The 212,042-nt window shown below is 47.4% G+C and overlaps 1 protein-coding gene, 1 long non-coding RNA gene and 1 pseudogene across 2 annotated transcripts; 1 reads left to right on the top strand and 2 right to left on the bottom strand.

Annotated features, from left to right (window-relative positions):
* Positions 1 to 3,115: 3,115 nt before the first annotated feature.
* Positions 3,116 to 167,350, bottom strand: Abtb2 (ankyrin repeat and BTB domain containing 2). Its single transcript, XM_028877912.2, is given in 19 exon segments — positions 3,116 to 4,412; positions 5,445 to 5,558; positions 6,039 to 6,107; positions 9,722 to 9,812; positions 10,684 to 10,786; positions 10,995 to 11,100; positions 11,502 to 11,680; positions 12,872 to 13,098; positions 13,876 to 14,011; positions 14,410 to 14,506; positions 16,188 to 16,261; positions 16,264 to 16,288; positions 16,832 to 16,921; positions 20,044 to 20,209; positions 21,823 to 21,975; positions 40,992 to 41,205; positions 45,639 to 45,785; positions 166,334 to 167,191; positions 167,194 to 167,350. Coding segments are annotated over 19 exon segments (3,069 nt in total). The 5' UTR covers positions 167,216 to 167,350; the 3' UTR covers positions 3,116 to 4,214.
* Positions 48,891 to 49,973, top strand: LOC119087868. Its single transcript, XR_005091364.1, has 2 exons — positions 48,891 to 49,418; positions 49,519 to 49,973. It is a non-coding gene; the product is annotated as an uncharacterized LOC119087868 (long non-coding RNA).
* Positions 167,351 to 177,900: 10,550 nt separating the features above from the next.
* LOC114698968 lies at positions 177,901 to 179,657 on the bottom strand (annotated as a pseudogene).
* Positions 179,658 to 212,042: the final 32,385 nt, after the last annotated feature.

Here is a 212,042-nt window from a genome sequence, read left to right as displayed (position 1 = left end):
GCAGGGAGCTTGTTGAGGAACCAGGAAAGGGATCTTTTTCACTGTTTCCTTGGGTGGTCAGTCTCCCAAGCCTGCTGTTCAGGAAGATTCGAGAGCATGGCCAGAAACCAGAACGCAGGAGCTAGCGGAGAAGACTTGGATAGCTTGCACCCCAGCCCCTAAAACTGCCCACTGCCTCTGTCCAGGCTGCAAGGCCAAGGGTGGTAAGGCCAGGCCCGCCCTTGTGAACTTGGCCATGGCTCTACCCTGAGCCCCTTGGAGATCTTGGGCACAGTGTGCTCCAAATGTCCCGTCTCCGCGTGGAGCAGTTAAGAGGGCTTTAGTGGATCAACTCGAGGGTAGGCCTATTATAAAAGCCTGCTATGCCGTAGAGGAACCTTCTTGTCACACATGGGGACAGAGTCATCACTACCACATGTGGTAGTGACACAGAGTCGCCACCATCAAGGCCCTCATTAGATTCTGCCTCTTAGTCTTGGACTTGACAGCTTCCAGAATTAATTCATTTTCTCTTTCTATCGGTCTGTTTCTATTTCTCTCGGTCTCTTTCTCTTTCTGTCTTTGTCTCTGTAGTCTTTGTCTCTGGTTTTTTTAAGACAGGGTTTCTCTATGTAGCCCTGGCTGTCCTGGAACTCGCTCTGTAAACTAGGCTGGCTTCAAACTCAAGAGACCCGTCTGCCTGAAGTTAATTCTCTTGATATTGGATATTCTGTTCAACAGAATGACATGTGGCTTCACCTTGCTCCAGGCCAAGAGGGTCACAATTGAGTGGCAGTGATGGCACTCACATTCCAGCCATGAAGAACAGTGACTTGGGGGTGGGGAGGCCGAGACAGGATTTGCTTAGAACAGTGTCCAACTCTAACAGTGGGCCCAGTCTGGGTCCTGGTTGCTCCCAGGGGCTCCTCTGGGGTGATAGAATGGCGGGCCATACTCTGAAATAAGCCTGAGTAACCAGACACGTGAGCCCCTCAGTCTGTGCCTGGCAGCTGGAGGTGCCCAGCTCTCAGTAGGAATGGTCTTGGGCAAGGTGCTTCTCAGCTTGGTCAGGATGGCTTCTCAGGACACAAAAGGAAGCAAATGCCCCCACCTGCTGTGTGCAGTCCAGGTTCTTCTCAGAGCCTGTGTCCTAAGCAGGTCTTGGCATGGTCTCCTCCAAACCTGAAAGGGCATGCCTCCTTCAGACCTCACCATCTGGCCCCCAACAGAAAGACATCTGTAAAGCTCCTTTCTCTCAGGAAATGTCACTTTCGAAGTGAAATCAGATGGGCCAGCTCTGCATGTGTCACCAGGATGGGAAAGGGGCTGACAATATTTGAACAAAGAGGGTTCCTTCACCCCTAAGCTGTGAGAGGCTGATGCCAGCCTGTTGTACTGTTCCCACTGCTCATCTGGTCCTGGCAATCCCAGAGCATGCTGGAATGACCAAGAGACACAAGGAGTGTGGATTCTTGTGCTGGGGCTAGAAGGGGGCAGGACAGGTGACCGTCACCCTGGGAAAATGTAGGCTCATCTAAAGCCATTACAACCCAGCAGCTTGCGTGGGCCTGGAGAAGGGCATGGGTCTAGAAAGCCTTTTGCATCTGAGTATGTGACTTCGGACTACAGGGAAAGGGGTTGCCTTGGATTCTGTCAACAACTGCTTAATCCCAGGCATTGTGCAAAAGGAGCTTCCTGGTTTGCCAGCCCTGCATCTGTACAGGGGACTCCTGAGAAGAGAGGAACCCGGCTTAGTGGAGAGAGGCTGGGGAAGCCTGGAGTCTTAGTGTTTGCTCTGGTGGCCCTGGTGGCGTCTGTGTTGGTAGAGCGGTCTCAGACACCTGCTGCACAGATTCTGTCTTGTCCGCTGTCCCTGGGTACACTGCTGATACAGCCAGCCCTGGTGGCCCAAGGACGTTGCTTCTTCCTGTTCAGCTGGGAGTCACAAGAGGCTGGCAGAGTGGCTCCCATGACCTTGAGTAGCTGCCCTGGGGTAAGTGATCGCATACTCCTGTTGCTGTTAGTTTTAGGTCCTACAAAAATGTGTGTGGATGTGGGTAAGCATACCTGTGTGTAATCTGTCACTCTCCACTTTATCCCTTTGAGAGGGTCTCTTACTGAACCTGGACAGAGACTGGCAGCCAGCAAGCCACAGTGACCCTATCTCTGGCCCCCACAGTACTGACTACGGTTACAGGGGTGCACATGGCTACACCCAGCTCGGACCCTTATGCTTCCACAGCAAGTGTTCCATCAAGCTATTTCTAGCCCCAATAATATTTTTTAAATGAGTAATTATTCGTTTAAAAGTGTGTCTATTATATATAAGCCTAGAGGGCTAACCCCCTCCTAACACCTCTGCAGAGGAACTGATGGAGCCAGATTGTAAGCACACCCACTGTAGGTGGAGTGATCAGATACTCCAGACCTCTGATGCTCCACCTTCATAGGGTGGTACTGAGGACGGCATCTCCTTCCTGTGGCCCCCAGAGGGCACTGTGGTACATATGTACAGGACGCCCTCACTGCTGAGTCCCAGACTGAGACTCAAGCCACTCTGCCTGGCCTCTACCTTACTACAGCTAGGAAATGTGCCTTTCCTGGGACTGGTTCCTAGAGTCTGTGTCTTCCAACTAGAGTTCCAGGATGTTACTAAACTTAGGTAGTCCCTTGGGTTCAGTTCCCAGTGATCTTACCAAGAAGTGGGGGTGGACTGTTTAGCTAAGAGTCCTAGTCCAGGCTGGCCTTGAACGCCTGATCGTGCCTACCAGGTGCTTCTCATCAGACCATGCAGTGTGGAGCTGGGACAGGTCCGCAAGCGCTTAGGTAGCGTCCTCATGTCACCCTCCTTACCTTATGGGCCATAAGGTCAGAGAGAGCCACAGATGGGTCTCTCCAGTCTGTCCTGCTCCAGCCCAATGGCACATACAAATTTTCATCTGCCTCATTCCCAGGTGAAGAAATGGACCCATCTAAGGGCAGTCCGGTTGAGCCCCGGGCAGGTGAGTGGACGGCTGTATGCAACTGTTGTGGGTCCTTCTGCCCGGCAGCAGGCGCAGCTCTGGGTCCCCCATGGTCCATGGGGCTCCTCTCCAGCTCTCAACTCATCTTCTTTCATCAGGAGCAGATGTCAAGGTCATTGTTAATGAGTGTTTATTGTTGATGAAACCATAGTACATTTACAGTAAGTGACAACATGAAGGTATAGTTACAGTATCATACAATATTACAGCAATAAAATACCACTCATTTTTTTGTACATCCAGCACAAGCAGCGAGTTGAAAATATTTTCCAGGATTGCAAGCCCCAGGGGCTTCTGACGAATAAATAGTTTCTAAGGTAGCTGTTCTTGATGCTGTCCCAACATCTGTCCATGCACAGGGCAGAGCATGGGAAGCCAAGACCGAGGGCAGGAGGGGAGGGACCCCCTTCCTTCTCTTCCACCAAGGCCCCGTCCTTCATGCCCAAGAGTCACAGATCCCAGGGAGAAGTGTGCTCTTGCACGCCAGTCCTGAGTGAAAGGAGCCTTGCACTCGAGAGGCCACGGAAGCACTTCTGCCTGAGTCTCCAGACACTAGAACCCGGCGCGGGTTCTAGAGCCTGCCTCTTTGCTTTGGCTGCCAGCTGTAGCAGCAAGAGCTGAGGTCCCGTGTTCCTGTACTGTACCCCATCCTACCCTCAACTCAGAAGCGCTGAGCTCAGACTCCAAGTTAGTAGTCTTGCAGGGAGGGCCACCGGAGGCCCAGTCTTCACAGACAGGCCTCCCGCCCTTTCAAAGGCACAGCTTGGGGGACAGGATTTGGAAAGCCTTTTCTCTGGGTGGCATTTAGGAAAACATACCAGCTATTGCATTTAGTGGCCTGGGGCTCAGGATACATTCTCGGCATTCATGAGAATGCCCATGCTCCTCACAGCCCCAGCCAGGTAGATGGGTGGAGCTGGCACTTGCTGCTGAACCTCTGGAGGAGAGGACACAGGGTGGCCCTCAAGGTGCAAACGGTGTCACACCCCCTTGCCAGTTACTGGCTGAGCAACAGAGAAGTGGGCTCTGCCCACCCAAGGATGAGTCAACACCACAGAGGGTTATCTGAGGGAAGAGCAGGATGAACCCCATGAGCCTAGCTCCAAAGGGGGCCTATAGGCCTCCCTCCGCTGAGGGTGTCATGGGTGGCTGTGTTCCTGGTCTTAGCAGACCTTCGCACACCCACGGATAGCAGTCACCCTCCACTCTGCCTCACACCCTGGAGGTGACGTAGACAGAATGCACTCGCTCAGCCAGGGTGCTCTGCAGATCCTGCAGTGGGTCCAGGCCCTGGACTTTGCTGCTCCGGCCATAGATGAGCTGCCGGAAGGCATCCTGCTCCAGCAGGGCCTTCATGTGCTTCAGGAAGAAGCCCTCACAGAATAGGGCCAGCTCGGGGGCGTTGTGGATCTGTGGATAGGAAGAGAAATGAGGCCCAGGGCCTTCGTATACCTGCCCCAGCCTTCAGAGGTCACCTACTCCCAACAGGGCTCAGCCTCAGCCTCGGAAGACAGCTCTGCCTGCCTCCGGAAGCCACCTTCTCCTCTGTGAGCATCTCCTGGGCGTGCCTGGTCTAAGTCACCCGAGCACTAGTGAGTCCCTGGCCCTATCCTTCTCCTTACCTGTGGCACAGATGCCACCCTTATCGAACAGCTCCTTTCCTAAGTGTAGTGACCACGCACTGCCCAGCACAAGGCCACAAGAGTGTCACAGGCAATGTGCCAAAGCTGCTGTGCTAATTCAACAAGTACAAAGCCCTGGTTTTGAGTGTGGCTCTGAGCATGGGTGGTGAGGTCCCTCTCAGGCATTTTTGGAGTGAACATTCTGGGACAGGGAGGACAAAACCCAAGGAATCAACGAGACAAGCCAGGTGATTGCAGATGGACAATAAAGGCTTTCTGAGACCTAGGGACGCCATCTGATGAAGACATGGCTGGCTGGTCTTGGGAAGTGCCCTACAGGAAGAGGGAAGAGTTGTCACAGGAGACCTGGGGCGGGAACAGGCTGGCAAGGGAAATGAAGGAAAGATCTTGGGAGTCTTGTCAAGCATGTTATGGTCTGGCTTCTGTAGTCTGCAAGCAGCCAACAACCTTGGGCGGGCAGAAGTTGGGGCTGGATGGTTTCCTACTTTTGAAGGAAGCAGGAGTTGCATGGGAAGACAGGATGTGGAGAAGCCCGGAGGATGATGCCCAGACGAAAACAGGGTAGCAGAAGGGGAAGTGAAGTGGTGAGGTGGCTGATGTGCTTCCGAGGTAGGTGGCCCAGGTGTAAAGATGGTTCTAAATCAACCGACTTCTGATCCGGGGCCTAAGCCAGTGTCACCACGCCAGTGACTCCAGCTGGAGCGTCAAGCGCCCTCAGCCCCTCCACTGCCCTTCAGGTCTGGTCACGTGCATTTCCCTGCAGAGTGGTGGGCAGTGGCTGGGCGTCCCCAGCCTTTACCTTGGCGTATTTGTAGGTGTTGACGGCACTCTCCACGCTGAGGGTCTGGGAGCACAGGATCTCACAGTGTCTCTGCAGGGCATCCAGCTGGAACAGGTTAGCAGCTGACAGCAGCTAGGTAGGGGAAAGCAGGCCTCTTGGTAATGAAGGCTTCCTCCTAAGCCCCAGGACCCAGCCCTCCTGCCAGACTAGCCTGAGAAGAGATGGCGGCCGGGAAATGGTTCTGCTCTCGGCCATCTTGGTAGTAGCTGGGATGTGAGAGGTACAGGATGGGTGACCGATGTGGGCCGAGATTCCGACCTCAAAAGAGCTCTTGGGCTACAAGCTAGGGTATTTACCTACACGAGCCCGAGCTGTGTGCTTAGGCCACTGGTGAGCAGGAGGCTCGGCCACTGTCTGCTCCTGGCCCGAACCATCCTGCTGAGTTGTACCTCTCTAACCACACGCAAGGCCAAGAAAGCTGGGCTTGAGGGTGTGCCCAGGCTCTGGTCTCTAGTAAGTGCCTTACTTCAGGCGACAGGTCCCCATGTGTATCTGAGATCAGGGCTGAGGGCTGAAGGTCTGGAGGATTCTGGGCGCACACCCTGCTCTTACCTGCAGGATGTCAGCAGTGGGGATCTCCATGGACTCTGTTCCTCCATAGTAAAGGTACTGCATCAGCATCTGCAGTGGAAGCAGACCTGTGTGAACGCCGCCCGCGGGCTGCCCAGGTGTGACCTGTGTGAACGCCACCCGTGGGCTGCCCAGGTGTGACCTGTGTGAACGCCACCGTGGGCTGCCCAGGTGTGACCTGTGTGAACGCCGCCCGTGGGCTGCCCAGGTGTGACCTGTGTGAACGCCGCCCGTGGGCTGCCCAGGTGTGACCTGTGTGAACGCCGCCCGTGGGCTGCCAGGTGTGACCTGTGTGAACGCCGCGTGGCTGCCCAGGTGTGACCTGTGTGAACGCCGCCTGTGGGCTGCCCAGGTGTGACCTGTGTGAACGCCGCCCGTGGGCGCCGACTGTGGGCTGCCCAGGTGTGACCTGTGTGAACGCCGCCCGTGGGCGCCGACTGTGGGCTGCCCATGTGTGACCTGTGTGAACGCCGCCCGTGGGCTGCCCAGGTGTGACCTGTGTGAACGCCGCCCGTGGGCGCCGCCTGTGGGCTGCCCAGGTGTGACCTGTGTGAACGCCGCCCGTGGGCTGCCCAGGTGTGACCTGTGTGAACGCCGCCCGTGGGCTGCCCAGGTGTGCTGCCAACTCTGAGATCCTCGGCTGCCCTGCCATGACAATGAGCTTTTAAAACCCTGTGCAAGCCCTATAGCCCAGGAGGGAAGGTGACTGGTCTCAATGACTCGGGGTTCTGATCCCACAGCAGGGTTTCCCCACCCCACCCCCATGCAGTGTGCTCATTGCTGCTTCTGTACAGAATTTACATGTGAACCCTGTGTGCTGGTGCATGCCTACAATCCCAGCACTCAGAAAGTTTAGCTGGGAGGACTGCTCAAGTTTGAGGCCCCCCCGGACCACACATCACCAGGCCAGTCCGGGACACCCCATCTCAGAGCAAAATACAAGTATAAAATGCATTCTACATGTGGCCAGGCATGTTGGTACAGGTCTGTAATCCAACACTGAAGGAGGATGGCAAGTTCTAGGCTAGTCTGCTCTACACAGTAAGACTCCGTCTCAAATGCCAAACTAGTCTCTGTGGAGCTGAGCGGGTGAGTGTACCAGGGACAACTGTCTAAGCAGGCCAGTCAGATACCTTGGCAGATCGCTTTGCGGCCGGGCTGGGACCTGCCCGGGGATCTCAGGAAGTGGGTGCTGGGATTCCATGGACAGGCCCAGGAGTGGGCAGCTATATTGAGTTCTGAGGTTTGTATCACAAATACTGCCATTACACTGGAACCTGGTGAGGCTCCCAGTTGGAAAGAGGAAAACAATTCTCTCTGGTTGGCTGAAGAAACAGCCCCAGCAAGGCGCTGGCAGGCGTGTGAGTAAACAAGGCTCCAGCCGGCACAGACAGACTCTGTTAGGACCGGCCCTCAGGCTGGAGAGGCACCAGAGGGTCTAGGAGAAGGCCCGACAGCATGCGGGCGGCTCGGCCAGGTACTGGCTGACTCCCCTCGGGAAGCCAGGCTCTCACGGCTTCTGCAGCCCGGGCTGAGCCTGCACAGCCACCACACAGTGGCTCAGTAGCGTCTGTCCCCGAGTGCTGTGTGTCTCCTCAGCCACCAGGACAAAGTCTCAGACCTGGACACGCTCCCTCAGTTGGGACAGAGGTGGACCAGCAGTTCTGGGATGTAGCTCAGTGATACAGTGCTTGTCTAGCAAGCACAAGGCCCTAGGTTTCGTCTCCAGCACTACAAAAAGAAAATCTCAGTTTCTTATACTACTGAAAATGTTGGAATGCACACATTAAAGCATTTTTGATGTGCTGGAGTATATAATTAAAGGTAGATGGGCCCAGGGGATCCAGGGGACAAGGCAGGTAGGTGTCCTGGGCCAGATCTGAATTAACTGGCTCACACTGGGTGAGGAGCTGAGGGTTAACGTTTCCAAGGCCCACGTGTGCCACTGTGTTGGGCCTACTGTCCCTATTTACCCCCATCAGGAGCTGCCAGCCTGTCCTGGCACAGGTGCCCTTCCTTGGCCCCAAGACCGAGCCCACACGCGTCTCTCTACCTTTCCACCAATCCCTGTGGCTCTCTAGGGCCATCCTACATCTGAGCACAGTGCTCCCTCCTGTTTCCGTCGTCTGCACTTTTGAGCTACTTGGCCAAACCAGCTTCTAGAGCTGTTCCTCCCCAGGGCTGAGAGAGAAGGGCTCTAGCACTCGGGCCGGAAGCCCCAGGCCTCTCCTCCCTGCCTCCAGACCCCCAGTCACCGAGTCCCAGGCCCCACCTCTTCTTCCCTCCATGTCCCACTACTTTTCCACCTAGAAGTCCAGCTTTTATCAAACTCCTTCTTTGCCTTAAGTGGCTCTGTCACTACCCATTGTGTTCCTTGACATCTGACTCCTCATCCACCGAGACGGGGACAGACCTCGGACTGTGCTGTGAGGTTGAAGCGAGGAACAGGTGAAATACTGTGAACGATGTCTAAGAGTCTCTGGTGAGCCAGTGAGACTGTGCAGTGGGTAAGGGCGCCTGCTCCCAGGCCTCACACAGTGCAAGGAGCACGCCCCTGCATACAGTGGCATGCCTTCCCTCTGTACCCCACAAAAATCATTTAAAAATGCAGCGTCAGTGCTCAGCGCCCCCCTTCCTGGAGCTCCCGTGTCCTGGGGCTGGAGTTCCAGACTCCACGCTCTGGCTCTGGGACACTGTACGTCCTGTTAACTGGTTGTTGATACCACAGCCTGGCTGTCACTTTTCCAGGAAGTGCCTTCCCTTGTCCTACACTCGCTGACAACAGTCACAGCCCTGTCTCCCTGAGGGTGACCCCATCTTACTTCCTCCGTCCCAGGGGCTATGGCAAAGCAGTGACTAAGGAGGATGAAGGACTGCATTTGGGGAGGCTCTGAGGACCCCACACTGTAGTCCACTCTAGCCTCAAGCATGTGAGCCTCCTGCTTCAGCCTCTGAGGGCTGGGTTGGAAGTGCTTGCCACCACACCGGGCCTTAAGGACGGTGGCACAGAGGGCGGGGTGCTGTAGATGGTGGCTCTGGGTACTTCTTAGTGATGGTGGCTCGGGATTCTGTGATCCTTCCCGTGAGATCAAACTCTGCCCAGGGCAAGGCAGGGCCCAGGACTACCTACCTGAGGCCTCTGGGCCTCTGTGTGGTCATTGCCTTGAAGGGGGATCTATGGGCCTGAGTCCAACTCCCCCAAACATGTACACCTGGGGGCCGGCAAGCCCCATTTTCTGGAAAGTGCCTCTTAGCTCCAGACCCCCGTCATGTGCTGCAACTGGACTCCAAAGGCCAACTGGCTCCCCGTGCTCTTCCTACCTGGCCAGCGGGACTGGAGTGGACTCTTGGGGAGCAGGGCAGCCTGTACCTTCACTGCCGACTGGCCCGGGCCACTGCATTTCCAGTGAGCTTTCAGCAGCTCACTACAGAATGGGGCCTGCACACCTTGGGGGCAGCATGTGTCCATCCTTTATGTCTATCTGCAGGCTGCCCGGCCTCACGGTGGGTCCGTTTGGCTCAGGGCAAGACTGGCTGGCTCCCTTGAGATCACTGACTTGGTAAATCACACAGGCCTAGAGGACAGAGTGACCAGATGGACAAGGCCCAGGATGGGCTGTGCAGAGGGACGTCCGGTGAGAGCACAGCTCTTGAGGCCCACATACCTGGAAGATGTGGTACTTGATGTCGCTGATCTCAATGGTTTTGCTGCTGTCCCCATCCTGCTCTGATTTATTGGTCATTAAGGTCTTGAACCTGGAACAAGGTGAGAAGGTGGGGCGTAAACGTGGCCTGACCCCCTGCTGTGCCAACAGCACCACCATTTGAGCAGCTTCTGGGAGATGGGACACTATAAATGACTGTCCTGTCCCCAAGCTAACGTTTGGCAGGTGACATTTTACATCATCCTGGGCTGACCGCTGGGCCCAGCTCTGTCCCGACCACCAGTGATCTGAAGCCTGTGTGTGTGTGTGTGTGTGGGGGGGGAACGCTGGCCCTTTATTCCAGAATTCTTCTGTATTCTAATTGTCAGCTGCAGTAATGGAGCAGAAAGCAGCCCTCAGAACTCCCCTGCATGCTGGACTCTGCTCCTGCTGCAACCAGTCCAGTCCACCTTGTACTCTAGGGGCTGCTGGGAGCTCCATTACCACGGGGCAGAGGCTACAATGTCCCCTTGGTCCCTGTTCTCCAGCATGCCTGTCACCTGGTGTAGCTTTACTCCAAAGCAGGTGCAATAAGGTTCGGAAGTAAACAAAGCAGTTCTGAGGAAGCTCCTGAAACTTACACAATTTACATTGTCCCCCTAAGGTTCCATAAGCAGCAATGGCCCCTGGGAAAAAAGACTGGGCAAGTTAGGCCCTGAACTTCAGAGATGCAGCTTTCATGCTGGGGCTGACTCTAGGACATCATCTCCTTTAAATACTGCGCACACACCCCAAAACAAAACAAAACAAAACAAAACCCCTCACTGGTTTTCTAAGTTAGACTTCGGTGGACTCACCCATTAGTCCTATCGGGGTGGACATATGCTTGTCTACACCTCCCCAGAAGACTCACATCACACGCCTCAACGCTGAAAGACCTGTGCTGTGTCCCTGGGGCAGGCGCTGCTCTCCAGGCTGCCTACCTGTTGGATGCTGTCACCAAAAGGACTTTGTGTGCGTAGAACAGCTTCCCTTCCACCAGGAAGGTCACATCTGACATCTCCTTGTTGTTCAGAAAGTGAGGATCTGTGGGTGGGAAGACAAAGAGGGTGGCGGGGTGTCCATCTCTGGGGTTTCTGAGAGGGCTGGGGGGGGGGCGGGGCAGAGGACACAGAGGAGAAAGAGAAACTGAGGCTAGGGCCTTGGCCCTTGGGAACAGAAAAGGGGGCAAAAGCGATGGGGAGAAAGGGAAGAGGGGTGCACGGGACGAGCCCGAGTGGGGATGGGCCCACACCTAGCCTGGCTGGCAGGGTCTTCCGGATCTCCGGGATGCTGGGGATGGGGCTGTTGCCATAGCAGTGTGTGAAGATGGCGGCCAGCTGCTGGAGGACGGAGTCGTTCTGTGGGGAGACGTGGAAAGGACTGTCAGCACATACACACGTGGCTGGCTGCCTGCAGCTGTGGCTGGCTACATCAGGCTTGTTTCAGAACCCCAGGCCGGGATCAGAGCAGCCGCTGATGTTTGGTCCTGCCGGATCTGACTGGGCCAGAAAGGACTGTCACTTCATCTGTGATCTCCCAAATGGCTGCTCTGGCTGGGCTCCCGACTGCCATGGCCTCTGCCCTCTGGCAGCCAGGCAGTGCAGCTCTGGGTGTTGAGGAGGTGTTTGTCCATGTGCCTGGGGCTGCCTGGGGGTCCAGGTGTTGGGGATGCCTGGGCATGTAAGTGTCTATGACTGCCCTAGGATCTGGAACCCGGGGCGCTCTGAGCCCCAGGCCGAGGCTGCCGGGCCCCACTCACTTTGCTGCTCTTGAGGATGTCAAACAGGAGCTGCAGGCCTTCCGTCGCCAGCTCCTCGTTGTACTCCTCCTCCTTGATGGAGCTGAAATCCCTCAGGAGGCCCTGCACCACCGAGGACCGTGACTGGGAGAAGGAGGTCCGCAGAGACTCTATCCAGATGTGCAGCTTCCAGGGGACACCTGGCCCGAGAGAAGGGCAGCTGTCATTCCCCCCCCCCCAGTAAAGCAGAGCCTGTAGACCACACCTGCCCCAGGGTGGGCTCTGCCTCCATGGCCCATGACATGGGTCCCCTGCCCCACTGGGTGCTGCATGCCCCCCAGCTGAGCTTGGTGGACAGAGCTTGGACTTCCTGTTAGGCCCAGCTGGCAGGGCACAGGAGGCTGTGGCTTTTCGTCAGATGACATTAGGAAGGTCCTCTGCCAAGTTCAGGGCCTATTGGTTCTTGGCCCCTAGAATTTATTTGCTGAGAAGAACCCGTTCGGGAGGGATGACCAGATAGACCCAGAAAATACGCGGGGCACTCAAGGACACAACTCTCTCCTCCAGTACTGAGCCAGAAGTGGACTGGGTCTCATCGTGGAGGAGTTCACAGCAGCTAGCTCACTGTTCTCTGTGCACCGTGGGCATATGAGTGTTCACTGGAGCTCCCTGGACTGAGTCTGGGGCCAGAGGGGCAACTTAAAACTAGTGTGTTAAATGCACGACAAAACCAGTTACATCCCAGTGATGCCTCTGGGGCTGCCTGAGCTTTGATGGCCAGGCCCTAGGGCAGTGGTTCTCAACCTGTGGACCATGGCTCCTTTGGGGCTGAACGAGCCTTTCACAGGGGTCGCCTAAGACCATCAGAAAACACAGATATTATATTACAGTTCATAACAGCAGCAAAATTACAGTTATGAGGCAGCAACAAAAATGGTTTTATGGTTGGGGTCACCACAACCTGAGGAACTGTATTAAAGGCTCACAGCAGCAGGAAGGTTGAGAACACTGCTCCAGGGGCTTGTGCATCTGGCCCCATGATAACACGGCCATGCCTGGAGCTCTAGCTGACAACATCCTATTCTTAGTTGAGGGTCATCAGCACAAACCCACAGCGAGGTGGGCAGTGAGGCTTGGAGAGATCACGTGGGGTACAGCTAACAGGATCTGGTTCAAGTCCATCCAGCTGACGAGCCTCCCTGGAGGACACAAGCCCACAGGTTCAGATCCCAGGACTAGAGAGCTGGCTGAGCAACCAGACACACTGACATCTTTGTAATCTTCAGGGTCCTAACAGGACTTCTGAAGTTCCATCAGAAAGGGGAGCGGGCCCGCGCGTAGACGCGAACCCGAGAGCAGTGCAGTGACCGTTCCCGTGGGCCCAGTCTCACCCAGGGCCCTCAGCTCCATGGTGATGTCCACATAGCCGTGCTCGGCGCTGTAGTACATGGCCTCCTGCAGGGCCTTGGTGCGGGTCCGGCTGAGCCTCACGGGCCCCTCGCTGCTGCCCTGGCTCGAGGTGTCGCTGTCTTCCACACCCTCAGCCAGGATCTCTTCCAGGGACAGCACATCGGCTTTAGCCTGCTGTGGCTGAGTCAGGAGCTTCCGCAGGACATTCCTGTAGGCCAAGAGATAGCAAGATGAGCCCCAGGCTCCCCGAGATGGATGGACAGTGCCCACCTGAGCTATAGTCTAGAGCCCTGTGGCTACGGTGGGTTACTTCGGGGGGCAGCGGAGGGCTCCCCACTCCGGACGTGGAGAGGCCAAGGACCCTACCGTTCTTCTGTCCTGGTATGACTGAGGAGTCAGCTCTGCACTTGGCTGTATGGTCTCAGGCTCTTCTACCTCTCTGAGCCCTAACTGCCTTGCCACCTTAAGACAGGGTGCCAGGGTCACCCTCTCCTGGGGCTGGTGCCAGTCTGATGCAAAGGTACCAGACGCACCCAGAACACAGTACAGCAGCCTCTCCTCAGCAACCTACCCCACAATGACCAAGCCTACCAACCCTGGCTGGCCCATGCTCCGAGTGGACACCCTAGGGATATTCTGGACCACCACAGGTGTTAGCAAATGAGCACCAACTCCACAGAGGAGTGTGGTCCTGAGTGGCCCCGGCAGCTACAGGGGTAACTGCTTGGCTAAAGAAGGGGTGGGCTGCCCCAGTATGGGAGGTGCAGGTCCCGGTCAGTGCCAGTGCGTCAGGACCCAGCAACTCATCCAGTGTTTGCAGGTTTCCAAAGCCTTGGGCCTCCATGCTGACCGAGAACCTTCATCATCCTGGTTGACATCGGAAAGGTCACCAGGCCTGGTTCCTCTGCAGCCTCTGGAAGCCCAGGCTCCTGCGAGCCTGTCTCAATGTTCCCGGTTCCTTCGGGCAGGCACCCCCGGTTTGTACCTGTGGCCATGCGCAGCCGAGTGGCTGAAGCAGTTCATCTCCTCGTGGAGGGAAGAGGCCATGCCATTGGCTTCCAGCATGCTGAGGAGGGGGTCAGCGCCCCGGCTCAGCAGCAAGCTGACCAGCTCGTAGTTCCCTGAAAGACAGTGACAAATTTGGTGGGCTAGTATCTGAGTAGGGGAACTAAGATGGGGGCAGATGGGGGGTCTCCAAGATCTGGTCCTCGGAATGTGTGGTGATGGTGGGGGGCACAGTCACAATCAGGGACGATAAGGATGCAAGTGAGAGGTCAGAGAAGGTGCCTGTGTCCTACCACAGGACCCTGCCTCGGGCCTCAGGAGGGGAGTGCTCCCCGCCCGCTCAGCAAAACACTGGGATGTAGAGGGAAGGAACCCCTCCCAGGAGCCTAGAGGGAGCGACCTTAAGGGTTCCCAGACGTAGCATGTAACCCAGTGACCAGCCAGGGTGACAAGGCTAGAGCATCCCACAGTGATGTGAGAACTTGTCGGTCGGTCGGGAAAGCAGTGCACCTACCAGCTGCAGAGGCCAGCTGCAGGGGTGTCTCGGCACAGCTGTCCTCCCCACTGTTCACGGCCGAGCCCTCCACGTTAGCACCAGCATCTAGCAGCAGCTGTCAGGGACAGGAAGAAGGCGCTACTGAGCACAGCAGCGTGCCTGGGGAGGGGGGAGTGCTCCAGGGGGCGGGACCTGCAAGTCTCCAACTACCTGACCAAGAAATGGCTCACACTGGAGTCTCAGGATGCCTGGTCACCCTCAGGGGGCTATCTGCATTTCTGTAACCGTCATCTCCACTCATGTGGCCACGCACAAAGACCCTAAACTGACGACCTTCAACTCTTTTTCTCTTTTCGATGCATTCCCATCAATCAGCTTCAGGGACCTTCTGGAGAACTCACATAGATCAGCAGGAGAGGGAAGTGCCACCTGATATCCCTAGAGGGACCTGAGGTCCTGAACAGTAGCTGGTACAGAAAGCATGGGGTACAGCACTGGCCACTGCCTAGAGTGGCTTGAGCCTCAGTCTTCCGGATCTACAAAGTGGGAGGAAGAGACTGCCTGGCAGCAGGGCTGAGATGAAATCATACAATGCCCAGCCCACTGAGGGCTCAGAACCAGCAGCGTTGGACTCCTTCCTGGAGAGGCTCAGCAGCTCCCCAGGCTGGCAAGGGGTGGGAAGAAGCAGAACGCTGCAGGCTGGCCAGGGGTCTAAGTGACCTCCTTCTAGCAAGGACAGCTTTGCCAGGGGTCAGATGAGACAGGGTTATCTCTTCCCAAAGGGTCTGCCTTGGGGCATTCTGCTGTAGAGGAGACTTGCTTCGGACACCCCCAGGCTCCTGGAGACACACACCCCAAGTCTCTGAGCACCCCCCCCTCCCTGTCAAACAGATCCAAGGAGCCCAGGTGAGCTCCACGTTCCCTTGCAGGGCGTGGGCACAGGGAAGGCCTGTATCTGCTGGAGACTTGTCCGTCAGAAACCAGATGTGCTCGCTGCCGGGGCAAGGCAGTGGGGGGTGGAGAACCGCCGGATGAAACTGGGCACCGGGCCAGCTCAGGGCACAACCCACAGGCCCGGCCTGGACTGAGGCTGCAGCTCTAGGAAGGCAGCGACTACAGAGCAGACTGGGTGTAGTCGCCAAGCGGCCAACCATCACCTACAGAGTGCTGGCTGCGTGCCAGGCTCTGCTGACGGCCGCAGGTAAGCCTGGCTGCGCTACTCCCAGAGGCCTCGGCCTGGAAGAGGAGGAGGAGGATGTGCCCACCCCAGGGGGCGCTCGGTGAAGTCCTGCAGACCTTCCTGACCACAGGTCCTGTGAGCTGAGTGCTATGGCACTGGTTCCTCTTCTGCCCACAACTTGTGCTTCTAGAACCATCACCTCATCATGATGCCAGCCACAGCAGCCAAGGTGGGCAACAATGAAGCTTCACTTGACACACGACCTGTGCCATCTGTCCTGTCTCAGGAACTGGGAGATGGGGAGGGACAGGACTGAAGGACACCATGATGCAGAGCCAGCTCTGAGGGAAGAGCATGTGGCCCGAAGAGGGCTGGAAGTGTGAAATCGAGCAGACTGAAGTCCAGGTCTTTCGGGACAACCTGGGAGAGACACTGCTTGGGTCTGGATCTCCTCTTCCAATTCTACAGGTGTCCTTACACTAACCCCAAGGCAAACCAGGCGAGCTTCATTGGTCAGGTGGACCCTGGCTTGGAGCAGTGTCTCTGGCCAGGACTGAGTATGGGGCCCAGCCCAGCCGGGGAGCCGCAGCCCATGCTGCAGTTCACAGGAGCTCACCTGCACTACAGAGATGTGTCCATGCAGTACTGCAAACGTCAGTGAGGTCCAGTGCCTGCTGTCGGGGTGGATGGAGGATGCCTGGGAGAGTTGCTCGGAACCTGAAAAATACAACAAATCACCACTGTTTCCTAGACAGGTGACATCCCAGAGCAGATGACACAGGTACCTTAGCTTGCGGGTTACATCGTGAGAACAGTGACGTTAACAGAAGTGTGTCCACATTTGCTTGGTAATGTCTGCTGAGAGCGCTTGTGTGGGCAGCGATGTGATCTAGTGTAGTTAGAAAAGGAGACAGGGGCAGTCAGGGATTCGGCTCACAAGAGAGGACAAGGGCTATGAAAATGGAGCAACGGGCACTGTCTCCACTCAGCTCCTTCAGCCCACATCTGGAGGAAAGTGCTCTCTGCTCTGACCACCATCTTTCTTGGCTTGTTTTTAAACAGGGTTTCCCTAGGTACCACAGGCTGGCATCAACTTGGGATCTTCCTTCTATAGTCTTCAGAGTGCTGGGTTACAGGCATGTGCCACCACGCCTGGCTCTTTTCTGTGGTCTTGGTGCCCATTTCTAGACTAAGGAAACACACCTACTGGGTATGTCTAAAAATACCACACCCAGCCTGGCTGCAGGACTTTCCTTTTACCTGTATATCTAAGTTTGCCCCGGCATCAATTAGCATCTGGACCATGGCTTCATCTCCAGCAGCACAGGCATACATCAGCGGCGTCATACCCTGTAAATGAAAGGCAGATTGATGCTGAGTCCCCAGAGACAGACACAGAGTCACATACCCCACAGGTCTCTGCCCAGCTGCTCCTCAGGGGCTGTCCTGAGCCTTGTGCATCTTAAGCTCCGGGGGTGGGGGTGGGGCATTTCCACAAGCACCATGGATAGCATAGGGGGGAAATATATGGCCACACTGTGGGCACTGCAGCCAGATTCCAGGCCCAACATGTTCTCTCTGCCTCAGTTTCTCCATCTTAGAGTTAAGAAACAGTGTGTGCCTCAGCTGGTTGCAGAAGGGTATTAGCATACACAAAAGTGCATACAGAGTGAGAGCTAATTAACAGTAAGCACTATACTGCACAGAACAGGCCAGTGCCTGGACTTACTAGAGGAAGTCAGGCCACTGTGCAGTATCTCATGTAATCACTGTGCTGTTCCTATGGCGGTATGTGTGTGTGTGTGGGGGGGTGTTATCTACTACTGTCATCCTCACTGTATGCACGTGGGGCAGAAAAGAGGAGTTAATTGTCCAAGGTCCTATAACAAACAAGAGCCGGAACTTGGATCAGAACCCACGTCTACATGAATTGTTAAAGCTTGTGCTCAGCAGTGTCTCTGTGAAGACGTGTTTGACCATATCTTGAGCCGATGAGCAGCCCAGAGCACACTGCAAGCTGTGTCCATCCCCTCACTGTATCTGCGGGCAGTCAGCACAGTTAGCAGAGCTGGGAGTATGATGGCAGAGACAGCGGTGGAAAGTGCATTCCACAGCTGGATCCTGGCAAGCATTTGCCTGGTGCTCTGTGATATTATTTATTAGGTTATTTGTGTGGAGGGAAGATCGTCTTCGCTCATAAATCCTTGTCTAGTTCCTGGAGATAAGGAAATGGCTTGAGATTAATCACGGGGCGAGCGGACTGTTTACCTATGCATCTGCTTCTAAATGCCAAGGCTCAGGGAGCGACAGTGCTGAGCATCTACAGAAGACAGTGGTGGCATGATGGGAATTTGGCTTTGCTCCCCACTCACACACACACAAAGTACACAATGATTTTTTTTTTCTCCACACATCTGTACACATTCAGAGCATAAACCAGGCCAAGAGCTGGAGAAGGGAAACTGCTTTTCTGTGCTGTTATTATCCTCACTCCGACACACAGACAGGCTAAAGACCAGATTTCAGGGCTGATCACCATTGTTTTGACGTCAATGTAACAACAGTAATAATCATATTAACAGGAAACACAGTGAATATTTACTAACACTGAGGGTGCCAGATGGAAAATTCTCCTAACTACTGCTACAATCAGGCCTTGCTATTCCACTTAGAGGTGAGGAAAGCAAGGTCCCTCTGGTGGCAGGGTAACTTGTCGAGATACCTCAGCTGTGACATGATAGACTAAAGGCACAGCTGTAGTGGGTAGCCATTCCAGCTTTGATCTGGAAGTTCCAACCCCCACTGAGGCTTCGGTAACTGTCATGCCTACAAGACGGGGCCATGAGAGGACCCTGAAGACCTGAGATCCGGATGCGCCGGCTCTCTTGGTTCCTGGACCCTGGACGCTGGAGGTAGACTGAGCAGAGTTCTCCAGAGAATACTGCTGGACTGCGCCACACCTTTGCCAGACCCTGTAACCCACCTATCCCTTCACTTGTAAGTTACCCCACAAAATAAACCTCCCTTTTAACTACGTGGAGTGGCCTGAATAATTTCACCAATACACAGCAATCTAAAGCTTAAGCGCCTGGCCTTACAACACTGCATCCCCTGAGGAAGCAACATCAGGAGGACGGCTCCACACTTCCTGCCTGGGGCCAACGTCAGCCTAACAGTCCCCTCCACACTACTGACAGCTCCTGTCTGTGGCGCCTCAGACCCAGTGCCGCCACCCTTGCTGACAACGGCCTCACCGCTTCCTTGGGCCTGGCTTCCCTGTTCCTCCTGCTGCGCCAACCCCGCTCTCCCCTCAGCTCAGCTTCAGCCCCACACAGCACTCCAGGCCTCACGCCTCACCTGCTGCTCAGTCTGTGTTGAATTGTCATTTCACGTGACACAGGGCTTGGCCCTCCACAGTAACCTGACCCTCCCCAGGCTTCTGACCACAAGCCACACAGGGCCACTTGGAACACAGCAACTGATCCCAAACAGTGTCACATAATCATTCCATGGTGGTTCTCAACCTTCCTGAAGCTACGACCCTTTACTACAGTTCCTCAGGTGTGGTGACCCCCAACCATAAAATTATTTCACTGCTACTTCATAACTGTGATTTTGCTACTGTTATGAATCATAATGTAAATATCTGATATGGGACCTGGGGTCACGACCCACAGGTTGAGAACCACTGTCTCAGGTTCTTCTGCCTCCGCTGGTGTCTCAGTTGTCTCTTCTGTAAATCAGAAATCACCCCAGTACTTCCTGCCCTTTCTCCTTATTTGGCTCTTTGGTACTCCTCATCAACGTGCTCTTTAGTTTATGTTTGTCATCCTCCTCCCTTTTCTTTCTTCTTCTGGTGCTGGAGACTGAACCAAGGGCCTTGAACATGTTAGGAAAACACCCTACTCCTGAGCTACATCCTCAGCCTTCAGTTTGGTCGCAACAAGAACTCACTTAGTAGTCGAGACTGGCCTTGAATTCACTATGTAGCCTAAGCTGGCCTTGAACTCACGATCACCCTGACACAGCTTGCTGAGTGCTGTGACTCCAGTCACACCATCACTCCTGGCTTAGGTGCTTGTTTCCTTTCCTCTCTCACCAGGGTCACCCCATGGAGACAAGGTTTCTCTGGGGCTAGTGAGTGGCCAGCACACAACTCCCATTGGCACGCCAGTGATTACACCTCACAGCTTGCTACCGAGCTGTCTCCAGCCAGACTCGTCCTCAGCCCTGCCTCATCTAGGACAGTTGCTTTGCTAGCCTCCAGCCAGGGAGACAGAATCCACACTGCCCAGGTTGTCCAGGAGGGACAGGGGATGCCCAGGCTAGCCTTCTGTGGGGAGCCTGAAGCTCAGAACTGAGCAAGCCTCAGTCAGGCCAGAATGCAGGGTCTATGACTGTTCCTCCCCTCTAGCGATTGTCAGTTCAGAGTTGGTCTCTAAGCCGGGCCTGGCAGAGTTCACAGGAGGTACCTGGTCATCCATTGTGTTCACCCCATCCGGGCCCAGGGCTTCGATGGCCTGGCTGATGAGGTCTGTTCTTCCACAGTTGAGCATGCGGAAGCCCAGGTCCTGGTTGAATCTCTCAGTAGCAGCTCGAGCATCCAGCCTCCGGAAGGAACTGAAGCAGCACTCGGGTCTGCCCAGGGGAGACCAGGGGGTGTGTGAGTATGACTGTGACATGAGCACAGCTGGGCCTGGCTGGCATGGGGAACAGGATGGCTGGGTGGGACATTGAAGTGTGCACAGGTCAGCCACGATTGGCCTTGCTCTGTTCTTGCCCTAGAGCAGTGGTTCTCAATGTTCCTAATGCTGTGGCTCTTTTTTTTTTTTTTTTTTTTTTTTTTTCAACAGGTTTCTCTTTAGCTTTGTGCTTTCTGGAACTCACGTGGTAGCCCAGCTGCCTCGAACTCACAAAATCTACCTGCTTCTGCCTCCCGAGTGCTGGGATTAAAGGCATGCGCCACCACCGCCCGGCTGCTGTGGCTCTTTCATACAGTTCTTCATGTTGTGGTGACCCCCAACCAGAAAATTATTTTCATCGCTACTTCATAACTGTAATTTTGCTGCTGTTATGAACCATAATGTAAATATTTTTGGAGACAGAAGTTTTGTCAATGGGGTCATGACCCATAGGTTGAGAACCCCTGCCCTAGAGCATGCCCAGCTTGGCTTCCCTACACATGGGTTAAGGCAATGGACTGGGCACTGAAGACCTGCTAACTGTCAGGGAATAAACTCTCAGGTCAAAATAACCTATCAGGGGACCCCACTGAGGAGGAGGAGGAAGCTCATCACAGGCCAGGGCCTAGGCCTGAGCACTTGGCCACTGCACGGTCCTTGCACAAAGCAGGCTGACCTTCAGTCCATGAAGTGGCATTGTGGTCAAGGTCTAGCTTTTCCCTCTGTGTCTCTTCAGGTTGCTTAGTAAGACCACAAATACCAAAGAGGAGGCAGGGAGAGGCTTGGAATTCCATGAACAATCAACCCAACCCACTAAGGACCATCACAGATACAACCTGTATCTACACAGGGCACACAAGAGTCATCTAAAAGCTCCTGCCTGGGTCCTTTAGTCAGGTCAACGTGTGTAAAATTTGTGTCTAGAGCATGGTTTGGGCACAGTTGGAGAACAGAAATGTGAGGCTCTCCGCAGGCCAGGGATGGCCATCAGGAGCTCCCCCAAGAAGAGTTTCTGCAGCAGACCTGTCTACAGGATGGGTACTGTGGGAAAGCATAAAGGGCACCAGTTTGGGGACCAGACGAACCTGGTCTCAAACTTAGGCACCTCTGTGGGCAAGCTGCTGTTCCTCCCTGACCTGCAGGCTCTTCATCTGTAGTGGGCATTAGAGCTGCCATGACGACCAGGACAGCAGGCATAACGCAGAAGACCTCGGCACAGGGCTTGGCACGAGGAAACCACAGTGAACTGAGGAACAGAGGAAAGAGCCTGGCCACCAGGACCCCAGACTGGCACTGTGTGTGCTCTCCAGCCTAGATTCTAAGCTGTGTCTGTTCTGGTAGCACACGAGTGGGTGGGGAAGACACATCCTGAAAGCAGCCAAGGACTAGAACACATCTGTTCCCACGCTGGGCCGTGTTGCCGTGGTGTTCGTGGAGGACACAGTGCAACTCAGGTGCCCTACGGCCTTGCTCTTCAGTGCCCACCCAGCCACAGAAGAAGCCAGGAGCAGAGGGGTGTTGTAGAGTTGGGACAGGGATGTTGTAACCCCCTTCTCCCCGGCTCCATACTTGAGTTGGCGGGGCTCACAGTCCAGGCCTGGTAGCAGCAGCCGGGCTGCCTGCCGGATGTCGCCACTGTCGACGGTGAGGCTGCGGCGGTGCTCTGCGTAGGTGATTGCCACCCGCATCCACTCCATCAGTGGTGGCAGCAGCATGAAGGGCCTGTGAGGCAGGAGAGAGAGGTCAGGGCTGGGTGTAGTGCTCCATGGACACAGAAGGGGTCCCTCAGCACATGGTCTCAGAAAGTACCCCAAAGGCCGGCCACTCCAGAATTGCCGGGCTGTCCTCAGCCATCAGGAGACTCGGTCTTTGTGACCATAGGCACCCTAGTTTGTCCTTGCATTCTATGGCAACCCTGTCACGGGTCAGGAGGAATTTCCATCATGGGAACTTGGCAGAAACTGAGGGCTCTTCAGTGGCCAATGAAAGATGCTCACCAACATGTGTAACTAGGATGCTTGCCCATGCCAAGAATTCATCTGAGCATCAGCTTTCCTATCTGCAGAAGGAGGAACCCAGCTGGAACCCAGCAACAGACCCAGGCTCCCAGCCCAGCTGGGCAACAGTAGCTGCCACCTAGTACCCGGACAGCACTCCCGCATCTGTTCACCACTAGCATGCCCAATCGCCATCTTGGGTCTCTAAGAAGTCAGCAAGGTTGTCAAACTTTCTTCCTTGAAGGCAAAAGTTATATTAAAACCCCTAACAAACCCCTAACCAGACTAGCCAGACATGAGCTTGAAGGTGGTTCTTTGGGAGAAGTTACTCTGATGTTCCAGATCTTTCCCTATAGAAATACATGTGGGTTTCGAGCAATTTAACTGGTCTGTTGAATGTATGGGTATGAGGAAGACAGATCAGTAAACTCTCATTGTTCTTGGTCTCCAGAGCAGGCCACAGCTCTGGTTGACACCTGCTACCAACCATAGCTGCCCAGCAGGGTTTGAGAGTCACCTGCTGTGGTGGTTTGAAACTAATTGACCCCCATAATCTCATAGGGAGTGGCACTATCAGGAGGTGTGGCCTTGTTGGAGGAAGTGTGTCACAGTGGAGGCAGGCTTTGAGGTTTTCTATGCTCAGGATACCACCTACTGTCTTAGTCAACTTTCTGTTGCTTGCAAGATATGACTCCCAGCTACTTTCTCCAGCACCATGTCTGCCTGCATGCCATCATGCCTGCATGCCATGATGATAATGGACTGAACCTCTGAAACTGTAAGCAAGTCACCCCAATTAAATGTTTTCTTTATAAGACCATGCTGTGGTCATGGTGTCTCTTCACAGCAATAGAACCCTGAGATACTTGCTCATCCTCATCCCCTCATGGGCTCTCACTTCTGCCTGGCTAGATTCTTTTTATCCTCACAGCACAGAGCCAATTCTGCCTCTCTCCACTCAACCTTTTTAGGCCTACTGTAATACCCCATCACTTTGACTGGCCTAAGTTCAGGAATGAGGCCTTTCTCATCTCCATATTTACCCAGCCTGGGACCTGATCCAATAGGTTTTCAATAAATGTTTGTTGATGGATTAAAACTATGGATTAGCACCTATAACTCACCATAACATATGCAGATTTTTACTTGGAACAAGTCATATTTCTGCTCAGAAAAGAATGACATCTGGAACCAAGTGTGGTGGCATACACCTGTAATCCCAGTACTTGGGAGATGGGAGGCAGGAGGATCAGGAGTTCAAAGCCACCCTTGGCTATGATGTGAGCTTGAAGCTAGCCTGGGCTATAGGAGACCTTGTCTTAAAAAAAAAAAAAAAAAAAAAAAAAAAGAATGATGTGCCTCATTTTCAAGGGCATGGTATTGATTAATGTAGGAGGTGGGACTATTTGGGGGAACTTTTGTAATCTAGGAAGGAAAAACAATCTTTCATGAATTATCCCTGCAAGACTATAAATGTCCACTTGAAATCCCCTCAACTACTGTGAATTTCCCGACTCTCATCACAAGGCTGGAGGCCCGCACCAAGGGACACTTACTTAAACCACTGGAGACTATGGCTCAGGCCTCTCTATAGTGTAGCTAACAGCACAGTGAAGAGCAGAGTGTACAGTGAAGAGCAGACAGCACAGTGAAGAGCAGAGTGCAGCCATTCAGCTTCCTTTTGTGTGTGTAACAAGGTCTCACTGTGTAGCCCAGGCTGACCTCTAACTTGTGCTTCTCCTGCCTCAGCTCCTAAATGTTGAGATTGCCAGCATCACCAAGCCTAGCTATGCTAGTAAACTTCTAACTGGGCCTTTCCCAGTTCCTCCAAGGCAAGCTCCATTGGGATGTTCAGGACCTACAAGTCCTAGTCAGGTGGTGTCCTCACTCATCCTCACGCCCACCCCGACACACCTCCTTATGCTCCATTGAGAATGCAGTAAGGATAGCCTTGGATATTATATACTGAGGAAAGGCTCAATTGGCTTCCATTTGCATCATCCTGTTTAGAGACCAGAATGTTAGAAACTACACTTCCCAGACTCCTTTGCAATTGAAGTCCTAGATACAAATCCAATTTCATAAGGAAGATCTTGCTTTATAAGATCAAGGAAGGAACAGGAGGCAGAGACCACCTTTGTGTCTCTACAGTTTTTGCCAACAGATCAGGTGATTAAAAGCATGGAGTCTTTTTCTCTCTTCCTGTAGAGCATTCTTGTGTCTGGGCTCTATTTCTCTTGTATGCCAGAGGCAGAGACAACCTCAGTGAGAACAACAAGGACTCATGACCCCAGCCTCAGTCCGAAATCACATCTCCGAGGACATACATGCTCAAACCCAGGGCCTGAGGCTGTGGACACAGTCTTAACAGGTGAGCTCCATGTTGTCTGCAGAGCTGCTCCTGGAAGCCTGGTCTAGACTCTGCCCCCTGTGTCCTTCTGTGATTTGGTTAGTGTCCAATTCCCTGTATTAAGTCCCATCCTGTTTAAAATACCTGAAGTGATTTCTGTTTCCTGAATCGAACACTGATTAATACTCTAGAAATCTAAATTACCCCTCTGCCTCTAGGGCGGTGATTAGTGAATGTCTCCAAACAAAGCTGACTTTGGCAACAATTAACCTCTTCAGGCCAAAGATGGCTTACCTACCACCACCCCTACCTGTGATCCCGAGGCAGGTAAAATGATAAGCAATCCATGGGCTTTCTTATAACATCCTGTTCCTGGGCTGGGATTTCCAGGATACTGTTTCCTTTCTACTAATTCGTCCTGCCCGCGGGGCATGGTGAGAAGAGCAGGCCTGCACTATGGGACATTCTGGAAAGTCCCCATAAAAACTCCCGTCTCCAGTCCCCACAGTTGTGTTACAGCTTCCTAATGGAAGGGTCTGGAGGAGTGGGGCTGAGGGCAACTGAGGTGTGTGTCCTCCTCAGTGTCTCTCTTCCCAAAGCTGAGGTCGGCTGCGAGCCCTGTGTGCTGAAATGCAGCTGGCTGCAGGGCGAGGCCCGGAGCCCCAGGCAGGCTGAGGAAAGGCCCCTCTGTGCCGCCCAGCCGCCTGCTGAGATAATGCCGGGTCCAAGACCTTGGAGTAGCCATTCTTGGATATTTTTGGTCTCTAGTCTCTTTTTATACTCCAAAAAGTTACTGGAACTCTCAAAAGACTTGTATTGATCTTATTCTATGATACCAACAAAAACTAAACAGAGAAAACGCTGAAATCACAAGAATACGCAAGCATTCCACAAGCGATCACAGCGACAATATCATGTTAAAAAGCCTCTGGAGAACTCCCTTGGACACTGCACAAAAAAATGGAATTCAAAAGCAAACATCACATTCTTTTGAAAACAGATTTGACCCTGTACTCTCCCGGGTTCCAGGGGCTCCATGGGCACAATCTGAGGACTTCTGCCTCAGAAGATCACATCAGGTCCCTGTGCTGGTTAGGAGGTTTGGTGTGTTGTTGTTGTTGTTGTTGTTTTTGACAAGGTCCTACTGCAAAGCCCTGAAACCTTGGTGGGTCAGAACTCACTCTAGAGACCAGGCTGGAATCAAACTCACCAGGCTGCAATCCGCCTCCCTTTGCCTCTTAAAAGCATGCACCACCACAGCTGGCATTGTGCTAGCTTAGTTTTTATTGTCAACTCCACACAACCTAGAGTCCGTTGGGAAGAAAGAATCTCAACTAAGGAATTGCCTAGAGCAGACTGGCCTGTGGCCATGTCTGTGAAAGACTGTCTCGATGAATGACTGATGTGGGGGAACCTAGCTCACTGTGGACAACCCCGTTCCCAGGCAGGTAACTCTGGACAACCTACCAAGACAGCCAGCTAAGCAGAGGCAGTAAGCAGCGTTCCTCCGTGGTTCCTGGTTTCCACTCGAGTTCTGTCCTGACTACCCTCAAGGACAAGCTGCACCCTGTAAGATGAAACAGACTCTTTCCTCCTCTAAGCTCCTTTGGTCAGGGTGTTTTTTATCACAGCAACAGGAAAGGCAGCGAGAATAGCATCTACGGGCCCCGATGCCCAGGGCTGGCAGGCAGCAGCGGGCCCAGGGTGAAACTCTGTCCTGGTGACACACATCCTGTGAACCCTGAAACAGTACAGGGCTTGCACACACACTCCTGGGTTCAGGCTCCTGAGGATCCTTAAGGGCAGCATCCTTACCGGAAGAAAGTTCTAGAGGCCCCAGTACCACTGAACTGATAATGGAACCTCAGGCAGGGCACTGCCCTCTATGGTCCTGACTTTCTGTTAAAGAAGGGGTTCATGTTTCTACATTTTCTTCCATGGTGAGAAGCCGTCTCCTTTAACTGCAGACTCTTCATGGCAGGAACGCCCTACAGCCCAGACAGAATGTATGGTTCTGGAGGGAGACTGGCTGCCTGAGATCAGGTGTCTTCTCACCAGTTGAAACTCTGACCCTGTACAGTAGCTTCACCTCTTCTAGTCACAATTTCCATCTGAGCAAAATGGGTCTAAATTTTAGGAGTACTTCCCAAGACAGCTCTAAGTGTGTACACAAAGTGCTTAGCAGAAGGACGCGGGGAACCTGGTGTGTTCTCCATAAACGGTATGGAGTCTTACCGCTTTAGTGTCTGTTGAGAGAGAAAACAAACTAGAAAAAACAGGCCGTAGGAATCTGGCTCTATGAAATGCCTCAGCTCCAGCCTTCTTACAGGCCAGCTGACTGGCTGCCTTCTCCCCGGGAGCAAGCATAAACACGTAAGCCTGCAGGCAGGCTGCCCACTAGCCACTCCAGCCCAGCTCATAAAACAGAGAAAACAAATGCAACCACTATGTTGAGAGGGAGCTGCAAACTTTCTGGAGGCACAAGCTCTTGGCCTTGGCAATGAAGATACTGGCCCAGAAGAGGTGAGTACAAGAAACCCAGTCCTTAGAGGCGTATGGGTCACTGATCTATGCGGTGGTGGAGTATTACTGGAAGATATACAGCCCCCGCACACAGTCTGCTGGGGCTGCTGCTGCTGCTAACAGTGACTTAACAGAATCTCTGGCTTTCTCACAGCAGCTGTCTGTGTGGGTATAAAAGAACAACTACTCGTTAAGGTCATTTTGGGCTGCACAGTGAGTTTGAGACTAGCCTGAGCTACATGAGACACTATCTCAAAGATAAACAACCAACAGAACTGGCAAGATGGCTCAGCAGGTGAAGGTACTTGCCACCAAGCCTGACATCTGAGTTCAGTTCCCAGGACCCAGACTGGGGAAGCAGAGGATTGACCTCCACACACATGCGGTGGCACCCCCTGCCCCAATACATATATGGATTTTATATATAAAATAAATTAAAAGCATTAAACCCACAACAGGAAACTACCGGGCAGAGGAGGTGCTCAGAGGTAGAAGTGCTTGCCTTGAATTTGCTGAGGCCTTGAGTTTAACCCCAGCACAGCAAAACAAAACAACAAACAAGGAGAACAAGTTACTCTCTGGAGAGAGTTCATAAAACATACCAGAGAAATGCATTTCTTTCTACACGACCCTGGACAATTCCTCTCTCTGCTAGCGGAGGTGAGGTGAGGCCCTGCCCAAGGTCACACAGCAAGTGTCAGAACTGGGGACACAGAACCAGTGTCTCTCACTACCCCACTTCTCACTTCTGTACTACTGGTGAGCCTGACAGTGTCCATCCAAGGGTCTCACAAGAACCCCCTCAACAGGACTCAGCAAAAGTTGTCTTATTCTCTCATACACACACACACACACACACACACACACACACACACACACACACACACACACACACACAGAATAGGCTTCTGAAGGTCTTGATTGTAAGAGAGCCTGCCCCGCACCCCCCCTCCCCCAGTGATTTATTAGGATGACAGCCCTGTAGGTGGTGTCTTAACATGGAACAGGAAACACCTCCAATTCCAGCTCAAAGCAGGCTCTGTTCTTTCTGGAGGTGGGAGGGGACCTTGGACCAGGAGTCAAGTTGGCAGGTGGGCACTGGCCTGTATCCATAGGCCATGTAGTCCAAACTCTGGGCAGGAGGAAGTCTTGTGCCTCTGTCCTCAACCTGGTGTGTTGAGGCCTGTACGCCCCTGGATCTCCAGAGGAAGAACTGGGGACATGGACAGGATGTGCCTCCTGGCCAAGGCTGAGATCAGGCTTCGGCTTCACCCTGGGAAGGCTGGGCCAGGGTTCTCCTGTATGTAAGGGCATGGCAGCTCGTGGGCTGGGAGGGTAGAGACAGGGACATCACTTTTGGGCTTACTTCCTAGGGACATTTCCCCGTCATCTTTAAGAAATGTCTTAGCCAGCCTGAGAGCACCCTGAAGCTTCAAAAAGGAGGAGTCAAGGAGCCTGAGAGCTGAGGCAGGGGGGTGCTCCTGTGGTTTTTGGCCTCAGATTTCAGTTTCTCCAACTTTGCCTCACCTTCAGCAGGGGGTGCAGCAGAGCTCTGGGGCTGCTTGGGTGGGTTCCCTTGCCATGGTCTCGCTGTGAAGCATGCTGCACTCTGGCCTTCTGCTTGGTGGGTTTCCTTGCCATGGTCTCGCTGTGAAGCATGCTGCACTCTGGCCTTCTGCTTGGTGGGTTCCCCTTGCCATGGTCTCGCTGTGAAGCATGCTACACTCTTGCCTTCCATTTACCATCTGGGCAGGCAGGGAGCAGGGCAGAAATGTTGCAGACTGCCAGATTTTTCCACCCAGGGACGATTCCACAGACTGAGACATCTCTGGAAGGGCTAGGGTTGGCTCTGGAGTGCCAGCCTGAGGGCCTCTTCCTGGTTTCCCTAAGACTTCCAGAGCTGCTGTGGCCCCAAACCAAGCCAAACGCCCACGTAGAATAAAGCCAACATTGTCTTACTGAAGTCAGATCCCACCCCAGCACAAAGGAAGCGATTCTCATTCGCCTCACATCTTGGACTAATTATTTTCCTAGAATTGCTTGGTAAACCAGGATGGTTTGGCTCAGCTTAGAGTGAGAGCTAAGCACGTTTCTCTCCCTGGACCCCCAAGGCCCGTGTCCCCCTGGCTGAGCCTAGCTGCTTCAGAACATTCGGCTGATCTTAGCAGAATCTCTGTTTGGAATCAGGTGACTTCTGTTGAAGGTGGGGCTTTGGCTTTCTGGGGGAGGGGACGATACAGTTTCTTATTAAAACTCATCTGGTGCACATTAGAGGCACTAGAAGCAGCTTGCTCGATATGCTACCCATGTGATGATTTCTAGGTTTTTGTTTTGTTAGTGCTTGGGATTGAACTCAGATCCTTGCACATGTTAAGCACATGCTCTACCACTGAGTTACATCCCCGTCCTCTCGGATACTATGCTTGTTTGCTTGTTTTTGACATGAGGTCTTGTTATGTAGCCTGAGCTGGCCCTGAGTAGTTCACTTTGCAGATCAGATGATCGGGCTACTTCATACTTGATCCTTCCCGGGATTACAGGTATGTATGCCCTGTCTCCTCCACTTTCCTATGTGATTGCCCAGGCTGGCCTTGAACCCAGGGCTCAAGTGACTCATATGCATCGGTCTCCAGAACAGACAGGATTAGGATGGGCTGCATTGTCAGACTGAATGTGAACATGGATGTCGATTTCAAACATGGCCTAGTCCTGATGAGCTATGTCCTCTTCTGGCCTCTTGCTAGTGGTTGCTCTTGAGGTCTCAATGGAGTCTGTCAGCAATGGAATGTGCAGTCAACTAACTGTGTGACAACTGGGACGTGGGAATGAACAGAAAATCACTAACAAATAATGTTTACAGAACAGGTAGGAAGCCACTGGCATTTTTTAAAAAGTCTCCTACATCTATTGATTAATCCTCACAACTACTTTATGAAGTGGGAACTGTTACTATTAGTGTGTCTTCTTACACATGGGCAAACCCAGGACCCTGTGTCATTCACATAGCAGCGGCAGAGCTGGGGTGTGAACCAGGAAGTTTACATCCATCCAAGGTCCTACTCAGAATAGATTTCACCACCACACAGATTTGTTCTTTATCGCTGTTTAGTGTTTTCATTTGTGTGTGTGTGTGTGTGTGTGTGTGTGTGTGTGTGTGTGTGTACTAGAGCTTATGGGAGTCAGTTCTTTCATGTGGGTCCCAGGGATCTAACTTAGGCCATCTTGCTGCCATCTTGCTGCCCCCGCTTCACCCACCCCCTCTGACCAGGAGTCACCACACAGTCGAGGCTAATGTGGAGCTGACTATGCAGACTAAGCAGGCCTTCACCACCACTCCTGCCTCTACTTCCCCATGGTATGCGCTACCATGTCTGGCTGATTTAGGATGCTTTAGCCAAGGATATTTTGAACTCGGGGATAAGGCAAACACAAACCCACACAACCATCGTGCTTTTCACTATCAGCTCAGTATTCAGCAAACATTTATTATGCAGTATTTATATTTAAGATCAGCTTTTAGGAGTCTAGTCATGGTAGCACACATCTGTAATTCCAGCAGTTGGAAGGCAGAGGTAAGAGAATCATGACTTGATGGCCAGCCTGGGCTACAGAGTAAGTTCAAGATGAGACTATCTCAAAAACAGAAAATAAAACCAAAAGTCAAACAGTACCCAGATCAAAGCATTTTTGACTTGGGATATTTTTAACTAATGATGGTTCTACCAAGATGTGACCCATCTCACGATGAGAGGCATCTGTAATGTGTCTCCCAATCTGGACCACTTTTGAGAGAAGGGAAGTGCTGTTATCAACACAGAGATGGCCGAGTGTACAGCGGCACTTCACCCTCACAATGCTAGGGCACTTGGCTAGAGACTCTCTGTCCCAGAGGTCCCTCTGCCTGGCCCACGTTGCCGGTTTTGCAAGGGTGTCTCCTCCCGCCCACCAGCTTGGCTTGTCTCCACCTCCCCCTTCCGCAACATGCCCCGTGACATACAGTATTTATGTCATTATACATTACCCGGCCTGCAGTCTTTTATTGGCGCAGGGGTTTGTGGGCTTTTCCCTCTCGAGTACAACTTTCCCAAAGGCTCACTGTTAGCCCCTGCCACCGATCAGCACAGAAGCTCCATTAGGGACCATCTACTGAGTTCATAACAAAGTCAGGGCACATTTCTTAGTCAGTCTTTGGATCATGTTCTTAGGGGTCCACTCACTCCTACGATGCTCCTGAAGGTAGAGAGGGACCGCCTTGCCTTTTGTTCCTGAAGGCTTCAGGTAACTTGAACATTAGCACATTCTTTTTGGATAAAAAACAACTAATCCCCAGATAAAAAGATGGCCGTGCCACGAGAACTTCCTAACCAAGAATAACTTCCTGGAGCCTGAAAGACTGAGGCTAAGGCGGTTCTAGGAAGGTAACTAGAGCACTTTGGGATAAGACAGGGAAAGGGAGAGGTGGGGGAAGCTGGCATGCATGCACCTTTGGCAGCTGGTCTTGACTCCTGCTGGCATCTTGTGTGGGTGAGGGGGTCTAGGGACCAATGGGAACTGCACGCAGGCCACCACACTTCCATGTGGCAGGGAGGGCCTTAAGCCTTTGAAGTCGAGGCCATCAGACCCAGTCTCAGGCTGGCACTTTTCAGCATCGCTGCCTGGAGGCTGGCAACTGGTCCAGCAGGTCAGGGTATTGCTGCTTCCCACACACTGGGTTGTAGCACTGTGACAGCAAGCCTCTTTGGACTCCTCTTGGACAACAGATCATATCTCACCTACAGAGCCCACGGCTGCCACATACCAGAGACCCACTTTCTTTTTCCACACTTGCATGCGACAGCTGACTAAAGACCACATGTTCTTTTACCACCTAAAAACCGGACAGGCAAGGACTTCTGACCAGAGCAGGCACTCTTTTCTCTTGTGGGCACTCGCCACCACTCACTGTCCTGTGCCAGCAAGGAGACTTATCAGGATTCCTGAAGACAACTTCATTTATCCCATAGACATCTACTGGCTGGGCAGGGGAGCACGATAGAGTCTTTGGGCTAGACCCTTGAATATTTCTCTTCACATGTAGCTGAGTGAAATCATACACATTTGCTTACTCGATCACCTGCAGTCTGGAGCAGAAAGGTGGTGACCCACTTGGGAGTATCACATGTAGAGCTTCTAGGAGCATGTTGAACTTGTGGGAGACAGAGATGAACATGTGCAGGGAGGAATTCCTGATGGGTAGCTAGTGGATCTATGGATAGGGATGGGGTCTTGTGGATGGTGGCCTGTGTTCCAACGCAGCCAGAGAATGAGGAAGAAAAGGCATGCTCCTAGCTCCTTTCTACACCCACAGGCCAACTGCAGCCCTGTGAACACTCTGGCATGGCCTTCTGAACCACACACTATATTGCTAGGATCTGGGCACCAACTTATGCCAAGCAAGCCCAAGGCCATGTGCATATAACCTCTGACCCCTCAGCTGCTTGCTAGGTATGTTTGTCATCAGCTCAAGTTTTACCAGTGTGGAAGCCAAAGCACACGGTTCAGGTCACAGAGCAGCCAACCATAACTGGACTGACCACAGAAAACGTAAGTGTGCAGGGTCTTTCATGTTGCCCAGCTCCACACAGGACACACTGAACGTGTTAGCTGGCAGAGACGTAGGAGATGTAGAGGCTCACCTCCAAGGGCCACATCCCCAGTCCGTCCAGACTCCAGCTTTGTACTTGCAGTATCACCAAGCTCTGAACTTGGCCTCAAACTGGAGGCCAGATACCAGAGTCTCAAAGGATGCACCCCAGGCTCAAGAAGGACTAAAAACCCCATTCCAAAACTGCATATAGTAAACAGGGGAAAGGGAGGGGGCAGGGCAAGCCACAGCCAGCTGAGAGGCTGCTGGTCCGGGTTGTGTGGGAAGGAATAAATCTAAGGAGATGCCTGGCAGGCGAGTGAGGGCAGGCCAGAAACCGGCCCGCTCTGGCTTCTGATCTGCCAAAACTCCGAGCTTGCTCTCATCCCCAGGGTCTGAACCATGTCCAGCTTGGCCTTGGAAGCACCTCAAGAAAGCAGGATCAGTTCCCTTGAGAGCTGGGATTTCCCCACATGGAGGCACTCTCAGAAACCCAGCCATACTACAGACAAAAGAGATTGTTGCTGCTTACGTTAAAAAAGAAAAAAAAAAAAAAAACCTCGAAATGAATGAAATCCTGAGCCGGGCAGTTCCCAGTCTTCAGTTTTTGAAGATTGGCAGTTCCAACAATGGGACAGGAAGTCCCAGGCAACGGGCAGCCCGCAGGGGCACTTGTCAGAGGCCTGGCCAGGATCCTGTCCTGTCCCCGTACTCCATTATCTGGCACTGTCACTTTCTTTGTCTGCCCCAAATCCCTGGCTCGCTCCTTCTCGGATGTTGGCAGATGCCCACATTCAGGCTGGCCACCCAGAGCTAGCAAACTCAAGTCTGATGGGAAGCAGTTGAGAGCCAGCCACCCATGTCACAGTGGGTGGGGGAGGAGCTGATGGGGAGGCCAGAGTCTTGCCATCTCAGTCCTGGGAGGGCAATGGATTTACCACCATCCACAGTGAGGAGTCACTGGTTTATCCTAATCAGAATTCCTGGCCTGAGCTCCACTCTTCCTAATTGAGACCTTAGGCATGTATGTCTGGCTCCTCCTCAGGACCTCAGTCTGCTTATCTGTAAATGGGAACAAGAAGAACTTCTTCCAAGAGCTATGGGCAAGGAACTGTTAGGAGGCTGTGTAAAGTGCTTCAGAGACTGTCAGGCTTGGTCTTGATGCTGAGACTCTACACAAAATCCCTTAATGTTCTCTAGACATGATGCATCCTGGGCTGCCATTAGAACTGACTGCTGACTCACTATCCCTCTGGAGTGTGGGTAAGAAGAGGGAAGGAGAGGATGGAGTAACATATTCTGCTAAGCTGAATTCTTGCTCCTCACAAAAACAACAATTATCAAATAAGACCACATTGCTCCTAGTGGCAGCAGGTTACTCACAGGTATCATAGTAGTTCAACCTTAGCAAGCAGGAGGCCAGGAACATAACACACCATGGCTCTTGGAAAGTAACTGACCGTTTGCTTGGTTAGAGAAAATCTAGGCTGTAGAGTACTTTGAATCCTTGGGTTGCAGTTTGTAATACATCTAAAGCTCTAAAACATACAGACACTTTAGTTCCAAACAATTCTCATCTAAGTCCTTTGGGACATCTGGTCTACCTCATCTTCTTTGTCCCTCATCAGGTTCTTTCCTACTGTTAGTGTTGGGTTACAAGAAAGTAAAGACAGGGACTGAAGAGCAAGGTATACAAACAAAGGAGAGAAAACATATACTTGGACTTTTAAACTCACCAATGTTTTGGGTTTATCTGAATTAAATATGATTTAGCTGTTTTAGTCCTCCCATAAGTTTATGATAATAACATTTGTACAGATTTTAGCAACTGCCACACATGGGGAGCTTATTCTGTGGCAAGCTCTCCATGTATTACCTTATTTGATCCCTACAAACTCTGTTGGAAGTAGGTCGTCATTTCGATTTCAAGTCAGGGAAAGGTTGGTGTGGGATAGTAAATCGCTTGCGGTCACATAACTGGTAAATGGTAAAGCAGAAGCCCCTTTGCCCTAACTTCCCAGGCCTCAACCATGAGGTGCTACTGACTATTTTGCTAAATGAAGACAATATTTAACTGCCTGCTGTGTTTCAAGAACTGCTCTAGGTGCTAAGGACACCTAAGAAACAAGGAAGACTCATAGTGCTTACATTTTCAAGGAGTGAGAGAGGTCCAGACAAGTAGATTAACACCTAAACAAGGTCGTTTCAAACAGAGAAAAGAAGAGGGAGAGGTGATAAGGCACGGCTTGGGTGGGAGAGACAGCTCTCTGTGTGCTCTGAAAACTATACACCAGTCCTTTTGGAGGTTACTGGAAATGCCAAATGGGGGAACATGGAAGCAATACTTAATTCACTCAATAGCTATTATTTCATTTACTTCCATTTTGGGTAAACAGATGGAAATTTAATGCACAAAAAAAGCGGGGAGAGTCAGGAAGAAAAGAGCTTAACATTGCAAATCTTCTTGAAGTGCTATTTAAGGGAATCACAAGTCAGGAGCATGAAGCTACCATCGCCATCATCTCTATTATTTGGTAAGAAAACACTTTCGCAAGCTGAGCAAAAGATTAACGAGCCACTTAGACTCAACACTCTGAACATCAATCGGTGGGTGCTTCTGATGTATTTAGAGGGTTTGTCTGAATATCACTCTTCTGCATCTGGAACAGAACAAAGGAAATAGATGACTGTCCTGCCTGTGGGGCTCACTGGTGTAAAGGTCATGTCCCCAGAACTTGGGGAGCCACCTAAAGAAGCAGGCCTGAAGTTCCATTTTACCAGGAACAGTCTCACAGAACCAGAGGAAGAAGGGCTGAACCAGACTCTCAGAAGACACCTCTGAGGATGTGCTCTCCAATGGCAAACTACTGACCCACAGCCTGACATTGAAGCATTTGCTAAACAGCAATTGGTAATGACTGGAAGGGTGGGAGTGGAGATCTACCTAAGCTTTGTGTTTGTAAAGTGTGAATTCACTTTTGACATGATATATGTACCTGGAAATACCAGAAGCTCTGTGACTTTTGTTGCCCAAGCAATGCCGCCCACCTACTTGAATTTTCTGTGGTTGTCTTTTGAGGCCTAGGTAAAGTCCCAGGTCCAATCTTCCACCACCCTTCAACAATTTTAGCTTTAGACGCTCCTGAATGTGATAATGAAGACATCAGACACACTGCATTCCGGACACTGTTCTAGGTGCTTTATACATACATACATATATACATACACACACACACACACACACACACACACATACATACATATTAATCCTAGAGCATCCTGAGGTTGCCACTACTGTTGCTATGCTAGGCAGCAATGAGGCACAAAGCTGAAGTGACAGGCATGAGGCCATCTGGTTGGGGGATTTGAAGTGAGGCAGGCTCTGAGCCAGAGGGCCAGCCTAACACACTGCACAAGACTGAGCTTCCTCTCACACTGTCTGATGGCTGAAGGTTCTGAAATGCAGCACGGGTGAGCTCAAAAAGTCTGTCTCTGAACCCAAGTTTATTCTTTGGATAGCGCTAGAGCAGCTGAACGAAGACTCGGTGACACCTGGCCTTGCAAGGTTCCATCCCAGTTCAGACACTCCTGGTGTAGGGTCTGAGACACTGGCAGGCTCCGACCCTCTGGAGGGGATCTACTTTACAAAGAGGCACCGTGTGGAGTTGGGGGAGAGAGCAAAGGACCTGGAGCCAGAGCCCAAGGCTTGAGCAAATGGACTGGAAGTCGCCCATTATAACCAAACTCCTTTCTCCCTGGCCTTGCTTTTTCAGGGTCCTGGGATCTGATGCACAGGACTGGTCATCCCACCCCAGTCTGACCCCTCTGACTCTGTAGCTCTGTGTCTCCTTCCATTCTTTATGCCTGATGACATCTTCCAGCAATGTGCTGGCAAGAGACCCGCTCCCTTGCCTCCCCTGAATGTCTACACAGTCATCCTTCTCCTCATTCCTCAGGACAGTTACAGTCTGGGCTGCCACTCCAGCTGGCCAACCCTCTGCCTCCAGGCACTCCCACCATCAAGGACCACACTGGGCAGATGGCTGCCCAGCCTCCTCCAGGCCTCGGGGAGGGAGGCCCACTCCTGGAGCCCTGACAGGAGCTTCTTTCACTTTCTAAGCTTAATCTCGGCAGTGACACACCCCGCAGGGCAGCAGCTGTGACTAATCCTGTGTTCTAGGCCCTGCCTTATGTCTGGCTGGTGCTGTGACAGGGAGCTGCCAGCGAGCAAGGCATCCTGGGAGGGCACAGGGGTGGAAAAGCTCTCAAGGGTAACAAGTGGGGTCCTGGTAGAGGAGAGGCAGGCAGGCGAGGCTCGAGAGGCCTGGAGGAGGTAGACCTGAAAGTCAGGGCCCACGCGTGATGTCAGAGCTTTAGGGCCAGGGAGAAGAGCTATATCCAGCACTGTGGAAAGCCAGGCCTGGGGCTCAGAAATGGAGTTTGAATTCTCATCTAGCCATTCACCACTAAGGCCCATGTCTGATACATCATCCTCCTGATAAACTATGGACATAAGAAATAAAATGTTCCTTAAAAGGAAGATCACATCTCACCGTGTGTGTGTGTGTGTGTGTGTGTGTGTGTGTGTGTGTGTGTGTGTGTTCCACCCAGTGTAGAGTTGTGTGTCGTCACCCCCCCCTCCCCCCCGGTCAGGCAGGCTAAGTGGATGGAACTCAGGCCTCTGCCCTACAGTGTGTACACTACTCCTGGATGCTGCCTGAATCCCAGCATGAGAATGTCTTCAAACTCTTTTCAGTGGTACCCTGCCCTGCTTGCCGCCCTAAGTTCCTACTGTTTGTGGGACTCCCTTCCCAAGCACACAGCACCCGGGTCTGGGGGAAGGTTGCCTTGCAGAGAGATACACAGGCCCCACTGCACAGTACAGGCTTAGCAGGGAATGCCACGTTGTGCTCCACACACAAGGGACAATCAGCATGTTGCTGCCCTTTATCTGCAGGGCTGTGGTCACTCAAGGCTCTCACTAGAAGGAATCACGGTATATTTTTTATGAACAAAAATATGGAAGAGTGTAATAGCCATAGCACTGAACCAGGCCACCAAAATGAACCCCTTAGGTATAGGGTAGTGAATGGGGTCACTTAATCCCAAAGAGACCCAGACAGTCATCAGTCCTCACAGAAGGCCTTCAGGGGACGTTCACGGCCACACCTGGAATCACAGTCTGTTCAGTTTGGGTTGTGTGCTTCTGAGTGAAGCAGAAGGCAGGCCCTCACAGAAGGAAACAGAGTCAGGGGAAGATTCACAAAAGCAAAGCGCTAGAACCCTGACGAACTCTAGTTACCACAGGAGGGCGAATTCTCCTCAGTGCTTTGGTGGGAATGTTGGGTTAGTAGAGCTCCGTGGGGCTCTGAGGCACACCCCAGCTCTCCCAGACCTCTAGGGTCTGTCCTGTCCAAGAAAGTCTGTCTGAACACAGCAGGGCCTGCATTAGCAGAGGGGCCAGGCCACAGAAGGCTGCTTATCTGGGTATCTTCCGGGTATCTGCCTGTCAGTATTAAGATTTGAAAGTTTAGATTTCACTGGCCCCACAGTGGTGGTTCCAATTTCCTACCAATCTAATACTTGTCTGAAAGGATTCATGGAAAAATACCTTCATGACCAGTAGACTTGGGCTGCAGAGTGTGGTTTCTAGATAATTGGTATCTAAACACATACACGTGTGTACACTACGATTCAGATCAGTGGCTACCACTACATGCAGATAATGGACTCCTGCCATAGAGAAGTCGGATGCTCCTGTTAGGAGCATGGGGGTGTGGGGAGACACTGCAAACCCCTAGGGGCACAGCCAGATGCTGCTGCCACAAAAATGCTGGGTTAGGGTGGGGGCGCAGCCGGAGGGCCCAGCAGCCCAGCCCGGCCCAGGGCAACAGGCCGAGTTCACCTTCTCCAGCCTGGCTTTGCCTCTGAGAACCTTACCAAACGGCAAGGAAGTCTCCTCCTCTTCTCTCTCCCCTGCGGTCTGCCTAGCCCTTGTTCCTTCCCGGCCAACTTTTGCAACCACAACACTTTTTCCACAAAATGGAAGCAGCTGGGGTGCAGGGCCTGAGCTCTGGCTCCGCCTCCCACTGCATGGGCCTGACTTTCAGCATGCTGCCTCGGGTTTTCGGTCAGGCCCAGATGGGCCTCCCTCAGCCTTCCAGAGAAATAAAATGCTGCTGACATCATAACGGTATCAGTAATAGTAACAATGATAGCAGCATTTACGGCTGTCGTTACTCCTGTGTCTGTGCCAGGCCGCTATCATTTTATGTTTCTTCCAGTTACAGGCTCTATGGTGCAGTGGTTATGAGCACGGCCTCTGTGGCCCTGAGTAGTTATTGAGTCTCTCTGTGACTCCATGTACTCATGTATAAATTGAGTACCTCCTTCCTGGTAGATGTAAAAGATATGAACGCACACCCATAAAGTGCTCAGTATTGTGTCTGATAAGTAGTAAATGCTCACTGAGCACGGGCTGCCTTCCCGGAATCTCTTCACAGTCTTCTCTACCACTGCCCTGTTTACAGCTGAGGAAATGAAGCAATGTGAGGTTTAGAACCTTGCACAAAGGTCTCTAGGTTCATTAATGTCCGTGTTGTTATTTGTACCCAGGCCACCTGGTCCACAGCACTGCGTGCTCTGCTCCACACATTGCTCTGTGTCCACAGGCATACTAATGCTTCCTAGAAGCTGTGCATAACCCACCAGAGTACGGAAATACACCTTAGTGTGTGTGCTGTGTGACCGCAGGGGCCCTGGAGAAGGGCCCTTGCTGTGGAGCAGGCTGATGCCACCTGAAGACAACAGAGGCAGCTGGGGAAGGCCTCAGGCCACCTTCCTTCTGGAGGGTGAAGCCCTTGGGGCCCTTCCCCTGTACTGGGCCCTCTTGGGTAGCAGTAAGTACAAGCAGGGTTTCCAAAGCCAAGTGAGGGTTTTTCCCATATAGGAGAACACAAGTTCAAGCCCACAGAGAAGGTATATGCAGCATATATAGTTAGTTGGAATATATATGTGTGTATATATATATATGTAAGTATATATCCCAAATACATACACACACACATATATATATATATGTAATATATAAACTACACACACACACACACACACACACACACACACACACACACACAAACATACACACATTTGTTTTATTTTAGGGGATGGCAGGTCTCTCTAGAGAGTCATGGCTGTCCTAGAACTCACTATGTATACCAGGTGAATGGCCTTGAACTCACAGAGATCCACCTGCCTTTGTCTCCTGAATGCTGGGATTAAACATATGCCACCATCATGCCTAGATTATTTGGGACATACTTTTTAAAAAATGTATTTATTAAAACTTTTAGGCTTTTTTTTTTATTATCTTAAGTGCTTTGCCTACATGCATGTATGTGTGCCACATGCATGCCTGGTGCTGGCAGAGGTCAGAAGAAGCCATCAGATCCCCTGAGACTGGAGGTAGGGATGGTTGTGAGTTGTTATGTGGGTGGGAATCAAACCCAGATCCCCTGGAAGAGCAACCAGTACTCTTAACCCCCAAGCCATCTCTCCAGTTCTGGCTCATTGTTTAAAAAAAAAAAAAAATCCTTTAGACAGAAAGTTTCAAAAAAGTAGGCTTCCGAGAATCTACAACTGGAGTCCTGTCCTCAGGTTTACACGGCAACTCAGGCGTCCCCCACTCAAGCCCTCATTGGGTCACCCTTGGAAGTCCACAACCTGTAGATGTGTTCAGCTTAGAAAGGGCTGGGGCCCTAGAGACAACAAAACCTGCCATGGCCCCTAAGAAACAAGCTGCTGGGGCCAAACATGGCCAAGGTCCCCTAGAACAGTGGCACTGTCATCAAAAGAGGTGACAGCTACCACTGACAGAAGGCCAGATACCATTGTCCTCCCGGTTCTTTCGCAAAGTGCCTGCTCACTCAGCCCTCCTGCTACCTTTCCAGATCAGTAAGGATGTCTCATTTTGTAGAGGAAGCTGAGTTTCACAGAGCCTAGCTAGTGTATGCTATGCTAACCAACTCCCCATTGAGGCTAAAGCCCACTTCCTAGCCTCGATGACCCCATAATGCATCTGCCCTGGGGGAAAGAAGTATCGCATTATACATGGGCCTTCATCTGTCTGAGCACATAGGCCACCCCTCACACTTGTTGGCCAGCCCCAGGCTTCTTGCCTGGTCAGTAGGTCAGTGTGCATTTGCGAGCATTTCCTACCTGGTGCTTAGGCAAGAGTGATACCTACCGTTCATTGTTCAGGGTCATTCTTGGGGGGTCCAGGTTGGGGTTCTCCATGGACTCCATCTGTGGACACCTCAGGAAGTAGTAGAGTGTGTGAAGAGCATCAGGGGACCATGTGATGGGCTGTGGTGGCTGGCGGGCCTGGCGAGCAGGGCTGGTGCCTGGGCACAGGGGGTGGCGGCCCTGCATGTGGTGCATGGCTCGAGAGACCAGGTCACCTGGACAGGGAGGGAGGAAAAGGACAGTCTGAGTTCCCAGCCACATTCTCTTAGGGTAGCAGCTCCCTTCACATAGTATAATTACTGTTTACCCCGGAGTCAACAGGCTGAGGAGGCGGCTGTCACCTAGATGCACAATAGCAATTTGGTTTCTCTTTCATTTCCAGTCTTGCCTTAACAGCTGAATTACAAACACTTGGCAGGGCTGTCTCCTCCAGAACTTATGCTAATGTGGTTTCCTTTTCAACATCTCCACTCTCTCCACCGCCCCAGGGGCCTCCCCTCAGTTCTCTGACCATGGGAACCAGCGAAGCACAGGCTCTGTGGAGTCTTCCCTACGCTGTCATGTGCAAAACCCTGGGACTCTGGATGATAATGACTACCATCATCCATTGAACATCAACTATGCACAGAGGATGCAATTCCTTAGAAATAAAGTCAACTTAATCCTTACAGTGCTAAGGATCAAGTATATGGCCACGTTTAAATGAAGGCCCCGAGACTTATCTGCTGAACATATCCTAATCCCATGTGTTCTAGAGTACGTATGCTGTGTCAACTAGCTGATTCCAAAACCCATGAACTTGACTGTGCTATGGGCTGTACCCTGCCCTACTGGAATCTGTGGGGTCATAGGTCCCCATATCCTGTGTTGTGTTTCTGTCTTAGTCTTTTCAACATCCCACCAGCCCTTGACAGGAAATGTCCCATCATTGTGTGAGGCCACAATGCTGAGAAAGGATGGTCTGAAACAACCCCAAGCACCTGCAGGCACCTCTGTTCTGGGACAAGTGGCGCCTTTGTCTTCTCCAGGCCTGAGAACTCAGGGGGTCTCTCCTGTGGGTCAGCCTCCCTGAACTCAGAGTAGTCCCTCACAGATGGCCCTTTCCACAGGAAGCCTTAGGAACCCAGCTAACTCTAAAGTAGCAGCGACAATCAGGTTCTAACTGGGCTTTTAAAGTAACTTTAAGTCAGCAGAACCAATGCAATGTATCTGGTCAGCCTCCATCACTCAGTTTATGGGTCTCTGGTTCTGCATTTCTCTGTGTTCCCAGAGCACTGCAGGGTCTCCCATACACAAGGTGTTCAGAAATGCCTGATGAACAAATGAAAAAGTAGTCTTGTGCATGAATTTCCTTTTCAAATACTACAACAGGTAAGGCTTGACTTAGGCATACTGGCTGCCAAATTCTCCCACTACAGCCACAGTGATGGTGACTAGATTCAAGCAGGGATAAAGGAACAGAACTGGAACACCCCACCCAAAAAGAGTCCTCCATGTACTATCCCCAACAAGGTGGATGCAAGACACAAAGAATACCTCCCGATTCATTTCATTCCTCAAATTACAGTTAGCTGCCTGGGGACTCTCAATCCCAGGGCCAAAAGGCTGGTGACAATGGACTGTGGACTACCTTGGTCCAGGGCAGGATTTGACACCTTTAATTTGTAAAAATCCTTTGGTGATTCTAACAATTCAGTCAGGCTTAAAAATCATCACCAAGAAACCTGATCAGAGCCCATACTCCAGAGTCCAATGCTTGTGGCTTCAGACTGAAGGTCAGCCTCTTCTAGTCTGTGTATCCTAAGTAATGATTAGAGCCTCAGCTTCCTCATCTGTGAAATGGAGATGCTAGCACATAATCAGTTTTGAGGAGTCAAAGGAATAATACACGGGAAGCACTTAACCTTTTTGGAATTAAGTACCCATTTATTAAAGTTGAGGATAAGAGCAGCATCATTGACATCCTGTTATGACCATTTCTCCATCTTTCCTGAGCCTCCTGAGGTCCTCACAGAACCACTGCTTACACACACACACACACACACACACACACACACACACACACACACACACTGCCCCATATTTCCCAAGAGCGAGGAATCTGGTCCTGCAATGCCAGATCCCAGCCCTGCCTTGGGGCTCCTGGGTGGCAGAAACCAGCATCAAAAGCAGCAGGAGGCTGCGCCTCCAGCAGCCGGTACCAGCTAAGTTGGTGGCAGAAAGCCGAAACCTGGCTCCGTTTTCTCCAGGTCTAAATGTCCTAACAGTTGGTGAACCACAGGATGACGAGGAAGAGAAATCAGTGTCTGAGATAGCATCAAGGAGATGTTGTGTTGAAATACCATTCCGAAGGCTGGACAAGGGAAAAGTCATTAGCATTAATTATTTTTATTGTTGTTTTATTGTTATTGGTGGAGCACCCTTTGGCAGCACATTTCCAGCCAGAACACAGGCAGGAGACTCAAGGCAGCAAGGGAAGCTACTTCTGGAGTTTCCTTTCAGAGAAAACAGGACCCAGGGACTCAGAGGTTCAGAAAAACCATGAAGAGGGAGAGGTAGCCGGCTTCCTCAATTTCAATCCTTGCCAAAGGCAGCTTTTCTCCAAGGCCAAGGGACAGACGCCTGCAGACAACTCAGACAGGACTTGTGGGAAAGCTTGGGCTGTTCCACAACCCAGCAATAGCCAAAGCCACAGCTCGCTTTGGAGCCTCTCGCTGGGTGACTTTTAACTCCTGTCATTTTCTATTTTTTAAGCTTTATGATAGATAAAAAACATAGGCAAAAATCTCATCTAATCTTTAGAGCCACCTTGGAAGGGGGTATTTATTTCCAATGTAGAAAAAGAGGAACTAAGCTCCCAGGAGCTCAAGGGTGGGTCGCAGCTGCAAACTAGGATGGACGTTAGTGAGGCCTGTAGCTGGGGCCTCACCTCCTCCACCAGCTCTGGACTGTTGCACCCATACCACACCAAGTGTGGCCTGTGAGCTAGGACAGGCCACTCACTGGTACTGGCTATAAACCTGTTAATAGCTCACAGGTTAACTGGAGAATCGGAGAGTGAATTTTTAAAAAGATACCCACAGGGCCTGGGGATGTAGCTCATTTGGTAAAATGCCTATCTAGCATGCATAAAACCTGGGGTTTGCTCTTCAGTATGGAATAAACCTAGGTATGATAGTACATGCCTATATTCCCATGTAGGAGACAGAGGTAGAAGGATCAGAAGTTCAAGTTCATCAGCTATACCAGAGTGTGAAGCCAGCCTGGGCTACACGAGACCTTTTCTCAGGAAAGAAGAAAAGAAAGAAGGGGAAAAAAAAAGACATCCATAGCAATTTGATGTAATTTTGTGTTTATCTAAGAATACATTTTAAAAATACGACTTTCATTTTACATGTCTTATTTTACATGTCTTATTTTATTTTTCTAGATACCTATTTTTAGTGTATTTTGCAAAGTTTCCATATGTAACTGAGTGCAGAGATATCTGTGGTCCCTTGGCACAGCTTGTCCATGAAGCCTTGAGGTAGCTGGGCTGGGCTCTTGCACAGGTGGACGCTTGGTGCTTTTGGAACGTCCCTGTATTGTACTTGAGAATCAACTGATCCCAAGCTCAGTGAAACCTTGGTCTCATGCCCAGAAACACCCACCAGGCATGGGAAAACAAGCCCTCACCCCTCACTAACCATGAAAGACTTGATTAGGGGTGCTAGGTTTCACGCTGGTCGGTCCAACCCTCATTATGAGCCATCAAATAAAAACAGCAGGCGAGAGTCTGGAACACAGCACTGTCTTCAAAATAAGTCCTCAAACATCTGGCCACCCTTAAAAGAACTGCTTTGCTTTCTGCTCATTCCTTCTCTTTAAAATTTTCATGGGTTCAGAGGGACAGAGAAAAACCTAAGGACCAGAGCTCTCCATATGGCTAGACCTGTTACAAAAAATGAATCTTCCTAACTTAGCAGGCAGGCTGGTCCTTGCTGGGCACAGAGAGTTAATGCATGGAAACTCTAGGGTGAAAGTCCATAGTGCTCAGTGCCAAGTATCACTAGCCTCATTAAGGTCTTTAGTCTCTGAAACAAAAATTAAAATATCTGCCTCCACCTTTGTCCCTCCCCTGCAGAGTAGGTTAGCAAAACCTTTGGTTTCAGAGGGAGGGACCGGGCAATGTGGCGTGTGACACAGCCTGTTCTTCTGTCTCTCAGAAGATGCACTGGAGATGTCTTTTCTCAGTGTCCTAAGGAGTGGCCAGGCCAGGCCAGGCGAGACCAAGCCCAGGAGAGTTTCAGGAGCCCAACTGGGTGGGACAGACCTCACCCCTTCTAATTGAATGTGGATTCTCACTCATGTCCTCACACACACGTCACCAGGAGCTGTGTTGGGGAAAGTTCTGTGCACTGGGGAAAAGCAGCAGGTAAAAGTGAAGAAGCCCCGTCCTTGTGACACTAAACTCTAGTTGGAATGGAAAACTCTGCTATCTGTGGGTAAATACCGAAGCTTCAAGTGGTGGCTAGTGCTCTGAATAAAACGGAAGCCACAGAGGAGACCTGGAGGAAGGACGCGGGGGCTTCAGGGGGCCAATCTGACTTAGTGCCAGAACCCAGTCACTGAGTCCTTTTGGACTCGCTCCCCCAGGCCCCACACTTACTCAGCTCTGAGATGCTGCCCACACATGTGGCCAGGAGAGACTGCTCCAGTGTCCGCAGCTCCAGTTGGGCATAGGCATCTGCTCGCTCATCGTGGCCCAGGGAGCCGCTGTTGTAGGGGCTGAAGTAGGCAGGCAGGGAGAGGACACCTGTGGGGGAAAGAAGACGCAGAGGTCACACCGGGAGCAAAGGGGAACTCTGCAGACCATACCACAGCTACCGTGTCCCACTCCTCTGTCCTGACAGAACAGAGTCAGAGGACAACCCCGCCCCCCAGCCTTGGGAATGTGGGTCTTTCCTCTGCCTAGTGCACTGGGGGTCATAATGAGAGAGGAGTGGACCTCTTCCCTGGGGTTTTACTCATACGAGCTAGAATTTGGAATTTCCAAGGAACTAGGCTATAGGCTCAGGGGCCTTCATTGAATATTTAAAACAAGCTTGATTAGGTCAGAGTGCTCCTTTCAGGGTTCTGGGATGGATTTGCACTTAGGCGTGGTCAGTTCTGATGATCACAGTCCCCGTTCCTTCAAAGGCCAGCTGCCTGCAGCGTGCTCTCACTTGTCTCCTCAGCACATTTCTCCTTTAAGCCCAGAAGGCCAGGAGTCACCACCGGAGAGGGATACTGCCCTCTCTACTATGTGAAGGGGACTGTCCCAGCCCCTGGCCAAGTCCAATTAGTGTTTCTCATTAGCACTTCAACAACAGGGAAGAGAGATTCAGAATCCATCCCAGGGGATGCCAGCTTGTAAATCTCTCCAGCTCACTGTTGGCTTCTTAGCATGCACCAGAAATGTAGAACCTGTAGCACGGAGATGCTCCCTGCACTTAGAGCCTAGGGCAGGAATTCCCAAATCCTGGAGCCACTGCTTCTCTGATGGACTATTCACACTTCTGCCTAGTATTTGCTTATGTATTGCTTAAAAAAATAAAAAATGAAGCAAAGCTTAGAAATCTAACCTGTTACTTTGGGGGTGAAATCTAAAATTTCTTGAGAAAACTAGAAAGTCCTTAGAACGTGGGCAAGGCTGAGTTCGAGTCCCCTGTGGCATGCAGGGCTGTGACAAGGACATGCAGCAGCGGGGAGTGGTTAGGCCGGGCCTCTGCAGTTCCTAAACACTGGGCTGATATGTGATTAGCCATGTGATTAGCAGGCTACCTAGAGACAACTAACTAACAACTAACTAACTAACATTCACAGGTAGGGTTCAGATCCAGGTGAGATGGTCCCAGAATGTGTACACTTGACCCCCTAGGCGACCAGAATCAATGAACACACCAAGGCTCACGCTGCCCGTTCAGTGGCTCATGTGTGTGAGAACACAGCTGTGTAATGCTAGGTCCTTTCTCTCATGCATGCCCCTCCCCTGTCCTCCCCCACTCCCCAACCCCCAGCCTGGGACATTTCTCTCTTGTGGGACAAAGGCACACGGGCAGTCTTCCTCTGGCCTGGACCCTCCCTGGCTGTGTCTCTCTGGATCATCCTGCAGGTGCAGTGACAGTTCTGTCTATCCATCCTCCTTGGTACCAGGGTGGCTGAGGCTAGCCCCTCTCCGCCTCCCCTTACCCCCATCACAGCTGGTATTGGCTCCGCAAGGCCCGAACCAAAGCACTTCCTCAAATACTTATTTCCATGGGAGGAGAAAGAGCATGTGGCTGGGTCACTCTTAAACTCCTATTCCCCAAAGCAGAAATTCTAACAGCTGAGTCAAACACACCAGGAGGAGTTGGCTCTGGGCATTACAATGAGTTAAACAAAGGAGGAGAAAGCCGTTCAAGTGTGAGCCACAGCCCCAACAGCCGGGGTGGGGGTGGGGTTCCTGTGGCAGCCCTGGTGCAGCCCAGCACCTCCTCCTTTCTCCCTTTTCATTGACAGAAACAACACTCGGGACATGTGGATCCCATTTGCGGTGCTTAAGGCAAGGGCATAGGAAATTCAGCTGACTTGTCAGAGGATTCCCAGGGAGAACTGGTATGTCACTAGATCTGGTGACAGGAGCAGGCAAAGCCGTTAGGAATTTCCTATTTTGTCACTTGTCAGCCATCCAAAGGGGCTTTCACTTAATGCTGTGGTAGAAATAATCATGAACCTGTTATTAATAATAATCAGAATCACAGCTTTTGAAGACCGTTCCCTATCCATTTTATAACTTCTTCTTCTGGCAGGGAAAACAATGCAGTCAGGACTAAAGGTGACTTTAGAATGTTTTTGTTGTACAGAGAACGCATGTGCAGGGTATATGCTTGTGTGGTGCATGTATACATGTACAAGGACACAGGTCCGAGTGTCCTTGCACACTCGGGGGTCAGAGGAAGCCATCCAAGTGCCCTGTTCGGTCACTCTCTACACTATTCCCCTGAGACGTGGTTTCTCACCTAACCTGGAGTTACTCTGGTAACGGGAGAGTCCCAGGGACCCTCTTGGGTGACAGGGACATTTGCAGCCACATCCAGTTTAATAAGGTTCTAAGGTTTTGTTCAGCAAGGACTCCGACCCACGGAGCCACCTCTCCAGCTCCCACCACAGCTGACTTACTGAGTTCTCGGGTCAGGCCCCCTGAGAGCGGCTCACACACGTTAGTCCACTTAGTCCCTCAGACTCCGTGAGCTGCTGTGCTCACCCTTCTTACAGGTGGCAAAATGCAGGCAGGACAACGGTTATGGAGGTCACCACAAACTGAAAATGGGGCTACTAGAACTGGAAACTCATCACTGAAGAGATTCTTAGCTGCTGAAATGAAATAGTGTTTTCATTTTGGTCATCTCCATTTATAGCAGTGGTTCTCAACCTTCCTAATGCTGTGACCCTTTAATATAATTCCTTATTATTATTATGGGGGGGGGCGTTCAAGACAGGGTTTCTCTGTGTAACAGCCCTGGTTGTCCTGGAACTCACTCTGTAGCCCAGGCTGGCCTCAAACTCACAGAGATCTGCCTGCTTCTGCCTCCTGAGTGCTGGGATTAAAGGTGTGCACACCCCCACTACTGGGCCACAAAATTATTTTTGTTGCTACTTCGTAATTTTGCTTCTGGTATGAATCATAGTGTAAATAATTGTGTTTTCTGATGCTCTTAGGTGAACCCTGTGAAAGGGTCACCACCCACAGGTTGAGAATTACTGATTTAGGGTCTCTGTGGGTCTGACATTTTATTCTCTCCCCGCCCACCATGTGTGTGTGTGTGTGTGTGTGTGTGTGTGTGTGTGTGTGTGTGTGTGTGTGGCGGTCAGAGAACAACCTTGGATATCAGTTCTCAAGCTCTTCCACCCCTGTCGTCTAAGTCAGGGTCTCTCTTTGGACTGAACTTGGCCCTGCAGGCCAGGTGGATGGCCCAAGCTCCCAGGGCTCTGCCTGGCTCTGCTTCCTCTCTTGCCATCACAGGGCTCATAAGCCCACACAGAGCCAAGCTCTTCTACCAGTCAGGTTTTCTCATGGCTGCCTGATCCTTGACTCTGGGAACACCTGGTTTCCCAAGGTGGCAGCCTCCTGTTCCTCCTCTACCCTTCCCTCTCTGCAGTACCGCATCCACTCAGTTGCTGAACAAGAGACATCTGAGTCATCCTTTTCCATTCTCTCCTCCTCCCGTGCCACCAACTGGCCGCCAGACCTTAGTGCTTTTACCACCCCCATATTTCAAAACTGGCCGCTGCCGCTGCTCCTCACCCTGCCTCCCTGTTCTCAGCCTGCAACTCTCCCACGCCTCCTCGCTGCACGTATGAAGAAATCCGAGCGCCTCTGTCCAGGGAAGACTGGATGGTATCTTTCCTTCCTCCTCTGAAACACAGGGTGAGTAGTAATGCTGCTAGTAAAGTGGCAAAGCTCGCAGCATGTCCCCCAGGCCGCCAGCAGTCGGGCAGCCCAGCACACCAGTCTGTTCCTTCTCTAGACTATGTTCCAGGGCTGTTCCCTCGGCTGACTCCAGGTCATAGGGAGGCGTGGGGACAACCCATTTTCTTCCCAGGTGATTCCTCTCTAGTGCCCAGAGAGGGTGGTGCTGAGGTAGGTGGGAGACTCCACCCTGAAGCCTGGGAACCCGCCTTCTCACAAGTGGGCGACACCCAGGCATTAACCCTGGTTTCTGCTTGCAGAGGCGCAGTATCTCCCAGGCACATGCCACACCAGGAGCACAAGGGCAGCACACCATGCTGACAAACCAGAATTTTAGTTCAAATGAAAAGAAGATGGCTTCAACCGCTTCTCTGAAACGCAGGGCCGATCGGAAGACACCGCAAGTCCTCTTTAGCGCTTGAGTGGGCCCTCAAGCCCCTTTGCCACATTTCCTGTCCCAGTATTTCACTGCTAAGTGGTCAGCAGCAGCAATAAACAGAACGGGTGATTGTTGATTCCTCTGTTCGTTCACCGGCATAACAGTACTTGTGTGTGCATGTGTGCGTGCATGGGCACGTGTGTGTGTAAATATCCCCCCCACCTCCTGCCCTGACGATATTAATGTAAAAATGTCTTTTTTGTGTGCGGCTGAATGTAGTTTAGCTTTTTCTGATACTGCATCCCAAAGCCAGCCAGGCTGTAACCTAACTGCCCTTCAGACTCAAAAACCCACTGCCAGCATTCTCCCTAGCCTTGCCAGTGACTCCCATGGAGTAAGCCGCTTGTAGGCCTGTGGCTGCGGAACCCTTTCCCTCCTCAGTTCAGGGACCCTCACGCATGTGCCAGACAGCAGGGACCACCACCCACCCCACATCCTTCAAATGAAGATCAGGTGCACAGTTTCTCTCTGACTGCTCTTGTGAGGAGACAGGAGGAGCTGGGAGCATGGGTGAGTTCTGTCTATGAGCTTCCGAAAACACAATCTGTACTGCCCCACGAAATGGTTTCCAATAGCCTGCACGGCCCCACTCCCCTCCTCCCTTAAAAAGTGTTTCCAGTCTCTGCTTGGGTTTTTGGCATTGTGGTGGGGGTGGGGTAAGGAGCTGATGTGGTTTTTTGAGACAGGTTCTCATGTACTCGAGGCTGGCTGCAAACTCCCTATGTGGTTGAAGATGACTTTGAACTCCTGCCTCTATGTCCCAGTGCTGGGATTATAAGCTCATGCCATCCTATTCAGCTTGAGATGAAACTTTATATATAGAACATTTAACACCCTGTTGTTGTGTATTAGTCATCTTAGGACAAAGTATTAAGAGGCAAAGGCAGGGATATTCTTCAAAGGGATTCAAATGGGGCACAAGACAGTGGATCCTAAAAAAGCCTTATTGGAATGGTATTTATCCTGAAAGTCTAAGCTCAGATGCGAGGGCATGGGTGCTGAGGCAGAGGGAAAAGGAAGAAAACCAGAAGGGTAAGCTGAAACGTGGATTGAATATGCCTGGTAAACTGTCAATCATTCACGTGAAACTGACTCATTGAGTAACCAAATGCACAGCTAATTCCTGGGCCAATCTATCACACGGAGATCTGTGACAACCAGGAGTTCAAATGAGGACAAAATCCTGAGACAAGGAAAGAGAAGTGTTTGTGTGCGCACACACGTGGAACAGGATGTCTAAATGGAGTCTGAGACCCAAAAGCTGACCCTGAGTGAACAACATGGAAGCAGGCTTGTGCCTGTTCTATACTCTGTGCCAGAAGTGGGCAAACAAGCCTTCAAGCCCTCACAGAGATCTACCAGGAGCTGCTACCGCAGTGCCCATTCTTCCGGGGGACATGGGTTTACATGGGCTGGGGCATTTGCCGTGTTGGAAAACGGAAGAGTGGGGTGGGAACGCAGCAGCAGCCACACTGTCTCTCGGACGGGACCGAGGTTCAGACTCCATGGGACGGGGACACTCTCCCACCAGCACAGCGATTTCCCCATCTCTCCCATACTTCCATTCGTCTCCTCCTCAGTACTGGAGACTGAACCACCTAAACGACAGGCAAGTGCTCGACCACTGACCTATGTCCCTGGCACTCATCTGACTTTTGGGGAGAGGGTCTCACTAACTTGCCTAGGCTGGCCTTGAACTTGTGATTCTCCTGCCTCAGCCTCCAAAGGAACTGGAATTATGGGCTCATGCCACCAGGCATAGCTCATATCCTTTTTAAAAATTTTATTCCATTTATTTATTTTTGTGTGCGTATGAATATGTGTGTGGGGATGGGGTGGGACTGAATCTACCCCCCCACACACACACACGTGTGTGTGCACACAGAGGTCAGAGGACAACTTGTGGGTTCTCTCCTTCTACCACGGACGTCTCAGGGATGGGACTCCAGGCTGTGCAAGCTGTCAGGCTTGGAGGGAAGAGCTTTTATCCACCAAGCTATTTCACTCCTCCCCGATTTCTCTTTTAAGGGCAGGAAATTAAAACCAAATAATAATCACCTTCTGGTTAATACCTCGCTCTAGCTAAATTACCAGAAGGTGCTCTTCCTGTGAGGTTTTTTTGGTGGGGCAGGAGCCCAGCACTAAGCTATAAATAAGAACTTACAGTTACAACAGCCCAAGTGGCCTAGGAGCAAGACCAAAGGCTGGTGAAGTAAGACACAGAGGTAGTAGCCACCCCCAAACCCCTGACCTGTTCTCCTGAGAAAAGGGGTTGCCAAAAGCCAGCCTCCCCCAGCTAGGGGCTGGAGGCCCTGACAGCCTATTCTCTCCTGTGGGACTGGTGATGTGGCTGCTCCTTTCTCCCTCAGCTTCTCAGGGAAGTCCTAGACAGGGCAAGGGTCTGCAGAGGGGGAAAGGGCTAACAGAACACTAGACAACCCCCCACCACCACCACCGCCACACACAGTGCTTGTGACTCAGAGTCCCCTGGGAGCATTCTGACACTTCATCCATTCCAGTAGACATCCTTTTGGTCCCAGACAACTACACACTGGGTGCTCATGAGGAAACCAGCCAGCAGAGACCAGGGCATGCTCCTCAAGTTGTCTAAAGCACAAACTCAGTTCAAATACAACCACTTCACTGATGCTGGCTTCTCTGCATGAGAGTAAGAGGAAGTTGCCTAAGCATGTAGACCAATTCAGAAAATTAAATTGACAGGTGAACTGTGGGAAAACCAGCAAGAATCACAGCATGGTAGCTGGAGGCAGAAAACCAACCCGAGAATTACTGAGCTGCTTCTGTGGAAAAGGCTCTGTGTTACTCTGAATGCTTTTAAAGAGACTCTAGGTGGCCTCACTCCAAGCGACTGAGTAACACAGCAAGATCCTGAGTGACCCCGGAAAGCACAAGGCTTAGAATGACCTCCTCTTAAAAAGGAACCCCCACCCCATGACCATGGTACTTTACCACACTCTGTTCTTGACCCACAGAGGAAAGCACACTAATTTCTGTGAGCTACTTTTGTAAACAACACATTCAGAAGACACACGCAGGAGTCATCTCTGCGCTTCGGTGGCAGAGGCAGAAGAATGGGGTTTCGGGCTAGCCTCTGTTTCATGAGTCCAGGCCATGGGGGCAACTTACTGTCTCAAAACAAAAAAATAAGCCAACAAAAATCAAAAGGCACACACGGGGACCTCTGTGAGTTTGAGGTCTACATAGTGAGTTCTAGGCCAGCCAGGGATACCAAGTGAGACCCTGTCTAACACCAAACCAAACCAAAACACCCAAATGTGGTAAGCGAAGTACTTGAAATATTGTCTAACAAATTTTGGACAACCACACATTTGTTAAAATAGTTATAGGAATATATTAACATATTAATAAGGAGTGTGCATTATATATTATTCTTATGTTGATCAATGATTTTTGTACAACAGGATGAAAATGGAATCTGTCTGAACTGTATAACCGGATATCTACATATATCATTTGTAACAAGAAATTCAAAGTTGATTCCTTAAGAATTTTTCTGTTTTGTTTTTCAAGACAGGTTTTCTCAGTGTAGGCCCAGCTGTCCTGGAACTTGCTCTGTAGAGCAGTCGGGCCTCGAACTCAGAAATCCACCTGCCTTTGCTCCTGAGTGCTGGGATTAAAGGTGTGTGGCACTAATGCTCAGTGATTCCTTAAGATTTTATAACGATAAAGTGTTTACAATCAGGTCTGTTCAAAGACATAAATAATAATTTACACACAGAACAAATGTTTATGTTGTTACCATATTTAAAATTAAAAAAATTTAATTATAAGTATGTGTGGGTATGTGCATTTGAGTACGGGTACCCCGGGAGGCCTGAAGAAGGCATTTGATCCCCTGGGGGCTGAGAACTAAACCCAGGTCCTCTGCAAGCGCTCTTCAGCATGGAGTCATCTCTCTGGGTCCTATTGTTATATTGCTAACACTTGCTGGACACTGGGGAAATAACAGTTCATAACACAAACTGCGTCCCTACTTTCATGGAGGCGTTATTCTTTAGTGGCCAAGAAATCTACCTGCTTTCCATATTCCTTGAGAACACAGGTTTCAACTCCTCTTTCCACCTTGCTAATTTCAGCAATTCTGGGTAGAAGGATTCTTTTTCTTAGCTTCTTGAAATAGGACTACTTGATATATGCACCGATGACACATTTCCATGAACAGAATGATGGGGGCGCATCTCACTCTATGTGAAAATTGGTACTGAAGGCAAAGATGATTTCTTTCTTAGGAAAAAAGTGAAACCAGCAGCAACCCCCCACCCCCCACACTTTCATAGTGGGCTGTAAAGAGTCCAGAATGGAAGTCATTTCACATTATAGATGGCTCTTCTTGCATAGCAGAATTTTAGATGTTTCCCCTGTTATTCAAGGTGTTTTTAGACAAATGCAGGATCAGCACAAGCGCTGCAGGTTTGCAGAGGGGAGAAGCAGTCAAGGGGAAGCATGTGCCTCCCTCTTTGGAAGACGGTCAAGGGAAGGCAACTGCATGCCACTCAGTTGGAAGGGAGATTCACCTGTATGCCTCATCCTTAGCCTCTGCCTGCTGCTGAGATGCTGCCAACTCCAGGAAGCCCTCCTTAACTACCACACCTGAGTACTTTGGCTCAGAGCTTGTTTTCTACCTGGCCTACTGTGACCCTGAACTGCTGTGTCTTTCACAGCCCTACAGTGGCTGGCCCTCCTCTGTGGCCTGTGCAAGTTGCAGGGCACTGGGATCTGAACACAAGATCTGGAACAATTCTCACACCATATAGCCAGGCCTGCAGCTGGGGCAAAGGACCCTGGCCATGGCCCTACACGGTCTGCAGGCAGACAGACATCCCACAAGCTTGCAGAAAGTCAGTCCTGCACCCTCAGAGGGGAGTGGTGTTGCCAGACCTCAGAGGGGGGTGGGTGAGGCCTCCAGGACCGGCTGGTCCAGGAAGAGAAGGATGAAAGGTGCTGAGAACCGAGAACAAGTACAAATCATTCACTCCTTGGGGAGTGAGAAAGGGCGATTATCACAAGGTCCAGGGCAGACGGCCAAGGTAGTTATTAATAGAACATGAATGCGTTAGTCAGAGATGTCGGACACTGGAGTCCTGCTTGGAAAACACACCTGCTGCAGGCAGGCTTACTTCCTCTTCCAGAGGAGTTTGATCACTAAACGCCCCAAGAATTTAGAAGCATGAGTCACAGAGGTAAGGGTTCTGAGCCCAGCCTGGCCACTTACTAGCTGTTCAACTCTGAAGTAGTTCCTTCACCTCTCTGAACCTCAATCTGTTCATCAGTACAGGAAGCCCAAGAATAGCTCCCGAGTTATAAGATTCTTGAGGACTGAAAGAGGTTGAATAGCTAAGCACGTAGTGAACGGTCTAACACGCAGTGTTTAGTAAGTAGGAATGTTTTGTATGAATGACTTCAATACTTTCAAAGGTCATGAGATTAACACCATTGGGAGGAAGAGCCCAGAGCCACACTATTCTGTTATTTTTTTAAAGACCACAACAATTTTTATTCATAAATAATCATGTTCTCTGCATCACAATTAGGTCATTTACTCTACATTTGTTCATTCGTGTACTCAAAATTGTTGGTGATCATCTGCCCTGGCAGATACAGTTGTGTTCTGGGAACAAACAGACAGGTGGAGGCGGCAGGTCCTTTGCCCTCAGGAGCATGCATCCTAGTGAAGAAGTGCAGACAGTATCCCTGCGAAGTCAGCATGGTGACTACCCAGAGGCCTGCAGTAGAGTCCCCACAGGCAGCACACAAGCTCTGAGCCAAAGTACTCAGCGTGGTGGTTAAGGAAGGCTTCCTGGAGGTGGCAACATCTCAGCTGCTATGGGGAAGAATCAGATCTTGCTGACCAGTTGGTTGTGGGATCCCTTATCTCTGCCTTGCAAGGCTGAGATTACAGGTGGGGCTGCCATGCTCACCTGACATTTCCATGAGTTCTGAGGATCTGAACTCTGGTCCTCATGCCTGCATGGCCGATGCCTTCACAGCTGAGCCGTCTCCTTGGCCCTCAGTTTCCTTTTTGAGACAGGTTCTAGCTTAAGAATCCCAGGCTGGCCTAGAACTTTCAACCCTCCTTCCTCTTTCTCTCAAGTGCTAGGATTACTGGTGTGTGGTACCACATCTGGCTCATTTCAGTCTCCTCCATGTATTTCAATGGATGGCTAGGCCGTCTCTTCTTGGCTATGAATAGTATTTCATCCGACTAGATGTGCCATAATTTGTTTACTCATTCACTCACTTCACTGCTTTCATGTTTCAGCAACTGTGGAGAAAGTGTCTACAAACATCCGTGCGCAGATTTCTGTGTGGGTAGAAGTTTTCCATTTCTTTGGAGAAATACCAAGGAGTGTAATCACTGATCTGTCTGCTGAGCATATATTTAGTTTTGTAAGGAAATTCTCACTGTACCACTGTGCACTCCCACAGCAGCGCATGGAGTTGCTCACAGCATTTGGTGGTGTCAGGACCTTGGATTTCGGCTACTCCAACAGGTGTAAAGCAGGATCTCATTGCTGCCGAGTTGCATTTCTCCATAGCTGGTATGCAGCATCTTGGAGTACATTTACTTGCCACCACAGATCTTCGTGGCTAAAGTATCTGATAAAGTCTTTGGTCCACTTTAATTGATTTTTTGGGGGTACTGGAGACTGAACCCAGGGCACATGCCAGGCAACCACTCTACCACTGAGCCACATCCCCAAGTCCTGGCCCATTTAAAAATTAGGCTCGTGATTTCTTATTATTGAGTGTGAAGGTTTCTCTCTCGGTTTTAGATAGCAATCTTTTATCTGATGTGCCATTTGCAAAATTTTCTCCTTGTTTGTGGTTTTTCATTCTCTTGAAGGCGTAACTTACAGAGTAGTTTTTGTTGTTATTTTGAGACAGGTAAGCTCAGGCTGACCTCAAACTCACCATGTAGCCAAGGCTGGCCTTGAATTCCTGATTCCCTGGCCTCCACTTCTCCTGTTAGGATTATAGATGTGTGCCACCATGCCTGACAGAAGTTTTGAAACAAATTGTGTGTGGTGTGTGTGTCTGTGCACGTGTGTATGTACAGACCAGAAGTCAGTATCAAGTCTTCATTTTCTCTCTACCTTATTTTATTTTATTTTGAGACAGGGTCTCTCGGTGGACCAGGAGCTTGCTGGCTAGGCTGGTGGCCAATGACTCCAAGGATCCTCCCGTCTCTGTGTCCTAAGTGCTGGGTTACTACTATGCTGGAGTCTGACTTGTGGGGCCAACTCAGGTCCTCAGGCTTGTACAACCACCACTGACTCATCCTCTCCCTGGCCCTCACAACTTTTGAATTTTAATGCATCCAGCTTACTTTTCTTTCACATGGATCATATCTGAAAACTTACCACCCCAAATCCAAGGTCATCTTGTTTTTTTCCCGTTATTTTCAAGAACTCGTACACTTTTGTATTTCATACGCAGGACTATGATGACTTGCTCCCTCATAGGGATACTTAGGGCTGGAGGTTGGCCTGGGTTCTTCGAGGAGGCCCTGGGGCTTCAGCTGCCCTGGGTCCTAGTCCTGACCATGCGCACAGGCCTGCACTCAAGGAGTCCCATCCTTATGGGAAAGCCAGGACTTGAATGCTCTGCACACACACCCTGTGTGGGAAGGCTCATTCTGGGGGAAAGAGAGCCTGGAGGCAGCCCTCTTGGAAGGAAGGACAAGCCTTCCCCGGAGAGAGCCTTTGTCCTGCTGTCCTGACACAGACATTCTGGTCTGACTACAGAGCGAGAGGGATCATGGATACTTCAGCTGCAACTTTGGGCTCTGGCCCCAAGCCCCTTGCTGTCAGTTTTACAAGCTCCTATTTGCAGCCTCGCATTAGGCTCATTAAAAAGCTGCTCCCTGTGGGGTCATAAATGCACATGGATGAGCGGAGAGTAAGCTTGTGAGGCTGCCTATGATCTGCCCACCAACACTGAAGAGGACCTAATGGAAACAGTGAATCAGCGCCTCCTGGCTGGAGCAGGGCTGGCATCTTGCCAAAGCAAAGGCGGCCTGCAAGCCCTTCACAGAGCTTTGCCGTGGCTTCCCTGCCTTTGAATGGGAACAATCCACGGAAGGAACTCAGCTGTGTGTGTCTTGTGGAGTGTGGTCCTCCAGGCGACAGGTGCCGTCTTCATCGGGTCAGCTGTACCTGCTGGCAAGTGGCAATCATGATTGATCATGATTGGGCCTGTGGCCTCTTGACACTCCCTCACAGAAGGAGGGAGTGAGGAGACACTGGCCCCTTACCTGAGTGTCCGACCACTCCTACAGTCAATTGTATGCAATTCTGCCCTAACTGTGTGACCTCAGGTCTTGGGGAAGGGCTAGCGTACATATATAGGCTGGGGAAGACGAAGGGGGATGGGCCTCCACCTCTGCAGCCACCGGGGAGCCATCATCTATGCTGGGTGAAGGCTTTCCAGCCCAGCTGTTCTGCGCACACTCACTGTGATGCTCGCAATTTTATGTCCCCATAGCCTCAGGTATTTGCATAACTGTTCCCCAGCTGGTGGTGTAGATTTAGGAGGTGTGGCCTTGCAGGAGGAAGTATGTCACTGGGGACTGGCTTTGAGTGTTTAAGAGACTTGGGCCATTCTCTCAGCTTGGTTCACTCTCTCAGCTTCCTGCTTGTGGTTTAAGATGTGAGCTATCAGCTCCTTCTCCAGTTCCCACGACTGCCCGCTGCTTCCACCCCACCCCGACTCATCCGCATCTCTCTGGAACTGTATCCCCAAATAAACCCTTTCTTCTGTACATTACCTTGGCCATGGTGTTTTAATTGCAGCAACAGAAAAGTGACCAATTCACTCATGCCCCTTCCAGTACTGCCCCCCCATGCTCTGTCAGTCAGCCTGATAAATGCAGTGATTCCCAGGGTGAACTACTGGGGAACTGTACTTTGGCTTGTTGTTGGGGCCTTCTTGCGGAATATTAGTTTAAGATGTGTTACAGTTGCTTATGCTGTGGAACATTTGTTTAATGATGCAAAGATGTGTTGCTGCGTTCTTTTATGTTGCATTTGTTTAACTCTGTGAAGCTGTGTTACTTTGCCTGTCTAAAACACCACATCATGGTCTAATAAAGAGCTGAACAGCCAATAGCAAGGCAGGAGAAAGGATAGGTGGGGCTGGCGTGCAGAGAATAAATAGGAGGAGAAATCTAAGCTAAAGAGGAAGAGGAGAGAGAAGAGTGAGGAGCGAGAGGAGAAAGGGAGGACGCCAGGGGCCAGCCGCCCAGCTGCCCAGTCAGCCACAGAGTAAGAAGGAAGGAAAGATATATAGAATAAAGAAAGGTAAAAAACCCAGAGGCAAAACATAAAGAGAAGTGGGATAATTTAAGTTAGAAAAGCTGACTAGAAATAAGCCAAGCTAAGGCCGGGCATCGCTAAGTAAGAATACTTATTCTGTGTACTTATTTGGGAGCTGAGTAGTGGGCCCTCAGAGAAAACAAAACAAAACCCCACAACTACCGGGCCTTATAAAGAGAGGTAGATATTGTTTACATTTGTTCACATCTATTCAGGGAGGAAGTCTCACAACAGTATGGAATTCTTCTATTCCCTCCAGCTTCCCATTTCTTTGTTTTGTTTGTTTTTAAGTGGAAACTTTTTTTCATTGAGGACACTGGAGAGGGCAAACGGGCTGGGCTGTAGGTAGAGAACCACCTGCAGGCTAAGCCAATGGGTCACATGGGGCAAGGAGATGGGATGTCTCCTTACATTCTGACGATGGATGATGAAGTTTGTTTTTATTCCTGGAGCTCCCAGGAATGTAATCATCGCCTGAAGGAGGGCAGTCCAGATCTGCTGGTGTACAATTCTAGGACAAGAGCATGAGCCTCCTGTGAATGCAGCTTCCAGTCCTGGTCTGCTGCTGGGGCACAGGGTGCTGGGCTACTTGCAGTTCTGTAGGGCCATTGCAGTCTGGCCTGGCCTGGCCTGGCCTCCACCACGGTTTCCAGGACACTCTGGGGATTTGTAGGGAGACAGACCAACCCAAATATGTGTTCATGGGCCATAGCCTCCCACACCTACATGTGAAGCCCTTCAGTTCTGTACGTCACCAGGACTGTTACCACAGCTCAGGTACAGCCTTGCCTGCACGCTCTCATGCTCTGAGTGCTGCTCTTCTCTTTCCAGGGGTGTTCTCCTGACCTGGGTAACCTTCTGCAACCCTTGCTGGTGCCCCCGCCCGGGGTGACCCCATTACCGAATCTCTGACTAGTCAGCACATCTTCCTAAGACAGAAGAGCGCTGCTGGCCCGCATGTCTCACTGTGCACATTTCAGCTCACTGCTACACAGCAGAAGAAAAAATCCGAATTTTTTTATCTCCTTGACTAAATTCTAAGGAAAATGTCTTTGCACTGTGGCTTCACTGACAAACATACAAACAGGACTCCAGCAAAATCAACAGCCAGGGCTGGAAGGGACCGCAGAAGCCACCGGCCTCTGATCCTGTCCCGGGTGCTTGCTCCTAATCCATCCGTCATTGGAACTTGGCTATACTTCACAAGAACTGTCACCCCATTCCTGCCCTGATGTGTGTGCCTCCTCCTTAATTCCACATGTGGCCATGTAAGGGTCCAGCCCTGACCAGAACTCTGTCAAGAGTGCTCAACTTTGGCTCAGGCCACCACCAAATTCTCATTTAACATTCCTATCTTTGCTGCCCTGCCCTTCAACTCAGTGCCTCCTCTTCCCAAAGCCTTCCCCACAGCAGTGGCTTGGGCAGCCCCAGGCTTACAGGGTAGCCTGAGACAAGCAATGCCTTCTATGAGCCTCGCTTACTCAGCTGTGAAATGGGAATGACAGCATTATTAGAGAGGACCGACTGAGATAACACCATGTCCACAGATCTCCACCAGCATGCTGTGGCAATCCCCTCACCCCCCCCCCCACACACCCCAAATACACATAGCTGGAAGGGAAAAAAAGAATAGCTGAGATACTTTCAATAGGAAAGTAAACCAGAATAATGGTCTGGGCTTCAGGTAGAATTACAGGGTAAGGGAAGGCTCCAGAAGGCTCCAGACTCTTGGGGGTGACATGACTACTGTGGAGGTGGCCAACAGGGAGGCAGACACTGGAGGACAGAGAGAGACTGCTTCATCAAAGAAAGGAAGCAGCCAGACTCGGCGTTCTGGTCTCCCAGCTCTGATCCTGAGCCGAAGATGACCCTGTGATCAGAGTGCCGAAGTGTCGGTACAAGCGCCCACATTGTTATGGCTGCTGTGGCTGGTCGCGTACAACAACTCTGCATCCACACGGAGCTGGGCGGCTGCAGGGTCCACCCTCACTCCTGTATGCTTCTGCCTTGAAAACAAACGGGGGGAGCAGGCCAGAAAGGTTCTGCTTGAAAAACAAATACCTGTGACACAGGTTTCAGAAGCCGCCACTGCCTGCCTCACTTGTCATGCCTCAAATGAACCCTGGAATCAGCCCGGAAAGATGCGCCATCACACTCGAGTTCTAGACCCCACCCTCACTCATGGGTGTTGTCCTCTTACAGGGAGGGAGACCAGAACGAGAACCCCCCAACAAATGAGGAAGTGGCTTCCCTAGAGAGCACATGCCGTCTACCATGGAGGAGGACAGGACCTGAGCAACATGGCCATGGCGAACTGCTAAGCACCCTGGAGGTAGGTAACGGAACCTCCATTTTAACGTTACAGAACCGACACCCAGAGGGCTGAACAACCTGCAGCAGACAACACAGCTTGTACGCTGTGTTTGCATTCTCGGCACCCCAAGGACAGAAAAACGGGCCCAGTACTCCCAAGTCCTGCTTGGTCATTGTAAGAAACTGAAGTGGAACTCCGACCAAAAAACCCACTCTTCAAAAGAACAATTCGGTGACTGACCTTTTTTTTTTTTCTTTTTTTTTATAGCCATGGTTGTAATCATAACCATTAGTTCAAAATGTGTTTGCTAAAAGGAACTTGCAATTAATCATAGTAAAGTCCCATTTTCTAACCCCTCCACCCCAGAAACCAAAATCTAATTTTGGACATTTCATATGCACGAAATCACACATGTGGCTTCTCGTGACTGTGTTTTTTTTTTTGGGGGGGGGGTTAAGGAGGAGGGTCTCATTCTGTTGGTCAAGCTGGCTTTGAACTCATGATCCTCCCGCCTTAGCCCCTGAGTGCTGGGCTTACAGATGTATACTAGCATGCTTGGCTACCGTATAGTGTTTTATCTCACTGATTACATAAACGGCATTCTCTTGTATTAAATATCTTTGAGGGTTACCGCCACGTGCCTCGGCGCTGTGTTTTTCCGGATGTTCCACCCTCCTCTCTTCTGAAGTTCACACATGTGCGGGGGGGGGGGGGTCAGTGGCAGGGCTCGTGGTTGGAATGTGCTAGAAAGGGAACAGAGTTCTCTGGAGAAGCCCCTAGAGCGCCTCAGTGTGCAATGGCACATGGCTAACACATGCATAGGCACCCTCTGCCTTCACATCCTTGCCACGATCATTTCTGAGAGAGCAGAGCGGGAACATGGGTGAACCTGGGCCTGCCGTCTACTCCCATACTCACATGTCCATCATCCAACAGAAGGGCTTCCATTTTAAAGCTAACGCAGTTACAAACCATGCTAAGGGGTAACATAGACAAGTGAAGAACTTGGAGCCATACCGAGGTTTCAGTACTGGGTAGTCACATTTACCAAGGGAAATGAGACTCCAAATGCCTAAGGTATCATGCAGTGTGTGATAACTACATAGTGCCTGGAATACCAGATTGGCTCAAAAAAAAATGCTAACTCTGGCCAGGGAGTAAACATAGAAGGTTCCTTCCTATAAGTTGGTGATGGGAAGGATGTCACTTCAGCATCCCAAAGTGATGACTGCCCTTCTCTGATATCAGTAGTCATTGACTGCCTTTTCAGAGCTGATTTGACAATCAGCTTTTCGGAAAGATTTATTTTACTTGCATGTGTGTATCTATGCCTGAGCATATATATGTGCACCAAGTATGTACAAGTGTCCATGGAAGGGAAAGGACTTGAGTCCCTGGAGCTGCAGTCACAGGCGGTCGTGAGCTGGCTGATGTGGGTGCAGGAACTGAACCTGGGTCACCTGCAAGAGCAGCGAGTACTCAGCCGCCGAGCCATCTCTCCAGCCCAGGAGAGTCGCTTTCTTTCTCTCTTACTTTCATTACAAACCTTATTACAGACTTGGCAGTCTTTCTCTAGTTTAAAATCCTCTGCGGCTCAGTAAGGGATTTCCCCCCTTCTGGCTCCTCCCCTTCTGAAGCAGGGGCAGAGGTAGCTTACTTCCCACCCTCCCCAAGGAGGCAAGCACTCAAAGGGAATCAATGAGTCACTCAGATGAGCTTCCGGTGAGATCACACAGAGAAGCTATTTGTGGACACCTTGACGGAGCCAGCTGACTGCTGACTGACTCAGTGAGGCAGGGTGAGGGAAGGGCTGGCTACTCAAGCAGGAACCTGGGTACAGCAGATGCTGAAAACTGTTAGGGTCCTCCCTGGCCTTCTGAGAACAGAGGCTGTAACCAGAACCTCAGAGTCTTGGTAAATTACCCAGGACTTCCCCATCTAGAAAGTCCTGGGTGACTTTCACTGATAACAAAAGTAAGCACTCCAGTCGGCTGAGACTGGGCAAGGGTGGTGCCAGCGCTGGCCCCGCCCCTTGGAGGAGGGAGGCAATGGCTCCAGGGCTGGCAGTCCAACTTCCTAGGTACCTCAAAGGCCAGCTGCAGGTCTGCCTCTCACTGCACCTGCGCACAGTGCTAAGGAGTACAGACGGGTAGCTATCAGGCAGTGGTGAGCCTCGGGGATGTTCGGGTGACTAATTGCCCAGTGAGATCCTCCCCAGTGCTTCCTGATCTTGCCAGCCTCAGAGGTTCTGGGAATCCTGGTTCTGCTCTGGCTCCACAGAGACACATGGAGATTTCTGCGTAAATCAGCTTACATGGTCAATGTCCTGTCCCTCCCCTAAACCGAGAGTGCAAGTGACTCATGGCCAGGACTACCTGAACAGAGGCTGTGAAAATACCTTGTGGAGATAGCTGAATGCCACCAGCTAGCTGTCTAACCACTACCCTGAATCTCCAGACCTGTTTCCTCATCTGTAAAATGGGTGTGGCTTCTCTCCTGTGGCTATGCTCAAATCATATAAAGCGCTAACCCCAATGCCAATACAGAGCAAGAGTTCAATAAAGCAGTACAGAGTAGCCTACCACACCCCAAGTACTTGATGAATTAGCTTTTGTTTGAGGAGTCCCAAAGAAGGGGAAGGAATGGTGGAGATCAAAAGAAACCCACCATCCTAAAAGGATTTGTCTATCAGAGCCATCCAGGCCTAAGAGAGATGCCCTTGCTTCTCAGCCACAAAGCAGGGGTCCTGCTGATGCCCCTGCTAGGAGGCAGCTACAGCAATCCATCACTAATTGTCAGCTGGCCACGCTTTTCTTGATCTAGGATGCTGAATCCCTGCTAAAGGGTCTAATTAGCCACAAAATGAACAATCTTTGTGCCCCCAGGTAAGGAGATAAGGCTGGCAAGGCTGAAGAAGCCTGTCCTTCCTGGAAACAGGGCTTCCAGGTAGCAGAGCCTCAAACCCAGAGGGCTGCAGGCCGGACAGGGCCCTAAAAGGCTTTCCTGATGCCCAGGTGCGGCGACAGGCTGACTACCAGACTAAGACAGAGGTGGGTAGGGACGGACAGACCTCCCTGTGGGGCTGCTGGGAACAGCTCAGTGAAGGGAAAGAAGAAGCCCATGGGAAGTCCCTGAATATTCTTCCTAGGAGAGGAACATTAAAAATGGACAAAGAAAGGCTAGAAAGGGAGGGGCAGAAATAAGAACAGTGATAGAGGGATTTTTTTTTTCTCCTTGAAAGAAGAGGTCATTGGGAACAGTCTATTCATTTAAAAAGCAGAATGTGCATTTTGAAATAGCTGAGAAATATGGAAATTTTCTCCTTCCTTTGCTCTTGTACATATTAAGAGAAATCACATTTGTCTTTCACTGCTGGCCTGTGTGAAGGGCAGGAAACAATTCAATTTAAAGTACCTTAAAATTTATTTTTTAAGTTAGATTATAAAACAATGAGTTTTGTTACAGAGTCTTGTCCTGGCTTCATCTGAGGGGTTCAGAGAGCTTGTTTCAGGGGCTTGAGAAGGTCGAGGTGGCTTCTCTCACAGCATTTTCAGCAACAGATTATTGGCAGCTGGCTGCCAGAGAACCCCATCTCTTTGCCCTGTACCCCTCCCCCTAGTTTACTGATTTGCCCAGGGAAGCCGCAGGGCTCACGGCCAGGCTAGGATCTCCAGGGAAGGCAGAAGTGATTGAGATGCCGATAAATCAGGCCTGTTGGGCAGCTGGGCAGAGGGAGATAAACGGACAGAGATTGGAGGAGAGGAGGAATAACAGCTCAGCTCACATCAGTTGCGAAGTTCCTCCTTGTGGGACACTTGGCTGGGCCCTAATCATTCTGGAGTCTTTGAAGACAGAGGGGGCCGTAGCTATGTGGAAACGTCAGGGATTCTGACCATTTTCCAAATATTTGGTGGAACTGTTTAAGCAGCTTTTACCTGTAGGAGAAATAATATTCTTTGCTTGGTGATGCTCAAGTTGACGGGGAGTTGAAAGCAAATATAAATGGTTGGTTATTTGAAATGTCTCAGGAAGTAAGTGAGCTGTTCGGAGATATTTTATGGAGCTGTGATGGAGTATCAGGATTCTGTCCCCTTCAGGACCATGTCAAACCTGTGTTTGTGAGAGATTCTCCACCTATATGGAAAAGCATCACCTCTACCAGAGTGCCATGAAGAGACAGATGCCCCGCTAATGGCAGAGGAAGAACCATCCACTGTTGGTGGCCTTATAAAGGCTCACCATGACTGGACCTCACTATGATCCCTAATGTCTTGCTGTCAGCAGTTTCCTGTTACCGAGACGACCTCCTCTGCCAGATTATTTCTGACTGTGATAAGAAAACAGCTACTTCCAAGCATCTTCTCACATCTGTGTAACTCTGAACTTGTGATGGAGGCTGGCTTCACTGGGGCCCCACAGTCAAGTAGAGCACACAGCTAAGTGGAGTTCTCTGCCTTCTCTAAAGTCCTGATACAGACAGAGAGGATCTCACCACAATACAAATAACCAAGACCGGAAGTTCCCCATAAAGAGGAGGCCCTGGGACCATGGATGAGAACTCAGCTCCTTTCTTGGCCACACCAGATCTGACTCACTTCTATTTCTGGACTCCTCTCTTTCTATCTGGGAGGCTAAAGGGACCTTGTTTGAGAGAGTCATGCTCTAGGTGACATTATTTCCTCCTCCTCTGGAGAGGGTATGTCAGGACTGAGCAGAGCAGGCCACTTCTACCCAGGAATCTGTGGTCTTCCCAGGAGGCCAATTTCCATTTGACCTGCTTCCTTGATACGACATGGTCCAGTCCATCTGACGGCCAGAGCTGAGAGGAACAGTGTGCTCTGCAGGGGATCTTGCCTTTCACCAGCTTCTGGGTTTGTGTGCCCACCTGTACAGGGCTCATCAGGAACCTCAAGGATGAGCCAGCCAAGACTTCCCTGAGCCCTGTCTTTGTGTACTCCTCTTGCCCTGGGTTACCGGCCAGAAAAGAACAGGTGCCCTTCTCTGGAACTCTGACTTACTATGTAGTATAAAGTTTAGTCCTCTGTGAAGGGGCTCATCTCTGCTGAAAGGCGTCTGCCACTGTCCCTCTACAGCACTTTTCCTCACTTCTGACAAGGAGCCACTAGAGAGCCATAGCCAAAGGGCAGAAAGAGATCTCAGTCTGAATGGGACTCTTTCCCAGGGAATCAAGGTTGCTCAAGATCCATGCAGCACTGAAGTATCACTTAGCAGTCAGGTAGAGTTTATTTCCCTCACACAATCTGTTTCCTCACAATGATGGGTAACGGACATAGATTTAATGGTTCACAGTAAAATAATCATAATTGCAATCTCTGTTCATCACATCTCTGGGATGCTCATCACAGACCTTTTGGCCCTGGGCTTTCCAAGAAAGGATGAGAAGGAAAACATTGTGTATGTTCATCCCACCCCCCAAGCCTGTCCTCTTCCTTTTCTTCCCTTCTTCCTTTTTGTTCAGGGGGTGGGGGGTGGAACACAGGGTCTTGTTATGTAGGTTAGGCAGGCCCCCTAGTCCCAGTGACCCGCCTATCTCTTTCTTCTGGGTACTGGGACTACAGGAACTACCACACTCAGCTGTTCCCTCTTCAAAGCTCAAAACCAAGATTATCCACAAAGGATACCCTCCTGTCCCACAGTTTCACTAACTTTTCCAGGCGATAAACTGACTGCATTGGTTGATGGTGGAGCAGAGTTTGCTGTCAAGAATGGCCCCAAGGCCAGGGTCACGTTCATAGGGAATCTCTGGTGTCTGTCCTGTCCATGAGCAGGATGTGACTTGTCCCACTAGAAGGGGACTCAAAAGTGACACTTTGCTTCCTCCATCATAGCCCCTCTGCCCACAGAGGCCCACCTGCCGGCACTCCTAAGACACAGGCAGCAGAGATTTCTAATCACCTAGTGTTCCACCAAAAGATGCTCTGCTGTCTGTGCCCTGTTCCTCCCTGGATCCTGCTCGTGCACACATGGAGGACTTGAGGCAGACTGCTCTTTCTAGAAGGGCTGCATTACAGCTGAGTGGTTAAAAGGACTTGGGAACCAGATGGCTCTGCATGGTTTGGAGCAAAATTTTCATTTCTTTTTGCATCCATCTCCTCATGGTTTCTCTTATTCTAATATGTAAACGTCTTCCCCCTTTATTATCCCTGAATGGTGCCAAGGTTTTAAAGTCCCTGGTTGTGTTTAAAAGTCAGCAATATGCCAAGGCCTCAGAAAGAATAGGGGCTGGGCCCTGTGAAGTGTCTTGTGACAAGTTCACAGGGTGATCTTGTCTCCTAGCCCAGACTTGTTTCAGCTAATGCAGACAGTGGGAAGAGACACCCTGGTCCTCTCCTCCTGGTCACCACTTACTGTAACTGTGCTCCTGGTCACCTTCCTCCCAAGGCTAGGGTGATGACTCCAGAAGAGTAGCTGGGCTTATAAAAAGTGCCCCCTTATAAATGACATCAGGACGTGTTCCTGCATGGGTGATGCTTTCAGCTTTCTCGTTATGAGCGCAGCTCTGTGAAGTACCTCTATGTCATCCTGAGTCACAGCTGGCCACACCCCCTGACCCAAAGTGCCAGAGTTCTGAACCTAGAGGGCAAGGGACAAGAGGGGCCAGAGGCAGGCCCCTCATTTTTTTTAAATTGTCATCAGGCTGCTTTGTGACTTTTGGAATTGTGACTCCTAACCTCTGCATGGCCAGGAGTCTGCCAGGTACTCCGGATATCGTGTGTAACATACAGGAGTAGTAGTGACAGTGAGGTGAGGGAGTGACAGGCAAATGCTTGCGTCACCGTCACCCTCATCATGGGGCTCACGAATGCTCAGTGAGCAGCAGCATGTCTGGGAGCTAGTGTTTGTTTTTGGAGAAGTGGGGTGACAGAAGGGGCAGGAAGCTGTGTGAGTTAGTTCTCTAGTAGTCAGAAGGACATTCATTCTGAGGTGCTGGGAGAACAGGAAGATTCTATCCATGTGGGGAACGACCAGTCAGGACTTCTCCCTGTCTAAGGCCATGGCACATCTAGTCACCACAGGCTGATATCTGCTGAGGCCCTAGTTGTCACCTAGACAAATGGTCCAGGCATGCACTGCCTTCCTAACCCTCAAGGTCTAGGCAGGATGGAACAGTGTCTTTTTTTCCAGAAGAACTAGAGCTCAGAGAGGTCAAGCAGCCATCCTGGACACAAAGGGGAGGACAGAAGTCACATCATTAGGATGCCAGGCTGTTGTTCAAGAGCCTCCACCTTGCCACAGCACTGCCCCATGCTCCCGCTCACTGGCCGCCTGCGTTTGGAGCCCCGCACAGGAAGGGCAGACATGCATGGTGGTGGAACCTTCCTTCCAAGAGAAAACACACATGGTCACTTGGCCCCTCATGGACAGCCTGGGCCCCTGGATGAGGAGGTCACTTGGCCCCTCATGGACAGCCTGGGCCCCTGGATGAGGTGGTCACTTGGCCCCTCATGGACAGCCTGGGCCCCTGGATGAGGAGGTCACTTGGCCCCTCATGGACAGCCTGGGTCCCTGGATGAGGAGGTCACTTGGCCCCTCATGGACAGCCTGGGCCCCTGGATGAGGAGGTCACTTGGCCCCTCATGGACAGCCTGGGCCCCTGGATGAGGAGGCGGTTATCTCCACAAACCAGGGAGGAACGAGTAGTTCAAGCCATTCTGGATCCTGCCTTAGCTGTGACAGAGCACCTCTTCTGAGGCTCCCTCGTTCCTCTGCAGCAGACACCACCAACAGCAGAGTCCCTATGCTATGATACCCTCCTAGCATCCATCTGCTATCCATCAATCTACAGAAGCACTCCAGAGAGTAGGTCCCAATCTTGCCACAGTCTATCGATTTATTGTCTGCCTGTGAACATGGGAAGAGCAGTACTGATTTTCCTCTAGACCTTCTATAGCCCTGACATCAGTTCTGGAAAGTCCTTGGCACAGACTTGGCATTTGGGAGGGGAAAACTTGAAGCCTTGGGCAGACAGCAAAACCCAGCCCTGATAAGGTGGGAGCAGGGTTTTCTTCAAAGACACACCCCAGCCTCAGGTATCGGGGCAGTGAGTGATTCATCAGGGGGCATTTCCCAGGTCTAGAAAGGGCTGTGCAGGGAAAACCCCGCCTTGTCTGTGCGTCACCATCCCGTTCCCTAGATAGCCAGTCGTGTTTCTGGAGGGACAGAGCCTGCTGTCTGGCTCTTGAGTCCAGCACTGCAAAGTGGCCCGCTGCTGAAACCTACAGACCACCCCACTTCTTCCCTGTCTGTCCCAAGCCAGGCCCTACGCTGGTCCTGGATACACAGAAAAGAGAGGTCAGCCCCCTCTTCAGTAGCCATCTAAGGCCCTGTCAGGCCATACCTGCCCCAGGACAGGGACACCGACCTTTGCAGATGCCCTGGAGGACCACACGGAGTGGGCTCTCCCTCTTGTAATTTTAAACTTGCTTTCAGTTAGGTGAACGAGCAGCTCTAGAACACAGGCGACGACACTAGGACAGTTTGTCAGGCTTCCTCTGACCTTCCGAACCTCGCAGTGAAGAGGGAAGCGGGCCAGGGCGGCAGGGGGAAAAGCAGAGAGGCAGCAGTTTCGCCAGCAGCACAAAGGGACTGAAAGCCCCGCACATTTTCAATGTGTGACTAGAACAATCCACAGCTGTACCCCAGCACAAACGCCGGGCAACAGTGCTGCGGCACCAAGGGCCATGAGCAGCCTCCCCGGAGGCTACACAGGCACCGAACCCGGGACCTGTGCCTCTCCTGCGTATCATCTCTCTCACTTCATTTCATCTACTCTCCGCCGGGATAGATGATCCGGGCTTACCGGCAGGCAGCCTGGGTCACTCTACACACTTCCTCCAGTGTATCTGCGATGTGACCTTGGCTTTACCTCTTTAGGCCTGACTCGTCATCTGTAAAACTGGAACACTTGGGCCTACCTCATAAAACTGTTGTCCACAGTAAGTCCATAGGAAACCTCATTAGAATATGGACACCCTTCCTCAATAAATACCAGGTATTGTTAAGCCCAACCGGTGTGTCATCTTTCTGTCTCGTATGTCGTAAAGCTGAAGCAGACTTCCCAAGGTCATGACCTGCTCAGGCCCCATGCTACTTCCTCTTAGGCTGGTGCCCATTCATTGCACCTCCTCCTTGAGACCAGCTCTCTCTCCTCAGAGGGCTGTGGAGTAGATCCTGCTTTGTCCCACGGCAGCATCTTCCTCTGTAGCCAACGGTCTCGAGCCACCTGGAATCCTGGGCTGAAAGACCTGAGGCCTGACTCAGCTGACTAGGGTGCCAAGACACCTGATCTGGAGCAGCAATTTGTCTCCAGTGGCCATGGTTCTGTCTGCTCGCCTTCTCTCTCTCCCTGATACGGGAGAAACTGGGCGGAGACAGGTGACTCACAAGTATGCTGGTGTCCAGACAACAGCTGCCTCTCACATACTTGGACACACCTGGGCTCCTTCTCCCAGGGCAGTGTCTCACATGAAGGGAAACGGAAGCTTTGATGTGGGCTGCTGCTCCCACTGAGCACTGCTAGACGAAGGCCCAGGTCCTACCACTCCCCTCAGCTACAACTGCTGTGCTGTTATGGACTGAAGAGTAAACCAGGGGACAGCCCAGGCCTAATGCTGTAGTCACAGAAACATGGATCCCAGCAGAGGAAGTTCCCCACAGCGTGGGACCACAAAGGCCGAGAGTTCATGGTCAGCCTTTGATGCTGGTCTTGCAATGTGCATATACCAGCAGCCTACATCCACAAATGGCAGTGGGCAGGCAGGCACCAGCTGTCCCCTACCTAACGGGCTTCATTCTTCCCAGAATGCCTCATGCCTACCAGGCTCCACGTCTTCTTGAAGATATGGCTCCCTTGGCCAGACCCACGTCTCAGCATTGATCTTGGACATGGCGGATCTCAGCAGTGCCTCTGAGGGTCAGACTCCCCACAAGGCTACTGCAAGCCAGAACCAGGTAAATACCTATGCAGGGCCTATTCCAAGGGCAGACTCAGTGACTACACAAGCCTTTGTGGGGATTTGATGGGTGTCTGTGGGGAGTGCTGAGAGTTTTCAGGCCTCAATAGCAGGTCCTGCCAACTACTCCCTAATCCTATGTCTCCTCTATTCAAATAGGACTTTCCAGGTAAACAAGGCAAAGGAGCAGACAGGACAACCTACCAGCTCCTTAAACAAGCTCCAGGAGAGGGGCCCAGTTTGCAGAGGTTTAAATTTAAACTGCAACCAAAGGTCATTCTTGCTTTTTCTTTTGTATGCGTGTAATTTTTTTTTTAACGCAGCCCTTGTTGGCTTCCAATCTGTGACAATACTCTGTCCTATGCCTCTCTGAGTGTTAGGATTACAAGCACGCCACCACATCTGGTTCACGTGGTGACAAGGACCTTCTCCCCAACCTCCAGGCTTCCACTTGCTGCCTATTGAGCTACATATACCATAAGCCCTTTGGTTTGGTTTTTGAAGAGACAGATCTTATTTCCCTAAAAGACACTCCCACTTGCTTTGAGTCCTATTACAACAGAAAGCCCCACTTACTCCTGTATTTTTAGATCCCCAACATACAAATGTGTTTCTTTGAAATGAGCCTTGGGAGGCTTAACAAATCACTTTTTTTTTTTTTTTTTTTTTTTTTTTTTTTTTTTTTTTGGTTTTTTGAGACAGGGTTTCTCTGTGTAGCTTTGCGCCTTTCCTGGGACTCACTTGGTAGCCCAGGCTGGCCTCGAACTCACAGAGATCCGCCTGCCTCTGCCTCCCGAGTGCTGGGATTAAAGGCGTGCGCCACCACCGCCCAGCAACAAATCACTTTTTAAAAGTTATTTTTTATGTTTCCTTATTTTATTTTCTGTGTACAACTATTGTGTCTGCGTGTATGCATGTGTACCATATATGTACCTGGTGCCCAAAGATGTCAGAAGAGGGTGTTAGATCCCCTGGAACTGGAGTTACTGATGGTTGTTAGCTGCCATGTGGGTGTTAAGAACCAAACCTAGGCCTCCCTGCAAGAGCAAAAAGTGCTCTTAACTCCCGAGCCACCTCTCCAGCCCCTGCCCTGTTTTGGACAAGGTCTCAGTATATCTCCCAGACTGACTTCGAAGTTACAATCCTCCTGTCTCATTCTCAGATGTGCACCCCACACTGGCAACAAATTGCTTTTTGCCAGTTCAGTTTCTTTTCTTTTCTTTTCTTTTTTTTTCCTGAGACAGGGTTTCTCAGTGTAGTTTTGGTGCCTGTCCTGGATCTCGCTCTGTAGACTAGGCTGGCCTTGAACTCACAGAGATCTGCCTAGCATGTGCCACCACCACCCAGCCATTTCAGTTTCTTAATAATGTGACTCAGTCTGGATTTCTGCCTGATGAAACTGTGGTCCTCACTGTCACTGGGTGGCCAGCTTGCTTCTCACAATACCCCCACCTCCGTTCTCCAAGACTTTGCTGAAGGTGAACAAAACATCCCTTGAAATCCCAGCCAACTAGGGACTCTCACTGGCAAGAAACACAATTACTTACAAGGACTGTGCATTTAACTACAAACCAGACTCCTGCTGAGCACTTTAACACATCCCTTGATGCAAGCCTCTCAAAAACTGACTGAAGCTGTTACTGGCACTGTTTTGTGCATGAAGAAAGAAGATCAGGATTTCAGGGGAACATAAGACAAATCTTGAGTGTTGGATCTTCTGAAGAAGCATGCACAGTCACTGTTAGTATCTATGGATGCTCACATCCCTTCTATAACAGCATGTCCATGTCATCTACTCAATCCTCCTGTATACATTCAGTCATCCATAGATGACTTGTAATGCCTGATACAAAGTAAATGCTTTGTATGCAGTAATTGCACCATATTATTTAAAGACTAATGGCATGAAAAATAACATGTTTGGCACAGGTACATCTTTAATTTTAAAAAAATGTTTCGATCTGTCTTTGGCTGAATCCACAGACACAGAGCCTACAGATGTGAAAAACACACTGCTCATGCTGAGTGTGTAACACAAGTACAGAAGGAAGACCCGCTGAATGTGAAGGTGGTACTTCCTGTTCAACCTATGAATCCACTGGGGGAAGCCCACATTTCCACAGAGGAACACCAGAGAGAAATGGGTCATTTCCAGTAGGTGTTAAATGCAAGTTTCCTATCCAATGGAAACATCCTCCTCACCAGCTGATCAGGACTCCATTTCCATTCTACAGTCCTAGGAACCAGAACAACTACAATCCAAAGAGCGAATTATTCAAAAGTAGATGGCATTATGATGCCATGCCCTTGTAATCCTGGCACTCACATTCAAGAGACAGAGGTAAGAAGATCAGGTTACACAGTGAATTGGAGGCCACCCTCGGCTATGTATCTCAAAAAGGGGGCAGGGGTGAGCAGAATTGTGACTTGGTTCGTTTCAGAGATGGCTCTGTCTACTGAGGGGACATCAGGCCCTGCTTTAGCCTCTGATGTGACTGAAACTTCCTCCCATCCTCCCCCAACTTCCTTTGTGAATAAAAAACAAGAGGTAACATGGTGGCGCACTCCTGTAATTTGCAGAACTCGGCTATCTGAGATGTGTCTCAAAAACCACAGAGGGAGTGGGGGCGTAGCTTAGTGTAGACAAGTTTTCTACCACGTGAGAGGCCCTAGGTTCAACTCCCGCCCCGTGCCCAGTTCTGTACACACACACACACACACACACACACACACACACACACACACACACACACACACACACACACACACACACACACACGCGTGCACAGAGCCACTTGAGGTTCAAGATGCTCATGGCTTCTATCCCTGTGAACGTGCCCACTCACAGTCTTGATCTCACAAGCTTTTCAGAGTAGTCATGAACGTGAGACTTCTCGTGGTTCTGGCGGAATTAATAATGCCTATGTTGCTCAGTGACCATGAAGAACTCCCTGGGAACTTAGTAACAACTTAAGCTGGTCCTGGAAGAAGAGCAGGGAAATGAGGCAGAGAGAGTGGAGGAGAGATTCCAGGAGGAGCAAAGACAGAAAGCACAGGAATAAGGAGTGTGTTCATAAGACTAAGGGACGGAAGACTGGCAGGACAGTGGAGGCCAGGTGTGAGGATCATGAGGACCTGTGTCTCATCTGCCGGCAGTAAGAAGTCACTGAAGAGCATACTCCCCAGGTCTCTTTTGAGGGCCTTAAGAATCCTTCAGCCCTTCCAGCCAATAGGTTCCAGAGGGGTAGTCATGCTCACACCCACAGTGATGCCTAGCATGTAGTATGTAGAATAAAGGGATGCTAAATGTATACCCCAACGTTTCCACTACTTGTCGAGATGCCTTTGCTGTCTGTGGGGAGAAGGTGGGTTTACTGGCACCAGATGACAGTTACAGAAAGCACAAGCTGCCAGGCATCGGAAAAAGGGGTGTGGGAAGATGACCTTCACAATAGGGGGAGGAAGGCTGTTTTCTTTAAGCGCTATAATTACCTTTCTACCCAAAGGGGTGGGGGAGGAGGCACAGTTCTGGAAGGGGAGAGATGAAGAGAGAAAAGAGTTTTGGCAGAAGAGTGCTTCCTCGTTCTTAGCTCCAGAACAACCCGTGGGCTCCACAGGCCTTGAGGGAGACTGACTGAGCAGGACAGCTCCAATACTCTGCTACTTTGTGCAACAAGCCTTGGGCCTCCCTTAGTAATCTGCAGCTGCCACTGTAAAGACTTCCTGTTCATGAGGGAGGATGTTTTGTCCATTTTATCTTCAGGATAACACAGAGGCAGAAGCCCTCATCCCAGTTTTCAGATGAGGACACTGAGGTGAAGGAACTTGTGCAAGATCACAGGGCTAAAGGCACAGCAGAACTCAGATTTAGTTCGGTGTAAATCAAACATGTTTTCTCTGCATTGCTGCTTCTGACCTCAGAGGCTATACCCCACAGAGTTGGCAGGTAGTCTAAGACATGGGCCTTCTATACCCTGGTTTCCAAGAGCCTACTTCCTGTTGAGGGAAGGTAGGAGGTTCTTCACAGAGGCAAGCAAAACACCTCCTCTCTTCTATTAATACAACCACCCAAACCAAAATAGAGGAGATGAGGCTGCCCTGGGTGTGGCGATCTAACTTTAGAGGGCATCGTTGACTCATGCCCCCAGGTAGGTGAGGGAGGGGCCTGCTCAGACAGCGTGGCTAGCTTCTGATATGTCTACATGACACTCTGAGGTGGGAAAGGAAGGGCTTCTGTTTGGAGGGAGACTGCATGGAGAATCCTGGCCAGAACTTTAAACCCGCCCCTCCTCCAGGCAACAAGAGAACATCAGTGGGTAGCTCTGTTGAGGGAACACAGTCCTCCACCTTCCTCTTAGTCACTAGTGACCAGGGGCCAGTCCTTGCCAGCAGGCATCAGGTACACTGGGAAAGGCCATACACCCTCTCTATGCTGTGATGAAGACCACAGTCTTTTTGAAGGGGTAAAAGCATTTATGTTGTCTCATTATATTATAAGCCGTGGTGTCACCCCCTAGTGTTTTTCTGGGACTAGGGTGATGGAAACAGGTTATTAGGTTTTTCAGATTGGAGCACCACACAGATAAAAGGCATTATGCCAAAGGAACTCAAAATGGGGTTGAGAACACAACTGTCTCCCAGGAAGCAGCTAAAGAACAGCAGAAAGATCTCTACAGTAAAATGAGATGCAAGGCATCGCAGACTAAAGGAAGATGAACATCTGGAAGATGAACATGCTCTGGGTTAGGTCCTGTTTGTGCTGGTGGCGACGGGGGAGCCTGGAGATGGAACACAGCCTCCTCCTTCACCATCCTGAGTACTCACAGTGTGCAGGGTACTGGGGGACCCAGAAGGCCTCAAGCATCCCTCAGCCACAGAAGGGCTCATAGTCCAACTGGGAAGACGGGACTTTAATGAAACATTCAATGTCAAGGTGAGCCTAAGATGGTGGCTCTGAGCTCAGGCTCCAGGGAGCATGAAAGGAAGCCAAAATGAAGGCCACCAGATATAGCACAGTCCCCATCCCAGAGCTGTGCCAAAGCCTCATGCCACCATGACTGGAAGAGGGAGGCTAGAGCCACTGTGAGGGTCTGGCCACCTGGGTAAGTAAGAAGGAAGAGAAGCAGAAGGATTCTTCTCCCAGTTCTTATCCAGCACCTTCCTGAGGTTTAGAGTCTTTCCTGCCCTAGACCCCAGCTGCTTCTAATAATCCGCTCCCTCTTTATGTCCACTTACACTAAATAATACTATAGCTTATCACCATAGGAGTTCCTCCCTAACCTAGTACTGGAGACAATGAGACTATAAGCTGAATGAGACTACCAGGGGGCTATGGTGAACTGGACCTCTCCTGGCTAGCCCTGGTTGGCCTTCAACTGATCCATGTGTAGCCTGGGATTTGACTCCATGCCTCCACCTGTGGATGAAAAGTTGCTGTAGTGGAGAGACTTACTTTTGTGCTGGCCTGAGCTCCCATCCTGGCTAGCTAATTAATGAAGGGAAGGCCTAGTCCCAGCTCTCTGCTTGCAGCTAGGTGAAAAGCCCTGGCTGGCCCACTTCACTCTGGGAGCACAGTCAGTGTAGAGCACCCTTTGCTACCTGGTCACACATACGCAGTCACCTGCTCTTACACATCTTCTGCTATGCTGCGCCCGGGCCAAGAGACTCCCAAGGCTGCTTCTTCACTCTGCTCACTGTGAACACCTGGGAGTATCACTCACAAGACAGCAACTCCCTGCTCCACTGCAGGCAGACTCGGTTGAGTCCTGGGAAGCCAGCCTCCTTGTTAAATGACTGCCATGGAGCAGTAGGAGCAATAGAAAGTCAGTAGTTCTTCAGCTTCTTGGGAACATCCCTCTCCCCATCTCTACAAGGAGTCAGACCCTCTACTCTCCCAAGAAGGGCTGGTGCTTTGGACTCTGGGCACTGAAACTACAACCACCATCTGGCCAGCACACCCATGAGTTTAAAACTACTCTCCCATTCTCCAGTGAAGCTCTTTGGGTAGCCTCTGAAGACAGCATCCACCCCTATGGATTTTCAGTTTCCTGTCTGGCGTAGCGGCAGCAAGAACAGCATCTGAAGCTTAAAAAGCCAAGTTTCAATGTCTTAAGCTATTTAAGCAATTCTTTTAGTATCAGATACTAAGCCAAGTGCTTTGAGGACACAACTGTATTATTGATCTTCTGAGCAACCCTGTAAGGAAGGCATGCTAGTTTTTCTTTGTTACAGACGAGGAAGGTGAAGGGCCAGAAGTGAGACAAGCTGCCTGTTCCCCCACAGGTAAACCCAGAGCCTGGAAATGAGCTGCCTCCATGCAGAATCTTCTCTATGACTGTGGCTCTACCTAGTTCCTCCTGTCACACAAAACAGCAATATTGAGCAGGGCAGCTATCAATTACATGTGGCTACTGAGCACTTAACATACAGCCAGTAAATATTAAAAACTAAATTTTTACCTCAATAGAATTAATAATTAGTTTGTAGGGAGGTTGAATTAGGGTCTTGGCTATGTAGACCATGTTGGCCTTGAGCTCTTTTGCATGTGCATGTGTATTTATCTTGGTGCACATATGTGCATGTGTGTGGGAGGCCGGAAGACAACGTTGGATATTCTTTCACTGGCTTGGAACTCACCAAGGAGGCTAGACTGGCTGGCCAGCCAGTAAGTCCCAAGGGTCCACCCCAGTACCGGGATTATAAAGTGTACCACCCTGGCCAGCTCTTGTGATGTGGGTTCTAGACATCAAACTAAGGTCTCCATGCTTTTAAGGCAAGTGTTTTTTTATTTTATTTTATTTTATTTTATTTTATTTTATTTATTTATTTATTTTTTTACCAACTGAGACCTCTCCCCAGCTCCCTGGCCTCAAATTCATAAATGTTCCTGCTTCAGCCTCTCAAGTACAATATTACAGGCACGAGCCTTCATGCCTGCCTTGCCATTTGTGATTTGTTTAAATGGTCATATGGCCACCATACCACATAACACGGGTACATAGCTGTAGTTAGTACAAAGTATTTCCAGTCACTCCCTATGACTTTTCACAACAGGGCAAACAAGGCAAGCAGAACACTCCCATTGACAGGTAAGAAACTTCAAACTGGAGTAAACACTTTGCTCTTTAAATCCCCCAACTCCTCCCATTAGAAGAGCTTTACCCTAACATGGCACCTAATGTTAGGGCAAGGAGTGACTAAGTGGCAGCCTGGCTCTAATAACATACGGTGCTCTCACTCCTGGGTTAGAAAGTAGGAGAGACTTTGCGCACAGCCCAGAGCAGGGATCGATCTCCTCAGGGCAAAATGGACAAGGTGATCAGAATCCGAGATGTTCTGTGATGTGGTGTGGTTCCAAGTGTCTTTTCTTTTCTTTTCTTTCTTTCTTTTTTTTTTTTTTTTCCAAGACAGGGTTTCTCTGTGTAGCTTTGGAGCCTTTCCTGGATCTCACTCTGTAGCCCAGGCTGGCCTCGAACTCACAGAGATCCGCCTGCCTCTGTCCCGTGTCCTGTCCCCATGCCCCGCCCCCCCAGTGCGCCACCACCGCCGGCCCAAGTGTCTTTTTCTTGCATTCCCCCCACTTCCTTCCTCTCTTCCTTTCCTCACTCCCCCACCCTGCATGTCTATTTTGTTTCATTGTTTTTGAAACAAGGTCTTGCTCTGTAGCCCAGGCTGGCCTCAAACTCACAATGCTCCCACTTCACCCTCCAAGTGCAGGGATCTTTGGTATATGCCACCATGCCTGACTCTTTCTCTTCCTTCCTTCCTTTCTTCTTTAGAAAAAGTCTCAAACTCAAGTTACTTTTCTTCACATAAGGTGAATGAGGCAGAAATTAAATGCATTAATTCTCTCTTCCATTGGCCTTGTCCCAGGAGTCATAACCAGAGGGAATAGGCTTGATTCACACTAGCTTTGAGGGCATTTTAAAACCTCCTTAAATGAAACCTGACATAACTACTCCAGCCCAACACCAGAACATCCCCGCTCCCTGAAACGGAATAGAACCCACGAGGTAGGTACTAAGGCCTCACTCACTCGGGCTCTAACCCACTGCCAGTTCCTGATTTCAGCTGTGACACCCACACTAGGGTCAGCTTATAATCTACTGGAGGGAGGGAGATCTCAAGACAGAAATAAATCACACCAGTAACAGACACCGGAAAGAACGTGAATTCAATAAAGCACAGACAGGAAATAAATCACTGCCAGCCACTAGTGACCAGTGCAAAGCTGTTGGCTTTTTTGTTCCCAACTCTGGTCCCTGGTGAGTGCCCCTGATTCTGGGAGAGGCTGCCCTTCATCAAGCTGAATACTGCTGTATTTCAGCTTCAGGCTTCCAATGAGAAACAAGCCCAGCTCTGTCGTATGCTTTTCTGGGCCTCTGCTATAACAACACATCATTTGAGGATCTATGTTAAAGCAAACACCAGATGGTGGTGGTGTAGAAAGCTGTCCCGGGTTCTGACCTTCCAGGTAGAGGGGGTTTGTTTGGGGAAAAGGAGGCAAGGTTGGGGGAGAATCAAGCCAGTTACAAGACCGGGTGTCAGCAACCTGTACAGTGTGACATTCAGGGACCACTGGGGAAACCTGGCCTGGTGTCAGGTTCTAAACACTAAAGGCAAAACTGCCAATGACATGTTCTAAGTTAAAAATGGTTCACGAAATCTGTTTTCCTAGCCCTGCCCCCTTTCTCTTTCTTGTTCTTCAGGGGGAGTAGTGGGGTGAGTCACAGGCTACCCTAAAGGGAAATTACATCCTGAGACATCTCACTGGTGGACCCTCATAGCTATGCAGCTGCTGGAGCAAAACAGAGACCATCCTGTTTCTAGCCCAGGATGCCTGGGAGGCTCCGAGTCACTCCTGCCTCACGGCTTACCCAGACAGAGTCCCTCACGGCAGTCACACAGCCTCTCAGCAGTTCAGCCACTGAAGGCACGCTTGTTTAGTACGTTTAAAGGATTTAAACACACAGAACGACGTCATCATTCCTCACATGTGAAATGACCCCATGGATGAGGATGAAGAGAAACTGTCACGGTCCTACTCTGTTGGCTTGTTACAAAGATGGTCTCAAGACTGACCTCTGAATCCTCACTTGTCTACTTGTCTATTCTGACTTGAGTAAGTCCATTCTGCACGCGCGCGCGCGCGCGCGCACACACACACACACACACACACACACACACACACACACACACGCTCTTTGTGGACACAGCAACAGAGAAGAAGAATCGTGACTAAAGCATTTATCAAAGCAACTGAGTCTCCAGGAGGCTTCAGGGACACCAAGAGGTGAAGAGACTATTTAGACCAGAAGAGGTCTCAGAACCCAGCCCAGGAAGGGCGAGCCTGCTGTCATATACTCAGAAGAACTTGGTAACGTTTATTATTATTATTATTTTATTACTATTAAGAGTTGTATGTGGGTGCTTGTGGAATTCAGAGAACAACTCTGTGGCTTATGTTTTATCCTTCTTTCCGGTGATGGAACTCACTTTCTTCAGGCTGTGAGGGCAAGTTCTTTTACCTGACGAGCCATCTCTGCAGCCCCTAGAACTTCCTAGAGTGATAGGAATGCTCTTTCTCTTCAACACAGTAGTCACTAATGGCTACTGAGTCCTTTAACTAGCTGAGACACATTCCCGGTCTCAGCTTCCCGAGTGCTCACATTACAGGTATGAGCTACAATGGCCAGCCTTTTCTTGTTCTTTAGAGCACTAGTGTCCCAGGCTTTTGGCCTCCTTCAGCCAAGATCACACCTGGACACCCAGTCACAAAGTCCAGAACTCCCAAGGATCTTTAATAACCATACATAACCACCCGAGCCCCCAAAAGCATGTTCCAAGTGACCACGGGCTGTAGCACCTCGGTCTTCCAGCCAGCTGGGAAGTTCTGGAAACTCCAGGCCCAGCAGAAGGAACACCTGGGCTCCTTTTTGGGACCTTCAGGTAGAGTCCTCTACATGGTTCCAGAAACTACTGTGGGAGCCCTTGTAGGAGTCCCAGTCTGCTTTTCACCATTAAAAAAGTCCAGATTGGGGGTCCTGTGTCAAGCTCAGTGTTATCCTCACATTGGCTCTCAACTTCATTTTACTCATCCCAGAAGTTACCAACAGGCCATGGTGAAGCCGAATTCACACAAAAGTGTGTGAGGGTGTCATGCAGACGCCTGCCCCACCTGGTTATTTTCATCTAGTCCTCATAATGACAGAGAGGAAGAAGGTGGTACTGTTTTATTGCATGTCATCTCTGTGTTTTACACGGGAAACACATTTGTCGAATACAGATGTTAGAAGCCTAAAGATGATCGTGTGTCAAAAATTAGTCAGCCTCTTGGTACTTCGGTGTCATTTATACAATGGAATGACGGGAGTAGCTACATGATTCTGAGCATTACTGGAGGTAAAACAAATACAGACCTGAGACCTGTTCTAGCACCTGGGAACAGTCCTGGTTCTGTGGGGCCATCTTCTTTTCCTTCCTTTGAGCAGGCAGGGGATGGCCTGCAGCCTTACAGGTACTTGAATATCTAGACTATCAGTGCCTTTCAAAATGGGCTTGGTCAGCTTTAGAGGCTAGCACCTCTGGAGGGCTAATACATCTCCAGAGACCTTCCCCAAATAGACAGAGAGCAAACAACAAAACCAACAAGTCTCCACTACATGTCAGACAAACCTTGGGACATCTGCTTTCCTTGATACCCCTCCCTAGGTGCAAAGAGGTCAGAATGAGACCTACCATCCTTTGCTTAGAGACTCCTGCCACCAACACCCAAAGCCGGGGAGCTGAGGAGTGGGCTGGAGTGGAATGGAGAAAAGCATACCGAATACAAAAGACAGGCTTTCTGAATTCAGTCTACTCATGGGCTCCTGGCAGAGACTGTCCCTGCGCTCTGCAGGAAAACAGTAGCTCTTAAATAATAAATACTCAAGTTCCCCACCACTGGTCACGCTGTAATTCAATGAGGGGTCCCTGAAGAGTACCCATCAGCACATGCCCAGCATACTCCCCAGGTAGAGTTACTTCCAGAACAGTCTCTGGAAACACACACCTACCTCCTTCCAGGGATCAATCTGTACTGATAAGGGAGTAACAGTTGTGCTTAAATGGACACTTGGCCCAGGACTACCTCCTTGGAAGGATTCACTTATTGTGTGGATTCGCCTCAAGCATCCTATCCAAGATGCCATTTTGGAAATGTAAAAATGGGAACCCACAGACACCAAGTGTCCTACCCAGGGCTATGGAAGGTGAGGATAGAACTGAGGTGGGTGTCTGAGATCCAGTTTCTACTTCAAGTCCCTCTCATCTTCCCCTTCCTCCAAACACGCTTTCCTACCCTGTGTGGGTTGACATGTCTTTGTATCTAAACAAGACTTTGCAAAAACACTTTCATATTCTGTTTTTATCACTCAGGTAGGTGGAGAAACCTGCAAGACTTCTGAAGTGTATAAGTTACTATAAAAGTAGAAAATTTTCTGGAATGATTCATGTATCAACTTTCAGTATATCCTATCAACAGTATGGGCCAAGATCAAGGTTTGCATGGAAGATAGAGCTGTATAAATGCCTCTGTTTACAACGTTCTTTACTTGGGTTTCCAGTAAGTACCTGTATTCCTCTCTGATTTGGAAAGTTTAGATCATAAAAATCTCCATCTCCACCAAAATTTTTGGATTTACACTGGTTGCATTATATAAAACATGTACTTTATTTGTTTGGTACAAAGTCTTATGTAGCCTGGGCTAGCCTTGAATTCACTGTGTACCCGAGGATAACCTTGAACATCTGATTTTCTTGCCTCTACCTCCTTCCTGGCTTGTAGCACTATGCCTGACTCTGACTTCATTTTTATTTCCGCAGATCCAGCAGGGTGATAATGAAAACTATTAAGAAGGACGATAATTGGACTTCTGTCTTAGAGATTAATAGAGAGGACATGAATTACAAGCAAAGGAAGGAAGAGACCTCCAGAAAACCTGATGCTTGCTCAGCTGTAATGAGTTAATCCACTTAGACACTATGCATAATGGGTATTATGATAAATTTATAATTATCAGCATTTTCACTCTTTGGAAACGCTACTACGCATCCTCCCTTGGCTTCCCCCTGTCAAAGGCACAGCCATTTTCATGATTTGGTGAATAAGCTACATTCTTCTGGCTTTCAACAAGCACCACACAGTGCTGTCTGTCCCACCCCTCAAATTAAACAAGACTTGTGTGGCACAGCTGCAGATCCCGGCTGCCAGCGTGTGGGAGTACAGAACAACTTCCAGCTTGGCAGGGCAGGCTGATGGTTTTCACAGAGCCCTTTCAGTCCCCCCAAACGCCAGCATACCCCTGGTCCCCACCACCTCACGTCCTCATGTGCAGAAGGGTGAAATCAGGGACCACTACATTCATTCTATGAGAGAGAAGTAGGTGCTATCCAGAGATGCAGCAGGCTCAAGGCTGGCACATCTTGATACATGGAACATGCGTTAGGAACATCCATTGGTTAGGAGCAGCATTCTGGTTCTCTAAGGGATATAAAGACAATTCCAGCAAGTTCTCTTTTAACAACACTCTTGTCTGTGTTTTACTCCCAAGATCTCCAATCTGGGCACCTCCACTGAAGATGTAAAAGCTTGTAAGTGAAGTAACCTGTCCAAGGTCACAACCCCTGCTGGATCCAAGATTTACTTCTCCATCTGACTGGCAGACCAGAACCCTTCAGGAGCTCAGAGCCAGCAGACAGACAAGACAAAGGAGGGTCCTCCTACAACAAAGCTAACAGGGATGCAGAGAGAAGCTGTGGGTATCGTCCAATTACACCTCTAGCAACAATTAAATCCACTCCCAGCCCACCTCCACCATCTTTTCTGGGTGGATTTTTCTTCCTCCATTAGCCTTGATAAATGACATGGCCCCACAGCAGGGACTGTTTCTTCCTCTCAGCTTTGTTTGGAGCATTGTCCCAGCAGGGCTCAAATAAAGGGCTATTATTAATGGTGACAATAATGCGATCCTGTTTTCTCAAGGGCCTCCGCCAGGGCTGGCCAGGTCAGCGCTGGCTACTTGCTGCCACCTCTTGCTGGTGGCTTTCATCTGCTAGAGGCCAGCTGTCCCGAGGATGGCACCCTGTCCTCTATGTCCAGTTATTGCCACTTTCATTACATCCTCCATAGCCCCGAAAATTGGACTGAGGAGAGCCAACAGACCATGCCAGAGAGCAAAGAAAGGACTAGCCAGGCCACACAGGAGGCACCCAGGCCCAGAGCGATGGGCTCCCGATTTATTTAGAACTGAGGTCACTCCCAGTCTGAGGCCTGAGTGCTAAATGACTCTGGAGACAGTTGTAGCATCAGAATACTATGAGGGTAACTCTGGTTGCATGACTTTTTTGGCCTTATGGGTTAAGGATCATGTCTTGTGGTGGGCAGAGGGAACACAGGGAGCCGTTGGGTGACTAGGCTCACATGTGGGGGCCCATGTTTGTGTTACTGTTCATTTAAGAGCCAGACTCATTGTTCAGATCCCTGAACTGGATTCTGGCTATAAATTCATTAGAAAGGCTCAGTGAATAATATAAAATTGATTTTAACTTTAATTAATTTGGGGAAGGCAGTGTCTCATACAGCCCAGGTTGGCCTCAAACTCACTATGTAGTTGAGAGTGAACTTGAACTTCTGATCTACCTGTTTCTACCCCGTGAGTAATGGGATTACAGGTGTGTACCACAACACCTAATTTCATGTGGCGCTAGGGATGAGGCCAGGGCTTTGCACATGCAAGGTGAGCACTCTGCCAACCACTAAAAATTTTCTATTTATTGCAATAAAAGAAAACAGGACAGCTTGGAATGGTAGTGTATGCCTATAATTCTGGCACCTGGGAGACGTAGGCAAGAGGATCACAAGCTGGAGATCTTAGTCAGCTGTAGTCTGAAAATATTAAATGGAAATTTCTGGAAACAATCCCTAAGTTTCCAACTGTACACTGTTCTAAGCGCACACCTCTTCCCTCAGATGGGAACCACCCCTCTGTGCAGTTGGTCCACACTACGTACACCACCTGCCCTTTTGTCTCAATGATCAGGCACTGCTGTGCTCAAACAACCCCAATCTTACCTAGCAATGGTCTGGAGTACGGGTTAGTGATGCTGGCAATTAGTCTATGTCAGAAGAAAACAGTAATGGGCTTGAAGGGGGAAAGCGGAAGTTCTCAACAAGGAAAGAAAACAATCGTGCTGAGGCTGCTGAGGTCTTTCAGAAAAACACAACCTGAGAATTCGTGAAGAAGGAAAGAGAGATTGGTGTGGTTTGGCTGTCACACCCAAATGTAAAGGTTAAAGCGACAGTGCATACATACCTAGGTGCTTCCTTAAGTGGAAAAGGCTGTGCATTTGTGTGTGGGTGTCTAGGAAAGCACAGCACGTACAAGGGGTCGGCGCTATCCACGGCATTCTGAGGCAGCCATCGGAGGTCTTAGGGAGTGTCCTCTATGAATGAAAGGGACTACTGTATACTCTTGTGCCGGTCCTCAGGTCTGAGTTAGCACATCTCCAATGGCAGAGTGTCTCCTCCCTCTACACTGACAAACAACTCACCTGATCAGGCTTTGCTTTTCCTGTCACCTGCTACCCTTAGCCAAAGTTTCTTTGAGTGGGAGCAGGGGGCTGGTGAGGGGGCTGGTGAGCTGGGCAAGTACAGGAGTGTGTTAAGAGTCCCCAGCTTGCCACAGGACTGACATGTCTCTGCTTATGGCCTCACAGTCTGAGAAGTACCTTCTGGGAACACAGCTCAGGTCTGGACACATTAAGAAGACAAAGGTGGGCGAGCTAGACCTGCCTCCTAGAGTCCTTTTCTTGTAGCCTACAGAGCAAGAGGCAGCTGCCCTTTGCAGCATCCAGTCCATCCTCTGGCCCCCTCGTCTGCATCTCTGCTGGGAGGCCGAGGACAGCGCTCCATGCCGACCTCCTCCTGGGTCTGGCACCTAACTGGCTTTGCTCTAGCAGTCTTCCAGAGCAGGGCCCCCATACCTTCTCTAAGGGAGGTGACACTGGCCTCACCAGGATTCTCCAGGAAGAGAAAAGGGTGGGGGAGTCCTGGGGCCATCAGGAGATCTCCTACACCCGATCTTCTAGAAGCAGCTTGGAGGGGAACCTGGATGTGGAAGTAAGAGCACAGGGCTCAGGCTGAGAGTCTACCAGGGGTCTAGCTCTCTCTAGTTTTCTCAGTCTTAGACCTTTCCCCTCAGAAGAGAGTTGCAATTTGCCCAGCCCCCACGATTAAGGAGCGTATCAAGTAAGATGATGTGGGCTCACGGTTCCTTCTGTGCTCTGGATAAGAAGAGAGGCTATGGCGTTGGGTACAGTCAGCATTTTTGTTCTAAAGCAAAGCATGTAGGAGTAAGCCGATGCCTTAGGATGCTAAACTTATGGCCCACATCCATAGGAATTTTCCCAGATGCTCTGGGGAGACTTTTCAAACTCAGAAAAATCTGACCTTAAACTTATTGCTGTCAGCATTTAGCTGAATTGGTTGGTCACTCTCTCTACTTTTTTCAGACTTTTCTCCTTAATCTGACCAAAGAAACCTACAGAGAAACTCAAAAACAAAACACTGGTCAACTACAAAAGCCCTCTTTGTTCCGGACCAGCCCCTTCTAGAGCACTGTGCGAAGCAGCAGGTCCAGGGTGGACGAGACATTCCTGCAGCTGGGGCAATACTGCCTGCAGCCCAGCCACACCCCACCCCACCTTGGTCTGCTTCCTTATCCTGGGCAGAGGGCTTGGCTTCCTTTTCATCTGAAACTGCTTCTGGCCTAAAGATTGTTCATGCCTGTATTCAAAGTCCTTGGCCATCAAAAGAGAATTTAATTCAGTCTAGAAGGTGAGGAGTGGGAAGATGTGTATACAAAGCCAGTTCTTCCACAACCAACTCAGGACTTACCAAGTTACCTTATTTTCTTATGACTCTGTGGTCAGAAGAAAGGACGTCTGGTCTGTTCCTGCCAAGGAAGATGCAGGAAAAGCAGGAAAACAACAACCCAAACACTCTTAGAAGCAGGTCTTTAATTGTCCTTAGCAAAAAAGCCATGAACAATGGTTCCCATGCATCCTGGTTGGGCTCTTCACTGTCCTGAGGGAGGCGATGAGTGGGGAGGCCCGCCCAGAATCCAATCATCAGGGGAGGGAAAGGGAACTGGGAGGAGGTGCTAAAGCAGGTCCCCTCAGCACCGTGAGTCTGTCAACCTCGGGGCAATACCAGGGAAGTCCTTTCTCAGCCCATACATGGATGTTCTCAGAGATGTCTCACAAGGTCCCTTCCACCAGACACCCTCAGTGGACCTGCTAGCAAACGCAAGGAGTGATCTGGTCCCATTTCTACCACTCACTCCTTATGGGGTTGTAGATCAGCCCCACCCTTCCTGGCCTTACTTTCCTCTTCTGTGAGCTGAGCTGATGGACGAGACCGAGTCCCTCCAGCTCCGCTGCTGTGTACTCGGTCAGCCTGCAGGAAAACAGTGGTGTGTCTTGTTATTCCTGAGCAAAGGCCCTAATTGTTCTCCACAGCCCTGGACTCCTCTATCTAAAATCCACAAGCACTCTCCCCCTCCCTCCCACTATCCTCCTTCCTCTGAGACCCACAAGTCTGTTACAGAACATTCATTTATTTTTCTTTGGTGCTGGGGCTGAACACTCTGATGACTAAGCCATTGAATTTTAATATGCTACTGTGCTCCCGGGAGGATGCCTCCACCCCCAGCCCCCACCTCCGTCCCTGCACCCTGCAAGGACATGTGGTAGTGGTTAGGAACAGTTTGATCAAGTTTAGGTTTCAGGGTGGAGAGACGGGGGAGGGCTGGTGGCCAGGCATGATAAATGGACGCAACATTCAGAGGGCCACTCGGAAAATAAACATAAAGCTTCCTTTGAGTAAGCCCACTAAAAACAAGCTCCCCCAAAGCCCCTTTCTCTATTTTGGTGAGTGGAAGGAGGGCAGGGGCTGTGGGAGGCGGCCAGAAGAGGCAGGGGTCATTAGATGGTTAACACCGCTGAGGGCACAGACGCGACTGTATTGACAGCAGCTAGGCTGACCAACAGACAGTGCCAACCGTATGTCATAGATGCAATGTCCCCCCTGGCTGAAGCTGGGTTTCTAGCTCATGAGATCCTGGGTTAATTCCCCAGGGAAATCTGACTCACCATGTCAGAGGTGGGCAATGTAAGTAGCCGGAACACCCCACTGGGGCTCAGTCTTGTTGACTTTCTGAAAGCCCCTCACAGGAGACAGCTTCCTTAACTGCTCTTTCTGGAACCTCCCCCAACCACTCTCCCATGCTAGTGTAATTATTACCTGACCCCTATTTTACATTTCTATCCAAGTAGTTTAAAAACCCTTGTGGGAGATCAGTTCCCACATTTATTTACCCCACGGACTCTTGAGGAGTGAGGGATAAGAGACTTAGATAGAAATAGAGGGGAGAGAAACAGATAGAAACACAGGATAGCCTCGGGTGGGCCTGGATCCTTAACCACCAGCCCAGAACATCATTCAAACGGGCTTTTTATAACAATGCCAAGGGGAGGGGCAAAAGACCTCCGCCTTGCTAGATACTGCCAAGTGCGGACCCTTGCAAACACCTGGTACTCGGGCCTGTGGTCCAATCATCCTCTTGTGCAGTCCTGCTGGGTAAAGCTACTAGGAACTCCAGTGGGCTCCAGCAGACCCTAACCTTGAGTCCTGAACACAGTTGGGTGGAATGACCTCAAAGAATCACAATGTTCTTAGGTGTGCTAATGACACGTTGTCTTGGTGATTCTCTTAGCTGCACCTCCATCCTGGTACCTTTCAAGGATTTAAAAAGATACATAGTATACACACATATGAAGTGTGAAGAAAGTGACATGAAAGAGGGGACACATTTCCAAACAGCTCAGCTACAACAGCGAAGTGACAGGTAATGTGAGACAAGCTCCTGACAGCTGGGGCGTATGAGTGGTGGCCATGCCAGAGTATTCCAGACAGCTCTGTCTGAATGTTTGAAAATACCTGTGATACAGAGAGAGAGAATCTGAAAACCAGCCCTAGACTCTCAATGGTAAGAGTCTACCTCCAACCAGTGGAGGAGCCTGGGAGGGAGGAGCCTGGGAGGGAGGAGCACGGCACCTCTGTGCTCTCTGCCAATTCCATGTTGGCCGTGTAAGAGCTTGTACAAGTGCTCCTGAGAAGGAAATCATCAGTGACTCAGGCTATGCAGGAAACCACTGGGGACGGCCCTTATAGATCACCTTCCACCATGGGCTTCATTTGGAGTCTCTCTCCAAGGGTCTTAGGTACAATCCTCCTAGGACTGGCAAGTAGCTGAGAAAAATGACAGTTCCCTTGTCGCAGTTTCTGTTGTAAATAGAATAGAGATAAACGGAAAACACGCCTTTAGTTTCTTCGAGTTAGCAAAGCAGGTTCGATCCTACATATTTGAGAGTCTAAGTATATGAGTTCAGATGACTACAAGGAAGAAATAGTCCTCTGGAAAATGATGGCATTAGAAACCATCATATTAAACAAAGAACTCAGAAAGACAATATCATGTTTCCTCATAAGTGAAATCTACATTAATTTTTTTTTTCTGTATGAGATGGAGTCTCACATTGTAGCCAAGGTTGGCTGCAAACCTGAGGCAAACCCCTCCTGCCTTATAGACTTCCCATGCACAACTATGCTTCACATGCGTGTACTTTATATATTCACATTTTAATTTTAAGTTGTATGCTGCTATGTCAAATGCATACAAAGTGGACTAAGGAGGGACAATTTAGGAAGAGGAGGCACAGCAAGGGGAGGAAGGGGCTGACTAAGAACAAAGCAGAATCTATGAAAATATCATAGTGAACCATTATAGTAACTTAAAAAATGAATTGAAGGAAGGGAAGGAAGGAAGATGTATTCATCTGGAATGGAGCTGCTGGAATGAGAGACTGGAGACAGAAGTCCCTCTCACTGTGATATCTACTCCCTTCCCTCACAGAGGATGCTGGGACCAGCTAGAGGAAGGATGCTGACCCCTAGACAATTCACTGTAGAAACTCACAAAAGAATCCTGTTCTGCCATCAGCCAACCCCAGTGCCGGTCCTGGAACCAGCTACGTCTCTATTGTCCCACTTGCAGAACAAGGGATGGATAATGCCAAGTGTTTTGAAAGGCACTTAAGCACTCCACTGACGGGGAGGGCGAACTGCTATACGAGCTGCCAGAGGCTGCAGTAATAAAGCAGCAGAAACTGGAGGCTTGATTCATATTATTTTAAAATCTTAAATAATCAAATAATTTAATGTGGGTCTTTTGTTGTTTTGAGACAGGGTCTCATACTTTTAGCCGAGGTTAGCCTGCAATCTTCCTGCCTCAGCCTCCCCAGTGCTGGGATTAGAGGCTTGAGTCTAACCTGGTTCATGGAGGACTTTAAACAACAGAGATTTATCCTCTCACATCCCAGAGGCTGTCCTGAGTCAGGGTGTCAGCAGGGCCCTGTTTCCTTTGGGATATGGCAGCAGGAAGCCTTCCCCTGTCCTGGGGACAGCCATCCATCCCTGGCTCCTAGGGATTCCTCATTCATGTCTATCTGCCCTGTCACAATGTTTCCCTGTGTGCCCTCATGTTCCCTTGAACTTTACTGTGTGTCCATGTATGTTCGTGTGTGTGTGTGTGTGATGTGTGTGTGGAGGTCAGAGGACAACTGTGCAGACTCAGTTCTCCTCTTCATCTTGGAATGATTTCTGGGAGTAGAACACAGCTTGCCAGACTTGGTGATGGCAAGAACCTGCATCTCGCTCGCCTTCAGTCTTATTTACCACCAGTCACGTTGGGTGAGGGGCTCACAGTACACCTGTGTCACCCGGTCCCGCCCAACTAACCCTAGCCCCAAAGACCCTGTCTCCAAATAGAGGCACATTCTGAAGTCCACAGGGTTCAGAAACAACAGTCTCCGGCCCCGACCCCACTCCAGGCTGATCACAGTAGCAGTGATGCATTTCCAGCTGGGAGAGGCGCCGAGTCTAAGCCCGCTGGGTGGCTCATCCACTGGAGAAATGCCCACTGTAACAGGAACAGCCTCTTCTCTTTTTGTGGTTAATGCTAAAAGGGACATTGGTTTTTACAAAAAGTATTGTGGTTTTCCTCAGGAAGTGCCCCCAGCCAGAGCCCAAAGCATGAGAACTCTGTTCAACGAGAGTTAAACGGAGAATTACTGGCTTTGCCACGAAGGGCACATTTGCCTGTATTGGATCTGGAAATATTCCTCAAGCCAGCGCGCGCGCCACACACGCACACACACACACACACACACACACACACACACACACACACGATAGAGGAAATGAAGGGCATATGGGCATTGGTCCCCTCTGTAATCTGCCCAGAGTTTCTCTCCCAAGGCTCAGACAGTGCTTTATACTTTGTGTACCTTAAGGTCCTTGTCACAAGGAACCACCTCTGCTGTAGTTTACACAAGCAGCCACAGACACATAGAAACAAGTGAGCATGGACATGCCCCATGGACCTCTACTTGTGGGTGCTAAAAGTGAACTTTACCTGAATTCTATATATCATGAGACATGAGCTGTCTTTTGATTGTGTTTCAACTACGTCAAAATGTGAAGGCCATTCTTAGTAAGCAGGATGTAGCCGAGGGGCTTCCAGCTTCTAGATGCCTGACCAGCACACTACTGAACATCAGAGATGTTCTTCCACAGCATAGCGCTGCTGTCATAGCAAAGATTCCCCTCTACAACTTCACAGCTGGAAACACTTTCATATATGTGTCAGCCCTCTTATGCACCCCATTTTTAGCCACAGCAGAATAAACTATCTCCATTTTGAAGATGAGAAAACTCAAAAACCAATTTCTCATTTAATAAGTGGTCTAGCTAGACTGGAATAGGTCTTTTGGCTCCTTACCTGGTAAGCCAGCTAAGAGGCCACATTGCCCAGATACATCCAACCTGGCTCCTTCCCCACAGACAGAGCCTCATATCCACGCCTTCACATGACACTTTGTCACTCCCTGCCCAGCGACTACCCCAGGAATTCTGATGTCACCGTGGTGTAGGTGCCGAACTGAGATTCTCACCCGGAGAACTCCTGACTCTCAACCAAGAAAACCAGCCATAATTCCGGCCTAAGAGAAGCTCACGGGGGCTCTGGAACATCCACTCTGAGCAAGCAGCAGGGGTTCTGGGTCAACAAGGCCCAGCAAGTTCATGAGCCATCTGCCTTGTCCACCTTGGCACACAGCTCGTCTCTGTCAGGAATAACGACTACATGCTGTGGGGGCTGGGCATATATAACATAAGGGAAGTTTAGGAACAAGGTCATCTGCAGTAAACTGGGGAACTCAGCCTCAGCCAACTGTCGCCAGATCTAGAATTTTACAAGTTTTAAATAGGAGGGTGTTAAACGAGCATTATGTCAAAAGTTGTCCATATTGCACTGTGTGTGACCTTTGCCCTTAGGCCTGTCTCTAAATGTGTGCAGCTGACACTTCCTGGTAGTCACACATGAAGTATCTGCTCTTTCCTAAAAACTCTCATTACAGGCAACCAGAGGTGGAGATTGGAAGGCTTTTGATGGAGTGGAATAGGGAGAAACAAGCAATCATGTGATCCTGAATAGAGCCATAGGGGCGGAGGATAAAGCATGGTGTTGGAAGAGTAGATGAACACTGAATTATTCAAGACAGGTTCAGCCCAGGGCAGAAATAGAAAATAAGTCCTTGCTGTGTCCTGATTCTGACTAAATTGAACTTGACGATACCTTGTCACAATATACCTTTGATGGAAATGAAGATGATAATTGCAGATGCCATCCAACATGGTGATTGATAATGTTCCTTCTCCCAAACCTTGACTGTGTCCTTGAATACCAGCAAGGTGCCTGGCTTTGGGGCCAAACATCTAGACTAGTTCCAGGGGAAGGAGCTCAGGGACAGGCAATTACTTCCTCTGTGTTAAGATTCTAAACACAGCCATGAGCCATGAAAAGTCTTGTGGTCAACCATGAACCACATATACAATAATGGTGTGTAAGATTCCATCTCCTGGTGACAATGCAGAATATTAGTTTAGGCAAGTATGCTTTGATGTTCATATGTCACAGATGAAATCTGAAGGGCATACTGCTCAGATTTTACACCTGCTAACTGGTGTGTGACTGCATATAACATGTCTTGCCACATGGAGGCCATCTTCCCTCCATTGCACGCTCCTTGGTGGGGCACCATACTATACCTGTCCTCATATCCCTGCTATCCTATAAGCCAAACTTCAGCAGAGGATCTGACTAGCTAGTTCAGAACTATGTCACCCCCCATAAAGCTTAACTGCTGCTGAACAGACTCATAAGGGAATCAGCATTGATGGCTCATCATATCTCAGGTCTTCTCCCATTTGATATTTATAAGGAAACAAGGAGGTGGGTTCTACCCATTGGCCACACTGCTTCTTGATGCTAACTACCTTAACTGCGGCGCAGAGCCTAGGATTCAAATCCGTAACTGGAGGGGCCAGTGGCATCCACGCATGGTCCATTGGGTTGCCAGGAGACCTGAATACATAATGAATGTAAGGAGCACAGTAAGCCTGCAAAACACTGATGCTGCAGTGTGTTTCTGTTTGGACATATTTTTAAATAACTATAGTCACAGAAAATTGGTTTTTAAAAAGTGTAAAATGTTCTGTATGCCTTTGCCCAGTTTCCCCCCCGATATTTACATCTTCGTTTACTTCATTATATTAGCAAAACAATGACATTGATATATATGTATAGTTCTATGCCATTTTATCACAGATATGTATGGCTTATTTTTATAGCTGTTTTTATAATTTATAACTACCTTAAGAGGCAGTGCAAGGCTGTGGTTAAGAATACTGCCTTAAATTCCAGACTGTCTGGGTTCTAAACTAATCTGGCCATCTCGGCCTAGCTGTGTGACCATTAACAGGTTGCTTTACTCTTCTGCCCTAGTTCCCTCATCTGCAAAAGAAGACCAATAACAGAACTTCCTTCAGAAGATTGCAGAGGGGATTAAGTAACTCACATCTATAGTGTTTAAACAGTACTGCTGCTTTGTAAACATTCTATGATTTTTAACTTTTACTATGTTTACTATTGTTACTATTCCTGGGTCCCAGGCAAGGGTGAGAAGAATCTTGGCCTGGCTTCTGTCATAGGGCTTGGACCCTTATTTTCCTTTCATTAATGACTGTGATATTTTATGGAAACTGGCCAAGGAAACACCAGGGGTCCACTTTTATTGTTTTATTTTAGAATATGCCCTTACTGCAATTTGGAAAGAAAAGTAAGGCTACCCAGGGCTGAGTCTGTCATTAGAAGGCCTGGGATCTCTGCTAGACAATCAGCTATCTCTAGTTTGCTGCTCTGGAGAATAAGACAGCAAGGGAGACAGAAGCGGGGGCGTGCTGGCTCCGCTGGACTCTCCATCACATAGAAAGCCTGTACCTGCTCTAGATGACGACCCCCCCCCCCCCCCCCCCCCACACCACCCCCCCCCCCACACACTCCTCCATCTATCCAAATGATGGGCCCCTTGATGCTTTTCACATCTGAACAACACTGTCAGAGGAGATGGAAGAAACAGGACCCCTCCCGACACTGGGCCCTCCAGAAGAGAACTGGCTACTTGTCTGGCTTCAAGGTCAAACTTCCTCAGAAGTTACCTGCCTTTCTGCACTGGTATTGGACTAACAATGTAGGAAAGAGGAAGGCAGTCTGACACTTGAGTGGTATGAAGGGCATCACTCAAGTCAGTTGCTATGGGAGAAGGGATAATTATGCTAACAGCCTGCACTTGCTAAGTACTTCGTTCAAAATGCACTCAGTTCTCAGACTGATTTATGACGTGGTCCTATCATCCCTTCTTACAGTAAGAAAAGAGAAAAGTCAGAATGAAGGTCACAGCTGGTAAGCCACAGAGCTAGGATTCAAACTCAGACTGTTGGACACCTTCACTGGACTCCTAACCACTAGGCTACCCTCCTTCCCTCATACCTACATGCCTCTCACCCAGACTCTTGCTTTGCCATTTCTTAATAATGCTGCACCCCACTTACCTGACTCTTTCTAGTAAGTCCTTATGTATCCCCACATGAAGTGGTAGATTGCAATGGGTTATACACATATTCTTTTTTAAAAGCACCTCAGCTGGATAACATTAAGAGAAAAAAATCTGGGGATATGACTCAGTGGTAGAGGCTTGTCTAGCATACACAAAACGTACAAAAGCTCTGAGTTTGACTCATAGCACCACACAAGGAGGGGGTGTGTGAATGATTATCACTGTTTTGGTCAGGCAGTTCTCACTGTATTTTTAGTTGGAGAGAGGGTTCAAAGTCAGATGCAGCACTAGAGAATCCATTTCAGTCCTAGGACCCTATGTGATATGAGAATGAGATACACAAAATTGGCTCAGCACAGCAATATGCTAACACTAACGTGCCTTAGAAATCCACAATGAGCTCTCACCCTGGAAATGTTTTCTGCTTTTCTGCTTCCAGCCAGCTCACCTCCTCAGGCACAGGTTGCCAGTCATTGCAGCCTACTGAAGGTGATGACGGCAATGCAGAACTGGACTGGCAGCCCTGACTGCTGACTCCTACCTGGGCCCCTCCCAGGCTCACAGAGGGTCAGGATGCTTCCCAGGTGGTAATGACTCACCTGGGCTCTAGGCAAAGCCCTGCCAAATTCCCATTCCCTGATTGCACCTTGGCTTTGTGTGCGGTAGACCATAGGGGCCCAATCACACACCACCCCAACTCCCTTGACTCAAAAGCCAACAGGAAAAATCAGATTCCATCATTTGGAATCTATTTGGCTTGGGTCCGAGACAGCATTCTTACTTAAGACCTGACTCAGGATGCGGCTGTAAGCCACAGGCTAAAGCTGTACAGAGGAGAGTCTGAGTTACCAGCATTGCTCTAGCTCTTCTTGGACTTGGGGCTGTAAATAAAGATGAAGAAAAGCTACTAAAATCTCCCCCCCCCAACATACAACCCTTCACACAGCAAACCAGATTTCCTCCAGAGACAGCTGTGGGGACAGAGTCCACAGGCTTCCCTTGCACACAGTGTCATTTCCTTCTACTCTGCCCTAAAGGGGCTGATAGAGCAACCTGATCTTCGATTTCCTGCCTACAACCAGTCACAGATGAAAAGCTAGGAACCACAGTCACAGCCACCATCAACACCCTGTCTACCCCAAGTCACTTCCACTTAGGTGGACTCCAGCTCCATCCCTCCCTTTCGGGATCACCTTTCACCTGCTTTTGCAGTGGTACGACCAGTTTCCCTGGGATAGCTAAGCATGGCTGTTTGTGCACTGCATGCTACGGGATAATCATACACTGTGCCTCCCTTTCATGTCACACACATCCTGAACTTCGGACTCCAAACTCCCGATTTAGATAGAGTACTTGCATTCTTCTCATCTGGCCAGCTGGGAAAGCCTTGACATCTGAGGTAGGAGAGGCCTTGGCTCCAGAAGGTGATGGTTCTACTTTAAATAATAACAGTAGAGTCAGCGCCCACCCCGCCAAGCAATGCTCCTAGCTAGTATCCAAAGAGAGTAGAGACCTTTGCACCTTTCTTCATCTACTCACCAACTTCTAGGAACAGCTCCCAGGTATCACCAGTGTGGGAGGGCTTGCCCTGGTGACCTGGAGGTGGAATCTTATTTCTTATGGCAGGCTCTTGAATGATACCAACTAGAAATGCCACTTTCGGACAGGAGAAACTCAGCGTTGGAGGGCTGTGTCAAACCTCTGACTGAGGGTGACTAATGATTCCCAAGACCACACTGTTGAAGGGTCCTGACCAATTTAAAAGTTTTCAAAAACATTTAAAATAGATTGTCTTTCTTTCCCCCTGAATTTAATCAGTTATTTTTGGCTGCAAATAAAACCAACGCCGGTCCTTACTTGAAGCTACACTTCATAATCTGGTTACTATCCTCAAGGGGAAATATTAATACATAAAATTCTACTTTGCTATACATGCAGATTCTTCCATACACACTCCCCCAACTTAGCCCCTCCCATGCCCAAGCCTGCCATTTCATCTCAGCTTTACTGGCATGCACATCTGGATCACATAAATCTCAAGTATAGTTTTCAATATTAGTACTGCTTAGGGTTACAATACTTGACAAATCTCAAATGCTAGGATGTCAAATCAAATCAGCCTGACCAGTCACAGACGAGAAAAGGTTGGGAGGGATGTGCAAGGAAACTACAATAATAAACTAGAGCTTGCAGCTGACCCGTCCATCCTTGTTTAACTGCATAGAGGCTCCGAGGTGACCTAATGGACTTTCGGGTTCAAAACAGGGTTGACCTGTAGGCTCATGTCTCCAGCCCTCCCCAGACAGTGTGAGGAGAGCAATATGGCTTGCCAGGGTCTGCTAATGCAGCCTGATTCCCACAACATGGCCTGACAAAGATGCCTGCGTTCTTAAATGAGTCTCATCAAAGCAATCCCACTTTCCAGGCAGCTTCTCGGATGAGTGCCACTCCCAAAGACATAAAGAATATGAAAGATGGTTTCTAGGGCAAATCCATCACCCTGGGGCATTACGCTGCTTGCCAGATACAATGGGAAAGCTACAACAACTGGGTGAGGAGCCAGCTCAGCAGATGCCCACTGCTGGGAAGAGTGCATTTAAAGGTTAAAATTAATCTATCTGGGTGTAACCCTGGTGAGTCTACAGTCCAAAGAGCATCTTTGAAGGCTTAAATTTTACTTTTACTAGTCAAGTTTATGTCTTAGCCCAGTCGATCCAGCTTTACAGCATGTCATGACCTTGGGGGTTTCAAGAGGCAGTGGGTTTGTAAGGATACTCAGAGTGCTTTATGATCAAACCTAAAAGCGAGTAGCTGCAAAAAGAAAAAATATATATACTCTGAATTCCACTTTCTGTTCTGTAAACCAAACCAAACCAAACCAAAACATTGTCTTTTGTTAATATTCATATAATGCTTGTTATAAACACTGGGGACAATCAAATCACCCAGAATCTCATCAGTGTTTTGTTTTGTTTTTTAATCTAGCTCCTGAGCTACTGATAAATGTTATGTAAAAATAAATGTCTATGGTGAATGGCTTGAATACTACTGGGTCAAACGGCGTTATCTATTTCCTTATCATCAGACCTCTCAGGTCTTTGACTATGCAGATGTACCACAAGATGTTAAAAAGAAAAAGACAGACTCATCTATTTTCTAAACACATTTGGCTTGGAATCTTCTTCTATGGAGCCCTCTCACTGATGCTTCAGTTCTCAGTAAATAATCACCATCCCCAGCCCACTGATAGGGCTCTACTTTGATGCACAAAAGCCTGCCCAAGGATACAGTGATTTCCTGCAGGTTCAACAGGGTCTCAGCTTGTCAGCAGCGCTGCTCTGCAGGACTGAAAAGTAAGTAAATGTACATGCAATGCTGCGCGCTGGCATTTCCAAGCTGCAGATGCAATGCCAAGTTGAAACACTGGGAAACATGCTCCAAGTCAGGTGACCATCAAGCAGGCTGGGAAGATGCCCAAAGATGCCAGATCTACAGAGGCAGAGTGGCGGCAGATCATGATTAACCCCCAGGTGGTCTAATGTCTAATGGCTTGTGAAAAGCTCACAGGGACACAGCTCTGCAGCAGGGCGCGTGTGTACAGGCAGTCTGCTTTCTCCTTCATATTCTTACAGTCACCAAGGAAAGCTGAACAGAAACTAGAAACCATTGTCTTCCTGTGAAACGAAATCTGGACAGATGCATGAAGCACCGGTTAATGTGGCTGAATGAGGGTAATTGAGACACACACTCTGCTTTCTTCACCAGAGTCAGCACTGCTGTTTCCTGGGCGTTGGCAACTGCCACATGCTTTGCAATGCAACCTTTAATTCTCCTGCAACTCTGTGAGGAGTTCAATACTTCATTTCCCTTCACAGAGGAGGAAGTGAGGGTTGGAGACAGAGGCAGAGCCAGCTGAATCTAGATCTGCCACCATAGCCTGCCTTCCCCACCTCTCTGTTCAACAAATATCTGTGACTCCTTACCCTGCACTATGTGCAGTGAGGAAGGGGTCAATGTATCAGACAGGGATTCTGCTCTCAGGAAGAAACAAGATGTTAAGATGCAGGGCTTGGGACAGTGAGACCTAAATACCAGAAGGTGCAAGCTAAAGCCGGTAGTCTTCTGAATGCTTTGGTAACTGAGGAGAATCCCACGCAAGAAGTATCACTGTTCTCTTTGAACAGAGGACACAGGAAATCACACAGGCAGGAAGAATGGAGCGGGCTGGGCTGGGATTTCAGGATCTGTGGGCTTCCCATCAGACTCTGCACATGACAGAAGAAGAGGAGGGTGACTAGGGAGCTAAGCGCACTAGGCTCCCTACCAGCTCTGCTGTCTGCCTGCTGGGCTAGTTCCGACAGGCAGACCGGAGAGGACACACACAGTTCCTGTGCCCACTCAGAACGGTCTTTCCTGAAACCTGCAGCCACGGAGTGTCTTCTCAGCTCCGAGAGCTGCCCAAGGCCCCTGTTAAACTCTTCTGCCAGTGGAGAACGCACCCCCTTCCAGTACAGGTTCACTTGGAATGCCCTCTAAAACCCTCTCACCCAGTCATTCCGGGGTGCTGCTCTATTCTCCCATGTTAGCTCCCATCAGCGCACTGCCAAGGAACCGTCTGACTTCTCTGGTTAGCACAACACCCACGCCCCAGACCTCTGCCTCCTACTGGGCTCCCAGCACCATGCTTTCCACCACTGTAGTGAGTCTCTGGACCTGAAACTGTTATCAACACTCTCTCTGCATAGCCTGTTGTGGCCTCCTGGTGGGCTTGTAGGTCAATGAGTCCCCAAATCCAAATCACTTGTTCCCTTCAGAAAAACGAATGGTTTCCAACAGCCATTTGCTACCACGAAACTGCAGCAATGAGCTCCAGGTTGCTGACAGCTTACTCATCTGAAGCTGACAGAGTGACACGGAACTACACCCCAGGGGGAGCCAAGTCCCTTCCTAGCTCTGGGAACATCACTTCTTCCCCTCTGTTCAAATGGCGCAATTTTATATTCCACGGTGGGAAAGGTATCCTCAGTGACTCTGTTAGATCCTGTGCAAATATCTGGGTACAGCTGTAGTTCACAGCAGTCATGACCGAGAAAAAGAGACTGTAAACCACAGCTCCCGAGAAAAAGTGATGCTTACATAAGTTTAGTTTCTGTATCTTGGAGCTGCTATCGCTAAATATCATAACCTGGATGGCTTGTAGGTGACAGGGATTTCTTTCTCACTGTTCTGGAAGCTGGAAGCACAAGAACAGGGCAGACTTGGTACCCAGTGAGCACCAGACTGCACTTTGCAGCTGTGTCCCTGCTTGGTGAAAGGTGATGCCACTAGCTTCCTGGAGCCTCCAACACCATCCCTCACCAGGACTCCACCTTGTGACCCAATCGCCTCCCGAAGTCTCTGAGACTAACACACTGATGATTGGGCTTCGAAGACTAGTAGTCTCAACAGTAGCTGGTTAGAAATTCGTGGCTTATTTTTGTTAGGGAGAGGGGGTTGCAACAGGACTGGAACTTGTAATGCTCCTGCCTCAGCCTCTCAAGTCCTGGGATTACAAGTATGCTCTACAATGTCTGGCTGGTGGTTTTTCATTTTGTGTTCTTGTCTCTGTCTCTCTGTCTCTGTCTCTGTCTCTGTCTCTCTCTCTCTCTCTCTCTCTCTCTCTCTCACAACAGGGTTGTCCCGTGTTGCCCTGGCTGTCCTGGAACTCACTGTGTAGACCAGCTGGCCTTGAACTCAGAGATCCACCTGCCTCTGTCTCCCGAGTGCAGAGGCCTGTGCCACAACTGCCCCTGCTTCAGTTTGCTCTGTTTTTGAGACAGGTTCTCATTTTTTATTCTGGGCTGGGCTGAAACTCACTACGTCGTAGACCAAACTTGCCCCCAAATCACAGTAATCACCTGGATTACAGATATGAACCACCACAGTGGAGTCATCTGGTATGATTAAGTTTCAGCATATGAATTTTGGGAGGATATATTCAGTTCACAGTGACATAGGACATCCTGTGCAATGAAACACCTTGTAAGTCATTAAAAATGAATATGAAGTGGTGGGCAAGATGGTTCAGAAGTTAAGTGTGCTTGCTGCCAAGCTTGATAACCTGAGTTCAATCCCAGGAACCCACAGTGAAAAGAGAAGACCAAACTCTGACCTCAAGATGTGTGCCATGGCACGTGTGCATATGCACATAAACATACACAAACATACACTTAAATGTAAAAACTTTTAATGACCATGAAAAACTATATATTGGCTTAGAAAGACATGTTCAGTGAAAACAGTATTCAAAGTTTCACATTTTTGTAAAGAAAATCCCCACATCTTGAAGACACGAACACTAAGCAATGGGATCACAGATGATTCTAACGTTTCTGTTGTGATCTCGTTTTAAAGTTTGTCTGTGTTGGAAATTTTGACATATAATAAAAATATATAGAATGGAGTTTCTTTGGGGGAAGGGAGGTGGGAGGTATCATCTCCCAACATTCCTTTTTTATTTTTCCTATTTTTAAAGCTTTTTTTCTATTTTATGCAGTGGGCATTTTACCCACCTGTGTGTTTGTGTACCATGTGTGTGCAGTGCACATGGAGCAGGTGATGTGAAAGAGAAGCCTATGCAGAAGAAACCATCAGATCCCTTGGCACTGAATTATAGATGCCTGTGAGTTGCCATGTGGGTGCTGGACTTAAACCTGGGTCCTCTGGAAGAGCAGCCAATGCTCTTAACCGCTGAGCCATCTCTCCAGCCCCATATGTTCATTTGATTAAAGTAGAGCATATGCCCACTTAACATATATAAAGCCATACTGGAAAAAACACCCAAAAAACCAACACTATACCATAAGTAAAAGCTTCAAAGGTAAGTAGTAGTAATTTAGAATATAGGTTAATACAGAAAATTGTAACCAAAGGCAGCCAACGTAGGAGACATCATTGCAAGATGACCCTTGAGGATACAATCTTTTTTTCCTTCACCAGGTAGGTTTTTTTTTTTTTTTAACAGAAAAGAAACAAACAAAATAAAACAAAACAAAAACAAAAACCCTTCCTCGGGAATGAGAAGCAGCCATCGGGAAAGATAACTCCAAAGGCTGGAGATCACACTTAGCTCCTCTTCAGCTACATTACCAACTAATTTCTTTGTCTCCCATGGTCTCCTCAGAAGCCAGAAGGGAGAACCTTTCACTGGCCAGATCCATGTAGCTAGCTGCCCAGTTCTGCTTCTTAGTACTCTGAAGGACCTTCCTTGTCTGGATTTAGCTCACAGGACTTCTCACTTGAGTCTCCGTGCTGCTGCTGTCTGAATGCAGGTTCTGCTATGGAGGGTGGGGCAGGGCATAAGGTCTGTCTGTACTTCCTACAAGCTCCTAGCTAACACTGATGCTTCGGAACAGACTCCCTGTTCTGAGCCGTCAGACCAAGGCCATAGTTGCTCACACAGGACACTTGGGCTCAGCTCATGAAGGCTGAGCTTGAATCAAAAGGTGAGACACTGTCATTATCCAGGAGAGCATCGCTCTGCTTTTGAGAAACCCTTAGCTTCTCAGGCCACTAGTGATCAATGAGCAAGTGATCCAAACAGAGCCTGTAAGGACCTGGATGGTTAATGCTCCTATCAAAACCAGCCACTTGACACAGTGACCAAGCTCCAACACTGAGCTGCCTTATGGAACACTTGCATACCTAACCAGAATCACTGCTAGGCGCCCAGAAAAGGCAGGAAGTACCAAAGATTCTACTCAATTTGAAAGACATTCCTAAGCCACCCCAAATGACAGTTATTGCTTTGTTTCCTTGAAAGCTGCCAAAGGGAGAAAGAGCAAGGGTGAGAACAGGTAGAAGTCCCATTTAAGGTAAGGGGCCCGGGTAATAACAAAGGTGAGAAAAGCAGAGGGAAGACAATGAAAACGGTGTGAAGGACCCAGGCCACACTGCTGCGGCTGGAAGCCTGTCCCCAGGGACCTGGAACAATGGCAGCAGGCTCTGTGTTTGCGCACACCCCACTTGATACTGTCTGGACCCAGAGGGGTGTTAATGAGGCTCGGTGGAGAGGCACACTCCATTTTTCATCACTGACACTCAGACGGGTAGTCCTCAGCCCAGGACCCAGGCCAGTCAATCAGATACCAGTTCTGCTGTGTATAAACACCTTCCACTCTCAATCAGCGAGGGAGGCAGGTGCTGGAGATCTGGTCACGGTCAGTTGGACAATCTGATAAAGCCTTCCTGGGGTCATAGTGGACCAAGAATAGACCCAGCATAATTAGACCAGGAGGAGGGGGGTTGTCAGGCAATCCAGGCGGAAATAACAGGGCCTCTGCCAATCAAAGAGAAACCCAACTGAGGAGGCGGCTGGGGAGGGGAGTGTCTGTTGTGTGAGTGGACAGTGGGGGAGGGGAGCTTTTTCAGAGGCTGGCTGGTGACTCTAGAAGGACTGAGCGGCTCATTATTCGAGATCCTGAGCTGGGCGTCACTATCGATCACTATCTGGGGTCTCTGGGGATTCATCATTATGCAGCAGGACCTGGTGTGTGCTTTGCTTCTGTGACAGAGCAGCATGGCCATGCATCCTTGCTGGCAGAAACACAAGGAGGCCCTTCCTTTCCCCTGTCCCAACCATCTTGCAGGCCTTTTATTCCTGAAGCTACAGGAATGGGCAGTCATTAGAAAAGACCACAACAGGCTTAGAGTTTATAGGGCTGCGATGCACATTTGATTACAGGGAAGCAGGTGAGGGGTGAGAGATGCTGACTGCCTTGCTCTCCGGTCTTGTCATACATGCACACAATGCCAGACTTCCAGGGACTCCTCCCTTTCTGAGTGCTCAGCTTCGTCCTAGCACAGGGCTGGACTTTATCTCACTAGTCCTGCACGTCTGGTTGCTTGTCAGGGACCTCGGAGGCATCTAGGCTCATCTTCTCCCATTGTTCTTCCTTTACTAAGCTACAAGTCCCCCCTGCGGTTAGCTGTTGTACTCGGGCCATTAGGAGCTTCTGTATTTGGCCTCCATGATTCTTGGAGCAGGATCAACACACTTTCCAAATAAATTCAGCTTCATAACCTAATGCACTGAAGGTTTCTTGGGAGGAAAAAAAAAAAGATTTACACTGTACACTTAAGGCAGCAAATGTTATCAGGGCCTCACCCTGCTTTACACACCCATGCTCCTTCCAGTGCCCACTTCTAGGCTCTCTCTGCCTGTTCTTGGTTGTCACCATCCCTCACTATTTGGACGCTATTTATCCCTCGCCACTCACTTCCAGCAAACAAAGCCTTTTAACTATTACTCTCCATGTCCCCTTGGAGGCCAAAAACCATATTTATAGACATTATTCTGAGTGAGAGCCAGTCTCAAAAGCTTAAATGTGGCTTGATTCCATTTATATGATATTTCCAAAAGGCACAGATATTAGGATGGAGAACAGATCCATGGTACCCAGGGGTCGGGGAGAATGTGACTAGAAAGCATACTGTGGGGGAGCTTCTTTTTTTTTTTTTTTTTTTTTTTTTTTTTTTTTTGGTTTTTCGAGACAGGGTTTCTCTGTGTAGCTTTGCGCCTTTCCTGGAACTCGCTTTGGAGACAGGCTGGCTCGACTCACAGAGATCCGCCTGCCTCTGCCTCCCGAGTGCTGGGATTAAAGGCGTGCGCCACCACCGCCCGGCAGTGGGGGAGCTTCTTGAGTGACAGCATTGTTCTGTTTTCTGATAAGTGTAGTGAGTACACAAATAAACACATATGTTAAGTTACACACAATTAACTGTACACATACCATCCAACAATCAGGTGTAACAAAGAGCAATTTTAAAAATTTACACACCAATACCATGGAGGTAAGGGAATTCTTTAGCTAGCAATCATCAACTAACTGATCCTCATCAGCCAACAGAGTCCTTTCTTGAAATTCTTTGGGGATGGCTTTCTACACAATCTATACAGCTTCTCTTTGCAAGTCAGAACTTTCATGCACTACCTGGCATTGGGATACCTTTCCATTGCATGCAATGTGAATGAAACTCACAGATCTGCCCCATGGAGTCCCTTACAACCACAGGAACTTTCCAGGGCTATGTGAGCATCACATTATTTCCCTCACCTCTCTTCCAGCCATTTTCTCCCTCTCTCACATCCAGCTTTCTTCCCTTCCTCAGACACACCAGCTGTCCCCACCTGTAACGTTCCTCCTTATATGTCTGCATGGACATGCTGGTTCCTTTGCTTATGCAGATCTTAGCTCCTAGAGAGGCCTCTGCTAGTTCTCCATATATCTTGTTCTTTGCTTCTACATTTCCTTCCCTTTTATGGGAAATCTCACTATCTTTTGTTTGTCCCTCTGTTCCCTGGAAGAGTGGACAAATATATCCTCTGTGCACTCTACCAAGGATCTCCTTGTTCATCAGTATACCTACATCACCTACAACATGTTCATTCAAAATGGAATGAATAAGCCATGCAGAAGACAGAGCATGAACAAAAAAAGAGACTATGGGGTGAAGGGTGGTGTATGCAATTCCAAGTCCAGTACAAGTCTTTTACTAACTTGCAAAAACTTTCCATAAAAATATTTCAACTCATTTTTACTAACATTGTATTATTACAGTTTTTATACAAACAACAAAATTTATTTTACTGTGGACACCTGTATAACCTGTACAGCCATCATCTAGACTCGAGTCATTTTCATTTTGCTATTATTTTATTATCTGTTTTTCCTGCCTCCACACGCTCTGTCTTTTTCTCCATCAATACCAATTTAATCACCTAAAATACCCCTTTACTTCGAGAGAATAAGCCAGAAGTAGGGACACTCTTCAAGATTTTCTTCAGTGAGAGAATAATCAAAGATTTGCAATCACTGTGTCCCTTCTGTCTTTTGTGAATACTTAAGGCAGGCCTGAAAAAACTGCAGCAGAAGGACAAACAAGCTCAGTCAGTGTGCTGTTCTCCCAGTGCCTCATTAGTCTTCATAGTCATGTTTCCAGCCTGGGGGAGGGGGTGCTTGGGATGCTGCATAGGCCCACAGGGAGGGGACAATGAAGAATGACCCTCTGCCACATTCTAAGGCCCTCCCCTTCCAGCCAGGCTTCTGGGCTGCTGCAGAAACCACTCCCTCAGTATAGAAGTTGTGTAGATGGGTTGGAAGAGAACACAACAGCTCCTCTGCCCCATTTTTAAGTTGAAATCTGAAGAGTTTTTAGGTGGTGCCTACTTGACCGTAGACCACACTATTCCCAGGTGTCTTACACTAATCCCAATGATTTTACAAGGAACAGCTTCCTCAGAGCAAATTAACAGAGATAAATGACCTAGCCCTGAAGGCACTCCTCAACTGTAGGGAGGTCCTCCTACGGACTATACACTGGGTGCTGATTCTGAATCCCAGGTGATCTCTCTGCTGCCATGAACAGTAGACATCGTAAATCCTTCTACCACTGATCGTTTCAGAATGCCCCTTCCCTTGTTAGACAAGCTAACACTAAACATACCAAAAAGGACTAGCAAATGAGCAGTTGGAGGTTAATTTGCTTTTATCTTTCTAAGGTCAGAAAAAAAAGTAAATTAGTAAAAATATTGGGGCTATGAAAATTTCTCATTATCAAAACAAGATAAGTTTAAAAAATAATCCCAAATGGAATCATGATAAAAGTGGTTAAAAACACTGGGTTTTAATCTAGTAAGCAAACAAAAACTTATCAATCTAATCTTCTGCTATAACCTGTACTGTTGTGCATTCTAAGAGCTACAGTATCTATGAAAGCTACCAGCTTTTTGTGAAATATAAGAGTGGAGAGAGGCTGTTTTTCTACAAAGAAAGCGCACAGGATGGCATGCGTTTGTGTTTTAAAGGTGTGTGCTATCCTGGAAAGAAACGGAATTAGGACCGTCACCTAATATGTGCTGAATGTGACAGATGGACCATTCTGAGCTGAAGGAGCTGGAGAAGAGGAGATGTAGAAAGAGGCCTCAGAACCGCCCTTGCTCACCTGTCCCAAACTGCAAAGATTCCCATGAGAACGCAATTCTTACCACCAGTGACTGTGGATTGGTGTATGATGGCGCCATATATACAAACAATCTTTCTAAAATAACCCCTACCTTCCACCAGTTCATATCCTTCCATTCTCTTCCCTTTCCTACAATTGTCTGCCCCTTGCCCAGATCACAGGGCTCACCACTTCTTCACAAGTTTATCGTTCCTTGTCCAAATGGTATAGAAACTGTGTACTTTGCTTCTTCCGGCTTTCACTCTATTATGAAGGTCCCCATCATGAAAAAATAACATTTGAATGGTTTTTCCTGTTAGTCTGTCTTGTGTCAATTTCTTAGAACCAAGGGCAGGGGCGACCTTCCTCTTTCTCTCCTTATGCAGATGGCCTCTGACTTACAACAGATCAGCTTTGGGACTTTACAGAAGCGCCAAGCCATACACATTCACAGACCCTCTGGTGTGCTCCCCACCTGGGCTAGCTATCTTATGCTACTAGACAATGTTAGCAAGTCACAGCTCCTCGGCCGGCACACAACCCCAAGGACGAACTGAGACACTCACGCACTGTGCCAACCCAGGATGGTCACTAGATTAGGTGCAATCCCTGGCATTTTCAACTTACATTTGAACTTACTATGGGTTTTTTTTTTTGGGGGGGGGGGGTTGTCCATCATAGGTCAAAAGTCTCTATATATGGTTAGATAGGATGGTCAATGAGCTATCACAAAAAAACATTAGGATGGCAATTAGGATAAGCAAACAAAACAGAAACTAACAAAACGTTGAAAGGGATGTGGAAAAATTGGTGACTTACTGGAACTGTAAAATGGGGTGCAACTGTCATGAGAAACAGGATGGCAAATCCTTAAAATATGAATACCATATGATTCAGCAACCCCACTCCTGGGTATTTATCCAAAGACCTGAAAGCACAGATGTTGTACACACGTTTAGGATCACTCACCATTGCCAAGAGGTAGAAGTAATCCAAATGCCCACCAATGCAAGGACAGATAAAATGGTATGCACATACAATGCAATACTGCTTAGCTTCAGAAAGGAAGGAAATCCCGTCACACGCTACCACATAAATGAATTGAGTAAAATCAGCCAGGCACAAAAGATGAGTTCTACATAATTCCACTTCTAGGAGGTGTCCAAAACAGCAAAACACAAAGCATCAGAGAGGAGACTCGTGGATACCACCTCAAGGTAGAGGGGGGTGATCTGTTAATGGGCAGAGGTTCAGCTGTGTAACATGAAGTCTGGAGGTCTGCTTCACAACAACGTGGGTATGTTCACCACTACCGAACTTCTCCCTTAAGACTGGTCACACTGCTAAATCTTAGGTCATGCAACTTTTTTTTTTTAAACTATAATCTTAAAAAATTACTTTAAAGATAGGAAGGTCAAATACTGCTAAAAATTAGGTGTCTCTATGGTGGTAGGCTCCTATTTTTTCTCACATTGTTGTTTTAATGTTTCATAGTGATTGAATATGATCACAAAAATCATTAGAGACATTTCCCATTTATAAAGAAGAAAGCTGTATTTAATATGGTTCTAAAGATAGGATGTAGGATTACACATTTATACCAATCGCCAAGGTGAGGTGTAGTCTCTGCTTGAGGTAGCAGGTTAAAGTCTGAGCTGGATGTGTAGCTCAGTGGTAGTTTTGTTTGTCTAGCATACACAGCCCTGGGTTCCATCTCCTACACTACCAGAAATGAAATATTTTCCATCCAATCCAAACACCTTAAGTAGTATGAATATTCTTTTTAAGGTTTATTTATTTTTATTTTATGTGCGTGGGTGTTTTGTTTGCATGTATATATGTACACCATGTGCATGTAGTGCCCATGGAGGCCAGAAGACAGTGTCTGGTCCCCTGGAACTGGAGTTATAAACTGTGAGTGCTGAAAACAGAACCTGAGTCTTCTGGAAGAGCAGCCTTCATTAATGAGTTCTCTCTCCAGCCTCAGTATAAATATTCTAACAATTCCATTCTAGCTTTTATTTAGCTCTATCTTCAAAAGCGCTTCTAAGTGTTCAATTTCTCTATCCCAAGAGACTCCTGCATATTTCTGCACATTTGGAATCAGAATGGGGCTTATAGTCTATGATTACACTAAATGAAGACCTTACTCTTTCCAAGTTATTTTAAATTTGTTTTTTAAAAAGCACTTACATTAATTACTAAAGAAATATGACTCTATGTACTCTGCCTGGAAACTTAGAAGTACTTGGATTAACATTCTCATGTTTTGAATACTAATAAAAATATAACAAGTCTACAAGCTCACAACTTTATGGATGATATTACTAAGAACAAGAATGATTTTTTTTTTTTTTTTTTGGTTTTTCGAGACAGGGTTTCTCTGTGCAGTTTTGGTGCCTGTCCTGGATCTCACTCTGTAGCCCAAGCTGGCCTCAAACTCAATCTGCCTGCCTCTGCCTCCTGAGTGCTGGGATTAAAGGCATGTGCTACCACCACCCGGCTGAACAAGAATGAAATTTAAAAACCGAGTTAAAGAGAAATATTGAGAACTCATTGTTATACTTAACAAACTCAAGTCAGCAAACGATAGAAGTGTGGAAGACAATGAGTGGGGACATGTGTCCTTCTAGATTGGGACTGGACCTGGCTCAAGAGGTTATCCTTCCTCTCACAATTCTATAAATAATTTACATTTTCAAGATGGCAGCTGGATCTGTTGTTTACCTTGTGGCCACGGAGCAGTCAAGGCAAACATGCCTGCTGACAAGATGACATCTAATTCTCCCCAGACAACGCCAGTGGACATTACTTCAGGAAAAGACTTTCTAAAATTTAAAAATGGAGTTCTCTAATAGGGGACAGAAGTCAAGGCTGGGAGATAACAGAAGAAGCTCATTAGCCACATATGGCCGATACGACAATTGTCTTCATACAGCCAAAAGCAGGTGGCCTTCAGGAACAACTTCAGGTGAAGAAATAGCCATGGAACAAAAGAAGTATGGGCTGGAAAGAACAGGATAATTTGACTTGAACACAGACAGATAAGTGTCTCTGGGAATTCCTCAGCCAGGACTAATAGCTAAAGTTACTAGCTTAAACTATTTCCCATGTTCACTCTCTGAAGTACTATAAATGGAAACAGTTATAAATTTTTTTCCCAATAAAGTGTTCACATTCTTCTTTCTAAGACACAAGAGACTAACAGTCATTTAAGACCAACCGAGGAAAAAATAGCATTTACAGCCACTGTGCAAATCCTGAAAAACTTCATCTGCTGAGTGGAAATGCAGTTAGTGGTCCCCAAGTTTCCCTGGCTCTAGGTGTTACGAGGGACTGGAGTCTGGTCATTATGTGTGTATATCAATGAGCCTCAGATCTGAGGCAATGCCAGCGCCATCCCCAAGGAAACATGCTAAGTGTTTGTAACAGCCTAAGAACTCTGGGAATTAGAGGACAATAGTATCTTCTTCTAATTGGATCAGCATCAGCTTTGATGTCTTCATTCCATGTGGACCAGTTCTGCGTCCTGGCCAGTCTCGCACTGGGGTATTCCATGTGGACCAGGTCTGCGTCCTGGCCAGTCTCACACTGGGGTAAACATGCTCTCAGCCTGGAAAGAGGCAGCTAGAGGTCCTCTGTCTGTAGAGCACCTGCATGGTCAACCAGGATAGCTGCCTCTGCGATATTACAGAGTGGGCTGAGATATGGCATGGTTCCTCTGGCAACTGATCTCACTTATGTTTATTTTTTAAAGTATTTTTATTATTAACACAAATGGGCTGCTTTTGGTTGAGCAAAATAGTCCCCAAAGAAAAGTCTGTGTTTATAGCTAATGAGAGTTTTTGCTGGCTCAAGGCTTTACAGTAGCTCACACAAATGACCCCAAAGTGCCATTTAATGCGTATACAAGGAATCAGAACCCAACTGATCTGCATATACACCCATATACTAATCTGGCCCAGTCCTAGACTGACTGAATATAGTTTTTGCATCTACTGATAAAACCTAAAGAGATGCACATTTTATTCTGCTCATGACCCTGGCCTGAGTCTGCTGGATCCACAGCTGCATTCTTTCTCCTCCTTCTGTAATTCCTCCCTCATCATTAACAAAGGAAGGAAAAGCCACAGTGTACTTTGGGAGGGCTGGGAATCATTTAACAAGGACTCACTCACTTGGGAACTTGCAGAACAGCTTTAGAGCTATATGTTTTGTGGCACAACAATAATCTTTTTTTCTTTTGCAAATTGGTGAAACATCCAAACAGCCCTTGGAAATTCTTTGAGTTAGAGTCTATAAAGATGCTCACCCCGCCAGGAACTCTAGTTTCTACCCTGGGCAGAAATCAGTCCTTTTGCCTTTGCTCACCAGGTTGTCTATTCAAGTTCTTAAGGAATACTTCTTATGTGCCAGGACATGTGATTCAAACAAAAGCCCTGCCTAAAAGGGTCTTACTAGTAACACACACACACACACACACACACACACACACACACACACACACACACTCATACATGCACACACGCTTGCATACATGCATGCACCTGTGTGTCACAAAGTAGTTGTTGGTAGGGAAAAAAAAGGCGAGGAGAACAGGGAAAGGCTGGGGGTCTGGAAAGCAGAGGTAGAAGAGAAGATGGCCCTGTTCTAAGAGAAGGAGGCTTCCGTGGGCCACCGGGTGGAAGTTACAGCAAGGAGCTTTCCCCAAGGGTGGTAATAAAGATCCACTTAGGAAAACAAGCATCAGATCACAAAGGGCTGGAATTTTATGCTAATTGGCCAGGGGAGTATGGTAAAACTTGCATCCCAAAACAAAACAAAAAGCACCTGGCTCTGGTTTCCAGGGATCCAGAGAGCCAGAGCAGGGATGCAGGTTAAGAAGCAGCGGACAGAGGAAGTAGCTCAGATCAGAAAAGCAGCAGGGGAAACAGTGGAGTTCTTGAGGGCCAGGCTCCTGGCCAGCTTTGGGCCAGGTGTGGGGTGGAGGGTCAGGGCTAGGTGTGTGGTGCTGTAGGTTAAATGTGCTGCTTATGGACATGGGGACATGGGAAACAATGAGAGAGGATTAGGGAAGCAAACCCAGCACAGGAGCTTTGGGTCCCTAACACTGGAATCCCAGAACCAAGGGAATCATGCAGGGCTGGACCTAGACAAAGAGGCCCTTTAGGGAGCCATCCTGCCTGGTGGTGTGTGTATGTGTGTATGGGGGCTGTTCCACAGCCCTTAGTAAAGAAGAAAGAACTTTCAAAGAGGACTGAGGAGGAAGAGGCACCTCACAAGTTTCAGAAAGGAATGTGCAGATGTGGACCAACATGGAATGAGAGACCAGGGCAGAGGTAAGGTTAATGTTTGGAAATCCGTAAGAAGGACACATAGAAATTCTTTGTCCTTCTCTTTCTATTTTTATAACTTTTTCTACATCTGCAATTATGTCAAACTAAATGCTAAAAGAAAAAGTGCTACGGAATAATCCTCTTATACACTGTAAAGATTTGTCACTTGAATTGGTTTAATAAAATGCTCATTGGCCAAGTAGTCAGTCAGGAAGTATAGGTGGAACAACCAAACTAAAATGCTGGGAAGAGGAAGGGCGAGTTAGGGCAGAAGCTAGCCAGCCGCCAAGGAAACAAGACGTGTAGAAAAATGAAGTAACAAGCCGGGTGGTGGTGGTGCACATCTGTAATCCCAGAACTTGGGAGGCAGAGGCAGGTGGATCTCTGTGAGTTCAAGAGGCCAGCCTGGTCTACAAAGTGAGTTCCCGGACAGTCAGGGCTGTTACACAGAAAAACCCTGCCTTGAAAAACCAAAAAAGAAAAAAAAAAAAAAAAAAAAGAAAAGAAAATGAGGTAACAAGCCATGAACCACGTGACAAAGCATAGATAAGAAATATAGGTTAATTTAAATGTAAGAGCTAGCTAGTAATAAGCCTGAGCCATCAGCCAAGCATTTATAACTAATATAAGCCTCTGAGTGCTAATTTAGGAAGTGACTGCTAGGTATAATCGGGCATATAGGACAAAAAGCTCTACCTCCATTTACAAAAAAGAAATACTATTTTGTGGGCAGGGGTCAAGCAAGATGAAGAATTGAGAAAGGATAGCACAGAACTTGTTGACACAAGTTGATTATCCCAAATCCAAAACCAGAAACCTGAGATGCTCCAAAATTCCACAGTTTGAATATCAACTCATGTAAAACCCCCACACTTGAAGTCATGAGCCATGTGACAGTCAAAGTGCAGGCCCGAGAAAAGCATAGAGAATTGTCTTCAGGCCGTGAGTAGGAGAGACATTTAATGGAGCTCATGTTTAGACTTGGATCCCTTCTCTAAGACACATCGTTATGGCTTCCCTGTGAGCGGGCTCACTGAGATGAGAGGACATGGTGGGCAGGGGGTTGATGGGGAAGGATTTCAGATGCTACCTGTCAGTAGAGCAGCTGGAGAAGGGAGCATGAGAGGAGCAGAGACTTCCCGTAGGCTAGAGGTGGGTCCTCCCAGTGGGGGTTGGAACAGGTGGTCCCTTGGAGGGATGGCAGAGCACAAGGATGCAATGCAAGGAGGTCATTCCGTTCACTAAAGGAAACCCAAGGAGATTTCCTTCTGATGACTTTTCCCCTGTGACGGACAGAACAGGTCAGAAGTTGGACACAAAGGGGATGAGAGGTGGTTAAGGCTTCAGAGTGGGGGAAGAAGTGCAGAAAAACAAGTCAGCTAGTGATGGAATAAATAGGATTGTTGGGAAAAACAGAAAGTTCCTTCAAGGTATGTTACAATGTGTAATCCCAGGTTACTATGAGAAAGGGTCATCATATAATAAAGACTGGGTAGTTTATAAGTAACAGAAGTTTATGTCTAGCAGTTCTGGAGCCTTGGAGGTTTGAGATTACAATGCCTGCCAGGTTGGGGGTCTGGTGAGGACTCCTCCCCATATTGTAGAAATAAGTATATAGCGCTCCCTGGGGTCTTTTATAAGGGCACCAAGGCCCTAAGGACCCCATATTTATGATCAAATCACTTGCCAAAGGTCCCACCTGTCAATACTATCATGCTGGGATGGAAGCAAGATTCAAACCTGTGACTCTTTTAAGGGGCCACAAACATTCAGTCCATGACAGGACATTCATACAAAGTGAATCCAATCAGAAGGCTGTGTACATGCTCCTCTCTAGCCATGCTGAGGTATGTAAGTGCCAGCCAAGGACCAGTAAAGTTGGGATAAACTGAGGTTAGGATTTTCAAGAAGGGAACACAGTGAAAAGTGAGGCTGAATGATGGGCTAAGATCTCTTCAGTGAGGAGGGAAGCAAGAAGGGAAGGAGGCGGGTTCTTGGATAGTGGATGTTACATTCAAGTGGAAAAACCCTTAGAGTGTCAGGACTGAAAGAAGTGAGCTGCAGAGACGGGAAGTGGTGGTCAGAAGGAGGGGAGCTTTCGGTTCTTCCAGAGACGGTGCAGTTATTGGTCACCACACGGTCCAGGAATGACCTAAAAGAACGTGGCCGAGGTCAGACACAGGCCGAGGTGTAAAAAGGCTGGGGAATCCTATGGATACTGATGTTGGATAATGAGGGAGAAGTTATGGCAGTAAGGCAGGATCAGCATCTTCAAGGAAAGATGCATGGGTTGGAAGGTAAGATGTGCACACGGCATGACTAAAACAAGGAAGGACCGCAGGTGGCACAATCTGAAACATTTCATTTCAAAGGAAATGCTTGTATCCAAAAATAGTAAAACAGGGGAGAGATAAGGAAATGGGAATAAGGAGTGTCCTGACTCATACTCACGCTTGAGAAGTCGTAGGAACACCAGTATCCCACAGAGAAAATAGCTAGGTGTCAGGTATGGCAAAAAGAGAGTAAATAAAAATAAAAAGGCCAACTCAAAGACCCCCAAAGAACGAAGCATCACTAGGCACCAGGCCCTAGCCATCAATCTTAATATGATTCTCTCACATACTAGAGGTGAACGCAGGGCCTCACGCACACTAGGCCTGTACATTACCACACACACATCCACAACCCCAAAAACGTCTTTAAAACATACTTCACTAAGGAGAGTTATTGGGGGCCATGCAAGGGGATGAACAGGCAGCATTGGAACTCATGGAACATGGCTGGGTAGTTGGCAAAACCACGCCTGAGTGAGCTTTGGAGAGGCAAAGCCCCAAGGACTATCTGTCCTGAGGACCTCCTGCTGTTATTGCACACAGCTCTGACTGTGGCCTTCCTGGTCACCACATCCCTCATAATCTATGGGCTGTATGAAAACTCTCGGGGAGTTTCTGGCTCCTCACTGGGTAATGTTACTGGTACTTACAATAATAGTGGTTGACTTTTTTCCAGACATTGCTGCTGGAGGTTAATGATTCAACCACCACTCCTAGAAAGAATTTAGACATGTAGAATTGTTAGTAAGGTTATGTTAAGGTGTTTTTGTTAATGGCTTTGAGGTAGAAAATCTTGGGGAACAATTTAAAGTTTATAAAGACACACTTTTAATAGTTGAACAAGGGACTCATTGAGGTCAGGAAACAAAACAATGGCAATCTGGCTGTTGCTGACTGATGTACCTTCCTTGCTAAGATGGGTTGGTGATCAAAGGTGATAATTAACTCCTTGTACCCATTTCTGTCCTCAGCTTCCTGATATAAAACACTATTGATGGGTGAGGATTTAGAGCTGACTGGTTGTTTTTCATATATAAAAGTTTAGATTTGTGATTCTTTAAGATTATTTTATAAGATGACCTTTCGATGTTAAGTAATAAAGTGATTATTGACCCTTTCTCTGTAACTGCAAAATGTAGCCTGCCAGCAAAAGAACTGGCTGAGAAAAATATCTTGCTTGCTTACACTCTCTTAATCTATAACAAGTTTCTTGGGTATGAGTGTATGTGGGTTCTTGGGACAACTTGTTTTTCACCTGTAATACATACAATGTTCACCATGCAAGGGATATGGAAAACATGTTGTTTTTTCACTTGTATTCATTGTAATCATTCACTTAAAAATAGAATGTAACCACACTGTAATTTTTATACTTCTTGAAAGATTTTTGCTGGAGTATATAAGCTGTGAGGGAAAAAAATTAGTTAGATGGAAGATATCAACTGAGACAGAAGGGACACATCTGGATAGAGGTGAGAAAAGAAATAAAGAGGTTAGAGAAGATAATAGAAAGATCCTCAAGGGGTGTGTTTTCCCTTTTTCACTGGCCCCAGAGAGTTAAGTTTTGCACCCCGCATCAGCCCAGAGAATTAAGTTTTGCTCCCTCGGATAGAAAAGTCGAGTGATTACTTGGCCAACTGCATGGATCCCCCTCAACCCCTGAGCTGCTGAAGGCTGGTCCTCACAGCAGCAATAGGAGGTTGATTTCACCTTGGTCCTTCATACACAAGTTCATTTTACAGCCCCACTTCCTGGCTCCTGCCTGAACATGGCAAATGTTCCACGAGTTTATGGATCAGTCTGCTTTTCCTCACAGGTCCCTTGCCTCACTTGAGCCTTGTTTTTTTCATTCAACTATGGGTCTTCAAGTGGTTAGAGCTTGAAACATATCAACCAAATCCTAGCTAACACTCTCTGAAGTGCTTTAAAGTAGAATATCCCCAAATGAAAGTGTGCAATTCCAGACAGTCTTCAAGGTGCAACCGAATGGACAATGTATCTGTTTTCCGAATGTGCAATGTATCTGTTTTCATGGCCATCCTTGGACTCCGTGCTATGTTCTACAGCATTTTCTCTATCTTCAGGTGTTGCAGATATGATGATAATAAGAGGGTGGTCTCTGGAGGTGACTAGACAAGAGGTGATTGAAGTCTTTAATTAAGAAGCCTCCTTGTTTATGGAAGAGCTAGCCATTCGCCTTCTCCCCTATGAAGACAACCAAATCTGTCGCACCTTAATCTCGAAATTCTCATTCTCCTAATATAAAAAGTTCATCTCTGTTCCTCATAAATTATCCAATCTCAGGTATTCTATTATAGCAGCACCAACAGACTTAGACACCCAGGCTAAATAAATTTCCCAAATTTACACATGATATGCATAAAGAGGAATCAGAATCCAGGACCATTGGCTCCAACTACTCCAGAATATAGCACAAAATGTATGCCCATAAATCATTATAAACCACCACCCAAACTCAGTCACTCATAGAACACTCAGCATAAAAACTCAGGCATGAATTTCTACCTTAAAATTAGAATAAGAGAATTACAGAAAGAAAATGAGTTGGGGGATCATTTATTCTCTGTTCTTCTACACCAATTACTTTTAAAAGTCATTTGTTTTCTGTTTTTCTAATTTGGGAGAAGATAAAAAAGGAGGCACTGTCAGGCTTGGAAAAGAGCAAAGCAAATGAAGGTAGTCCTTCCTATGTACAAGCAGGCCTACGTGGATGCTTAAATTAATAAAGATCCCTGGTTTAATTTTATCCTTGGTACTTCCTCAGCCTCTTTCAAATTCTGGCTCTTGAATGTTTGAGTGATTGAAGACACAGCTTAAGGTTTCATAGGAGCTTTTCAGGGACGTCTGCATTAATCCTCTGCTTCATGCAATGTAGAACACATTAGGCAAGACTGTCTGAAGTTAAAATATGTACTTAATTCCCACTACAGGGGTTGGATCTTTCTAACAGATGTTTTTCTGGAATGGCTGGTGACTGTAAAATAGGAAGAACTGAAAGATCTAAAGTCAAAGAAGGTTTAAAAAAAAAAAAAAAGGATGGATTGGGCAGGGGTTTGGATTGGAGGTCAGAATAGCATAACAATTAAATTTCCAGACTGCTGCTTATGAAAAATAAGCTGTCTTCGGATGGTTTCTGGGATATAGCTATGCATGGTGGTCATGGACCAGAGAAAATGAACCTAAATTGATGTAAAAAAATCATTTAAACAAGACATTTCTCTGATGTTCAAGCCAAGATCTCCAAGGGTATCAGATTGCCTTGTTTAGAGGGAGTGCTTCAGAATTCCTGCAGTATGCTTACTCCTCATGGAAAACAATGAAGGCAGTTGTTAACTTAGCCAAAAGAGACTGTAGGCTTTGCAGACCAGTTCAGACCATCTTGCTACATCAGAAGTCAGGCCACCCTACCACTCCCAATGAGCATTTTAATCTAGTAAATGAACTCTAAATGATAAGGGAATGGACCTTGTTTGTGTTAACTAGCTTTTCTTTTTCTAGCTTCAAACTGACCAGAATTATACTTAGGGCCCTCATATCAAAGGACATTTGAAGTTTGTTCATCTGGGGCTCCCATTCTGCATTTGTCCTTGCACTTGAAATAAGAAAGCTACAAACCCTGGAGAGGTAAGTGACCTAGAGACAACATGCAGAGTCCGGGGCTGCATCCTGAGTTTGAGAATGGTAATCACATCCTCTTTGTGCTCCAGGTTCGTACCTGTACAATGGGAATGGTGTCACTACCTACTTCGTAGAGACACCAGGAAGAATGAGCAAGACAAGAACAAACAGATTGCATGGTAGCTGACACATGACCAGAACTCTCTGCCTCCTACACACGATGGAGTGGGAGTGAAGGGCAAGCATAGCTCAAGGTAAGGAAGGCATCTCTTCTGCTTCTTAAAATACCCTGTTTTCTTTTGGGGGAGCTGGTTTACAGGCTGCTGAATCTAACTGCCATGCTAGCTCAGCATGAATACCCTCCATTAAGAATCATGTCACACCCTTCCTTCACAAGTCGTGAAAACCCAAATCAGACTGCATTCAGCTTTGGGTAGTGGGAGATATACTGAAGGCCTTTCAATTTCCAAAGCCATGATCAGAATGAAATGTTCTCACACCAGGCGCTTCACATTTTAGAATTCAATTATAAAACCCTACCATTTAGCTTGTTAGGCTGGCTGTTCCACCCAGAAAGAGTGACAAAAGATAATTTTTACAGCCAAGCCATGAGTTCCAGTGCTATAAATCACTGGTTATCAGATGAAGTAGAATTCATTAATACAAACGAGAAGCCTGAAAGGCACCCATTACTGTGCTATTAATTTGTTTGACGATCTACTGCATGGCAAGAGCTAAAATAGGCTGAGCAAGACTGCGTCTCATACAGAAGAATAATCTGCTTTCATTAATTTTTGTCTTGGGCTTGCCAAATGTAATTGGGCATAATCAGAACCCATACATCTCCTTGTAGCTTTTTCATCTTCTATGCTTAAGGAAAAGAATTGGGGGTGGGGTGGGGGAGTATGAGCTCAGAGCCTTGATTCTCAATAAAGACACCCAGCGAGAGGAGGGTTAGTAGGCCGGGGCCTGTAGCTCTGTGTCAGAGCACTTGCCGGACATAAACAAGGACCTGAGTTTGATTCCCCGACACCATACAAAATAGGGAAAAGGAAAAAAAATTTAAAAAGAGGTTTTAAGATGGGGTAACTATTTCTACCTTTTCATTTACCATCCTTTGTTCTTCTGCCTTTTGTGTGATTGTCTGAACAAGTGTGAATCATAAACTCCTTTCCAGTTGGGTTAACTTGAGATATCCATCCAACCAATTTATTGGGACACGGAGTGGGAGAATTTACTCAATCCTTGTGCCCTTGCCAATAAGGGAGTATGGGGAGGAAAAGGCTGGAAATGCCTGTCTGGTATTTTTGTGCTCTCAAGTTTTTCTGTCCAGTTGCAGGACATTTTTTTGTGGCCCAAAGTTCTTTCAGCCTCCAAAGCTGGTACTGGAAACAGACTCACAGCCCTGAAAAACTCTGACATGATGGCTGTTCCCCTCGGTCAGAGAATAGCCTTGTGCAGATCTCCTTTCTTCCTGGCACTTGGTGCTGCTCAAAGGACACACCCTCAACATCAAAGGAATGGGAGGAAGACAAACTGTGTTTCCAGAACCTGGGATTGTGGATAAAGGTTTGGGATCAGAACTGGATCTTCCAGGTGGTCACTCAACTATCTTAACATTAAAAAACAAACAAAAAAAAAAAAAAAAACCAATCAGTGAATGTGTAAATTTCTTCCCTAACAAAGACAGTATAAACAATGAGGCTAAACAAATTAACGTGATTTAACATTCACCAGCATGTTTTTTACAGAATTAGATTATAAACACATGTATGTACATGTATAAGTTATGTGTATATACATGCACATAGATACCATTTTATCCCTTTCAAAGATACAGCTTTTAATAGGGCCAATGATTTATTTAAGCCTTCTCAAATGGCACAGAGACAGGATTTTATTCTCTCCTTGGCATCTTTACTAAAATTAAACTCTTGCCTGCCTATCTGAAACCCAGGATCAGCAGGTGCAGACCCATCGAGGAATACTGTCTTTAGGAAACCCGAGAGCAGAAATTCCTGCTGTGAAGGACTCTGGCATGGGAAGGCCCACTCATCCCCAGGCTAAGAAGCCAGAAGGGCTCAGATCCCAGGAGAAAGGCAGCCAGGGGTTGGCCTGGGCCTGCTGTTTCTGCTGCCAGTCTGAGCTGGCCCTTAGCTTGAGGCTCTCGAGTGATTCTGTGCTTGTGGAAATATATAGAACAGCAGGCAAAGCCTGATGCCCCTGTGACCAGCTGATGCATGGAGCCCACATCCTCAGAGGCATGGCCTCTTTATCCTTGTGAGGAGTTACAGAAACTTTGGTGACATGCCCAAAGGTCCAGTCAGGAAGACAGCTGGGAAATTCCTGTTTCATGATGTAGGCATCTCGGGTTCTGGTCCTAAATAGAAGCCATATCTGTATCTCATTTGTCTGTGCCTCTCTGGGAGGGCAGAGTTAAGATCAGACCCTGATAAGACATCTCAAAACTCAACTTCCTGGCCCTAGTTGATTTATTCCTGGTGTGTCTCATTCTCTACATTCCTCTAGACTCCAGTGGAAGCCAAAGGGTGCTTTCTTAGGTTGGGACCATTAACATCCCTTTCTCCACAGTGCTTTTCATAGAACCAAAGCAGATGGATGGCTATGGTCATCTCACCTCACTGGTTAAGGCAGAGACTCATAGGAAGACCCAGGAAGACTTATAAAGGTCAAATCCTGCCTAAGTACTTCACAGGAGCAGCACCAATCAACTGGCCAGTCTGCCATTAACTGCTGTCTAGGTAACCCCATGTCAGAGCTCATAATGTTTTCAGACTCCATCCTACTTTTATTAACCAGTCAAGCATGTTTTACTTTGTTTAATACACTCTGGTATTAAAGTCAGAAATAGCTTCCCTACATCTAAAATGATCTTTTTTGTTTGTTTTTCAAGACAGGGTTTCTCTGTGTTGCCCTGGCTGTCCTGGAACTCACTCTGTAGACCAGGCTGTCCTTGAACTCACAGAGATCCACCTGCCTCTGTCTTCTGAGTGCTGGAATTAAAGGTGTGCACCACCACTACCACTGGCAATATATATTTGTGTATAACTGTGAACTCTAATGCATACTCTTTATACTTTATTGTAGTGGAGCAGGTGGACTGCATTTAACTAAGGTGGGAAAAGCAGTACATTCACATGAAACTAGGTGCAAGCACTTTCTCTAGAGGACACCACTGGTAACATATGATGTACCCCTCGCCTTCCACACATGAAAAGGCAGACACTGAGAGATCAAGGCACCTGTCTGTGGACAGAGGTGGCAATGGTGAATCAGGATTCAAGTCCAGGCAGTCCAGTTGCAGAGGACTCTTAAAACACTACACAGCCTCAGAGCCACAGTGCAGGGGTTTCAGCCACCACGCCCCTCAAAGGCAGAAAGCCCCAAATGGTAAGAAGGGAGTGTGAGCCTGCATGTTCTGCCAGCCTCAGTTCTCAGGCCCTTAGGAGGATTTGGGAAGGCATTTTGGCCATGGACAATTTCTGTCGTATGTGCTGACATCAGGTCTTGCACTTGAGGGAGGTCCCATTAGAGAAGCATCTCGAACAGTGTCAGTTTAGAAGAGTGTGCCAGTTCAGACTACAGCCTTCCTTATCAGGGTGCACAGCTCAGGGTGGAAGACTGGCCCGAGGGTACACTTGAGTTGCAAGAGGCCCTTGAAACCTCTGGCAGAAAATCAAACCCCTCAGCTGGGTCTCCATACTGCATACACCAGCATGCCCAAGAGGCTGAAGGGACCACATGGTGTCTCTGGCAGTGTCTTCCTCAGTGTGTGGATGGTGAAGCCTTTACCAGACAGGCTTGCTTCTACACGTATATACAACCACACTGCATCTCCTCCTCCCAACAGGAAGCTCTTACAGTTGGAAACAGTCCATGCCCCTAGAAGTATCACCAGGGTGGCAGTGACATTACAAGGACCTCTTTCCCAGCCAACAAAAATCCAGTGTATGCAACAGTTATTGAAGTCCTGTCTTTCTCGCAGAAAATAATCTTTCTTTCTTTTTTGTTTTGTTTTGTTTCGGTTTGGTTTTTCAAGACTCTGTAAACAGTCCTGGCTGTCCTGGACCTTGCTTTGTAGTCCAGGCTGGTCTCAAACACATCAAGATCCACCTCTTCTGCATCCCAAGTGTTGGGATTAAAGGCGTGCACCACCGCCGCCGCCGCCGCCACCACCACCACCACCTGGCAGAAAATAATCTTCCACTTGGTAAGGACCATCCGCTGGTGGCTCAGGCTTAGACACATGGAATAAGAGGATAGGAGGCAAAAGAGCTGATGGATCCACGTACTGTATTCAAGATGGTTTCCATCCTCAGAGACAGACGCGGCAAGTAAATGGAGAGCCTACTCCTTCCCCTTACACGGTTTCTTTGGAAAATATTCAGCCTCAGCCAGGTGTGCGGGCTGGGACAAGAGGGTAGTGAGTCTGGGTCAGTCTTGAGAAACACAACAAGACCCTGTCTCAAAAACACACACAAGACAACCATTTTTGCCACACTTGTCTTCCCCTTTCTTTTTGCTGTGCTATATGAAGAGCTGCAGGCATGTGGCCTCACCTGAGACAAGGACAGTCTTTGCCATACAGCAGTTCAAGTCCTCACCAGTAACGGCAGAGAACCAGACAGAGCAAAGTTATCTCATATCAACTCAAACCACTATATTTTCAATAACATTAAAACCAGCAAAATGTCAATGAAATAGGATGATTCAACTAATTTACAAGACGAGCAGAACTATACTACACAGAGACCCAGAGCTGCGCAGCAAAGGAAACTTCAGTTTCATACTGCAAAGAAGTGCTTCCAAAGTGTCCGAAGTCTGACCTTCAACTACGGTCCCAGGATGTAACACTGTAGACTCAACAGGACTGCCGATGCTCCAAGCACATAGAGTCCTGTGTATCCGACAGGTGGCCTTTGAGAAGTCCAGATGCTGTGGGCTTGTGCTCCTGCTTTCTACCGTATAAAGGCAGCCCTGCTCTAGAAAGGGAAGGCTGGGGCCGAGCCGTTTGCTTTAGTTGTTGCATTCCTTTATATGAGGGACGGTTACTTTCTGTAGTTTTTCAAAGAGGTTTTTAATTAATTAATTAATTTTTGGTTTTTTGAGACAGGGTTTCTCCATGTAGTTTTGGTGCCTGTCCTGGATCACGCTCTGTAGACCAGGCTGGCCTCAAACTCACAGAGATCCGCCTGGCTCTGCCGCCCGAGCACTGGGATTAAAGGTGTGCACCACCACTGCCTGGCTCAAATAGGTTTTTAATGAAAATTAAATAGAGTTCTGATGAGTTCAATATATAGTCAGTAGTTAAAGTGTTTATGGACTGAATTGATAACTTGGTTACTTCATTTTTCCAGCCACACAATAAGCAATTGACAGTTAGAAGCACAGGAGGGGGCTTCCAGAAGAGAAAAGGAAAGGAAGAGGAGACAGAGGAACTTTCAAGAAGACTCTATGTGGGGCTGTGAAGAGTGGAACAGACTTCCCTTCATAAACCCCTGGATGAATTCCCCAGAATCTGGTGTTCTAAGACTCAGTTAGATGTCTGGAGTCTCCTGGGTGTGCTGTTCTGTTACCAGCCCTTCCTCTGATACTGGAGTAGCTCAGTATCATCCACTGTTCATGGGACTTGGGGAGGACAACATGTGACCAGGTCATAAACCAAAGTCACCAAGAACTAGGTTACTTTTTAAAAAGATTTATTAGTCTTATTAGATCAGAACTGAGAAATGATCAGTCAGCTGTCTCAATTAGATTCATATTTATCCATAGTCCTTTCCCATCTCCTTATGTGCATGGCCTTGGCTACTACTACTAACATTTTGAATAATGCAAAGTCACATCCCAGCACCCAGCTCTTGAGTAACATTTGTCCAGCACTCGGCCAACAGCCAGGAAATGAAGAAAGAGTGAGTAGTCAACAGGAATGACACTAATCACAACTCTCTTGGGGGAGCTCTGCCATATCACACCACAGTTCCCTCTTTCCACGATCATCTTCCGAGACGACTGTTCCTTGGGGACACAGACTGTCCTCTGCTGGCTTCATTCCCTTCTCGTTGGCATTTATGAATCTAACCTGGTCCCATAGCTGGATGAGTCTCTAAGACTCAACTTGGGAATTAAGAAGATAGGGCTTTGAATCAGTTCTCAGGCAGGCATCTCTCTGAGCCTTAACTTCCTCATTGTTAAATACAGTTCAGTCTACACTTCCTCTGAAGATATTGTGAAATAAGAGATTACACATTGGAAAAAAAAAACCATGGAGCATTGTGGGTAAGAGTATGGCTTTGGAGCTAGCCTGTAACAGAAGCTTTGCCTGCCATTTCTAGACACTGGGCCAGTTATTTAACTTTTCTTCCTTGGCCTTCTCACCAGCAGGACAGGGATAATAACACCAGTGTCTATTTCATGGGTCACTGCAAGTGTCATGAGAGGATGGATGTGATAATCCTAGAGCCCCTGAGTTAGAGCAAGAATTATCACTATTGGTACATCTCCTGGACCCTCACTCTACACTTATCAGCTACTCAAAAGAGTGTACTGGTAGCAGGAAGAAAGCTGGCTGGAGCTTGTTCTAAAGAGCAAGAAATGAGTGTTACTACAATTAGAGGAGATTAAAACTTCACAAAAATAGAAAATAGGCATCCAAACTTAAGACTACAATGTGGGGCCATTTAGTATCAGGGCCAACATCTGGTGGATTACTCCCTGACCACACAGCACTGTAAGAATACTCACACTATGACCTTGAGTCATAAGAGACATGTTCATGTGAAAACAACAGTCTGCTTTATGCTTCAAATGCCTCGGTCCTAAAGAGTAAAGTTTGCTGTGGTCTGATGAGTTGAGACTGTAGTGGAGACAGTTATTGTAAAGTTAAGGAAGCTTGAACTTCAGGCAACTCTGTCTTGCACATGGTCCTTCCAAACCCTCAGAGGTCATTGAGCAATGTGTTCACACTAGATACAGATGAAGACTTAACTACAGTCAGTTAAGACCACTGTCCCTTTCCCCAACTGCTTGCACCCATGAGTGAGGTAGGCAATTCTGGACCTACAGGGAAGGAAAATTGAACTGAGGACAGAGTCAGCCAAGTTTGCTGGCAGAAGGTCACTTCCAAATAGAGTTAATGTCACCACCCCTCCCAGTGCACCGATGACATCCAGAACTCCAGTTGCTGAATGTGTCCTGACACATGGGCACAGTGCCAGAGCTCATGTCACAATGTGGACTTCGGGCTCAACTTCAGAAGCAGGGGGTGGAGAAAGAAATGCATGGAGTCAGTGGATAATCTGACTTCTGAATTCCACAGCTCATCAGTGAAAAGGTGATAGGGTTTCCCAAAATTTGACAATTCTAAAAAAAAAAAAAAAAAAAAAAAAATCACCCATAATGAAGGTAAAAATAGTTTTTCAAACCATCAGTGACAAAATAAAACTAACAACTCTTGGTTTCTACTATAGAGGACTGACTGGATTATTCCTTTAAAAAACAGACGACATGGGCTGGAGAGATGTCTAAGTGGGTGGGTGCTTCCTGGGCAATCGGGAGCATTCGGATTCTCAGGACCCACATAACAAGCCAGTCACGGTAGGGACAGAGACAGGCGGATCCCAGGCACTTGCTGAATGGCCAGCCTAGTGCAGTGAGCTTCCAGTGGTGTGAGGCTCTGTGTCAAGGCATAAGGCAGGAGTGGTAGAAGAGGATACCGGACATCATGCTCTAGCCTTTGTGTGCTCACAAATGGGGCACAAGCCCTGCACACTCCTGTGCATGCACATGGGGATGGGGGGCAGGGCACTGTGTAACACGAAGATGTGATCTGAGTCAACGAATCTAGGAGAAAAGTACTGCTATATTTTTGCTTGGGAGCCTAGCCTTTAACAGCTGAGTCATCTCTCCAGCCCCAAAAGTATTCTTAAAGTATGCTGTGTGTTAATGATCTGTCTGGATTCTGTGATCTGTGTTGGCTTTTACAAATGTTTGGTGGTATTTTCTCTTTACTTACACATTCACCTTATTCAAATTGCACTCATAGTTTTGGATTATTCCTGAATGCAGGGACTTCAGAACATAACAGACCTAGACTTCCCCTGACTGTGGTATCCTATGAGCCTGACCTTGAGACTGAGACATAGTATAGGGGAGGTGCCTTCCTGCAGTACCCCACCGGGCACAGTACCCCATGGGGCCTAGATCTTGCTTCTAAAAGTGGGCTAAATACAGGATATCATCAGTCTGTGCTTGTCTCTGAGATAAGGCTGGAGAGGTAGCATTGTGGGGACTACTCGCGGACATGTGGATGACTTCCAGGTCTTCCCTTTCAGATCCACTTCTCTGGATGAGCCACACTCAGTCTCTCCTTCCAAACCTGGTCTCCCTTCTCTCCCTTCCTCCCTCCCTCTCTTGGAAAGCCTCAGCATGTACCCTGCTGAGAGTATAGGCATAAGAACCCAGGCCTGCTTACTCCTCCAATCTCAGGACAACTTCAAGCTGTCACATTGCTCTTCTCCAATGCTGGGACCTTCCCTGGGCTTGCCTCACCTCACTCGTGACTACTTGTTGATCTACATGTCTCGTCATACCTCAAGAACAGCGCTGGAATAAACATACCCACTGTGTAGCGTAGCACGAATCTTTAAAGTTCTTATTAATAAAAACAAACCTGGAGCCAGGTACTGGGGTGCACAATGAAAGATCAGAGAAACAGAACTAGCCACAGCTAACTTCACCTCGCCAATTCCTCAGCTGATCCTGTTTCCTCAGACTGGAAGCCTCTGTGTCCTCATCCAAATGGATCTCAGCTGAACTGTGCTGTTCAAAAGCCTAAAAGTTTAACCAGCTAGTTCCTGGTCCTCACGCCTTATATACCTTTCTGCTTTCTGCCATCACTTCCTGGGATTAAAGGCTCTTGTTACCATGCCTGGCTGTTTCCAGTGTGGCCTTGAACTCACAGAGATCCAGATGGATCTCTGCCTTTGGAATGCTAGGATTAAAGGTGTGTGTGCCACCATTTTCTGGCCTCTATATCTAGTGGCTGTTCTGTTCTGTGACCCTAGATAAGTTTATTAGGGTGCACGATATACTGGGGAACACAATATCACCACAGTGTAGTATTTCTAGAAGAGAAGCAATTGACTGTGGCCTCATTGGCCAAGGTCCCAAAGGAGGGTACCAGGTGCTCCTATAGTGAGAGTCTGGGAAGAACACAGGCGTGGCCATTTCTCCCTCTCCACGAGCCCAGCCTGCCTCTGGAGCTTTGGCACCGTCTTCTGCTTCTGAGCATCTCCACCTCACTGAGCTCCGTCCTTCCCCCAGCGCTCAGCCTGGGAGGCCCTGGCAGGTCTCACACACACCCTAGCTTGTCAGGCCCCGGAAGGGCTGCAGGACCTGACCTGCGAAAGAAAGCTGACAGGACATAGCACTTCCATGCTATAAACCCAGAAAGGCACATCACAAGTGTTTCTATATTTATCTGTTGCCAAGAAGTCTACAAATTCTGAAGGTGGGGTTCAGTCCCTAGGACAGCACAGTGGCCTGAACAAGGCCTCAGCTGTCCTTATAGTTACCCTCAGAGGACACTCCAAACTGATCCCAACGGGCTTCCTCAGAAAGAAAAGCTTATCCTGGAATTCAAATGGTCTTTAACCAACCCTCAGCCACTCTGAAACCAGATCAAGGCAGAGCTGCTCACCTGAGGAGAAGGCTGGAGCTGCCACCCCCTCAGAAACTGAGGAGGAAACACTTCAGGAGCAGCAACTGACAGTGTTCTCCAAAGCCGAAAACAAGAAAGCAATGTGTGCATGTGGTGTGTGAATACGGTGTCCACCTTCAATAAGAGGCCATTATTTAAATACAGCCTTGGTTCCTTACGTTCCACATTAGGGTAATTCTTACACATTTCTCTTTTGAGAAGGAGTCATACTATAAAGCAGGAGCAAGCACTACAAAAAGAAATCAACTAGCTACTGTGCTGGTGTGGGACTTTTAATGTGCCTCCATATGGAAAAGGGGGCTCATAATAATTCTATGAATGGCAGGTGGCTTTGCCTATAAAACCGCTTCCAAATTGGCTGCAAATGTCCACGAGCTGCTGAGTGCTCCCTGTTTGATTCCCTTACACTGGAATCCCAGAGAAAACCCTGCTATCTGCTTATTTTTAGAATGTCTTCAAAAAGCAAGGGACACTGGGCTGGTGGTAGAAGACCTGGGCTGGAACTGGCAAAACTGGCTATTTTCTGTGTGGCAATCAGGGTGATGACCGCCTGCCTTCAGGGTTTGCCTGGAGGACTGAGAGGAACTCTATGAACATATCACCAGAGTTAACAGACAGCTGCCTTTCTCCCCTGGGGATGGAGTTTGATACTTTATCATTTCTATGTCTATGCTCTAGCCTAGAGAAGTGGTAGACACCTATAACACCAGCACTTGGAAGGCTGAGGCAGGAGAGCTAGGACTGGGAGTCTCAGGTCAGCCTGACAACACCTTATCTAAAACATTAAAACAGCCTATCATCAAATGAGTTTGTTGTCGCCACCATCCCCATTTAAAAACAACCCCCGCCCCCAAGGCTACTACGGTATCTCGGGAAGTGTGGCGGCAACTAGTGCTTATTGAGCATTTACAATGTACTATGAGCTACATTCATGCAATCCAACGTTCAGTCCTCCCGCGGACCCTATACAATAGGTTCTACCGTTCTTGTTTCACATTACAATTCTTAGTTATCTGAGGGGAAACAGCCTCTGTTTAGGCTTGTGATAGTTTCTAAAGCTAATATAGCTGGGCTTCTAATAGAGACCTAAGCGTTGCTAAACCCATGTTCTTAAAAACAACAACAACAAAAAAGTTTTTAAGCCAGTGAAACTATATACACTAAAATGGAGACCTGGTTCTTGATTTTGGGAATAAGTCAGGGATTGAAAGGGTTAATGAAAACTTGTTGCCAGTGGAACAATTAATAAAGGAGCTTGTGTAAATTTTCTTGCTTAAATAGTTCTGGAACCTTCTCTAGAATGAGGTCAGTAGCTGGAGAGCAGTTGGCAGCAGGAAGACAGGAAGAGGATGACCAGACGCCCTCAAACTGGAGGCGCTGGCTTGCAGATGGGCCCTTCCACTGGCTGGTTCCTGTGCACTCCAGGGGTCTCCTGGGTAGGATGCAGTCTGACCACATTCTTTAAAATGTCTGGTAGCTTCTTGCAGGCCACCTGGCCCAGAAGGCAAGCTAATCCTGCAGCATTATCTGTGTCCCCGCTCCCAGAGAAGTCAGACCTCCTGGTCACTGGGGCTGGGTCATCTGGCTAAGCTGAGGCCTTTCCTTTGTCATAAGCAAACCAGTCATGGTCATCTAGGGCATCTGACAGGTTCCCTATCTTGGGAACACAAACTCAAAACATCCCAGGAGATGCAAGATGAGTTGTTACCATGTACACACTTTACAAGCTGATATCCAGCCATGCCGCGTGAGCAAGAGAGACGTCACTGGGAGGCCTCACCTACCTCAGTTTCTTCATCTGTTAAACAGACTAACAACTGGTCTCTGAAACTTTATGGAGAAATGAGTCAACATGTGGCAATCCTCAGAACAGCATCTGGATCATAGGGACAGGTCACCAGGGCATGACCTGGTTTGTGCCTGGCACTAGGGTGGGGATACTGCCTGAGGGAGAGTAAACAAGTAAACAGGCTCTGGAGGCTGAGAGTTCAAGGCCCCATTTACAAAATCAAAGGGGAGGGCCTGTGCAAGACAGCAAAGAGAAACACTACCTGGCACACTCTCTAATATCAGTGTCCCCAAACCCTCAGGGGCAGGCAGAAGGCTGTTGGTAGTGGAAGGCAGGCCTTCAACAGTGTTTGTTGCACGAAAGAGATATGATCACAAGGCCAGTCAGAGGTGTGTTTTAAGGGCCTGCTGCGTGGCCCACATTGCTCACAGTGCTTCGGGGCCTAATCTTCTCTGCACCACAGCTTTGGCTCTGGTACGTCTCCTTTGAGCATCCCTTAGTGTCCTATCAGCACTCGGCTGATAGGTGGCAGAGGCGAACTGCCACCCCTGGTATCCACCATTGGTATCTGAATCTTTTTTGGTACAATTGGCAACATGATTTTTAAGGCCCTGGGCAAAACTAAAGTATGAGTAATGGGGGTCACTTCTCTGTTTAGAAACTACTGAAAATGTCCGTAGCCATGACGTAACAGCAGGTCATTCACTCATTCTGAGGATCTTCATGACTGCACAAGTTGCCTGGTCTCAAGGCCTGCCCTGCTCTGAGGAGCTGAGGGAGACACCCAGTTTATAGGGTGCGTAGCCACATGATGGTCCACAAGTTTTCATTTTCCAAGTACAGTCCATCTCTAAATGACTTCTGCAGAAAGACCGCCACGTATTATCTTACGCTCCTTGCAAAATACAAAGACTGGAAAAAATCCCTTCCAGAAGAGCTCAAAATTCCACATTAAAGGAAAGCCTGCTCACCAGGGAGTGAGTGGGGCTGCCTTCTGGACAGTCTGCATTTGCATGCAGCCACGTGAGCTGCAGACACTCTATCTGTGGAAACAAGCACGCCTGGCATTTGGAAACCTAAGTGAGACCAGACCCGAGCTTGAGGAGCCTCCTGATTAAACCCAGCATGCTGAGCGTCCCGGGTTTCACTGGGTACATGCCCAGTTCAGCTGACTGGGTCCCTGCCAATGCAGGGATGAGTCTCTGAGGTCACCTGTGCCCAGGGGCCTCCTGGCCTGAGCTCTGAGAGTCTGGGAACTGGAGTCTGGCTCTCCGGGGATTTAAAAGCCATTTTGAGGTGCTCCCTGAGACAATGTAAGGCTGTATTTGGGGGTCCAGAACCCTTGGCGGTACAGGCCTTTGGAGAGGAGTGGGAACAACTGGACCCTGGAGGTGTGCTCTGGGTTCCCAGTTTTCACCCCTCCCCTCTTCTTGCAGTCCCAGCTTTTCCCCAACCCTCAGCAGGAAGGGTTCATTCTGGTTGGTGCAGCCCTGAGGCTTTTCCCTCCAACCCAACTTCCCTTTTCCTACCAGGAATGGCAGAAGTCTCCACCCCCTCTGTGCTTTGCAGGGTCTTTCCTGGCCCTTCCTACTGTTTCTGAGGCACTGACAGAACTCGATAACCTCGAGGGCCAACGAGGTGGCAAGAGCCTTTCCTTCATGGAGAAGGGACTAGAGTGGCTTAGGATAATTGACCCCAGCAAGCTTCACAGCCATTTCAAATAACCAGCGTATTCCATGTCTGCAGTTAAAGTGCAGAGGTAAGAACAAAAGGTTACCCTTTGCTCCAACACCTGACATGACAAGAATCGACTCTGGAACCAAGTGCTCAGACTAGTGGGACCAGGGCTAAAACCTCCAGCAGCCTCTGCTTCACCCGCATGGCAGGAGGGAACCTTACCTCTAGCCTCTAGTGCCTCCTTGGCTGAGGGGGAGGGGAGGGAGAGGCCACAGGAGAGACAGCAGGGGAGTGAGGGCACCCAACCCTAGGCACCACCTGTGGTCCTCCCACACTCTCGGCCACCATAGTAGCACCTATGGCACAGGTATTTGAGAAGTCACAAACTGTTCCCTTTCGCCATTTGTCTCAAATCAGCAGCAAACTGTGAGCTTTCAAGTAAGGCAAGAACTCCTCCCAGCAAGCAGCTCTTGCTTTCCAGAAACAATTTCATTTTAGACTCCACTTTGGGTCTTCTGACTCATATGGGAGCAGAAAATCCTACCGGGATTGTGTCCCTCACTCTAGCTATTATCCCCACCCCCAACCCCCAATCCACCGGCCTAAGTCAGTGATGGAGTACAAACATGTTTGCCCCAAATATTTCATCATCAAGTCTCAGCTGAACTGTGAAAATAGCAATGCCAAGATACTGTTTCTGTTGGTCTTGCTGGATTCCAAATTTTATAGATAATCTGTGAGCACCAGAAATAGATTTAAAAAAACACTCATGTAACCCAAATATCATAAAGCTGTAGATAAAATGCTGTCCCTGAAGCATCTGCGAGTCAGCAGAGCTCACCTGGGCATATATACTACTTAACTATCTAGGGTCTACAAGGACCTGTGCCCACTGAGGATGTGTGGGGTACAGTTCTTGCCCTTCTATGCTAATGATCTCACTGGGGGAGCCCAGACCATACAGGAAAGAATGTAAAGGTTATCAAATACTTGGGCCCCACTGGACTCAATTTCCAAGTTCCTATGTATGAGAGATCCAGGGTGCAAGAGACTCAAAGGTTGTTGATTCTTCCTACCAGCATCAAACTACAGAATGCCAAGCCAGAGCAATACCTATTAGAAATGCATGCAGAACCACCAGGGAACTTCCCAGCACCCACTACCAGAGAGTTGATACAAATACATCCCTTTGCTTGAGTGGATTCAACCTGTCACTCACACCATCACTTTATACTCCAGGTTTGCTTGATAGAGCCTAGCTTAGGTACCCTGTACTTCGGATTCTCGTCACGATCTCTGGCATGCTTCCTATGCCTTACTATGTAAATCCTTCCACCAAGTTATGAAGCAACAAAAAAGGCCTTTACCAGACATTGAGCAGATGCCAGACCCATGCTCTTGGACATCTTAGCTTCTAGAACCAAAAGCCAAACAAACCTCTGTGATTTATAAATTACCCAATCCTTAGAATCCAGTCACAGCATTAAAAAAAAAGAAGAAGAAGAAATGAAGAAGTTGCTGGTCAGTGAGGTTAAGGTCACTCATTTGAACCTATAGACCACCTAGAAAAACATGTCTCAATATTTTCCCAAGGAGGAAACCTGGGCTCCGAAGGGCCAAGGGACTAGCACAAAGTCTGTGAGCTGGTGGCAGAGCTGAGAAATGACTCTAAGACTTAGCTACTAAATACACAATGGTGCAGTCATCAAGATTCTAATATAGATTTCTGGTCTTTCTGAGAGAAGGTAATTTTGCTAAGTTGTGAATCACTCATTAAGTACAGAGTCCAAAATCCCAGGGGATTATTGTCTATTCAGTTCCAGCTGGAGAGTCAGAGCTCAGGGTTCAGAGTTGGCAGGTGACCCATGATGTGACAAGAACCCAACTTGTTGTTTTCAGATCTTTGTTGGCCAGCTTAACTGGCAGTCAAAGGTAATTCATAAATACCACTGTTTAAATCAACAAGATGTTTTGATGGAGAAATATTAAATATCATCCCACAGCTAAGGAAGGAAGCTTGTATATCTTCTAAGGAATTGCTCACTCCATAGCTTCAGCCAGCAACTTTGCCAAAGGCATTTCTTGCTAGCCTGGAATGCTGGTGCCAAAGGCCAGCCTTATCTGAGCAAGGCTCACAGCAAAGGTCCGGCAGTTAAGGGACAGCATCTTATCAACCCCACAGAGTCAGAGAGCAACACCAGGCTGGAGACTACCCCCAGACTTCAGGAGAGATGGCGACAAGGCAGTGAACCGCAAGGCTCAACTCCGGCTCTGGCTCAAAGAGCAGTCTTGGCTCCACCCCCTTTCCCATATTCCCACTCACTTTGTGTGCCATACACAGCCAGCTGGAGGTCATGGAGTCCTCAGCAAGGTCATTCTGGCTTTTCTCTGACTGTCATGGAAGGATGATGGGTCCACCCACAGCCAGCTGGGGCTGCCTGGTGTCCAGGTGGCAGGGGAGAGGGGACCTGGGTTCAGAACAGCTCCAAATCAAGGATGGGCTGAGGGCAAGAAGGGAATGGGCAACCTGGAGCAGCGCCGTCATTATTTAACCTCTCCCAGCCTCAGTGTGCCCTCTGGAAGCTAGATGGCACCAAACCAAACTGACAGATATAAAACAGTCAGACTAGTACCAGGAGCACACTAATCCCTAATACATGGTATCTAATTTTATGTTCATTCCTAGCACACAGCTCACTCCCCGAGTTCCCTACTAATAGAGCCAGGCATGGTTTATGTCTGTCTCCCTCAGCATATGTATGGGTGCCCCAAACAGGAATTCCACTCTGGCCCTGTGAGGCACTGGGGCTTTTATTTGAGAAGGAGCATATTTCTTTAAGAACGTTAGATGGGAGCAGTCCCACTGGTGGTGAGCACATGTCCCTGGATCATCCTCCTTTTGAAATACCATAGGCCACTTCAAACCCAGCTCTACAGATGTACAGAGAACTAGGAAAAGTCACTTTAATGGATATGCCTCATTACAGCAGATTTCTTTCCCTCCAAAGAAAAGGATTGGAAGCCCAGGGGACCATAGGATCGGCTGGATTAAATGCTTCTTTTATTCTCTCACTCAGACATCACTGAATGCTAACTCCTTGGGGATGCAGACATATAATGTGGGTCCACACGAGGGGGTTGCAGAGTTCTCCAAAACCTTCAGGACTATCTCTTTCAAGCAAGCCCAGCTTGCTCTCCCCAACCCTGAGAATACAGCACTCCTGCTCCCCGGCCTCCCTACCACCACCTAGACCATTCTCCCAGCCACACGTACCAAGGTCTTCATGGAGCACTACTGTCTGGAGATGTTTGCTCTGGGCTGAGTCTTTGCAAGAAGGGAAGGAACAACTTCCCATTTCTCATTTCACAGAAGTCAAGCCTCCCCAGATGTTTCTGGGCAAATTGTAGCCGTGTGCCAGGTGCAGCAAGGGCTCAACAGGAAAAGCAGAAGCAATAACCCACCAGTTAGAAAACACACAGCAAGTTCAAGATGAGGGTAGGCATTTTTTTCTTATTCTTTCCCAAAGAAAATGAAAACCTATACTGATTTTACCCAGAAAGATGCATGTAAATTAGTGTGTGTACATTAGGATGCTTATAGGTGTAACCCCAACCCAAAAGTGTCTTGAATAAAAAGTGGGTGTCCTTATCCAAAGGTGCTTAGTTCTGTGACTGTACAGTGTCATTAAGGACCCAAGCTATTTCCTTTGCCCCCCTGACCTGTACTGAAGTTCTAGAATTTCTCTGCGTTTTATACAGTTAAGCTGGAACTCCGAATGTCACATCCCCATCAAACCTGGGTCATTCTTTTAAGAGAACGAATCCTTTCCTGAAGTCCAACCTAGTGGGCTTCCCTCCTGCCTCAATGGCTTGAAGAGGTTCACAGAGTCACCCCTAAGCCAGTCTCCATCAGGAAGACTACAAGTTTGAAAACCAGGTTGGAGAGATGGCTCAGCAATTAAGAATGAATACTTGCTGTGGATATCATTCTGTATAAATAAGACACTGATTGGCCAGTGGCCAGGCAGGAAGTACGCAGGACAAGGAGAGAGGAGAATTCTGGGAAGTGAAAGGCTGAGTCAAGGAGACACTGCCAGCTGCCGCCATGACAAGCAGCATGTGAAGATGCCGGTAAGCCATGAGCCACGTGGCAAGGTATAGATTTATAGAAATGGATTAATTTAAGATATAAGAACAGTTAGCAAGAAGCCTGCCATGGCCATACAGTTTGTAAATAATATAAGCGTCTGTGTGTTTATTTTATAAGTGGGCTGTTGGACTGCTGGGGCTTGGCGGGACCTGGAGAGGAAACTCCAGCTACAAATACTGCTCTGGCAGAGTCCCAAGTTAGCTCCTAGCACCCATGCCAGGTAACTCACAACTTCTATAACTCTAGCTCCAGGGGATCTGACCCCTCTGGCCTCCTCAGGCACCCACACACATATACACATACATACATACTACACACATGCTTGCCCACATGTGCACACACATGCACACACACAGAGGTATACACACATTTACATAATTAAAAATAATAAAAATAACTATTTTTAGAAAGTAACAAACTAAAACATTCTGACAATTGTCACTTCAGTTGGGACTCACCCATGAGTAGGAAGGAACAGTCCACACTCACACACAACTGCTTGCTTTGGACTCCTAAGCAGTTGTATTGTATTAACAACAATAAGTGACAGCAGGGTTATGAAATACTCATTTGGGACACAACCCCACAGAACCTATGGTGGTGTACAGTCCTCTGCGGGTTTCTAAGACTCTGAACTACGCGTAAAAACTACCCAAATATTACAAGCCTGCTGTCAAACACCTTTCTTGTAAAACACATTTGGGTCAATGATCAGATAGAACATGAAGGCCTTGTAAAACCTGATTCAAATGAACCAACTTTTATTTCAGAGGCAATCCAATAATTTTGAGTATGGACCAGATACCAGGTTACATAAATGAATTATTCATCATGATAATGAAATTGTGAAAATTAACACTAACACATCAACAGATGCTTATTTTCCAAATGGCATACACTGAAGTCCTCAGGGTGCACGGGACCTGCCTTAACGACTTCAGCGCCACAAAGGGAGATGGAGGGGATGAGTGTCAAATGGTGCCAACTGTTGAACTGTGGAAGGACACACAGGATCACCACACAAGTCCCTACTTTTTGAGGGTGTAAGGGATAGTTCTGGGGACCAAGCTTGGGGCCTTGCACATGCAAGGCGGGTGCCCTATTACTGGGCTACACCCTCGGCTCTCTTTAATGTTTCAAAAGTTTACACTAGAACATTTTCAGAAGTGTTTAGGAAGTAAAGCATGGAATCCTGTACTGTGCCTCCCACACAGCTGGGTTTCCTTAAGGCCCTGGAGCTTTTCATCCCCCCTGCAGTCTTCTCCAGATGTTTGTGTCACTGCCTCTGCATCAACCTTGCCTTCCCAAAGGGGCGGTCATCTCTCTGAAGTCCTTCCTTATCTCTTTAGTCTGTTTTTGTTTGCACTCAGTGCTCTTATCACGACCTGAAATGGCCTCACTAGTTTACTAGATACTGCCCATTCCCCCTCATTTGAAGAGTACCGAGTATATTTCAAACAATCTTTCTCCAATGCCAAGTCAGCATCGGGCATCGAAAATGTACTCAAATGTTTCAAGGAATAACCCGGAATTTTTTCTTTTTAAAATCTCTTGCCAGCACTAAGAATGACTAGCAGTTAATCAGCACGTGACATACATTCTTATTCAATCTTCACAACAATCTTATGACGACAGGTATTACTACTGCACTATAATTACAACCCAAGGCTTACTGTAACCTTTTGCTAGCCACCAGTCCCGGGCCCATGGCAGGCATAACCAATGGATCTCTAAATTCTTCTTCCTGTGCCGGTATTCAGCACACTGCTCCAGACAACTATCACTCGATTAGATTTGGTCTATGTGTGATGGCTAGGTGATATTCCTCTCAAATCAGGTACCAGTTTTAACTGTTAACTTGTCAGCAGTTCTTCCCAAAGCTTACTTCTGCCTCTTTAGGAAAATGTAAAATGTAATGGCACAAATAAACCTCAGCTATGGTAAACAGTATTGCCAGACCACTGAAGCCGGCGGGCCTCCTGAAGGTTATTAAATAGCACCGCCTGTTGCCAACGTCTTCTGAGGTTTGGCATGAAGGGTGTGTGTGTGTGTGTGTGTGTGTGTGTGTGTGTGTGTGTGTCCCTTGTGGGGCTCTCTGGCTGTCTCTGTTCTGCTACAGATCAGAATTTCCAGCTCTGTTACTCCTCAGCCTCCCACAGCCATTTGCCAAAATCGCCTAAGGAGCACAGATATGAAGCCAGAATTGGGGGTCTTCATGCAGTCCAGGCCCAGCCATTACTGTGGACCCTTGGACAGGCTGCGTCCCCTCCTGCTCACCTGAGTTCCCTATCTGAAAAGTGCTCAACGAGTGCCTTCCTGCTCCGACCTCAGGTTCAAGGTCTGCTTTCAGAGCTTTGGTGTGTGTGTGTAATCGTGGGCACAGACAAGGTTCCCATAAATGTTTACAGGAAGACAGGAAAGAGAGCCAGACTGAGGGGAAAGGGGCCCCTAAATGGACAGTCAGTGGGCTCTAGGGGTGGGTAGACTGGATACTGTGGAGTGTACAACGCCTCCCCATGACAGAATTAGGAGTTATCATACCTTCCAGTGTACTTCCCCCCAGGGCAACCCTGTGAGAATACTGGGAAGTGAGCAATGGAGCCAGCGTTTGGCTGCTTTCTAGCTAAGCTAACCTCACTGTCCTGCATTTCGTGAGCGTGTACATAATTACAGGATTAGGAACAATACCTGCCAAGAACTGAGAAGAGGGCATGCATACAGTGAGTGCTCGTAATGTTAGCTATCAGCGTCATTGGTCTACAGATGATACAACTCAGGATGGAAGGGATTCTGCTGCCAGGTAAATTGTTGGATAACCACCTACTAAGTGAATGAATAAGATAAACCCAACACTTCTTTCCTTCTCCATCTCCCCTTTCTACACTTTGATTGTCAGGCTAGCCTGGCATCCTTCAGTGTTAGATTTTATACAGAGGGTAGGAGATGGTGAGACTCATACATTCTACTTCTAGTAGGAACATATTAAAATCTAAGTTCATTGAGGAACTATACATATGTAATATTGAACATATGGACATGTTTAATCCTTAGGACACCCATTTGAAAGAAAATTCAAAAGGTATGACCCAAAATACAATAGATAAAATTAAATGGAATATTTAGAATATTCAAATAAGGACTAGAGAAAGGGCTCAGTGGTTAACAGCACTTGTTGCTCTTGCAGAGGACCCAGGTTTGATTCCCAGCACCCATGTGGTGGTTTACAACCATCCACAGCTCCAGTTCCAGGGGATCTAATGCCTTTTCCTGACCTCCAAGGTCACCAATCACATACCTGGTGCATGAATATACATGCAGGCAAAACACTCACACATAAAATAAACAAACAAATAAATAAATAAATCTCATAAAATATTAATTTTAAAAATATTCAAATAACCTAGAAGAAAGGAAGGGGAAAGAGAAGTGAGAAACAGAACAAACAATAACACTAAACAAGTAGAACTTGGCTTCAAACAGATCAAAAAGAAAGCTAAACCCAAGCAGTCTACACCTGCTAGAACACAGTGAGATCAGATAAACAAAATGCAACTATATGCTGTCTACAAGCAACTCACTCAAAATACAATACAGAGCAGTTAAAATTGAATGCAGGAAAAATACAATGTGCAAGCACATATCACAACAAAGCTAGAGCAGTTATAACTAATATCAGATAAAGTAGACCTCAGAGCAAAGAAAATTACAAGGGATCCAGAGGACATTAACCCTCCAGCTTCCATACAATGCATCCTCTAAGGTGATGTTTCCAGTGGTGCAGGGGGACCCCCGCTCTCCACCCCACTCCAGCAGTCTATTTCCCGCTTCTTAGGGGGGCAGACAGGACAGTGCCTGGAGTGTATTTCCTGGCCTTGGCACATTCAGGTTATCTTCCCCAACCCACTTTTCTTTCCAATTTTAATTAGCTTATAAAGGGAAGTAACCCCAAAAGTGACAGGAATCAGGGACCTTGCTGAAAAGCCATCTTCAGCCTAACACTGAGCATGCATTCTTTGGGTAGGGAGGAAATTCTCAATTCCTCAGTATCGTGCTGTACACAATTCTACATTTACATTTCTTTAAATATCTTTCTCTGTGTACGATTGTGTGTGTGAATGTTCATATGTGTGAGCATAGGCATTCACATACCATAGTGCATGAGTTGGGGTCAGAGGCCCACCAAGACTGTTAATCTTCACCTTCTACTTGTTTGAGGCAGGCTCTCTTGGTTGTCTGCTGCTATGTATCCCAGTCTAGATTGCCTGTGGGCCTCTGGGGTTTCTCCTGTCTCGCTTCTAAAAGTATTGGGGGAAAAAAAAAGTCCATATCGTTACTCTGCCCTTTACCCAGATAGATTTCTTCCAGGAGAAATTATGTGCAGAAATTTTTTTTTTTCTAATACAGATAATCATGCTCAGGATAAAGTCCTGGATTTTATTCTCTCATGGTGGCTGGGTCTTGTTCAACAAGCGCAGCAGTGGTACATGCATGGTTAGCATGTACTGTCTGCTGTCTCACCACCTAGACCCAGCCCTGACTCCTCACAGCCTGCTTCACACCTCCAGCTCCATCTGCCTGCCTTCTCAAATGAGTCAGCTAGCATGGTGTATGGAAACACCGAGACTAAGGTGGCCTCAGCAGCCCTAGGCAACTTGACATCTACTCAATTCCAGAGTCAAGTCAAGGTTTAGTTTGTCCTTGGCCTGGTCTTGCTGTCCGGGTTGCAGACAGGCTGAATCGTCCTGAGAGTCAGAAGTTAGACAGATGGTAAGATCACGTGAGTCAAAGCGCTGGCAATCCCTCCTCTCCCCCAACTAGCCTCCTTCTGGAAAGGCAGGCTCCAGCAGTCAGCAATCTTCTTTCTTCCCAGGCCTCCAGTTTCAAGAGTGATGAAATCTGTTATCAGGGGAGAATGTGCCTTTGTGCCTGTGCGAAATCTCGCAATGACAGTCTCCATCCTCAGCACCGCAGCGAGGGACAGCCAGCAGGGGCTCTGCAGCTGGAGCGAGTCTGCTGTGGTGCGAGCTGGATGGGACCGGCTCTTCCTTGGTGACTGGAGACTGTTTTGCCTCTTTGAGCCTGTTATTTGCTCTGAAAATGAGGATACTAGTGGCTGCCCTCCTGCTGTTAGTGTGAGGATTACACGACAGTGTATGCGGGGCCTTTAGCACTACAGTGCACATAGCAATTGCTGAGCAGACAGACAGCTTCCCTGGTGTTGCAACTAGATGGGGATCGATCATTCGGCCGCAGCAGCCCCTCCCTTGTGCCCTCCATGAGGCTGGCCACAGGGCACCGCGCACAGTGCCCTTGTTGACTCAACAGTCCTACTATCTGGATCTACTTAGCTGGAGGTACTTCAAAAGGAACACTTAATAACACCCTTCCTTGTCTGGTTGAGTTCTGCAGTGGAAGGCAAATTAGCCACAGAGCCATCCAGGACCCTGGAAACACATGGTCCCTGATACTGTCTCACCTTCCCCTTGCATCTGTAACTGATTAAAGGTGAGGATTTGTGAGACGGACTTCTCCGTGACACCGGGCAACAGCCTCACTCAGACTTCAAGTGTATCGAGATGCCAATGACTGGGAGCGAGAGTGGAAGAGAGAAGAAGTGGCATTTTAATTCATCTGACATACTTTAAGGTGCCATTAAGCCAGGAATAAAGCCAGTCTTTGAGCTACGGAGGATCTAAATGGCTCTCACTAAAACCTGCAATCTGAATATTTAAGTGGTACTAAAGAAGTGCTTTTCTTCCTGGGGTGGCAGGGGGGAGTTCCATTAGAACACATACACACTGAAGCCGGAAAAATTTAAATAAATAAGTAACTAAAATGGCTCTCTCTCTGACTTGGGGATGAGGAGACGGCTCAGTTAGTCAAGTGCTTGCTGCCCAAGCGTGAAGACCTGGGTTCAACCCCCAGCACCCAGTAAAAAGCTGGGTGTGGTGGCATGTACTAGTAATCCCAGAGCTGGGAAGGCGGAGAAGGGTGGGTCTCTAGAACTTGATAGCCATCCAGCCTCACTCACTAATGAGTAAGCCCTGGGTCCCAATCAAAGACCGTGACTGAAAATATAGGATCAGCAGCTCCTAAGAAACAAGGTCTGAAGTTGTCCTCTGGCTTCTACGTACAAGTGCACGCACGCGCATGTGCACCCACATGAACACAGGCTCTTTCACATACACACAAAATAGTTGCTCAAACTGCAGCAACCAGAAGATACTCTCATTAATGGATGGTTGAAACCTCCAAATAAAGAAATTACCCCTGCCTGGCCTAATGTGGGGTGATGGATTTCCCTATGATTATTTTTTTTTTCCATTTTACTGTTCTATCTTGCTCAACTAGCATCTTGTCTCATCTCTCCATCTTCTTTCCATAGCCCACCTACTGTTCTCAGACCACCACGGAGGGTTCCTCACCCTCTCTCCGGGGCATGTGGCAGAGCATGTAGCCCTAGACTAAAATAATTGATTCAGTGATGGCCACATGACTCTCACCAGGCCAGTCACACTTAAATAGACTCTTGGACAGAATTTTTGTTTGAGCTGCCAGGGAAGCCAACTTGCCCCCTTTTTCCTCCTTCAAAGCTAAGGTTGCTGCTTATAACAACTACAGCAAGATCCAGAGGAGATAGCAAACCAGGGTCTCTGAACCCCTGAGTCAAGGCACATTGGAAGCCAGCCCCACTCAGAACCCGAAGGCAGTAAATTCACTTCACTTAAACTAGCCTGAGCCGTGTCTGTGACCCGCGGGGCCCTGATACATAAACTTTAAACAGAAGTGCACTTAGTAGCGGCAACTTTATGGCTTCTCAGCTTCAGGCACATTATCTGGAATGCAAAGGTGGTGCACTGGGTCCCCAGAACACCTTCTCATCTGCCTTGATATGAACCCAAGACTGAATGTCTCCAAGCTCCTACTGACTGCTACCTTGGATGCCAGGGACCTCTCTTGGGGACCACTGCTCACGTAAGCAGGTTCTGGTAAGAAAGAAACTCTGGTTCCTCAAAGTACTTTTGGTCCTGGCCAGGTCACTCCTTGGCATGAGACCTCAAGCAGCTCTCTGGTTTTGTTTTCTTTTTGAGAAGAAGCACAGGGTCTGGAGGAGGCAGTACTGTGCGGCGCTCAGGTATAGGTCTCTAGAGTCGGGTAGAGCTGCACATCCCCAGACTATCCTCACCCTCAACTAGCAACAAGCTCTTCGGAGCCATAGTTGATCTGCAAACTGGAAAATGATTATAGCAGTATGGCACAGAGTGGTTTCTGAGGATCAAATAAGGTAGTTTGCACAGTGTTTATCATGAGACTTCCCATTAGGCCACAGTTAAATGGTGAGCTACAGTGGTTGTGATAGCAAAGGAGACAGACTATCAGAGTCATCGGTGAAAACCATAGGTATTCTACTGCTATCGGGGCTGGGCTGCATCCCTCTTCTAGACCAACTACAGTGAGAGTCATCATGAGGGCGAAAGCAAGAAGCTCAAGGAAATGAAGGCACTCTGTGTGGAAGGAAGGGGGTGGAAAGGGAGAAGACGGGAGAAAGGGAGGGGGAGAGAGAAAGAGGGAGAGGAAAGGAGGAGGAGGAGAAGAGAGGAGAGGTACCAAGGAGGCACAGGGATGCAAACCCCATGGCAGAACTGGCATTTCTACCAAGAGCTGAGCACATTTCCCAAGAAATATGGGAGGGTTTCAAAGACACTGCTGAATTGGGTGGTTCATGGAAAATGCTATCAATAGCAACCTGTTAAATGTTCGGGAGGCCTGGAACTGGTCCCAGGCTATGCACAGTCAGGCCCTGCTGAACTTTTCCAGAGTTCCATTTGCAAGAATCCCAAGCAAGGACCTGCTCCCAGCCTTTTCAGTTTAACAGACTTCACTGACAGGATGCAAAGGGGCTTCTTTGCGGACGAGACAGTTCACTTTCTTGGCATGGTGGCTGAAACTTCCAGGAAACCCAGCCACAAAGTGCCTTACAGCAGGCCCTCCTGTTCCCACTGACACACCTCAGCAAATGAAGGGTGCTGGGTTTCCAGCAGGCTGCTTGCAGCAGAGAGATAGTTGTGGGAAAACCAAGAGAGAGAGAGAAAGTGTCTTCATGACTGAAGAGACTTGGGTTCCTTTTTATTTTGTAGACTTACACACAACACAAACACACACACACACACACACACACACACACACACACACACACACACACACACAGCTAAGAAGTACCCTCCACAAACACATAAAGGGGTCACTTTAATTCACAGAAGTATTGCTTAATGTGGAAAAAGTTCACGCTTGAAAATCAGGTCTATAAAATGGACCTACTTCAGAGGGAGGCTTAGAAAACAGCCCCATTTGAAGCTGGAGAACTCAGCTCAGGAAAATAGATGGACTGTTCTCTTCTCTTTTCTAACTGCAGCTTGTATGCCAGCCGTGTGTATTTTGGACTCCTTCCCACCCTACCATGATTTCCTGTCAAAGTCTGGGTCCCATGGTAACTGGAGAAATTTGGCGTGCTGGCTCCCTACGCAATGGCTGGCCACACAGGGGATGCCAAGTGGGTATCTTCTCCACAGCAAACATAGTTTCTCTCTTCCAGCTCTGTTCTAGAATGTTCTTTCTCACAGACTCTTACTAATAAAGTACTCATTTTCCACATAGATCTACTGCCTAACCATGAAACCTTTTGCAGAGTAGGGAGGCCCTGGCCTTTAAAACATCACTGATGGAGCAGGAGCACTGTGGGGCTGTCAGAAACATGTCAGGGCCATGCCATTAGCAGACACATCCAGCCATTTCACAAAAGCACAATTTCACTTAGAGTTGGACACAAGTTACCCTGGGAAATGTCTTCTTGGGTGAGGAGTCTCAGGGACACACTAACACAAGTCACACTTTAGATGTCCCAGACCTATACCTGTAGATTTTTTTAAGATCTCAGCCCAAACAATACAGCCTACAGGAGCATGCCAACCCCTGGCCCCAACCTGGTTTACCAGTCATCGTCTTCCAAATGCAATATACAGTCTGCACCGTTATCACCTGCCGAGTGCATGCCTTTGGCTCAAAGCAGCTCACAAGGAACTGCTCTCTTCACATAGAACTGGACATATTTCAAGTGTTCTGTGAGTGTAGGGAGGACATTCTGTGGATAGATCACCATCACTAAAACTCAGGGCATTTGCCTTGATAAGTTCCTTGGATGCCTATCACCTACATAGTCCTGCCTTCTTCATCAAGTCCTATAGTCAGGAAAGGGCATAAAGACTGCTCAGATTAATCCCCAACACAGAACATACATCAGAAACTCTTATTCTAAAAACAACAAACAACCCCACCTCAACTCAGGTACTCTGTCTTTTCTTCCCCTTGACTCAAGGAGGTACCTGTAACTGTAAAGTTATGGGCAATCATATGGAATGGTTTCTGTTCAGTTTTAGAACAAAAACTTCAGCATCCTTGCCACGTCAACAAACATGGCACCCATGGCACCTCACACCACCAACTCTCAGTTCAGGGAAACAGGTCCAGCCCAGGCCTCTACCCCACAATACAGATGTGGATTTTGCTAATACAGCAAGCAGACCTTCTCTGAAACACAGGTTGGGGGAGGGGCTGCAGAACGCTTGCTTTCCTGCTCATTCCTCTATCAACTTTAGCATGACAAACTGGTTTCTAGAAGTCCTGCCAGCCACTGTAGGAACAGTCTGAAGCGTGTTTGAGACAGTGGTAGAACACAGAGGGCACAGAGGGCACTGGGAACAAATGCTATAGAGTCAGCAGGAGCCTGAGTCTCTGGGTGAGAAATGGCAGTCTCTGGAGGCAAGACTGGCAATCAGAGACGGCATAGTGTTACCTAACCTGGTGATACCTGTTGGGTGGATCTTTTACTGTGGACTTGACATGCCCTGTCCCATTAGATTTTCCTCAATCAGCACTGTAACACAGCCCTCCATTTCACTTTCCACGTAAAGATACTGAAGCTCAGAGAGTTTAATACTGTCCCAACCCTCCAAGTTCAGAACAGTTGATGGCAACAAAAACTAGATCCCTGAGGGTGCCTGAGGTGTATGTGGGGGGTTTGCTGACAGGAAGGGCCATTGGGGCATCTAAGAGTTTTTTGTTGTTTTTATTGTTTCTTTTTGGTTTTGAGGTCTCATATAGCCCAGGCTGACCTTGAACTTGTGATGTAGTAGAGGATGAACTTGAATTTCTCATCCTCCTGCTTTAATCTCTCGAGTGCTATGTACCACAACTAGTTAAGGCAGTGCTGGGTATTGAGTCCAGGGGTTTATACATACTAGGCAGGCACTCTACCAACTGAGTTACATCCCCAGCCCCTCTCTAGATTCTGACTATGACCTAGGTAGGTTGTATACATGTATGGCTACCTACATGACAATTCACTGGCCCCTTATGAGCCTCAGTTTAACATACAGGAAAAAGCAATACTGCTACTTCCGATTACGCAGCTGAGAGCTTGAAATTCAAGTTTCCCTAACTCCAGCTGGTGCACCCGTCTCTGCCCCTCCATCACAGGGAAGAGGAGCTAGGCCTGAGAATTACTTGTGCCCAGATGCCACTGACCCAGGAGCATGCGACTGGGCCATCTCAAGTATCCTCTATGCTTCCCCGTGTTAAGGAAAAGGAACCATGGGCAGAGCAAAGCCATAGTCAAAGGCTGTGATGCTTGGCAGTGGCAATGAAAGCAGAGAGGACTAAGACCATCCCAAGGCAAACACCGTCCGCTCCAACCCTTGGAAAGAAAACCTCCCAGCTAATATGAATGCTCCCAAGGTGACTAATGAAAGCCTTCCATCTGGCACAGCAAGGGCCAAACAAGCCTGGCTTTGTTCAGTGAGTTTAGACTCACACAGGCACTCATGCCCACATGTTGCCCCAAACCTGAGAAGTGAGGCAACCTGAATATCCTAACTGTTCTGGGTTCTCTGTAAGGAAGCCGCTGTGGCTGGAGGAGGAAAGCCTTGGTTCTCAGGTATTTTACACAAAATTACAGGCAATCACAGGGAGTGTCACTGGTAGCTCATGGCATGGCCCAGGTGGTCCACAGCATGCTACTAATAAGTGGCCACAACCAACTAGGAACCCACTCATTTTTTAACCTCAGGTGCATTGATTTGATTTATTATAGTCCTTCATTCGTGACCACTTTTAATTAGTTGTAATAATGTGAGATCATCTCCAAAAACAAAGCTAGAGCTGTGGCAAGCACAGACATCTAAACCACATGAGTCTCCCTCCCCACCCCTCTTCTTTCCCCTCCCCATGAGATACAGACAACCGTTATCTGTATTGGCCTTCATCTTTCATTTTAAGCTGTATTGATCTAACCTGTAATATATTCCTTCAGTATCTTTTTGTTTTAACTTCATAAACATTGAGCTTTTGTTACTCACTATAATTTTGCTAAGGTTCATTCCATTCATGTTTGTTCCATCTAGCTATTCACTGCCAAGTGAGCCCATGCATCTCATCAAAGCACTGCTTTTGTATTTCACCTGTTTGTGGCATGTTCTTAGCACGTAGCATGTACCTAGCATGGGCTAAGTGAGAGTTCTACTACTGAACTGCACCCCCAGCTCCAAATTTTAGCTTCACAACACATGTGGCAGGTACAGCTTTTGTTCTAACTTTACAGAGTAAATGACAAGCAGGGCCAGGGTATCACAGCACAGCTCGGTAGTAGAGAATCCTGCACAAAGCCCTGATTCAATCCCATAGGCCAGAAGAAAATAGAAACAAGACAGAGAAACCTGCCTAGAATACATTAAGAAAGGAGCCTAAGCAGGACTAGCAAAGCCCAGACCTCTCCCTAGATGCTCAGGATATATATGAGATATACATGGGCATATATCAGCACTGGGCCTACTCTACATTCCAGAGACCTGTCCCTGCCCCCAAAGAATAGTCATTACCATTATCATAAAGGCTAATATCCTGGGAACTCATAGGCCAGGACTATATCAGATACTTTAGAAAGTTCTGTTCAATTTCTGCAACTATCCTAGGAAGTCAGCAGCTCCATCTTATAGTGTAGACTGGGACAGAATTAGGCAGTCACTCATCAAACAACCAGTGGACCGAGAATCTGAATGAAGGCATTCAGTTTACACAAACCCACCCTTCAGCCCTTCAGGGGACAATCCTCTGAGTGTCAATGATCGGACTGAGACACATGACAACCACAGGCAGGCCTGTGACTGTACCCCAGGTGATGACGGGAGCATTCCCAGACTGACCCCCACACTAGGCCCATCCAGCAAGTATGCCTGTGTGTAGGAGCTGAGTGGGGGAGGGGAAGGGGTAAGGAGGAAGGGCAGCAGATTGGAACATGGACAGCTCACTGAAAAAGAGCAAAGCAGTCTTAGCTGGGTCTGGAGGGAAATGAAAGACTCCAAAACAGGAGACCAGAAGGGAAGTAGCAATGCCTGGAGGAGAGAGAACACAAAACATCCTTTGTGGGAAAACTCTGACACTCCTCTTACAGGACAGGAATTACATGGCCTGTTCTTAACAATCTGCTGATTTTAAAAAATGGTGTTTTTTTTATTTTGCATTTTATTTACTTACCGTGTGTGTGTGTGTGTGTGTGTGTGTGTGTGTGTGTGTGTGTATGCATGCATGTATGTCAAAGCATGTGTGTGCAGGTCAGGGATTAACTTTCAAGAGTTGGTTCTCTCCTTTTACCATGTGGGTCTCAGGGACTGAACTCAGGTCACCAGGCTTGGCAGCAGGTGTCTTTACACGCTGAGCCATCTCACCCACCCTGGCCTACTGATTTTGATTCAAACATTCAGCATGGAAACTGGAGCTTGAAGTCTGGTGGCAATAAACTCAAATGTTGGTTCTTTCACCTGCTTAGGAGTGACCTTGGACCAGTCATCATCTTAACTGCCTCTAGTCCTCAGTATTTCTGTCTATGAAATGGGATCAATAACAGAGTCTTCAGCTCATAGTCTACCATGAGGATTAGAGGCAAAGCCCCTGGGCAGATATGACTATCCAGCCATTGTGTGTGCTTGAGAGAACTGGACAGGATTACTAGCTACTGTTCTCTTTTCCAAGGTACAGCTCCCACCCCATGCTCCTCTTTAAGTAGCTGTGGCCATGGCCGTCATCCATCACTCAGAGAAGTCACAGGCCAGCCTCAGATGCCACCTTGATCAGCCTCTCTTGGCCTGGACTTTCCCAGATGGGTACGTACACACTCCGAGGTTCTGGGCACAGAAGCCCACTGGTAACTGATGGAGCCGGGCAGCCTCCCATTTGCCTGCTCACTCACCAAGGAGCACTGAAGAATACTGTCTACATCTAGACTTTGAAAAATGCATGAAATTAAAAGGGGGCTTGGTGGAGGGACCGATGGGACAGGGAGGGGACAAGGGGGCAAACATGTGAAAATACCATGATAAAACCCAGTGCTTTGTAGAAATACTACACACTGAAAATGTGAACAGAAATATAGTCACTGCCAGACACTAGAAAACATTAATTTTGGAGGGAAAAAAAGAAAAGAAAGTATCACCCAGACATTCTAGATCCAATTTTAGAGGTTTAAAATTAATGTAGCTAGGTAAGTTCCATTTTTTAAGTGTCTCAAGATGTTCCAGTAATCAGCCAGTTCTGGAAATGGTCAAGTTAAAGGTCTCCTGTATTTTTGGAAGGAGAAAGATATGTATGGGCTCAAACCAACATGCATGCACTCTCTCACACTCTCTCACACATCCTCTAACACACACACACACACACACACACACACACACACTCTTCTCTCTCTCACATACTTTTTCTCTTTCTCATACATGTACACTCGCTCACACACACCCTCTCTCTCTTACACTTATACACACACACACACACACACACACACACACACACACCTACTCACTGGATCCTTTGGAAAGTGGGGGCTGTGCTGACAGTGGAGGAGACCTCAGCACTGGTCACAACCCAAACAACTGTTTGGCAAGAAGAGTCAGAGCTGTCCTTTCAGCAGGAGTGATTTGACAGCACTAGGAAGTCACACAAGACAACAGCCTGGTCAGCCTGGGAGGACCCACCGTGGGGCCCACGTTCCCCAAAGGATGGCAGCGCAGTGACGCAATATCCTGGCCAGTGGTTCTTCCCTCTAGACCCAGGCACAGAAGGAGGGAGGAGGGGAGGAGAAACAGCAGCTGGATCCCTCCAGTTTAGATACATGCCTTGTAACAACTGTGATGGAGGCCCCTGTGTATCCCGCACATAGTTTCAAGCTATTTGGAGTTCATCTCAAGTGTCAGATTTGGCACACTGAACTGGTGGGCAGATGAGCGGCAACTGCGTCAACACGTGGGCACTTCACACCACAAATGAATCCTACGGAGAGAACTCAGCTCTGGTTACATGTTTGCCTGGGCAGTGCTGCTTACACAGCCTGAAAGAGCAGGCTGGCCATCACCTGTGAGCCTCTGACAGGACAGCTGTGGTGTACTGTTTATCTGCCAACCAGGGAGAGAAGAGAGAAAAGAAAAGAGACCGCATGGAGTCTGGGCCACACACATGTAATTTACACGTTGGCTTTAAGTGCTAGCGCCCCTCCTGATCACTTAAACACTAGCTCACCAAACAGAAAACGCACACTTTACTGCTGGCAGAGTAAAGGCTGCCCAATGTCACCCCCGGGCAGCAGAAAGGATGAGAACGGAAACTGCAGCCCCCTCCTGTGAGTACTGCATGTCAGTCCCATCAGAGGATGTGAGCCGGGCGAGCAGCTTTATTGTGCGCCATCCCACTGAGTCCTCCTAAACACACTACCAGGTAGGTTCTCTAGCATTATGTCCTGTTTACAGATGGGAGAACTGAAGGACAGAAAGGTCAAATCATGAGCCCATAATCTGGGCAAATGAAAGGACGGTCCTGGGTTGAACCCAGGCCGCAAGTGTGAACAGATCTCCTCCTCCTCCTCCTCCTCCTCCTCCGCTTTCTCTACAGCTCAAGAGAGGACTCTCCTGGTCCCAAAGATGCTCCTTCCAAAGTTCCCCTCAGCAAGATCCCAATGAGGGCTCCGTTTGTCTCAGTGCTCACAGAACAGGGTACAGAAGACCCACAGGGCCCACGAGAGACTCAAAACCCGAAACTCTGGAACAGCTTCCAACGTTTCTGGTGGTCACCCATGGTCTTGGTGGTGGCACCCCAAGTAGTACTGCCAGGTTGACTTTGGACAAAAGGCCGTCAAAAAGATCATACCCAGAGCATGGGAGGAGCAGACCGTTACTCGGGGAAGTAAGCTCAGAGGAGTCTCTAGTTCTAAAGAACAAACACTATCTGATGTGACCCAGGGCGGTTCAATACACCAGGGAAGAAAGTCCAGGGCCTGGAAGAGGAAAGCCTAAGCCTGAGGACGCTAGTCCTAGTAACAGAGTAGCAACAGCAGCAATTCTGTCAGAGTGGCTGTGGGTCACTTGCAAATGGCTGCCTTTGGCTACATCAAGTACCTCCACAGGATACTGTGTCTTCCATTCAAGGGATCTGTAGCAAACTTTGTCAACACTGTGTAGCAAGCATTGTTTTACGCACATGTTGCCATTTTGTTTAACCCTGGCGGAATCCCCATGAGGTATTTCTAAAACCATTTCACTGACAAGGGAACTTTTTCAGAGAAGCTAAGTGACTTGCCCTAGGTCACACAGCTTGGAAACCATAAAACATGACCTCGTGTGAGGGGTCTAAAGGTTAGAGCCACAAAAATCAATGACCTTAATCTCTCATTCCATGAATCTTCCAACTTCTGCATAGGAAGGGCTTCTGCGAAGCTGGGGAGTAGTTAAATGTTTAGATCCATGAAGACCTGGAAAGCTGGCCCAAGTGACCAGCTGGTGACCTGTAGTCTAATGGCATGTTGTCTCATAGAACTGTCTGTGATGATGGATATGCTCTATATCTGCCTTGGCCAGTATGGCAGCCACTGGGCATGCGTGCTGATGGAGCCCTGGAAAGGAGGTTTGTGGGAAGAAGATGTTTAAGTGTATCAAATTTTACTATGTTTAAACTTAATGAACCACATGTGGCTATGAGCACATTACTGGAGAGTGACTCTAAAGCTTTTCATACACGTTCCTAGGCACTGCAAGAGGAAAGTTGTGAGAAACTCCTAGCTTCCCCGGGGCAGCCCTTGTGTGAGTGAATAAAGAAAAACAAAACTCACTCCAGAGCTCTGATCTTGGAAACTCTGCAGCTGGAGGAGAGAAATGGCCAATTCCTAAACAAATGACCTCTCACCACCCCATCCCCATAAGAGAGAAAAATTAAATGCACAAAAGGTCCCAACTTAGTTACTTTGGAAAGGCTGCCACTTTTCGTGAGGACAAATGCCTTTGGCTTAGGGTGACACAGGACTCAAGTACGGTAGAAAGGGAAGAGCTGGCGGAGTAAACAAGAGCAGGCCAGGCACTCTCTGAGGTGACATAAATCCAGAGGAAATGGAGTCAAGGAGACAGAGGCTTCCAAACATTCTTCCTCTCCTGCTATTTTAAGCAACCGATCCCCTCGGTTTCTCGGAGGTCATTTCATTCACTTCACCCGAGAGAAGGAGCCGGCTTTAATAGGCGCAGGACACCTCGCGGCAGCCCACGCGCAGGCCAGGCCAGCGCCCTGCCCAGGGAGGTTATTTTAGGACCTAAATGGCTCCCTGTAAGCAGAGGGGTGCTGAGGCCTGCTGCAGCTTCTCTCCCACCCGCTACCAACCCCATCATTTCTTTGCTAATAAAATCACCTCAGCTTCCCTCCACCCAGGCACTTCTGAGGGCAGGAGAAGGGAGGCAGGGTGGTGAGGGAGGACTCAAGCGAGGCCATCCTGTTTTTATCAATGGTAGGCAGCGGATTTCTCTGAGCTCCCATCTCTTCAGCAAGACTACACGCAATGAGAATGAGAATACATACAATGGCAAGAACTTGACATAACACACACGTGAAGCACACAGCCCAGGTACACTGTAAGGCTCAGCACTGAGCAGTTTATGTGCTGGAGATCTGAGTTGAGACTATCGTCTGCAGGCTCCTCTGGTGGAGGACACATGTGTGGCCATGGGGATCTAGAGAGTCTGGAGAAAGGCTGCCTGGGTCTGATTCTATGACCTGTGAGACCTGAGCTGGTACTTAACCTCTTTACAGTTTCTTCCTCCTAGAGATGTAATTAGCAGAGCTTTACCAGTGGATTAAACATCACAACCACGTGGCAGGGCTACCACTCCAAATCGAACTCCGCCCTCCCCAGGTAAGACCAGCACCCCAGCTTCTCCTGGAGCTCTCTGAGGAGCTCTGCAGATGAGGAGCCAGCCAAGCAGCATAGCTAAGAAGTGAAGGAAAGCCATCAGCCTGGGTGGGGCAGAAACAAGCGCTCCAGAACAATGATGCTTTGCCCACTAATAACAGCTAATGTCTGGGTGCTTGAACTGTACCAGACGTTCCCAAGAACTCGACCCACCACCTGGTCCCTTTTCCACACCATTTCCTTCAGAGTTTCTGAAGGAGGTCCTTACATTAGTCACACATACAAATTTATTTTTAAGCTCTCCAAGTGATGATAACATGAATCTCTGGTTGAGAATTAGTGAAACAGCAACTTAATTAGAATTGTGACATCCCCATTTAACAGCAGAGGAAAACTGAGACACCAGGTGGTCAGGCAGTGGCAACCCTGAGATTTCACCCATAGCTACCTCATGCCCCTTACCCCTTCTGAGGAACAGGCCCTTGGACACCCAGTGTCCCAAGAATACTCCTTCTGTATCAGTTCCTGACTCACTCATGACTGACTTGTAAGACCCCAAAGCTGCCTGAATATGGAGTCTAGTTTTCCCAGTAGTGAAGGACATGTATGTAAAGTTACAAGTGGATCACAGAACAAGCAGACTAATTAAACAGACCACATTAGTAACTGGAAACAGCAGAGCTGATAACCTTCATGAAGGCTGCTGGCCACCTACAAAAGAGCTTCTTCAGGCCATCAACTAACGATGTTAACACTGGAAATTAACCCTCTCTTGCCCAAGTCTCTGGCCAGTCTTGTTGGGCTCTGCCTCTGGAAGGACAAAGGAGTTCAGCGATTCAATCTATTACACAATTAAGAAAGTTTGAAGTGGCCTTGCCTCCTACCCTGCCTCCTACTTGCTATCTCTGTAGGTTAAGTTTGGGACAAACAACCAAATCTACACTTGAGTCTCTGGCTTAATCCTGCCTCTTCACTAATTTAGTAAGTGCTTGGGCCATAAACCTTACCATCACGTTCAGCTTTTCTCCCATAACTCACATAACAGACTGTAGGTAAATACCATTGGCTCTGACTTTAAAACACATCTATGATCACCTGGTCCAAGTTCCACCCTCTTTCGCTTCAATTATTGCAAAACTCTCTTACCTGGTCACTTTGTTTCTACACTTGATACTAAAATCCATTTCCACCAGAGCAGAGAGAATAACCTTATTAAAATGTAAATCAAATTATGCCAGTCTTCTCAAGTTCATCCTAGCACACTCAGCTTTAAAGCCAAGGCACTATTATGCAATAGTACTGTGCGTTATTTCCTCTTCTGCACCGCCTGCTCCATGATGAACCTAACTAACCACACTGATCTCCGTGCTCCCCAAAGAAACCAGGGACACTCGCTAGTCCTCTACCGAGAGCTGCCTTCTCCAGCCAGAGGGCCTCTCTGGCTCCTCCACTGTGTCTGCTGCCCTCACTTTCAGCAGGGCCAGCACCTCCCTTTCAGGACTTTATTCATTTGGTCTGTCACTGCTCCCTGGAACACTGCCCAGTACACAAAAAGTCCTCAATAAATATTTGCTGAACAAATGATGTACCCCAAACTGAACTTTCCTCCCAGCTCCAAACCCAGAGTCCGTCCCTCCCATTGTGAGCACTTTCTCCTCAGAGACTAGCTAAGCAGAAGATATTATCTATGAGGCTTTACAAAGGTCCGGTGGCCGGGGTCATTCTGATGAGTTTTAGAGACAGCTCTAGCCCTGGGGCCTTGTCCTACACTGCAGCACGGAATCCCAGCACAGTTCTGGCTTGTCCTGCCTGCCCTGGGAGGATTACGTCCAAAAGAACAGCTGTGAGCAATTTGCTTTCCAATTTGGTCTCCATGTATAACTTGATCTCCTCAGCTCCTAGATGAAGAAGAAACCACCAGGTCCCGAGTTCTCACAGGCAGCCCTGTCTTGCCTTACCTGGAACAGTTTGCTGGGTTTCATCTTAGGATTTGGGGGTGGCTGGGGAAGAGAAAGACACAAGGAACCTCACTTAACCTCGTCTCTCATCCTAACCTTCCCCAGTCCTGCTCCAACTTTGGGACTGAGAAGAAATGCTAAAGCTTGTACACCTCAGGGCACAGAGCTCTGCGTCTTGCCTTTTAGAACTCCTGGCCTCCAGTCATCCCCAGTGACTCTCATTTTCCCTCCTCCTTGAAAAACCAGGCCTGCCAACTCCAACAAACAGCATTTAAAAATATCTTGGTGGATTATACAGCATCGCCTCCTACATTCCTCACAGTGCCTGTCTGTGTCCCGTGTAGGATAAAGGAGGGTGTACAGTATTTATTTTTTTCTCTAGCTTCTCCCCTACTATAAATACTCTGGTCTGGGTAGGCAGGCTTCAGACAGCAGCTGTATGAAGTCACCTCGGGGCTGGACCTCACCACAGTGCTGGCCTGCCAGGGCCCGGACACAGCTGTCAAGCAGTTTATGTCAACCAGAAGTACACAAAACTCATCCTTCTGAGAGAAGGCAAAGCAAAACCTATGTGCGGCCATTACAGCTAACGCTAATGTTAAAAAGATGCCGTTCATTCTCACTAGCAAGCTGGGTTTCGGAGCACAGCTCCCTTCAGCCAGGGATTTTTCTTTCCTCGGGATACTAATTACAAGGATTGACCCGAGGGGAATGATTTCACAGAGTTCTTGTGGGGTCCAGAAAATTTCCAGAGACAGAAGGGCCCCCAGAGAATATAGTCCAACCTTCTCATACCACAGAGATCCTAAAAACCGGGATGATTCACTCCAGTCTCAGAGAGGGCAAACGCCTGTCCAGAACTTTCTTGATCCAAGTCCATAGTTCTCTGTGCTGGATTGTTCTAGAAAACTGCTGATTACCCGCCTTCTTAGTATATGAACATCAACTTGTATTATGACTTCCCACACAAAAATACTGATCTCATACTTTAAAAGGCATAAACAAAAAGTTTTCTACAAAATGGGCTACGAGAAGCTCAGTCGAAGAACACTTGCCCGGCATGCCCAAGGCCCTGGGCTGAATTCCCCAGCACCTGAAAAACAAGCTTTCAACAAAAGCTTTGGTTGGGATGGTTTTCCTGGCTCACACTCTTAAAAGTTTCATCTTTCCCCAGACTTAGGTTTCTATGGCCAGAACTTCCAAGTTTAGTTTCCCTATTTAAATTTTGCCCATGAAACGCCATCTCAGCTCACATTTAGAAAGGAAGACCTTCAAGTCATTAACTACAAATAAGTCTATACGTATGTTTGCGATATCCTCATGAAATCTGTCTTTTTCAAGTGACAAGAAAATTCTTTCATCACACTGGGGTCAGGAAAAGGACACACACATAAGGTGTTAGCCAAGCCAGTATGATCTCCACATTCTGCTGTCAGGGCTCAACTGAGCTCAGGAAGTCCAACCCAGATGAAGATGAATTATAATGTGCTTCTATGATGCACATTTAACAGAAAATCTTTATCAATATTCCGGAAATACTTCAACAAGAACTAGAAAAGGGCTACACATAAAAAATGGGCTGCCAGCTAGTAAACTCTGTCCTGGAAATCGAGCCAATAAAAAGGTCTAGGACCCTCTCAGCTCTTCTTGTGTCATGCTTCCTTAACTTCCACGGCGGAAAATTCTGCAAGAGTAAACTCAATAATTGTCTCCTTTAACAAGTTTACCACTCCCAACTTTCACTATGTAGAGAGATCGCTTTGGCCTGAAGAACTAATCACGTCAGAAGCCAAGTTCAACAAGAGAAGTGAGACTGATCGAAAAGCTTTTGTCCCCCCTCAGCTCCAGTTTGCTCATTACAAGTCCTCTATCACTTTCACTGCCCCAACAGCAGATGGGTGCATTTTTGAGGTCAAGCTTTCAATCAACAGGCGGGGAAGCGGGAGGTCTGGGCTGTGGTTAAGATGAGCAGCACACCAGACACACTCCATTTCTGAATTATAAAAATAAAGTTTTGGAAAACTCTTGTCCAGTGCTCTGGCAGCCTTCTTCACATCTGGATAAAAGATGTGGGAATTTTTTCCTTCTTCCTGTGTTATCTCCTCTCCCCTTCCTTGTTATGTAGCTGAGCTTCCCAGCCACACAGGGTCACTTGCTGTCATTCACAATGCATGCATCAACTTCTAGGTCTTTCCCACACTGTTCCTTCTTTCTCTTTCTTGGTCGAAGCTCTGCTGTCCAGTCTGCACTGGCTCATAGGCTACACCTCCTACAAGAAGCCCCACTCCCTTCTGCTCACGGGGGGGGGGGGGCACCCTACCGCCTTTGTAAAGCTTCAAGACCTTCAGCTATGGACTGGACACTATACCTCCTTTGCAGAGAGACTGGGTAGTTGAATGAAATTATCTCATGAAAAGTCCAAAGACAGGTAACACCATGCAATTAATGGGGGCTATCAGCACTGTTACCGTCATTGTTTTAAGCAGATGACAGTCTCCTCTGCAGCTATCCATATGCACGCTATCCTCTTAGATCATAAACTCCTTGAAGCAAGACTTCTTGTCTTCCCATCCATCTGGCTCACCTTGTGCAGAGCCACTGCTCAGCAAAGTAGATCAATGAGGCTGCTGGGGCATTTCTCAGGCTAACCTGGGCTATGTTTCTCCACCATCTCCTCCCAACTCAACATGCAGCTCCAAACAGCCAAAGCTGAAAACCATTTAAGTGTTTTTAAAAAAGCTAGACATGGTGCTCCAGGCCTATAGGCCCAGCACTCAGGGAGGTAGATGGAGAAGGATCAAGACCTTGAGGTCATCCTCAGCTACACAGTAGAGGCTAGGCCAGCCCAGTTTACTAAACCCCGCCTCAAAACAAACAATCAACCAAGGTGTCCACATCATAAATGAGCAAAACAGGAATCACCTGCTATCCCCATGGCTCAGGAATTGGATTCAACAAGTCAGATCCAATATCCACAAGAAAACTCCTCCATGGAGTCTGGAGCTTTGAATATGTATTGCTGTTGTTATCCTGACAGAGGTGGGGCATGAATGAGAGATAGAGAGATAGAGATAGAGAAGAGATAGAGAAGAGATAGAGAGAGAGAGAGAGAGAGAGAGAGAGAGAGAGAGAGAGAGAGAGAGAAACTTCACTGCCAGACTGCATTGTCCTAGGGACAGTCCATCCATAACTGAGCAAGTTTTCCCTGACTGAAGATGCTTTCCCAGGCTCTGTAACTTCTTCCTAGCTCCAGAACCCAAGTATTAGTCATCAAGGAGAGCAGTGTGACTAACACTTGCCACCTGGGATGTGGGTCATGCTCTACCCCTATATGAGAGACTTATGTAGCTTGAGCTTTTAGCAAAAAGGAAGATAATTGGTGCATTTAATAGAAGTTTGGAAAAGGAAGGAAGGAAGGAAGGAAAAAAAGAAGGAAAGAAGGAAGGAAGAAGGAAGAAAAGAAGGAAAGAAGGAAAGAAGGAAGAAAAGAAGGAAAGAAAGAAGGAAGGAAGATCAGTCCCTTACAGAGATGCTTATTAAATATTCACAATCAGCTGGGCGGTGGTGGCACATGCCTTTAATCCACACTCGGAGGCAGAGCCAGGCGGATCTTTGTGAGTTCGAGGCAGCCTGGGCTACAAGTGGTTCCAGGAAAGGCACAAAGCTACACAGAGAAACCCTGTCTCGAAAAAAAACATAAATAAATAAATAAATAAATAAATAAATAAATAAATATTCACAATCATCCTATGAGTTGGCTATTACAGTCCTACCTTACTTGCAGTGTTTTCCAACCAAGGGTGAATTTGTTCCCCAGGGAGCATCTGGAAACGCTGAGAGACATTTTGGGTTGTCACAATGGCTGGTGGGAAGAGGATGTTATGTGTACAGTGCATAGGACAGCTCACGACAAAACATGATTCAGTCCCAAATGCCAATAGTGCCAACTTTGTTACAGAGAAAGAAACTAAGAATTAGCCCCACCCCCCACAGTTCACAAGGGAGGTTGGGAGGACTCACACTCAGCAGCTTTGTCCCAGGCTGTGCCCTCACCAAATCCTCAGCATCCTAAGGGCCCTGGGACACTGATATTCATCAGGCACAACCTCCCTGAGCAGAAAAGTGGGCTCCTCATTGGGTAGCAGAGGAAAGAGACTTCGGGTGCTTTGCTTGAGGACATGGGTCCACTAATAGGCAAAGCAGTTTGGGAGGCCAGAGTTGGGTTCTTAAAGCCAGAGCACCTTGGCACAGTGCTGTGCTGATTGGGTTTTGTCCTGTACTCCCAGTACTAAGATGCAGTCGGTAGCTGGACACTGGTACACTCTAAGGAAATCAATGTACCCTCCATCAATGCTCTTCTGGGCCTGGATGATGGCTCACTCAGGCAGAGAGCACTGGATCATTGGGGCTCACCGAAGCCAGGCTAGCCTACTCTGCAAGTTCCAGCCAGGCCAGAGAGACAGCTTCAAAAAAGACAAGGTCACCAGCATCTGAAGAATGACACCTGATGCTGACTTCTGGCCTCCACACGCACACACATGCACACCCACCCACACACACCTACACATACATGCAGAAAGAAAGGACAGGGGCTGGCTGGTTCTTCTGCTAACTCTGGACGAGTGAGCTCAGCACCCACAGACGACCAGTGGCCTACACTTGGAGTAGCTTTTGCAGCCTTCCCTCCCTTGCAGGTCCATCTGCCTGAGCTCGCTCAATCCCTCTTAACCAAGGAGCAGCACTCTGGCAACAGCTCAGCCTTTCCATTCGGATGAATATATTGATTACCTAGCAGCTGCAACTTGGAGAGGCACTCCCTGGGGCAGCCAATCTCCCCGCCTCTTCAAGAGCAGGAGAAGCGGTGCCTTCAAATCAATGGCGCCTCCGGGGGTCACTCTCTGGGCCTGGAAAGCTTTGGCTGGTCTGAGGAGTTTAAAGTGCCTAGACATAGCAGGCCCTTTACAAACAAGATCTATAAGAAGCAACAGTGTTGCTTTGCCTTTGACCCAACCTGGTTCTTTGAAGAGGGTCAAATACTGACCTGCTCTTGCCACCTCTGACTCTGTGATTCTTTATAGGAATCGGACTTAATCTTGGCCCAGCCCCCATCACTGAGCAGTGAACCATAGGCTGCTGAGGAACCCTCTGTGGAAAGCATCCTACTCACAGCAATTTGATGAGTACAGATCAGAAAAACTTTCAACTCAGTCTTCCCATTGATTTCTCTGCTTGCCTACTAGACTTCTGCTATAAAACTCCTCTCCGCTAGGAAAGGCATCTCTCTAACCTGAACCACCCTGCCCTCCGACTCACATCACACTCATCACAGATGGCTTTGGGGAGCATGCTAGGAATTAGGATATCCACTGACTGGTGCACTCCCTGTGATATGGTGACCCTCAAATGACGCTTCTATTCATCAGGAACTTGAAATTCTTGCTTTCATAAAGGGAAGAGTTCTTCTGACATGTAAAAAGGATTCAAATGCAAATTTTAGAATGAAAAACAAAAGCTGTGTGGTAAGATCTATTGGCTGTCCTACACTCACAGAATACCTAAAAACTAGACACTGTGCAGGCTCAGGGGAGATGGTGATGTTTGTGAGGTAATGTGACGGAGAGACAGGAGCAGGAAATGATTCAAGAACATGCCTTGGGTGCTGTAGAAACTTCAGGGAGACCTGGTTCTCCCAGCTGAGGGTGGGGAAGTCAGGTCAAGCTTTCTAGAAGAGGCCTAACAATTCCAGCTTGTTTCTCATACTACCTAAGGCAGGGGCTGCATTTCACAGGTAAGCAAGAGGTGGGGGAAGGATAAATTAGTTTTCATTTCCAAAGCTTGCTTTGTTTCAGTTCTGCAAGCTTCCTTGGCTTTAATACAACAGTCAGAACAAGGGAGGTGCCCGCCCTCCTCCCTCAGTCTACCCAGGTGTTAAAACTGATTAAACAGCAACTCACGGCTCAATTAACCCTTGCTCCTTTGCCTAATTATCTCAGTGGAAATCCATCCTACAATCTCTTTGACAAATTAATGCTTCAGCCAGAATTTCCATCCTGCTTCAGACACAGCCTCTTTATTTCTTGGCTGTAAATGAGATGTTGACACTTGCCTCAGCTGGTAAATAAGTGAATAATTCAGAAAACTCCTAGTCACTATTTGCAGCCAAAAGCTCCTATTAGTAGCTACTGCTAATGAAATTTCAGAGAGGCCTTTTTTGACTACCACTTACACTGTCTCCACCTATTATCAGATCCTAAACAAGTAACAACAAATGCCACTGGACATGGTGGCATATATCTGTAACCTTGGCACCTGGGAGGCAGAAAAACCATGGGTTATAGGCTAGCCTGGGCTCCATAATGAGATCCTGTGTAAAAAAGACCAACACACACACACACACACACACACACACACACACACACACACACGGAAAAAAAATGGGCAGGCAAAAGGGCTCAGTAGGTAAAGGCATCTGATGCCAAGCCTAACAACCTGAGTTCAATCCCCAGAACCCACAGTGGCAAGAACTCATTCCCACATGTTATCCTCTGACATCTACATGTGCCATAGTACAAATATGCTCCCACAACACAATATATAAAAATAATTTAAAAATATAAACCTGAACACCACCAGCCATTAAGAGTAAATATTTGTTTACTTTTTCTTGTCCCTCCACTGGATTACAGACTTTGAGAGGAGGGTCACCACACCCCACTGCAGGTTTAACAGTGGGGCACAGTCAGTGGTGAGTAAGTATTCGCTGAATGCATTGCTACTATTTATTGAGCCTTTACTACATGCCAAGATCTTTATGATTTCTATCCTCATGCCAACCTTATAAGCTAGGTATTATCATCCTCCATTTCACAGATGACAAAACAGAGGCCTAGAATGATTACAAACTTTGCCCCAGGTTCATCACAGAGGTATGTCTCAAACTCTTACATTTGCCACTGTGACAGAGCATGTATTCCAGAGCTCCATATACAGCTCTGGAATGAGAATGCTCTTATAGTTATCCTATCATTTAATTGAAATAACAAACCGAGTTCTCTCAAAGGCCATGGTCACTCATGAAATCTTAGTAAGAAAAATGGCCAGGAAGGAATCTAGAAGGGCTGTACTGGATCAAACCTGCAGAGTTCCCTGAGAAAGAGAGGAGCGAGCAAGGGGATGAGGTGGAAGAGAGATGTTTCTATTTTCTGCCAGCTCCCTGTTTATAAATATCACTCTATTAAAGCGGTCTCTCTGCTTCCCATAAGGAAGTCATGAAGATCTCAGGGTTTAAAGACTCCGCCCAGGGTTCCAAGACATCAATACCAAATAATCAACAATGTTTAACTCCTGCTGCTCTGTGGAGCTGGGGTCCTGTTTTATAAACACTACAGAACTTTTATCACCCATCTCAGGCTGAGCAAAACCATATTTGTCTGGCATTCTGAGTAATGGAGAAGAATAGATGGATTAGGGCTCTTAAATTCCTTGGTGGAAGACATTAAAAGTTTAAGAGCTCTATATAGCTGAGTCAAATGCATGAGCCCATGCTGTGTAATTAGCAGCACAACAACAATACATATATAATTTAAAGGGAAGATCAGCATGGCAAGAATACCAGCCTGCACTCTCCCTTCCCATATGGAGACATTCCCCACTTGGTTTTCAGCTGTATACATTGTAACCTTGCTGGCTTTGGGGCCACTCTAATATAAAAAGGGTTGGAGCTCTGAGTTTCTTTCCTAAGTGGTTTAGGCTTCCTCCCTCTGAAGACAGCTTTCCAACATATGCAATTCATTGCTTCTCTAGTAAACATTCATTCCCTGTCTAAGGGGATTTAATAGATCAGCCGAGTTGCTGTTTAGTGAGGCCGCCCCCTAGTTTCTAAGTATGAGAAGTGGGCATCCATGTTATGAAGGGGGAGGCAATAGTTGCCTCTCCTGGAAGAGTGCCTTAGAGACCAGAGAACTCAGAGGGAGACCCTCTGGTACTGAGCATCCTAGGGAAAGGAGCATTTCTGCCTTCCTCACCAAGGCTGCCAAAGGGCCAATCATAGGGACAAAATGCCCATCCATAAAGACAGTCCCAAGGGATTTCATAAGCAATGCTCTCTGGCTGTGAGCCCCTCAGATGGAACACTTGTTTGCTAGTGATTTCTGACCACTTCATACTTGCAGGTACACTAAGAGGCAGCTGCTCTTCTAAGTCTTGGTTCGCAGTCAGAAAGAGACATTGAGCAGGCTGGGCTCTGGCTGGGCATGAGGACACGTACCGGTTTGTTTTGTAGCCACTGGTAGTCCAATTTGGCTTATGGGGTTAGGGTTTAAGTGCTTTATCCCAAGACTTTATTCTCCAGATTCGGTCCAGGCCCCACGGTACTGTGAGGGTTTCCCTTAGTACAGAACTCTTCCCTCGGGCTATGCCAACTGGATGGAAATCCCCTTGCCCCCCACTTCCTCTCTTGGAACTGGTGTTCCCAGTGCTGAAGCCACAAACTTCAAGTGTGAAGCGTGATTATCAGCAGTGACATCATCAGCTCTTGGATTGACCTCAACTCTGACCTAAGAGCAGGAAAATTAACAGGCAAATATTCTTGATTCCAGGAATGTCTCATGGCAGTGTCAGAAATGAAACCCACAGCAAGAAATATCAAAATAAGCACACTGAGTAAATACAGGGTCTTCCAAATTCGGCCTAGCAGGTCAATTGGTCTCCTCGAAGTTAGGCAGATGAAAAAGAGCCATGTAGCATGCTAAGGTTCAAATTCCAGTTTTGTTGCTTAGTATCTGTGTTAGCTAAGCAAGAGACTGAGATGCCGAGTCCTTTAGCTCCCCCTCTGTATAATGGGGTAACACTACAGGTACTTCTCTCTTGGAGAAAAAGACCATTTTCCTTGTTCTCACACTACAATCAATACAGAACATGTATTCTTCTTTATCTCCCCAAAGTGTGGGGACTCCTCCACTGACAAGCAAACAAGTCTAAAGCACACACAGCTGGGTGTCCTCAAATTCAACCCACTCAAACCCTGACACCACCAGGAGATAACACCAGCTCCCAGTAGTCTCAGGGAGCTCAGTCCAGCCACAAGCCCTAGGTAGTTTTTCCTCATGCTTCTGACCACTGGCTATAAAGCAGGGGCTCCACAACGCCCTCTTCGGATTTCATTTGCTGGAGTGGCTCACAGAATTTAGGGAGGCACTTACCAGTACCCTGGCTTGTTTATAAAGTTTACAAGGCTACCCATGAAGACACCCATGGGACAATATATGAAAGAAAGTGAGTCACTTGCTGCTCTGGTGTTCAGCTATCCGGAAGCACCAGGAAACTTGTCCTCTTGAGTTTTCTTTATGAAGACTTTATTATACATGCGTGATTGATTAAAATCTTGGCCACTGATGATGGACTTAACCTCCTGCCTCTCTCCCTCCTGGAGGCTGGGGCAGGAGTCTGTAGGTACTAACCCTTTAAAGTCTGCTTTAGTCTTTCTGGTGACTAATCCCCAGCCTGAAACTACCTACAGGTGGCAAGCTCTTAGTCATTATCATACAAAAATACATTCTCATTTTGGAGATTTCCAGGAACTCTAGGAGTTGTATGCAGACAATGGGGACAGAAACCAAATACCCAGTTCACTGTATCACAGTACAAATGCACGCTGGCTAATTTAGAAAAGTGCTCGTCACATACAAAGTGCTGCCAACAGTGACTGAAGCATTGTTATTCTAAATTTTAGCTATCAGGAGTATGTTAAGCCACATCTACATGTGACCTTTATCCCTTTATCCATTTCCAGAACCTGCATGGTCTCTTCTACTACCTGCTTATATGCCACTGAAAGTTGCACCCAAAGTGACCCTTCCAATTTAGACCCTAAGGTTGATCCATCTTAAATAATATATGGTGCCAACTCCCGAAACTGGAGTTAGACAGGCAGTAGGCTGTTGAACGCATCTCATGCCCCAAACTACCACAGAGAAGGGCAAGTGCTTTGCTTTCATCCTTGGCACCGAAGCCTTCAGGGGGATGCAGCTCCTCAATGCTTCATTTTCCAGACGCCATGCCCTGCGGCTGCCCATCCCCCACACTTCATTCCCATAATGTGGTTTACTGAAGCCCGTCATCTTTCCTTTCAGGAAAGCCTAAATGCTGTGCATTTAATTCAACATGAGGTTTTAATCAAATGCTTACTTGGTTAATGACAGCTGGAAATTCGGGCCCCAGAAGCCAGCATGTGGCTGTCTTTCTGGGAAGGAGATTCAAAAGTCCTTGGTTTCCCTGGGCACACAGTATTAAGAGCTGGCAGCTCTCCTGCCACCTCCTGGGAAGGGGCCTGACTCTGAGCATCATTATGCCCGGGGTGCAGCACCAGATCTTAGGCTCTCCACTCTCCTCTACCCATCCCATTTGTCAAAGGTTCAGGTGTTGGGAGTTCAGACCCTTGGGCTGCTGCTACTGGGCTGAAGAAAACACCAGGAAAAAAAAAAATCACAGTAAAGTGAAGAATAGATTCCTAGAGATCCAACTAACCAAGGCAACCCGTAGCAGGGCAGCAAGCCTCACTCTGGATGGTAGTTCAGGAACAGTTTGGTCCAGCCACCCAGTCTCACCCAATCAATGAACAGCCAACAGAACACTAATCCTTATTCTTATCCTCCAAAAGTTAGACACCCCAAACAACCTTTGGCAAGAGCCACTTAAGAATTCTTCCAGAATCCCATTTCTCCCAGAGACCTGGTACGCTTCACAGCTTGGTCTTAGATCCACTCCTGGGGTAGCCCATCTGGTCCGTACGTCGAGGTCTCCCTGTACTTACCATTGGCGTTCTTGCCGCAGATGAGATGCTCATAGGGTTGCAGGACTCCCCAGAGCTCGGCGTCGTTGTTGATGACCATCTCCAAGGCCTCGGCAGACACCTCTCCGCCCCCTGCCCCTCCGCCATCCGGGCTCTGGCTCGCCAGCACCCTGGCCCGGATCTCCTCAACTAGGTTCTCCATGCAGGCGGTGAGAGAGATGGCCGCGTACTCATGGATGCGCACGGAGATGCGAGTGTCCACCATCCAACGGAAGAAGCGGCCCACGGAGAAAGTGAGGCCGCAGCGGGCCGACTTGCCGCGGCGCAGCCCATCGCCAGCGCTCATGCTGTAGAGGGACAACGCCTTGACCGCCGCCAGCGCGCAGCTCTCGGCCAGCGCCCAGCTGTGCACCAGGCGCACAGCGCTCTGCACCTCGAAGCGGGTGCACTTAGCGTGCAGCACGCTCAGGCGCTGCGCCTCCCGGGCCACGCGGATGAGCGCCCGGCGGAGCAGCCCGGCCAAGCGCCTCACCGCCTCGGCGGAGAAGGCGGGCAGCCTCCGGCCGCCGATGCTTTTGCGGAGCACCCGGGCCACGTCTCCCTCGGTCCAGGGGAACTCCTCCAGCTCCGGGAGCCGCGGGCAGCGCGAGAAGAGGTCGGCCACTTCGGGATCCTCGGGCAGCACCGTGTTCACCGTGTCCCAGCTGTTGTGGCGGCTGTTCATGGAGCCGGAGTAGCACCACCAGGCCGCCCCGCGGTGCTGCTGCGCCGAAGAGTTGAGCGCCTGCGAGTTGGACTTGGAAGACGAGAGGCTGAGCGAGCGGCACGAGTCGCCGGCCCCATACCCGGAGTCCAAGGTCAAGTCCTCCAGTGTCTTCAGGTGGAGCTGTACGTCCCGGCCATGGGGAGCCTCCGCGCGCGGCCTCGCCCAGCGAGGGGCTCTCACTGTTCCATGCCCACTTGCCCCGGCGTGGGGGGCGCGGAAACCAGCTCTAGGCTCTGAGAGGCGCCCTCCGTACTCGCCGCGCCGAGCCTCGGGGCCGCAGCATCGCCCGCGCACGGGCCGCGGGAAGGTAGGCGAAGCCCTGGGCGAGCCGGTCTGGGCGAGCCGGAGCCCACCGCCGCCGTCCGCGTCCTGACGCGCCGCTGTCAGCGAGCGGGCTCCCCCCCGGCGCTCCTCCTCCTCCTCCGCACTGCCCCCGCCAGCCCTCACTCAGCTCCCCTTACCGAACGTCCACAACAACCGGGAAAGAATCCCGAGAGAACTGGGCGGCCACCGAAGAGCCAGGCGCCCGAGGCCCGTCCCGGACCAGCCGGTGAGAAAGCGCCCCACAAACTTCTTCGCGGCGCGGGCTACGGACCCAGATGGGTTCTGGGGGGCGGTCCGCATGCAAATACACCCCGGGCGGCTCACCAATCATCAGCCGCGCCCGGCAAGGGCTGCACCAATGGTTTCCGGGAGAGGCGGGGCTATGCAAATTTCACCCCGCCTCGGATGAAACCCCTCTGCTGGGAAACCCGGGACCGAGGGTAGCGGGGTGGGTTGCATGGAGGAGGGAGAGGAACGAGCGAGCGAGCTGGCAAGGGGGTGGGGCGCAGAGACCCAGAAAGCAGGGGCTGGGGATGGGGGAACCCAGAAAGCAGGCCCCAGAGCTGAGAACTAAACTTTGGTTTAAGTTTAGCGAGAAGGTAAAGCCTCTGTGCGCTGTCCCTTAACCGCTTTCTGGGCTTGGGACATAGGCAGTCAGCTCCTGGTAAGCCTCTCGAAGTAAGAAAACAGGAAAGAGACCCGATCCACCTTTCTTGTCGACTTTCTACCAAGCGCCTCCTCTTTTCCTAAATGAAAAACTGTTTATGCTTGGAGGGAAGAGGGACGCCGCTGCCTCTCTTCTCAAATCTGTCTGGTTTTGTTTATACTGACTTTAGGTTCCAGTGGGAACAGAATTTCTTAAGCTGGGATCTGAAAATGGCCCGACACTCGGAGGCCTGTGATCACACCCCGGTGTAGGTTCACACCGTTTTCCTAGGATTACCTTGAAGGAGGAATCCTAATCTAATGAATGCACGACTTCCCTATTATCTGTGTACTCGCGGCAGATCCTTTTTGTCCGAGGTGGGAGGGAGCGCTTGAGGAAGAACAAGGTGAGAAATGAGGACCGGCGTTTGAGCACCTGGCCGGATACAGGTGTTCCCTTTTAAGGACTTGCTGGACTGATGTGCCGGTAGGCGGGTCATCTGTCCCTCAGGACTCTATCTCCTAGGTACAGTGAATTACTGACCTTCCATGAGAGCCGAGTTGCATCCGGTGTGTCTGATTTTGCGGTTCGCTAGAGAGCTATTGATTGCACAGATCCACGCACCTCCGGCTGCTGCCCCATAACTATTCATACGCACGTGCACAAACGTGCATCAGCCCCCTCCAGGAGAACTGCAAAATCAAACCGTGCATTGTGCACACGTTCGTACCAAGTCCGCTTCGCCAGCTCCTGAATGGCTCCTTTGTGCTGTACTTTACAGTTCTGACCTTGGGCCGTGAGTTGGATACGAACTAGAAACGTCTGGTTTGTCTCTTTCCTTAAATTAATGATCCCTTTCCCCATGAAACGACTTTTTACTTGGCAGTTTTACTTAAATTTTCCTTTCCCAGGGTGTGTGAGACGTCGCTTACAGAGGGTTAGAATTGGGAACAGAGTCCATGATGGAAGTACTGTGTAAGGCACAAACAGCCATCAAGTTAACAGTCACATTTTATAGACGCGAGATCAGAAGTCAAATTAGAGGTTCAACTTGTCAGAAAATACGAAAACATTTGATGGATTTAATGCTCATTAAGAGAAATATAATAAAGGAAATATCGCCCTCTAGTGGATATCTAGAGGAAATAAAATTTAAAAATGTTTTTTCCTTTGTTCACTTAAAACATAACGGCAACTACTGACTGGAAAGGCACATTAACTAAAAGGATGATTTGGTGTGTTTCTTAAACAAAACATGGGATATTTGCATTAATATATTTAAATATCTTGATGACTTAAAATGTAAAGGTAAACATTACCAAACTGGACATAGGTGTGGTTGTTCATGCCTGTAACTTCAGGACTGATGAGGAAGGAGGACCTCCAGGAGTTTGAAGCCAGTCCACGCTACAAAGTAAGAAAACCCAAAGGAGGAAAAAGACATAAACAGGCCTAGAGTGAAATCCTGGAGTCTCATGGATGTTAAACTGCTCCACAAGGATGCTAGATAAATAACTGGAGTTCTTTAATGGACAGTAAGGAAATCAAGAGAAGGAAGAGAAACCCTATACATTAAAAGATACTTAGAAGATACATCAATCAATCACAAGCTATAGAACTTACTTGGGTTTTGATTTAAAAATTAATAAGCATTGGGCCAGAAAAGTGGCTCAGCACTTAAGAGTCCATACTACCTTTGCAGAGGACCCAAGTTCAAATCCCAACACCCACATTAGATAGCTTATATATCTCCAGCACCTCTGGCCTTATAAGCACTTGCATGCACACACACACACACACACACACACACACACACACACACACACTCGATCTAGATCTAGGATTGCCCATGCCCATAGCCATACAAGGGGAGTAGCTTTAAGTAATCCTTGGAAATTTTGCCATGGGTGAAGTCTTCTATTTTGTTATTTAAAACATAATTTAAAAAATCTGGAGATTAGAATACAAAATACCCTAAAATTTATCTTGAAAGTGAGGAGATTATAATCTGAGCTATCTAAATACAAGTCAAACTGTCTTATAAGAAAAGTAGAATGCCAGGCGGTGGTGGCGCATGCCTTTAATCCCAGCACTCGGGAGGCAGAGCCAGGCAGATCTTTGTGAGTTCAAGGCCAGACTGGTCTACAGAGCGAGATCCAGGAAAGGCACAAAGCTATACAGAGAAACCCTGTCTCAAAAAAAAAAAAAAAAAAAAGAAAGAAAGAAAGAAAGAAAAGAAAGAAAGGTAGATTATGGCCTGAGCATTGGAGAGTGGCAAAGTTTTGTGGATCATCATTGGCAGATTCAGCAGTTATGGTAACTTCTGTGTCCTCTTGACTAGGCAAGTGTGAGTGTAAAGTTGGAATCCAATAAACATTAGGTAAGTGAATGAATAGGATAGGACCAGTGGGACACTTTACCACAAAGCCAGGCTGCTTAGGTTCACAGGAAATTTCTTGGCCTCTCCTGTACTTAAAAACTTGTGTCAAGGTAAGTGTAACTGATATCTGAACTGAGGTCTGTCTGCCCCTCTTTTCCTCGACCAGGTTCAGGATGGCCCCATGATTCCTGCCTGTACTACAAAGGGATTCCTAAGCAATGACTTGGGATTTATAGATGGGATCTCAAGGGGAAGGGTTTGTAAACCACCTAAAGTTGCCTAAAACATTCTAAGTGAGTACCAGTTGGTGTACCAGGAAGACAAGCAGTTGGCAACTCGGAGCAGTAGCTACCACCTCCATGGTCCTGCTGCCACTGTTTGTAGCTTGGCCCCGGCCTCAGCTTCTCCTCAGCAAGCCTCCTAGGCCGGCCTCAAACTCTGGATCCTCCTGCCTCTGCCTCCTTCAGCAAATCCTACCAGCGTGAGCCACCACAACCGGTAACATGTAGCTCGGGTCTGAGCTCGGGGTCACAAGGCCACAGGCAAATGGCTTTTTCGCGAAGTCTTACCACGAACATTGGGCACCTGATGTAGCATGGATTGTTAGAAGGTCTTATTAATAAAAACAAACCTGGAGCCAGGTATTGGGGTGAACGCTGAAAGATCAGAGAAACAGAACCAGCCACAGCTAACTTCACCTCGCCAATTCCTCAGCCGATCCTGTTTCCTCAAACTGGAAGCCTCTGTGTCCTCATCTGAATGGATCTCAGCTGAACTGCTGCTAGAAGTCTAAAAGCTTAACCAGACCCTAGCTCCTGGTCCTCACACTTATATACCTTTCTGCTTCCTGCCATCACTTCCTGGGATTAAAGTTGTGTGTCACCGTGCCTGGCTGTTTCCAGTGTGGCTTTGAACTCACAGAGATCTTCATGGATCTCTGCCTCCAGAATATTAGGATTAAAAGTGTGTACCACCACTGCCTGGCCTCTATATCTAATCTAGTGACTGTTCTGTTCTCTGACCCCAGATAAGTTTATTAGGGTGCACAATATATTGGGGAACACAATATCACCAGAAGTTGGAATTGTTCTGGGTAAAGTTAGGTGTATGTAGTACTACCCAATAGAACTTTCTGTGATAATGAAAATGTTCAGTCTTCCCTGTCCAGTTCAACAGTCACTAATCACATTAATTTAACTTTAATTGATTTAGTTTACCTCTTAGGACCATTAGCCCTTTGGAGATTTCATAAAGACCATAGACCCATGCTGTCAGCTGAATTCAAGGTTAAACATAAATCAATTAAAGTTAAAGACACTGTAAGACCTTGAGACAGAGAAACGGCTCCTGCACACACACACACACACACACACACACACACACACACACACACACACACACAGACTTCAGGAAAGGTAGAGACGGTGACCATATTAAATGAGAGATGGCTCAGATTCCAGAAGTCAAGCCTATGGGGACTTGTCGTGCTATGATCAGGCAACTGGTAAAACAAGTGACTTTCAGAATGACTGTTATGATTTCATGTGATAAAACTCTGGGATGAGGGGAAGAAGTGGAGGACATTGCCAAGTCAAGACAGGGATCTAGTTACGGTTACTATGGGGCCCATGACAGAGCTGGACACCAGTTTTTCGAGCAAGGACAAAAGCAGCAAGCAATGTGACCTCACATCTCTGAGCAGCCGAGGTGAGTGTCCCTGGCTGTCTTTTGGCAGGTGGCAGACTTGGTCCTAGAATATAAGGCGAGCTGGGGCTTATGGTGTGCTAGTTCCTCTGGTTAGAGATTCGGTGAGAGTGAACCCAGAAGATAGGAAAGACTTGCTCGCCCCGCCCTCGTTTCACCGTGGTTGCCTCCCACTCCATGCCTGAAAACGGGCGATCATTTAACTTCGTGCTTTTCAAACTGCTTAGCTGAGAAATGATTGTTCCAGCCTCACACAGAACACAGTGTGACTAACAAAAAAGCAGAGGGTTTGCTGTGGGGGTGAGGGGAAGGGGGTGAGTGGAGAAGGTAGAGCCATGCATTCATTCCCAACCCCTTAATTTTTAGACAGCTTTTGAGGAACCTTGTCACAGCTTGGCAGACTTCAAGAAAATGACTAACATGGGAAGGCCACCGTCTCTGCTCGGATTCTCCACCCTGGTTAGTGCACCTCGGGGCTTAAAGATGGTGACCAGAAAAAAACATCTGTGGAAGCAAGGCGACATGGAAAGGACACATGATTAGCAGAGAAGTTCCATTGTTGATAGAAGCAGCAGCAGTGTGGAAACTTTTATCTTAGGAAGCCCAGATAAGCCTACTCTTGATACAGACATTTTTTCCCCCTGACCTTTACAATGAAAGAGCAAGTCCTCTGTAATCACGTTTTGAGATAATCTTTTTGTACACTGTGTGAAGATGTGCCACTGTGATCAGTTTTAATAAAGAGCTGGATGGTCAGTAGCTGGGCAGGAGAGAATAGGTGGGATTTCCAGGAAGAGAGAGGAACTCGGGAAGGATCTGAGGTGCGCAGGATTTCACCAGCGAGACTTGGAGCAAGTTGGATGCATGGAAACAGGAAAGAGCCACGTGGAAAAACATAGATTAATAGAAACAGGTTTGTTTAAGTTGTAAGAGCTAGTTGGAAGCAAGCCTAAGCTAAGGCCACACTTTCATCATTAATAAGAAGTCTCTGTGTCATTATTTGGAGGCTAGCAGTCCAAAGAAAGTCTGACAAGAAAGGTCCAAAGAAAGTTCTACAGGAAAGTCCAAACACACTCACAGGTTCTGAATCTTGGGGTCAACCAACTGCATATAGAAAATATTCTTCGAGGGCCTGGGGAGATAACTTGGTCAGTAAGGCATTTACAAGCACAAGGATCTGAGTTCTGAGTTCAATCCCCAGAACCTACACAAAAATGCCAGGCATCAAAGGTCTTGCTTGTAATCTTAGTACTGGGGAAATATAGACAAAAGGATCTCTGGTTCTTGCTGGCCAGGCAGTCTAGTTAAATCAGTGAACTCCAGGTCCAGCAAGAGAGTCTGTCTAAAAAAGATAGATGAGAATGATGATCTCTGACCTCCACGTAAATGCACATGCAGACACTTGCACAAACACATGAACATGTATGTATGAATAGACCACAGAGTCAAGTGCACACCCACACCCAAGATTGCCTGTGATTTGAACACCTTCAGACCCTTGTCATTTTATACGAGAGTTTTGAATATGTTTGGGTATGGAAAAGTGTCCTGGAACCAATTCCTTAGATATGGAGGGATAACTGTAATTTGAAACAAAGAGCCTCCACGGTGATTATGGGGAAGGAAAAAATTCCTTTCTCCAATCAATGCATGTTATGCAGAGGGCTGATATTCATGAGATATCCCATGCAAAAAAGAACAATCAGTTTGGGAAATTTTGCATTCCTCTTCTTCGTTTAAGACTTTGTTTATATCTAACTTACTCTATTCGGGTTTAAATGGAATGAGAACCTTTTTTTTCCTGCTTGATTGTGTATGGGTGTGTTCAGAGTAGCTGTTGTGTGGCAAGACTTTTTCTGGGGAGGAGCTATTGACATGTCTACTCACCCCAAACAGGTTGCCCACCAAAGACCAAAGTGTAGATACCACCAAAGTCTAGCTTGGTGAACCAGTGGGTTTTATTGGGATTACTTACAGGAATATGGGTGAGGGGTTGCTTACAGGAGCAGAAATGACTTGTGGGCCGCCGCATCACCAAAGCCCATCCCAGCAGAGATGACAGTACATAAAACTGGGCACATGGTGCTCACTGCGCATGTGCTCACCGCACAGGGGCTCCCTGCATAGCCCGCGGGCAGCTCCATAGATTGAAGACGGTCCTTTCCCGCGTCTCAATAAGTCTAAACCTCCTCCAGGCAGCTCCGCTGGTTTCTGCGTCTTCCAGGCTGCTGGTCTGGCCTCAGTCGTCTTTGCAGGTTTACCTCCTTGTGGCTTGGCCTCACTCATGGAAGAGGCCCGCTCAGCTTTTATTGTTTACTCTGGCAGGGAGGCGTGTAGACAATCTGGTCCATTTCAGGGACTTCCTAAAGCTGTTTTGAGTTGTTGACTTCCCGTTTAAGAGCTTCCTATAGGATGGAATGTTTCAATCTAGGAGGAAACTGTTACACAAGAGAGGCCTGAGGTTGAAATGGGGTGTTACTGTTTTGTGTTTATTTAGTTTTGTTTCCTCCCAATCGCTTCCCATTGCATGTGTTGAGGTTTGTCCTTTTGGCTAGTCTACCCAGCCAGTGGAGTGAGGTGTTCTTATCTCCACCTTCTCCAAGCTGGGATAACAGGTGGGCCAACATGTCCATCCGGCTTTTGAATGATGTTTTTGGTCCAACTTATAGTTCTCATGCTTGCCTTGCAAACACTTTTCCAGTTGAACCATCTTGCCAGCCTAAGAACTCTTTTCAAACCCTATATGGCTGCTTTAAAATCATTGAAACTTTTAAATTAACTTTTTAATTTAGAGGAGAGAAGACAGGCTCCACCCCGGTTTCATGTGTCCGCTTAGGTAATTGTGGCAAAAATCCAGGTTGGTCTTAGAGCAGGTTAGGCTTGCTGTCTGACCACCGACAACACTGGTGTTTTATTATGTGCTCTATATAACTAAGATTCGGAAGATACTCCCACCTCCAGAAGGAAAGGAGGTTGGGTGTGGGTGGGTGCTACACAGGGCATCCAAAAATTCACAAAGCAAACAGGACCTTGGGGTGCTTCCACGGGTCTTCTGCCCAGGAGGAAGTTGACATCGGCTTCATCAGCTCACTGGAGCTTGAGGTTTAGGGAAGAAGCTGGATCACAGTTCCAAAGGACGAGGCTGGGCAGAGGCACTGTGGTCCAATCCCGATGTGCAGGTCTTTCCTGGATAGCTGTTAATCCTGTCCAATCAAGCATCATTAGCCTCATCTATATAGTCTTTAAAGAATGACATTCAGTCCAGCTCTGTAGGATTGCCCAGATGTTCATCTTTGGAAACTCAGCTTCACTCTGATCACAGACCTTACGTCCTGCGCTCTCGTCTGGAGGTCTTGTTTCAGTAAGTCTGGCATGCGAACCAGCTAAGTGTTGTGAACAGAATTCCCAAGTGATTCTCATTAGACAAGCTTGAGAAAGGCATTTGTTCCCCAAGTCCCAGAGTGCCTGAAATCTTCACATGTTAGTCCTAAGACCCTACCTGCAGAGATTCAGTCACCAGGCCTTCTGAGTTCTATGAATCCTTTTAGGTCCAGGCTGCTTGCTTATTAACATGCAAGTTCAGGCATGTCAGATCTTCCCCAGCAGGTGGCGCTGCAAACACTCCCCTGAAAAGTCAAATTACAGGTGATTGGGAAGTACAACCATTTCAGTCACCCCAGATGATAGATCTGGGGTCAAATAACTCTTCCCATTAAGGAATTCTTCCCCGTGTCTGAGGATAGCTCTGCCCTTGAGTAAGGACATTCAGCATCTAGAATGATTACGGTTTCAGCACAGGGATGAAGGAATTGCAGATGGGATCAGAGGAAATGACCTTCAGTTCAGACTCCTGTCTCTTTAGGCTGATAATGCAGAATTGGTTTAAGAATAAAGAACACAGTTTGGTGATCTGTCTTAACTTAGTAGTGACAGGTTAAAAACTGAACCATATGTCAGTCTGTTTTTAAACCCTCTCATCTCTTTTTCCAGTGACGTGTCTGTCTGTTTCCCACCGTGACGACCATGGACTAACCCTCTGAACCTGTAAGTAACCCTCCAGTTGAATGGTTTCTTTTATAAGGGTGGGGTGCAGGAGTGCTTATCTCTGTGTGTGTAGAGGCTAGAGGTCAACGACAGGTGTCTTCTATTGCTTTCCACTTCGCTTTTGTGAGATGGGTTTTTCACAGACTATGGAGCTCATTGGTTTGGGCTCTAGTTGGCTGGCCTAATCGGGGGCCTGTCTTTTCCCTACCCCCATGGTGCTAAGGTTACAGATGCACACCTCTGTCTGTCTTTTACATGGGTGCTAAAGGTGTGGAGTCAGGTCCTCATGTTCACACAGTGAGTTCTTTACCCCACAGAGCTGTCTCTGTAGCCCAAGAACTGACTTTCCAATGCTCTTTATTTGTTATCAGGGTAGGGCATGCCGTGGTGGACATGTGGAGGTCAAAGACAACTTTGCGGAGCTGGTTCTCTCTACCACCATCAGGCTCATATCCTTGGGCAGCAAGTACCTTTCCTCATTGAGCCATCTTGTCAGCCCCATAGAACTAACTTGTTCTGATTGATTCTGTGTATTGTTTGTAATCCTTCAATTTCCATCGTATTAATTTCTTCCTGATACTTAGTATTTCTTTCTTTCTTTTTGGTTTTTCAAGACAGGGTTTTTGGTGTAGCCCTGCCTGTCCTGGAACTAGCTCTGTAGACCAGGCTGGGCTCAAACTCACAGAGATCCTCCTGCCTCTGCCTCCTGAGTGCTGGGATTAAAGGTGTGCGCCACCACTGCCTGACCGATACTTAGTATTTCTAATTTAACTACTCTTACCTACTGAAGGGTAAGTAGGTCCATTACCTACTACATGTGGCTCTGGCAGACCCTTACCCTTCTTGCCCCTCCCCCATCCCCTCTGCCTTGCTAAAGACCATCAAGGTCTGTTCCCTTATTTGGACACTTTCCTATGCCAGATTCATTCCTGAGGATGAGTACCAAAGTCCAACAATCAAAAAACCCCTTTGGTTCACCTAATTAACATGCCTAATCAAAGTATCCCACTGAATCCTAGCCCATTCTAACACAGACACCCTCCCCCTTTTTTCTCCTCTTAAAAATTACACCTGTAAGGTCATTTGCCGCTGTTTTCTGCCTGAGTCAGAAAGCAGCTACTTTAACTTTTCTGCTTGATAAAGGATTTCTCTGCAAAAACAGGTGTTTGAATGTTGTGGTGGTTTGAAAGAAAATGGCTCCCAAAGGAAGTGGCATTATTAGGAGGTGTGGCCTTGTCCGAGGAAGTGTGTCACTGTGGGGGTGGGCTTTGAGGTCTCTTTTCCTCAAGCTTCCCTCAGTGTGACAGTCAGTCGACTTCCTGTTCCCTGCAAGCTGTAGCACTCAGCTCCAGCACCACGTCTGCCTGCACACCACCGTGCTCCCCATCATGATGATAATGGACTGAACCTCTGAAACTGTAATCGAGCCACCCCAATTAAATGTTTTCCTTTATAAGAGTTGCCATGCTCACGGTGTCTCTTCACAGCAATAGAACCCTAAGACAGGTGGTTAGTGCCTAAACAGGGGTCTGGGAGGGAGCCCCCACTGTGTGGGGATCCCTTTCACCTACTGCTTTTAGGTTTGGTGAGTTCCTGTTTTTCTAAGACCTTGAGTTCCATCAGTAGGTTGTTTATTTGAGGGCGCTCTGTTTTTCCCTCCAGTTTCAAAAAGGCTTCGTTTGTAAGTATACGTCAGAAAAGATGACCTGTCTTATTACCTCTGGTCAGTGCAGTGGAGAGCTACGTTCCAGCATCCACCTGGTTCTGTTGCTAAGGACCCTGCTTTGCCCACCTCTGTTCACACTTCTATTCCAGTTGTGGGCATGAGACTTGTAGTCGATCAGTTCTTCCAGCTTAAACCTTAGGCACTCTGTACCAAATCATTGCCGTGAATGGTGTTCCTGCCAACTTGAATGCAGAGATCCCCTCCAGTGGTGCCTGCCTTAGAAGCAGCTGGACTGGTGTCTCCAAGCATCCCTCAGCCTATCTTCACCACACGGAGGCCCTCTCAGACCACAGCTACAACTGGCCCTGAGTTCATGTACTCCACCATCCCAGGAAGAAAGTTGTCTTCCAGGTCAACACTGCTTCAGAAGCTCTTCTGAAGGGACATCATGGGCCACCAGGTGGAGCCCTTTCTCCCAGAAGCGCTTGATCTCACCCACCAGGCCGCGCTGTGCATCAGCTGGCTGGATGGCCATGACTTAACCTTCCAGGTTGGCATGGTCCAGAAAGCTGGCAGGCTGGTGGGTGGCTAGGGTGCTCTGCTCTTTTATTTTTTTATTTTTATTTTTATTTTTTTGAGATAGGGTTTCTCTGTGTAGCTCTGGCTGTCCTGAAACTTGTTCTGAAGACCTGTAAGCTGGCCTCAAACTCAGAAATCCGCCTGCTTCTGCTCCTGAGTACCAGGACTAAAGGCATATACCACCATGCCTGATTCTCTCTGATTTTTTAAATGTAAATATATTGCCATGAACTTTCCTCTTAGAGCTGCCTTAGCTATATCCCCAAAGTTCTAGTAAGTTATACTTTCATTTTCACTTGACTATAGAAAGTTTGTTTTGTTTATCCAATTTATTTCTTTAGTGTGTGTGTGTGTGTGTGTGTGTGTGTGTGTGTGTGTGAGAGAGAGAGAGAGAGAGAGAGAGAGAGAGAGAGAAAGAGAGAGAGAGAGAGAGAGAGAGAGAGATGTGTTTATGTTGGTGTGTGCTTCATGGTGCCTGTGGATCGTCAGTCCTCTCCTTGTAGCTGAAGATGAACTTGAACTCCTGATCGTCCTCCTTGTACCTTCTAAATGCTGGGCTTATAAGTATGCACCACCACACCTGGAGTGATTTTAGGGTCTTACAATGATCTCCTGGTTTTCTTCAATGCAGTACTGGTCATTCAGGAGTGAATCATTTAGTCTTCAAGTATTTGTATGGTTCGTCTTACTACTGATTTCTAATTTTACTTCAGTATGATCTGGTAGAAGAATTTGTTCCATCTCTTTAATACTGCACTCTATACAGCTCCAGAGTCTGACCTAAAGGGAGTGGTTAGGAAATTGAATAAGGACAGTCACAGGAGAAACGGACAGACACAAATACACAGACAAGCTGGGACCAAGTGGTCTGTTCTCTTAGCTGAAGAGGCCACAGCACCCTGGAAGCTCAGCGTGTTTACTGTTTACATCTGAACAGGACGGCAGAGTTACTGCACACAGCTGGACAAGGAGGCAGTTTGGCTGATCTCAGTGGGCGCAGGCTCTGGAGGGGAGCAGGCTCTGGAGGGGAGCAGGCTCTGGAGGGGAGCAGGCTCTGGAGGGGAGCAGTACACTGCTCATTTAGTGGTGGAGAGAGCTACAGTGGACATTTTGTGCACAGACAATGAATGTCAACATTCACTCTCCGGCTAGAGGAAGACTTTGCCATCCCTCTGAGCCTCACCCAGAGACACCTTTGGCATTTTGGGCTGAGGCATTGGTTCTTGACATGGCCATGTCCAAACCTACAGCACACGTTCACTCAGGATTTAATCACTCAGGATTTCCTCCAATCCCCACACTTCTCTGTTCGTTAAGAGTTATTTGTCAGTAAAACGCTTGCCTCGTATGGGCAAGGCCCAGGACTGAATCCCTCTGCAACTGCAAACAATAGAGTTTTAAAATTTATCAGAAGGGCCTTCTAGCATCCATCTCACACTTTACCCACGTCTCTGTGACTTCCTGCATTTCCCTTCAGTGACACTCTTTTCTATCAATCATGTGCATCCCACTCTCCCAGCATGGTCTTTTCCCAGCCACTCTTTTTTTTTTTTTTCAGGGCCGAAGACAGAACCCAGGGCCCTATGTGTGGTAGGAGCTCAGCCACAGCAGTCTACAGCCACTCTGTTTATCTTTTGTAATGTCATTGCACCCTGAGAGTGACAGTTTTAGCTAGGAATAAATACAAGTAAAAGTCTAGTTTTGTCTCAGTGGACCTCACGTGGATGAGATTACTACAGTGCAGCCTACCCAGAGGTAGACTGTATCCTGGTCCATACTGGACAAGCTGGGCGTGTGGGCCAAGTTTAGTTTTTATGTATTTAGAAAGTTGAAAACAAATATTTGGATTAAATTTTGCTACTTGGAAGCCGGGCAGTGGTGGCCCATGCCTTTAATCCCAGCACTCGGGAGGCAGAGCCAGGAGGATCTCTGTGAGTTCGAGGCCAGCCTGGGCTACCAAGTGAGTTCCAGGAAAGGCGCAAAGCTACACAGAGAAACCCTGTCTCGAAAAAAAAAAATTTTGCTACTTGGCCTACAGAACCCCAGATATTTATTTCCTGGCCCTTTAAAAAAATTCGCATAGCCTGGTGTGATGATACATACCTGTAATCTCAGCACTATAGAGGCTGAGACAGGAGGATCCTGTTTTAGACCAGTGTAGCTGAAGCTTTCTGCGATCCTGCCCAGCCCAGCCCCACAGACCCCATAGCCGCTTATAAAATAATCACTCAGAAGCTTATCTTAATTAAAACTGCTGGGCCATTAGCTCAGGCCTACCACTGACTAGCTCTTACATGTAAACTCAGCCCATTTCTGTTCATCTATATGTTACCACATGTTCTGTGGCTTTACCTGTGTGTCATTACATGCTGCTCCCTGGACTGTGGGCTGGCATCTCCTGATTCAGCCTTCCTCTTCCCAGAATTCTCCTTGTCTGTTTATCCCACCTATACTTCCTGCCTGGCCAATCAGCATTTTATTTAGCAACCAATCAGAGCAACACATTCACAGCGTACAGAACATCCCAAAGCAGACCAGCTGTGCTACATAATCTCAAAAAGCCAAAATATATTTTTCTACTTCCTTCTGTAGACATCTGAATGCTTAGTTCAAAGATCTTTGTGTCCTGTGTCAACCTTGATCCTCACTCCATGCCGGTCACTGTTATCGTTCCAATTTTAGTATGTGTGCTGCTGAAGCGAGCACTGGTCACTGTTTTCTTAAAAACTACTGTTAGACTTTTAGTCTTTTTCATGTTTCTGTATTCTTGGTGTAGTGTTTATTCACAGGCTGTTAGGGTTTTGTGTTAACATTTTTATCTGATATGCACTGTATTATATATATATTGTATATTCTGATTTATAGTTGACTTAAGAGTTTGAGACTTACCATGTTGGTAGATATAGGCTGTATAATACTTTAGAAATAAACCAGACTTAATACCTTGCTGCAGGCCACAGGAATATATCATAAGAACTCAGCTGGTTATGGCAAAGTCACTACCTGGAGGGATCAGGGAATTCCTCCAGAGGAAGCCAAATTCCAAGGAGTTTTTGGTGTTATTTGGCTTGTTATATATCAGCTGTCTTCTGTTATGAAAATCATGTGTGCCTTCATAGTTTTCCCAGTTGACTTTTCCCTAAGAAGGGCTAACAGTGTGGACTGATCACTCTCTGGACATACACATTCCAGGTATTTGGAGAATAGCCTCAGGAAAGGCTTTCTCTGGAATCAGATTATCTCCCTTAGCCACTTTCAAGGACTACAGGAAACACCGCCCAGGTGGGCGCCCAGCTTCTGAGGATAACAGTGATAACAGCCCACATGCAAGTCTCCTGACTTAAGGTAAATTCCACAAATAGACACCGCCTAGGTGGACGTTAAGTAATAGCTTTACACAATTTGGCTCAGACCCTCCCTTTTTATACCGGGACTTCCAGGGCACGAGACGGAGAAGAGAAAAGAGAATGGAAGAACTAGATGGGTAAGAACTTGAGAGGAACAAACTGAGATGGGGAAGAACTAGATTGAAGGGCTAGAAGAGAGTACTAGAGGAATGAGATGGAAGATGAGGAAAAGCCAGATGGGGAAGAACTAGCTGAAAAGGACATAGATGAGGCAGAGTTAAGATGAGAGAATTAAGATAGAACTTAGAGGGAGCAATAGATAAGTATAGAGAGAAATCAGGCAAGAAAGGAGCTAGGCACGAGAACAGAACTGAAGCTATGTATAAAGGATGCTATGCCAGAGGAATTAAAGCAAGTGGACTATAGAGCTCGGTGTGCTGAGATTCTATTTCTGGAAAATGGTCCTCGCCATTAGTAGTTCTCTCTCCTGAGCCCCTGGGATGTATAATATTAAGGCTGGTTCCTTCTAATATTATACAAGAATGCCTCTTTTGAGAAAAAAAAAAGAGTTGCTTTGTGACTTAGAATGTGATCTATTTTAGAGAGGGTTCTGTGAGATGCTGAGAAGAATGTATAATCCCACTTCTGTTGGATGGAATAGTCTGTATGTATCTGGTCCATTGAATCAATTGGATAGTTTAACTCTGAAGTTTCTTAGTTCATTTTCAGTTTGGTTGAGCCAACTAAAGATGAGAGTGGGGTAGTAAAGCAACCCATTATTGTTGTATAAGAATTAATCTGACCTTTTATGTCCATTAGTTTTCATTTTATGAAACAGAGAGCCCCAACAGTAAGTGCATGTATCTTTATAATTTTTCCATATTCCTTTTTTTAAGATTTATTTATTATGTATACAGTGTTCTGCCTGCATGTATTCCTACACACCGGAAGAGGGCACCAGATCTCATTATAGGTGGTTGTGAGCCACCTTGTGGTCACTGGGAATTGAACTCAGGACCTCTGGGAGAGCAGTCAGTGCTCTTAACCCCTGAGCCATCTCTCCAGTCCCTGTTCCATATTCTTAATGGATTGTTCTCTTTACATAGTGCCCTTAAAAAAAGAAAACTTTTCTGACTACTTTTGATTTAAAATTGACTCCATTCAATATCAGAACTGCTACTTACAAAAGCTTGTTTTAGCTTCCATTGCTTGATAAACAGACTTTATCTTTGGCTTGTGGTCTGTGGATGGCTTTACCACTGAGGTGTGCTTTCTTGGAGACAACAGGCAATTGGCCCTAGTTTGTAAATTCCTGTCAGCCAATCTGTGTCTTTGTTGGTGAGTGAAGCTATTTAGAGCTGATGCTCTGACTGAGAGATGTTACTGTTTCCTGTCATTTTGTTGATTATTTTTCTAGTTGGTTGTTCGGGCTCTCTTTCCCTCCAATTAGGAGTAACTTTCTAGTGGCTTTAGCATTGGACATGATGGATTTGCTCTAATTGGCAGTTGTTCATCTGTTGATGAAGTGTGTTCTTTCCCATGCTCCTGTGATGGAGACCTACAGTCTTCCTCGTCTGTGTATGCAATTCCTTTCAGTGTCTTCTGCAGTGCTGACTCTGACTCGGTTTGTGCTTGTCCTGAAATGCCCTATGTCTCTGACAGTTTTAAAAGATAACTTTGCCATCTGGGCGATGGTGGCTCACGCCTTTACTCCCAGCACTCTGAGGCAGAGGCAGGTGGATATCTGAGTTCGAGGCCAGCCTGGTCTACAGAGAAAGTTCCAAGACAGCCAGGGCTACACAGTGAAACACTATCTCGAAAAACCAAAGAAAAAGAACAACCAACAAACAAAAAACAAACAAACAAAAACAAAAACAAAAACAAAACGAAACAAGGAAAGCTAACTTGACCTTGGTTGGGTTGAATTGCATCTTCCCATGCCTTCTTGGCTTTAGTTTCTGGTAAGAGATCTGGTATTTTCCTGGTGTGTTACCCTTTCTGAGTGAGTTGATGGTTTTCCCTTACAGTTTTGAATATTGTTTCATTTCTTTGTATTTTGACATCATGGCTATAATATGCCATGGAGAGGTTCTTCTCAGCTTTAGTGCATTGATGTTCTAAATGCCTCCTATGCTTGGGTATTTGTCTATTTAATGAATGATACCAGAAGAGTCCCCAAATCTAGAGAAGGAGACAGACATTCAAACGCATAGGCATTTAAAACCATGGCTATTTGGAGACCTCCATATTAAGCAGCCTTCTCTTGAGGGCTCAATCTCAGTGCCCCTCACAGAGGAGAAAGCAAGCTGCTGTTGATGTTGAAGAAACTCAAAGTGATAAAACTGATGTTACAAATGATTTACTAATAGGTCTGCTCAGGAGACATTAAGTCACACTAGTGGAATTTAGGTACAGGAGTACTCCCTCCAAAATATCCCAAAGATAAGTCATATCTACCTAGTCTGTTAGAGATAAGCCAAATTTAGGATGCTAAGATGTAAATATTTGTTCACCAGGATTTGTCAGCCATTAGGTCCCATTCCCATGACAAAGGAGACAGAAGTGACTTACCACCGGCCATCTGGCCCCGATTCCCACCCGAAGACATTCCTCTAACTGTGCAGCTCGGGGAGGGAGACAGCATGGGGTCACAATCATCACTGAGTCCTGGTCTGCCATTAAGTCCCCTGTGCACTTATCAGGAGAAACATAATTCTGCCAGGTGGGCAGGATGACCCTGGGTAACAACTCTCCGGAGAAGAACAACACTGGTGTACTTGAAACAGCTCTCTGGCAATGTGGAATATCTTTGCTGTGTAAATCTCCTGTCTGTCTAAGTTGCCAGACTCCCTGTCTCCTGTCCCTGTTTAAATTGCTTGAAGTGTAACCTGGGCCTGAGACCCCAAAGAGATTTAAGGATAGCAGTGTCTATAAAATCCATAAACCTAAGGTATACATAAGTTCATAAAATCTTCTGTTGAATGCTGGCTCTTCCTTGGGCATTAGCCAAGAGCTGGGGAAACATTATGAAAGAGTCCTTCCTTCATCTCTAATATGTGAAGTGTTTCCTCACCAGACAGGCATATAATTTCTACTCCATGACAGCAACAACATCAAACTATACAAGAAGTAGAAATATAGCTAAAAGTACTGAAAGCCTATTAATATATCACCAATAACCATAACACAGAAAATAAAAAATGCAATGGAGAATGTGCTGTGAAGTTAAAAAACTATTTAGGGTAAATAGGGAACTATTAAATGAGCTAGCTAAAGAGAGGAGGCATGAAGTGGGGCAGAGGGAGAGAAGGAAGGTTAAGCAGAGGAAAAGGAGAGAGATGAGCATTGTAGCCAGAGATTGGAGACAAGTCCGAAGATGTGACAGAGAACCTCTAAGCATGAGTTCAGAAACAAAATATACAAATAAACGTAAGGAAGGGAATAAAAAATAAAAACATGTGAGGTGACTTTTTTTCATTACTAAGTAAAGTCAAAATACTATAAAAGGATAGAAGAATGGCCGAATACAGCCTTTCATCCCAACACTCAGGAGGCAGAAGCAAGCAGATCTTTATGAACTCAAGGCCAGTCTCATCTAATTGGAGACTTTCAGGCCAGCCAGAGCTACCTAGTGAGACCTTGTCTTCAAATAAATGAATGAATGAATGAATGTGTAGTAGAATGGAAAAAAAGGTGTAAACACAGAGGTTAAAAGAAAACAAGGGCTGGAGAGATGGCTCAGCCTTTAAGAGCACTGGTTGCTCTTCCAGAAGTCCTGAGTTCAATTCCCAGCAACCACACGGTAGCTCCCAACCATCTATAGTGGGATCTGATGCCCTCTTCAGGAGTAAAGTCATACATGCAGATAGAACACTCATATACATAAAATAAATAAATAAATAAATAAATATTTTAAAAAATTAAACAAAGAAAAAAGTCGAATAAAAATATAAACAAATTAGACACATACTTGGCTTGGTGGCACACACCACCAAGAGGAATAAAAAAAACCCATAATTTTAAAAATACCATGAAGTTAGTAAAAAAAAAAATACTGCTAAAAGTGTAGTTAAAAAGGAAAAATAAGTGGAAAAGCAAGGGCTTTTTTAAAAAGGGAAAAGATGGAATCTGGTAGTAGCTTTTTCTGGGTCCTCGGAAAACAGCTGTTCAGGTATACACGTGAGGCTGAAGGGGAACTGAAAGAGGGATGCTTACCTTCCTTGTGGTTTATGCTGGTGCTGAATCAAGTGTCTTCGCTGTCTTCATTTCAGGAGCTTGCTTTCTTTGTATACTTGTAGCCTCTGTTGGCCATCATTAGCCTTGCAACCTGCTGGCTGGGCAGCTTGTCTTACCCTCCCAAGGCAGTCCCACTCCGCCCCTTAGGGTGGCTAATATTCTTGTGGCGGGCATCTCCCAAGTGCATTAGTGTTATATGACACTGTCCTCAGAGTAGAAGAGCTACCATTTTCCTAAGAATAGCAAAGGGTAGCTCAGCAGCAGTCAGTGACAACATGGGATTCCTCTCACTGCCGACAGGCTTGTTGGAGGAATCGGGGTCACCAAAACCTGAAACCCAGCTACAAACCCTTCAGTCTGCAGTGGTGACCTGCCTGCAAGATAGGCTGGCACAATAGTGGCACAAAAGTTGTGGGAGTCACCAACTGCTGTGGGATGTTCTGTATGTCCTGCGGGAGCCTGTTCTTGGGTTCCTCGTGGCTTTACCCAGCAGGTCCGCATAGAGGATGATTAGGACCACGGGCCTGAGTGCAGGTGTCTGAGATGGTCTGCACTTGGCTGTGCTGGGGGATGGTCTGTATGGCAAATGTGTTGCTCTGATTGGTCAATAAATAAAACCTGATTGGCTGTGGCTAGGCAGGACGTATAGGCGGGACTAACAGAGAAGAGAAATAAAAGAACAGGAAGGCAGAAGGAGACTGCCAGCTGCCAGCCAGGATAAGCAGCATGTGAAAATGCGGGTAAGCCACAAGCCGCGTGGCAGGGTATAGATTTGTGGAAATGGATTAATTTAAGCTACAAGAACAGTTAGCAAGAAGCCTGCCACGGCCATACAGTTTGAAGCAATATAAGTCTCTGTGTTTACTTGGTTGGGTCTGAGCGGCTGTGGGACTGGCAGGTGACAAAGATTTGTCCTGACTGTGGGCAAGGCAGGAAAACTCTAGCTACAACCAACCACTATCTTACTGGATTTAAGGCCCACTCCATGAGATGGAATGCATGCTCAACACTGCTCAGGCCAAGAACCTGAGACTAGACAGGCCATGGACCTAGGGGAAACCAAATGCTACTGTTATGCTAAAGGAAAATAGCAATAAAATGACTCCTACCAGCATTCTGCTAAACTCATAAATCAGTGTCTTACTCAGCCATCATCAGAGAAGCTTCCTCCTATAGTAGACAGGAACAAATCCCCATGAAGTATAGAGAATGGGAGACTTTGGAACACTCAGTCTGAAATGGGAGGTCTCCATCAAATCCCTCCCCCTGGGGCTCAGGAAACTGTGGAAGAGATGGTAGAAAGAGTATAAGAACCATAGGGTATGGAAGACACCCACGAAACAAGGCCTGCTAGACTCAGCAGAACTGACACACACATGAACTCACAGAGACTGTGACAGTATGCCTAGGGTCTGCACATGTCTAAGCCAGATGGGGTCTGTGTTGATAGTTTTATGTCAGCTTGACACAAACTAAAGTCATCTGAGAGGAGGGAACCTCAATTAAGGAAATGCCTCCATAAGAACAGGCTGTAAGCAGGCCTGTAGGGCATTTTCTTGATTAGTGATTGAAGGGGAGGGTCCAGCCCATTGTGGGTGGTGCCATGCTTGGGCTGGTGGTCTCTAGTTCTATATATAGAACTTTCTTATAGAAAGCAGGCTGAGCAAGCCAGTAAGCAGCACCCCTCCATAGCCTCTGCATCAGCTCCTGCCTCCAGGTTCCTGTCTGTGTGACATCCTGTCCTCATTGCTTTTGATGATGAACTGTTGTGTGGAACTGTGAGCAAAAGAAACTCTTTCCTCCTCAGCTTGCTTTTGTCATGGTATTTCATCACAGCAACAGTGACCCTAACTAAGACAGGGTCCCATTGCTGAGAGGGGAAGGGAACTCAATGCCCTACCCCTTACCCAGAAGCTAGCTCCAGTCAATAACCACTCACAAAGGAAAAATTCATTTCCCCCAATGGAGTATCACTGGGTATACAAACCACACTTAAGGGCAGGCCCCATGCCCAACAGTGGATGGTCAACACAAAAAGAACTCAGTGGTATATTTGGAAGGTTTTTTTTTTGTTTTTGTTTTGTTTTTTTTTTTTTTTTTTTTTGTTTCATAATGTTTTCTTTGGGCATTTTAAAAAAACTTTTGGGTCTTTTGTTTATACATTATGGTTTCCGATTTTGTTTTTAAGGTTTTTTTTTTTCCCTGTGGGTGAATGTGTGTGTGTGTGTGTGTGCTGTTGCGCGTGCGCGGTGTGCATCTGTGTGTGTTTCTTGTGCTTTTTCTTTGGCTCTTTTATTTATTTGTTTCTGTTTTTTGTCTTGTCCTATTCTGGTTTGTTTTTATTTTATTATTATTTTTAGATGCCTATTTTCTAATGAGAGAGAAGGAGTGTGAATTTGGAATTTGGATAAGTGAAGAGGTAGGGAGGATCTGGAAGGAGAATTTGGGGGAGGAGAAACTATAATCAGAATATATTTTATCTGGAAAATACATCATGATAAAAAGCAACTTAAGGGAGAAAGGTTTGTTTTAGCTCACAATTCCAGATTACAGTCCATCACTGCAGGGTCATCAAGGCAAGACCTTGAAGAAATGAATCACATCCACAGTCAACAGCAGAGAGAATGTGAATATATGTATGCTTACTATTCAGCTTGCTTAATTACTTTCTCTGCTTTGTATTATTGAGGACCCAAACCTAGGGAATGATGCTACCCACACTGGGCCTGCTCTTCCCACACCAATTAACACAGTCAAGACAATCCTCCACAGATATGACCACAGACCAATGGTCTAGACAGCCTATCACTGAGACTATCCCTTTAAAGGATTCTAGGTTGTATCAAGTTGACAATTAAAACTCACCATCCTACGCACTCAATAAGCATTCCCATAAATACTGGATTCAGTTCAGTTGTGTTTAATAGAATTATGCAGCACTTGGTTGAAAGTAAAATCTGGCTTTCTTGTAGGTTTGCATATTTTGCTTATGAAAATTGTAAGGTAAAGAACCTGTAAATAGAAATCTCTGTACTATTTTGTGTATTCTTTCTCTTTTCAAAGCAAACAAAGAATCAGGATCGGGCAGACTAGCTAAAAAGAACCCATAAAGCAGATCTGTAATGCACAATGTCTTAGGCCAGCAATGGGGAAAAGAAACCTAAAACATTTACCCCACACTTGAAAAATAAATTAATAAAGTAGCTTCTCCCATGTGTCTTTTAACCTCACCATAGAGACTGTATTTTTCAGGAAGCATAAAGCATGGAGTCTCTGGTACTTAATTATTCCTTATGGCTAGTGTCATATTATGGAAAGTGATGATTCAGCCAGTGGCTGTCACAGTGATTATCTGGCATCTCGATGACAAGAATAAATACATTGACTCACCTGGAGTCATGTGGCATTAGGGCCCACTTTCTGAAATTCTTGAGGAGCCATTGAGTAGTAATAGTAATTAAACAAGCCCCCCATCCCACCTCTGTCTTCTGCCTTTTCAAACTATGGAAGACAAGTAAAATTGGCCCTTGCTTAGACTTGGTTGAAAACTGGTGACTGATGAATCTTGGGGTATAATCTTAGGGGTCATCTCTTTTAGATCTGTGATACATGGCTGCAGGGCTGTTTCTAAAAGTTGGTAACTGGGATATTGGGGTACATCTAGTAATACCCCAGGCACCCTGAAAACCAGGAGTAGGCAAGTTGTATTGGAATCATTATACCTAGTATGGGTAGCAGGCTCTGCCCCAGAAGCCCTGGTTCAGCCGGCGGTCAGTGAAGGAATCTGCTGTTTTATTTTACTGTTTTTCATTTTCTTTGGAGAGTAATCTAGGTATTTGAGAGTAATCAATCCCTTCGTTGTCTGAACATGCTAACAGCTGGCTTGGAGTCAAGTTAGCTTTGGCTAACTAAACACATGTTTACTGGTAGAAACATGCCCATGGCTTTGGTGAGCATTGTATAGAATTAGTCTCCCAGCCAAACCGCTGCCATCTTCAGAAATTCAGCTAGGCTTGCTTGCCAAAAATCACCACAGCTGGGCTTGTTTACTGATGAAAGGAGGGGTCAGAAAGGGTCCTAGCATGCCCTCTCCCAACCGGTTGTATGCAACTCTGCCCTAATTACACATACGGCCCTGGGTTCTGGGAATGTCTAAAGGATGTAGGTAGAGAAGGATTAGGGGAGGGGACGCCATCTACCCCACAAACACTGAAATAGTCTTTTCATTCTTGTTCCCTACTGCCTGGATCACTTTAAACTCTCTTCTTTAGTTCACCGACTCTTTATTCTGTCTGCTGGGAGACTGTTACATTTTTCATTTCATTGTATTCTTCAGGTATTAAATTTGTTTGTGGTTATGTATTTTAATGAATTATTTTTCTCTTTGTTGAATGTACTTCTCAAAAAGAAATTCTGTCCTGGGTGTGGTGTATGCCTGTGAGTTGTGCCAATACATTTATCAATGGGTAGGCACATGGAAGCCAGAGCAGGATGTTGGGTGTCTTTCCCTATCATTCTCTGCCTAATTGCCTTGAGACTGAATGGGAAGCCTGCTGTTTTGGCTACACTAGCTTTCCAGCAAGCTCTTGGGACCTACCTGTCTCCACTCCTCCAATGGAGCCACGTCTGGCTTTTAGCCTAATTGCTGGGGATTTGAACTCAGGTCTTTATGATTGTAGAGCTAACAACTGACCGATCTCCTCAGGCCTGAATGAAATTCTTTTATTTTTATATTGTTTTCCTGATTATACTGAGTTGTCTCTTTTCTAGCAGCTTACTAGACCTCTTTAAAAGAATTTGTTTGGTTTTGTTTGTTTTGATTCAGGATATTGCTAAGTAGCTCAGGTTGAATGAGAACTCATTGTGTAACCAAGATCTTTTTCAAACTCTCAATCCTCCTGCCTTAGGATGCTCCACCTCATCAAATACTGAAGCATTTATTTTGAATTCTCCATCAGGCAATGAAGAGATCTCTGTTCCTTGGTTACTGGGAATTTGCATTTCTTTGGTTGCCATGTTTCCCTGATTACTCCTGTTCTTTCAGTCTTGGGATGATGTCTCTGTATTTGAGGAAGGAGTCACTTCTTCCAAATGGTATAGGACCTTCATCTACAGGTGCCTGGGAGAGAATTAGCTGGCTGGGGTGTGCCCAGGTCTTTGGACTTATACCTGCTAAGTCATCTCACAAGCCCTGGTATATGAGCTTTTGACCAAATTTAATAAGCAGGACTCTAAAATCCCACAACACAACAAAGACTATCCCTGATAACCTTACCATTTGACTACAGGTAAAACATTTCAAATGGTATATAATTTGATTTATTTTTATTCTTCCCCCTCTCTGTGTGGTGTGTGTGTGTGCACACACACACAGAAGCATGTTATGGCATATGTGTGGAGGTCAGAGGACAAAATGTTCTACAGAATATTTATGTTGTGAGTTAGTTGTTTATCTGTCTGCCTGCCTCAATCACAAGCCCATCCAGATCAGAGACCATTATTATTCCTCTTTATCTCCTGAGCACAGTTCACAATTCAGTAGGTGATGGGTAAATGTTAAATTAATGAGTAAACAGCGCACAGGGGAGAGCTGAAAGATTTAGGTTTTCATCTCAAGAAATGTGGTGACAGTCATGATCCATTGTGCCCAAACCTAGGAATGTCACAAGGGAGCCCTTTCTTTTAAAACAAACTTGTACTTGAAACAGCAACAACAGAAAAAAACCAGCCTAGCTCATGATCAATGCTATCTGCAACCTCTGCTCCAAAACATCCACTTCAGACTCTGAGATAAAGACTCTCTAGCCATAAAAAAACAGCATGGCAAAAATCCAGTGCATAAGAGGACGTCATTGAGGTGAAAGGTCAGGAGCTACAGCATGAGGGCAAATAATCACAGGCATGGCAGACACAGATGCTGGGGGGTCTGTTAACAGAGGCCCATGTTTGGGAGGTTTGGGAAGTACTGTGCAGAAACTAAAAAAACAAACACAAATAACCACTGCTTCCCAAAGGGGTACAGAAACCAGTGGGTACCTCAATATAGCCCCATCCCTGGGAGATTAATTGAAACATCTTCTCAAAACTTAAAAATAGGCATGATTTTTTTTCTCAGTAACCAGGAGTGAGCCCAGAGCCTTGTCCATGCTAGGCAAGTATGTGACCACTAAGCCACGTGGACAGTTCTTTATGCATTTTTTTTTTTCTTCGAGACAGGGTTTCTCTGTATAGTTTTGGTGCCTGTCCTGGATCTTGCTCTGTAGACCAGGCTGGCCTCGAACTCACAGAGATCGCCTGCCTCTGCCTCCCGAGTGCTGGGATTAAAGGTGTGCGCCGCCGCCGCCGCCGCCCCGCCGCCGCCGCCGCCGCCGCCGCCGCCGCCGCCCCCCCCCGCCGCCGCCGCCGCCGCCGCCGCGCCGCCGCCGCCGCCGCCGCCGCCACCACCACCACCATCCCCCGGCTTGTTTTATCTTTTTGAGATAGGGCTTGATATGTAACCCAGGTAGACCTGGAGCTCACTATAAAGCCCAAGATGGGTTGAAACTTATGATCTTTTGCCTCCACTTTTAATGGATACTTATGTGTGATCCATTAAATTTTTTTTTGTTAGCATACAAAGTAATAGGTTTCACCATGACGTCTTCACACACGTGTGTCACTTTGTTCTTGCTCACTCCTTTCCTCTGCTACACTCCTGTGTCTACAACTGCCAGCTGGTTGGTTTTACTCATTTTTCTGTATGCTTTTCTACTTTTAAAGATTTATTTATGTTTTTTTTTTTTGTGGATAAATGTTTTGCCTGTAGGCATATATGTACACCTCCTGAGTGCCTGGTGCCTGTGGAGGCCAAGAAGAGGGTATCAGATCTGCAGGAATTGGAGTTATAGAGGAATGTGAGATGCCATGTGGGTGCTGGGAACCGAACCCAGGTCCTCTGAAAGAGCAGCAGTTGCTCTTAACTATTGAGCCAACTCTATAACCTCTTAGGCATGATTTTTGACCTAGCAATTTTATATTGAGAATTTATACTAAGGGAATCATGGAAGTACAAAGGAAATTAGCTCCAAAAATGTTTATCACAGCGTTGCCTCTAGTACCAAAACCAAACAAAAGAACAGAACAACACAAAACAGTATCACTATGTGGGAGCCAAGAATTGGCAAAGCTAAGGATGGAGTAGTCATCTAACCTGGGAATGCTTTTTTGTTAAACGTTTGAACTGCTTACGTATTTTGTATGTTAACTGTTACTCAGCTAAGCAATAGGCAAATATTTTCTCCTATTAGAATAAAAAAATTAAAACAGAAAAGGAAGAGTTTCTACAACACACACACACACACACACACACACACACACACACACACACACACACACAGATAAAAACCAATATAACCATGGAGACAGTCTTTGTCTTTGAAGCCAGCTCTTATATAGCACCTGCTATGTACACAGTAGGCATGATTTCAAGTAAGCTACGTTTGTTAACTTGCTCTGTGCTCGTTACCATCTCAAGGATCTTTCCCACTGAGAAGAAACTGGAGCACAAGGAAGGTCCAAAATTGAGTCAGGACACAAGCTGGGAGAGCCTGGATTTGGACCCTAAGAGTCAGTAGCTCCAAAGGTGTCTAAGGCTGCATCTGTCTGTCACTATCTTCTGATGTCCACAGCTTCTTAATTCTGTATATGCTGGGAGAGGGGTTAATCAGGTCCATTTTAATGGCACATAGAGAAAACCTGCCATGTCTGTGGCTTTGCGATTGATCTCAGGCCAAGTGCGCTGGGTGAGAGTTATCTCCTGAGAACTTTCTTCCTTGTCTGCTTGCTGACTTGAGACCTTCACCTGCTTGCTGATACAGAAGGTTCACTGTCAGTGTCTGGAGTTTCCCTGACATAATTCTCCTGCGGTAAAACATGTTCTCTTAACATTTGGTTTTCTTCTAGCAACCGTTCAAAAATCTTCAGAAACTGGTTAGCACATAAGGGTGTTGTTGTATCATCCTTCTGGGCAGCATGCAAATGTAAATAGGGGCCTTCTAGAAAATGATTTCTGAATTCAAAGAATTCACTCTCGTGATAGAGATCTTGGACACCATAGCGGAAGTAGTTTGTGTATTAGTACGAGCTCAGCTGGCTTTAGCTGACAACTGCATCCGATTTCCCCATCCTGTGCTGACTCGTGAAGGCCGAGAGCGCTGCATTGACAGCACAGGCCCCGGCAGGCAGGCAGGGGAGGCCATGTGGTGCAGCCCAGCCCAAGTCTCTTGGTGTGGGAAGAAAGCCTTTGCCTTTCTTCTAGGAGCAAAACACTGATGCTTTTGTCCTATAATCCCTTCCCCTTCCCACCTTTAGGTGACTTCAACTTGATAACCTGGTTCTGTCTTAGTCATTTTTGTGAGTGGAGAACTTGGCCAGAAGAATCACAGAGCTGCCAGCCCTTAAACTGTGGCGTCATGAAATCAATACCAGCAGCCTCCGGATTCTTCTTTTTTAATGTGAAAAATAATCTCTGTGTTAAGCTAGATCATTTTACACTCCCAGCTAAAGCATTCCTAACCAATATACACACTTTTCAAAACAAACCACGGTTCATATTCCTGGCTCTGATTCTACTCAGAAGGCTGAATTGTGGTTCTAACACCACAAGAAGGCAAACAAAATCAAAATCCTACACTACTGTGTTTGGTTACATCATTTCTAAGCACTGTGTCTTTACTTCTGGTTATTTTAAAAGAAAATGTTAAAATTAAAAAAAAATAAAAAGGGGCCACCAAACCTCATCCTGGGGTAAATGCCATATATATATATATATTTTATAAATATATATATGTATATATATATTTTAATTTTATTGACTTGACAAGAACATGTATTAACATCTACATATGCAGAGTTTTGGTGACTATTTTATAGTTTTGATAACTTTATCAGATTTTTTTGAAAAGCAGTATTTAATGCAGAACCACTCTGGTCAGGTATATATTTTTTTCCCTTTTGTATTCCCTTCCTTTTTGTCTTTTTTTTTTTCATTTAGACTCTCTCTCCCTCTCTACTTTTTTTGTGGTGTGTGTGCGTGTACGAGCAGGCACGCACGTGCATGCGCACACCTGTTGGAGATTATGTTAGTTTCTCAACATTGTGATAAAAAAAATTCTGACAGAATAACTCGAAGGGGGAGAGGGTTGACTTCTAGTTCCCATCAAGGAGGAGAAGCCATGGCAGCTGAAACAGCTCTATTCACAGCAGAGGCAGGAGTGTGGCATGGTGGACAGGTGCGCACATTTCCAGCACCAGGGTATAACCTTCAAAGGCGGGCCCCCAGTAACCTGTTTGCACCCCATATTCTAAAGGTTCTGCATCCTCCCTGTATAATACCACCAGCCAGGAGCCAAGTATTCAAACACACGAGCCTGTGGGGCCATTTCAGAGTTCAACTACAGCAGGGAGGCAACCAGGGGCCCTGCACATGCTAAGGAAGTTCTCAACTACTGAGCTGTATTCCCAACCCCCTCATTTCTGAAAGTATAAACTGCAATTTTATGCAAAAAGAAATGATCACTGTCTTAGGGTTTCTATTGTTGTGAAGAGACACTACGACCATGGAAACTCTTATAAAGGAAAACATTTAATTGACTTACAGTTCAGAGGTTTAGTCCATTATCATGGCAGGAAGCATGGCAGGAGGCATGCAGGCGGATATGGTGCTGGAGAGGTAGCTGAGAACTCTACATCTGGATCAGCAGGCAGCGGGAAGAGAATGAGATATACTAGGCCTGGCTTGAGCTTCTGAGACCTCAGAGCCTGCCCCCAGTGACACACTTACTCCAACAATGACACACCTCCCAATAGTGCCAGTCCCTATGAGCCTATGGGGTCATTTTCATACAAACTACCACAGCCAGTGTAATTAGAAATGAAAACTGCAGAGACCCAGATGAGAATAGTGTGCTGGATGCCTCCCCTCTGTCAGATCCGCTTCCTCCTGCCTTTCATCAGGAAGCCTAGCCTGTGTGGACCAGTGAGCAGCTGTGAGCCACCTTGTCTACCTCCCCCCTCTTGGGTGTGACTATGGGGGCCTCTGATGAGAGACCAGAGAGGAAAGAAAGCAACATAAGGAGCCTAAAATAGTGGCTCCTATTAGAAGGCATCTCAGACTGGCTGCACGTCTTTTAACACAGGAGAATCTCATTCATTCTCTCTTTTTCCAATCCAGGGACCATGCCTTTTCCTTATCTCTTCAGATGTGGGGCTGGAAAAAGTACAACTGATATTAGTTAGCCTCAGGGTGCCTCTTGTCACTGGGTGCTTTACACTATGGTGATTAACTGTCTTTCCATGATTCTTCCTCAAATTATTGTTTGAGTGAGGTAATTTTTGTTGGAATCTTGATTGATATAAACTAGATACTGCACTGTGCCAAACCACTGGTCCAATGTGGCTACTTAAACTTAAGAACTAGCATGAAATACAATTAAAATTCTGTCCTATTGGTTACATTTCAAATGCTCAATAGTCATGTGAGATGAGTGGCCCTAGGATATGACAGGCTAGATCTAGAGTGTTCCCATCACCACAGCCAGTCCCTCACTCCTAAGATTCACCTCTTGTCACTCTCTCTCCTTTGGGCTTTGTCTTCCTTACTTCTCCCCACCTAAGATGGGGTCTTGAGATATACTGCAGGCTAGCCTTGAACTCACACAATCTTCCTGCCTCAGCCTTCCCAATAGCTGGAGTTGCCACACCATACTGGTTTCTTTACAGTAACCAATGACATCCTTGCTTTTCTTTATCATTTTACCATCTTGGTAAATATCCTAGCTACTACAATATAAACCTTGCCTATTCTCAACTCTAAAATGTAGTTTTGTGAGACAGGATCTCACGTTATATAGCCCAGGCTGGACCCAAACTCACAACTCACAGCAGTCCTTTCTTCGGCCTCTCAAGTGCTGAGATTACAGTTGTATATCGGCTAAACTGCCATCCTACACTGCATATTTTTTATTGTCTTGTTTCTCAGCTGTTTTCAAACACTTGCATGTACATTGTCATTTCCATTGCCATTGCTGATGTGGTTTTTTACTAATAACATTTGCACACAGCCATAAGCCAATTCTACTGCTGCCAGATGCTTGGATTGGGTCTGCTTCTCTGTGCATTCTTGTGCGCACAGACAGACATTCCTGTAGTTATGTACCTGGAGTGGAACTCAGTGGCTGGCTCACATACATTTCTTCCTCTTTAATAGGTGACATAATTAGTCTTCTGAAGTGATTGGACTGATTTAAATTGCTGTCAACACTCAAGGTCTTTCCTCTCCTGGGTATCTGAGAATACTGTAGGTTGCTTCAACAACACTTGTTATTTCAGATGTTTGTATTATCCTGAGAATTGTGTGGTGGTATCTCATTGTGGTTTTTAAATTGTACTTTGATACTTACCAATAAAGTTATTATCTGTTCGAGTCCAATTTCTACTATCAAGTGTCTCAGCATGTCTATTAAAAATATTATCCTTTCCTCATATCCTGTGGGGGCATTTTTGTTTAAATCAAGGCCCACATATTTTGGGGGATATTTTTAGTCTCTCTCTAGTGCATATTTATTTCTTTGTATTAATCCCATAGCTTTAGCTACTAAAGCTATGATATTTACATATGTTGAGCTCTTCCAGAACACATCCTTCAAGATTCTCTTGAGCTGGGCATTGTGGTGTGCACCTATAATCCCAACACAGAAGGACTGTTGAACTTGAGTACACCTGGGGTAGGTGGGTGAGTTCCAGGCTACCCTGAACTATTGAGTAAGCCTTTGTCTCAAAACAAACAAACAAACACAGAAACAAATAACCAATCAAGTAAAAATATTGGGTTGGATATTTTAACTCTTTGCATCACTATATATATTTTAAAATCAGCTTGACAAGTTGTAAAACAAAACAAGACAAAATCATATTGGATATAAATCCTATTGAATCTTTTAGTCAATGGATATCACGTTACCCCATTTAATATATTTTTTAAAGATTTATTTATTTATTATGTATACAGCATGTATGACTGCAGGCCAGAAGAGGGCACCAGATCTCATTACAGATGGTTGTGAGCCACCATGTGGGTTCTGGGAATTGAACTCAGGACCTATGGAAGAGCAGTCAGTGCTCTTAATCTCTGAGCCATCTTTTCAGCCCCCCATTTAATATTTTTAACAGTCTTAGTTATATAATATTCCCTATAGAAGACTTCAATCTCCTTAAAAATGTATTGATTTATTTATTTTGAGACGGGCTCTCTAAATAAATGTAGCCCTAGCTATTCTAGAACCCTCTCTGTAAACCAGACTGGCTTTGAACTCACAGAGATCCACCTGCCTCTGCCTCCTGAGTGCTGGGATTAAAGGTGTGCCACCATGCTTGGCTAGACTTCAATCTCTTAAAGAAATTTATTTTTTGGCACATAACATTACTGATGCTATTGTTTGTAGTTTCACTTTAAATTCCTCATTCAATAATTGTTTTTGGTATGTCAAGGCTGTTAATGTCTGTATATTGCTTTTATATTCAACAGCATTCCTAAGATCTCTTTTTACTCAATATATGGACAGATTTTTTTAAATTCACAGTGTGCATAACTACACAATCTGCCTTTCCAATGCTCACCCACATTCTCTCTGAACCGTTTAGAAGTTCCACTTTAGACAACAATGCTAAGCAAAGGTTGTTTTCAGAGTCACTTTGTGCTATTACACTCAGAAATGGAAAGAGTTCAATGATCAACTACGAAGTCAATGATTCACTATGGTTTTATTTTCCCAGATACCCTTTATCAGATGAAGGAGATTCCTTCTGCTCCTAGCTTGCGACGAGTTCTTCTTAAAAGAAACGAAGGCATATCAACTTTGAGTCTCTTTCTTGCGCCTACTGAAATGAGTTTGTATGCTACCCACAAGCCGTGAGTTGAGTTTCCAGGGCTAGTCCCCAATATCAGTGGTTTAAAAACAGACACCTGGGTAATATCTGCTCAGCCTGCTTTGATAATTAAAAAATGGACGCATTGTCTCTTTTAGCTGTAACTCAGTGTAGGTGAACTTAGCTATTGAATTGTGTCCTCAGGGCGACTTCTTTTTAACCTGTGCTCTGCTTCCCTATTGATTTATGTGGGGCAAGATGACTTTCCAAAGTCACAGGGCACCTTCATCAAGCTTCAAATTTAACAGTAAAAAGTTAGATATTTTAAAATTAGCTTTTCCAGAAAATGTCTTCTTCCATTCTAATGCCTAGAATTCAGCCACGCTTCCATTCTTAAAGCTGTTACCAGGTTAGGAAAATACCATGCTCTAATTGGATGGGGTTTAGTTTTTGGTCCACTACTGAATTGGGGGTAGTAGCATCAACTCATACTAAGGTTCCCATGCGGAGAGTGGTGGAGGGGATGGGAGGTTCAGAGAAAAACTAAAGTTTGGTTTCCAGCAGTAGAATAAAAGGTTATTTTCCTCACACCAACTTGACTCTTCACCACCAATATCTCTCTGTCTCTCCTTTTCTCATTCTCTGCTCATCCCCCCCTCCCTCCCTACCTCCTTCTCTCCCTCCTTCCCTTCCTGGTCTTTCTGTGTAGTGTAGCACAGTTGGCCTTGAACTCACTGTGTACAGCAGGCTGGTCCTAAATTTGCAGCAACCCTCCTGGCTCAGCCTCACCAAGTTTGAATTACTGGTGTGTGCGCCATGCCTGGCCTCAGGCCAATAATATTGTACAGACTTGACTTGTGAAACGCAAAGGCCTAGCGGCTAGGCCTTCCCAGCGCTGCGGGTGGTCTACTCTGTAGTTCTAATAAAAACTCTAAAAAGTAGGTACAACTATTTCTAAAACTTGTCAGATAGTGCCCAAGTGATGCAGGTGACAGAAAGATCTGGAACCCAAATCTATTTATGTCCAGGGTCTGGCATCTCTACGTTACCCAAGCCTCCTTTTCTGGCCACCCAACTCTAAAATACGAATACTGAAATCAGTACTCTAATTCCCTGTCTTTAATTTTATTTCAGCAGAATTTGGAACTCTTCTCCCTGAATAGTGCTTTGCTGCTGTGACACAACCCGGGGAGCATACAGCTAGAAGGAAATATGGTTTGCGACACGGAAGGTGTTGGTGGGAGAGCTAGCAAAAACAAGGATTGGGATCCATTTGTGGGTGGCTTGGCCTGCCACGCCACTGAGCAGCCAGTTCTGAATATAACGCTGCTGTAACTAGCTGCCTAACCAGAGGCCCTCACCTTGAGCAAGCTGGCCCGTTAGTTGATTGGTACCTGGTATAGTTAGAGTGAAAGACTCTCGGGGCCATTGAAGACACTTACAAGTGTCCTGCAGACCCTGTAGGTCAGATTCCTGCGTGTCTCATTTTGACCCACCCGACAGTGTCTGGTGATAAACAATTACTCAGTTACTATCATAAGACAAAACTCCACCACCATCCACTTATCAGTGCCCTGTACCTTTCACCAAGAATGCCTGTCATAAAGATACTTAGCTGCGTTATTGTGCTCAAAGTCACAGCTGGCTTGTGTTCTGGAGCAAGTCTCTTACCTCAGCACAGAGCAGTGATAAACAGTTCATGACTGGCATGGGTCCTTGGGCCTCATTTTGAGAAGCCCCAAACTTGTCCAGTGTTTGAATGTCCCACAGACTGCCTATGGCAGAGCTACCTGTAGTACTTATTTATAAACAAGGCAGCTTGTCATTGTGGGGCTTTAGAACTGATGATTTTTAATGAGTGGCACCATTGGCTCTTACACACCATTAACATTGAGATCACTGAATGTATAACAGGAAGGGATTGACTCAGAGTTACATAGGGAACATTTGTAGTTTTCCTACTGCAGGTTCATTTGCTCTTCTTTCCTAATTGAACACAGATTTTCATTTGAGCATCTATCTACTCCATGTATAGATAGCAAGGATGCTTTGGAGAGTGCACACAACTTACAGGACATTCCCAAAGAACATATTTAATTTTTAAGAGACTGGTCATTGGCTCAGAGGTTAACACATGACCTAAAGTAGTTCAGTCAGGGTGAATGCCAGGGTTCTGAATTGGAATACTGGCACTCCAGAGCTCTCTTTCTGAGTGGCCCTGGGATGGTTATAAGATTGGAAAAGTTGCAGCTGTTTTGCATTCACGAGGGGAGTTGTGTATTAGTTGAAACCCACTGGTGAAGGCAGATAGAAGCAGGCAGTGATGTCACTGAGATGCTGAGTCAAACTGTCCTTGAATTAGATCATATTTTGGTCCTCTTTTTTAAAAAAAAAAAGTATTTGTTTTTATTTTCTATGTATAAGTGTTTTACCTGAGTGTATGTAAGTGTACCACATGTGCGGTGTGCATTGCTTGCAGAGGTCAGAAGAGGAGATCAGGCCAGGCAGTGGTGGTGCACGCCTTTAATCCCAGCACTCAGGAGGCAGAGGCAGGCGCATCTCTGTGAGTTCGAGGTCAGCCTGGTTTACAGAGTGAGTTCCAGGAAAGGCGCAAAGCTACACAGAGAAACCCTGTCTCGGAAAAAAAAAAAAAAAAAAAGAAAGAGGAGGAGGAGGTGGAGGAGGAGGTGGAGATCAGATCTCCTAGAACTGGAACTACAGACGGTTGTGAGCATCTGTGTGGGTACTGAGAACCGAACCCAGGTCCTCTGTAAGAGTAGCAAGTGCTCTTAACTCTTAAGCCATCTCACTAGCCTGTTTCTGGACCCTTATGTGATGGCAATTTTCCTTTATTATTTTAGCCAATTAACTTAGATTTTGTTATTTGCGGCTGAACTAAATGTATCCTAAAAGGTATGGTAATATGTTCCAAGCCAGGAAATTGAAAAATGTTATCTCTTTGTGCTTCACTTTTAATTTCATTTCATTTTATGTGTGTATGTCTATGTATCCTGTGCATACCTGGTGCTCATGGAGGCCAGAAGAGGGTGTTAGATTCCCTGATTTTGGAGTTACATATGGTTATAAACCACCTTGTGGGTTCTGGGAACTGAAGCCAGGACCTCTGCAAGAGCAGCAAGTGCTCTTAACCACTGAGCCAACTCTTCAGCGCCCACTCTGCAGTTTTTAGTACATTCATTTATTTAGTGTACACTCAAGTTGGGCTCAAGTGCCATGGTGAGTGTAGGGAGGTGGCGGGACAATCTGAAGGAGTCGGTTCTTAGCTTCTGTCATGTGAGTCCCAGCGATCCAACTCAGGTTCTCAGGCTTGGCAGTAAATGCCTTTAGCTGCTGAACCCTGATCCGATTTTATAATCAGACATTATATTTAGGAATATAATGTAAAATTAATGTATTAGAATATTATTGATGCTTTAAAATGTGTCTTCACCGGGGAAGCACATTTTTCTATAAAATCCTTTACACATTATGTATATTGCTACCCCCAGTCAACCCAGCATAACCTTGGTCTTTAACAGCCTCTGGGGTTAGCTAATAAGAAAGAAACTGAAACAACAACAAGAAGCCAAAAGAAAGAAAATAGGTATTTAAAGCAAGTATGTTCCAGATCTGACCGGTCAGGACTTCCTTACCAACTTCTTTGTGAAGGAAACTCTCAGAGAGGTGGTTTTCTGTGCACACAGAGGTGTGGCTGGCAGCTTGAGTCATCTTAACGGAGCCCTCCAAGTTAAAACTTCAAGTGCAAGTTACCTGGCAACCATCTCTAGTCCTTCTCCTTTCTCTCTCGGCTGGGAAACTGAAGTCAGATCAGTTTTTATATTATTAAACTGTTCTTAATGTTTTACATACTATATTTTCTTGAACCTTTAATAGATTCTTTCATGATTCAAAATAAAATATGAAACAAGCTGTGGTGAATGTCTTGTTTCATTCTGTTTCCATGTTCTCTATTTTGATTGTAAGTTTTCTGGGAACAAGGCCATCATCTTATTGAATATAGTCTTTTCATATTGAAACTTTCCCAGCACTTAGTGTAACCTGGATGTTACTCAGGCCTTCCGTTGAACACCCTGGCCAGGATTTCTGCATATTCCTCGTGAGGTTTTGTTCTGGCTGGTTCCAGCTCCCATAGGGCCCTCGATCTGCTGACTGGTGTGTCACTGTGTACAGACCTGTCACTAATGTATACAGAGGCTGGGAAGGTTAGTTCAGTGTGAGAAAGGAGGCCCACAAACTTTCTAAGAATATAACCAACCGCTAAAGAGAGCATGTACTTTTTTCATACCTTGGCAAATATATCTTTATCAAGACCCACAAGGTCAGGCTGAAATGTGGAATTCTTCAACTCCTCGTTTATCCTAGTTAGGGTTAATAGTTCTGAGGTGAAATACCATAAACAAAAGCAACTTGAGAAGGAACAGGTTTACTTGGCTTACACTTCCATATTACTGTTCCTTATAGAAGGGAGTCAGGACAGGAACTCACAACAGGGCAGGAACTTAGAGGCAGGAGCTGATGGAGGCCATAGAGGAATCCTGCTCAGCCTGCTTTCTTAAAGAACCCAGGATCACAGCCCAGGAGTGACCGCACCCACATGGGCTGTGCCCTCCTATATCAAGACAGCCAACAGGCTTTCCTACAGTCCACATTTATGTAAGTATTTTCTCTATTGAGGCTTCCCTCTCTTTGATGAGTCTAGCTCGTGTCAAGTTGACATAAAACCACCCAGCACATGGTTTTCTTCACTGGAATTCAAGAGTCTGGAGAGAGGGACCTTTCCCAGAAGCAACGCCCTCCACCTCCAGCACACCCCCATCTTTGTTTCCCCGTGTCCTCGTCCTGCACTCTTGCACATCACAAGGGGCCTCACAAACATTCCTAGACATTTGGGCACAGCTAAGTTCTGCCAAGTGCTCTTAGGTAGCCAACCCTTGGGAAAACCACCATACTAATGGTGTGAACAATACAAATTATCACTGGGAAGACAGACAGAGAGTCAGAACTCATGTTATCTTGGATGTGAACTGGGGCCATTTGGGCAAAGTGCTTGTAGGTATGCCCTACAAGGTGGAAGATTAGTTTTCTGCCCATCAGCATTCAGAAGCTGCTAACAATGTCAGGATCTCAGGCCCCAGGGCTGACCCACTGCATCAAAACCTGCCTTTAACCCCGCACCACCCCCAAGGCTAGGTGATTCCAGTTATACTGCAGTGTGACACTAACTACCTTAGATCAAGGCTAAGAGTCTGGAGTTGGGCTCTTCTGGCCAAGTTCAAGGATTATACCATCCTCTGCTGTTACTTTTCTCTGCTCAGTAAGGACTCAAATATGCAAACTGTGCCACGGTTCTATTCAGCATGTAACAAGATGGAACCAGTTAGCCAATGTTTCTCTCCTTCCCTCCCTGTACCACTGGATCCCAACAGGTTATAACTGCCCTTTATTTGCTAAGAAGTTCCCTTCCCTTGCCCCTAAACTCAGCTCCAAGTGCCTCCTCCAGTCACTCCTTTTCGTAGCTGAGGGCTTATCTGTGTCTCTGTTGAGCTATATTAGGCTGAACCTGCTCTATCCTCCTCACTCTCTGGCAGGCAAGAGTGGTTAGAGGTGTACACATGCATTTCAAATACATTGGTTACCTCTCCTCATTCATCTGGGGAGATTACAGGCAGTTAAGGCTTTGAATAATTATTTTCCTCTTTAGTAGGTAAAACTCAAGCAGAGACTTCTCTAGCTTAATCACATCTTCATAATCTGCAACAGTTTTTCTCTTCTTACAACTATCCATCATTTGAGACACATCTTATTGCTAACACCTCATACCTATATAGTTATATTTTTCATCTTCTGAATCTCCAATGTCTATATTTTTCTCCTATAGTCGTTTCTAATTGTGTTTCTATACATACATATTTTTGGAGATTTATTTTTGGGCCGGAGAGATGGCTCAGCAGTTAAAACACTGTCTGCTTTTCCAGAGGTCCTGAGTTCAATTCCCAGCAACCACATGGTAGCTCACAACCATCTATAATGAGATCTGGTGTCCTCTTCTGGTGTGCAGGCAGAACACTGTATACATAATAAATCTTTGGTTTTTTTTTTTTTTTTTTTTTTTTTAAGATTTATTTATTACATATACAGTGTTCTGCCTGCATGTATGCCTGCACACCAGAAGAGGGCATCAGATCATATTACAATGGTTGTGAGCCACCATGTGGTTTCTGGGAATTGAACTCAGGATCTCTGGAAGAACAGGCAGTGCTCTTAACTTCTGAGCCATCTCTTCAGGCCTGCACATACTATTTTAAAATACCTTTGGCATCAATAACTTCTTTATACACTAGAGAACCAAATGACTCTCAGTCTAAAATATGTTAAATGAGCACAAGCAGGGTCCGTGGGACAAGTACTAACTCTGTGTTCTTAGGGAATGAGTGCCATTGGTATTGAGTGTTGTTTCCTGGCTCTATGGGAGAGACCCTAAGACAAAAAGCTTTTAGAGTGTTTTATTCCTATTCAGCTATCCCTTGCTATCCCATGACTTCTGTTCTTGAGTTCAGCAGTCAGTGTGATGAGAAAGTGGGGTCACAAGGGAAAGCTGTTGCCAGAACTCTAGAATCAGAAGCTCTGGAATAGAACACTGTGACTTTAACCATTAACTTCTCTAATCCTCCTAATCCATTTGGCAATCCAAATTCAACCCTATGTAACTCCCGAGGACAAAGAGTTGATCACAGCCACAGCCATATCCTCCAGTTAAGTGTGCTTAGAGTTTTCTATTGAGCAACCAGGAAAGGCTCAAAGCCACTAGAGAGGAGGGATTACATAAGGGCCTGTTTACTTTAGACAAGCCTATAACTTGTTGGGTTTTTTAAGAGTGGAGAGATTAAGTAATAAATAATGATCATTTCATTAACATTCTAATGATTTTTCAAAGCTTGCTATTGTCTGTGAGAACCCAAGTTATTTATAGAAAATTGCTCCTTTCTAATAACTGCAAATGTGAGGGTATATTTTGCTGTTTCTGTGACTGAATACCTGGCAAGAAGCAACTTGATATAGAAGTTCATTAAGATGTATAGATTTTGGACCTGATTAGTTTCAATGTGTGATATTTTTTTATTTGCAAGTTTTTTAAATAATAAAGCTCATATATATACATACATATGTATATATATACACATACATACACACATTATATATATATATATATATATACATATATATATATATATATATATATGCAATTTGAGGGAGGAAGGCTTTATTTATTTTTGAGGGTATGTGCATGTTTGTGTATGTGTGTATGTGCATGCATGTGGAGGACAGAGGTTATCCTTGGGTATTGTTCCTCAAGTGTTGCCTACTTTGATTTGTGTGTGTGTGTGTGTGTGTGTGTGTGTTTCATGTGTGTGCATGTACGTATGAAGGCTAGAAGTCAATATCAGGTGTCTTTCTCAGTTTCTGTCCACTTGATTTTTTGAGACAGGGTATCTCCTTGAGCCTTGGCTAGACTGACTGGCTAGCAATATGGAGATCCTCCTATCTCCACTGCCCTAGCACTGGGATTATAGGTATATGCTGCAGCATCTGGCTTTTCACTTGTTCTTGTTTTGTTTTGTTTGTTTGTTTGTTTTTTGTGACGGGGTCTCTCATTGGCCTGAGACTTAGAAATTGGGCTAAACTGGCTGGACAGTGAGCCCCAGGGATCCTTCTGTTTCCACCTTCCCAGGGATGGGATTACAAGAGTGCTCCTTGCCTGGCTTCTAAATATGGATTCTGGAGATTGAATTAAGATTTCCCTGCTTGCAACGTAACCATTTTATTGACTGAGTCATCTTCTCAGCCAAGAAGGGTTTACTTTGACTTACAGTTTGAGAAGGACGTGTCCACACATACATAGTACATCCTGGCGTGGACAGCATGCAGGGAGGAGGGTGAGGTGGCTGCTCACATTGTTTCCACAGTCAGGAAGAGAGAGAGAAATGTTAGCATTCAGTCCAGGACCCCAGCCCAGGTGGTGTTACCACCCACATTCAGGGTGTGTCTTCCTTCTTCAGGTAAACCCTTCTGGAAAGGACCTCAAAGCACACCCAGAGGTGTGTCTTCTCTGTTTCTAAATCCAGTCAACTTGAAAACGGAGATCAGCCGCCACAGAGTTTCTCTAGAATGCTTCGAGGGTTTGGGGAGTTAGTTCAGTAGATAAAGCGCTTGCCATGCAAATGGGGGGCCTGGATTTTGGATCCTTAGAACTTGTGGGTAAGCATGGCAACCACCTACAAGCCGGCAGCAGGCATCTACCCGCTGGCTACCCAGTTTAGCTGATCAGTGAGCTCTGAGTTTGATAAATGAAGAGGACAGTAATTGAAGAAGACACCCAGCAATAACTTTGGCTCTTTTCTGTGTGAACATGAATACACATATGCACACAAACCACACATAAAAAAGAAGTGCTTTAAACTTTATAAAATACTTTAATGAATGTTATTTTATATCATCTTGGATCATTGATGTCCAACAGAGATTTCTACAATGATGGGAATGTTCTGTTCCATCAAAAAGGTCACACTAGTCACATGAGCCGCACAGTGGAGGGGTGGGCATTCAAACACAAACCAGGATATATCTATCAGTATCCTGGATGCTTGGGCAAAAGTAGAGGATATCAACTATGAATCTCTTTCCATGTGATAGACCATATATTCTAAAATATAATAAAAAAAACTGCCGGGTGGTGGTGGCGCACGCCTTTAATCCCAGCACTCGGGAGGCAGAGCTAGGTGGATCTCTGTGAGTTCAAGGCCAGCCTGGGCTACCAAGTGAGCTCCAGGAAAGGCGCAAAGCTACACAGAGAAACCCTGTCTCGAAAAAACAAAAAACAAAAAAAAAAAAACTTTAGTCTATTGATGAACAAAATTTAGTAATTTTATAAAATGAAGCAAACAAGCTTTAGTAGAATTTATAAGTTTCTGCATTTTTTTAGACCTTGGCTGTCAATCAGCTCTGCATTTTTGGTGAGAATCTGTATACATACTAGGTAATTATATTATCTGAGTTTAGTTCATCTTACTAATTTACACTATGTAGCTATTCAGAAGTTTTCTCCGCCTAAACGATGATGAAATTTCCTTTGGACCGGATGTCAGCTTCATTTGCTGTGAACACAACAGGTATTAAGCTGCCAATTCTCATACGATTAAGCTGCCATAACAAAATGACTTCTCTGGATCTTCATGACATTTTCATATCAAGCAAAAGTATTCAGTGGTATTGCCAAAGGTGACTTACAGGTCTCTAGTGTTAGCATAACCTGTAATTGGCCCAGCCACCCAAAATTAACATATAAATCATATTAAAACTTCATCTCTTCTGTTAATGAAGAGTCAGGAAAATTCCTCATTCCAAGCCAAGAAAGCCATTGAACTCTTTTATGTAGATGTTGCACAGTTACTGGCATCTTAATATATTTAATATTGTGATAATCTTTTGGTTATGATCACAACAAGAGGGGAGTATGGTGTTATGAATAGCAATGAACAAACAGTAACAACAACCAAACCCAAACAGACAAAAAAACTCTCTGGGTTCCAATGTGGGAGAGTGGCTGTCATATTGATAAGAGGGTGTGCCAACCCCATGGTAGCCAAACAGGTTTGCCAGTACATCACAGGCCAAATAAACACCGCTGCCATACACAGAAACAGAAACAGAAAAGCCTGCACTGAAATATCACAGCATCGCTGGGCTATCCACTGTGTTTCTACAGATTTCTAAGTATTGCCTTTAAATAATAAAAGTACACAATTCAATAGTTCTTGAGAGTATGTGCAAGCATCTAAGGGCAGGTCTACAGAGCCTCAGAGTCTGTCTGGGGTACTCTGAGACGATAGGGGTGACAGGAAGAGCTGTGTACTCACTAAAGTGCTAGATGCAGCCCTGGGCAAAATGACCTCACTTCTCTGCATCAGCTCCCCCCTCCTTCTTTCCTTTCTCTGCATCAGCTCCTTTCCTCCTCCCCCCCCCCCCTCCTGGTCCCATTCTCCTCTTCCCTCCCTTTTTCCTTCTTTGTTTGCTTCCTTTCTTCCTTCCCTCTCTCCCGCTCACATTCCTCTTTCTCTTCCTTCCTTCTTAGGTAGAGTCTCACTTAGTCCAAGCCGACTGACTTTGAACTGACTTGGTAGCCTACACCAGCCACGAGCTCCTGATCTTCCTTAACCTCCCTCCCGAATGCTGGAATTACAGGCATGTGCCACCATGCCCGGCTCTGGGGCAGCTTTTGCGTTTTGAAGTTGGGTCTTGCACTCCTGTCATGGCTGTTGTGAGAATTAGACAAAATGCCTCATAGGCCACACCTGGTACAATCCGTAGAGTAGTCATGCCTGGAGAGTGGAAAGCTCGTAATACATGAATCAGGAGATAGAAAGAGCCGGCTTTACAATACTGGGCATGTGATCTTGAGCAAGTGACAAATCTGGATGTCAGTGTCTTCACCCCTGATATGGGAATGGTGCCAGGGTCCTCCACACTGGGCTGAGAGGAAATGGGGAGTGAACGTCAGTGCCACTGTATTATAGGCCTTCCTTTTCTTTCCTCTTACCTCCTTTCCCATTTCCCCTCCTCTCTCCTCACCACTGAGGTGGCACGGGGACCCTTTTCCTGGTGTTGACTGAATTCCTCCTGACCATTCAAACTTTGTACTGAATCTTTTTCTTGAGTCCCCTAAAAAGAGGAATCTTGGGGGCTGGGGAGATGGCTCAGCGGTTAAGAGCACTAACTGCTCTTCCAGAGGTCCCCAGTTCAATTCCCAGCAACCACATCTATAATGAGATCTGGTGCCCCCTTCTGGCCTGCAGGTGTACATGCAGGCAGAACACTGTATTCATAATAAATACATCTTTAAAAAAGAGAGAGAGAGAAATCTTGTGTGGTCCATGCCTTTCTTTAATCCCAGCAAACAGGAAGCAGAGGCAGGTGGGTCTCTGGGAGTTTGAGGCCAGCCTGGTCTAAATACTGAGTTCCAGGACTGCCAGAGCCATACAGTAGAACCCTGTCTGAAAAAAAAAGTAAAGAAATAAACAATAAAAAATAAATAAAAAATAAATCTTTTTGAAACAACTAGTATGGCGGGTATTATATAATTGTCTTATAAATTGATGTACTCAGCTTGGTACAATATGTTAAAGGCTATTAAACCCACTGGGTCCCTGAAGGGAATAGGGGAACCCAGCCAAGTTCAGTTTCTCTTTGGACTTTCAAATATATTTCACAATTTCATCAATCTAGGATGTTTTTTAAATCTCTAGTCCAAAGGTTGTATGAAGTCCCTTTATTAGTTCAATAAGCTAATAGAAAATAATATTTTATAATTATGAAAGGTAAACTTTCATGATGGTTTCCTTCTGTTGACTGACACCATTATTTAATATTTACCTTTTAAACTTATCTATCAATCAAAATTATATGTGAAATACGCCCCATGTGCTCAGCTTTCGGTTGGACTTTGGTTTTAAAAATAAAGTTTCATGAAAAACAGATTTATGTCACAACTCTCTTCCAGCAGTTGGCTGCAGTTCCAGACAAACAAAGTATTTCTTTTATAGGGTCAGCCATCATTATTCCTGCGTGTGTCAGCAGATACAAGCACCCTAAATGTGAAACTGGGTTTTGTGGGGGGAGGAAACAGGAGGAGACCAGAGTGTCATCCAAGAGTGAAGGTTTGAGAGGGCGATGAGCAGACTTTGAGACCTTGCTCTCTAATCAACGTTGAACCCAGACACACACACACACACACACACACACACACAGATAAAATCTCTTCAGAGCTATTTTTATTTTTGGTGCTGGGTGTTGAACCTGGAACTTCATAAAAATGAATCATGAGTTCTACCACAGAGCTACATCCCAGCCTGCAATTAGTTTAAAATGGATGTCGTGGAGGCGGGAATCGGATGGTTCCCTCCAGGCAAGTAAGTTACCCTTGGGTTAAATAACAGTGGATTGACTAACTCTTGAAGCTGTTAAACTGCACACTGGAGGAAGATGAGAGCACAAGGTGCATGGAGCAGGGATCATGACGGCTCTATTGGACCTTAGGTGCCCATTGGTGTGGATACCCAGTAAAAGTTTGTGGAACGTAGAACAACGACCCCCATTCAGAGCTATCTCTACCTAGAAATCTTAAGCTGGGAATCTAAAAGTTAACAACCACTACACACTTGGGGAAAGCAGGAAGGGAGGAAAACTGCAATGACCGCCTCAGTCGATGGTTGCTCGGCATGGCGTGAAGACTCCGACACTCCAGCTCCCCATCTATATATAGGTTAGATCACTTTGGAATATGCCAAAGTGGACCCTCTGCAAGTTCCATAAACTAAACAGAGGCTTTTCCTAAACAGAACACATGTCTATTGTGTCGTTGACTTTTCTAGGGATCCTGACTCCCTCATTCCTCTTATTCTTGATATCTCCCACCATTACCATCACAATGTGCCAGGAACAGTTTTTTTTTGTAGGTCCAGATACAAGATCAACCCCTCACCCCAATAAAGGCAAAGAAAGTTTGTGTAGTAGATACAAACTGCTCTCAGGTTGGCAAAATTCACCCCAAGAGATCCAGTTTAACTGGATGTTCTGGAACAAAGCTGCTCAATGGGCTGGGCCCATCCCAGAAGGGTGGAGAGAGTTACAAAAGCTGTTCCTGCCCTCCATCCAAGCCAGACAGTAAGCAGGAGAGGAAGTGTTTTTGAACTAAACTTGGTTCTTAAAATATGTGAAATCCATTCAGTATTTAATAAGATTGTTTTGTCTACCATTGCTTTCCTTGTATTGAGCGCCAAACATTTACACCCAGTGTCCTTCAGGTTGGCCATGTACTCCTTACATTCCTAGCTAATGAAAAGTTGGAAATCACTGTAGTAATTACTTTTGGAAGCCTTAAAATGCCTCATCAAGACCACATCCCATCTTTGGACAATGTTTGGCAATGTAGAGGTTGGGAGATCCAATATACATGTTAACGCCTCAACAGCATGAGTCATAGTTAATGACATTGTATTTTTCTTCTTTAATTTTTCTAATGCCCACCTTTAGAAGTTAACATTCAGGCGGATCATTTTGA

The sequence above is a fragment of the Peromyscus leucopus genome, chromosome 4 (genome assembly GCF_004664715.2).
Source record: "Peromyscus leucopus breed LL Stock chromosome 4, UCI_PerLeu_2.1, whole genome shotgun sequence".
Classification (NCBI taxonomy): domain Eukaryota; kingdom Metazoa; phylum Chordata; class Mammalia; order Rodentia; family Cricetidae; genus Peromyscus; species Peromyscus leucopus.
This window is presented reverse-complemented; position numbering and strand designations above follow the sequence as displayed.